Source organism: Epinephelus fuscoguttatus, linkage group LG5 (genome assembly GCF_011397635.1).
Source record: "Epinephelus fuscoguttatus linkage group LG5, E.fuscoguttatus.final_Chr_v1".
NCBI lineage: Eukaryota > Metazoa > Chordata > Actinopteri > Perciformes > Serranidae > Epinephelus > Epinephelus fuscoguttatus.
Genome location: NC_064756.1, coordinates 22,001,826 through 22,284,485, shown reverse-complemented (window position 1 = coordinate 22,284,485; position 282,660 = coordinate 22,001,826). Strand labels below are relative to the sequence as shown.

At 41.7% G+C, this 282,660-nt stretch overlaps 5 protein-coding genes across 7 annotated transcripts; 3 read left to right on the top strand and 2 right to left on the bottom strand.

Annotated features, from left to right (window-relative positions):
- Nucleotides 1-97,330: 97,330 nt before the first annotated feature.
- On the bottom strand, nucleotides 97,331-104,774 carry shox2 (short stature homeobox 2). 2 transcript variants are annotated; one of them, XM_049576485.1, is made up of 5 exons: nucleotides 104,411-104,774; nucleotides 102,544-102,752; nucleotides 100,055-100,112; nucleotides 99,679-99,767; nucleotides 97,331-98,861 (listed from the first exon to the last, which is right to left on the bottom strand). In XM_049576485.1, the coding sequence occupies exons 1-5, from the start codon at nucleotides 104,664-104,666 to the stop codon at nucleotides 98,568-98,570; spliced, it is 906 nt and encodes a 301-aa protein (XP_049432442.1). In that variant the 5' UTR covers nucleotides 104,667-104,774; the 3' UTR covers nucleotides 97,331-98,567. The 2 variants fall into 2 exon arrangements, with proteins under 2 accessions (XP_049432442.1, XP_049432441.1); XM_049576484.1 differs by having other exon boundaries at nucleotides 97,331-98,825; nucleotides 104,411-104,692.
- Nucleotides 104,775-107,294: 2,520 nt separating this feature from the next.
- On the top strand, nucleotides 107,295-243,438 carry rsrc1 (arginine/serine-rich coiled-coil 1). Its single transcript, XM_049577499.1, has 10 exons — nucleotides 107,295-107,377; nucleotides 107,911-108,114; nucleotides 112,985-113,107; nucleotides 133,162-133,395; nucleotides 159,297-159,333; nucleotides 172,802-172,853; nucleotides 217,911-217,982; nucleotides 236,909-237,015; nucleotides 240,203-240,310; nucleotides 243,011-243,438. The coding sequence occupies exons 2-10, from the start codon at nucleotides 107,927-107,929 to the stop codon at nucleotides 243,101-243,103; spliced, it is 1,014 nt and encodes a 337-aa protein (XP_049433456.1). The 5' UTR covers nucleotides 107,295-107,377; nucleotides 107,911-107,926; the 3' UTR covers nucleotides 243,104-243,438.
- A 959-nt stretch (nucleotides 243,439-244,397) lies between these two features.
- On the top strand, nucleotides 244,398-253,147 carry mlf1 (myeloid leukemia factor 1). Of its 2 annotated transcripts, XM_049577262.1 has the most exons (8): nucleotides 244,399-244,561; nucleotides 245,688-245,853; nucleotides 249,232-249,276; nucleotides 250,898-250,981; nucleotides 251,083-251,211; nucleotides 251,602-251,761; nucleotides 251,993-252,137; nucleotides 252,289-253,147. In XM_049577262.1, the coding sequence occupies exons 1-8, from the start codon at nucleotides 244,515-244,517 to the stop codon at nucleotides 252,353-252,355; spliced, it is 843 nt and encodes a 280-aa protein (XP_049433219.1). In that variant the 5' UTR covers nucleotides 244,399-244,514; the 3' UTR covers nucleotides 252,356-253,147. The 2 variants fall into 2 exon arrangements, with proteins under 2 accessions (XP_049433220.1, XP_049433219.1); XM_049577263.1 differs by lacking the exon at nucleotides 249,232-249,276 and having other exon boundaries at nucleotides 244,398-244,561.
- Nucleotides 253,148-253,840: 693 nt separating this feature from the next.
- On the bottom strand, nucleotides 253,841-258,273 carry med29 (mediator complex subunit 29). The gene is made up of 4 exons (XM_049577483.1): nucleotides 258,094-258,273; nucleotides 257,862-257,920; nucleotides 257,689-257,773; nucleotides 253,841-254,337 (listed from the first exon to the last, which is right to left on the bottom strand). Exons 1-4 carry the CDS (start codon nucleotides 258,253-258,255, stop codon nucleotides 254,110-254,112), a joined length of 534 nt encoding a protein of 177 aa, XP_049433440.1. The 5' UTR covers nucleotides 258,256-258,273; the 3' UTR covers nucleotides 253,841-254,109.
- Nucleotides 258,274-259,571: 1,298 nt separating this feature from the next.
- Nucleotides 259,572-275,762, top strand: ppp2r1bb (protein phosphatase 2, regulatory subunit A, beta b). Its single transcript, XM_049576339.1, has 15 exons — nucleotides 259,572-259,724; nucleotides 260,438-260,528; nucleotides 260,746-260,846; nucleotides 261,335-261,567; nucleotides 261,775-261,922; nucleotides 262,033-262,188; nucleotides 264,557-264,671; nucleotides 264,814-264,884; nucleotides 266,590-266,724; nucleotides 270,497-270,670; nucleotides 270,844-270,904; nucleotides 273,075-273,229; nucleotides 273,408-273,550; nucleotides 273,677-273,768; nucleotides 274,072-275,762. Exons 1-15 carry the CDS (start codon nucleotides 259,647-259,649, stop codon nucleotides 274,086-274,088), a joined length of 1,770 nt encoding a protein of 589 aa, XP_049432296.1. The 5' UTR covers nucleotides 259,572-259,646; the 3' UTR covers nucleotides 274,089-275,762.
- Nucleotides 275,763-282,660: the final 6,898 nt, after the last annotated feature.

Below are 282,660 nucleotides of genomic sequence, written 5' to 3'. Positions count from 1 at the left end.
AGCCTAGAGTCTAATTAACACACACACACACACACACACACACACACACACACACACACACACACACACGAGAAATATACATAAAGTTCCTTCACATATAGCTCCTTTTTTGTCTTTAATATTTATGTCTATGACTTTGTAATACATTTTTGTTAATTCACTGTCTTGAATTGTAATTGCCATGGAAACACCTATGAAATGTCATGCCAATAAAGCTTATTGAATTGAATTGAATTGACACAGAGAGAACCCACCAAAAGTGAACCCATATTTATCTGCAGACCACGGATCCAGTAGCCTAACAGTCTAAACTGCCAACATTGATTTGACCAGGGCATTTGAGCCTATACTGTATATATCATGCATCTCAAGGGGAGCTCTGAAATGTCAGCTACTTATCAGCAGTCCAGTCACGACCGAGGGAGGGATGGAGCAGCATTTACAGTAGGTTAGTGGATGTGGCAGACGCGCATGCCAACAGCGACACGTGGCGTCAGGGAATGGTTAAGACAATTGGAAACAGCATCATCTCGGAGTGAGCTTACTTTAAAGGAGAGGTGAGATACTGCAATACATAGACGTCAACGAAATATGGCAGGGATAGTGGTAGTTTAACAGCCATCCGTCCATCCGTTTGCAACTGACATGCTGTTTAAGAGTTACTAAAGGAAGATACTGCTGGAAAGATGTAGGTTTGCGTTGCTTTATTGAGATCAACTAAAAAAGATTAGCCTACCTTCTTTGGAGCACGGCATAAAACGCTATTTATCCCAATTCACAGCTTCTTTTTTTTTTTAAATACAGTAATACTCTACCTCCCTCATGTGTACATAAGCAGTACTGCAGTATGAAGTGAGAAGCCTGAGGTGTGGCCACCCAAATCTCCCTTTCTTTTTCAATACAGTTCAATTCAATAAACTTTATTGGCATGACATTTTTCACATGTTTGCAAAGCACAATTACAATTTAAAACAGTGAAAATTCACAAACATGCAACAATGTATTATTACAAAATCACAGACAAAAAAATAAAGGACAAAACTAATTAAGTGAAGGAGTGAATAAAAGGCAGAGTGTGATCTGTGATGAGACGAAACTATATGTTGTTGTGTTGGCTGTCTCTTAGGCTGTGACATGCACTGACATATCTTACTGCATCTACGGCACTGATGCTATTTTCTCCAAGTACTTCAGTCTTCATTTGTGCTGGATTGTAGGTGGAAATGTTGCTCTGTCTCCACCTGTCTCTGAGGACAGAGCTGACACAGACTGTCTTCTCTAGGCAGCCAGGTCTGCCTGTGTCTTTGTGTTTTTCTCAGTTTCTGATCTGTCACAGAGTTTGGATAGTTTGCCATTGTGTACTGTCTGTTTAGGGCCAAGTAACATCTAATGAATCTGAGGATACTCTTTTGCAGGTGTTTTCAGATCAACTGTCAAGTGCCCATTATATTACAAAAACATTTAAAAGTATCACAAAAATGAGGAAGCATCAGCCTCAAGTCTCTACAGAGACAGTGCTCATAATCAGTATCCAGATACACGCAAATAGTGGTACTTTAACCTTGATAAAAAGTATGTTTTTGTTTGTCTCTCCCATCTTTTCTTCTTCCTCAGTTATTTCCTCAAATGAGTGAAACAGCGCCCCTCTAGCATGTAATGGCATGGCAAGGTTGGCGAGGTTAGATGAAGTTGATTCAAACATGTGTCTAACAATCAGATGTTGGCACTTTCATGGCATGAATGAACTGTAGAAGTAGAGAGTTTTCTGAAGACAAAAAAAAATCTCACCATCTCACCAGATCTCCTTGCTCATCGGTCAGCTCACATCCTCTGGAGATTTTCACTGGCTGTAACAGGGACCATTGAGCATCTTTGGCTGCAGCTACCTGGCTTGTGGGCTGTTGCTCAAAACACAGATTGTACGTCCCCCTGCAGCACATTTTGTGAGGAAACTTAAGGATGACATAGATATAAATTGTTCTTTGTGTTCAGCTCATCCAAAAAGTGTGCCCCATCTTTTCTGGCATCGTCAGCACTCTGGAAAATTATGGAAAGATGTCTCCGAATTTATTATTGACATTGTACAGTATACAAAGATTTTTATGAGGAAGCTATATTCAGATTCTGCCTATAACAGAAAAATTTGAGGGAAAAGCATGTATCATAAATCTATTGATTATTCTTGCCCAATTTTATAGTTTACAAAGCAAAGGGCCCCTCTTTACTGTTTTTACAAAGGTTTTGAACAATACATACATAATATGAAATCGTGTACCAATAAAAAAGCCTGTAAAAACTTGAATGGCATGTGTTAAATGTAAAGTATGTAATTGAAATGTGAAAGAACCCATCTCTTGGAATAATCTTTGGACTTTACACCTTGGACTGGATCAGACAAGAGACAACTGTTTTCCATCTATGAGTTGTGCACTGTATGTGCCGTGATTCTTTATTTCTTTTTCCTTTTTTAACATTTCTTTAACCAAAACCCCCTGGCATGTTCATTTGAATATTGTTCTGTGATTATTCTTATTGTAAAATAAGCTACATATGCAATTTGTTCAATAGAGTTTAATTTAAAAGAATACAAAAGCAGATCAAGAGAGAGACACACCCCCTTTTCTCTTTCAAACTTAGGCCATACTCTAATCATAGTAAAACTAGTCAGTGCTGATGAAATATAAACCAAGATGCTGTCATTATATTGCATTTCTAACCTAAATGTCTTCAGAAACATCTTTTAGCATACCAAATGTTCGTTACCAGTTGGCTGCCATGTTGTTTCTTTTTTTTTTAAAAAAAAAATTCTTTATTAAACAAACATAAGGACATTAACATTATAAACACAGAGGAGTACAAACAAACTTAGGCTAAAGAAATGAGAAAAAATGGAGAAACATATAGAAAAAGTAAGTAGATTAAGTAATATAAATTCCGAACACTTAGGCTAATCATTGGTTCATATGCAATTTATCAAACACATTGCAATATTGCTTTTTTATTCTTAAGCCCTCTTGATGTGGTGTCATATTGTTGTAGTTTTTAAAAGAAACGTTCAAAATCTCTTGTGAATGTTGAATTTTACCGATAATAAAATTAACTGTAAAAAAAAAAATACTCTCATTACATTACTCATTACTTTCTAAACACAACAAAATGCCTTCATCCTGTAATTTGAATTGTTTTTCTTCTTATAAAAAGCTGTATTCTGGTACACGTTCAGTGACCATTTTGTTTCCTGTGTCGAAGTGGTCAACCTGCCATTACGTCACCGACAAGCGGGAGTGTTTATTGGTGCATTCTGGGAGTTGTAGGTTTTCTACCTTTTGAGCAAACGCAAACGTTACACCCCCTTTTCTCGGTTTTCTCTGGTCGTGTACAGCGCCAATTTCAAAAGTATGTGCATCTTTGTACTGTATAGACGGCCTACTTTCACGAAAAGACCATCTTTCCAGCAGTGAAGTAGGCTACTTCTTTAACAACACCATTTACTCTAAGTTCGTTTCCTAGTGTTGCTAGTGATAGACCTATTAGGTAACGTAAAGTTACCGTGTTTTTTAAGTCTTGTTAGCTAGCTGTGATGAAACGAGGAGACGAGTGCTGTGAAAAACAACCAACAAACAAAAAGACCTTAACAGCAACAAGTGCAGTTGGACAAATTATGACATGGACAGGCCTACCTCATCTCCATGAAGAAAGTAGACTGGACTCCAGCGACTAATAAGGTGAGCCAGACCGAGCCAGACACACCACCTGTCTCTTTGCTCGCTGCTTTCTTTCTTACTCGGTGGTGTTTTTAAACTCCTCGCTACTTGTTGATGTTATGAGGTTATATTGTCGCATAGTGTACCTTATTTGCTGTTGTGGTACAGCAGCATGATACAATTACCGTGACAGGTAAAGTGTCTGCAGGGGTTTAAATTAGTGTCTTCAGTTAAGAGTTTATTGTTCAGTCACCTGTTGACTGTGTGAATAAGTCTGTGCAAAAAGTCTGCTATGGTTTGCTTTTGAGAATTTTTCATTTTAGTTTCGTTTTTTAAGCTGTGCTACATAATGACTCATCAGTTTTAATTCTGGTAGGCTGTTTTTGAATGCTAAGCAGACCTTGTGTCATACATGTACCTGTATGAGTGAAGAAGCTTTTGGTATGTGGTGTATATTATTTTGAATACAAAGATAATACCTAAGTATGTAAGTCATCTATCAATGATATGTGCATTGTTTCTTTTTTAATGAGATTGCCATCACTTTACTAATTGCATGTTATGTGTTTTTTGCAACACAATGGTAAAATAACATTCAGTCTTACTTAACATGATCTCTCTGGTATGACTTCTGAATCACTCCACTGCTAAAATGAGTTGCTCAGTTTCAAAGTTGATTAAACTGGCCACTCTGAAGGAGCAGCTGGTAGGGCTGCCACGATTACTCGACTAATCGATGACTAATCGACTATAATCGGTGACTATTTTAGTAGTCGACTAATCGGTTTGAGTCATTTTTCATAGAAAAGTACTATAAAAGTACCCCAAAATACTCTTACTGCAGTTTCTTACGTTCAGATATTGGCAGCTTTACACACTCTCCCGTGACAGTGAACTAAAACCCTTTGGTGTGAGTATGAAACAAGACATTAGATGACGTAATTTTGGGGTTTGGACGAGACAGACGGACATTTTTCAACATTTCAACACATTTTTCGATGAAATGATTAGTTGACTAATCGAAGAAATAATCAACAGATTAGTCGACAATGGAAAATAATCGTTAGTGGCAGCCCTAGCAGCTGGACCCAGTCCGGTCCCTATTGTTGTCGCTGGATGGGCCCTTGGGCACATATGCCTAAAAGGATACCCTTGTCCTATACTGTATTTTTGTAGCTCCCACCCACTCAATCAATCAATCAATCAATCAATCAATCATATGAGCCTGAAATCTATGATGAGTTCTTGTGTTTTCGATGTGTTGCCCTGGATGATTATATCAAGGCACCAAGTGGCTGCCTGGGCGATCTGCTCACGGTAGTGGTCTTTGTTAATGTTGGTTAAGAGTCCAGTTATGGTTGTATCTTCAGCACATTTAAGAATGAGGACTGAGCTGTGGTGGGATGTGAAGTGATTTGTGTAGATTTGCCAGGATGAGAGGACACAGCCATGGGGGCATCTGTGCTGAGGGTCAGGGGGCAAGATAAAAGGCTAGTCATCTTTATGCTCTGTTATGTTCTCCACAGGAAGACTCAAGATCCAGTGGCATATAGAGGAGTCAACATTCATGTTTAGTACTTTACTGAAGAGATTGACTGGGTTTATTGTATTGAAAGCTAAGCTGAAGTCAAGGATGCGGGCGTAGGTGTTGGGTGACTCTAAATGTTGTAGTGTGTGGTGGGTGGCTATGTTAACAACAGATCTGCAAGCATGATAAGCAAACTGGTGTGGGATTTCAAAAATGAGAGGATGACAGACTCAAATGCTGTCATGACCTCAGATGTTAAGATAATTGGTCTGTAGTCGTTGAGGCAGGAGATCTTGGTTGAGTTTGGCACAGGGATTATGGCTGGGTCCTTGAAGCACTGTGGTACTGTATACTGGCGGAGGGAGGTGTTGAAAATGTCAGTAAACACTGGAGCCAGTTGAGCTGCACAGTGGTTTAGTACAACTGAACTGGTCCTGTCTGGGCCTGCTGCCTTCTTCTTAAAATCATGATGTGTTGTGATGGTGGTTTCTTGAATGTGAAGTCTTCAAAGTCTTCAGACTGAACCCTTTGACTTTGCAACTCTAAATGTTAACAGTGATTAACAGTCCCTTCACACGGATCCCAGGGGCCACATATTTATCTTACTTATAGGAAGATACATTATGGTGTTGAGCAGATGATAATCATGTCTATCTGAAGGTTAGAATCCATGGGAATCATACTCTCTGTTCAGTTTATTAATCACATTAGGTAAAATCAAAAGTGTGGGTTTTGTTCCAACATTAGGAGTAATTTGTGTAACACAATACAATTCAACAACACCACAACACCACAAACTACAGCCTTCAGGTTGACCATAAAGTTGAGTCAACACCTCTTTTAAACAGTGTCAGCAACAAACTGAACATCATAACCTTAATGAAAGTAGGGCTTTGAGTAAATCTGCTCTATGCTGCATTGTTTTGGTGCACATAACAAAATTGTTATACTAAATTTGGCCTTTGGGTGGCAGTAACACATCAGGCATTGCCTTAGATGAGCCCGTGCATCTGAGCAGAATAAACCATCGATGAACAATGTATGATGCATGATGTATAACAAAAAAACAACAACTATTAAATCTTCCAGTGAGTATCCATATAATTGCAATACTTCATACAGACTCACTGGTCACTTTAGGTCGACTTTCCACTTCTATAATTTCAGTTTAAGTGTAATTTAGTAGATAAAACACGCAGGCATGGTTGTGAAGTTCAGTTGCTGTTTGAATAAAGGTTTAAAGTTGTTGAAGTGACTTTTAACATGGCTTTTTCAATAACACGCCAGGAGCTTGTAAACCATCCCTGTGCATGCTTAGATTTAATTGCATTTCTGTTTAATTCATTCATTTATCTTATGAGTATGCCTTATATTGGTTGCCTATAACTGTTTTTGATTGTTGTCTATCTTGGCCACGGCCATGTGAGGCTGCAGGGACTGCTGCAAGTTCCACACAAGAAAATGGCTAAATATGCTGGGCTGGGTCCCAAAAGTATTTCCATGGTCCAAATGTGTGAAACAACCTGTGCACCAATCCTCATGTTCTCCAGCTAAGTTGGCTTATTGTCATGTGGTCATGATGAAGAAAAGACTTCAGAGTCAGTATCAATTGATCCATAGTTTAATGAATGAAGCTTACAGAACTGGCTGCTGCTGGTTTAACGGCACACCACTTTCACCGATGTATGCTCTTTGATGGGATACCAATGGTGCAATCAGGACCTCTCATAGCCTCAGTCAACTCACCCGTGCATGGTTATGATAGCTCAACATAATAGCAACTATAGACTATATAGCCCAGTCTCCAATTCTTGATCTATCTTAAAAGGACCACAAGCAATGCTGCAGGAATGATATGAAACTACAAAGTAAGCATGGACCAAGTTCCTAGGAAATATTTTTTATAGGACAATACAGTCCCCTTAGTGGCTGATGTGTTACTCAGAAACATTTTACTTAGTAATGGGATTAAAGAAGCGTAGTAATTTAATTCAATTCAATTTTATTTCTACAGCCCAATATCACAAATCACAGTTTGTTTCTGAGGGCTTAACAAATATACTACCCTCTATTCTTGGATCCTCACAACTCACCCCCCAAAAAATACTTAAACAGGGAAAAAAAAACCTGAGGAAATCTCAGGAAGAGCAACTGTGTAGTGATCCCTCTCCCAGGACGGACAGATGTGCAAGAGATGTCAGACCAACATGATAAAACTACAGTGTAGACAATCCATATGAGAAATGAATAATATATTTAAATTCAGCAATTACGTTGCATTTACTAATCCCAGTACTCATACATTTTAAGACATGAACCCACCCTGTCATCTCCATAATGCATAACCATAACCTAAACTAAGCCATAACAACAAAGGGAAACAGACCTTAATGTAGCATGGGCGCCTGTGAGAAGGATAGCCTCTGCCAAAAGAGGCTGAATATGCCTTTCGGTAACTCCAAAGTTGTCTTACAAGAGATGTCTTCTCAGCTGGCTAGCTAACCACTGGGAGGTTGAGAGGTTGTGTGGAGCTTCACTGTGAGGATGGGACTTGTGAAGTGCAGTGTGGGGTTACTGGGGCTAAGCTAGCTGTTCACGCTCAGTGAAGCTATAACGATAGGCTGGCTGCTCTCCTTTTCTATTCCTACACTGTGTTAAATACAGAAATGCGTGTGGGTGTGATGGCCTTGGAGTTTCTAGAAGTCCACTGACAGAGCTTGGCTGTGTGATCATTTTTTCCAGGTGTAAAACAATAATAAGTGATTTGCACATTGAACTTGCCCAACATTGCTGCTCTGCGGGCAAATCAGTCCTCCCTTGTAGTGTGTGCAACTAATAAAGTGGCCACAGAATGTAGAAATACTATTTGGACGCATGACAAAATCTTGTGCGGTCTGACAGACATCCAGGCTCACCTCGGAGCTGCAGACAGAGGCAGCCAGATGGGGAGAGCTGGATTTATAAGAGGGGATAAGGGCAAAAGAGCAGAAATGAAGAAGACAAGTAAAGTAGTCAAGAAATATCTGCTGGTGTACTCATAAATGATAAATTAATCTCATAATGCATCAGCCAGACAGTTATAAATGCACTGCGAGTTCTACCCCAATCCCAGTACTGTATGGCTGACAGTGAAGGTTAACTGAGAGGTGAAAGTGAAACGCAGGATATGGAAAAGTGAAAATAAAGCAGCCAAGGCTGAAAAAAAAGGGAGTGAAGAGGGTTGGTGAAATGCTGGATCTCTTCTGGCAGGGGCTGGACATTGTGCAGCTTTAGGCAGCCTATTTTTCTTGTCAAGTCCTCAGATTCAATAACAAGATAGCACTCTCTAGCGTCCACAGGTTCCTCAATTCAAGACTATCTTGAGGACAGAGGAAAGAAAAAAGATCATTTGAAACCTTTCGGGAGAGCAGCAGGATCACATTTCTGCAGGCCGGGCTTTGCCTGCAGTGTCTAATTCTAATTTCCTTTTTCGCATGCAAACACAAAAGGAGTGTGTGTCCATCTGCAGTAGGGTCCCCCAGCGGGAAAGAGAGGGAATGGTATGTGTAGGTCTGATGCTTGCATGTGTGCTGCTGAGTGTGTGAGAGATTCTTTAAGAGACGAGGATACGATGTGTAGGAGAGTAAGTGACTGGACTTGTGCAAGATTGAGAGAGTATGGGAAATGGGAGCTTTTGCCAGTAGAGGATAAGCTGATGGTGGATATACAACCACAGAGAGAGCCTTAGATGGAGGGAGAAATGCAGTGATATTAAAAAGTAGGTGGAGAGGCAGAAATGGAGAATGAAAACAGAACATTTGCAAACAACATATGGACTGTAGAGGGTTTTAAACATATGGGCGTCCAACTGTGGAGGACAAGTGAATGTCAAGGGGAAAATCCACTGAACAGCTGAAGTTATGTATATGTTTTTACTATTTTTTAAAACATCAGGGAGTTAAGCCAATACATGTGAACCTGAGCAACCCTTCCTCAAAGGCAGAAAACAGAAGTAAAGCTGTAGTGTGTGATGCCTTCAAGAGACAAACTTGTTTTGTGATCAGTCCAAATGAACTTAACACCGTGAATTGTTCCTCTAACTGTCAAGCCCCTCTGAGTAGGCTTGGACAGTATCTATTTTTGCGTACCTTCATACCAAGAAGTTATTGTAGCATATCATTTTCTAGCCTACAATTCTGTGTTTCTAATTTGTAAGTAGTCTATCTAAACGAGTATTGCTGGGTTTAAATACATTTTCTTATTTACTAGTCCTACTGTCGCCATCTTTCTCAGCTCAGGAGAAAGTGTGTGGGACTGACCTCTGGTGGTACATACTTTGTACTACAACTCATCACCTGAGTGCAACATCTCCGTATCAGTTTTTAAAGTTTATTTATTTATTTATTTATTTTTATGCCACTGAATAATAATACCTTTTGAATTTCTAAACACCCTAGTATACCTTGGTACACCCAAGCCTAACTCTGAGTATTACATTTGACCTCTGATCAGCATTTATATCTTCATCATGGAGGCAGTCTTAACTCTGGATCTTTGGTCTGATTCATTTGCACAAACTCAGTGAATATGTTAATGATAATAATTGATAATCCAACCTTTGCAAAGTAACCATAAAATGAAAATGCAGTAAACAGTCAGCTGAAATGGGTGATGTGTGTTTCAGAGATGAATCAGCTGCAGGGGCGTAAATATAGACAGTGCAGGCAGTGCAGTTGCACTGGGGCCCATGGGGTGGAGGGGCCCGACTGCCACCTGGAAATACGCTCGTGTTCAAAGAAGAACTCACATTAAAACAAAAATGGTGCTATTTTCCATGCATGCCCTAATTAAGGCAAACCCATCTCCATCATGGTTTTCTGGTTTTGTAAAGCAATGTCAATCTATAACATATTATAAACTTATTCTACATAAACTATTTTAAAAAACTGTAATTTACCAGTAAAAAACTACTAAGTTCAGCTAATAATTTCCTATTTTCTTTTGTAGATTTGTCTAAAACAGATATGTAATGATGATTGCTGTGTAATATGTATGTTAATGTGTCCAATATCAAGTATCTGCAAGTGGATGTAACATAAAAGCACCAGTAAGACACAATGTTGCTAAAATATATACAGTATACACCCAAAACTCTGTGTGTGTGTGTGTGTGTGTGTGTGTGTGTGTGTGTGTGTGTGTGTGTGCGCGCTTCATAACTTGTAACTAGGGCGTAATAGGGCCCCTCATAATAGCGTGCACTGGGGCCCATTGTAACTACCTTACGCCACTGATCAGCTGATAAAGAGCCTAATAAATAATAAATGCAAAATTCATTCAAAACTTCATGTGAGGATGTACATGCACGTTAAGGGCTACAAATATTTCTACATATCAAACAAAAAAAGAGGCAAAAGAATGAGAAATACAGAATTGGTACTGCATATATTTTCCAAAATATGCCAAACACAAACAGGCACACTTGTTTGGTATTTCATGTCATGCTCTTAAATACTTTTACTGCCAGTCACTGAAACATTTTCGTGTATTGTAGTAGTATTGTAGTATTGAAAACTCCCAAGTACCAAAAGTTTTCACCAAATGTTTGGTCAGATTCTCGCGTCTTTGCTTATTCTTTGATCAGATTCCTGATTTAAATCATAATTTTGCTGAATTTAGGGTGTACTTCTCCATATTTAACTTTTGAGAAACTTTGCTCCATTTTGTAGAAGAAAATCCTCAAAGCAAAGGTACCAAAACTTAAGTGCTGTGCTCTTATTTTTATAATTAATTTATCTACCATGTACTTTTTCAGTTAATTGGTTATCATTAGTGAGAAAATAGTTAAAAAATGCCCATTACAATTTCCTAAATCTGATGGTCTTGTCATGAATTGGCTTGTTCTTGTCCTATCAACCAAAAGTCCCATACGATTCGCTATCACGTAAGATGGAGAAAAGCATCAAATCCTGATGTTTGCTTCAAAAATAACTTAGACAATTAATTGATTATCTAATCAATCAACCAAAAATAACAATAAATAGATGAATTAAATAGTCGTTTCACCTCTACCACTGTATAATGATGAACAGAAGACCAGGCATAGATGAATCCTGACATCTGACACCTAATGGATGCCATATATATTTTGCCACGAACATTGTTCCCATTTAAATGTGTGTGCTTACTGCACATGCATTGGTAAATGTACCAGCATATCACTATGCTCACCTCAGTATCTGCCACAGGCGATACTTCAGCACACTCTCATTCTCTGGTTTTCTTTCTTTATCTTGTTCTTTCTTCTTTTTTTTTTTTTTTGGTCTACATGTTGGAGTTTTACGAAGTCAACCCGATATGTGAAGGGTCACTCTGAGTCCAACACAGACTCCCAGACACTAGATGACATGCCCCTCTCTATTTGTTTCATACTTTTACTTTCTAGCTTTGCTTTGTGTTTTTGTGTTCTTTAATAAATGAATAGTGCTCATCCTCTCTTATCCCCTCTCTCATTCACTTACGTTGTGTATGTGCGTATGCGTGTGCAGGCGTGCGTGTGTGTGTGTGTGTGTGTGTGTGTGTGTGTGTGTGTGTGTGTTAGAGAAGAGTGTCTGGTGCCTGGGGTGAAATCAGGCAGATAAAAGGCAGTGATGAGGTCTGGATCGTCAGCATCCTGACAGCTGTAGATTAAATTAAAGAACTTCTGACAAATCAAACAGATTTCTCTCTCTATCTCTCCCTCTCTTTCCCTCCATCTCTCTCTCTCTCGCTCTTCACCCCTAGAGCCCTCATCAGGCAAGCTGGTTGCGGAACTTGAAACAAAATGGATTTCATCTTTAAGGGCTTGGGCAGGCTTTGAAACAGCACCAGCTGCCGGGCCTGCGTGTCTCTCTTTCTTTCTCTTTTGGACTCGTTGGCATGCCTCTTTTTTTTACAGATACTTCAACAAACTTGAGCCATATTGTGACAGATAAAGGTAGAACATCAGTACTTCAAACCCTGACAGTAATTGAGAGATGAAACAGACACATTTTCCAGGTTCTGAGAGGCCCACTCCGAACGGCACATCAAACGCTCCCACTCGGGATTCCAGGGAATGGCAGAGAGCGGCGCTCCGCTCCCACTGGATCTAAATGCCGCCGTAATAAGATGTTAGTACTTTCTAATGTGGTCTATTGGCAGTTAAACCCACTCTGATATGAAAATACAAGTCAAATAGGCCCACTGCTGATCCTGGTGAAGCACACGCATATGCACACAGACACGCTAAAAAAAATAGCTATCATAAAAATGTGTCTGTCATTGAAATATTGCCCCCTAATGTGTGGCCCTCATGTGATTGCCAGTTTAACATTACACAGATTTATAATGGATGCCTAATTCAGACACATGCTGCCCCACAAAGGGAGTAACTGACATCTGTGTCAATTTTTTTTTACTATTTTATTTAAATTACCGCCTGAGCACCATGTTATCAGTCTACTGTAGCCTTTATCTTTGCATCTTATCATAGTTCCACATGGTTTTCCGTTAATATCCATTCTTGAAATACATTAAAAATGATAAATATATTGCTTAAACTTGACTTTATAAAGTGCACACCTGGACCAGTAGTGATTATCTGAATTTCTCTCCAGTGCTTGTCTGATAATACTGAGAAAAAGCAGGGGAAAGGGGTCAAATGTGCCTCACATAGTGTTAGAGCTGCAACTAATGATTGCATTTCAGAATCAGGATCAAAACAAGATTTATCAACAAGTAGGTTACACTTACAAGGAATTTGCTTTGTCTTTTGTGCAATAGAATAGAATAGAACAGCCTTTATTGTCATTATGCATTCCTGTATGACGAGATAGGAGAGCTACTCCTTTAAAGTGCCAACATGTACAAACATACACAATACAAATGCAATAAATAATACCCATCACATCATACACAGAGACATCATTCACATAGACAGTTTAAAATATGCAGCAAGTTTAAGATATGGACAGTTTAAAATATATTGCACACGTGTCATGGTCATGTGGTCACGCATTAAACATACAATAAACATGTTAAGAGGAAATAAAATTAAAGACAAAGCACTGAAACAGTCAAGGACATAAAGAATAGAGGCATTACAATAAAAATAAATGGTAAATGCGCTTTTTACACTACGAATCACATTCATCCATTCACACACACATTCATACACTGGTGGCCGAGGCTACCATATATTGTGCCACCTGCTGCTCAGTTTTTATTTTCTTTAACACACTCAAACACCGAGGAACAACCATCAGAAGTGATTTGGGGTTCAGTATCTTGCTCAAGGATACTTTGACATGCGGACTGGAGGAGCCGGGGTTTGAACCTCCGATCTTCCAATTAGTGGATGGCCCATTCTACCTCCTAAACCACAGCAGCTGCCAAAATATGAAAAAGATACTTAAAAAAATGACTATAACATACCGTAACATAACAAATATTACAATATAGTTGCTTCAGATTGAGAAAGTTGTACAGGTTTGTGTGGGATGTGCGAAAATATTAATCAAGGCATGTGCAAAAGTCATCTTCATATTCTTTGTTTTATGTGTTTACTGTCGTATATGGAAGAGAAAGGAAGAAAATCCTCACAACGTAAAAGTATGAAATTATTAATTGACTATCAAAATGGTTGCTGTTTGTGTTGATCAGCTTATCAATTTATCGTTTAAACACACAACAATCTAATGTGGGGGATAATGGACGTTAGGAGAAACGAACTATTCCTGAATAATTGAATTAGTTTGATGAGTTGTCACAAACTTGTACAGCAGCTGATATATATTCAGTTTTCTTCTCATTTCTTTCTGATGTCTTCAGACAGGCAGAGACATCTGTTTATGAGGGAGCCACCCTAAAAGTGCTATTAGACAAACTCTGGCACACTCAGAAATAAGACCACAAAATGTCTTCAAGAATCTTTTCAGTCACTAGAGAGCAGTATTGGGCAGCGATAACAGTGTGTAATCATTTGTGTGTCGGGGGGAGAGAGAGAGGGAGAGATAGAGGATGTAAAAGAGTGTGTGGACTCAAAGCTTCAGCAGCTGGCCAAACAGACTGAGCAGGGGTTCATGCAGGATCTGTGTGTGTGTGTGTGTGTGTGTGTGTGTGTGTGTGTGTGCGCGCGCGCATGTGTGTGTTCGTGTGGGAGAGAGGGAGAAGGAGTGGTGCAGACTGCTGAAGAGAGGCCTTCTTCTTACCCGACTCCTCGGCCCGGCTGCTCAAACCAACAGAATTAATAGGCTCGTTTGCCAAGAAAAACACTCTAATCAGTGGGTTTCCTCTCATTAAAAGTTAATTAGTTTGACACGAGTTTCCTGCAGAAGAAAGTATTGGCCACTTAGAACTCATTAGAGCCAAAGGAAAACATCACACTGAGGAAAGCTGGAGGAGAGGAGAGAAAGGAGGAATGGGGCGCACACACACACACACACACACACACACACACATTTGCACACTGTAACATACAGTACACGCTGAAAGGCTCACGCTAGCTGGCACATCTACACATACGCACATTACTTTAGTGACATATATAAACACGCATGCCAGCACTCATATACATAAAGACAAACATAAGCAGTTGCATACACATGTGTACATGCGTAGATATACAATACTGTAACCTCATCATAATATTGGAGATTGTATGACCCCCCGAAACCAATGGAGCCTTTGAGTTTACCCTTTCAACTCCGTAGGAGCTAGACTCTTTTTGTTATTGATTGCCGATGGCAAATATATAAATGAAATGTAAAATTCAGTTGAAGTATTACCATACAGTCAGTAAGTAACACTTGCAGCTGCTGTTTAATTTATGACCAACTTTTGCAGTCTACTAAAAGCAAAGTGGTACACTGAAATAAGGAATTAGCAGTTCTTGTTTTCTTCCAATTTAAAAAACAAAAAAAAAACCCAAAACGTAAAATAAAAGACACACTAGAATGGGTACTGGATCGAAGAAATATCTGGCAGAGTGGAAACAAATACAGACAACGAAGCTCCCGTTAGAAGGATTTTAATGCCGTGTAACATTTTGAGCCAGCAGCTCTTCCTCAGACTTAGGCTTATAGTTTTATTCCAAACCAAATGTTGGAAATGCTTGATGACAAATCAGGTAGCATCATCAATATATGTGGACAGGCAACCTTAATGCTGAATAGAGGACTTTTTCCATCCTCGTACTGCCAGGCCAGAGGTCCTCTATAGGGCAGAGAGTGGTGGGAATAAAATAATCTACTTTCTGAATAAATAGCTCCACAATTGGCAAGGAATAGCGCAGGAATAGCTACAGTCATTAGGTAGGCTGATTGATAGAACAGCAAAAACACCAATCCATACAAAATCTCCTGAGATTGTATGTCTAAGTTGCAGTTAAGTACACCAACAAAAACCAGGGTTCAACGTTAATGTTTTTAGGTCAGAAATCTACTTGCCCAAAGTCAGTTTTTACTCGCCCTTACAGATTGTTTTATTTGTTCGCGTTTATCTGATAACGAGTTAATTGTCATGTCTAATCTTTATTCAAGTGAATGAATCAGAACAAGGACACAGTGTGTCATAGATGCAAAGCAACAAACATTCTTGCATATCACAAAAGGTGCGACAGGCCCCCTTCTTTCTCCCCAGAGATGGACTCATTAACTGCGAGTGCCCGATCGGTACTGTGCCTGTGCAACTCTGCAACTTTCAAGGAAGTGAGGTGGCTCACTTTTAGCTAATTTCATCTTGAGCCGCATAAAAAGCAATGTGCTTAAGTCTTTTTTATCTCTTGTGCAATCAGGCAAGTGAGTTGCTAGATATGCTAGCCCGATGTGGCATTCTTTTTTCGCTGGGAAATCAGGCAATCACTGTTGAGCCTAGAAGTTGTGACAAAATTATGGACATTTTCTAGAGATGCACCCATACCACTTTTTAGATTCCGATCCCTCAACCTTAGGTATCTGCCGATACCGTGTACTGATCCGATACCAGCACATAAAAAAAAAAGAAATAGATGGGACACAGATCAAGACACAGGTTAAAGTGCAGCCCTAAAATTTGGTAAAAAAAAAAAAAAAGACATTTTAAATGCTACAGTAGAATGCTTTTTAAAATCCGCTCCGTTTCCGTGCGTATGTGTAATGATGTGAGACATTATGTGGTATCTGATTGGTCATAGGCTGTACTCGCTGATACCCGATACCGCATTTTAGGCAGTATCGGAGGCATTTACGATACTGGTATCGGTACAACTCTAACATTTTCCAAATTGTCTTGTTTCCAAGAAGGATCTTATTGTCCATAGTTCAAAAACTGGACTCACATTATCATAAGATGATGGACAACTTATTTCAGTGTGCCTGAAGACTATGATGGAAAATCTTGAATCCCTAAAATACAACACAGTTATAAAATACAAGCAAAATATTTCTCACAAAAACATTGGTTGTGAAGCAATGAGAGAGTGTTTGTGTGGCTTTTGGCCTTAACTGAAGCAAAGAGTTGAATACTTGACTTTAACACTCCCTTTTTTAGTGTAATGGAGTACTTTTCACAACATTTACACACACAAAACAAATAAATGCATTTTGAAAGACCTTTGCTCCACACTGAAATCTTGTTCTTCCATTACTTTGCAGTACTGTATCTGTTTTATACTGGAACACCAACGCAGGTGTGGATAGCTTCTCAGCACTCACTTCAATACTTCATTCAATAGATTTGCTGGAGGAAATTACATGACTCACATTTGAGACAAAGAGGTCAGAAGTCATAACAGAAAAGAGAAAGTGAACCAAAATGTCTGCTATCACAGACTGCAAAAGACTAGTAGGTATTATACTAAAACAAACCACATCTACCGACTTAGTGCAGGAAATTATGAAAATTACATCAGGTGGATACCAGTCTCTGCCACACAACACTGTTAAATAACGTTAGACACACACACACTCAACCATTTCCTCCTTCGATCCATCTCTCCAGTCCCACTGATCTGTCCAGTCTGTTCAGACTTCCTCTTCTTAATGAATCATGAAGTTTGACTTTTACTCCTTAATAAGCAGTGTTTTGCAGAGAGCGGTTGGAAAGCGCAGAGTTTGTTTTCCTTTAATTAGCCAGGCAGGTTCCCTGGGCATGGGGCTGAGCGAGTGAGAAGGGCCTGGGCCCATGGAGCAGCATCAGACGAGGAAATGCTGAGAGGCAGCCCGCGCTGCCAGGTGGCCCTAAGACGAATGGGTGCGGGCACAGACTGAGACGGGGCAGGAAACATAGAGGCATGGTACTGCGAACTGAAGAACAATGATAGGAAATGTCCTGGAGAAAACACACCAGCCAGTGGTGAAAGAAGGCTGGAAAGAAGGAGGGAGAGAAAGATGAGGAGTGAGGAAAACAGAGAAACAGCAGACTAAGACGAAAGAAAGGCGTTAAAGAGGAAAGAATGTTAAGATGGAGGAAGAGAAACAGGAAGAAAGGTGAAAGGATTTTTACTCTATACTTCTATTCCAATAAATGTCATTCCATTACATTTAGTCTGTCCAACAGCTACAGTATAGTTACTAGTTACTTTGCAGAAGGCCTGGTCACACCAACATTAAATCACTGTATTATTTCATGGGTTTAAAGTAAATCAGTGCAAATTTTTAATGTCAAACTGTAGTGAACTTTAACATGTGAATGTGCTAGATGACAGCGCTGACCTTTGAGGGAGCATGGATGCAGACAGTCCAAAATGAAACACAGTCTACCGCTATTTCACCTTCGTCTGACTTAGTAGAAACTCCACATGAGATGAACAGTTTACTCTCAGTAACGAGTTAATAGTAGAGGTTTAAAGGACAATCACTTTGCTGCTTCGAATTGTGTCGTTCACTTTAGTTTAAAGGTTTGCTGTCATTGACTGTGTAGTTCGAAAACTGTTTTATTTTTTAGTTTAGTGGTCACATCTCAGTTCAAATGCATGTCGGTACATACAGCAAATGCGTCACTGTTTATAAAGCTGCAGCATTCAGTGCTAATTCCGACTCTTCAGTTCAGTGAGATTCCATTTTTTTTGTTAGTTCAAGGACTCTAATCTAGTTCAGTACAAAAGAGGCCTACACAAGCTCTGTTTTTTTAGTGTAATTGTACTTGAGTAGCTTGCAACAGTAATCACAATATGATTGTTTCTGTAGCATTAAGCAGAGAGTAACATCGGGGACTTCACAATCACAGCTTAGCTGACAGCGGTGCTCTCAGTCACCAGTGAGGGGAGCTCCACCGCTCAACAGTTCAGTCAGTGACAATAGAGATTCCATATAACACCATAAAAATTCAATCAATAGCCTGAGATATTTTTTGTTTAAATCACTGAAGTCAACAGGCGTATATGTGGGACAGGGCTTTAATTCCTTTTATGCAAAACTGTTGCTCAACAAAGATAGGAAAAACAAACTGTTTATTTAAACCAGTATGAACCTTACTTACAAATCACTAATTTAATGTATCTCTGACAGACAAAGCATCAGAGAGAGAGCGTTATGATACCCTCTTTGTAGCACTCAAGGATTACGGCATCTGACATACCGACCCAACACCATTTTATCCTGTTAAAACAATATTCATAACTTGGATTAATTTATATGAAAAATCCTTTTCATTCTTTTCATTGGTGGACCCTTTTGGACTAAAGGAATATGAATAATTTAGCAGGTAATCGAGGAATGGACACATTCTTAGTGTATAACAGCTTCAGACGAAGGGAGTCAGCACTTGTTTTTTTTCGTCATGCCGGTAAATATAAATGAATCATGGTCTTGTGTGGTGCTCATGGTTTCAGTAAAATGAACTGAATGATTGAATTGTATAGAATCTAACTGAGCTATTCATATCCATATTGACAAAAGTTTAAACATTAATATCTGTATGTGCGATTGAAAGAGCCATCTAACGTTAGTTCAAATGGGTAGCCAACAACTTGTTTTATACATCCAAAACACATTTATTAAAAAAAAAAAAAAGAGCTGCTTGCAAACTAGACCGGGTGTCTATTTGAGACAGGCGTTTATTTGTCAAAATGTGCAGCCACACCGGGCTAGTAAAAGGGACTGGGCATTTAATTGGGACTAGGCTTAACTTAAGTTTTACAGTCAGTACAGTTTGAAGATTTGTTCTAAAGATTCGTGGCACATGCGGGGAATTATCAGAATTTATTGATTTTATTTATTTGCTACCCAACAGTTGGTATGCTTGCTAGCTTGTCCAGCTGTAACATTGAAATGCTGCTTACTTGTTAATGCATCAGTAAAATATATGTATATTATTTACGGGGTCTATCTGTCTGATGAGTACTTTTACTTTTTATATTTTAGGCCTGTTGATAGATGTTGATTAGGTGTGCTGATACTTTTCTACTTTTATTTTAAGGACCACCATGAAGGATATAGGGGGCTCTGTTGGCAGAATTAAATATCATATTTATAACTATGTTTTCATTCGTGTGTAATCACCTGAAAATAAGAATCAGTCTGGAATGAGCCGTTCATATCTACATAGGGAGCGGGTCCTCTTTCACGGGCTCGCCATGTTGCACTGCCATGTTTCTGCACTAGCCCAGAACCAACAAAACCAAACACTGGCTCAAGTGAGTGCTTTTCACAGTTTTACATTACCTCAGGGCCAACGTAGGTTCTACTGTCTGCATGTAGGGAAGTGTGAGGGGAGGGGTATTCAGTCGGTTGCAATCTGCAGCCTCACCACTAGATGCCACTAAATCCTCCACACTGCTCCTTTAAATAAAATTAAACAGGGTTTTTTATAACAGGGTATTTTTACAGATTGGTAGTGTTACTTTCACTCATTTAAAAGCTCTGAGTACACCTTCCACCACTGGCCACTGGACAACGGTTATACTCCTGTGCATGGATGCATACAAGGAATATCAAAGCACAATAAGATAAAGTGTCATCATGCACTACACAACGTGACAAAGATCAGCATGGTGTTGAAATGGCATGAGTAATTTGAATTGTTGCAACTGAATGCACACCAGAGGAAAATAATGTGTTGTTTATTCCAGGCTCTTAGCTATTTGTTATACTTAAGTATTGCTGTAATCAATTCAAAGTAATCCTCAGAGCGTCATTATTATTTTGACTGCTTGTCTCATTGTGATTGTGCGTGTGTGTATGTGTGTGTGTGTTTGCACCGTGGAGCTGTGGGATCACAGGTATTAGACTCTCATCAGAGCAAACCTTTGTAGAGTCAATATCAGAGGCTTCACCTCAGAGCCTGACCTTTCCAGCCTGTCCCTTCTCTGAAAGACCCCCCACCACCACCACTACCAGCCCTTCCCATGCGCGCACACTCAAACACACACACTCCCTTACGCCCCCACGATCAATCTTCCCCCGGTCACTACGACAGCAAAGCACAAAGCCAATCACATCAACACGGCTGCGATGCCACACTCACCCTCTGACGAAATGTCACTAGAGAGGCTATGTCAGGAGACCTCAGGCCTGTTAAGCATCTGAGTGTGTGTGAGCACCTGTGTGTGTGTGTGTGAGAAAGATCTAGAAGATTGTGGTTGCAGAAAAATAGAGGAGCACATATGGATTGTGCATTTATATGTGTAGTTGCAGCAAGAAAGTTAAGTTCTGTGATTCACTTACACTCTGACCCTTTAACTCATTTAGTAACAGACGACGGACTAACCTTATTACCTGCTGGTATTTCAGCAACTTTTGTATTGCGAAGCAACAGAGTTGAGCTTTCTCTATTGAGATCACCCTGGAGGCTACGAAGATAATGCCATCACATCACACTTCAGTAAAAGGGCAACAGTTGATAGGTTGGTTAAGAGACAGTCAACCAACAGTCCCACAACACAATAAAGCTATAATATACTTTCATTAATTCATCAGGAAATCAATTTACATCCTGCAGACTCAGGTCTTACCCTGAATGATTATGCTTCACATGCACTAATTGAACAATGACTGAACATTTTTTTTCCCACAGTATATTACAAAAAAGTACTCTGGCCAATCAAATGCACGATGGAGCCTGGCCAATGCTGTGTACTGTATACTATCGCCTTACCTGGGTTACATTGTGTTTCCGTGTGAAGTGGGATGCCAAGATGAAGCTTCAGAGCCCATCTGAGTCTCACGTCCTACAGACAGCCGTCTGCGTTCTCCTGCCAAGCTCACCTGGACTGCTTCACCTGTGCTGGTGACCCAGTGGTGCAGTACAGCTCTGTATGTGTAGAGCTGTTGGCTGAATCAAAGAAAAGTGGTGTGTAACACTGGTGTGTAAGAAAAAGGTTAGTGAGGTGCAGGACATACACTCACAGAATGAGACGAGCTCTACGGTGCCAAATGATGGTTCTTTGGCGAGCTTTTGGTGTGATACTGACCCTCTTTCTTGTGATGACATATAGCATAATCAACACTACAGAGTGCTGTCACATCAAAATGGTTCTTTGTTGTTGGTATCTGGAGACTCTTGTGACCCAACATAAAAACAGATGCGTCTTATGTTGTTATTGATTTCATATTATGATATTTAGTGGAAAGTGTCATGTTATGTACTGCCATTAGAGCTGGGTGTTTTTAAAAAAAAATGACAATACCAGAACCAATACCACTGCCCTAAAGTGATACCATTACCACTAGAATACTTAATTTAATGCCTTTTTTATTCCTCTATTCAATACCAGCAGTATCATGTAATTGGAGGTACTGAGTTGCATAAAATGCCAGAAGACGCCACAGCCATGTAGTATAGCCATATTTTCAAACGTTTTGGTGGCATCTTGGTACACTGAACTGTCAGCTTCATCAAATACACCACGCTCAACTTCACCACACCACGGACTGTGTGGGTTGTAGCTGCTGCATTAGAGGATGAATCACATGTTAAATTATAATAAAGAATGTTTGCAGTGATTGACTGTGAACAAAACCATACAAATAGCCTTTTTTTCCAGATAGGTACAAAAAAGATCAAATGAAGACATTGTATGACTGGAGAAGTTTTGAAACTACTTGGTACTGGGCTTTTTTGATTGATACCTTAAAAGTATGAAGTACCAATACCTAGCCCTAACTGCCATGAATGCAAATACAATATTTTACTGGAGATAAATACGGGAAAATTATTTAGACAATAAGTCAAGTTAAGTTAGTTTAATCAAACATGGGACTCAGGTAGAGCAACAGAGGAGGGGTCCCTTACATGCAGTACAAGTTGTATAGAGTAGACAGACATAACAAGCAGGATTGCAATATAATTATGGACCATAGCAGATTGTCAGCGACTTCCAATGGTGGCAAAGCACTCAGAGGACCTGGACCCCAAAGTGTTAAACTCAATTTGTTTGGCCATGTATTTCATTAGTGTTTACAGAATAAAACTAAAGTTATAGAGGTAAAGCTTCCTAATTATGGTGAGATGATAAAACCATACAACCAGTATAGTATAATGTATGAAGTGTTTAGGCTTCAGGTAAATGTGCCATAGGCCTTTGTCCCTGCAGACATTTTGACTTGTCATAGTAGGCAAAGCACAGGTCTTACTAATAACATCAACGATGGCTCCGTTCTCTTCTCGTGTTGCAGTAAAACATGACAGAGTAACAGTGAGCCAGCATGTGCAATACCAAGAAGCCGCTAAATGGAATTCAGCCATCATTAATTTCATTATTTACACCTGTGCTTTTCCTGCTGTGATGTGACAAAATGTCTTCCCTTACAAAGTCCTACTGGAGAAGTACAGATTTTTCTTTCCTTGAATTAATTTTTGGTATGCTGGTGATACATAGCAGTGACAGACTGATGCAATCAGTACTTTGATACTGCAACGCTACTTAGCTTACAGCTATTAAAAAGTATCAGTTGCAACGCTGACTTTTTCAGTGCAGTTGCTGAAAGAGGTTCAGAAAGACATAAAGTGTATTTCTGCTTTTACAGTAACTTGTGCATGTTTGCCCTAATGACCAGACCCCCACTGAAAAATAATCCCCAAAACTCAAACCACAGACTCCCTCAGTCTTTTTTGTGCAAAACTTTCAGACAGGGGGTCAACTAATGCCATATTTTTCTTGTATTATGCAGATTAAAAATCTTTATAAAAGTCTTGAAAATGGTTGTATTTTTATGTATTTTCTTAGTAAACAGAGACCAACCTGTTACAACTAAATATTTTTCCTAAAGTTCCTGTTATTTTTATTTTCAAAATTAAGAATTAGTGATATAGAAATATTGTTACACAAATATAAGATTAAAAAATGTACCATCAGCCATCCCCAACAACTAATGGGATCACAGTGAGAAAGTGTAATATGTGTAGTGTGGAAAATATTGCTAAAGTAATCTGTATAAAGAGAACTGTGCTCACGATTGGTTTGGTTTAGAAGCTCTGAGGACTGTGGGATCAATTCTGGCTGGCAGCACCTACATTTCAGACATCAGAAACATTTGCATTGTTTGATTGTGGATAAACCAAGTTTAGACATAAGAGTATTAGCCCTGAGGTTCCCCCTGTGCTTTGTGTTTTTTAAATATTTATTTATTTGTTTAGGGCAAAGTGGGGTTATATTTGGAGGGATTGATATTCTCTATTTACAGAATGAATTATATTAACCAAACAAGAGGTCACCGGCTCTGGCTAGCATGTTGGGGCTAAGGGAGTGTCTGGAGTTGAACAATATCAGCGTAACCTCTGCTTTAACCCCACATATGAGCACTATTGATTCATTCACTTTGAAGAGGTCCTTGAAATTGTTTCGATGAGGAACTATTGTGGCAGTCTATTGGGGCATCCAAGGCACCAGTCCAAATGAGAATGTCTCCAAGCTGGAGACAGATAGACAGACAAAGGCTGTGGAAAAAAAGACAGACAGACATAGACAAAAAAGGGAGAAAAAGAGTAAAAGAGCTATAAAAAAAAAACAGAGAACTCCTTGTTTCAGAAACAATGACTTTCCTGCCGATAGAAAGCGATGCCTGAGCTGTTGCAATATCCATGTCTCTGACAGAACTCAGGGCGTATCAGGCTTATTGCATTACCTGAAAAAAAGGGAAAGGGTAGAAATAATCAAAAATGCATCAGAAATAATGCACTTTTCAGACTCTATCCATCATTGTTTCGGCACCCTCGATCCTTTACGAGAAGTGAGTGAGCGGAGGGAGGGGGGCGAGGCGCTTGCTCCCGCTCCCACAGCCAAAGAGGAGGATGGGTAATTAAATTGTGTGTCGCTCTCTAAGAACTAAAATGAATGAAATAGATGAATGCTATTGCATTATGCCACAATCGTGACCTGCAGAAAACTAATGGCAGAATAATAGTTTTAGGTACTGGCTCTATTTCTCCGATGCAGACAGCCACTTGAGTGAATATGCAACTGTACTCATAGTCAAAATGGTTTGTCCTCCACCTTGACTATGTAATGGTCTGTTTGTCTGTAGTGTCTGTCTCGGAGTCTGTGGGCCTGTTTGTCTGTATGCTTACTTGTTTTACAGCTCTATCCATCCACCCACCTTTCAAGCTGTCACGCTCAAATCAACCTATTTGCCAGGCCAACATGGAGTCCAAAGTGGCTGATCCGATGTAGTTTTTTGTTTCTGAAGAGAGCAGCCAAACCAGCGGTCTTTTTCTCTATTCAACATGCCTCCCAGAGACGGGGGTCTTGCTTTGTAGTTTGTTGACTGTAAAGACCTGGGAAAATTGTCCTGAAATCCTGAGCAAAAAGGAGTGTAAATAAAAGATCAAACCAGGCCTGTGAGCAGAACCAGCGGCCTGGTACTCAGCGCAATAACTCACCACGCGTCACCACATATTAGCTTGACACATTCAGCCGGGGTGGAGAGAGGTAGCCAGGAGCTTTTTCCAGCCGCTCTGTAGTACTGTACAATCACCTGAGGAGATAGAGCGTATTCCGCTGTAAAGAAATTCAGCTTATTGAAGCTTTGAAGTTTTATAAGTTGCTCATCGTGGATTGCTTGCTACGCAAAGATTAAAGTCTGCGAATTAGAGTCTGCTCACATTATAAAGGTGTTTTCTGTTTGAAGCAGGAAGGAAGAAGAGTCTTAAAACGATTTTTTATGCTGCAGCAAATGTAAGTTTCAATGGTATATGTTGATGTGTTGCAGCATCTACCTCACTGGTATTGATCCACAACTGTTGAAACTGCAAACTAGGTAGGGAGTCTAATGTACAAAACATGTATGATACTTCCCACAAGATGAATTTGCCGTCCTCATGTGGCGCCTGGCCAGAAGATGGCAGCACCCAGCTATACTTTGGCCTCCTCTGATCTCTATTGTGTCCACCGGTCTGTTCGTGGATATGCTGTGTCCAATGATGGATAGAGATGTTTCGAGGCTGCACTCGCTACAGAGTGTAGGTCACTGGGCTGATTGGGGGCCTGGTCCTCACCGCTGCTCTCTACATTTAAACATGCTGAACCAGTTAACCGCGGCATTCCCGGATCGGCCCACGAATCAGCAGCTGATCAACGGAATCACTCATGACACATCCTGGCAGTGAATACTAAACATAACTTAACAAATAGCTGTCTGGGGAAATGAATGAGAAGATGCCAGCCGTCTCGGCATACACAAGTAGACAAATATACACAAACCTTTTAAATGACTGCTCAAACTTCGCAATAGCCTTGAAGTAAAAGTTGTTGTCCTATTGTTAGATATAGACAGCCGAGGTTTATTTCTGTTTGTATATGCTGGAGGGGGTTGTAGCTCTGCTCCTGTTGGCCCTGTTATTTGATTTCCTCTTTTACAAAGGCCACAGTCAGAGCTCATGTCAAAAGAATGCATGCAATAACAAAACAAGCTTGACTGATAAATACCCTCTTTTCAGTGTGTGTGTGTGTGTGTTTAAATGTGTGTGCGCGCGTATCTTCAGGGCTGCGCTGTTAGTGATCTTCCTAGAGTGCGTCTAACAGAAACAGTCTCACACACAAAAACCAAAGCAGCTTGAGACTCTTCCAACCCTCTAATGATGTTTAATGATACCTATCAGTGATGGAATACACACACTAACACACACACACACACTCCCCTCAAACCCCTCCAGGAGTAGCAGCACCTTGCCGACTGTGGAATTACAGACAGGCGATAATCAGGTCAGCCCGCAGGTCCTGGGGGATTTGAGGTGTTCATAAACATTCCTGCTGCTCTTTTGTGTTACTTCCTGCGGTAAAACAGCAAGGCGCTCCAGTCAAGCCGACACAGGCTAGCTAGTGCGTTGTCTCGCCCCTGGGTGCACCATCCCCGTCTCTATGTGGAGGTAGACACACACACACACACACACACACACACACACACACACACACACACCTTCTCTGGGATATTAAAACACACTCAGGCTTCATGTAGACATATCATCAGAATATTAATCACTTTATTAGCATAAAAAACCCTCCTAGTCATCTACATCTGATTTGACATTTGGCATTTAAATCAGTACCTCGACTTAAAATAATATCTAACAGCATTATACATTTCTTTTAAAGACTGAACAAATGTGTGTGTGTGCATGTGTGTGTGTGTGTGTGTGATATTACTTGAGGTTGGTACTCAGAGCCAACTACCTCCTCCTCCATGTACGAACCTTCTACAAACAAAGACCAAAAGAACACAAAGGCGTGGGTTCAGTGCATGCCTTTCTTTTTTTTTTAAGGATGTCAGCCTCTGCTTTTCAAAGATTTGACTCTTGCTCTGCAGTCAAACAAAAACCTTTTGGTAAATTGATTAGGCTCTCCAAACTTTTCAGGTTTTTGATGCAACTCAATGTGAAAAGTTCAATATTCCACTCGCTCGCACTGAAAAAGTTCACAAACATGTCTTTTTGCCTCCTTTTTTCTCCCGTCAGTGACCCGGGGCCTTCTGCTGGAGCAGGTGCAGAGGGGGCTGTTGACTCTTTCTACTGGGGTCTTTTTACTGTTGAGGAAAAAGAGGAGATGCTTGTGTGACAGCTCCAGCTGTAGCCTATGTTCTATCTCAGGCTCAATTTAACTTTTCCAAACTTGTTGCGGATGTACATCTAGCTTCATTTCTTGTGGTTGAGGACATGTTTGCAGAAATGAATCCTGCAAGTGAGATCAGTGGAGGTATGTTGTTTATTCCCAGTTTGGTTATATAGTTTTCTCCAGTCCTGTGCAGCCCATATCACCCTGGCTTTGGTTGCTCCGCATTTTACTTGGCTTTTGTTGTACCTACTGTCATTCAACCTGCCTTCTCTCAATTTTGAGATATTTGAAAATTACTTGTGAGGAGTGATGAGAGGGCTGAAGCAAAGGAAAATGTTGCAAGTGAGCTCATTTTTTTTGGTTGAGAAATTTTGAAAAACAGGAATTATTGTGGACTTTTGAGGGTATTGTTAGTGAAGAAACTGATGTTTCTGCCTTGTTCTGGTGGAATTTTTTCCGCATGACTGCTCTGCTGTGTAATTTTATGTTTTAACATGATTAAACTTGCTCCTGTTGTCAAACTTCTTATTGATGGGAAGAATAACAAAGCACAACCAAACCACAAAACAAGCCAAAAACTACAAAGCAGGGTGGTTAGATTAGGGTTGATTTTTTTCCTTTAACACTACTGTGTATTCCACTTTAATTTCCTCACTCTTCCTGTCCTTTGTCCAACCTGTTTTTACCCCGTTTGTTTGCCCCGGTTGCCTTGTCCTTCCCCACAACTCCGATCCAAATACTGTCCAGACCTTGAGAGCAGCTCGGCTCTTCGTCTCAGCCCTCCTCAGTGTCAACATGTCTCCAGCAGAGCTATGTAAACAGCTCAGCCACAGCACAGGGCCCACTGTCAAAGCCTGATTACCCCAAAACAGCCCCCAATCGAATGGAAATATGAAATAAATCACAAGTGACTAGCTCTGCTCCGAGGGGTTGGCATGGCTTTGCTGTTGTGGCCGATTCTGAGGGTCAGGTTTAATGCATCAAAATAAACAAGTCAGACCAGCTTTGTTTGTTGTGCACACCAGACTACACAAGGAATACTCTGTCTTTTGCTCTTTCAAAGATGAAGCTGAGAGAGGAGATGTGCTGTGTCTGAATGCAGTTACTTATGTAAAAGTAGTAAGTCATACCACATTATGCAAATACTCCATTACAAGTAAAAGTTTGGCATTCAACGTTACTTGTATATAAAGTGGCTCCTGTTGGTATTATAATGTCTTATATTATTGATGTTTTATTACTGTTGTATTATTAAAATGAAAGCAGCAGTTTAATGCTGTAGCCGGTCGAGGTTTGAAGTTTGACCATTTTATATGCTACCGGGCCCCTCAGTGTACTATAGAACAATGCATAGGCCTACTATTTTATATTGGTCACAGTAGGTTTCAAATATTAATCTGTAAAGTAACTTGAGTAACTAGTTACATGTTATTAAATTACAAAAATATGTAATTGTAATCAGTTAATGAGAAAAAATATGTAATTAAATTACAATTACTAATCAAAATGTTGGTGATTACAAGGGTGTACCATCTAAATATATTTTAGTTTTGGTAAAAAGTTTGTATGTAGAATGTAACATTTATTATTTTGCTTTGCGTATTTTTGCCATGCAGGACCATATCTTTTGGCATACACTAATTACGGACATATTTTAGCTTTATTGCCCAGTTTAAAACATTTTTTGGAAACATAATCAAAAAAATCAAATGCAATAAGTTACATTACTTTAATGTAATTAAAATAGTTACATTACTTCTTACATTTTTAACAGAGTAACTAGTAATCTGTAACCTATTCACTTTCGAAAATAACCCTTTCAACACTGAAGCTGTCAAATAGATGCAGCGGAGTGAAAGAGGAAACTATTTTTGCCCCTGAAATGAAGAGGAACTGAGGTATAAAGTGGCACAAAAGTAAACATTTAAATTGTACTCGGGTACCATACTTGGGCACATGTTCTCTTTTCTTTTCCGTCATTATAAAGAGGAAATTCAAAAGTGGCAAGCAAGAAAGAAAATGAAAAAAGAAAGGGCCACAAGAAGAAAAGGAAGAAAGAAAGTCCATGTGAAAGAACAAAACAATGGGCCAAATGAGTAGGATTAGGGTCTAGATCTGATACAGCCTACTGTCTGTGTGGGACCGAGGCAGTGGTTGTGGTGTTAACATGATGCTGTAAGTGTGATAGCCCTGTAATAGCATGTCATTAAACTGTTATGGTTACACAGCTCAGTGGAACAGAACAGTGGGTGTACAACCTTGAACAAGGCAAGGCTCTTCAAGCTTCAGCCCAGCAACAATCTATAGGGCAGAGGGGAATGTGCGTGTGTGTGTCTGTGTGTCTGTGAGTATGTGTGTGTGTGCCTGCCTCATCACTGCGCCCGGTCTGATTTGTGTATTCATCATTACAGTTTAAATAATCACAGAGTCCTTGTGCCACTTTTCAAGTATTTGATCAAAATCCAATATATCTAAGTTAAGCAGAGCTACGGCCGCTACCCAAAGAAAATACACTGACAAAGCATGTTTCAGCTTCAAGCTTTTACACAGGAGAGAGAGAGAGAGAGAGAGAGAGAAAGAGAGAGAGAGAGAGAGAGAGAGAGAGAGAGACGTTGGCGATTGCAGAAAGGGGAATTTCTGGTTTGCCTGTGCACAGTTGTTTTTGTGGGTTATTTTCTTGCTGTAGCTGAATGTTTACTGTCATGACTCAAACCGCTTTTATTATTTTACCTCAAATGACCACTGAAAACATGAAGACATGCACAAATTGTTGACTGAACCTAGTATGTATAACAAAAGTCTAGCATCCTGATTTGAAGAGTGTTTATAGAGCATGACCTTGCAGGCCTCGTTCTCATCTCGGTCCAAATGTGGTTACACCTCTCGTCCTCTGTGCCAGCATCTGTCTCTTTCTGACTATTTCTCCCGTCGCCACAGCTGGGTTACAAACCCTTAAAAAAAACATCTAAATTAAAAATCTCTGTCCTGACCGATGTTATTACAATCTTTAACATGCCAGTAAACATTGATGAAGGCGAGCAGTAATGTGACCTGCATGTGGATTTATGCAGCCCTGTGAAGGCTGGCTAGCTGCTGGGTGGGTCGGTTGATGGTGCCGGGAGACTGGGCTGTTGTCAGCCTCAACACTGGCCCTCTGATCTCTCTCTTTCTCTCCCTCTCTCTCCTCTGCTAACAAGCCCTTTCATTTCCTTTCTGGAAAATCTGTTCTTCATAATATCACACACACAGAGCTGGAGTGGGAAAGTGGGAAGACGCCAAGGAGAGGCAGAGGGAGTCAAATTTAGGAAATTTTCCAGACAAAAAGACTTGATTCTTACCATATTTCCATTCCATGTGGACGTGGCTAGCTTCCAATGATGAGCACTAGCTGTGTGTGTTGGTCAAAGATGTAATTGAAGGTTCACTCTCTGGCTGTTGATGGAGTGATGCTAAACAGTACAGGCAAAGATGCGATTATACATACAGAAGCTGGAGGGTATGGATGAGCTTTGTGCTGCACCACCAGAACCCAAACACATAGATCAGGGGCATTTATTTAAAATTCTAAGAGATCCAGTTGCTAAAATTTCCCTCCAGCAATGGTCAGAACCTCATAGTGTCTAAATTGCGTCCTATGTATAGCCTATCCCAATGTCTATCAAAAATCAACAACATAAATTTCCATATCATTTCAGCATGTATTGTTAACCTTAAAAGTACGATACGTTTAACATACAGACACATTTAACTTGTGTGCAGTGCTGGACCAAGCACATACAGCCCTAGGCTAGCTTCTCCCAAAAATGAGTACCAATTTACCCATATAGAAGATCAACATCAACATTCATATAGAGTTGTGCTTATGTCATATATTCACTTTCCTTTTATCTCTGTTTTGGTCTCCACCAGCTCCACTAGCCGATTAGTGCTACGTTATGTTAACTAACTAGCCGCTAATTGTAGTCCCTTTCCCACTGCAAGAAAAACCCACTATCACTCACTAACATCTGACTTTTGTATTTAATGGTAAACTTTACAAGTGGCATTCACACCCAGGTCAAATGACTCTGTAGTAGTCAATGGTATTTATCTGCCCTGATTGGCAGTGATGTAAATGTAACACCCAGTTGAACGTGCTAATTTTAGCCCCTTTACTGATTAGATGCAATGACGCACCACCACGAAATAACGTTCGACTCTGTCCAAGCAGCACTCGAACATTGTTCAAAATTAGTCTGCAGAGTTTGAAAGAGTTAAAGTACCCGCTGTAACTTTTTAACCTGCCTCCATGCTGTTTTCTACTATTTACCAACTTCTATTGGCAATAGGAAAGAGTCCATAGTCTATTTTTAGCGTGTTTTCCCGTGTTAAAAAACCCTGTGTACACATGCTAATTTTGGTAAAAGGGCTATTAGTCTGTCAACAACAGCTGCCTGCTGCTGCTGAAGACAATACAATGAGAGCTGTGAGTTAATCAAGACATTAAAGTTGCCGGGCCATAAAACAGAAACAATAAGCTGAAAGATGCTATGTGTGATGTGATTGTTTTCTGTGCATTCGTCACTACAAGCTACAAGCAACACCCCTCACACAGTCATTTGGTCCATTTTTAATATAAAACCTTTGGTTAATGCAGCTTTAAACATTTGTGAAACAGCCCGGGCTGGTGAACTGCATGTCTGGTCGGCTTGTTCGGTACTTTAGGAGCAGTGGGGACTCATGAGGAGAATGTATCCGCTGAAAGAAGAAAGCAGGATTAACGATACAATGAATGACAAGCTTCGTGATGGCAGGAGGCAGCAGTAAGTCAGTATAGAGACCAGCATTCAGCTTGACCCTCACTGATCTCTGCTGTCTATAGCACTCAGAGCCAAAGAAAGCTGATTCACTTTCAAAAAACACATCACTTGTCAAAAGGAGCTGTCAGACACTAAGGAAGGAAGGCACTTCAATTAGAAGATACAAAAGTAAGCCCCTTATCCTGGATGTGACGTTTCTGTTGATCTGGCATTTTTCTCCAAAAGAGCACAGAGACAAGAGAGACTCAAAGAGAAAAGAAGAAAAAAATGGAGAAAGAGGAAAAGGGGAACGGAGGGATGTAAGGGAATGTGTTGAAAGAACATACTAGATAGTTTAATGCATTTTTAAAGGGGCAGTTCACCCTAAAATCAAAAATACATATTTCTCCTCTTACCTGTAGTGCTGTTTATCAATTTAGATTGTTTTGGTGTGAGTTGCCAAGTGTTGGAGATTTCGCCTGTAGAGATGTCTGTCTTCTCTTGAATATAATGGAACTAGATGGCACTCAGTTTGTGGTGCTCAAAGCGCCAAAGAAATACATTTGAAAAACTCAACAGTACTGTCTCTTTCCAGAAATCATGACCCGGTTACTCAAGATAATCCACAGAGCTTGTTGTGAGCAGTTTCAGAAGGGATAGGAACTATTTTCTTCCTCTGTGAATCTACTCATGAATGAGACGCTCATGCTTGTGACAGTACAAGATGTGGCCTAAACATTAATGGCGCCATCCTCAGCTGAGCTGTTATGTTGTTAGCTCTGTGGTGCTAGGTGGGCTAGCAGTAGATGTACGCTTCCTTCCCCACAGTCATTCGTTTGGCAGGTGTAGTTCGGTAGAAAGAAAATAGTTCCAACAACTGCTCACAGCAAAGTCTGTGGATTATCTTGAGTAACCAGGTCATGATTTCTGGAAAGAGACATTGCTGTTGAGATTTTCAAATGTCTTTTATGGCACTTTGAGCACCACAAGCTGAGTGCCACCTAGCTCCATTATCTTCGGAAGAAGGCAGACATTTCAACAGCCAATATCTCCAACACTCTGCAGCTCACTCCAAAACATGCTTGATTTATAGATAGCACGACAGGTAGGAGATAAAATATGAATTTTTGATTTCGGGGTGACCTGTCCCTTTAACCTTGTGTTTTAACCCTTACCCACAACCTACATACTGTAGTCTTTAAACCAATGCAGCACCACATTTGTTTATCTCATACAAATAGTATAAATACCAACTTCCTAACTTTTTATTACTTAAAAGAGGCAATCCATCACACAAATCTGTATTTAGACATGTATGTTGTGAAATCCATAATGTGAGGATGGTTGTTTGTTGAATTAAATATGACAAAAAAACGACTGAAATCTCAGAAGTCAGAGCTTCCCCCAGGCTGAGTAGTATACCACAATGACATCAGTTTGACCATAAAAATTCAGTGTTTATTCTAAACTGTAACCTCTTGCTTGCAAGTTATAGGTGTGCAACTATTCCATACTGAAACTGATGGAAACATCAACACAAAAACATTGAAACCTGCTGGTTTAGTCATTCAAATGACAATTCATTTTATTATTCTGGCACATTTCCTCTTGTGCATACCTTCTATTCTCCACTATCTCCATACATCTACCTTACCATGTCTCTTTCTTTCACTTTGTTTCATTCCCGTACTCCTTTCCTATTTAATGTATTTTACACTGCCTCTCCACTTGATATAGCTTTTCCCCTTTTTTCTTCTGAACATGTCTCCCGTTCCCCTCTCCCTTGTCTTGATTTTTCCTCTCCTCCTGTTTTCCCCTCTCCTCTCCCCTGAGTTCTGTGTTGAGAGCACAACAGTAGAATTTGTTTTGCTGCCTCTCATCAGATTAGTGTTGATTTTTCTGCCGCCAAGCTGCAGTTCAGCAGAGTGGATGAACTTCTTTAACTGTTTATCAGAGGCGCATTTACACCGCAGCGCTCAGCGGCTCCGCGGCTCCGCGGTTTGTTACCTGCCATTTACTATGAAATAAAAATCGATGGATGCTGAAATGTGATTTTATGGCCCGCCATTATTGAGACCAATGATGATTTCCTGCTTAACAGGATATGGAATGTCAGTCCTGCCGGTGTGCCATTTCGACAGCGGAAAGCAGGCGTATAAAAAGCTGGTGTAGTAACAGTAGTTTTAAAATTTGTTGGGATAACTCCGCTTGACATTTGTATCCAGGAAGTCTTTCAGTAGTGCAAAAGTTTTTTGGTCTCATGGTGGTTATCTGGATCGATAAGGCAGCCAGTCAAAGTTCAGTATCAAATCATAATATCTGTTGTTGCAGCTTGAATCCAGCATCCTGTGGTGACTTTGCTGCGCTCATAACTCCCCTCACACTCTGTCATTTACCAAACTACAAGGGATTCTGGGCTGCCCACAATAAAAACAGTAGTTAACTTGAAGCCTCTCCACTCGAGAGGAGTTGTGCGCCAGACAATGATGACACAGTGTCCTGTCAGAGCAGTAATGACTGAGATTTACACTCTATTATTAGAGCTGGGCCCCTTTGAGCTGCCCTCGGAGACCCCTTCCTCTCTCATCTGGATCCAGCAAGAGAGGCAGAGCACAGATCACAGCTAATGCACCGAATCACCGACCACAGGATAGCATGCTGATAAGAGGTAAAATCATAGTGTTTGCATAAGTGTGTGTGCGTCACAGTGACCATGTGTCCGCATCCCTCCTGCGCTTTTAAGAGGCACAAATTAAAACGTCAGCTTACAAGATGTAATTCTGTGTTATTGCTTCTTATGAGTGTACAGAAAGCAGACAAGGTGACTAAGTCTGCATGTTAACCCCATAAACTGCTGTTAAACACTCATAATAACACTCGTAGGAGGTCGGTTACATGACAAGAGGAAGTAAGGAGAAGTGAGGAAGCAGGGTTTAGTCAGTATGTTCCAACACTACCATTTATTCTGCTCCTTCTTATTACTCATATGTGTTTGTGTTTGACATGAAAATACTCACCAGGTTACCATCTGATCACCACTGCCCTTAAACCTAAAATTAATCTGGCTAGATCAGATCAGGGGCTTAAGGTCTGTTCTAAACATAGTTTTTTTCTAGAAATTCATGTGTTCTTTCTTGGGTTTTTTTTTTTTTTTTTTTGCTCCTTGCACCCCCTCTGCAGGTCTGCTGTTCAGACTGCTGTGTTTGTTATTATTAATATTGTGTTTCCTGGTAATTACACATGCTACCACAGAGATGATAAGCATCAGGAGCTCCAGGACAGGGTCATGCAGCTCTAAGGCCACTTGGTCTCTGCATGCCTTCTCACTTGCATTAATCGTTTCTCTTTATTTTTGATTTATCTTTATGTGACTGCAGAATCTCTATTCCAGCAGAGAAAGTGTAAATCTGTGATGGATGTTTCACAGTCCCCAGACCCTCACTAATGAGGTCATATACCAGAGTAAAAACTGACACAGCGCACACATAACACAGATGATGTAGTTGTTCTCACCAGGTGTTTGTTGAATATTTCTGTAGCCTCTATTTTCCTCTCCTCAGTGACAGTCAGACAACACACGCAGACTGGCAAATAGACACACTGAGCGGGAAAATTTCCCATCTGTCGTGCATAAATGTGCATGTCTGCACGCTTGTGCACGTCTGCACGCTCGTGCACACACCCTCAAAGAGTTGTAAGCTCCGGGGACGGGGGCTGCTGCCAAAGGAGGAGCAAAAGGGAGGCGAAGGGATGGGCAGAGAGGAAGAGCAGGGTGAGAGGACGAGAGGAAAAGGGCCCACTATCTCAGCAGGCGGTTCAGAGCTGCCTGGCAATGTCACCATGTCATCGCCATGGGAACACAGAGCCTGCAGACTCTTTTGGACTAATAGGCAGTTGTCAAGGCAATGATAAGATAAATGCTGCGTTTGATGGAAACATAGAGCGATGGGCCTGATAGGCACCAAGAAGCCCAAACAATCAGCAGAGAGCTGCTGAGAGGGGAGAACTGGAGGGGTGAGGTTGGGGGGGGGGATGCAAGGCAGGGGGTAGAGAGTGAGGGAGATAGGGTGAGGGGAGAAAACAGAGGATGGACTCCCACCGGACAGGCAACGTCAAACCTCTTTCTCTCCCTCTGTCTCTGCCAGGGTCTCTCTTTGTCTGCTGGGCTTGTTGGCTTTTTTCTCTTGATTTCTGCCTCATTCCCCCTCTTGCTATGTGACCTGCACACTAACACTTGACTGTAGAAACAATCTAAACCTGCTGCTATGTGTGTGATATGTTTATAGACACACACGTACACACACACACATACACACACATGTAGAGGGGAGGGGGTATGTGCTTATCTAATGTTGAGGATTGAATTCAGTTAGCCCCAGTGGGATTGGGTTAGGAGATGTCAGAAAGATAGATGGGCATCATGCTACGGCACCCCCAGCCCCCCCTGCACCCCTCAAATTGTTTTGCATGTGTGTGTGTTTACCATACGTGTGTGCTCACATAACATAACCACCTACATGTGAATTTAAAACATTTTATAGGTCAAATCTGTTTAAAATACTTCCCAAAAAAAAGGAAGTTCATATTAGGGTTGGGACGGTGTACAAATTTCAAACTGGCTTGATAATTAGCCAAACACCAGACTGGACCGTCATACCGAATTTTACCAGGCATTGTGCTTGGCTCAGAAACTGCTCCTGAGCGGAACATAATGACCGTGTCCCAACAGCAAACGAGTGTCTAACTATCTTGACACATCACGCAACATCGGAGTGCTCTGTCTGCACTTAATACCATAAATATTCACTTCTGGTACCTCATAATCACATTAAATAATAGCTGTTTGCTCAAGATCAGAGTTGAGGCGTAACCACTTAAAAAATTAGTGAGTAGCCCACTTGCTATCTTCCTATAGCCCCTTTTACACTGCCAGATTTTCGGCGATTGTTGGCCGTTTTGCTGGCAAGCTGCGAGCGTTTAGACACACAAAGCCAGATTAGCGAGTTGATCTGAGGTGCCCAGTTTTCCACCTCGTAGGGGTAGACATATTGGCGGAACTTTTTTGGTTTAAAAAGAACGAGGCGCCCTTCCGCCATGGGAGGGGCTGTTGAAGACTTGTGGGAGGAGCTGTTGATGACGCCACATGTGCAACCCACTGGTGGTGGACTAACAAGAAACAGCTGATAGCAGGAATTAGCGAGCAGCTAGTAGCAAGAGGGAAACGCAAACTTGAAAGACTTTGTAAAGATGAGCAACTGGGGAGACAAGAAATTGCGCGCCCTCCTTGTCCTCACAAACGAAGAGGCCATTAACCGTCAGATGACAGGCCAACTTATGAGAGAATCGCCGAAGGACTGACCAGCCGCGGCTTCCCTCGGAGTACGTCAGTGTTTACGTCACACGCTGAGCTCCACGTTTTGTTACTTGCTCACACCCCCCATTGCCCCAAAAAAAGGCACATTCTGTATATAACTAAAGTAGGCAGGCAGCATTTTGCCGCACTCCCCGATTTTGTTTTCATACTGCCAATGCTGAACGAAGACTGATGGAGCTTTCCTGCAAATTTGCACAATTCCTGTTTAAAAAGGACTTACGTTTGTGACATTACTTTTTAAATCAGAAAATGCACCTGTCATATTGTGATATTTACTGGAAGTGACGTACAATAAAGCCAACAGCAATTAGCCTAGCTTGTTATCAGTGAGGGTCATTTAGGTCACCAGAAACATTCAGCTCCCTGTCGGTCTCCCTCCAGCCCACCTTCACCTTATCTAGGTTTTTGTTAACAAGGAGGTATCACGTAGATCAGTGGTTCCCAAGTGGTCCAGCCACGATGTCCACATTGCTCTCCTATCATTAGTTTAATGTCCAAACATTTTAATATATTTAGTGTCATACTTGCGTTTGGCCATGTCGTAGATATCAACATCATGAATGAGGTTCGTCGTCCATTGCAGCACTTTCAAAGGGAACAGCAGATATAAATAGTAACAGGGTGTTTGACAAAAGTTTGGTTTACAGCAGCACTGTGTCACTCGGAGTTATTTAGAACACCTCTTTAGTTGGCTCCAGATCCTACACGTTGCCATGTTGGTGCAGTTTTAGTTTTTCATGTCTGCTCGTATCACCCAAAAACACAAACAAACACCATGTGTGCCGCTCTGCCCCTCCCGTCTCCTGAAATGTAATCTGCTTCATGTTGCCGTGCTCGGCTCACAGCTGGTCAGACACTAGTGTCCCCATGAGCCAGTTTATAAACACAATATTATGTTAATCACGTTGTCACGTTGCTTATCTCTGATGCAATACTTGTTGGATTTAGCACTGTGATACTGCCGGCACAGGTTGCTCATTCAGACTACGTTTTAATTTGACAGAAAGTGTTGTAATGATAAGTGCAGGTTGAGCTGGTCTGTGTAAATTTAAACCAGTTTAAGCTCTTACACATACTGTGTAATGCAGAATTGTCACATACCAAGATTGCATATAACAACTCCAAACACGGTGAAGTTTTCTCCCAGGCCTGTCTCGACGATTGATGCACACTGGGACTCTAGTAGCTGTCGAGCCCGTCTCACTGATCTCTGTTCCAGAGGAGAGTCTGCCCGTTTGCCTCGAGGACATCCTCTCCTGATGTAAACTAAAGGCACTTTCAGCTGTAATCGAATGTTTGGTCAAAGTTATGAGAAGAGAAAAAGAAGAGAAAAAAAAGAGGAAACAGGACACCACAGCAGTTTGCTGTGCATCTCAGTGTAAACGTGTGTGTTTGTACTGTAAGCGCTGGAGCTGTACCTCCAGCCTTTGGCCTCTGACTGGGCTCTCCTGTCAGTGTTGTGGTCATGTATTGATTTGCCGACAGTTGTACAACAACACAGTCTGACTTCTCTTTCTCGGTTTTCTTTCTGCCTCTGCTTCATATGCTTGCATACATGCACAAACACACACAGACACAGACACAGACACACACACACGGACGGCAGGGTCATCTGATCCTGATCAAACAAGTCATTTTAACTCTGACTGAGATCACAATTCAAGTTCAAAAGCTCTGGATACTATAAAAGCTGTACAATGTAGACATAGATTGTGTGTTTCTTCTGTTTGACTTTGACGCCTAAATGCATGCACATACACTCAAATAGACACACGCTACCTATATGGGTGTGTATGGCCCGTGTGATCTTTCCTCCAGAGAGTCTGATAGAGTCTGATGCCCTGCAGTAATGGCTAGCCATACCTGGCCATAGCTGCCTGCTCATGGCCTCGGGCTACTGCTTAGCAATTCCACTCTGAATACAATGGGCTGCAGGCTTGCACATGCACGCACACACACACACACACACACACACACACACACACACACACAGATAAACCCATATACATCCAACAGGCCTCTTTCAAAGCTCCTGTCCAGTAATGAATTTCCAGACCTTGGAAAGCTCCTTCTGATACACTTCAAACAGGTACTAACAAAAAAAGACAGACTACTCCTTCATCTCGCCCTACCTCCACCGTCTGCGTCTCTATCGCCTCATGAAACCCAGACAAAGTGCATTTATGGATCACTAAAACCAGCAGTGTGCACCTACATGTATCCTCCATATCAATTTTAAAAACATGAAATCCCAGTGTTCTTCTGTAGGACTACATCAACCTTTAAAAATGAGCATATTCTGCCTCTTTAGTGTGGCTCTCTCTCTGTCTGTCCCCCCTCTTTGGGATGGATTTATTTTTACTTATTTGTTGTTTGACACTGGCGAGTCGTACAGAGGAGTGAGTTGCAGGAAGAACAGGATCCACATATGAAGACATGCCAATCACAGGCTTAGAGAAGGCAGAGAAAACAGAGGACAAGAGAGGTGCTACGGCAGCCTCTCCAACCAGCGTTTGAAAAGAGAATACATTTCTGTCACACTCACTTCCCATCTGCCCAATCAGCCTGTTCGAGTCGGGGAGAGGAGACACACACAGACACATGCATGCAGGTAGACACACCAAGCATCTCATGAAGGTGCTAGGCCTAAAACAAGCTTACTATCATATGGTCAAATGACATAAAATACATTCTCTCATACTGTGAGTATCCAGCCAAAGCATCTCTAGGATTTCCATCCAAATTTCCTAGTTTTGCACCTCACGATGTGCATCTGCCTTTCCACTGCAGGAAGTAGTGTGCTTTATTTGTAGTAAGAAGTAATGGAAGCTAGATGGGCCTAACCTTAACCATAGTTTATTTGCCATAACCACAGTCTTTCTCTCATCTTAAAGGTATAGTAAGATATTTTGGGCAGTGGTGCCCCCCAAGGGGGAGCCATGGCTTTTGATTGTTTAAACCATTCTCTGGCACAAGAATTTCCTTCGGGATAAATAAAGTTCTACTGAATTGAATTGAATTGAATTGAATTGATGTGAATAGGGATGCATCGAAATGAAAATTTGTGGCCGAAGCCGAATAATATTAAGCGCTTGGCCGAATACCGAGTACCGAATACTGAATATCATTGTTTAGTTTTTCATTAGTTTTTGCAGATGAACCCCCTCCAGATTAGTGTTGTCACGGTACCAAAATTGGGACCCACTGTACAATACCAGAGAGTAATGTGAACGGCTCGTTACTCCTCTGACACGTCGCATACCTGTGTTCGGCTGGCTTGGCCGTTCAGGTACTTCTGGGCAGTCATGACACCAAGAAGATCGCGGGGAATCGGTGGGATTCGCCTTTCGTTTCTGCTGGTGGTTGAAATCTGTAGGCTGCTCACACAGCGTGCTGAATGATTTAAGCCTATTTTGCTTGCTCAAAACTATTTTTAGTCGCAAATGCGAGTGCGGTGACGGACAGATCGCCACACTGGCGACATTTTACTCCGCCCGTCAAGGCACGCTGTTTGATTGCGTTATCAAAACACGCTGCTATTATTCGGCCTTGCTTTTAACTTATTCCACTGAATACCGAATGTGTGTTTTTTTGCAATATTTGGCCGAATATATTCGGTTACTGAATATTTGGTGCATCCCTAGATGTGAAGCTCAATACAACTCTCATGTCTGTACGGTAAATATGAAGCTACTGCCAGAAGACTCTTGAGTTAGCTTAGCACAAAGACTAAAAGCAGTAGGACACTGGCGCCTTAGCTCTGTTCAGAGGTTAAAAAAAAATCTGTCCACCAGCACATTTAAAGCTCACTAATTAACACGTCATACCTCATTAGTATGGAACAACAAGTTGTGGTTTTACTGAAGTTATGTGCAGGACTTCTGTGCCGAATATTTTTAACAAGGGTGCTTGTGCCTGTTTCCGTGTATATGAGGGCAGGGTGATGTAGAGTAATGTAAATATAAAACCCTGACTTCCTGCTGTCTCCTCCATTATGGCAGCCGCGGAAACTTAATCTGCCCGAGCACTACAGCTGCCAGCCAGCCTACCTCACTACTGTCTCCCTTTACTCCCTGTCGCTTCTTTCCTGCCGTCCTCCAACTGTTTCCTCTCTCTCTCTCTGAGCGTCTTCCTTCACTTTCACTCCCTCATTTCTCACCAGTTTTTCCATCATATCATTAATCCTCGCACACATGCGCACAAGCTGCTTAGGTTTCCTGTTGGACTCCCTTACAGTCCCTGTTGGGAGAAAATGACAGGACGGCAGGAAATGGTGAGACAGACGAATTGAGGGAGAGAGGAGGAGACGGAGAGAGTGAGACGTAAACAGTATGGGATGCAGCGTGCGCCAGCCATATTTATCTACCATTGTAGGTGTGGTTGCCCCTATGCGATTATCTAAGTTCCTCTTTTTTTTTTTTTACCTTGACCTTGCGCGTAGAGGGTATTTTCCAGTCAGCAGAACGCTTTATCTCTGAGAGCAACAATCAATAAGGATAATTAATGATGCCCGCCGCAATGATAGCCTCAGCAGTCATTACCAGGCATTAATCCATGCAGTCAGAGGAGGGTCAAGGCCGGCCGCATCGCTCACCTAGGGGCGGGGCGCAAATTAAAATAATCTACACACCGGCCGCTCTGTCAGGCCTTTTCTGATGCATTCACCTCCATCGGACCATAATTAAAGATGGCCCATTGCTAGGTGGTGGGGCGCCAGGGTGACAATCCACTGCGATGTCTCTTTAATATACAACACTTAGCCCGGAGGATGACACTAACAGCAATCTGCAGGAACTCATCTCACCTGCAAGCCTGGGAGGGTGGATGGCTTTTTTTTTTTTTTCCTCTAGATATGCCGGGACATAAATCAAACGCACAACATGCAATTTTCTAATAACGCAGCGCCATCAGAAATGTGATTTAGCAGTAAATATAATTTGGTCTGGGTGTGAGACATATCAAGTGGATGTATTATCTTTGCAGTAATGCTGTGCTTTGAGAATGAAATATCACAAAGACATGCTTTAACAGGTGATCGTAGGATAACTGTGAACACTGGAGACATGCTGTAATTTCTTAATATCAGATATAGCGTTAGATACTGTGATAGATGATGTGGAGCAGATGATTTCTTTGGACGAGATTCAACAGTTTACCCCGAAAATATACGTTGAACCACAAGTTTAAAGCAATAGATTGCAAGAAAAATACGAATCAGATGAAAAAATGTAGCTAATAGTGATCACTGCATCTCACTTTCCTCTGATCTTTTTTCATTTTTCAAGCAGGGAAGCACAGCCCAGCAAAATGGTATTATCCTCTCTTCTTTTTTTTATCTGCCTGTGATTGGCTCTAGCACCACATCAGGGGGAGGGAGCGGCGGAGCCTCCAAGTGCCCACCTTGTTGTCAAGGACATTTACATTCACAGTTTAAAGTTTGGAGGAGAAATTCAGCTTGATTCCATAATTCATGGATGACATTTTCATTGTACTTAAACTTTAGGGTAAAAATTGGAAATGTGAGATTTAATTTCCTGTAATGTTTAAATTACTTTCTGCTTGGCCGGCGTCCAAACGCGGGGAAGCGCCGAGGGGCAGAGAGGAGATGTTTAAGCAGAGGTTGCTCTCGCTGCCAGCGGAGAAGTGGAGAGAATCTATAATAATGAAAAATGCATTTATCCTCAGCTGCCATTCCTCCTTCTTCTCCCCTCTGAAAAACATTGCTGCGAAAATGCACGTGTGTTAGTGAGACGGAATAAGGTATGTGTCACATTCAACATGCACAAGCAAAGTGAAAAATAACTACATCAGAATCAAAAAGCCTTGAGTGTGTCGAGTTGGAACTTATCCTGAACGATGAGGAAAGTCAAACTGCGAGCATCAAGAAGGGCGCTTGATGATGATTGACAAGCATTGGTTATATCTCACTCCCACGCATGATTACGCCGTCTTCATCTATTCTCCAGTAGCTCTCTCACCTTCAGCTCTGTTTGGTTAAAGTGAAGAGGCGTGCAGGCGCAGCACAAGACGCTCATGTGATTTCTATGAAGTCATTCTCACTAAGTTAACTTCTCTTTCCCACGCTTTAAATGTTCATCTTATTAGTCTTATTACTGGTCAGGAAACAGAGAGGCCGAGGGTGTGAACTCCCATTGCAGCAAGTTAGATATCAGCAGACATTCAGACTCTAATAGTAGGAGAATGTCAAACATGTATGGTGAAAGAAAAATCTAGAAATATTTCCTTTCAGTAAATGATGTGCTTCCAGTGTACCAAGTTCTCCTGATTAATTTCACTGAAACCAGTGTTGGAGATAAATGTTTTATATGTGGAGTAAACACTGCCAGCAGACTTCAGGACCATGGCAGTCATGTTGAACATTTCCCAGCAGGCACTCCTGTCACTGTGACATTTAGTTTTTAGCTTACATTCACATCACATCACTGTTGATTTAGACCAGCAAATTAAACACAAGACGTGGCATAAATCACTTCCTTGCAGGCCAATATACACCTTCTCCAACAGTTTTATAGTCTTATTTTCCCCAGTACTGTAACTGTATATGCTGTTGTCACAAATGAATTGACCAGAGTGATTAGATATAGCAGCAGGTCCCTTAAACATACTTTATGTATAATTAATCAGTGAATTCTGCACATTTAAAATTTGTTTTCTTTCTCCGTTGATTGCTTTGCTAACAGCTTTTTCCCCATTTTCTTTCCCCATTTCCGTCCAATAAGGTAATGGAGAATTACAGAGATTAGTGATATGCATATAAAAGACTGTCAATCATTTGAAATTAATTCTGTAAAGCGTGTGATGATGTGATTGTTAGATTGCTGATCTTCAGACATGAGCCGTCATTAGGCAACAGAGGGAGTTGTTTATGGAAAACGGTTTTCTCTGCTGACAGCGTTTGAGAAAATGTTGAGTTTGTGTTTTCTGATCTTATTTGGAAAGAGCTGGAGCGACGCTCATTCGGAAAGCTGGCGGTCTTTACGTGCAATTTTCCTGTTACGTAAAGAATGCAGAGTCAAAGCTCTAGTTTGTTTTCGCAAAATATAACGAGAGACCCAAGTTTAAGATAATCATTTGTGTGTCTGCATTATCCTGCATATTTCCGGACAAGTGCCTGTGTGCACCCTGGTCTTGTCATCAGGTTAGCCGGTAGGATTCCTGATATCGCTGAAACCTGCCAGCCGGTTAATTAGAGCAGGCATCCAGCCGCCCTGGCTTCATTTGACTATCAGCCACAAAGCCACTTACTCCATAATTTCCTGCCTGAATTGGAGGGCTTTACTATCGCTCACCCAGGCAGATCGGAAGTTTCCCTTTATCTCCTACATAAAGCCAGCAAGCTGCACCCAAACTAAGCAGGCCCACCACCAGAATACATACATTATGATTACAGGCTGAGGGTGTGAAGGCGAGACACAGGCAAGCTTCAAACCTCCAACAAACAACAGATAGGAGTGTGTGTGTGTGTGTGTGTGTGTGTGTGTGTGTGTGTGTGTGCGCGTGTGTGTGTGTGCGCGCGTGTGTGTGTGTGTGCGCGCGTGCGTGGGTGTGTGTGTGTGTGTGTGTGTGTGTGGAAGCTAAGAGAGCTTTCAAGTCTCAAGTTTGTTTGTTTTTTTCAAATTGCACCTCTCTGTGTGCATGTGTGTATATTTCATAATGGTGATTACAAATTTTGTGTGTGTGCCGTTTGTCTGAGTGTGTGTACACGCTGTCGTCCACTGTGTCACGCTGCCTTTTAACTTTTTATGGTTTTCTCTTCATTAATTGAAAACATGACGGGGTGCTCTCGGGGCCTGATGGATGGAGCAGGAGAATTGAGAAAGCCATTAGCTTTACTGGAATCACAGCCTGTCAAGCAGTCAATACACACTGCTTTATGTGTCTGCAAGCAAAGATGGAACAATTATCCCTTTTATTAGGCAGCCGCGGCACACGCGGAGACGAGCACGTGTGCGTGCAAGCACAGACACACACACACACACACACACACACACACACAGTGCATCGTAGGCGAGAGGAGGGCAGCAATAACGATCAGCTAAAATCAGTCATTCATTACTGTCAAGTACACCTGACTCTCAGCTTATTAAAAACAGGCATAATAGGAGGAAGGAGATCGAAAAACTTAATTAGTAAACAATTGTGATTAGTAACCTTTGGAATAAATAGACATTTTCTGACTTTGACTTTCAGAGCAGTGTTATCGTGTATCAAATTAAACTACAAGTTACACACACAGTTTGCATTTCATTTGCATATCTTCCTGTATCCACACAGAAAAACTAAATGTTCATAAGTCTGTATCTATACAAATCACTCCACATCTATTTCTCTCTGCTGCACGCTCTGTCTGGATCTCTATCACAAAGCTGCTCTCACTTTTTATTGTGTTTTTAATGAGTGTTAATGCATGATAAATGCATGCAAAAACATGATGATCGGGGAGCTGTGAATAACATGGACAGCTATCCAGAGTGTCCCTGGCCTCCCAGCCCCTTGTGGGGGTCGTGCCCCCTCACTGAGCAGCGCTGAGCAGGAGGAGGGGGGGTCATGGGGTCATGACCCAGGGGCTGTTTCAGTAATAGCAGGACACTGCGGGCTGTCTGTGAGGGGCTGACTGGGCCTGCGATCAATACAACAGGTACAGAGGCAGCAGAAGGACGTCTCCGAGGAGATCAGCGTTTTTTAGAAAGTACATTATTGTATACAATGAAACATGCAGCAGCTTCAGTGAATTCTCACACCTGAACCTAGTCACTATAGTGTAACTGTCAAGATTATTGATCAGTATAATAGCTGCATTTTTGGAGATCCAACTTGGACTTCATGTTGTTCATGTGAGCGACTAAGTGGAAAGACAGTGAGGATGGAGAAATAAGAAATGGAGGGTAAGTAAAAAAAAAAAAAAAAAGAGTGTCTTTTTTCCACCACATCTCTGCCATTGCTATATAAGCGGTGGAGCACTTTACATAAGATTTATTACATCCAAGCAGAAATATTATCTTCTGCGGGTGCCATTCATCACCCGGGCCGTGAGACACTGTGAATGATACCACCAAATTATGTAGATCAGCCATGTCTGAGGGGACGATTCAATTTGGTAACCTTGGTAACCCCAGGTACTCTGAACACCCCAGTTCCTCAACACTTCTGGCACATCATTCTGCAAGTTCAAATATTAAAATACATGTAATCACAAACAAAAAATACTGTACATCGCACAATTAAATCCCATTGTGCAGACATTAGTGCAGTCAGTCTGCATGCAAACACACAAGACTGTATGAAAATAAAGATGCAGCTACTGAGAGTTGGAGAGACCATTAAATGCACGATGAGATGGATTGATGTTGGGAGAATATGCTGGTGGGGCAGAAGTTATTAAGCCATTGGCCACACATCCACCTCAGATGGTCATTCGGGGTTTCTGTGGCTCTGGCTGAGGCCACGTCTGTGAAAACTGTTGACCAGTAGAAATAAGACTGTAAGTGTCGTCCTCTGGTGTTGTCTGATGACACAAGAGTTGGAAATGTGATTTGTCAACGTTGGAATCAACCCATATTTCTGTGTTTGTCATTCATTCATTGTTTCACTAAAGCTTGTGCTATAGAGCTCCACTACAGTCTCAAAAAACTACAAAATGTACCGAATTTAGCCACATTTTTTCCCCGGGTGAAACGTTCCTTCATGACAATTGAATTCCCTTTGCCACTGGACAAAAACCCACCTGCATATGTGCACTAATTTTGGTGGACAAGGGTATATGATCAGCATCCTAAACACTCACAAGTGCACCAAATGTGTATTAATCTGCAGTAAGAAATAGTCCCCAACAATTGCACTTTCTACCAATGTTAAAAAAAATTGGGTGAGGTAATTACTTAATATCTACTTCTTTAAATGAAACTTTGTGTGTGACGCATTTATAAACATTTACATCTTCAATTGGAGTCAATATGCGTGGGTGCCTGAACAGTGACAAAATATAAAGGCCTTCTGAGACGCATTATAGCACATTGGTTTTGGCCCATGATGAGATTTGTTGGCAATAAGAAATAAAAGGTAATTAGTGTCTCATTTTAACTTCAACCTTGCGTGTATACTTGCTCTTTTGACCTCCAGTGGTCCTCCATGGTTTGAAAAAAAATTCTAGACACACATCTGCACATCCTCGATCAAAAACTGCCCACACACGCTCAAGTCACAACCCCCTCTGGATACAAAGCATTCACATACAGTGTTTATCATATATCTAATTGTTTTGACCCATGTATTATAGGGCAGTTTCCTCTGCCGTTGTTCAAAGCACACACAAATGTTTTGTATAAAAATAATACAAGTTGCTCTGAGCCCAGGTAGGTGTATCATAATTACCAATCATCTCTGAGCGTGTTCAGAAACAGGCATCTTTTCCCCCACTCACCGCCGTTTACTCCGGCACTGAGCTGACTCAATTATGATGCAAAAGGGTGTTTTTGAAAAGCCTGGCTCATTTCTAATTAAGCCACACACTCATACCTATTTGTAGCTCATGTCCTGACATAATGCAAATGCTATGTAAATTAACTGCACTGATCTCCCGCTAGCTCCGCACTCGGAGCTCCTCGGAGACTAGCAGGGCATTTAGTCATACTTTATACCAGTTTGGTTTCTCATTGGCTGAAAAAGAGACAGAGACAGATATACTGATGCTTCAGCTTGGAAACAGACAGCACAGGAGCCTGCAAATAATTCTTTTAATTGTTTTCCATCTCAAGCTCCCGCCTCCCTTTCTCTCTGCTTGTCAACATATTGATCGGTAGTGATTATAGCTGCTTAAGTCATCCCTTCTGTCTCCTCATCCTGTGGTCTCTAGATGCCTATACAGGGTACAACCTGCCACACCTCCAGCCTGCACAGCAACCAGAGGGCTGTGTACCCCCCCCCTCTCTTTACTTTGGCACCCAGCTGAGGCTGTTTGGACAGACCATTAACGCGCTCACTCTGCCGTCACTAAACAACCATACAACGGCTGGTTAAGCAGCTGACTGACCGTAGCTGAATGCTGTTGGAGGGGTTATGGCCCTAACCGTGGCGCTGCTTTGGCAGTGACTTGAGGCTCTGACACAGTTACAACCTCATTCGCTTTGGTGATGCTGCCTGTAAGGCCTACAAAATTGCGCTTGATATTATAGCTTGTATTGTGCAGAAAATTCATGCAAAAAACACATTTATTTGACAAAAATTGATGATTCAGTGGTGGTGTAAATCTCTTCTTATTAAGGATATATGGTGTGATGTGTTATATGTGTTCATATATAGATTATATATATCAATAAACTGGATCATGGTGTTATTTTCTGTATGATATCGGGCATTTAAATTAAAGAGAGGTACATTCTTGACCTTGAAAACAGCAAATGAGAAAACACCATAAGGTCCATTTAGTAGCTGTTCTGGAGCTTTTGATTCTATCACATGATCTTCATCAGCAAAAAGTTTGCCCCCTTGTAGATTTTAAAATTTCCATTTTTTTCCTGAGTATTAGTTTGTTTAATTAATTAAAAGTAATTATCTTACTTTTCACTAATTTTGTTTCATTTTAACTTCTTTGTGTAAAATGTAACAAAAAGTCCATTTAATGTCTGTTCTAGAGCTTTCAGTCATGTTGCATGAGCCTCATCATCGGATGACGTTTGCCCAGTTGTTACTGAATTTTAGATGTTCAGATGAAATTAATTAAATTATGAATTCATTGGGAATTAATCAAATTAAATAAGTTAAAATACAGAATTAACTCTTAATTAATGTATTCAATTAATACTTTAATTGCTCGAAAAATGCCTGCCCTGGGATCGTCTGGTGACCTGTTCAGGCTGTACCCCGCCTCTTGCTCAGTGTCAGCTGGGACGGGCTCTAGTTACAGATAATGAATGAATTTGTGAATGCTAAAATGGAAATTCTTTAATTCCATGAAAACTGGGAGCATCCATTAACTGATGAGGATCATATGGTGGGATCAAAAGCTATTAAATTGACCTTGAAGTGAGATTGTTTTCTCAACTAAAAGACATACTAATAATGTGAATTCTACAACAGTGCAGCAGTGAAAGACATAATTTAAGAATAACAATATCAGTGGGGAAAAGGGCAAAATGTTGCATAACCATTTTTCAACCAAACATTATGAAACAAGCATTTTCATAACATGCTGATGCCATTATCTCTGAAGGCAAACCGTTGCTTTTGTAACATAAATTAGTCCTGATTGTAGTTATTCTGATGGCAAGCCACACACAGCATCACTCTGTGCCAGACTTTAGGCAAACATCCACAGTATTTGAGATTATTTTAAATATTTAAACAGCCAGCGCCTGTATTTCCTATTCAAACTTAGCAAAATGGTGAAAAAGAGATAGAGATATAATAATGGAAATCATTATGGTTAATCTGTCCAGGTCTAGACTTTGCTCTCTCTTGACTCATCTGTGCCACCAGTCATTTCTTTGTATCTTTGTCTCTTTTTTGTTCTCTCTCTCCATATCTCTGTGTCTATGCTCAGCCCATTAATTGTGCCCGAACAGTGCCACATGCCTCAATGAAAATAAATTGCTTTTAATTTGGGCTTTCCTTTTTACCACGGCCGGCATCACTTAATTTCATTAGCTCTGAACCTGTAGAGCGCTTTTTCAAAAGCGTCATCTCATGGACGCACTTGAAAATGAAAAGAAACCCCTCTCCCCATCCCCCCCCTCACTCCCCCTCTCCTCTCTCTGCGCTCCTCAATTAACAGAATCGTTTCCTTTCAACTAAAATGAATGTTATTGAAACCAATTAGCATGGACTGGAAAATCTCTCGTTAATGAGGGGAGTGTGGGTGAGTAAACAGGAATGAAAAGATGAAATTAGAGAAGAGGCTCTTCTTGTTGGCCTGGAATAATGACATGCTTAGTCGCCTAATTGTCTGGTGAAAAGCACCGCTGCGATAGTAACAGATTGCGGTGTTCATTAGGCAGCAATGGGCCACCTGCTGCTGGGGCGGCGAGCCCGCAGTCCCTGTACACGTGTTTATCCCAGGGGGCACTTTTTTTTGGACACAACGCTCACTATGAAAAGCAAATGAGCTTGCCAATATGCTGCAATGTTGTGTCCTTATTGCCAAGGCACAGAAGCATGATATGTCAAATCAAATGAAATGAATGAAACCCAATAGTGTGAAGCTGGAGGGTTTCCTCTTTTTTTGATGATGTTTAGCGAGAAATGACCTATAAAAATACACGGGTTAGCAAGACTGTGTAATTTCATTATAAATCCTAAAGATAAGTATTCTGTTCATCATTTTCTGTTATCATATCTCATCACAGGGCTCTTTATTGCTGCTTTTGAGGCCCAGTTTGTACAGAGTGTGAGGGTTGAGAGAGGGATAATGGGCCTCTAATTGCAGTGTGGATCAGGTTGGGAGGGGGCGGCATTCTCACAGTATTTATCCCCCTCCATGAAATATTTAATGGCTCGCCGGGAGAAACAAACTCTACAGACATTCTCTAATTCATAACCTGGAGATAGTCTTACACATACAATGCATCCATATCTCGATCCCTCCTCTTTGTCTCTCTCCACAGCTCCAGCTCCTATTATTCCTGACTACACAGAAAGAGAGGAAAAAAAGACAGATTTAAAAGTAGCCGTTCCTAAGTGTAATGTTAATTAATTCATAATTAATTCTCGCATTAGGACTAAAATGGGTAGCACATATTCTTAAGCTCAGTGGGGTCCGCAGTTGCTTTGAGGCAAAGTGCAGAGTGTGGATTTTAAAGAGCTATGACCCCTTGATGTAACAATATAACAAAAGTCATCAGCTGCGGCTTCTTTTCAACATTTTTTCCCCCACTCGTTTCAAAACAGCGTGAGGCTTTTGTGTGTCAATACATGCTTTTGTGTATGAATATTTCCACTGTGTATAAATGTGTACATATTTCCGTGTGCATAAACTACCTAGTGCCATTCATGTGGTCTGCCACTTCCTGACAGGCCTACACCAGAATACAAATATATCTCATTGTTGCATGTTGCACTGAACACAGCTGTTGGCCATAATTATCTTGCAGATAACTTAAAGGGTGTCAATTAAAACGCTGCTCTTTTTCACTGCCTTCATCTATCGCCCGTGTCCCCCCCCCTTCCTGCGTTCCCTCTGCCTCTAAGGGAGTTAAGGTGAGAGTTCAGGGTAAGAACGGAGGTGGGAGAGCACGAGGGGGTGACGGTTGGACCGCTCCAGGATGTTTTAGTGAAGCTGAATTGTTGTGAGTACATGTAAAGATCCAGTCAGAATCCTTTGCTATCAACAGCGCACCTATTTTTATGTGTTTATTACACTCACACAGGTTGAACTAGATTCATTCATGAATTTCTGATGAAACAGAGCAACTCAGTCCCTGTGGACCTCCCTCTTTGGGCAGGTTTAAGCGGACCCTAGATGCTTGCCCCACCCCGTTCACACCACATGCACCCTCCCATCACCCGCCATAACCCCTCCACGCTCCCCTCAGGGACAATTCAACCTTTGAGCACTGGTTTGACTGCTCAGCGTCTGCACAACACTGCAGTGGGTTCAGTGTAAATGATCACTGAAATGTTTGTCTTTGTTTACAATAATTGGCAAAGTGCATAAATAACCCAGAATCCAACCTGGAGTGGTGGTTTTCATGCCCCGCATCTTCAGCCGGAGCCTGAGGCTGTTTGCTGTCTATCTTACTCAAACACCTGAGCTACCAGGAGACTGGATTAGACTTTATGGTTCATCATAATCTAATTTGATTAAAGATGGAGTTGATTAAGCAACATTGGTTTGATACAGCAATGGAAATGTAATCAGAGCTGATTTCTTGCAGTGGGTTGCAGTATTATGGGGTTGTGATGGGCTTTGTGATGGAAACACAGATTGCATTTTGAATTGTATGTGTATTTTAAGGGTCTTTGGGGAGTTGAAGACAGGAAGCAGCACCTCTCTCTCTCTCTCCCTTGAGATTCCTCCTGCTTAATTGATTTACTTTGTGCACAATGACACGCCTATAAACACGAGCATGTGATCACCAAGTGTCAGTGTCACGCGCTAGGATCCCCTTCCTCTCTCTCTCTCTCTCACACACACACACACACACACACACACACACACACACACACACACACACACACACACAAACACAGATGGGTCGTCAGCTGTGACATGACAGGACCTGCATGGGGATTTCAAAGCCACCCCAGGTTTTTTTTTTTTTTTTTTTAATCAAAAAATAGACAATTTTAAAACAACAAAATATGAAAATATGAAAGGCTCTTACTGGCAGTTTATTTTATCAAGCCCTTTGCAAAACAAGTCCATATTCGTGTGTGCATTTTTCTAAATGTGTCATCTTATAAATATGGTTACGCACAGAAACATTGCACACTGAGTCTGATGCATTTATTGTTGTATTCGTTGCAAAAAATATCAACATGAGACAAATTGAAAAGACACAGTTTCTCCCTTGTATTGTCTTGTATTTGGCACCATGGTAAAAGACAAACAAACAAAAAAAAAAACCCAAAACACTGGGTACAGTGCTTTTTGTCTTGGCAGCTGCATGCGACCGAATACACTCTGTCCTCCTTGAGAACAACTGAAAAAAGATCCTGGGGCTAGTTGCACAAAACTCCTTAAATATGCCACATAGGGCTTGCATGAAATACCTCGCCACTAACTGATTGGTAAAATCCCATTGCATAAAACCATAGAGCAATCATTCATTGTAAAGGGACTGTAAGAGCGCAGCTTTAGAAAGTTGAGTGACCCATCTCCAAATGGTCACAATCATAAACTGACTTCTGGATGAATTTATAGCACAAAACCATTGGCTTATCATTAAGCATTCTCCTAAGTTCTCCTGGTTGTGGAACGCTCAGGGCTTATTTTTTCTCATTTATCTCCATAAACTCACATAAGGTACTTAGTTTTTGTCCTTATTTTGGTTAATAAGGTCCAACAGTTTAACAAACTTTAAGCAATTCCTTAACCACAAGGCCAAGATAATGAGATAAACTTAACCTTCAGAAAGAAACACTTAAGGATGTTTTGTGCAACCAATTTTATCTCAAGGAAACCTTAACTTGGACTTAAAGGAATCTTATCTGAAGGTTCTTTGTGCAACTGGACCCTGGTGCTCAGAAAAAATGCTTTATGAGCAGCCATGCTAGCAGCTCTGTGAGGCTATGCTCAGGCTCTGCGATGCTTTAAGTGACATGCTAAAATCAGCATGCTAACATGCTCACATTGACAATGCTATCCTGTCAATCTTTAGCACCTGTAATGTTTATTATGTTCACCATCTTTCAATGGTGTGTTAGCATGCTAATATTTGATGATTAGCCCTAAACACAAAGTACATCTGAGGCTGATCGGAATGTCATTAGTTTTGTTGGGAAAAGGTCAAAGTATAAAGTAAGATTTTGACCTGCTGGTCACGCTGGAGGAAAAGTCATGGGATCACCAGGGTTGTTAGGATTCTCTCTCTGAGTACCACGAATGTCTGTACAAAATCTCATGGCAGTCCATCCAATAGTTGTTGATATATTTCACTTTGGACCAAAGTTGTAGACCGAACAATTTTGCCAGTGTGGTTAAAAAGGAATGGAAAGCGGTGGCACTTGGTAAGCTTGAACAAGTCAGTGACAGGTGGGACACATGGGGGCCAGGAGTAGTCTTTAGGTATTGATGAATGAATGAATAAGGAGTTATTGAGGAGCCAATTGATTGTAAGCCAATTCAGGATTAATGGATGCCAATAGGTTGTCTTGGTTCTTGAATAGCGGATTAGGGTCAGAGGAGATGGTCACACTGATGCAGTCCTCCACTTCTCTCCCTGCTTCCTGCTCCTAATTCACCTCTTCCTCTTTTTAATACTTCTGTCTATTTATGGGGGCTACACGGCTAGAAATAGTCCAAATGTTGACAAGCTCTATTGTGTATCACAACTCCCCATTTGTCCCCATCATTTGTTTGGGCAAATGCATGTTGTTTGTCGGTTTGTTCTGCCTGCAGATGTCAGAGTGTAACTGAGAGGAGCTCTTTCTAATGTCAGATGACAGGGTGGTGAAAGAGGGGTGAACATTAACAGACAGATGGAGGAGAAAACCAGAATCTGAACCCAGACAGGACTCGGGTGTGCACGACTAAGATTCAGAATATCTCATAGTTTTTAAACTTTCTCTTCCTCTGGGATTTGATAATCAAACTCTTACTTCCTGGTTTTATAATCTGACATTTCCTGTTTAGCTATGCATTTCCTTCTTCTGGAGTACACAGAGTGGAGAGGAGGAAACGGGAGACTGTTGTCCTGGATTTGATTAGAAGGAAGTGTGTCTCCATACACTCTCTTTTTGACCTCAGGAAAACAATTATTGTCTCCATCCAGCCCTTATCCACGTGTCACTTTCCTCAGCACGGACAATGTTGTAGTTGTTGTTACACAGTTATTATTATTACATTATTGCCTTTTCTTGCCAGCGGCATGGCCCTACGGATGGCAATGTCGGTCTAGCTGTCGGTCCACCAATTTTGTCCTGACCAAGGTGTCTAATGGATGGACTACAAAGAAATTTTGGATTAATCTTATTGACTTTAGTGATGGTCTAAATTTTCATCTACAGCAGCTCAAAGTTTTTACTTGTCCACTAAATTATCTAAGCACCTCCAAAATGGATTGGCACAAAATTGTGTACACACATTCATGGTCTTTAGCCGATGAATCCTGATGACTGATTTTTCCTCTAGTGCCATAATAAGGCTGACATTAAATTGCCCCACTATTGGTCCCACTGTTGTCCTACAGTACTATTGGACAGATGACGGTCACAAAACTTTTTTGTTAGCTTGGTCAAAGTGGTTAAGATACTGCACTACTTCATTTTGTCCCTAATTATAATGGATTTTGTCCCGTCTGGTCTTTGCTTTTATAATTTCATATTTAAACTGTAACAATATGAATCTGAATGCATATTATTGAATTACTCTGCTTTAAGAATGTGTTTTTTTTCTTGTCTGATAACACGCAGCCTAATGTATGACGGTCCATTGCACTGTTTCTGAGAACTTTACATCCTGTACTTGAGTCGTAATCCACTCCAAATACACTTTGACTCTGCTTTAACCACAAATAGCATTTGGAAAAATAACATTGTGATTAATGCATGCTAACTACATAATAGAACTTAGAAATGTAATTAACAGTAACTTCCTGCACCTAATTGGTATAGCTCTGTTATTCATTAGATTCCACTGAGGACAAAATCTGGGATATTAGATGCATATTAGAGGCATTACTTTTTGATGTTAGAAACACAGCTTAAAGAGCACCATTTATTATTTATTGTCTCTTTTGTTTTCACTCGGGATTGCAGCAGTGAATACAGCGCTTAGCGTTAGCTCTGCCACGAGCCTTCAGAACAGCTATGCTTTAAAGTGAGGGTGTTACTCTTGTTGGGAAAAAGGCAAACTCAGGGATGTAGAGTAATTCAGCTTGTCAGATGAAACAGACAGAGTGATTGACACAGAGAAAAATGTTATCTTGCAGAGGTGGGAGAGGCCAAAAATCCTGAAAAGCGTATCTGTAAAGATGACAACCTGCACAGTGTTTTGTGGGTCTTTATTTCTGCTTCAACAGTGATGAAACTATTAGCAAATGCAGTTTTATTTTCTTCACTCACTTGTTTCTCTCATCACCACCCCCTCTTTCTTGTTCACACACTGGCTCTTTCTCTTCTTAAACTAGATGTGAAACCAACAACTCAATTTTATTTTAACTGTACAAAACATTACAAGACCCTTCATCCGAATATTTGTAGTAGTGCCATTCAGGACTACTTGTAAATAAGTTTCTGACTTCCTTTGAAGGTTCTTGGTCCCCTGGGAAATTTCGTCCCTGTGTTTCAAGGTGATAACGCACAAATCACAAGCCCTTTTTACACAGAAGTCACATGATAGGGCCGCTACAAAGTCCCTTCACTGAAGCACCTTAGCTGGTTTCCTTTTTTTGCACAGAACCAAACAACACAGTCATAATTCCACCACAGTGTATGATTTTAGATAGCTGGCAATTTGGGAGCAAAAGAGGCACAACAGCATTGGCCTCTAGTGTGACATAGCATGTGTCAGCAGTGCTATATAAACAATAACAATGGCATAACATGGCAGTAATAATCGTTTACCGTACCTGTTGTATGGTGCTTGATCTCGGACGATAAGGAGCTCCCGAACTCCCATTGTCTCCCCAGTTTGTGGACATTTTCAGTCGCTGTTCTTCATCTTTGAGTTAGCTGCAAACTGCTGCTTGCTGCTTTTTAAATCTTCTGGCGATGGGCCTCACACGTAACAGGTTGTCAAAACAACACACCCGTCCCCTCCATGGTCCCATCCTCTCTTTATACAGCCATGGTCCTGTCCTTCAGGTAGTCCCTTTTACTCAGACGTCAATTTGGCACTGTCGCTTCACTGCCAGCTCAAAGGCAACATAACTCTATTCTCCCATTCTGCATTAGTACCTTTTATAAAGAACGACTTGGCGGAATAACAGTGCAGCCTTCCTGCCTTGAACAGGCCGTGTTAAAGGGTCCACAGAGACGCACATGGATTCTTACCATTCACTTATTTAAATTAACAATGAAGGCCAGTTTTCTATTGGCCTCATATATTTCAGTGTTGTGTATTTAAATTTTCTTTTTTATTCACTGTACTATGAGCATAGAGGCTGCATTCATTTAATTTTGTGCATAATTTTTTTTGTCTTTTTTTCTCTCAGAAGTTCTCATTTGTGCTCCATTAGTTTTGGATCACGGCTCTGTCTTTGTAACCTATCTGACACCTGAGTGTCTCCGTTACTGCAGAGGCTTAAGCAGAGGAGGCGTTAGGTCTTGCGATATTGTACGACAGTGCGTGTGTGTGTTTGTATGTTGGGGTCGTGGAGACAGATTGACCACTCACTGAGAGAAGACACAAGAAAAACAACATGAAAAGCCCAAATAAAGGTGACAGAAGGACTACAGCTTTCAAGTCAGTATGGTCAGCACGAAGCCCTGCTCGCAAAGCCCTTCTTCTATTGTTTAATTCAGTTACCACCTACTAATATTACAATACAAATGTTGGTTCATACTGTAAGGAAAACATCTGACCACCTGTTCCCTGGATCTGAATTTATAAGGTTAGCATGCGGTGTAATACACAGGGGTGTATAACGTGCAAACTTTTCTCATGAGGACATTTTCTTGGGAAACTTAAATTGAATTACAACAAGTTTGAAAAAACCTGCCTTGAACAGTTTGTTTGTTTTCTGTCTTCACTGTTTGACAAAAAATACAAATTAAAAAAACACAGGATTTAGAATTTCAGGTGGGCAACAAAATGCCAAATGGTGTTGCTCATCTACATTTTTGCAGTTCATAACGCACATGGCACACACACGCTGTCTCACTTCCTACGATCTTTTGTCACCTGCTGCAACAAATGTCCCATGTAGGACGAGGGCACGACAGTGGCCTGATGGGAAAATAGGAAATGGGCTATCATCAGGCTAACAGGGCACCGCAGTCCACTAATCAGATCAGGAAGTTGGGTGTGTGTCTCAGAGCGGGAAGGCATGTGTGAGTGTGTGAGTGTGAGTGTGAGTGTGTGTGTGTGTGGGTGTGTGTGTGTGTGTGTATGAGGTAAAGTTAGCAGAGCACTAATGGCAGTCGTGTTTGGAGGCAGAGTTTCAGGCATCACTTGGACCCTGCGAGGGGCATTTCCGGGTCCGTGTACGCTGTCATCTGAGCTTGAGTCAGCTGGCTGTAGAAGAGGGTAAATATTTAGGTCCAGAAAAGGAAACATGTATTTCCCCTCCCTAGCTCCAGAACAATAATTCCCTCCTTCTCCTGCCTTCTGTGTCTGCTTCTTAGAATAGCCGTAATTATCACACTTCCCTGCATTCATGAGGACCTCATTGTCCTGGGCAGCTACCCGGCAGGCAACTGCTGGTGACGTATTCCTGTCAGTTGATTGTGTATATGTGTGATGCTTTTATATACATACACTGTATATATGCATACAGTATGTTTGCATTAATGTATTATTTTTGCACATAATACCTGGTAAAATTGTGCTCTGTAGTTCTCAAATACTGTACACAACTGAAAGGCCTTCTCGTAGTCCAAAGAGTGATACTGTAACCCAAAACACTGTCAAATCCATAACCTTGTACACTTAAGGTTAAATGTTTAATGCTTAATCAGTAATTTCCCACAGAATTCTTAAACCCAAGGACCATGTAAGACAATGTTTTAAAAATAAGCAGTTATTTGGGGTTTCACACGACAAAAAAGCATTGTTGATTGTTACATGTTGTTAATTGTGATCAACTTGAATTCACGTCAGCAGCAATGGATTCCAGCACTCATATTCCATCCAAAATATGTATTTTTTAGGGCTGAACAGAAAGTCTTTTTTTTTTTTTTTTTAAATATTTGATGCTTCTTTTGAGGTTATTAAATAAAGCCTCAAAATTTTGTTGTCATATTTTATGACATCATCACCCTAAAATGCTAGACCGCCCAGGTCAGGATAGTCTGCCGCAAGTGGATTTCCTGCTAGCATAACCTGGCTTGTTTTGAGCATGGGAACTAACTAGCCAACGGGGACAACAGATAATATCACTGCTGTATTGCTTTATCAACACCAACAACTGGAAGGAAACCATGGCTACCTAGATTGCTTATTAGAGGTTGTTCCATCGCATCAGACCCAGTCTTTGGGCCTGTGCTGTTAAGTCTCATTCCCAGAAGAACCTCCTATGTGTACAAATCTACTTTCTGCCGTGGGCTCCTGTTGTGGCCCTTAAGCATAAGTCTCACACTGTCTGAAACTGTGCAGGAATACCAGGTTTAAACAGAATGAAAATATATGCCAAAAAACAAAAGAAAGAAATTAGGGATGGGCAACACAAGCAAAAACACTATTCCAAAATCATGGCAACTATTCGACGATTTTTCGAATAATTTCGGGGGTTGTTGCGCCACTCCCGTTGCCGGTGGAGCCACTGTAATTGATTAACAGGGGGGCGAGATGCTACAGGACTCGCGCTGCAGACGTGTTGCGCCGCTGACGGGCCCGGTGGACCCCTGCCGTATGGTCCCTCGCCGCCTCCTGTGTGCCTCGCTCTCAAATGACTGTGCATACTTGTTGTAGACTTGTGATATGCAAGCTTTGCCTCACAGAGTTTACACTGCACCTCATTTTCGTTTATTTTGTCGAAGTTGTTCCACACGGAACTTTCTGATGACTGTAGTAGTCTCTGCATGTTTCTCCTGTTTGTAGAAGAGCATCAAACTAGCTGGTAGCTCATCTCACACCGCTGTAGCAATCCTATACTGCCCTCGTGCGGTTAGGAACTGAATTGCATGTCAAATAAAGGGGGGAAATAAGACGGCGAATAGTAATAGTCGCGTTAAAAAATTGATTTTTCAAAATAAAATGACTATTCGAAAATTCGAAAATCGTGACTCATCCCTAAAAGAAATAGCTGTACAACATTCAAATGTTGACCTAGAATTTGAATGTCAGTGTTATAAACATAGCTTCAAAGCGGCAAGGTTCCAAGCTATTGAGTACAGCCCTAGTATTTCTATCAAATACTCACTTGATGATTTGAAAGGTTGTATGTTGGTTCGTCCCTCTTATCAAACTCTGACAAATTTCTCAAATCTTATCCCATTTTACCTTATAATTAGTCACATTTAAAAAAAAAGTGAATTAAAAATTTGATACAGTTCTTCCGTTTTTTTTTTTTTTCTTTTCTTCTTCCTTTACCTCTGGAGGCACAGCCCGGAGTTTTTCGACTAACAGAAGTGCAGGGGCCTCGGCGATCGCTCACGCCCTTAACTTCCGGCAGTGCCCCCAGGGAATTGCCGTGTTGTTTACAAATACTTCGGGTAGAAAACCAGCAGAGTTTAGCTATATATCACATTTTTCACATCACTATATCACCGTGTAGACTAACCTGATGTTTGTTAAGTCTATAAACACAATGATTGAACAAACGTTACTATTTCTGTGTGTTTTGTAATTAACATGGTTATCGTAGATTAGCTGTGCTAACCGTTAGCTGTTAATGTTAGCCGTTAGCGGTGTCTGTAATAACCATAGACTGTATAAAAATAAGGTAATAACTCAATAAACGGTCCGTGAATAAAATATTTTTTCCAGCGGATATCTTAGTTACAACATAATTGAGCTAGCAAAGCAGTTTTGTGTTGCTATGTGTGGTATTTATTCAGTTATGGGAAATCACGATGTCTAGAAAGTAGCAGTGGCTGCAGCTGACAGGGACAGTTAGCAAAGCTAACATCAGGACGTCATCTGTTAAAAGCCTCCCGTTGTTGGATACGACATGAAACTACTCCAGTTAGCTCAATCATGTTGTAACTAAGACATCCACTGGAAAAAATATTTTTTTTCACGTTGATGAGACGCCGTTTTGGGTGGAGCGGTCGCTATGGACGCAGAGCTTGCTGTTTCTGTAGGTACACATTTCCTGGGGACACCTGCACGTCTCGGCCACGCTCCCTCCATTGCGCTTGGCTAAAGCGCAGCATCGTTCAAACTCAAAGCCCCCCCGCCCCCCCCCCCCCCCGTAGTCGTCTTTCACACAGAGCTACCGACAGATTCTACAATGTAAATTGCAGAATCTGTCTTGAGAGATTACTAAAAAAGTTAAAAAAGTTACCTGAAAGCATTATTTAGAAAAAGAAAAGGAAAGATCTACACTTTGATGCAAGGGTCAAGTCCTGGTCTGTTTCTCAGCCAGCTGTGCAGTCAGACTAAGGTACACACACCCCATATCTAACACCTCTGTAAATTTCTGTCTCTCAATCTCTTTTCCAACAGCTGGGTGACACAATATTTTCCAGAGTGTAGTGACAGAAAAGCACACTGCAGCACACAAACCATAACAGATAATATAGTCATGAATAGAGGCTTCACTTCCACAATATTATCATTTTTATTTAAACAGCTGCTTGTTTGTGAAAGAGGAAACTTAACAGCTGCTTGTGAGGAATACAAAATCAATGTCATGTGCCGTCAAAGGAGTTTGTAAAGACAGACGAAACATTCAGTTATGAATAAATATAACAATCAGCACATTGATTGGAAAGCCAATACCACTCAGCCGGCCGACGGACCGGAGAGATGAGAGAGCGGCTGATAAATGATCAGAATTAAAGTTGGTGTGATGTGACCGAGCCGACCATCAACACAGTGCAGGCTGTGGGACTGTGACAGGATCAGAGCAAGTGCACAAGACGTGCCTATGAGGTGCTGTCACTCAAACACACACACACACACACACACACACACACACACACACGCATGGACACATTAGTGTCTAAAAGATACTTGATTCTGACAAGCTGATAAATCAACATTATAAAGCTTTACTGTCTCCTTCTCATGAGCACACACACACACACACACGATCACACACACTCCCCAGGACAATCTCATCTTATTTACAATAACCTGACACTCCACTGTGGTGAAAATGGTATTAGATTCTTGATGACAAATAAAGAGAGTGAGGAAGAGAGGTAGAGAATGACGGGAATGTTGGGATGGGGGTTTTCTCGGGAAGCTGCATTTTTTAGTATGCATGTTGATCCTGTTAGGCTGAAATGCAATAACAGATTCGTAGGTCCGCTCCACAGGAGGAAAGACCCTCGCAACTCTCTCTGACTACCTTCTATTTATCATCTGCACATAGACTGTCGCTGCAAAGAATATATTGCTTTAAAAAGTCGCCGCCGTAATAGCATTGATCTAATTTCCATAAATTTTCATCTGGAATTTGATATTTTCTTCATCGGTGAACAACATAAACTATTTAAAGAGGATGCTGGTGTGGCAAACTTTTCCTCCCCGTCCTTAAATTTGCTTTTGGATATTCCCTCATGATGGATACCACGGGAGTCGGCGTAGGAGGGATTCACATATTGGGCAGCCAGAGTAGCATGTATTGGGGCACACACACACACACACACACACACACACACACACACACACACACACACAGCACAGATGGAGTAAGCTTCATCACAACATCCATGACCTTAGATGTTCCATTCATAAATCATTTACTTTCACTGTCAGGTCTAACTCTTTTCAAAGACCAACCTATTTATTTATTAAATGGTACTGATAAATCCTCTGTTGGTTTCTTAAGCGCTGAATCATCTGTTAGAGCTACTTAACCTGTTGTATTGTCTAAACTATATGATAAATTATAATATGAAATACATTGTAGTAGATTGTCTTGCAGAGGATTAATATTTACTGTTTATACTTGTGACGTCCTCCAACCTACATGACAAAATAGTTCTTTTCTCATTGCCTTATGTGAGTTATATCTGATCTGACATCCCTATCAGCAGAATGACAATGAAACTGCCCATTCCTGTTGACAAAACTTATTCATATGACTGTTGTTTACTTCAGCAGCTTCTGTGGTTAATGTTTGCTTAAGTTTAGGCAGCTGCAGCTTGGTGAAAGCTGGGGATAGATTGTGGTTGTAGTTAAAGCTTCACTTTTCGTTATGTCGACAGTTGGAATAATATGATGCTAGGGGTGTTACTCATTGTTGTCATACGACTCTACAGTTCCACTCAGCTCTTAGGGTGCATTTTAGCATCTTTTAGCTCTTTGTTTTGATGTTTCATTTTGTGTATAACTGTTGGGGTGCAGTGACGGTGTATTATGGCCACAGAAATTAAAATATATACACGCAGAGCCATGGGACTAGGGTAATATCAGAAAAAAAAAACCTCAGAATTTTCAAGATTAAAGTCCTACATTTATGACAAAACAAATCAAAAGTTTATGAGAGAACAAAATTGAGTGTTCTCTGAGATTACAAAGTCACAAATTTAAGAAAAATAAACTTGGAAAAATAGTCCTTTTTGGTCAAGGAACCCCTTCATGTCACTTTGCAAGGCTGGATCAACGTCACCACACCACACATGCCACCAGTACCCAGGGAATCAGAGCAACCCTTGAGACGCTGACGACTATCATGGGTTAAAAATATTTCCATAGTGACAGTCGACTGCCAGGATCCAGTGTTCTCTGCCTTACACTGCCTCTGACTGGCTTACCCTAATATTCTTACTCTAACCCTAAGCAATCTCATTCCTCATGCCCAATCTCACTCACTTGTTGCATAAGTAGGCTATTTCTCGTTGCCTACGTAGGCATTGAATAATAGCAAATCAGACAATCAAAGGAAGAGTAGGGTGTGTTATTCCTTTGCCATCCTAGAAAAAAAAATGGCGTCTGAGACATTACCTGGCCATCAGCTGAATGCCCTTCCTGGGTATTCTAGTTGAAATATTACACGAATATGAACGGGCCTACGCAAAGTTTATGAAAACGGTATGCATTCACCAGCTGTATGCAGCCTCCAAACTGAAAACAATACGTTAACCAAGTCTAAACGTTTGTGACACTAACACTAACGTTGATCTCCTGGAAGAAATTCCTGTGCTTGACCCATTCATACACCATGACTTCCTCTCTATGTTGAATTCCTCACTGGTTGTTTTACATCACCTGACTTTCTGGGAGAAAGCCCTGAAGGTATTTTTCTTGTAAATTTCTGATTTTGTAATCTCAGAGAGTATTTGCTGGCTAGAGAGGTTTGCCCTAAGAGCTTTCTGTCAGAAAACCCTTTCTTGGTTATGTTTAGGAAAAAAGCTCATGATTCGGGTTAAAACAAGAGGATGGAGGCAAACTTCTCTTATGTGCAGAATATTGTAGTTTATTTTTCTAAGAAATTTGTGAGTTTTTTCTTGTAGATTTATCACTTAAATCTCAGAGAATATCTGATTTTCTTTCTTGGAAATTTTAATTTTAATTTTTTTTCTCGGAACATTACCCTCCTTCCCCGGTGCTGTCGGATGGTGCGCTCTCTCCACTTTCATCAACCTTGTTAACGCTCTGTTAAACCCACTGTACGCTATCTATGCAGCATCAAACGGCAGACAGACAGAGTTAACAACTAGATGGTGAGCACAGTGGAGCATTTCACAGCCAAATGGACATATTTCTTAGGATTTGGTGGAAACCAAATTTGGTTTGTTGCTTTGCCTTTATTGTTATTGGAACATATCAGTGTTGTTTCTTGGTTAAAGTTTAAGAGATTGTGGTCATGATTAAAAGAAATCAACGTTAACTGTTGGTAGGAGACAGGATGCAGTCATATGCTATGTTGACCCAACCATCCACCCATAACCACCTAGGAGGTTTCACAGCAGTTTCACACTACCATTTTTCTGAGTGACGACAGTCATTATTTGCAGGACCACAAAGACCACTTACCAGAAAGATCCAAGTGTATGGTAAGCATTTGTACAAACAACCAATTCTATCATTTTTCTGGTGAGGACAGCCTCCTTTATGTTGAACCTGTTTGCAGTGTCTGCATGCAGCGCACATCATTTCTCCACGTTGTGTCTGATGAATGATGATTGAGGCATAATAAGCATGCATCGTGCGATGAGAATTAGATCTATGTAGTAGCATGTTAGATTGATGTTCTTAAACGATAGCCACATTAAGCGCGACTGGTTAGATGTTGATAGTAAAAGCCAGCAGCCCAGTGTGAAGGAGGCGGAGAACAGTACAGCAGGACTGTATTGTATCACCATCAAAGACCTCAGTCCCGGGGAATGTCATTATCTCTCTACAAGCATCTATGTCCAGATGGCCCCCAACCTGCTGCTACCACCACCAACAACAGGCTGTGTTTGTGTGTCGAGATGCTCACACTGTATGGGGCTCGTGTATGCATTGTGGTTATTTAACCCACCATAAAAAATACTGAAGAAATGAAATTGTCAGTATTGCAGAGTAGCTATGGCATGTTTCCAGGCCGCGTGTGATTCCGCTGAAGACATTGACCAGCACTAAGAGAAGGTGAAGCGACCACATTGCACCCGGTTTGGCATCTTCACGCTTGGTTGTCAGGTTTGAAATTGATTTTAGGATGTTAATGCAAACTTTCAAGGGTTATCAAGGCCCTGCTCTTGGCTACCTCTCTGACACTTTAACCCCTTTGTAGCCAGAGCTCAGCTACAGATCCTCAGGCAGGGCTCTGTTGGCTGCTCCCAATTCTAGGCTAAGGACAAGAGGTGAGCAGGGTTTCACAGACCTTCTGAACTCTAAGAAGCCTGCAAAGTTTTAAATCGGCATTAGACATTACATCATTCCTAAAAGTCTATTTTGAAAATAAGCCCTTTAATAATTTGTTGTGCATGTTTTATTATTCTGTTTTATTCGATTTTTTTTAATGAATTCAGCTTTTCTGTTCGAATTGCTTGTTTGTGCGAAAACATTTTTTGACAATTCTGAAAAACTTAATTCTACTGGGCAAAACTGCTTTGGAAGGAGTGTTTGTGGTACAGTGGATGAGGAAGAAAGTTGCTGAGTCATTTAGCAATGCAGGCCAAAATGCAAAGTTGTAACAATGTGAGGAGAAATATGGGTGAGGCATGAAGGGTGGGAAAGGAGGAAATAAATAAGTGTAGAAGATCCAGAGCTTTAGAGGTGAGACTTCCACTTGAGTCAGACTTGACACACAATACATAAAATGGAGTTAAGACTTGACTGGCTGTGGCTCAGGAGAGAGAGTGGATCGTCCACTAATCGTAAGATCAGCGGTTCAATCTCCGGCTCCTCCGCATGGCGAATGCAGAGCAAGCATGTCGGGCAAGACACTTAACCCCAAATTGCTCCAGATTGCAGTGCCATCGGTGTGTGTATGTGTATCAGTGTTTAATTGAAAAGCAGGTAGAACCTTGTATGAAGCCTCGGCCACCAGTGTATGAATGTGTGTGTGAATGTGATGAGTGGCTAGAAATGTGCCATACAAGTCCAAGTCCATTCCATGTACTTCATGTCTTCATTGAAACTTGACTCCGTATATACTTTACTTAACAGTAAAAACCAATCGAACAGATACAGGCAGGTTTTGCATAGCCACACCAACATCTAGTTTAAGATCAGTATTTATTGAAAGCTTCGAAGTTTTGAGCTTTAAGGGCGTCGACAAAACGTAAGACTTTACTCAGACTTCCTCAAAATGACTTCAGAGCAGCTGTGACAAGATAATCTGTAAGAGATAGCCACCAAGTTAGAGCAAAGGCAGTGGACGATGTATGAGATCACTGCATGACACAGTGTGTAACTCGGATGGACTTTTGTGGGTGAGGTGAAGGTGAGACACTGGGGGAAGTCAGGGTGAGGAAGCAGGCATATAGAAGACTGAGGGGTCTGACTGAGACAGGGTGGGAGGGGGTGAGTCAGGCAGCAGGTGAGCATGTGCCACCAGGGGGATTCATCTGTCCTGGGTTCAGACAGGGCCTCATTAGTGAGCAGTGAATTACACTCCAGACACGTCTTTATGTAGACTAATCATATTACAGCCAGCGCGCTCAGCTTCACCCCGGGGGAGACAGGGGGAGGAGGGGGAAGAGTGAGAGGCAGCGGCGGTGGAGGTTGGGGAACTTTACAATCTGATTTGTCCGGGAGAACTCAATGTAATCTAGCACCTCCGACTGACACCGTTTTATCTATCTGTCCATCTATCTGGCTGCGTGCGTCACATGACTCCACCCCTGCTCACCGGCTCGCTCTGTCTCCCTCTCCACCTCCTCAGCACACGTCCAACCTGCATCCAACTCTTCCTCATCCCTTCCTCCTGCTTGTTGTCTCTACTCCCTCACCCCCACAGCCTCCCTCTCTATCTTCCTCCCGGCTCTCTCACCCACCCACACTCTCCCTCCAAGCCAGTGCATCCCTGCCCCCACGTTGTCAGTTCTGACAAGCTGCTTTAATGGGCGATGTGGCGCGTGCCTCTGACCACTGAGCACAGTCATTAACCTTCACTGGCATAATTGAATTCAAGGTTGATTGCTCGTGACCCTCCCCCCTGCCGAGGTCCCTCTCAATGTACATATTCATTACAGGGCCCCGGCTCTAAATGGATTGCACAGGGAAAGCTGTAGCAATCATCCAGGCCGCTCGGCGGGGGCAGCGGCACGCTGCTCGGGGGCCGCGAGGAGACCGAGGACGGAGCGATGGGTGGAGGGAGAAAAGGGGAGGGGCACTAATTGCATGCTAGAGGAAGAGGATCAGATTATGAAAAGAGTGAGAGAATGAAGATGGATCCCCGTGACACTGTCAAATTAAGGGCAAGCCTTGTAACGCGGCGAGACACTGAAATGTACAGTGGCAACCGCTACACCAGAGGAAGAGGGGAGATTGGGGGAGGAGATGGAGATGGAGGGAGGAAAGAGAGGGAGAGATGAGAGAGAGGCCACTGAGGCTAAGAGAGAATTGAATGTAGAAGAATGAAGTAATATACACACACACAGACTGTGAAGGTGGACACACACACACTCTTGGGCTGGTCTCAGTGTGAGGGGGAGCATATATCACATCACCCCAACACCACCACTATGCCCCCCTCCCCCGAAACGCCACCACCACCAGCCGCCACCCCAAGCCAGCAGGTCTCTAACTCTCCCCTCTCTAATAGCTGTCAGATTACTATCAGCCAAACAAGACATCCAGCCTCGTCTCCTCCCCCTTTCTCGCTCCCTTCCTCTTCCACCCACTCCGCTACCATCTCCCACATTACCCTCCGTCCTCCTCTTTCTCCGCTACTGCCTTCTCTCTTCCTTTCCACTAACACAACCTCCACCTCCTGTGTCCCTGCACCCTGCAGGAGCTTCCCACTGAGCTACACCTCCACTATCTGCCCCCAAACATGATCAACTTCAGCTGTGAGAGGTTTAAAGATCAGCAATAAGTGATTGGTAAAATCCACTTTTGGGTTGCAAGGTTATGAAAATATCTCTGGCTGGTGTTTATCCTCCTCCAGCAACTTGTCTTTTTAGCTAGCTCTAGATCAGCAGACCCTAATATTTGTAACTGATGGCTCACCCATGAGTATTTTGTAAGTTAGACTTATTAAGTCATTAATAAAGGATCATGAGTTTTTACCATGCTAGTGGCAAGTCGGTCAGTCTGCAGTTGGGTCCACTGCTTCGGTTCAGACTGAAATATCTCAACAGTTATTGGATGTATCATCATGATACTTGGTACATTCATGGTCCCCAGCAGTAGGCAATTTGAGGGGGATGAGGGAAGATGCCATCCCTCTTGTTAGCAAATTTAGGGAAATGCTTCCCCCTTATTAACCTGCCATCCTTCTCCTTCTCCATTCCCTGGGTCCACACCCAGACGTCATCTCATCTAGACCCAGACCTATAGTCTATAAATTATTGAGAATTAATAAATCTTGACAGAGCATTTCTGTTTTCACACTGTTTTTGAAAACTGCTTAAGTTATTCAGTGTCCCTAGAGGACATATTGTGCTCCCTTTGGTGATCCCTTACCTTTTCATCCAGCCCCATCATCAGGGGAAATTTTTGATTAGTTCATTACTTGTGTTTATAACAAAATATCTGCAAAACTAATGACATTAAATCGGTGAAAACAGGTGAGTGAAATAAAGATGTAATACAGATTACAGATGTACAGATTAACAGAAGATGTTATGTTTGACGCTTGGACTCCAGAGGGAGCTTTTGTAATCAAGGGGCATCTGAGCAGGAGCAAGATGAATGCCCCATGGAGTCCAGACACTGGTTGGTGGTGGTGGTGGTGGTGACTGATGAATCTGTGAATACTAGGCAGTGATGGGAACGTGGAGTGTGCGCACAATTGCAGCATGAAAGAACTCCAGATAGAAAGAGAACCACATTCAAAACAAGAAAAAATAAGAGTACAGGCTTACAGAGATGGTGTGTTGCTGTGTTGTGGGTTAACTGTGATCTGCCGGCAGAAAAGCTGACGTATCAATCGACAGCCCCCAACTATGACATTGTGGTATGAGAAATAAATGAAAGACCTAAGTATACAAAAGTATAGTCTGCCTGACTGAACTTTCGCTAGAGCTTCATTCCCATCACCCTCAGGCTTATGTTTAATGCTAATTGGCAAACTATGATGGATAACATGCTAAAGATGGTACATGATAAACATCAGCATGTTATGTTGGCATTAAAGTACAGCTTCACAGAGCTGCTATCTGTCTTGCTTTATTCTCCAGCCCTTTTCAAGAGGATAATTGGTCAAACAGTGTATTGGAGCAGTTGACCTACCTATAAACGCGTCTTAATTAATTCATAATGAACAGCTTATAAACCCTTTATAGAGGGGTCTTTATTAGAAAATTGTATTGTTCATTGTGTAAACAGTGAGTTCTGAGATTGCCCTTTGGTTGGCCTTATGCACCGCTACTGTCGTCTGGCCGGAAACCTCTCCGCCCTTACACACAGCCAGCGGTCCACAGAGAGTCATCCAACTGTCAGTGCTCTGCACTGTTCCAGTCTCACGTATGTCGGCTTTGTGTGCAAGCTGTGTGAGTGTATGTGTGCGTGTGATCGTCTTTTATCCCCCCTCATCATCACTAACAGGGTTTCCCAGGCTCTGGCCAGGAGAGTGTGGGTCACAGGGCAGGAATCAAACAGCAGAACAATGGAGAGCTTCCTCTACTTAACCTCCTAATGGGGTCTCAATGGCTCCCCTGGCTCCCTCAAAACTATCAGCCACTGGATTCACTTACCTCGCTACACCAACCAGGGTGTGTGTGGGGGGTCTGAGTGGTGTGGACGTGGCATACTGCAAAGAAGGCGTGCATATGTGTGTGTGAATGAATGAGTGTAGGTGTGAGACATAAAGCCAGACCACAGACAGAAACACAGAGGAGGTCCAACTGTTTCTGATGAGCTATGTGTTTTCTGTGTAACGACATGCAGGCGGTGGATGGGAGAGCTGGAAGTCTTACATTCTCACAGCCACCTACTCGTCACATGAAGCGTACGACCCGTTAGCAAAACACGTGTTTTCAGGTGTGTGCTTGTACTGACGGGTGCCTCTGCTGACCGATGTAGATGTCAGCATATGTGAGTGCATCAGACTTTTGCGTCGAGGCACTCGGCTGTGCTAGTTACACTTCAATAATTACTTTCAGCGTGCGCTCCATCCCTGAGCACCTCGCAGCCCCCAAATCTGCAAAGACAAGTGGCCTCATTTATTTCCATGGAGGAAAATAATTTAGCAGTGTCGGGCGCTAACGAGCTAGAGCGGAGGGATTCCTAATTAGATTCACTTTGTTTGTGTCATTTTAATTACGTTGTGGTCCCCAGCAGTGGAGCCACCAGTGATCCTTCAGTCTCTTAGCTCTGCTGCCATGCATGCTATCGCGCCCGGTGTCCCAGAAGAGCTTTACAAAAACCAACAAACTGAACTCTCCTTCCTGTCAACCAAAGCTATGACAGGCCGGGGGTTAATGTTAATTTGTTGATTCTGTGCATGTTAGGCTGCTGTGTCACTTTAATCTCCGAAAAGCACCGCAAAGGTCACCATCTTCTGATGCAAACAAATACACCCTCTCTAAACTTTTTTTGGTGATGAATCATTATTTATTGCTGTAAATGAAAGGCATGGGAGACAGCTTTTCCTGCCTGTGTAGTCTTAAGCGGTGTGTTTATGTTCTGCTTTTGAAGGGAAAGCTTCACTAAGCTGAACCACTTTGAGGTTCCTTTTGAAGTATTCCCCGAAGACACGGTTGCTAATTATTTGGTGTTTCATGATGAATTCAGCTCAGTTCATTAGACTGTTTTAACTGATGTTGCTGTCTTAGATCCTGTTTGCCTCGTCGCACACACTGAACCATTAAGATAATTGAGTGATTAATTGATACCTAATGATCACCTAGAACCTTATGTTCTACTTTCATTTCAAACTTGACAATCTATTATGAAGTTATTACCTGCAACTTGTGTGTGTTTGTGGCAGAAAGTGACGTGAAGTATTCAAGTGAGTTTTCTGCAGCCATTAGATATGTGATGTGAGGTGTTTCGCCTCGAATGTAAAGGCCTCAGATGTATGATGTAAAGAGGTGTTTGCCTTATATCGGTATGTGAAGGTCTTAGATGTATGATGTAAAGTGGTGTTTTGCCTTGTATCAGTATGTAAAGGCCTGTGAAAATAAAATTATAATGGGTAGAAAACACCAAGAATTGACAAAAACCAAAGAGAAAGAGGAAGAAAGAAAGTGAAAGAGAGGGAAAGACGAACCCTTGAGGTGTTGCGGTGTCCCAGCAGTGGTGTTGTTAGCAAGGCTTTCATCCCATCTGTCCCATGTTGTGTGATAGTGATCAGTCTTCAGGGACCCACCTCCACAGATGAGGTCAGCCCTACCTGTCAATCACACTACACCGGGCCAAGGCCTGGCCTGCTGGGGTCACCTCAAGCAGGAGATCCCAAACCCCCAGACCTCCAAATTGGAAAGACTCTTGGATGAAGAGGACCCATATAAGAATTTGGCCGAGCACTGCATTGTATTAAGCAACAAAGTTACAAATTATTCAATGAAGTTATTAATTTATCTTGGCTCAAGGACATTCCCCAGAGCCCCGTGATGGAATGATACACCAGTTTGTTGGCAGACGATATCTGAAATTTGATCTTCCAATCAAAACAATATTATCACATTGCATCTCTGTGATTGGAAAAGGCTGTGATTTAAAAGTGTGTACAACTATTTCATAACATGCTGCTCTTGAATGTCTGTGAATGTGTAATGAATAACCAAGTAATACTGACTCTCTAGTGGACTTACAGACTTTGACAGTTTGGGAAATAATCTGTTGATTTATATTCAATTTGCATAAGAACAGAAGTGTAAAAACAACTACTATCATTTTAATGGGCTCAGATAGTTGCCTGGCAGTTGCTCAGAGACATTAGATAGTCCAGCTCACATAGCCCATCATAAAAACAGCAGATTGTCAATTTGAGATGTCATTTTTGAGCAGATTAAACTAACAAGATATAACGTGTTAACTAAGCCCCCTTTTTTTTTACTGTTGAACGTGGGAATGTCACACCATTATTTCGCCTTCCCGTTCTTTATAAACGGTGCAAACGCAGGATTGGGGGACAAAGTTGTCGACTTCTTCATAGAAGCAACAGCCAACCACTGACAGGATGGGTGTGACGTTTTGATGTTGTGTTATGTGTCCAACCCACCACCAAGAGATTTAAAAAGTAGGTGGTAGCAGTTAGCAGCTAACTCAGACATAAAGAACAGCTGCCAAACTGGGGAGGCAATGAGTTCTGGGAGCTCCATACACTTTAAGCAGAGGCTGGGATTAGCCGCCATATAACAAGGATGATAAATGGTCATTTTTGTCATGTAATGCAATTGTTATTGTTTAGAAAGTGCTGCCGATGCTGTTGTGGTACACACCTCACCCGTCACGCCTCTTTTGCTACTGGAATGGCATACTGTCTAAAATCACACATTTGGGTTGCACTATGGGACTATGTAGTGGCCCTATAGCCGATCTCCGATCTCACCAGAAAGCACACACCTGTATTTCCCAAAATGTCAAACTTATTCTAAACTTAAGTCAGTTGGCTGTCAGTCTTTTGGACGTGACACACTGCTGCATGTGTGTGTGTGCCTGGATGTCTATGTGTGTCTGCTAAAACTAACACAGCTGATGAGCTGTATAAACATCTGAGCTGATCCCAGATATCTCTTTTTGTCCAGGAACAACATTTGAATCAGTAGGACAATGCCTGCACAGAGGCTACACAGCTGTGTGTACACACACACCGAGGTCCAGCTCTACCAGGGTCATCAGACTCAAAACACAGCTTACAGTGGCCAGAAACACTTTACAACAGGAAGACAGTAGCTCCACACCAGGGAAATGTTAATGTTCCTGCAGTTTTTGACATCTTTTCTCATTTTGTCGTCGTTCTGTACAAACTCAGCACGTTCAGCAAGCGAGTGTGTCTTGTTGTCCTCTCGATGAGATGCAAGCAGTATGTTGTAATTTGTGTATGTCAGCACTGATTGCCATGCTGCATTATGCAAAATCCTGAATGTAAAGCAGCCCATCTGTGATTGCGACTTCTGAGTCAAGAATAAAGATGCAAACTGTGGGTTGGATGTACAAAGGCTGTATGTTTCTAATATGCGTGTGTGCTGTGAAAAAAGGACACAACCAAACGCACACATACACATATTGCTGTGATGGGCTGGCTGTTGACAGTGTGGGCCATGTGGAGAGGGAGTTGTCTGTTCTCTCACTGAAGCTCATGCTTTCTCTGTCCCTTAAACAGATACTCTATTAGAGCTAACCTAATGGAGATGACTGCACATACTTTCTTTAATCTTTAAACTCTGGACTCGCAATACCTAACACACACACTGTTACTGTGAGGTGCCTTTATTTTGCTTGATGATACATTTTTTGACATCCAAATTTTTTCACAAGATCTGAACCCAGAAGTTTGAACCCAGAGATATACCTCATTTGTAGGCCAGATGTACAGCTCTTAAGAATTAATAATGGTAGCAATAATTTCCAGAGGTGGGTGTAAGTCAAACATGTGCAAGTCACATGCAAGTCTCAAGTCTTAACCTTTAAGTTTCAAGCAAGTCCCAAGTTACTGTGTTGAGAATTTAGCAGGTCAAGTCGAGTCCCTGCTATAGGTAAAGCAAGTCATAAGTCATATTAAATTCAGATGATCTGGTCAAACATTAGCTTTCTAGAAAACGTTTGACCAGATCATAAGCTAATAAGTTAGCTAAAAAGACACATTAATGTACCTTTCAGATTTTGTAGTGACAGAAGTTACGGAGGGACAGAAGTGATGGAGTTTGCATGTTCTCACTGTGTCAGCGTGGGTTTTCTCGGGGTACTCCAGCTTCCTCCCACAGTCCAAAGACATACAGGACTAAATTGCCCATAGGTGTGAATGTGTGCGTGAATGGTTGTCTGTCTCTATATGTTAGCCCTGCAGTACTCACCTGTCCAGGGTGTACCCCACCTCTCGCCCAGTGTCAGCTAGTCCCCCTGCAAACCATAACAAGATAAGCATTTACAGAAAATGAATGAATAAATGAAGAAGTTATATGTTGTGGTGGTCCAGTCACTGATTTTTGAGCTGCAGCTCTTGTGTGCCACTGTTCTCTTATTACCATCAACATTATACTTGAATCCAAAGGCACTGGCCTCTGCTGGTCTCATGTTTCAAAAATAAAATCAAACTTTTTAATAGCTAGAAAAATGCTAATGTTTAATTTTAAAAAGTAAGCTTTTTCGAGTTGTATGTCTTAGTTCTAAAGCCATGAATACAAAGTCAAGTCGAGTCAAGCAGGTCTCAAGTACTCAAATTTTCAACACAAGTGTGACTTGAGTCAAGTCCTGTAATTTCATTTATAAAACATGCTACACTTGATCTTTTGATGGTTTGCAGCTTAAAAAGGGCCTTTCTGTCATTGTACAAGACAACCTCTTGTGTTTCAAATATAACCTTTTTTTCTAGTCTTTGCATAAATGTTGTGTTTTTAGTCTTCTACTTGAATCTTTAAAGATGTGCAACTAATTCGGCGACATGCTCAGCAACATGCACAGCACATTATGAGTAATTTCATTACCAGAACACAATAACTTTAAGTCAAATTGATGCAGACTAGACTGACATCTGAGGACACCATTGATTAACTTATACGAGCTGGTGTAAGTGAGGGCTGGCTGAGGGCTTAATCATTCATTAATCATGTTGTCTAAGATCTGATCCAGAACAGTTTTCTCTGTGAATCGCTGTTGGATATTTTGAATAAAATACACAGGAAAATACAACAAAACCAGCTTATGAAAAATTCTTCTGTGAAACAACACTACTGTGTGAGCAATGTTGCTCTGTTTTAATCAAAACTTCACGGAGGAGAATAGGCGTTGAAGAATCTAAATGTCTAAAAATCTGTCATTTTGACAACTGTGATATTTGTATAATTAAAAAGGAGAGGGTACCGTCTACCCCATATATGATGTGACTGCTGCATTGATGAAATTATCTATCTTGAAATAAATTAATATGTTTATCAGGTACAGAGGACAATTTAATAACTCACCTGTCAAAAGTACCCGATTATGTCTGGGGAAACTGGCAGCTGATAATTACCCACAATTCATACCAGAGGTTTGAATCTTTGCAGAAGAAAATTGATGAAACACAATCTAAATTAGGTACAGTAATCCATTCCAAGGTATGATGGGAAAAGGCCTATGTAAGGTGGATAAATGAAAAAGATTCTTGGGTTAGATTTACATAACCATAAGAGCTCTTACAAGCTCAGTTTCATTCATTTGGCCGTCACTCTAAAGTTACACAGTTACTCTCTTTATGTGATCCATTAGGAACTGTTTTCTCCACAGAGTGACCTCACACACACACACACACACACACACACACACGCACGCACGCAAGCACGCATGCACACACACACACACGCGCATGCATGCTCCAGTAGGACTGATAGGACTCTGTCTCATGTTCGAACTAGCTGGATGTGGAAGTGCCGTCCGCTGTCTTCTCAGGCCACACGCTAAGTGCAACCTCAGGTCTGTATATCTTACTGTCCTCTCACTATCAAGTTAACGCTACCTTGTCCTAATAGATCTCACTTAATGCATCCTGTGGTCATTGCCGGGGAAATAAATAGCAGCCCAAACCCACTCCCACTGTCTCACATATTCAAACATGAGCATAAAGATACCAGGCGTGCAGTGACTCGATGTGACATCACTCTTCCTGTTACTGAATGCCGTTTGTTGATGGTTACAGCAAATGTTAGCTGTCGACCTTTCACACATTATTCCAAGGTTGTCATCCATGTTGCTAGCTTTGTAGTCACCTGAAGTAAGTGTTAAAAAATACTTGCTTATATCATGCTACATATTTGAAGCAGTTCTTCAAAGAAAGAGTTTGACATATTGGGGAATACTCTTATTTGCCTTCTTGCTGAAGTGAAGATTGATACCATAATATTTAGCTTGAGTCTGCAGCCAGTTAGCCTATGCTGCATTCCATTTGCCTGAGAAGTCGGAGGTTGGAGCTGGGAATGACATCACACCGGAGTTGACTGCATTCCAGTACAACATATTGGTAAACCATGATGGTGTAAGCAGTACCAGTTCTAGCCAAGTTAGCCATTGTTGCAATGTTTCCCCTGTACACATTTAGCAGTGACATTGCTATATGCATACAGGTTGCAGCAACTTTGCCACCAGTTTGTGGACAGGTCTGTAGCTTTAGAGTGTTAGTGTGGAAGTGTTAGATCCCAATACGTGCTTCTATGAATAACAACTAGGTAGACATGAATGGTTTTCCCCATGCAGCCACATGTAGTGGCTTTAGATGATGAGTATTGTCGTGTAACTGGCTCTATCACTCTTTGTTGCTTGTGCCACTCTTCCTTTGTCATACATAAACGTTCCAACATTTTTTGTCATTAAAGTGAAACATTAGTAGGTTACTGACTAGGACACAAATTTGTCATTTCGAGTCACCAAAAGGCCCAGACACATCAAACTGACGTCAAAGAACTAGTGGCGACAAACACCTCGCATCGCGTATGTCATGGCCAAAAAGTTGCACATGAACACACCACAAAAACTACAGCCAATTGCCAACTTGCACGCACATTTTGCACCTGTATGTGAGAAAATAACTCCATACATACACCATATTTACCATTCAAAAAGGGAAATCGAAAGACAGACAGGGTGGATTCAGGACATTAATTAGCCAGGTAGCACATTAACAAAACACACCAATGTCAAAAGAACAGAAGATATTTACCGTGTGCTAGCAAACATTAACAAGATAATCTTACCTAATATAACAAATCAGTTTTGATCTCACGCCCTCTTGACTTAAAGGCATTGGCTTTCCTCACTTCCGTTTCTTCTTTGTTGTACTGAGTTGAACTGCCAGTTCATTCACCAGCAGACTCCTCCATCTCTAAAGTTACAACATGCTGAATCAGCCAAAGAACAGCCGACATGGGCAGACTAGAAGTGCCAATGGTGCTGGACACACCGCAAAAACTAGGGCAACAGACACTCACCGACGGTCCAACACTAACCAACTGCCAGCCGTCAGCTTTGTGCGTCAGGGCCCTAAAGATGATGTTTCTAACGCAGCTGACTCAGATATGAGAAGCTCTTTCTCTCAAACGAGAATGTGATGAGCATTACCATCATCTCATCATAAAGCAGCCACTCTGCAGTGAAGTTTTCCAATGAGTGCTGGGATAGATATGTTCAGAGCTCTACATATGGTGGACAGCTGGACCTTTGGCTAGAGACAAGCCAGCAGAGAAGAGGCATGGCATGCGGCAGAGTTTTTAATCTATCTGTCTGTCTCCTCTCTGTTATTAACCTCACGCCCTGACAGCCTGCTCCCCGTGACACTGACCTGCTTCACCTAATGAGCTACCAATTACTACAAATTAGGCGAGAGAGAGGCCACTGCTATCATCCACTCCACACACTCTTCTCAACAGTTCTGTGGGATTTGGATGTAGTGGGATGCTCAGGTGGAATAAATAACGAGATACTCACACATACACACACAAAAAAATGTGACGGTGATGTGCATTTTGTATTTCTGGAGGTGTGATGTTCAGAGAGGATGCTGTTAACATTGTGTATGTGTTGCTGTGCTGTGCACTTAGCGCTGTGCCTTGGTGCTTTAGCCTGGCACCTCTAGTGAGTTTCAAAGATCATTTGTATTTGCACCTGCTCCTGCTGTGCTGTGTGTGTGTATGTGTGTGTGTGTACGCCCACATAGTTGGTCTTTAACCTTGCACACCTGGCTACTCTGCGAGACCAGCTTCTCTCTGGCCCTTCTCGATGTTTATTCATTTATTTATGGGAAGCCTGGAAATCATCGCCCTTGTCTTGGTCTCCTGTGGCAGCGAGGGAAGGCAGCCCAAATTTATGCATGGCAGCAGAAATTAATTAGGCATCATTTAACTCATGCTAATGTGTATGCATTGAATTTTTTTAAGAGCCCGCCTGTTAACTAATTTGTAAAAACTGTTTCACAGAAACGTCAACAGTCGGGAACAGACAGTGTCTTGTAGGCTATTTTCTCATACACAGAGAAAAATATGAAATCAGAGTGGAATAGAGAGAAGCCTTGAGATGTTAATAAACAAAGCTGGAGGAGGAGGAGAATGTGGCCTGCAGAGGTCACAGCGCTGGAGCCTGCTTCTCCTCTTCATTTAACTGTGTCCCTGGCCCTGAATGGCCTGCAAGCTACACACACACACACACACAAACACACACATTCATAGAAAGACGAAGAGAGTGGGAAAGTGAGATGGAGGGAGAGGAAAGGGAAGTGAGGCGTTTATTTGTTGCTTCGCTCTTAACAGGCTGCTGGTTCGGCACGGAACCCCCAAAGGTAGAGTTCAGAGAAAGCGTGTGTGTGTGTGTGTGTGTGTGTGTGTGTGTTTGTGTTTTGAGCCCGCTGTCTCGGCGCTCTCTTTTGCCAGGAGGTTTCCAACAGCTCTTGTGTTATTAGTGGGCTCGCTGCTTTAACAGCAAAGAACACTGGTTGTCTGGTTTATAGAGAAAACCCGAGGGATTGTGCAACCTACATATATGCATCCATGTACAACATATACCACTTTGTGCATGATGTTCACACACACACTGTATATACACACATATTTAAAACTTCTACCCTGGTACACATTTACATCACTCTTTGGCTCACGTCTTTGTAGATGGTAAAAGTATCCAGAAAAGGACTGAAAAATAAAGCCCAGCTCAGACCAGAGCAAAATGTTACGTGAAATAAAATCCAACATCCAGCATCGAGTAACATGCCCCGTGTCATCTGACTGCTGATATCTACGATGGTTATCTGGCCATCTTGCTGTGTTCTGTTAATCTTACCCCGCTCACATTGAGGACTCTTAGCAGTGTACCGACAGCTTGATCAATAGGTCAGCGTGCTGACAGCGGTCCTCAGGGTCCGGGAAGAGGGAGAGGCTGGGTGGGTTGGGGAAGGGGGTAGTTAAGGGTGATCATGTATCCCGCAGACACCAGAAGCACCTAAGTAAGGTGAACAAAACCCACAAAACACTCACTTAACAGATGACCCTAACCTCAACCACCTAAGCACTCTGAACTCTAAAACCTGAACCAACAGGCTTAGGAAAGGTCATGGGAAAACATTTATGAGATTCATCTTTTCATTGTCATCAGCCGCTCACCAATGGTGTAGCTTTCATTTCAACATACAGGGGCACATACATGTAACAGGGTATTTTGGGGTCGTTTGCTCGAACATTTTGAGCAATTGGGGGGCAATGTTGCAATATTTTTGCATGACAATATCATATCGATACACAGGAGCCAAATATTGATTTTTTTATTACATAAATTACAAATATTACAAATCCAAATTTAACTTTTTGTAGCCAACTAGACTAACTTGCTGCAATAAAAATCACCGACATGAGATGGACAGACGTAAAACTTGACAGATGTTGACAAAGTTTTTCTTTGGGGGCATAATTTGCACTCGGAAAAAGGTAATAAATCGCAATATATGTTATTGCAATACTCAGCAAGTCATGAAATGAGAGCCCATTTTGGCACTTTTGGGGTTTTTTTTTTTTTTTTTTTTTTTTAAATCTGATAATGTTATATTGTGATTTAAGTATTGTGATAATATCGTATCGTGGGGCCTCTTGTGATTCCCACCCCTCCCATTGTTAATGTGAAAATAAATGTCCCCTGCTACTGTCACATTTTTGTCAGGGGACACAAATGCACATATTCTAAATCTTGAGGGGGACATGTCCCCTGTGTCCCCCCCCTGAAATTTACACCTATGGCCTTGACCTGTAGTGTTTTTCCCTGGCCATCGACAGTTTGCATTTCACCCACTGTGATCTGGCCGTGTAAATTACTAGACACATCTTGAATTATTTCTACTCGTGTATTATTACACGGCCTGAGCATCCTCCCTGTCCTCACGCCTGTCTGCATGACAGACAAATAAAGTCTGTGTTAGGCACATGGGAGATGCCGGGACAGATAACCCCGCATTTACATTCAAACAGAGCTTTTGACAAAGCCTTAGCAACAGGCTCCTTAATCAGCGGGCTGGCTGCGCAGCCCCGGCCTGCCTTCTCCTCTCCTCTCCTTACAGCCATGATCTTGAGAAGGAGCTTTAAATTGGAAATTATTACACATTAAACCCTCTGCGCGCAGGCCAGGATCGAACTGGATCAATATCTTGCCCAGCACAATAAATCAGACGCTTTCTCTCCCCTTCTCTCTTTTCCCCTTTGCTTTTTCAAGTGGCTATAGGCCACTGCTCAACTGGAACATATTTAAATTTTCTTGTAACAAATTAATTCCAACATTTTCTCTTGATTGAATTAGGGCAAGTGCTGGTGCTGTCACAAGTGTTTGGGCTGCTCCTGGGGAGAGACAAATTGCCAGGCCTGGACACGGGTAACAAGCGGTGGTGTTGAGTCGCTGATAATCTCCCCACTAATTCTCCATTACAGCAAAATGAGGCCATAAATCTTCCTGACAGCTGATCGATGTAAACATTGTTTCCCCCATGATTGCCAGCTCTCCCAGCGGAGCTACTGTCCGCTCACAATCCGCTGAAATTACTCCCGCACCAGCCCTCCCTCCCTTCTTCTCCTCCTGGAACTGGTGTGTGTGCGCGTTGGACTGGCCTGGCGGGGAAACCAAAGTCACTGCTGTCCTGTCGAGGTGGCCATCTAATTTTAGCTCAAAGCTTGATAAACAAATGGAAAATATTAATCAAAATGTCTCCCGTTTAACCACTGGCACAAGCAATTCTTTATAGAAGAATGATTGCTCTACTACTGTGTGGTCGCACAGTGTTGCAGGTTGAATGAAATGAAAAAGACTGTTGAGAAATGAAGGGAAGAAGAAATAGAGGGAATAACACACAGTCAAACAATGATTTCTTTTCTAAATGTAGCTATCACTCCTCCTCCTTCTTCCGTGTGTGTAATGGCATTAGGCAGAGTAAACGGCAGTGAAAGATTGAGTTGTCAAACAGTCAAAGCACAAGGCTCGTTATCAGCGTGTTCACTGTCTGATAATATTCTACACCATTATTAAAATCCAATATGCATGCAATTACAGAGACAGGGATGCTGTTAAAATGGGACGTCTGGCTGTAATCACAGACAGAGAAGGCCATTTTAAGACATGCCACTTTAAGAAATCTGTTAAAATGGCATGTATAAAGCATTTTGGATACTTATTTTGTTCACATACAGCAATAAACAGTTGAGGACAATAAAACTAAAATTGGTTTCAAGTAAAAAACCAGAGGGTATACGGTTGTGGGCAGATACTGACTGCTTCATTTGTTATTTTTCTTTATCGTATTATCTTCTTGATCTTTGTCATTTCTCAAAGATATTCCTGTGTGTCGGTATCCGTGCTGCTCGCTGAAATCTTGCTTCTGGCATGATTCTCTATCTGTGCGTCTGCTCCTAATTGGTTGGTTATTTACCACAAGTGCTGAACAAGAGTTACCCTTCTCTTTCAAGAGTAAGAGAGCTGGTCAAGGCAGCTCTCAAAAGTTTGATATAGAGAGACTAATGTGTGTCCTTTTCTGAGACTTCTTTCTTTCCAGCCTCCCAATTGCACCACCGCCGTATCTTCTTGACAGGGTCAGGGATAGGGTCACATCTGCACTTTAAACTCTGTTGCCAGTTTATGAGGTACATTTAGGTAAAACTAATGCAGTCCAATTGAAGAGTCGTGCAATAAAACCTGGGTTAACTTTTCCCAATGCCAGCGATCCATTGTTAGCTTTATTTTTTTCATATTACTGAACTAAAATATGGTTATTTTGACCCTGTGTTAGACACAACAATCTCAAGTTTTACCTCAAACTGTAACAAATGCATTGTTAACTTTACAAAACAATGCGCATATGATGTTCAAAACTGCAAAGAATACACGTTATTAATAGTCCAAAACACATAATGTTGTAAAAAGAGCTATAGTAGATTAGAACATATTGAAACCATGCTTTGTAGTTTTGGTAAATAACCCAATAGTGATATGAATTAGAACAACCCATTGTCTTGGGTTTGAATAGTGACACAATGGTTTTCTATTTATTGGTACTGGCTTAAGTTGACCTAATATTTTGTCGATGCTATATTGACCCAGTTTAGGTATACATAATAAACTGCCAACTGAGTAAAGACTCTTCCAGCAGGTGTTTGTGCCAGTCATTTCCTGTAAGTATCCTTACAAATTACGTCCATATTGGGTAAATCTACACATAAACCTCACCATGTCCACCCAGTGCCAACATTCTGTGCCGATACAAGAGCCAGCATGGTGAGGGTGAGGAGGTGGGGGTGGTAAATGGGTGTAAAGTGCATCAGATTTTCATGCAGGTAAACAGTGTTAAAAGACTGTCCTCCCCCCAAACAGTGACACCATAGGTTGCTTGTAGAAGCAGCTTATATGACCCATATTTATGTTTAGTGCTGGCAGCAACCTCTAATGGAGGAAAAGGAGCTTGACCCAGGAGACTGGGGCTTGTGTCCCGTGTGAAACCACAAGTCAATGTTGTGTTATTTTAAGATACATATCTATGAACTTAACATGACATTACGTACTTAATGTCACATTGTCATGTTACGTTAAGTATGTAACCTGACAACAGTAACTATGATGTTTTTCCTAAGCCTAACCTATTACCGGTAGGGTGCTTATTTAGGAAACACGTGGGTCGTATTAGTATTAGGAGGAAAAAACAAAGCATGTGGTAGTATTGGTTGGAGGACTTGTAGGGAGCTAACATCCTGTTACAGACTAGCTATTAACTTTTTCCCCCACTTTTTTTTGGCCACTTAGGGGTAGAAGAAACACTTTATTAACACAATATTGACATATTATCACCTTTTAAGTTAAGCTTGTTAGCAAACAGTTGCTCATTTAATCATCCAGCAGATACGGAGCAACATTATCATTCATGTACAGTTGTGTTCCTGGCCACTTGGTGAATGTAAGTCTCATATTCAATCTCTTTTAGCTCTGTTTTTGGTCTCTACCAACTCCTAAGGGAAATATTTGGCTTTGCTGTGTTTACCAGCTAGTCTCTAAAGCACCTTTCCCATTGGACAAAAATGCCCACTAACACCCACTAACATCTGACTTTTGTATTTAATGGAAAAGGTTACAGTCAGCATTTACTTCCGGGACAGTGACTCCGCGGTAGTCATGGGCATTTGTCTACTCCAGTTATAATCGGCTGCGATTGGTTGTGGAAATAATTTAGCCCCTTTGCTAGTAGAATGCAATGGCAGGCCGCTTCAAAATACCGTTCTGTTCTGTTTTGTTTTTTGGCCCGTTCTTGAGGTCAGAAAAACAGAAGGTCTACTGGCAATGGGATAGGAGTTGCTTACTTTTTAACGGGTTTTCCCACCTTTAAAAAACCTGCGTACACATTGCTAATTTTGGTGGAAAAGGGTATAACTGTGTCTGTCTGCCTTTGATGCTGTGCAGGTAGCATACTGTGGGTTTTTGGAGCCCTTTCTCTGAAAACAGCTGCCTGCCACGGCTAAACATGACACTGTAAGAGTGGTGAGAGTGAACAAAAACATTAAAGTTGCTTACCAGACTGTTAAACACTGAGCTGAAACTCACTGTAAAGCATTTTTGATTCATTGTTACGATAAAGATATTGATTAGAGTAACCAAATCTTAGAAGCCATGTGCAGATTCTGTTGAAAATGAGAGCTATAGCCAATATTGCCACAGTTAAAATGTTGGCAGTGGATATTAAGAGACCTCTGTTATTTAAACTTATTCCAGGGTTTTGCAGAATTGTCTAAAATAAATGTTTTTGTCTGTCTGGCGATAGAATTGGTCTGCCTTGGTATGCGTATCAAATGATCCATGTCGTTAGTTTTATATTCTACTAGGCAATTTTGTTTTAGAAACTGTTGCTACTCTTTCATCCAGATACCCTCTACTTTGCAGCTAATGTACAGCCTCTCCTTTCTCTATCCATTCAGTCCACTTTGGCTGCCTGTATATGAGCGTTTATGAGTCCTGTGACCACGGAGCACCCAGGGGGCATGTGCGACAGACCGGGAGACATCCTGCACTGGCTCTAAAGGTTATTCGGGCCAGCACTCCATTGCAATTGGTCCCTGTCTGGCTCTGTCACTAGCATTATGACTTCATCACCCTCGAGAGGAGAGGAAGAGAGGGAAAGAAAAACAGTTTGCACTCATCCGTCAATGTCCATCTCAAATTACAGCTCAACCAATCACCGGCGAGGATCAATAGGGAGCGGCTGGGCAGGTTGGGGAGGGATGAAGAGAGGGAGGGAGGGTCTGAAGATGCCCGCTGAAAGACAGAAGAATAACTGATCAATACGGAAGGATGGATTTTGTCATTTTGAAAAGGGCTGTCAGAGGGTCGTTCACTCCCACCTGCTCAGAGCTATATCCTCCAACTCAGGCTTCGGATGACACATCAGTCCATCAAGTTGCTCCGGTCCAATCCTTCTTCGCCTCTGCCTTGTTCACCACCATCACGCCGTTAACATAAATCATAACTTTGGAGATAATGACAGTCGCAATGAGCGAGTTATTTTCATTGGCTGTCAATTTGCATAGATCAATGCTACACCTTCGGAGGGCAGTCTCATGGTTCGTCTCCTAATTACAAAGCAATTTCATTATATCATTTCATCCTACGCCTCCTCCACATTCCATGTCACAATGTGTGTCGAGCCTGACCCCTGCACTCCTCCACACACGAGGAGAGGAATATACACTGCCGGTGCCAGTCTGATGAGAGGCAGTGTGTGTGTGTGCACGCTGGGTGATTAACTCAAAAAGAAACAAAGATCTTCTTTATTGGGATGCTCTCTGCTGTAATGGTTGTTTGATTGGAAGCCAGTGGCTGTATTGACAGGTGAAGTGGACTGATTAATGGGGGCTTAAGCCAGTAAGGATAACAGTCCTTCACACGGCTTATTTAACTCTGAAAGAGTGACTGATGGTCCACTGCAGGGGTGTCCTCTAAATCACTCCCCACTGAAGCCTCTAAACACGGTAATGGAGCCATTTATGCACATCTCTTCAGGAAACATTGATTTGGAGGATTTTAATACAACCCACTGCTTACTTTTGTTCTCAACGTGTGGATGCTACTACTACCACTTGAAGCTAATTATAACCAGATAATGAGAACCATGAAAAATGTTCGATATTCAATCTTAAGGTCAGAATAGTTTTTAATTCTAATAGCTTACATAATAGGGGATACTTTTTTTCCCCAAAGGCACCAAGAAACTCAATACTAAAAGAAATATGCGTTCAGCAAGAAGTAATTACTTTCTGGGTGGTAATTAATAACCTTAATAGTAACCCTGGGTCAAGAATGCATTGATACTTTTAATTTAGAAGTTAAAAATTATTTAAAGTGTTACAAAGTAGTACAAAGCACTTCCACTATAGAACCACTGTACCTTATAGCCAGCGCTGGGCAAGCTGTCTATTACAACCCATCGTATACTGCCGAATGCTAATCATTTGACCTAAGGTGCAGAGTTTTAAAGTAAGGCCAGAGCAGTAAAAGGAAAGTGGTTTTAGTCAAAACAAAGCGTGCAGAGGAAGTGAATGAATATAGAGTATCAGTATTATGTCTGTCATGAGGGTCAAAGGTGACTTGTTTGGGGCTTGGTTGAAGCTCTAGTTTCAATTCAGTGGATCAGAATAGCTCAAATTGACACCAAGACCCATCTGCCCACTGAATTAATCCTCCACTCTCTTCCATTTGTCTGTTTTTTTGTTTTCTTTATCAGCTCCATCCATTTCTTTATTCATTCAGTTGACTTTTGAAAGGGGAGAGGTGACATGTCCTGGGGCATGTATGTGTTTTTTTAAAAAATCCAGCGATTTCAAGTGTAACATTTGCAGACTGCAGGGTCACTGGCAGTTATATTTTCCCTCTCCCTCCTCTCTCTCTCTCTCTCTCTCTCTGTGAAATCGATCGTTTGTTTGTAAGGAGCTCAAACAGAGCGGGAGAAGGATTCAGAGCTCTGCTGGCAACGCAAGCAGAGCAGAAATGCTGCTGGGGAAAGAGGCAGGCAAAAGTCAGAAAACCTCCCCACTCTCACCGTCAGTGCACATGACCTTGGGGCCAGAGCGAGCTAGCGAGCGAGCAGGCGGAGGAACCGCCCAGCATGCGTTGGTGCATACACAGAGGAATTCGGAAGGCAGAGTGGAGTGCGGGTCTGCGAGCCCGAGCCCTCTTCTTAAGTGAGTGCAAATTAACTGAAATAAAACTTTTAAAGGTCAATATAAATTTGATTTGTTGTCTACATATAAACGTTAATAACATTAGAACAAAGTTCCCCTGCTCTTTGAAAAAGGCTGCTCCGTTATGTTAATCTGTTTGGCTGTTAAACATGAAGGGCAAGCAACAGGTGAGGAGCCTTTGTGTCTGTGGCCCCGCAAATAGAGAGACCGTAGCGAAACAAAGACAGTAGTCGACAGTAGCTGACACTGGCTATCAAACAAACAGCACAGAGAAGATGTCTGCCAAGGAAACAGCCTCTGGTGAGAAGCGCAGAATGAAGGAAAAGGGGGAGAATAGAGCGATAGCGAGAGAAGATGACAGAATGACACACAGGGGACAGACATGTTTGTTTTTGTGTGTGTGAGCCTGCCTGTGTGTGCAGCAAACACGCTACTGTGTGTGTACACTCTCTGTCTCTTCCTCTTGCTCAGTCATAGCCGTCTCAGTGGCGACTGAGGCGGTGGAGCCCCACGGGGGTCAGCCATGTAAGGAACATAAAAGGCCAATTTAATTTAGCACGTCCGCGGCTACAAAGTATTTTAATTCCGACAGCTGTGACTGAGGAGTTAATATTTGACTTGTCAGAAGTGGGGCCGGGGCCAGTGAATCATTGTAATTCTCATTAAGAGGCTCTCCCCCAGCAGCACCCTAATGCAGAATAATGAAAGTCAAGACGGAGTGAGCTTCTAATGCCAGTTGAGGCCTATCTTTTAATATTCCCCTCTTGATGGATTAGGGAAGCGGGAAATTCATCTTGGATCATAGGGCCTAATTTAATAAGGGATCATTCCAGGAGTATTGCATTTTATAATAATGTCATTTAAAGTGTCGTCTTCCATTTTTACTGTCCCATATGTATGCTTATATAATGGTGCCGGAGGGATGTGTTTTTACAGTGCTCGGATCTCTTCTGTGTCCACACACCCCCTCCAGACCACACTGCACTGTCTCTCCGCGGTCTGCAGGCTCTCAACTCAGGTTTTCATTTCATATTTTGGTCATAGAGCCAATTGAGCGAGCAGTTATGAGAAGTTCAGTTACTCCTGCATGTTGCTCTTTCCCCAAATTATTTCTAATTGTATTTAAGGGAAATCACTGTGATATGAGTGTTGGGATTGTAAATATCACCCAAAGGAAATATTATAAAGATACATTACATTTGCTCCATCACAAGCTCCTAAAACCTCTCTCAGAGAGGCAGCACTATATTTATCCGACCCACTCACAAAAGAAAAATGTCTTTTAGGGAATAAAGTAAACAAACGTGACTAATATGAAGAAGTGTTGACGTTAGCAGCGGCACAGAGAGCACACAATTATACCTCGTAAAGGCTGGTATGAGTGAAAAATGCTGAATGTTAGTGAAAATGTTTCTGTGAATGCATTCCTGTTTTTTATAAACATGCAAGGCTCAGCAGGAAAACAATCTCAATGCAATTTTTGTCATTTAGAATTTTCAATTTTGCACATATAACATGTTAAACAAGCGTTAAACCAAGATAACACAAAAAGATTATAGTAATGCTTTTATTAGCAGTGGAGCAGGTCTGTATGTGGTGCTCTACAGTCTCAGAATATCATATTGCATATGGTTTTCCATATAACCTGCCACTACAATAACATGTAATATTGTTTATTGGTTGACAGCAAATAAAATCCATCTACCAGCACCTGTAAAGCTTACAACGGACATATTATAGTATTTTGTTTCTTTAGTCCATAAAAAACTGATGAGTAAGAATGAAAATTTGCCATTTTGGGGAGGTTATTTGCTGGACTATTTCTTGGCCGGGTGCAGTGATTTCCTCTAGTCTAAGCTGGTTGCCTGGCAACTGCCCAGAGCCATGAGATAGCCCAGCTAATTTTCGCTTTAGGCCCAGACACACCAAACCATTACTAAAGAACGTGGCAGCAAAGGCCGACTGTTGTGTTGCCTCATTTTGCCAGTGGATCAGCCAATGTTTGAAGAGCACGTACGCTCTGCGCCTGCATGAGAGGAAATAACTCTCCATAGCAGCAGGTGACGGTAGTCTGTATTCATCATTAAAATAGGGAAACCGGGAGAACGACAGGACGGATTCAATTTGCTAGTTAGACAGTTTGTACACTAACAACACAACCTGATGCTGAAGGATGAAGTGATAATTACAGTGCACTAGCGAACAATATCACAAATGGTTACGATCCATTTCTGCTGAAGAGCTCAATGGCTAAGAATAACAATCTCACCTGTTACGATCTCATGCCATCTTGACTTTAGTCATTTGTTTGCTCACTTCCCCTTGTGTTCTCATGCTACCAATCAGAGTGATTTCATCAACTCTCTTACGCCGAGCGTTCAACATGCTAAATTGCCCAAAAAATCCCAGACGAGGGTCGACTAGTGCCAATGGTGCAGAATACCCCCCCAAAACTAGAGCAACAGACGATCGCCAGTGATCCAGCATTGACCAACAGCCAACCATTGGCTCGGTGTGTCACGCTTCAGAGGTAAAGGTAGGTGGATCTTATTACCTTCGGACAGAGCCAGGTTAGCTGTTTCCTCCATTTCCAGCCTTTATGCTAAGCTAAGCTAACCAGCTTCTGGCATGGCCTTATATATATATTGTACAAACATGAAGGTGGTGTCAATCTTCTCATCCAACTCTGCATCAGAAAGCAAACGAGTACTGACCAAAAAGTTGAACTATTTCTTTTTTTATCTCAACATGTACCTCCCACCTTCCATTGTCGTAAAATGGTGGTGAAACTAATCGTAAATTCATCTGACAATATGTAATACAATAACACCACAAACTAGTGCCTCTCTGACAGTCTCATCAACAGCTGAACATTAAAAGCTTCCTGATAGATATGTATAAGGAGATATATTTATGATGATGCTGTTACATTGGCTGTAGTGAAGAAAACTCAATTTCAGGACAGAAAACCAGGCTGTCATAAGTTACAGTATAAACGTTCTTGTCATGACCAATTGCAGATCTTTGGATCTTTGAGTCATTATATTCTATCTTAAGATTACCTGGCATGCAACTTTAATCGACTCCTGTCCCCAGCATCTCTTAGGTGGTCCTACAAGAGCACTTCCAGCACACAGTGCGTTACATGTGACCCTTTTAAAGGGTCCCTGTCATCATTAAGATAAGAGGCAGTCTCTCAAACATGCTTTAGCTCAACAAAGTGCTTCCTCTTTGGCACACTCATGTCTTTTGCACCTCCTACTACTTTCTCCAACATACTCTTCTCGCTATCTTTTCTGCTCATATCACTGCCATTGTCCTTCTAACTCTGCTGTCTCTTTCTGTGGGACTTTGTTTATGTCTGCCCCCCCTCCTCCACATTCCCCTCTCTTTAGTCCACTGAAGTCCAAATTCAATGTCAGTCAGTCAGTCAAAGTCACAATTTCAAATCTAGTTCATGAATTGTGCTGCCGGTTGAGAGATATAGTTGTTTTTAATCCGCTTGCTTCCTTGCTCTCTATAACACAACCAGTTATCTACCACAGCAAGTGTCAGCTATTTTAGGATGCATGCGATATTCATTCTCTACACGTGTCACTTCCTTGAATTTTTTTTTTCCATTGCAAAACAAAAAAGGGAGGAAAAGTTTTGCACGCTACACAGACCGCAATCGGGTGTTAAACTTTTAAAAGATTCACATTCTCGTTGAAGCTGTTTCCCATTCTTCCCGGTGTCTGATTTGCAAATCCTAGTCATTGAGGAAACCACTGAGTAAACACTATCTTGCATCAAATTGTGTGTAATACCAACAGCTACACTGACAAATTCGAACAGCCGCTTTCTTTGTTTAGTTTATATCTAGAGGATTAATATAAAGAGTCTGAAAAACAAGAGTGTGAGAAACTCAAAGAGACAGCGAGAGACTGTCACACACTGAGAAGCAGCGATATCACAGGAGGGAGGGAGCGCGAGCGAGGGCCAAGTTGCGAGATCTATTTTTACATCCCATTTCAGAATGAGATAGTGTCCTTCTCTCACACCTCCCGCTGTGGAGGAAGCTAATGCAGGCCTATTTAATTAGACGTTGGCAGATTGTTGAGCCAACACTGTAATCCAATAGAACGTCGCACCACTATGGGGTCCTGCCTCCTCCGATGCCTCCTTGGCCCCATAATGCAGCTCAGTCAGCTCTTCGCATTTTGTCTGCCCTTCTCTCAGCTTGTGACATCAATTTACATTAGCCTGCATTGAAACAAGATGCATTCTTCCCACCAGTGACTCACCCAAACACACACACACACATACACACACACAGCCCACTCAACCTACTCCTCCCAGTTGAACTTGACATGGTCCCCCACCATTATACATTACCTTTCATGCTCATCTTATTAGCCTATAATAAGGCATGTGTACATGTGTGCATGTGTGCTTGTGTGTGTGTGTATTTATCTTCCATCCTCCAGGAAGGCGACTTACATGCACTTGCCTGAGGAGTAAATTACCATAGCAATACAGCTGTCAATACTGCTGTATCAATGAGGGGACACAAGTGGCAGGATCAATGAAAACATCTGAATAAGACGCCCTGGATGACAGACACTTCCCTGCTTTAAAATTCTATTACTGCTAAAGCGCTTGACCTCTTGCTCCCATATTCTGCTGCCCCACAGACTTATTAATATACAGGAGGATACTCGGGATAGGTAAACTTTAATTTTCATGGATAATGCTTTAACAGTGAATTAAAGGATGCATACAGTAAGTGATTGCATAATGACTCATTGGATTACTACAATCTCATGTGACGCTGGAAAAAAATAAGCAGGAGTTGCTTATGTGGAAGTTAAAACGGCAATGAAGGCATTCATCCAGCAGTGTAATATTTTGTTAAATATTTTTGCCTTTAGTTTATATAGTTGAAAGGTAGGAGATATGCCATTTACGCTGTACAGAATCCAACTAAGTATATTTACACAGATGTAAGGTACTTACTTTACCTGAGTAGCTCCATTTTATGCTACTTCATACCTCTACTATTACTGCTTTCTATTTTCCATACAATGAGCTTATATGACGCACTGATATAGATTAAACTACTCAAACGTATCTATAAAATAGGTAAAAGTAGCTTCACCTCCACTAAGTACAACAGTAAAATGCCACTTACACATTAATCCATTTCAAAACTGGGAGGTACACATATGAAAAGGGGGTTTAAGAGAGAATTTTTAGCATCAAACACCTAATTTCCTGCATTCTGGTGAATTTAAAGGCACCAATTCCTGCCATGTGTGCATCAAATTATGGTCTAACTATCTTTAATTTTGTCAAAATAATGGTCCTCTGTCACTTTAATGTTTTTAAAAGGGGGACAAATGCACATTTTCTAAATATTGAGGGAGATATTTCCCCTGCATGCCCCTTAAAATGTACATCTATGAATGCCATCAGTAATAATAATAATAATCCAGTAATGTAGGTTACAATAAAACAACAGTCACAGGGGTTTTCATGCATTGCGAGTACTTTTACTTTTAATACTTTGACATTTTGCTAACAACACTTACATACTTCTTACACTTACATCCAGTGTGTAGTGTTAAGGGGCATCAATTGGCAGAAATGGTCTCTAATAGTCATTTCACTTTGAGAATCGGTGTGTTATAGTTACCTTAGAATGAGCCATTTCTATCTACATATGGAGCGGATAGTCTTCCATGGAGTCCGCCACGTTCTACAGTAGCCCTGAACGAACAAATCTAACACTGGCTCCAGACAGGGCCATTCACGTTTTTCACGTTGGCCATTATAGTTCTCTTCCACCTTCAGTTCTGCAAACTCATGGCTAGAGTCCACCGAATCTGACACACTGTACCTTTAAGTGACATTTTTTTTAATGTAGATAGATTATATTTAAATTGCAGTGTTGCTACTTCTACTAAAAAGTGACAGTAGAAAGCTGACAGGAAACAAGGGAAGGGAGATGGGGGATGATGTGCAACACTTCGCCAATCTTTTTACAGTGTTTTCTTTATACTTCTCTTTCTTTACACAGCAATAACTGCTTTCAGACAGCATAAACAACGTGCTTGTGGAAAATAGTCAATAACAGATTTAAGTTGTCTGATCTTTGAGAAATAGTTTCCCTATATGTCCCAAACTAACTTGAACAGATGGGTACTACAGAATGGTTTGCATATTTAATGAGTCTAAAGAGACCAAATCTTAAATTTTCAAACATAAATCATCAACTTTACATCGTCATGTTGAATATGGCACATTGTCAGCTTCCTCTGGATGCTCCCCGTAATAAACTTTGCCTGCTGATGGGTTTTCCAATAGTTCAGGGCAATTTCATATGATGAATATAACATGTTGTTAATGTTTACAGATTCCTTAGGTCGCACTCTGACACGATCACAATGCATTTCTCATAAAGTTTTGATGTGTTTGAACGCAACTACTGAGTGAAAAAGTATAAGTAAATTGCGGCCAGCGAATCCATCATAGAGTTGTATGTTTTCTAACATCACTAAGATGTATTGATTTTTGTACTGCACATACTCAGATTTATGGCTATGTGAAAACAACTAACAGCTTTATGAGTATAACATTTACAGTGCACAGGTGATTGATGCTTGCACTGAAAACCAGGGGCTATTTTCCATCGCATCTAAACTTTGCTTTGACCACACACGTCTGTCACAAGTTCAATGAGCATTCAAATGCGGTTGACAGATATATAAATGGTCATAAATGCCTCCCTGGACAAAATGTTGAAAAAGCGTTTAACCCGGAATGAATGATCCTGGACCTCCCCGGATTTAGCCACATTAAAAAGACACTTGAGCATCCTGATACAAATATTGGGTGATTTGTCGGCTTTTTTGTCATTTCGTGACATTTTAAAATGACATTTTGTAAACTACAGACAGCGTGAATACAATCAATATGAGATGAGTTAGGCCTGTGTTTCCAAGAGGCTTTTTGTAATTTAAGAGTCTGTGTACAAACATCTGATGATTGAAAAGCAAGTACTCGATTATACTCACACACAGATGATTGGATCTTACCAGCTTGTAAATACAGAGCGGCATGGGCCAAATGTTTAACATTTACTGTGTGCCCCTCATCACTCTCCCTCTCTCTTTCCCTCTCTCTCTCTGTCTTTGCATTTCATTTTGTTCTCTTTTGCTCTGAGACCGCAATGCACACTCAAAAATGCACACAAACTCACCCAGCAGTGCATCCAGAATGCACCAAATGTCACCTTTTTTCCAATGGAAACAATAAAACCCCCTCAGAGCTACTAATGCCCACAGGCCTCAACACATACACCCTTGTTATGTCTTCTTCCCAGGGCAGGGAGTTATACATTATGTTATCTCCCTAATCTGCAAACCAGCTGCAACTGGAAATGAATTAATAACAAATAAAATGCACCCAGTACATAAAAATGTGTAGATTGCCCTGGGGCACCTAAACAGGAAACAGTGAAACAATTAGACTTTTTGTTTTGTTCTGACCTCTGTTTTGTTTTGTTCTATTTAGCTGCTGAATAGAAGGAGCTGGAGATAGAGACTGTTGTTTTTCTCCGTCTGTAATCACCACAGTTAAGCCTCCCTGGTCGTGGCAGGGGTCAAATCTGTGTGAACACCCACTTTTCATCCTACAGTGAAATTAAATCCAGTGTTACAGTCGAGCTCTATGAATGCTGTAATTCTCCGCTGAGTGCAACCCACACCAAGTGCTGCGGTTAGCCACCCAGGCCTATACGGTGCACGCATGTGATAACAGGCAGTGATATGGCGTCCTAATTGCTGGCCTGAGTGCTATTGGAGGGAGTTTTCAGCAGGTTTCTTTTTCACTTTCGCTCCATTTGATGTCTTTGAAGTTGGTCTTTTATCTGCCGTTGCTCCTGATGGCTGTTGTCTTTGGTGCGGTGCTGTGTGCGCCCTGCTCTTTGAGCACTCCTAACATGTAACAAAGGCAAGCCCTTAGAGAGAAAAGAAGAGAAAGGGAGCTCTCTCACATACTTTCTCACATGAATTCATCCACGCACAAGTGTAGATACAAACAGTAGCCTATATACAATCACATTTAGTCACAGCCATTCACATGCAGGAAAAGTGGCTCTGCTGTCAGTAAAAACTGCTCTGTGCGATTGTTTAACTTGCCCTAATTTGATAAAGGGCCAAGTGCGGGAAATGAGAGAGTAGTGTATTTGTCTCGGGGGTTGTAGTGGGGTAAATATAGCAACAAGACAGCACCAGTTGATATGAAGGATTCCATGGTGTGGAGTGCTGTTGTGACTCACCAGGCTATGGTGATCCGTGTGTGTGTATGTGTGTGTGTGTGGGTGGGTGTGTTTGCTTACATGCATTTGGATTTATACATGTCCAGTGTTGGTTTCATTCATTTGATGAACTTGAATAGAATTGGCCCACTCTCGACTCCTCCAGCATGGTGTACAATAATCCATTACAACAGAGACAGTGTGTGTATGTGTGTGAGTGTGTGTGAGTTGAGGAGGGAGGGAGAGACTAGGGGAATGCATGGAGCGGGCGTGAGGAAAAGACAGTGTGGAAGAAGCCAGAGAGAGAGAGCCTGCATGACCGGCTCCCGGCTGGCTGTGTGGGGGTGTGTGTCTTAAGAGTGTGTTGAGAGGAGAGTGAGAGCGCCGGTCGTCTCCATGTCTAATCAGGAGAACACTTGTGTGTCCCCGTCTCATTGTCTCCTGGGCCCCTCAGGGCGGAGGCCCTCCACTCCACCACTACACCTCAGGACATGCTGATAGCTGCCGGTCCAAGCCACAAGGGCAGGATTCAAGTCTGTGGAGTGTAGTCATGGAGTGCATGGGTAGGAAAATGTTTTAAAGTCTGCAAAATTAAGACTGTATTAATGCAAAGAGCTCAATTTGGGTAAATGAGTCCTTAAGGTGACACTAAATATTACTGGAAATTAATCATCCCTTCATAAAATCACTTGTTTTCATTATTTCCATCCTATACAGGAATGTCCTTGTAGTGTACTCAATAAAATGAGCAGTGACACATGTAGTTTATTGCATTTTTTACAATCTCATTTTACTATAATAAGAGTGCATGAGATTAGAAAATAATTCCTGAACCTTTAAATCACTCTTTTTTAATTCCAAAGGAGGGTTTGAAACAAAATTAGACGCCTCAGGCCCAACTTTTCCACATGAAATACCTGAACATGTCGTAAATAATGTCTGAACAATGTAATTAATGTGACATAACCACTGTGATGAACTTGACCTCACTCTGCGGTCTCCGCTCACACACACTTCTATAGGCTACAGTCGCAGGACAGGCGCGCCCCCGACCCCGGTGTTTCTGCTCCATCGCAGGGGCAGCAGTGCACGCTCCCGGCTCAGCAGTTTCCCAGTTCCGTCTCCTCCATTACTGGCGAGGCTCAGAATCAATAATTCAATAGTTTTGGCGTCTAAATCCTGCCCCAAACGGCGAGATACACAAACACTCCAGACTCTAGTGCAGACTCTGTGAGATCAGTATTAATTAATAGCTAAAGACATTGTGTTTTGTGTGGAAATATCGGAAGGGGTAATGCGATCTGGATGCCTATAATTATAGGCTGCCGTGTCAGGTGTTTATTAAATGTTCAATAAGAGGCGGTTAAGATGTCAGGAAATGAATCAGGCAAATTTGTAAGTCAAGTGACGCAGGCGTTAATAAATGATTTTTTTTTTTTTTTTTTTTACCAGGACATTGGCCTTGTTTTACTTTGTGAGCTGCCTGTATATTTTACTATGCATAATGCCAAACTTAAGGTCATGACACATAAACCGGCAACATTTAAATTCAGTGAAGATGGGCAGGAGGCCAGATTCAATGAGGATCAGGGGGATTCGTAACTGGTATTACATCGAATACCATTAACCTATATTATTTTATGTAAAAATGTTTATGACTGACACTATCTTCACAGTTGCTGGTGGAAAAAAATATATATAATATTTTTGCAAAAGATAATTCCGGCATTAAGGCAAACTTATCCCACAAACACACTGCGAGTGTAATTAAATCAAAATGCATCTTTGTTTTATACAATTCTTATGCGGTTGGGGTTAGTTTATTTAATTATTGCAAGAATAACAGAGTGGTTTCAAATCTAAATGAGAACCCTGTTAGAAAATAAATAAATAAATAAATGTAATTGTGTGCATTTCAAGTGCTGCAAAAACAAAATTATCTTTGAGCCACTGAACGGTCCTTTTCTCTTCACCCTTTATCTGCCAGTTTTTCTAGCTTGTACTGGAAATTACAAGTCCTCCTCTCCAAACGCTCCATAACCAGATTATGAATAATGCATCGGTTTGGCATGGGAGCAGCAACAGACACCCATGTTCCTGACTAAACGGGCCTGTCACAACTGTGACGTTATCAAAAGACCTATAGCTAGAGGCATGAATTATTAAAAATCTATTGCCCTCAAAGATTTACCAGCAATAATAATAATAAAGATGATAATAATTAAATTGTTAAGGGCCAATTACGCATGTAAAAAAAATAATAATGTCAACTCGTTAAAGAAACTTTAGTTAATTTATTATAGGAACGAAAACATTTTGTTTAGGTGGATTCACGTTTCACATGTGATGGAAAAAAAGTAAAACAATTTCATGAGTATTCTTCTTCTTTTTCTTTTTTTTTTTAGAAACCCGTGCCTCAGGTAAGATCACTTCCACTGTTATAAAAACATCAAAATTACATACAGAAAGCACATGATTTTTTTTAATACACGGAAATAAAGTAAAATACAAAATGAACAAATTCCCCACAAGGCATTCATAAAGCCACTAAATAATAAAAATAATGCATGTTTCTTGTGTATAAACATATTTTACACGTGCCCGTACCGGATCGCATACAGTCCTCATGTGTGTACTGTCATTTGCTCGTGTGTTCAGATGACATAATGCTCCTTTAAAAGGGGACACATCACCACCTCATATGGACACTAGATCGGGTTATCCTGACCAAAAAAAAGTTCAGCATAGCCTACACATATATTATAATCTCACATTTCTGGTGCGTCGCCTAGAGTTTCACCTTCACCAGAGGAGGTCCAAACAAGGTCAAATATAGGCCAAACATTCACGTGAGAGTTGCCCTTCCTCAGAGAGGGGAGGAAGAGGAAGAGAGGGGAGAAGGGAAAGAGAGAAAGGGAGAGGGTGGGGGCTCATGCAAACACTGCTTGGGCATTTTGAATTTTGGACAAGAAACAGAAAGAGGGAGAAACACTTTGAATATTGTCTTTTTTTGTCAAAGGATTCCTGCTCTGTCCTTTTTACAGAGAAATTGTTTTATACCGAGGCCAGCCTCTATATAGGTTCAAAATCATAACAATAATAATATAATATTAAAACAGGACAACTGCAGAATGGTTCGCCTTGTTTGACAAAGTATCGACCGTCCCAGCTGCATCCTCCTCCTCCTCCACCTCCTCCTCAGGGTGTCCTGTCGCCCTCCTCAGCCACGCGGCTGCAGAGAGGGACCCTGCGTAGCTTTATCCATCCCATGCGCCTTTTCATTTGGCGTCCAAAATCACATCTGTGTAGGCTATCACGTCACAGTCTCTTTCTCACTGTCTTTTCTTTGTCTCATAAATAGCCTATATTTTTATAGTTATACTCGTCGTCCTTCATTTCAAAAAAGAAAAAACATAAATATCGTCCTTTGATATTTTTTTTTCTCACTGTGTCCTTGGGATTTTTTTTTATTTTTTATTTTTGTTGTCACTTTCATGTTCAGTGTCTCTGTCACGAGGACGTGGCGGATAGCGCGTGTGCGCCTCGTGTCGCCCCGTCTCCCTGGCGTCACAGTCCCAGCGCGGCCGTGTGCTTTTTGGCCTTCAGTCTCAGGTCGGCGATGCTGGAGTTCTTGCTGGTGTTCTTGGCGGCGGCGGCGGCGGCCACGACGGACGCGGCGGAGGCGGACTCGGCCGCCAGCGTCGCCAGGGGCAGGCCGAACGGCGGTGCGGGGAACATCATGTAGGGCGCGTGCGCTGCCAGGTGAGAGTGCAGGTGGTGCTGGGCGTGGGCCACGGCGCTGTCCAGCTGCAGTTGCGCCTGCACCTGAAAGGAGAAGGGCGGCACGTTGCAATGACTATCCTACAGGACGGGACGCACGGATGGGGAGAGAAGGGGGAGAACATGCGTTAACTTTGCAGTGGGATGTCTGAAGGGTCATTTCACTAGTGTGACTGTTGCAGATGTGGTTCAACTTTTTACTCCTATAAGGAGACAGGGTGGCCTAGTGGCATCATCTGCACCTCAGGGTTCATTTTCAAATCACAGGGTGCCATCTACATCTAGGGGACACTACTGACTGCTGCAGCTCTTATGAATTAAAGGTCAAATGTGAGTTTTTATTTGGACATCAATAGCATGAAATCTAATCTCAAGTCAAACTTTCATTGCCTCTGGGAATCTTGGGCCTTTGCCTACAAGATAATAAACCCAGACCAGGCCACATGGTGCTCATAGTGAGGACTGGATTTCACTAAAAATGTGATGCAACATAAATTATGTGCATGATTTCACTACTCTGTCCAGACTCTGCTGTCCCCCACACACAGGTGCACAGCTTAAAATATAAAAACACACCATGGAAATTACACTTTTGGGTGAAGAGGGAAAACATCCAGAAACTACTGCCCTTGGTGGGTGTCTTATTTTACACCAGGCTATAATATGTTTGCCTGCTCCAGTATTTAAATGAGCCATAAAACAATAGAGGGAATTTTCCAATTAGGTTGTACAGGCTACGCTGTGTTGGCACAGTGTTTTTGTCAGTGTGGTAATAAGAGTTTAGTTACCCCCTACATTGGAACTGGAGTCTCTGCATAGCACTTGGGCAGAGCCTGTGCCAAGACAGCAGTCCGGGGATTGGTCTGGTTTTAAGACTGGGCGCTTCAAAGTAACTTGCCTGTTGGAATGGCATCCGTAAAGCCCCCACGTTGACATATGGCGCTACACGACAAGCTTCAAACTGATTCGCTGCTCCAATCAGGACTCCTGCAAAAAGCACAGATGATAGCCTAATTGTGAGGAGGATATTTTTTTTAAAAGACACACAAAGAAGCAAACTGTGGGACTGGGTAACTGAGCAGTGAGCAGTAAACTTTAATAACATCCAAGATAAACAGGCATCACAGTGCTTCTGATGGCTTAATTAACTGCAAATGAAAAGTCCCAAACAGTAACAGTGAGTTCAGATTAAAGATGTTGCATGCATTAGAGCCCACAGAATAGAAAAGAGTAGAAGTACAGTTTTGTGGGAGCATGCATGGATAAAAGCGTACCTTTATGTAACTGGTTCTCCTGCTTTCTGCATTTGGCTCTTCTATTCTGGAACCAAACCTGCAGGGACAGAAATTAATTAGAGACCTAGGCCTACTGATTGGCAGCTGCTTGTGAGGCCGTGTGTAATGCCTCTCAAAGTGACAACAACCGCAGAAAAACAATATCCCCGAGGAGCACTGAAATATTAATGACACTGCTTAACCCCAGATTTGAATTATTACATTTAGTCTACAACAAGGGACGGTAGGGGGTTGGAGCTGAGAAGTGAAAATGGAAAGTAGTAAAAAAAAAAAAAAAAAAAAAATCTGCGAAAAGAGGGGTGGGCATTACAAGCTTATTAGGAGAATAGAAACACTCTTGTTGGAAATGTGCAGGACTATTGGACTATAATAAATAACCTTGTCAGCGCTGGTTTCATCTTTCTATAGATTAGTGTCCCCGAAGAGTTGAATGGACTCTCAGATATCGAATAGCAGCAATGCTATTACGGTTTTGGACATCAGAGCAAGGCGATCTGAGAGCATCTCCCTCTTTCTCTTTCCATCTCCCTCTCATTAAATGACCGCTGAAATTAATTACCCTTATCTGCAGAAAAATCCATGTCAGAGAAACGCTTAAATGCCTCGCAGTTTTGTCTAATCACCGCTATAACACACACTTGCATACACATACACACACATTAAAAAAAAAAATCAACCGCTTCAAAGACAGCTCACTTCTGTTGAAATCGACAAGCGTCAATTTCAGAGAAACGCCTTGGAACACAGATTAAACGATTTGTTTCTATGATAATCTGCTTTGAATCTCCCAGACAAAGCTCGGGCTAAATTAGCCCACAATACAACATGTCAATCTGCAATCTCCCTTACATTAGGTCCACATACATGCACACACACTCACACACACACAAGCATGATTGAAATATCATATTGATTTGGCTGTCAGCCGGCTTCATTTATTGACCACAGTATATGTCAATCGGAAGTCCTTTTGTGCACGCTTCAGCTATAATTTATCGCGATGATAAAAGCAAATGCTCTGCTGCTATTGATTGAGGCAGATATTTAAAAAGGAAAAAAAAAATCAGAAATAAATGTGTGGTCTCTGCAGTGCAAGTGGTAAAAAGATATAATAGTCTAACAGAGGGGAAAGAGGGAGAGAGCTGCTCTTGATTTGGGTAGAAAATAATACATAATTTATGCAAATCCCCGAGCTGTGCTCCTTGTTCGGGATACAATACGCCTTATTGGTGAGATTCCAGTTCAGGCCGGGAGAGCCCTGCAAAAAGCTGGCTTTAACTTTTTTTTCAGGGGGGGTGAAGGGTGAGCTTGGGATCTTTTAGGCCCCGTTTTATGATTTCTTTTTTGCCACAGTGACCGCCATATTCAATATGGAGACAAATGCTCAGTCCTCCCCAGAGCCGGGGCATGCGGGATAAAAGAGTCTGGAATAAGATATTATAGGGTTTTGATGGACTAAATCAGATGAGAGGAGTTGTCTATATGTTCATTGTCCCCCTGCTCCCATTACACAAGGCATGTCTGAGCCCCCCCTGCACACTCCCTCCCTCCATGACTGGCTGAAGCCTTACTGGGTTTCTGCGCAGATGGTGTGTCCCCATGAAAAACGACAGAGTCTCTGACAAACATGGGGCCTTGGTTGGTAACATGCACCCAGAAACTGAGGGCAAATATTCGTAGGCTTATTTGTATCCGTGGATTTGGGCAATAAAGATTTAAAGGACACTCAGCCCTAAGTGAGACATAATCAAAACAAGCAAAAATAATCAGAAAATGATGACAACATAACGTTTTTAATGGTGAACTCTGTTTCTTTTTTTCTTTAAAAATCCTTTCCAACTTATTAAAAATGAGAAACACCCATGGGAGTTTCCTCTAAACTGTTCCTCAAATTCAGGCCTACTGTAGTCCGCCAAGTGCACGTTTAAATTCAACATGAAAAACCTCCATAAAAAACAAAATGTCATCATCCTCAGACTGTGTTCTGCAGGCTGATTATAATTAAAAAAAAAAAAAAAAAAATCAGTGAAGATATTAGTAAAAATCCCTCCTAGAAAAAAAAGAAAGAATATGGGAGAAATATGGATGCTTTTAAAATATATATTTTTCTATTATTATTATTATTATTAGTCTGTCATAATTATTATTTCTATGTAAGCACGTGGGTCACTCATCCAGTTTTTCTGACACTTGTGTACACATAAATACTCATGTTGCCATGGTTATAGTAATGCTGTAAATGAAAATGATAACACTGATTATTTATTTTATTTATTTATTTAAAATAATTTACTTAGATTGTGTCACATTATCAAACCAGACATGCTGCCTTATTACCTTTTTTAGTATTACTATATTTTATTATTAATACTAGGCCTATATTATTATTATTATCATTATGATATTTTCGTAATTACTTTTTAATTTTCTTTATTTCCCCTCCCATCAGCTGAATCGTCTCTCCCTACCTGTACTCGGGCCTCCGACAGTCCCAGTCGCTGGCTAAGCTCCTCCCGCATGAAGGCGTCCGGGTAGTGCGTCTCGTCGAAGAGCCGCTCCAGCTCGTTGAGCTGCTCTAATGTGAAGTTAGTCCGACTTCTCCTCTGTTTGATTTTAGTCTGTGCTTCGTCCTCTAAAGGCTTCGAGTCCTCTTTCCTTTCCTTCACGTCCGTGTTGCCTGTGTTGTTGAAGGGGAGAGGAGAGAGGGGGATATCAGCTCTGTGACCTCCAAGTCTGGGGTTATCATAGTCACATATTTATGGAATCTGTCAGTGTGTTTTTAATCTGGAAAAATAATACCTTGTATAATTCACACAAGTTATCAGTTTGATACAGCATCTTTCAGTCAGTAAAAATGAGCCAAACTAAGGGGTGTGCAAACTCGACCCCAGGTTTAAGGTAAGACCTGAAACGATTATCGACCTCCACCAATTGAAATAAAACCTCCATGATAAGGAAGAAAGAAAGAAAGACATGCCCTCCCAGCCCTCAAATATCACAGAGCTATCAGACCTCGGATGTTTTGTAGAGCTACATAAAGCTCTTTAATTATTAACTGCTTATAAATATGCAACGCTGTGCCCACTGTTGGATGTCTGATACATGCTTGTCGCAGCTCCGCTTTTAACCACTCTGCCCATGACGAACAGATGTCAGTTTTTTTTTACAAGCCACCCAACTCCAGGATGTCTTGTCCTGCGTGTGTTGTCACATTTTGTCTAGGTTTTTATAAATAAATCACAGCAAACAGCTTTTCTTAAAATGTAAAAAAAAAAAAAAGTCTATAAATTATTTTAACACAGTTGAAACTGGCCTTTTAAATTAAATCCTTGCCATTTTAAATGTGATTTAATGATGTCTTGAACCCATGTTTTTTTTTTTTTTCCCTATTATTCTTGCAATGCAATTATATATATAAAAGCACTAAATTATTTTTGGACAGCCACGACAATAATTACTCCACCTAATTTGAGAGGCTATTTTAATGTGGAACCATTAGGTCTGGATTCAAGCCATGTATTAGGTGACTTATGTGCTTTCACGCCTGAAAACAGACATGCATGTGCACCGAGAAATGACAGCACTCGATTGCCACCTTTTCATGTGCAGTGATCTGCATGTCAGGTGTTTCATGCACCTTCTTTTAGCTGAAAAAAGATATAAAGAGATTCCCGCGATAACTGACACATGGATTATTAAACCCACATTGTTATGTCTTCTAATCAATCGGAAGTAGGCTTGAAAACTTAAGGCAAATCAAGGACTATAAAGCACCTATGTCACATTTATAATTTGTGATATAACAAATGCCAGACACCTGGTTTAAAAGTCATATTATATTATATAAGAATTGATATTAGTTTGCCTCAGGAGGCCCTTGTGTTTATCATAGTTTTTGGTTAGGCCTTTTCCAGTGAATTGAAACTTTCAAACTGCTCCACAGTGAGACATTACAAAGCTGCAGTCATCTTATTAATATTGAATATATTATGAGGAATAATGCCTGGTAAAATGCATGTAAAAGGAGCATTTTTGACGGTGCTGTATGGCAACAACTAACAGTAAGAGAAAGAGTTGCAGAAAGCACTATGATAAATAAACCCCCTTCGCCAATACTTAGATGGAGGCTGACACTATTTGTGCTGCTGAAATATCTGTTTGGATGATAATCATAAGCGGAATTGAAGATGTTTTAAGTGTTTCGCGGATAAAATAATGGATATGATCAGTGCATGATGTTCGATTAGCCTCCCTGGACTTGGTTGCTCCCTCTATAAGTCTCCTCCAGACATCCCTGCTGATAAAGACTGTGCGTAGCACACCATGCAGTCCTACCGTCTATGAGTTTGGGGCTCCCGGCGTCCCTGATTCTCTCCGGGCCAAGCATGTCCGTTTCCCTGCCCGGCGAGAGCGCAACGTTCCGGGTGACGGCTGCAGCCTCCTCTCGGCTCCCCGGCTCCGCGGTTAAAGACTCCCTGCTCCCTGCTCGCGTCGACCCGGTCTCCAACACCTCCCTGTAGGTAATCACTTCCTTCTTCTCTTTCACTTTCTGATCGAAGGACTTAGACACGAAAGCGGTGAGCTCTTCCATCACTGCCTTCACTCCTCTTAAAAAAAAAAAAAAAAAAGCCCACCACCACCACCACCACACACCACCACCACACACACTCACACACTCTCTCCCTTTGCTCCACGACAGCTTAAGACATCAATGGTGTGGCTCGTTTTAAAGTCGACCCCTTGAAAAATGATACGAGGTGATGCTGCTGCTGCCAACTCTGCAAGAAGGTAAAAAATATATAAAGAATATATCTTCTCAGCCAATTCCTCCCTCCTTTGGTAGCGGAGTTGGGAACCTGCTGGTGATCCTCTATTGAAGTCACAGTATTTATACTTTGCGGCGCCTTGCCCCCTTGATCCGTGCAAATTACCTCCCCTCAGGATGCCGGGATGAGCCCCCCTTCCCCTTCACTGATATGGGAGAGAGAGGGAAGAGGAGTTAAAAAAAAAACAACATTAAGCAGCACCGTCGCTATTGGCCATTAATCCGAGATTGACAAGAAGGACTAATTAATTTAATTAAGCGCTCATTCGCTGCTATTGTCCTGAGTTAGTTTTTAAACACCCGGGAGATGGTCATGGATCTCTCCCTCTCTCTTCCTCCCTCTCTCTCTGCAGGGGTGTGGCTTAAAAAAAATCTGAAAATGACAAGAGAGGGGAGAGAGAAAGAGAGAGAGAGAGAGAGAGAGAGAGAGAGAGAGAGGCACATGGATGAGGAGTCCTTCCTCAGTAGGCTATATATCTGTGATCTGGGGGAAAAATAAGTCACAGTCAACGATGACACGGAGAGAAAAGAGAGGTAAAAGGGGAGCAGCTGGGGATGCCGAGAGGAGCTGCAGCGACTTCATACAAGGAGCTTTGCGAGGAAGCTCAAGTGAACATATTTGTCTTGAACCCCCAGTTGCATGCAGTTGGCTTCAGGCCTGGTGCGTTTATCCATAAGTTTTTGGCGTGTTTGTGCGAAGCCATGTCGTCGCTTTTTATGTGACACAGAAGTTTACCGAGAAAAAAGAAAGAAAAAAAAAATGTATTAATAATTTAAAAAAGCAAAAAATTGTAAAATAATTGCGATGTTTTAAGCCTAATTTTATATTATTATTGTAATTATTATTATTAATAATAATATTTTTGCACATGCACTATTAAAATGTGCAAAAAGACACGAGACAAATCATTTCATATTTCCACGCCACGCATGTTTCTAATCAACAATTATGTATTTTAAATTGTCATCATTAGTGAGACTATATATCGCTTAATATTAATTCTCTGCGGACTATTTAAGCCATTAGGATGTTAAATAGCAGCTAAGCGTTTAATTATAATGCCTCTCGCGATGCGTTGCCATTGGGCCCACTAATTAAGCTTTTCAACTGGCTTTTTCCCGCTGAAATGATTGCCTTATATTTGCAAAAAATAAATAAACAATGCTCGACTCGCGGTGGAGGTATAAGTGAACGGAGAGACAGAGAGAGGGAGCAATTAAGTCAGGAGAGGAGGAAACATATAGGCAAAAGCAGAAACAGGATACCGCGGGATTTTGAAAACGTCGGGATGAATTTGATGCAAAATTAAGCGTGTTTATTGATAATCTATATGAAGCCCTATTTCCACACAAGGGCTCCAGCAATTCCCCTAATTAAATATTAACGATGTTTCAGCTTGAACCTTAGGCATTAATTACTATTATTTTTGCTGCATCTGAGAGCAGGATGAATTCCTAATCGCAGTGTTACAGTAAGCAGCCTCTATTTGCAGTGAGGACCCCATTAACTTGTTTCTATCAGCCATTCCTATATGCCATGCTATTGATTCAATCACTCATTCATGTTGCCAGCGAAACAGTGGTCGTTTCACCTTCAGTCTCCTTATGTGTTTATGAATTTCATGAAGTCAATTAATTATTATACTTTGCTGAAAATTGCTTGGATGCTCTGTCTGCCCTTGCAGCTCTCTGTCTGTCTGTGTGTGTATGCTGGTGTAAAACCTTATTATTTGAGAGGACGACCTCATGCAAATGATCATTGACAGACCTACAGCTCACACATGCATTTGCTTATGTGATCATTTGTGGTGCGCGTGAGGGCAGATCAAAACGGAATATGAGTAGCCCAGACTGTTGATGTACATGAATAAACATTAAAAGCCCTTTTAAATTTGGAATATTTTCAAATGGCTGGAGAGTGAAATTAAAAATTGTCAGTTGCAAAACGAGACACAATATAACGATTAGAAATAATAAGTTAAGAAAATGCTCCATTATTTGACCTTCTGGATTTATGAAAGACAGTCAGTGCCAGAATTGGGTATGCTGGAAAAAGCACAAATGTTCAGTTTTGACAAATTTATCCCCCCTCCCTCAAATACCTTACATCAGTCCTGCAATAATGGAAATATATTCCTTTGCCTGTTGGCTCACTGAACCAACAAGATGCACCCTCAAACCTCTTATAAAATCAAGCTTCTTTATTATTGGCTCATATAAATAATCATTTTAAATAGTTTTAGACTACCATGAAGTGACAACAAAAATATTGCAGTATTTAAGGCTCATTTTAGGCTAGAGATATCATTTAGAGCAAACCGAGAACACATCATTTAAACCCAGATGAGAGCAGCCCCTCGATCGACTGCTCTGTGATCGATTCTTCAGTCTGGACTCCATCGATGCTTTCCGGTTTGACGAGTAGAGTCTGCTGAGCAGTGCATGGCTGAGTTGTGGAGCTTCACAACAATTTAAAGGTGAGGAGCGGGACTTTTCTTTCAATGAAACCGTCATTTAATTTGCCATACTTTGTATTTCACGTAACGTTTACTGACCGCAGCGTGAGACATTGTTACTGTTTAACGGCGAGGCTGCTTCAGTCAAAACAAGAGCTAGCATACAGCCAAACGTTAGTGGAGCACAGTTAGCATGCTAGCTAGCCTCCTTGGAAATTCCTTTGAAATATAATGTTATGTCGTCTGTATTTACAGCAACACTTTTGTCGTTTTTATAGCTTTATCGGGGACTTTTATTACGTAACTCATACCCCTCAATGTCTTGGATAAGCTAAATTACATGTCGTGTTAGCTAGCTACACAGCCATATCCAATATGAGACCTCTGTGTTTTATTAACCGCATTAAAACATATTTTGTGAATACGATGTTGTGTTTGTTTTGTTAAATAGTTCAGCATGTTCATGTCGATACTCTTAGTTTAGGCGTGTATGAAATTGTTGCTAAAATAGACATAGCTCATCAGTAACACTTCTCTTGTGTGTGTTTTGCCAGCTGACAGTCAGACAGCATGGGTCGCCGCTCCTCTGATAGTGAGGATGACAGTCGGAGCAAGAGGAAGAGAAAGCAGCGTCGCCGGTCATCCTCCTCCTCCTCTTCTTCGTCCTCATCCTCCGACAGCAGGGTGGCCAGCAGCCGGAGTCGGAGGTCCAGTCGCCGGAGCCGCTCTCGCTCCAGAGACAAGGACAGAGACAGGAGGTGAGGGTGCATGTATAACACACTCTTCTTTTCTAATGAGAGGCAGAAGGGATGAGGATTGTGTAGGTGACAGTCTGTCTTGCTCAAGGACACTTCAGCAGGACAGTTTAATCTCCAGGGGCGCTACTCTGGTGCTGATGCTGCATTTTCACCTCGTTGTCATGTGAGAAAAGTTTTCCCTTGGTGTTCTGTTAAGTGCTTAGAAAATAAGCCCCCGACTCAAATGGTCAATCTTCTCTGTGGTTACAAAGTGAATCAAAGGTTGAAAGTATTGCGTGCACACTTCTTGCCTCCTTATGTTTATTTTTTTTCCTTTTACAACTTGTCAGAGGCTAAAATGTATGTTAAGACTAACCCTCTGATGTTGCAGCCATGGTCAGTTTAACAGCTGTTAAACCTCAGGTGTCTGATGTCATTTTAGTGAAGCATCAACCCAGTTATAGCAGAGTTCTCTCCATTCTACTGGTTGCAGTCAGTTTTAAAATGCATTATTAGTTTAGGTCCAGTAGCTTTACTGCCAATGTTTGGCCGTCCTCTTTCGTAGCAGACATTTTGACAAAGTCAGGAAATTGTAGTAGGGAAAGTATTGCAGTAAGCTGTGACATTGAGCCAGCATGCACACCACCAGGACCCTGAAACCAAATAAGCTCAATGGAATTTAGCCATCATTCATTTCATTATTTATACCTTGGCTTTATTCTACTGTGGAAATAGCATTTATGTTAATGTTTTGAGGTGGAAAAAGAATGGAGATATATAGCTGTGGCTTCAAATTCATTATTTGTGCATCTCAAGGGGTAAACCCATGTGCATGAAGGGAGAGATGCAGTTACTTTGAAATAACTTAAAGGGCCAGTGTGTAATATTTGGCGTGGTTTATTGTCAATCTGAATCTGAATATTCTACCCATTAATATGTTTATATAAGTGTATAATCGCTATAAAATAAAATTCGTTTGGTTTTCGTAGCCTTATAATTATGCTTTATATATATATATATATATATATATGTATATGAATATATATATGTATAGCAAGGGCCTTGCTTTAGAGAGGTCGCCATCTTGCGCCGCCATGTATGTACGGCAGACCAAGCGGACAATCCAGCCAGCCAGAGAACGCGTTTCACATGTATAAATGAACCAACGAAGACTGCGGAAGGAAGGAAGGAGGAGGAGGAAACAGCAGAGTGTGTTAGTAGTTCATGGATAGAGAGTAGTGAAAAGTTTTTTTAGTTATAAAGTTTGCGAATGGACCACACTTACCATGCAACAGGAGAGAATGAACCCGAACCGTCATCTGCAAGGAAAAGAAGACGCAACTTCACTCCTTGTGATGCACTCTCTGCGACGCTTTTCCTCCTGATGATATATCTCCCCAACGATGGTAGCAGTAGCACCAAATCCCATTCTGTCCCATTCAGCCTCTCTTCTCGCCCGCTCAGCATCAAACACATGGAGTTCCTCATTTGTATGCTCCGGCTCAAACAGGTATGGCTCTGGGTCTGTGTCCGCTACAAGAAACTCTTCAAAATCATGTTCAAAGTCGTCCATTGCAGCTACTATAGTCCGGAGTTATTGCTAGGCTAAATAAACAGCTGAGCTCTGTTTACCGGCTACGCTGTCAGTCAGTGTGCAGGCTGGAGATTGGCGGAGCAGAGAGGGGAGGGGGGTCCCCACTCAGTATGGTAAACGAGTATGTGTGTAAAGTTATGAAGTGTGTCTGTTATGCTAGAAGAGTCAGAGTTTGGGACGGAGTGGAGTGTTACCGGAGTTTCTGGAGTGCTCAAATAAACAGGCCTTTTTCTCGAATGCTCCTCTGGTCTCCTGCTCGTGAGGGATCCATTACAATATCGTAACATGGTTAAGATTTCTAAATAAACATTTACCTCGTCGCTAGATAGACCTACTCCTGAAAAAGTCGTGTGCCAGGCTTTTTGTCCCTACGAGGCCACCCAACGGGAGGGGTGAGCGAGTGAGTGAATTTGACCACTGATGTCACTGTTTTCAACCCATTTTACACACTGGCCCTTTAATTACTCTTTAGTTTTGATCTTGTATAATTCAGTGTTTTCCTCAATATTCATTCATTCATTTTCCCTAACCGCAGCTGACACTGGGCTGGGCTGACACGTAGAGACAGACAACCATTCACGCTCACATTCACACCTACAACCAATTTAAAGACACCAATTAACCCGACATGCATGTCTCTGGATTGTGGGAGGAAGCCGGAGAACCCAGAGAAAATGTTTGTCTTCCTGCTTCAACTAGATTTAAAACATGGAGATCTCAGAAAAACTTGAAAAATTCCACATAAGTTAGTTTGCATGTCGTGTAAACCTCTTTTACATTCAATTCAAACACGTAATGTATTCTGATTTTAAACTTACAGATGTTTATATTTCAGCTTTTCAGTTTCAAATGAGTCTTAAGTAAGAATTCTGTCTGGTGTTTTTAGTGTCGGCCCTTGCTCAGGATAATTGAAGACACTTTCAGGGTGGAATGTTTATTCTCAGTAAGTGATATTTACAATGAATGCTAGATATGGACTCTAAGAATACCTAGATATGAAATGTAACAATTGCATTTTGATTTAGCCTAAATGATCTTAGTTGTTCATATGTCAGACATCCCACATTATCTTTTTAAAAGAAGATATTCACACTTCCAGCTTTCTCAGATGTTGGTGCCTTGAAAAGTATCACTTGAGTCTTAAGAAAACACTGCTCTTGCTCAGCATCACAATTTATTAGTCCTACTAGCGGTCCGGTCCATCTGGACTTTCGTCAAGAATATCGGCAGTATTATAAAAAGTGAAACTAGCACTTTTACCGTTGTGATTTGGCTTGAGGTTATTTTAAAGATGAAACATAGCCAGAAACGTTGGGTAGATGTTGCTGTTTTGACTGCTCAATTTGTGTCCAGTCTCAGAAATTTAACAAAATCTGAAGGTTATTAGCTTTTACCGGTTTTATAAGCTTCTCCTCATGTTTCCAAAGTACCATACTTTGTTACTGAGCAGTGTCAATGAAAGGAGAGGCTCTGTACTAATCAGACATCTTTACAAGTGGCTAGTGGCTGAATCTGGCCTCCTTCATTCACCCTCCATCCATCCACAGCTGCCACTGAATGTTTGTGGCTGTTCAGACAAGGCCAGTTGATGGTAATTATTTATGAGGCTTGGTCAAGGTCCATTACTGCTGATTGGAAGTCATTGCCTGTCTGTACGGGATGGGGTTGGGTGGGCAGCATAAACCCTGGGACCACAGTCCCTCATCTATTAGCCATACGTTGTGATCAATTAACCAAGGCCTTGTGTGTGTGTGTGTGTGTGTGTGTGTGTGTGTGTGTGTGTGTGTGTGTGTGTGTGTGTGTGTGTGAACTGAGCTCCTTAAATAGGCCCATATGAATGACGGCACAGAGTCTATCGCATTTTTAACTTGCATACAAACAAATGGAATAACGAGACCTCACATGTAGTATAACAGAGGAGTGCTTATGCTCGTAGCTGGTGACATCATGACCACATGATTCACGTTTATGTGTAAAGAGAGTAACTGTGTCCATGGCTATGTGTGTGAGATACCAAGTGCGAGTGGGGGGCGAGCAGTCAGTGTGTGTAAGTTAACAAGAGAAAATCCAACTTGCTAGTTGTTGTATTCATATGAAAGACGTCTGTGTTAACCAGCACGTCCCCCTCCCATGTTTTTGAGCCATTATGTTTTTATTATGTTACAATTGTGCAGGCTTTTGAGAGAATGTGTAAGCTAACGCCACCTTCCAAAAACCCTCAGCTCACTACTGTGTGTTTCTTCTGTGTAATGTGTGAAGTGGTTGTACGAGGGCTGTGGAAGTTATTTCATAAGGCCCTGCTCATGGGATCCAGCCTTTGGAATACTAATGGATCTTTCCTGCGCTGCTCTAAGTGGTACAAATCTGGTTTGATAGTTCAGCCTCTGTGTTATTTGAATTGCTTTCCTTTTTCTCCTCTTCTCCTCTATCTTGCGGAGCTCCCATAGGACCGTGTATGTGTGTTTTTTTTTGTGTGTGTGTGTGCTAAAAAGATTGGGGTATTTTTGGCTTTGGTGAAAGAAAAGAAGGGATTTTAAATAATGAATATTACTCAAACTGTTTGCGCAGTAGAGGAGGGGGGTTTCTACATTTACATTCACCCCCATAAATGCCTCCTGCTACATGATATCAATAGGAACTCGGTGTGAGTGGTGTTTGGAAAATAGACGCTACACACACTGCTGTAGCCACATTAAAGAGCAGCAGAGCACCAAAGGGCCCCTGTGGAGGAACTGTAGGGCAGCCCACATGGCCCCGCTGCTCTCGGCTGCGGATGAGCGTGTTCACTAATGCAAAGTAGCCGTCAGCGCTGCTTATGGCAGGTGAGGTTGTCTGGGACACAAGGACATATTTGCTCTTGAAATGAACAGCAAAACAAATTAGGAATACAGCATCCACTTATGTAGGAGAGGGAAGAATTTCAGATGATGGTGAATGAACACAGAGAATAATAGAGATGGTGCTTGTCATGGTGGGGTGGAGCATAGCGGGGAAGTGTGGAGGAAGCTGATATGGAAACTGTTTGACTTGATTTTATATTATGGATAATAAATTAAAAGAAACTACACAATGATGCCGGATGATCAGTCACCATTAACAAATCTTAATTCTCAGCAGTTTTTGGGAACCACATTTTTTCAGGAACCAACATGTTTAACTATTTTTGATTTGCCAGAATCACAAAAAAAAATAATTGTCAAAACCCCAGCTCTGCTGTCTGATTGATGTTTTGTTTTAAGTATCCCACTAATAATACAAGTGTTATTGAACTGTATGTATTCGGTCTGTGTGTTCCAGGAGGAGAAGACGTTCCAGCAGCAGTTCATCTCACAGTTCGTCTCGCAGGAGGAGGAGTCGCAGCGCAGACAGAGACAAAGGGAGGAGCCACCGCTCGCATAGGTCACGCAGCCGAGACAGGAGGTAGACCCTCTCTGTCTCTCTCTCTCTCTCTCTCTCTCTCTCTCACACACACACACACACACACACACACACACACACACACACACACTTTCACAGCTCACTTAACTGTTATTCTGCTGAACAACTTCTGGATTGTGTAACCACACAACATTTTACCATCTTTTGGCAAAATGCCCCTTATCCTAACCCAATAATAATAATAATATCTGTCTATTTAAAAATATCTTTAAATATATATGTATTGAATATTATGTACTTTTTATTATTATTTTATTTTTAAAAGACACACATAGAAATAATTTTAAAAAGTAAAAACAAAATGAAATAGAAGATTAAAAAAAAGAACAGTTTGTTGTATTTATATGAAAGAGAAGGTATGTAGTAGTTGAAAGGAATGAACAGTGGCTACATCATTTAGGAGTGACCAAAAAAAAAAAAAATCGCCTTGAAGCACTCTTTGAGTGTTTGTATTACAAATCAGTATGTGGAATGCCATTGCAGACTTTTTTTATTACAAAAGCAATAAGACTTTTGGAAGTTTATTTCAGCGTAAACAAACACATCATTTCGTATTTATGTCTTATGTCATCAGACGGAGCCACATGGAAACTTGCGTCTCAGGTCTGGATTAGTATGTTGCGTGTGCGAGAACTCGTGTCTCGGTTTGCCCTGACTATCTGTCTCACTGTGTGAGTATTAATGAAACAGAGACCCGCAGAGACAGCAGGTCATATTGCAACACCAGTTCAATCCTTCCCAAATCTCTTCTGGCAGCAGCTCTCCATTCACTCATTAATGCAATTAAAACACCATTACCCATACATACTTTGTTGAATTATGATTATTATTGGCGGAGCTGACTCGTTTTTTTGTCAGGGACTTATTCATGCAAGACTAATGTGTACACACCTGCACCACACTTCTCTCTCTCACTCTCTCTCTCTGTCACACACACACACAAACACACACACACACAGGCGCACACACGCACACACACATAGTCGTGTATCCCTTTCAGAAACATAAAGGCAACGTCTCTGTGTGTGGTGGTCCATGTCATTAGCATAGTTAATCTGGTGCTAATGAACCAGTAAACTGTGCTGTTTTTAAATCCCTCACTCTCACTGACACACACACACACACACACACACACACACATACACGCACACACATTGTCACACACACATAAAAAACATGCACAGACGTACAATTGAAGAAAAGGTTGTCATAATATATGCGTGAGCGAGGTCCTTTGTTTACTTGTGTATGGCTGTGGGGGAGAGCAGAGATCATTTTAATCACAAAGGAAAAGGAGTTTTAATATCTTCATTACAGAGGTGTCAGGCTGAATGGATGATGCAACAGAGACGTTTTGACGTAAGAGTGGACGATGGCACCATGAAAAGACACCACACTTCAACTCTTCAGCATTGTGGTCACAGAACATTTTGGGGCTTCAGAAAAAAGCCACAATGTCTGTGTTGCGCTGTGAACCAAAGCCATTTATGGAGAGAATTTGTCCAAACAGGTTTTCACACATTGTCTGCCTACTCTCTGTGGTACAGTGGCAGTCACTCACAGCGGCACTGGCGATTAAAACATCAGTCGAAAATGGCATTACTGGTGTGGTGTGAGATGAAGGGTGGAAGGGATTTGGGAGATTTAGAATTACAGTCGATGACATCGGTGTTTACAAACGCTGTACTGTGATTAGGAGGGTTGCGTTGTGTAATCGGCTTAGCGGTGAGCGAGGAGCAGGTGGGTTGGGCTGGTGTTGGTGGGAGTGCGTGGTGGGGTGTTATGAGGTGGAGGCGGTGTTGGAGGTGGGGATGTGCAAAATGATGGCATTGATGATGAATTTATGTAGTTATGTGATGGCAGCTGCAATTTGTGTCTGCGAAACTTTGTTGTTGGCCACCACATGTGTGCTCCTGTTTTAGCTTTGAACAGTCCAACGGAAATTTGGTTGTGTCAAATAATAAATGGGACTAGACCTGAAATGATTAGTTGATTAATTGCGTTGTTGTTTAGAATTTTATTTGGAACAGTGAGCTATTTAAAAAGATAACTTTGGGCTCTTGGAAAGGCTTTTTTTTTTTTTTACTACTCTCTGGCTTTTAAAGACCAAATGCGTTATCTATTAATGAATAAAATAACTAAGTTTAATTGTTAGTTAGTCTGCTAAATGGGACTAATTATGACAAATCATGTGACTATCTTGCAGTCAGTATTTTGAGTGTTTTCTTCAGTACTAGGAGCAACTGAAGTGTTACAATCATGTACTATACAGCTCTGTTGTGGGACACTGCACATTCTGTATCCACTGTGGTTGCAGGATGAAAGCAGGTTGGTGTGCACAGGTGCCCTGTCTGCCATTAGTCAGTGGTGTGTGTGTGTGTGTGTGTGTGTGTGTGTGTGTGTGTGTGTCTGGATGAGGCTGCCTGAGCTGGCTGAGAGGCTGGCTGATGGATCAGAGGAGGATTGAGTGGACAGGACCTCATGATTGATACGCAGATAGGATATGAGGTGCTGCCTGCCACCCCCACCCCAGCCACGCCAACCCCAGCACCACCTTCAGAATATGAAAGAGAGAGGCAAGAAGAGGCCGAGTGCAGCGTCTGGAGAGACGAGAAGTTAGCGGAGAATGGAAAAGTGTGGAGAGAATAGGTTGAGTTAGTGCAAGTGAGGGAGAGAGCGGAGAAGATCCTAAAGGAGGAAAATGAAGGGGAGAGACAAAGCGAGCACCGGCAGAGAGAACAGATAGGCCTGAGAGAGGGATATTATTCAGAAGAAATGAGAATAATAACGTCTGCATCAGAATATTGCAGGGGAGAAGATTAGGACTATAGTGGGGCCGTCGTGGGTTGAAAGGAGGGGATATTATTACCTTCTTTTCAATCTCTCATGTATAAATAAAAAATAAAGAGATACGTGAAATAAGAATAATGCTCTATCATGTGTTTACCATCTATCGTTGCTTCCCCCTTCTCTCCTCTCGTTCTCTCTTTCTCCTTTTTTTTCCTGCCCTCAATCAGAGAAGGGCCAGGTCCCCCAGAGGCAGTCAATCTTGCCCTGAAATGTAAAACAGACAAGAGGAGCAGATTACCTATTTGCCATTAATGTTTATTCTCTCTGATGTGAGCAGGCATATTAGGCTGTGCGTGTGCCTGCCAGTGCGCGCACCAGCATGTGTGAGGTTGATTGAGTGTATGCATGTATGTGCAGATTTGCGTGAATGCATGTTCACGGAGAGCCGGGGGGGGGGGGGGGGTGTCACGGCCTAGTCCACTGGGGGAGAGCAGAGTGGAGCATGGCAGCAGCAGCGTACAGTGATCTGATGTGTACCCAATCCAACAAAGACGACGCAGCCTCTCATCACAGCCGGATCACAGGCACGTCTTTAGGTGAGCTCGGCGGAGCGGTGTGGTGCCGCGCTTTTATGGGAGTCCGCAGCAGGGGTTAAATGCGTGTGGCTCAGTCAGTCATTCTGTCAGTCCTTCATTCACTTAACAGTTCATTTTAGAGGAACTGTTGGAAGAAACGGAGGAATGGCAGGTGCGACAAATCTACCACTTGACCCATCAAAGAGAAGCTGAGCATTTCATCCATTGGTTATTCACACGTGTGTGCATGCACTCACATAGGTGAGTGTTTACTGCAGGGCACACACACAAATGCTTACATTTTCCTCATTAATATTTCAGGGGTGTGTTGAGTTAGCAGGGCAGAGTGCTAGCGTCAGGGTTTAGCCCCGCTAACACTGGAGCGGCTTCATCACTGGGCTGCTGTCATGACTCTAAGGAGAGCGAGACCTCTAATTATCTGTCTCTCCCCTAGAGGAGATAGATAGCAAGCTAAATGCACCACCCACCATGCGAGGATATCAGACCAGAGTCAGGATTATCTCAGCCAGCTTGGAGACACAGAGGCCGGGATGAGTTCGGAACTGATGCTTAGTTAGAGCAAGGGGAAAGGACTGTGGGCGGCACCATAGACTATGAAAATAATAGACATAGCCATCGTAAAGCCACCCATTGGTTTGTGGACTCCTGTTTGAAGCCAGGTTTGACAATTTGGTTGTCGCCATCTTGGGTTTTTGGAGCCGGAAGTAACTCAAGCTGACCATATTTGGATGAGAGGGTGGAGCTGGGGAGGAGGAAAGGGTGGATTCGATCATGATGCCTTGCAGAGTGCCTGTCACTCACAGTGACCGCACCCTTATTATACATAACTGTAAGTCTTAATAGAATTAAAATGGGTGAGTTATAAAAAATTCACCCCCACGTACAGTTGTAATGAACGGGGAAATGAGCTACAGACACCAAAACCGTTTTTTGTATCGGGCTGTAAACATGTTAATTTCCTGCTGTAAAGTTTGACATTTTACCATGGGGGTCTATGGGGATTGACTCGCTTTTGGAGCCAGCCTCAAGTGGCCATTAGAGGAACAGCAGTTTTTTGCACTTAGCCTTGGTTTCAGTTTGAAGCCCTGGAGGTTGTGGCTTAGGTTGGACATGAGTTTGGGCCAGGATAGACAGTCAGGGGCCGCATTTTGGCTTTGTATTTCTACTGTCAGTCCAAGATAAAATTGTGGCAAGAGACATCAACAGTGTATTGTTGATGTCTCTGAACTTTCTGAAAGCATACATTTCTAGCTTCACACAAGATGTCACTGCAGTATTTCAGTGCAATATGCAAGTGTTATGAATAAACTCCCCAGGTTTATCTGCTAGATCTTCGGATTAGGTCTCAGCTCTAGTCTTCTGCATTAAGGCTGACATGAAATATAGGATGTAATTTTAGGGATCCCCTTAGGCACATTCTGCTGTCTTCCATCAGAGAGGTCAGAGGTCAGATTTGACTAAAGACCAGCACCCAGAGCTAGCTAGTTTCAATGCCTCGGTCTTCTGGTTATGAGACAACCACTAGGCCACCCTGTCATGTCCACTCTAGAACGAGTATGTAGATGTTTTAGTTTTATAACATGAGCTCTGCTTTCTGCACTGGAGATCACAGAAGGACTCTAGGCATGTGTGTGTGTGTCCATACATGTGTGTGTGTGTGCAGGGGTTGAACGATGGCCTGGTACTTATTTCACACAGCAATTTTCCCCCGTATGAGATGAGGTGTCGTACATCTGCTAGATAGCTTTTCCTGCCTAGCACCGACACAGAGCGTGCGCAAGGTCATCCGGGCGGCTTGGGAACGGGGAGGGTTGAGGTGAGGAACTGAAGGGAGGAGTGGAAAGGTCTTTGAGGGGGGAGGGAAGGGAAGGTAGGGCAGTTGAGTCCAAGAAGAGAGAGGAGGGGTGAGGGAAATCAGTGACTTTATTGTGGGTGAGCAGTGTGGCCTCCCAGCTTTTCATTGCACCTGGATCAGCAATTCCCATGTCAGGTGACAGGGTGGAAATTGTTCTGCGCATTTGTGTCCAACATATATTTATTCACACAGTTTAGAGTGTGTGTGATGTAGCAGGTGGTTCTGGGTGTCGCTGGCTTCATGAGGGAAACAGCCCTGAGTGTGTTTTGAGGACATGACAAGTGAAATCTGGTTCCCTCAACAAACCGCTGAGATCCTGACATTATAAGGGAACTCAAATGGTGGTGCTGACGGATAGGAAATAAGATAAGATGATATGAACAAATCTTAAATACTTTTTCTTTTGCTGTAGTATCTCACTTAGTGTTTTCACAGGTTACAGTGGTCTCAGGTTAGTCAAGTGTATGCTATAGTGGAATTTAAGAGCAGGCTCCTGGCTGTTTTTCCTCCATCTGTCTGTTATCCCATGGACTTTCAACATCTTTTCTTCTCCCCCTTCCACAGGATGACATTCAGCCCTTTCTTCCTTCTTCCCCCATTACTGGACTTGCAAAGTGTTGATTTAAACTGAAAGATGACCTGGTTTAGTTCGGCTGCGTCTTCTCTACTCCATAAAAATCAACATGCTTCCAGTCGTGAGATCTAAACGCGTTTGTTGTTGTGTTTCTCTCTTTTCCACTCCCTCTCTCTCTGTCTTACTCTCTTTCTCTGTGTTGTCTTTTTTATTCATCTGCTGTAAAGGCCAGTCAAGCGCTGCTTGGCTTTGTTGTCAGAAACCTTTATTTACCAAAGGGAGGAATAAGTGACTGACACAGACAGCCTCTTTCATCCGCGCCTCGCCGCAAGCAGTGTTCCCCTCTACCGCCAGAGGAAAACCCCCTCCCTCCTCCCTCGCCCCTCACTTCTGCCAAGCCGTCCACCCCACCACCTCACTCCACCGCACCCCTCAATCCTGCAGGCTCACAACACACTAGCCTACTCCCCTGGGTAGCAACCTAGCTGTAAAGTCTGCACTCTGTAACACGCACACACAAAATTCACCTCACAAAAGGCATCACACCAGTCCTCTCACACGGACGATCAAATGAGGGAGTTAGTCCAATGGTCCCAAACAAAGATGAATTTAACATCAAAGAGTTGTCCCTTTTCTTTTTTATCCATCTGTTAACAAACTGGGAGTAATGACACATAAAGCCTGTTATGTTATAGCCTCGACTTGAAAGTAAGTTGTGTTTTTCGACATAGTGTGAAGGAGGGAAACATAGGAATCTCTCGGGTGTTCTGATAAGTGCATCAGAAATAACTCAAGCGCACGGTTTTGTGTTTAAATCAGAAAATAGGAAAGAACATCCACACTCAAGAGTTCATCATTCTTGTAATTATGATTATAAAGAGAGGCGACTTTGTTTTTCCTACAACTCTCAAATTTTGTAATTTCCGCAGACATCAAAGGTGTGTGAAGTCACCTGTGCATATTTTTCTACCTGTTCATCCAGATGAATTAGTGGGATGTTAAATGGACATACTGTAGCTCTTAATCACTGTCAAGATAACGAGAATCTGAATAGTGTCTAATAAAAGCTAACAGCTTTTCTTTTCTAGTTATTTGTATTTTCTCTTGTTTACCATTTTGAGTGTGGAGGTGGGAAGATAAAACCTGTTTTCTGTGAAAAGGTCTTTAAACCGCACCGTTGTTAGCATTTAATATCTTGGTAAAATAGACAAATTAGTTGAAATTAATTTTTGTTTTAATCTTCATAATTTATTATATAAGATGGCTTTTCATTGATGGACACTCTTGTTTATAAGTAGCATTTCATATACTTACTCTTAAATAAAAATGATTAACAGATAATAAAAGTTTAGTCGTAAAATTGTGAAATAATCACAGTTTGCTTTTTTCCCCAGATATTGCAGTAAACATAATTTTTACCCGGAGCTCAAGCATGTTTGAAGATGCATGATTCAGTGTATCTAAAATAACTGTTGTATAAATTATTTTTACAGTATAAATCCTTAACGTTCTCGCTATATATGTTTTTGAATTTAACAGAAGTTGACTCAAGTTTTTTTTTAAGTTTCCAGCTCTAATCATCGAGAGCGCTATTTTTTTTTCTTTTTGAAAGCTGTTTGAATGAACACAAATCTTTGTCATTAATTTAAGTGTCATAAAACGCTCACTAGTTACTTTATATGTGTATATGGGAGACAGAATTTGGCTGTTTGATGACAGAAACCTAGCAGAAGTACGGCACTCCCACTGTCATTACTTTGGTAGAGACACACTTGCAATGTTTAGCAAATAAAACCTCTACAATGCCGAAGACTAATAGCATGTAATCAGCCCTCATTGTGTTCACTTTATGACAGTGAAAAGCCTCATTCGTCTGGCCAGACCAAGAGAAAGACAGAGACAGAAACGCTTTAGCTCTGGCATAGGAAAATGAACACCAAATGTATCTCTCTCTCTTTCCTTCCTGCCTTCTCTCTGTCTCTCTCTCCTATTTAAGCTTCTTGAAGTTCTTCCAAATTGGGTTTTAAATGCCAATTAGGAGGTTGAATGTAGTAAAATAAAAGCAAATGCAGGCAGGATGGCCTCACCTTCTGGCTGGTTAGGCTTCAGAGAGAGCCGAGCCGGACCTTTGGCTCCCAGCGAGGCTTTGAGAGAAATATCCTGCCTAATGAACACATTAATTAGAACCATAACTATTTATAAGATGATAATTAGAAACGAAGGGAGGTAAACTGGGCTTTTCCTGCAATTAATGGAGGATTAATTACGGGAGCTAATGAAGTGGATTTTTGAAACGCGTGGAGGTGAAGTACAGAGATGTGCAGCTCGCTTTGTGATCACTGGCATAATTATTTTCTCCAGCGCCAAAGCGTTTGAGGCCCTGGTCCTCGCCGGCTCAGGCCGGCTAATAAGCATCATTGCATCGTTATATATGCACTTATAAAGACTTGCCACTGAAATGACTGTCTAATTATTTCTAATTGGCAGGCCCTGTGTGTTGTCATTGAGCTGTTTGGAGCCGCAGCAGAGCCCTGGGTCTAATAACGCTCTGGGCGGAGAAGGAGGGGGAAGAGAGAGATAGAGAGACGGTGATACATAGAGGGAGAGAGAGTAAAGAGGAGGGGGGCTCTACCAGTTGCCTGCTGCTCATAGCCGGACCTGCACATTGCCCCCCTGTGCCACTCGCCCAGCAGGACAGCGGGTCTTAGAATGGCGCCCGGTGCACTCCGAGGTCACCTTGCCAAGTAGCCGATTAGCAAAGTTTTATTTTATCTGTGCTTATTTTTCCCCCTTTTAATTAACAGCTTCTGCTCTTAATTTATGCACAGATAAACGCCACCGTCTGTCCACAGTTTTTCTTTTCACTCTTAAACATGCTACACACACACACACACACATACACACACACAGAGGGAGGGAGGTATGTTTATGTGCAGTGTGTGATTCAGTGGCCAGGTTTTGAGCCAGTCCGTAGAGACCCATGCTAAGAGAGCATGCATGGACAAACCTCAGTCAGGCATGTTTACCTTGTACTCTACTTATGCTCTGGCTCAAACCATATGGACAGCATCGTTCTGTGGGACACAGAGGAAGCTTGTGCAGACTTATAGCTGGTCTTTACAATATGCTGGCAAAGTCACATTCAGAACAGTACTTCACATTTATCAGCGCGTTTATCAAGGAAATATATGCATGTCTACAATGAAAATTTTCATTATTGGAGGCACTGATCTCCATTCAGGCTGCGTCCTATTCACATGTAAGTCCTTGCATGTTTGAGAGTGTATGTGTTGCGAGAGTGTTTGAATGATGGCCTAGGATTATGTGTGCGAGCACCTCACTTAACTCGTCCTAAGCAGAGCCATGTGCGTCGTCCTGCCAAAAAAACACTCCTTCATTCCCCCCCTCTCCCTCACGGACAACTTGAGAGCAAATTGCCAGCTAATGGAACCACTGCCTGCACTTGTCAGTTCACTTTGGACAAGCAAAGGAACCACACAAGCACACACACTGCTGCGCACACACACACACACAAGCATGTGGTTTCACTCACACGTTTAGTAATTTATTTGTGGAAAAAGAAGAGAAAAATGAGAGAGAATGGCTGAGAAATGAAACAAGGATCATGTGCGCCTTGACTGAAACCTTGACAATCTTTTTGAAAGTAATGAAACACTTTCTCAGCATGCGCATGAGTTTTTCTATTTGAAATTTGTCTTCCTTTTTTGTTCTGTCTATCCATTCGGGTTTTGGCAGAGTCGAGGACATGAGGAGGAAGTGGAGATAGATGGATCGCCCAAAGGATACGTGGCCAACTGTCGTATGATTGGCTGAACAAAGAGCAGAACACTTCTGTGACTGGTTGAACAGAGAGCCCGACGTAGCAATTTTGGCTCGAAATCAAAGCAGGAAAAAATGTAATTATTTTAAATGCAGTCAACAGTTTTGCTGGAGTGGAAGTTTGCCAGATTTCTCTGTAAACTCTGTGGGATATTGACACTCAGAAAAAGTGGGATAACAAAGCGCGCACCCCCCGTCTCTCATGTGCTACTGCAGATGTGTGATGAATGACATTTATGCCATCACTGTAACATGTGGCATGATTTGGATCCTGCTTTCAGCAGCACATATCAAATCAACTATTGCCATTTCTGCTAAAGATTTAAAAAGATTTAGATTATATAAAATAGATAAGAAAAATAGAAATTATATTGAGGTTGGGTGCATCAGCAATAACGTTCTGTGGAGACAGGAGAAAAGAATTTGGGATTTTGTGGAAGCTTTAGACAAATATAGCTTAAATAAAGCTTTTTATATTCCTGTGTTTATTGTTTGCAAAACGGGATCTGTGTCGCAGTGCAGCTATGCTTCACAAAAATCACCCTATCACGAATCGATTGGTAAAAGAAGATAAAATCTGGCTTCTTTATGACCGCGAGAAGCGACAGATGTAGTGGAGGGCAGAGTCTTTTTTTTCCCCCCCTCAGAAGGTGGAGTATTTTCTCTTTCTATTCATTTCTTGATCTCTCTCTCTCTCTCTCTGCGTTTGTCTCCCTCTCCTTCTCCTTGTTCAGTCTTGACAGCAGTTCTTAAAAAAAATGATTTTTAGAAACTTCTTTATGAGACAAGCCTCTGTTCTGTCAGAAGACAACTTTATGTTATTCCACTGAAGAGGGGAAACTAATAGTTTTTTACAGGGCGCTATTCCAGTTGTGTCTTGGGTGTTTAATTAAGTGTAGTTTCCCTTTAGTAGTGGAATGTGTGTCTGCTTTTTGTCGGCCCATTCCTCGGTGCCTTTTACAGTCCACCCACATGGTTTGTCTCAGCGTTTATGATTTTTCTTATACCGGAGTTGTGAGGTTCCTAAATCACTTAAGCACACGGGGCCGAGCAGTCCACATTTAAACAATAAAAGGCTGTTATGCTAAGGGCCCTCAGATCTCCTACCACTTCATAAATACATGCGTATAAAAGGCAGAAAAATACATCTTCCCTGACCAGAGAGAGAGGGAGAGCGAGCGGCTGAGAGCACACCTGCTAATTGGAGCCAGCTTGATGTGAAGCACGGCTGTCTGCTCTGTCCTCTCCGTAAGTCCCAATCGTTTTTTCTTTTCATTGTCATTCTCCCACTTTTTTGTTACCTTGGTCGTTCTTGACTCCCCAACTTTTTTTTGTCCTTCATCTTATTGTTATTTCTCCCTCCACAGCCCCCCTGCTGTCCTTCACCTATTGTCTCTCCTTGTGTAGTTTGCGCTCCCTCTCCTCCTCCTCCTCCTCCTCCTCCTCCTCCAGTCCTTCAACTGTTTCTCCCTCCCTGCCTTCCACCTTCATACAGATGGAGGCAATGACAACCAAAACAACTCTCTCCTAACTTGGGGTAACTAATTGTTCCGGGCCGTGATGGATGGAAGGAGGGAAAAAAGTGGGTTTCGATTGCGTGAGTGGCTGTGAGTGAGTTGGCAAGTTAGCACCTAGTCTCAGAGTGACCTTCACTTGACCTTGTGTCTGGGCTGAGTGGCTGAGCCAGGGCCTCCCTCGGCTCCAGCTGCTAATGGGTGTCATGTCGAGCTTCGGCTGCACGGAGGTCAAAGGTCACGGGTGCACACCAGACGGCCAAGTTTAGGATTGCGATGAGGAGGCTGAGTGACACTGGGCATATGCGCCAATGAAGACGCCGGGTAATCAACACAGCAGCGACACACTCACGCGGGCATGCACATATACACACATGCACATACACACACATGGAAACCCCATCTTGCCGCAGTAAGTCATCTTTTCCCTCATCGTTGGCTGGCCGTTGTAGGTTCATATAGATCTGAGGGGTCTGTGAAGGCCTTTGAACTCTGCTAAATGACTTGACCTTGTGGCTTGTGGCTGTAACCGTGTGTGTGTGTGTGTGTGTGTGTTTGGGTGGGTATGGGGGGGGGGGCAGTGAGTGGGTGGCCTGCATGGGGTCTCATTTCTGCTTCACAGCATAGCAGGGCATTGCAGACGTTTGTGTTGACGACTGCTAAATTAAAAGCAAACTGAAGATTATGACAAATCTAAACATTGCTTTTATGAAGCAGAGGGGGACGAAGAAAAAACATTTCTGTGAATCTTTCATGCTCTGTCTTTGCTGTGTTAATTGTGCTCACAATCAGCTACTTTGCAGCGATTCCTTGTGTGTTATTTAGCGTGTGTGTGTATGTATATTTATGTCTCTGTGTGGGTGTGCATGGTGGATGACTGAGTCCGTGTGTGTGCATGCGTGCGTGCGTGCATGTACTGTGAACTGAGGGAACAGATAATGTGGCTGCTTGGAAGGAGGAAGCAGCTTGGGAAATGATTTCAACAGCTCTCATAATTAGAGGAATATCATAAATTAAACTTGTGTCTGCCGTTGCGTTTGAAGAGCACTCAAAAGTAATAAATTCTGGATGGTTAACATATTTGCATTCCATTCAGCAGGCAGCGTCAGGCAGGAACAGCTGTTTTCCACGTCTTTTGGCAGCAGGAAATGCACATTGCTCACTCAAGGTGCTTTTAGACACATTGAAATGGCAGAAAAAAGAAAAGTGACTTTTAACTTGAACATGAAGCTGCTGCTGTGTGCTCTGTCACTGGAAATAACTCGGCGGGGAACAGCGCATTAATGAAGTTCTTCAAATGTGGATCTTCTCACTTTCAATAGGCCCGTTTCTTTTTCAATCTGTCTATTGCTTGGAAAAGTCGACTGGCAAGCTTTTTTGTAGTCTTTGTGTTTGTATGTATATGTGTGTGTGTGTGTATGTGTGTGTGTGTGACTGGAGATACTCAAATCTAAGGTTTTACCAATACTTGTACCACCAGCGGTGTGGCTCGGTCAAGGCTGTGTAGAAAAATAAATTGTAGATACAGTGAATAAATAAAGATTTGATACTAATTGTAGGGTTTCAAAATGCCTGTTCAGTATTTACAAAAGCACTTAACCTCATCTCGAATTTTGCATTATATTTTTTGTTTAGGCCGGAGAGCACCACCTATATATTTATAACAAATTGTATGTATGGCACTATCTCTATTTAGTCGATCCAACATTACACAGTTTCAAGGCATATTGTAATTATTGTGTTTTTAGTTACAATTAGTAGTTGTTGGATCAATCCTGCACACCTCTGGGCTCGCCTCTTTTCCGCTGGCTTTTGTTGTCCATTTTTGTACTTTTTCACAGACAGTTTCTCTCCCTCCGATCTTTCTGAAAAAACCTGAAACGTGACACTGCAATTTTCTGTCCATATTTCAAGTGTTAATGGGTGTCTACTGCTGTACTTTCCTGTGAAGGCATACTACCTGATCATTTTACAAAGATTATATAATGATAGAGGCAGTGCCTCTACAGCTTGGACTCCAAAAAGTTGTAGTTCTTTAACTGATTTGATACTGTTTACACTTGATGATTTTTTTTTGGTACTGTTACACCCCTACTATTTATTGTTCTAAAGGTTTGTATCCAAAAGGACTTTTCCTTAGGAAAAGTACCGAAGAGTATCGAAAAGCATCGAAATTCATATTGGTATTGGTACCGAAACAAAGATTTTGGTATCGTGACAACACTACGACTATATCACTAACATCGAGTATAAATGGTCATGTCGTTTTTTTTAAGCAACCGACACGAGATTGGCTTCAGCGTTTTGGTTCTCTCGCTCTCTCCTGTGGCTCTCCCCCTCTCACAGACACACTCAGAAGAAGAAAGAATCACAAACATGATACGTCACACACTCTCCTCCGACCATCCAGATTGCTTTCTCCTGAGCGATAGGCAAGGTGTGTGTCTCATCTGCAGGGCACCAGAACGCTACCATTTAGTTGCATTTTGTAATCATGGAGGACCACTGTGACTTTCAAATATTGTTAATACATAGACTAGAGAGCTCTTTGTTTGTCTCCAGCACACTATATGGGAAGTAGGATTTTATGAATCTCAAAATATTGCTAACACCCATGTTTTTTTAACCCTTTAACCCTAAGCTGTTGATGTAGGTTCATGTTTTATTTTTCTTTGGTTTTGGTCTTAAATTTCAGTCTGAGTGGCGTTAAAAAAGCCTTTAACCTAACTTGCTGTAAGCTGTAGGAGCCCTGGCTAACATGACTGACAAGAGTGTGGACAAAATAACTGTGTGTGGGTCCCTTTGACCTTCTAGTGCAAGTGATGTAGGCAGTAACAAAATCTGCACACACGTGGTCAGCTGTAGATGCATGATAGACACAGGTGTGGATGGCGATGTGTCTTGGCTGTCCACTTGTGGTCCGATTACCATCTGATTACCATCTTAAAATAAAGTGTGAACGAAGTCTTGTGCGCAGATTTTACTAGCAAGTGCATTGTAGATAGTTATTCAGCTTGAAATAGAATATGCACAGATAACTCCTGCGTCCCATGATGACTCTTGTCCAGCTTTTGGTGTATTGTTGGTAATAAAGACTCTGGTCAGACAGGGGTCAGTGTTGCCAGCGTCCACTGAAATTCGATAGGGTTAAAGTTACGTAGCCATTAATCACTGGTGCGCCACACTGGCCTAATGGACCAGGACGCTGCTCGGGGCATCAGTGAGAACATCACTTGCTGTGTGGTGTTTACTGCCACAGGACAAATACAATATGGACATGAACTTTGTTTTGTCCTCCCAACAGAGCATGGCGGCTGGGGAAATGAAGAAACAATATGAATATGGTGCAGATAAGGTTAAAGGAACAGTGAGGATAATTGGTGTCTTTGTGTGTGTGTGTGTGTGTGTGTGTGTGTGTGTGTGTGTGTGTGTGTGTGTGTGTGTGTGTGTGTGTGTCTGTCCACGTGTTCCCCGTCCCTTCCCTGCGTAGCATGAATAATGATTTAAATGGGGTCAGATTCCATTGGAGACGTTCACCTGTATCTGACACTAGTGGTATCGCGTAGCCGCCATTAATGTCCAATTTTCAATGAAAACAGAAATAGAATACAGACTGATAAGGGTAACACACCATCCAGCTTCACACCCGACCACATAATTACCCCAATGGGCTATGGTGAGGGATCATATCCTGGCGCGCACTGGGGGGTCAGCGGCGATAAGCTTCAGCCCGGCTCCCAACATGCAGCATAATTACTCTATTGATAATTCACCAGGAAAACGGTCCCAGCCAATTGCAGAGCCCCGATTTAATGGATTGGACAGTGAAACGAGGGAGGAATGGAGGAAGGAGGCTGCGGGGGGGTTTTGTATGTGGGGGCAACCAGCAAGGGCCTTTTATTAGAAATGAAAATATGTTTAGGCCATAGGGGGACCCATTTTCCCTGGAGATAATAAGGCCAATAAAATGTAAAGCAGGGGAAGGGCTTGGCATGGGGTCCAACTGTGGCTGTTTATCTGTGTGTGTCCTGCATTAGCCCATTTATCCCCAGCCCAAATTAGCTAATCATTCTCCAAGGGGAAGGACTTGGTCAGGAAATTGACATTTAGCAGCATAGGCTCACTCTATTAACTACAGTAAATTTAATTTGCTGCACACCCCAGAAGTGGGCTGTTTTCTTTGCCATCAGAGGGAGAAAGGGAGAGGGAGACAGAGAAACAGAGAGAGAGAGATTGTGTTTATTGCATCTGCTGCTTCTGGCCACAATTTGCTTGGCTGTAAATATAAGACTTTGGTTTGGAACACTGCAACTCTGTTGTATTCCCCCTCATGTACTGTTGATTACAAACATACGCAGGCATTGTCAACACATAGATTCACTCATTCCAAGGTCTGTTTGGGCCATTGATGGATTATCTCGCCTGGAGACTCCAAACCCCAAAAATGCCAATGTTTTTCTTTTGCTTTTTTCCATTAGCTGTGATTCTCTGACAAGCCTAATCGTAGCCCCAGTAAACACTGTATTAAACATGCTAAATCAAATGTCCTGTGACTGATGACTGCTTTCACCTCTGCCTCTGAATCAGATGTTTCATAATAATTATTTCTGATCATCACTCCAGGGTGTCTGCTTTAGTATCTGCTCTGCAAAATGCAATGAGACTGGTGTTACTGTGGGAGAAGTTACTAATGCTGGAGAGAAAGAGGAGTGCTACAGCTGCTCAAATCACTGTGGTATTATTGTAACTAGAGCTAAAAATGATCAGTCGATTAATAAGAATATTAATACTAATAATTATAAATAATATTTGTGTATTTGCTCAAAGTGCTTTACATAAAAAGAATACAGGCAGAAATAAAAATCTATTTATAAAAATAAAGCTAAAGTGCTTAGTGTTTGCAGACAAGCTACAAGCAAGCTGTCAAATCTAATAAAAAGGGACATTTAAAGGCATTAAAAGATAATTTAATCCATTAGTTGCTTGACAGAATATTAATCCACAACTGTATTGACAATTGATTCATCACTGAGGTCATTTTTTAAGCAAAAATGTGGAAATACTTACTGGTTTTGCCTAGAACTGCAAAAATAACTCGATTAACAGAATACTAATAAATGAATTTTTTGTTCAGTTGATTAATCAGACTTTTACATATTAATCAGACTAAAAGACTTTTCCATATGAATCAATTGATGATAATGAGCACCTGAGAAAGCAAAAATTCCAAACATTGGATGATTTAAGCTTCTCAAATCTGATGATTTGCTGTTTTTTTTTGTCATATCTGATTAGTGTTGTCACAATACTCCAGTTTGTAACTTCAGCACAATACCTCGAAAAGTATTGTTAGCATTTTTGCTACAACAAGGAAAAATTGACTTCGAGGGTGTAACAGTCTAAATTTTTATGAAAAGATAAATTTAACGGCTATAAAGTGAAAATTCTATTCTTGGTTTGTGGCAGCGAACAACAGAATGACTGTAGTTACGTTAACAATAATTAAAACCTTTTAACATTAATGAAAACAATGTTCTTCTCGCAGTAGTGCACACGTTCAAAAGCCTCTGAGATTTTCACACATTTCAAAGGAAATAAACAAAACAAAACCAGGCTGGCAGAGCCTGTATGCAAGGGGAGCAAATGGATGAATGACGAGAAGACAGCGCTGTGAGTGAGTGAGAGGAGGCGTGACTATGGAGTCACTAGAGCGTGTTTGTCAACTCGCTGTTCGAGAGAAGAGAGAGTGGGAAAAGTATTGTTGGTATTGATACTGAGGAAAATGAGCATTGAAATGGTTTCAAATACTCCAAATCCCTACGTATCAATAATTTTATAATTTTGAGAACACTATATCTGATTATAAACTGCACATTTTTGAGTTTTGGACTGTTAGTTGAACAAAAACCTTTCACTATTTTCTAATATTTTATTTGTTTTGTAGGACATTTGAAGATGTGTGTTATTCTGGGCTCTGGGAAACTATAATTCACATTTGTTCAGTATTTTCTGCATTCTTGGGGAATGATTCATCGTGAAAAATCAGCAAATTAATCAGTAATGAAAATGATAGGTTTTAACCTGATTGTAACACTTGACTGGAACAATATGTTAACATAAAACTAAACTTTAAACTGATTCATATGCTGTGTACATCACAGTATGTGCTAAATGTACGGTGATGTTTTACTGTTATTGGTCTTTGTGTGCTGCACTTTTGTGGTATTGAAAAACAGAACTAGGTTTTTTTTTCTCTTTTGGAGACCTTGAACTAGTGCAGCTACTCTCCAGTGATCAGAATCGCCCCAGCCTAATTGATTGCAACAGTTGTCAGAGTGTTGTCTGTTAGGAGGGTGACAGGCGTCTGAAGAAAATGATTAGTTTTCTGTCGGAAGAGAGACAGCTCTGGATGTCCCAAACTGCAAACTAATAAAGGGGGGAAAGCAATAAAGCTCGTGGACAGCAGGTTTGACTGTTTTTATAGACAAATCAATAAAATGATAGATGATGGAAAATAACGGCATCTCAGCTGCCGATTTCTACTGGGGTTTCAAATCATGGTCCTTGCCACACACACACACACACACATACACATACACACACACACACACACACACACACACACACACACGCATGTACACTGACACAGGATGCCAGCACACACACACAAACACACACAAACACACACGCAAGCCAAGTATGTTGAAGGGTTTTGTCTGCGTCATGTGCACATAAATAAGCGCTTATGTTTTGGTAATTTGTGTCTCTGTGCGTATAGCACCATATTGAGTCATGAGTTACATTTTCAATTTGCTTTTTGTTGAGGTTTAAATGATGTGTGTGTAACTGTGTGTGTATATATGTTTGTGTGTCATAACTAACAAAGTAAATCTCCTGCTGTTAATCTTTTTGAGACCAGAGGGCCAGTGTCAGGATCAATACCGAGGACAGGCCTTCCTCTGAGCCCGCCTCTAATTGGCTCCATTTCTACTGTGGCCGTGTGTGTGTGTGTGTGTGTGTGTGTGTGTGTGTGTGTGTGTGTGTGTGTGTGTTTGTGACAGTGTATGTGATTGCACATAACTATATTATTAGCTCCATCCAATGACAGATGAATTTGTCCACTCTTGGAATGTTTCATCCTACTGAGTTTTATTTTAGGTTCTGTTAACAGATATGAGTGTTTCTGTGTTAATGTCACCATCCCCACGAAGATGGTTTTGGGTATCGAGTTATGTTTCATTATCAACCAATTTTGTCGATTCTCGTTTCAATTCCAGTTCTGCTCATCTCCTCGTCACATATTGATGTTTTGGTCATTGACTTTTGGGTACCCTCAAAATGGTTGTTGACGTTCTGGGACACCGTGTCAAGTTCTCTTCTTTGAAGATAAACTTCTGTTTTCACAGGAAATTTAATGCATGGTCTCTTTCAAAATAAAAGCACTACATCGGTACAACACTGCGAATTGCTTTTTTCCCCCCCCCTTCAACAACAAACACACATGGTTAGGTTTGGGATAAAAAGAACAGGGTTTGGCTTTAGAATCTTACGGGACACAAACACCACTCGGGGGTGAAAGTTTGTTGGACCCATCAACCACCCCTTCTGCCAGGCCCACTCGGACTTTCACCGTCTTGACCCGCTGCGTTTCCCCCCGACACTGCAGCGAGCCGTCAAACTATAACAGCAGTCAGCTGCGTATCATGTCGACATTAAAGGATGCCTTTTTTCGTTGGTTTCTGACGCAGCAAGTCACTGCCCAAGTGCCGGGTTTTGATGACTTTGGAGTGAGACCGAGTTCACATGCAGCATGTCTTTCATATATGAACAAAAATCCAACTATGTTGAAAGCAAAAAAAAAAAAAGCCTTTTATTGTCAGCAGGTTTATACAGCATATAAAAGGTATGTGCTAGAATAAAGACAGGAATAAATGTTTGCTGGTTTACTTGAGTTTAAAGCGTTAGCATTAGCATTAGCTTTACAATGCAGGCCACATCCAGCCCAGAACCACCCTCTGTGTGCCGCAGCATATATAACTCGGATATACCGCTATGACAAAATATGGAAACTAGCCTACATGAAGTGTCTGGAAGTAGCTAACAAGTGAGCCATTACGCTTCCTTCTTACCTCTGTTGAGTTGCACATGGACAACACAGTGTTATTGGTTTCTTTTTATTGTTGTGGTTGTTATGGTTCTTGTGCTTTAATAGAATTGATAGCTCTTTTTATTCTGTTTCTTCACTTTTTTTTATTTTTCTGTATCAGATATGTGACCTTTATTTTTTGTAATTTCAAAAGTGCTATTTTTTTTTTTTACTACATTCATTTGCATTTGACATTACCAAAACCTAAAAAAAGATTTTAATAGGTTGCTGAAAGTGTCTGGTCCATCTACATTTTCTGGTTTTAAAATCCAGCCCAATTGAATCTGTAATTGAATAGCCCTGCAATACTGTCTTAAAATCTTGCAGGGAGAAATCAACTGTGAATCACATGCACTGCAATACATCCACAAGATGTGTTTCCTCAGTGGAAACACACTCTTTTGCTTCTACTAGTCCTATTTCTGTTTCCTGTCACTGTTGCCACACACACGCATAACTGACAGCTAAGTGAAACATTCTCAGCCACAGTTTCTGCGAGTGATCAAAAGGCATTCTGGGTAATACAGGCAATAATTAGCTGAAGTAGAGGTAGACAAGGCAGAGAGTGGATATAACTTAGAACAGGTGGGTGATATTTAACACTGAAGGCTTATTTGTGGAAGAAACTACCAGTATTCCACTTTTTATTCATTTAGGAGAAACATTAGTTTGATGAATTATCAGCTGTAAACTATGTTTGTCACCTTTTAATCTCTTCCAGGTCTCATTCTCGCCACCGGCGCTCGCGTAGTAAAAGCAGCAGCCGCAGCCGGCGAGGGACCCAGAGCCGCAAAAGGAGCAGCAGCCGCAGTCGCCGGAGGAGCCGCAGCTACAGCAGGGAGCGGGACCGGAGCCGACGCAAGGGCCGCGAGCGGGAGAGGGAGAAAGAGAAGGAGAGGGACAGAGGGAGAGACAGAGACAAGGACAAGAGTAAAGACAAAGGAGACAAAAAGGGGTAAGTGATGAATGATTTCGTACATGCGAGCATACGTGTACAGATAAACAGAAACACACCAAACAGGCATTGGGTTGGCCCAGCTCAATCTAAACTGCAGGCTCCACAAGTGGCGACCATTTTGGTCAGCATAATACAGACGTAAATATGGAGCTCAGTCTCAGCTCCTCCGTCTGTCCATTCATCACTTGATCCTTCCATCCATCAACCCATCATTCCCTTTCTTCCTCCATTTCCCCTTGCAATCAAGCACCAGGCTCCACTGGCCTTGTAATGTGATATAATTCCCTCTTGTAAGAGAAGACGTCACAGGGATATAAGAATAGATAGTAGGTAGAAGTGCTGATTCAGTTTTTAGAAAATGTTTCAGTCACCAGATGATGTCTGATGTCTTTAACTCCACTTTCCACTCTCTTGTCACCCAGCCGCAATAAGTCTAGAAACATAACAACATCATATGCATCTCTGATGTTGTTGGTACTTATACCAAGAAAAAAACACAATAAATGAGAGCTCCTTATTGAGGTGAGAAATGCTGGCAAATGACATCTTCCTTTGCAATCTTACGTCTTCTAAAGGCTGTAATACACACTAGAAACAGGTTTAGAGTAGTGGATCTTTAAACAGTGGTACACTCCACTACGAGTCAAACGACCTTAGAGGCCTCTCTTTGCCTCTACCAGAATAGCACCCTCAATCCCTCCCCAGCGCGGTGTGCTCTAATGTGATTTGGGGCCACTGTAATATGACTGGTACCCAGTTGTTGTCTGTCATATTGAATGGCACAGATGTGTGTATCAGACTATGGATCCCATGAGTGGTGCGGACCAGCTGCTGTGCTACACGTCAGTTTAAGAGACTTCGGCTCCCCAGGTAAACCATGGTAAAACTCACGGCACAGTCTGTGTCAGTTAACAGAGAACTTTACAATTAACTGCACTGATTGAAAAGTCAATTATAGTACACATTCAAAGGTGAATCCAGGTGTTGATGACGCTGCTGTTTGTTTTTTAAACAAAGGAATACTTTGCGTATGAAACTGTCTGAAAGAAAACATTTTGAGGCAGTAGTTTGTAGGCTTTTTATTGGATTTATTAACAGAAATATGCACTCATAGTCAAATGGCAATTTAGGATTTTACGACCTTTTGATCTGACTGAAAATGATCTCCATTCCTCGAACGTGTTCTTGATGCAACAGTGGAATCAAATGATGAAAATTATCACTGTAGCAACGGCCATAAGAAGCTTATCTAAAAACACTGCACCACTGTCAAACCGCCACAGCACTCTTTCTAGAAATTGCGTGTGTGTGTGTGCTGTATCTCATTAAGAGAAGTAAAAGCTAATTATTGAGAAAATGTATCATTGACAGGGAATCTTAACTGAGAAAACACAACTCAATTTATGTATTTAGCAAGCACTACGCATAAATATAACTGAAGAAAACATGCACACAATTAGAAATGAGGGTTAAGCATTCGCATATTATTCAAGCTATGGTTTCTTGTTTATTTTGTAACTACACAGTTTGTAAATGTAAACGGTCTTTCACTAAATAATCCACAAGTCATAAGTTAAGTACTTGTTAGTAGAGAAGATAGAACTGATGTGTTGATAATAAAAAGCTTCATCCATATTGAGGCTTCAGTGGTCATCAGTGAAGACTTTGTGGCTCAAGATTTCTCTGTGTGAACAGAACATGGAAATTTGCCTTTAAAGGAAAAGTGCTCCATTTATTTGAAGCTATTACATATTGCCTTTCTTAGATGCGTATCAGTAAAACAAATAAAGCTAACAGTGAAATGTTAAGGCCAGCAGACTATATCTATTTTCTTATTAAGGCTTCAATATCCTTCAGCATCGATAGGAATCTCTGCCTTTGTCTCTGACCCCGCTTTAGCTTGTCTGTGTGTGCGGCTGAGAGCTCATATACTTAGTAAGTTTGTGTGTGTGTGCGTGTGTTTGCATTTCCACCTGTGGCAGTGTTAATATATTTCAAACTGTCTATCCTCCTGTCTGGGCTTTAAAGATGGTTTATTCACTGTTTGCACATTGTTTTGGTTTGTTTTTTTTGGTATTTTTGATTAGACAAATAATAATCTTGTAACAAATAATAATGTGCAGGTTTTTTGTCACTTCAAGTAGGCATTAAATGACAGTCTTAAGGATTGTTGCTTCTGTAATTCACAAATATCAGTTACAGAAAGAATTGCAGTGGAAAAGAAAAAGAATCACAGTGGGTGGAGGGGGTGGACTGTTTAAAAGATATACTTGTTTTGGTTGTTTTAACATGAGTTTCACATCTGCTGGAACAGTATTAGGTAATCACTAAAGATGTGCTCTGCCTCAGGAAGTTAAAGTGATCTGCTTCTTACATAAAAATACACCATATTCAGGGTTCAGTGGTTTTTCACTTGCCTGGATGGGCCAGAGGGTCAGAAATATACTTGCCCAAAGTCAAGTTTTACTTGCACCTTTACACATTGTTGTATTGATTAATGGTTATCAAATAACATACGTACCATAACCATACAGTTCAGTTCAGTACACTTTTTTTACATTTCCACTGTGAAAAGTTGTGGATGGTACCAATGGGACCGTTCTGTACCGTCCCCATGTTTGGTCACCCCTCTGTTGGGGTACCTAGCACACAGATCTAGTACTAAAAGGTGGAGCTGTGAACACTGCAGTTTGTTGATTGGTCAATAGCGGACGGTCACTCTGCTCAGGGCCGAGTTGTGCCTGGTTTTGAAGCTCATGTAACCACTGTTCATACTGTGGAGAGTTTTATTAGTGAACTGTAACTATAACATGAAAGGATGTTTTGCTGCCTCTTGCAGCAGCTGTAGACTGAGGAAAATAGCTTAATTTGCTGGGCCGACTGCTGGTGACTTTTAAGGTGGAGTAATTTTACTCAAGGTATAAGTTGACGACAGGAATCCATCAACACCTGAAATTCCAATATCACAACTTTGATTATTCCATCAGTTTTTATTGTCTCTCTTGGATGACATACACTTTTAGTAATGAGTGGATCTTCAAGCGTTTAAACATACAGATTCATTTCAACTGGATTATTTAAACTGCATATATTCTGATCCTCACTTGGAGAAAAAAAAAAGCATCATTTCAAAAGCATCGAGCGTTGTTCCTGTGACTTCGGCAACACTAACCCCCTGAGCTTGCCTGAGAAGGACCAAATGCACAAACCCGCTATTTTGAAATATCCCATCAAGAAAGACTTTCACTGCAGCCTGATCTTTTTTGATCTGAAAATGTCGATGTATAGCCTCGTTCTGTGGATGATAAACGAGGTGCAGACTAATAAAAAAGGAAGTACAGTGAGTGCTTGGCGGAGCATGAAAGAATACTGTTTGCAGTGGAAACGCTAAGCTAACTAGGGTCTAGCTACTTTGTCCAAAGGGTTACTTTTGATTCTAAAGGTACCATACCGAAAGTGGTGGAAACGGGGCTTAATGCCACCGCCCTAAACTCCTGTTTCCAGAATAATTGAAGATGGGACTTAACGAAGATGGGAAGGAAGCAGTATGGCTCAGTCCTCAGCAACGTCTATCATCAGCTCTGGAAAAAAATTTCTTTTTTAAAACCTACCCAAGTGAGCAAGTGATTCGCTTGATTTAGTAGCCCAACGTAGCATTTCACTTGCCCTAGGCAATCGGGGAACCTGTATATTTTGGGCTCCGATATTGCAACTTCTGGTTTATTTTAAATTGATGTATATTTTGTGATATGCTGAAAGATTTTAAAGAAGAATTTAATTGTCTCTATCATCACACTTACAATGAAATTAATGAGTAAAATTTAAATGACATTAGTCGACCTGTGGACCTTGATTTGCTGTTATCAGCGTCCAAAATCTGCCTGACATGGATGTTCCTGTTATTCCCCAGATTCTCCCACAGGAGTTTAGAGTTTCTTCAACAGAAGAAAGGCAGAAGCAGTGAGATGTTTCAGGAATATTTAAAACAAGACTTCCTGCAGTATATCCTGCCTATCTTCGCCTTTTTTCTCTGCCTTTTCCTGTTCTTCTTCCTTTAAACTTAAAGGTGATGGGGGGTAGGGTCTTTATGTAAGCCTCTGATCCGCACCACTTACACACAAACACACACTGTAACACTCCAACCTCATTTACATCCAGGTTTCCTTGCTGGGTGGTAGGAGAGGAGTGAAGCAGTGCGATGTTGATGGCGGGGTGGGGAAGAGGCTCAGGAGCTTTATAGTGTCTGTCAGAATGAAAGAGGGGCCCCTCAGAGCGGCACCCTGACACTGACTCTGCGTGTGCGCGCTCGTGTGTGGTGTTGTCGTCATTAAACATTTAACACTCCTCTAGTATGACAGCAGGCAACTTGGTGCTCCAGCGGCATGTTTTCATGCAAAATTGATTGAAAAAGACGAGCTGTTGTTAAGAGATCTTGTTGCCTTTCACCAGTGGCAAAGGGTAAGTGGGTGATTATAGGGTTCTGGTGTGTGTGTGAGTGTGTGTATTTACCCATACCAGTGTACAGGGTCAGCAGGTCAGCTTTCCTCTGTGTAATCTTCTGGCTTTGTATTTACAGAGAGAACTAAGAGGTTCCTTCAATAATTTAACCAGCCCTAAAACTGTTTATTCGTTTTTTTCTGTTCAATCATAGATTTGTCAACAAAAGAGCTCTCACAATACACAATATTGTGCATTGTTGTATATTTGGCACCGAGTTAAATATGCAAGTGGTTCCCAACCTTTTTTTTTTTTGTCTGACATACCACTGTAACCCTGTCAGATGTGCTCAAGCACCCCTTCATCAACACCACCCATCATAATTTTGAATAGTTTGTTTAATTAATTAGTATTTTTTTTTACAAGACATAATAGATTCTTGAGTTGCTGAGGTTTAGGTTTTGCTTTTTTTTCTGCCATGGTGCAGTCAAGTTTGCATTTATACTGTCATCACTTGGAGTGGTAGAAACTAACACTTTAACCATTTATGCATTAGTTTGCATCCATTTTTATGTCTCTGCATGCTTGCTAACTAGTTTCCACACAGTCTTAGTTGCAGAATTTGGATGATAATGTGCTACAACTGACCCAGTTTGGTGGGAAACTGAGGAGTGCAGCTCGTATAAAAATAAATGTGTGATTTAAAAAAAAAAAAAATCAAATTATGATTTTTTTTTTTTTTTTTTCCCCCAAATTAGTTTAGCTTCTCAACAGTCTTTCCATGTACCCCTTGGGATTCACTGAAACATACCAGAGACAAATTACAAAGATGAGCAAAATCCTGACGTATCTCTTCCTTGTTGTCCTCAAAAACAATGATCATAGTATTCAGGCTTCTGTGGATCCCTAAAAAGTCTTAAAAGGCATTGAATTAATGAATTTAAAAACAAGGCTTTAATAGGTATTAAAATGTCTTAAACCCTAAATCTTTCAAAGTCTTAAAATACCAAGACATAGGAAGTAGCATTTTATGAATCTTTTTATTCTAAAGTTGCATTGAAGAGTCTCAAAGTAATTGTTACTATCTGTTTTTAAAAACAAAAATCATTTTCTTTAGCATATTGCTGACATACATTACAGCTTATTACTGCACCCTCAGCATCGTAGTGTAGCCAGCCTCTTGAAATGCCGTTATTGCCGAACCTAAGTTTCTCACAAAACTTTCTTTTTTTCTCTAACATTACAGCTTCAGCTTCGTCCTCGTCAGTGTTTTTTCGTTTTGTTGGTGGTTTACTTACACCTGGTAATCTGCCACGTGACGCCCGCGGTGATAGCTTGCTTGCTACTTGAAGCAGATCATGGATCTAGGCGCGCGATATGCCTACGTGCTCACGCGTCGTCCGAGTAAGCCTACAGGTTCCTTGATGCAGTGGGGAGCAATTAAGGTGCAACACACAACAAACAGAGCGTCGGTCTGCTATTAGCCACCGTCAAATAGCTATTATATATATAATTTATTACATGACTATTTTGGTACAAACATTTACCTGCCAATGTGGCAGATAGCCTTCCGAGATTTAGTTGCCAAATAGATAATCTACCTGCATTTGGCGCTTAGCGTGTGTTAATTTTCACCCCTGGGTTCATGTATTTTTTACTTCAGTTTTGGTTGTTGAAAAATTGGTCTTAAATTTAATTCCAAATAGCAGTAAAAAGTGTCAAAACTGAAATATATCTTGCCTTAAGCTGTAGGGACCCTGCTGTTGTACATTAATTAAAACACATACACACAACTTATCTATGTTTCTCAACCTGCATGTAAGTGGACCTGATACTTTCTCTTAACTCAGTTTGGCTCGAGTCAGGTCAGGTTTGATTATTATGAATACTACTTGTCAGTGTTTGAGCAGGAGAAACAAACAGTGTGTTGTGTTGACAAGTGCACATCTGCCCCCAGGCAGATAATTGACAGAAGTATAATTTGAATGTAACAGCGTTCTTCATCTGATGTTCAGACCCAATTCCCACCTGTAATTAATTAGCAGAAATGTAGAATCTACAGTTAACAGACGGCTCTTTCTCCACAGACAGATTTTTGAGAATATTTTTTAATTACAAGTCATTGTTTTAAAATGTTTTGGCATAATTAAGCTGCAGAGATTTTGGCTTTGATCAGGCTTGAAGGAATTTGGTGAGGATGTAGTACAGTCAGAGTCCAGTTGTGATGGGTTTTATCGTATTTTAATGCACACACACACACATGCATACTCTCACTCTTTTCTTTCTTCATGTCCGTCACCCTCCTCAAACTCAACTCCTTTCTCAAAGAATTTGTCTGCTTTCAAGAGAAGTCTTCACCCTTTCCCTTCGGCAGTGTCGACCTCTTTGCTTTCCTCTGTAACCGATCACCAAGGTAGTGGAAGAACGTGGGCTGGCTGCCTCACTCCACATCCTCAATCAGAGAGGTCTGTCCAATTAGGCTGAACTTCTTGTCTGTGCCAGGTCACAGGAGGACTGTTGGTCCATCTGACTCAATTTCATGTCATTTGAGTGTGAAATAGGCAGAGGCTGGGCAGCGGAGGCACAGAGGGCAGCGTGGAGACCTCTGATGGCATCAGAGAGCCGTCTTTTCCCTGTGCATGTAAAACTGGAGTTGGTATAATGAGCTTAGGGTTAAAGAAATGAAATGACTGCCTACAATTCATTAAAGCTTTTTTTGATGTCTTTGTCTATGAAAGAATCATTTAGGAGTTTTTCTCTGCTAGTGCGGGGCAGCACTTCAACAGCATCCATTGTTCGCACTTGTAAAATAGCTTATTTTACAAGGGTGGGGTTTCTTTTTGAAGTCTTTAAAATAAAGCGTTTTCTTGACACTTTTGTCCGCAGAGCCGTCCCCACCAACCCGCCCATTCCCATCTCTCTCTGTGAATGTGATTGTTTAGTAATTCCTCTCATTACTGTGTTTTCCCCTGACAAGCTAAACAGAACCTAGCCTCACCACAGGGGTCCCGGCAGGACCCGCAGGCCTCAGTTTGGCTAGCTTTGCTCCATCGCTCAGCCTTAACCTCTGGAAGCCTAGAGGCTGTGAGGCAGAGAGAAAATAAAACAAGACCCCAGACACAAGCACACACACATTCACGCTCACCGCTGTTGATTTTCTCTCCCTCCTTGCCTCACTCCGAGGAAATGATTGTCTGCTTCTTTGCCTCTGTTGAACATCTATCAGCTCATTAGTGTTGGTAATACACAGAGAAAGTAAGTGTGTTTGTGTGTGTGTTTGCAATATGTAGCCCCTGCCTGCGGCATCCTCTCAGCCTGTTGGGAGTGTGTGTATGGGTGGTGTGGATGGGACCACTAGCTGCTGCTGCTGCTGCTGCTGCTGTTGCTGGTGTGTGTGTATGTGTGTGTTTGTCTGCACTCTTGCAGGACTGTAGGCTGTGTCTGGCTCTGGGAGCGGGTCTGGGGAGGTAAGAGAGACTTCAAACACCGTCCTCGGAAGGTTAGGATACACTCACATTGACTTAAATCAATGAGCTGTAAGTGTGTGTATTATTTGTGTGTGCGTCAAGGGGGGTAGCCTAGTGGCCAGGAGCAAGAGGAGACATGGGTGAAGCTGAAGAGGAGTAGGTCTGTGTGATGTGTTGATGTGTGTGTGTGTAGTTTGGATGGGGGCTGGGTGGTTGGATAGGAGTGATGCCTAAATGCAAAGGATGGACAGTGCACATACATACACACAGGTCCCAGTAGACAAACACATGCGCACACAGAGCGGTGCAGCTGTAGTGTTTCTTGGCCCATGGCTGTATATAGTCATTAGCTGCTTTTTTTCCACACAGATAATGAGCAAAGATTGGATAGAAAACAGCCTGGCTGCATCAACTCGATCTTCACTAGATGGACAATTATTTACACACACAAAAGCAGATGAATACCTTGTTAATACCTACACAGCGATGCAGGACAAACCTGGTTCTTCATCGGTCTAATGGGGGTCATGAAAGGGTCATTGGTACTGCCCAGTCTGCCAGTATATACAGGTGAATGCTAGTGACTCTTAAGTGCCAGATATACTCCAAAAAGACGCAGACAGCACACATGGCATATGCCAGCGTGTTCAATCATGTGCTGTGTAGATGGAAATATATGTCACACAGACCCTCGCTGCTGGTATAATTTGAGCTTTACCATGGGAATCAAGGCCAGGTTTGAGGGTCTAAGATAGAACTAGCGATTGTCAGGTAATGTTCATTGTGTTTTTTTAATCAGCCCTTCTTCTGCAAGACACAAGAAAATAATAGAGAAATAACTGGAGGAAAAGGTCAACTTTCAATCAACCAACATTTTCCTTGGTCATTTACTGCATCTTAATTAAACCCTGAATGATGAAAGATACAGGACGTCGGAGCGAGCAGAGTAACACAGGCAGTATCTGATGCATAATCTAGGATAAAATCAATGGTAGTTAGATGAAAGGTATGTGCTGAATGTTCTTGTATTAGTCCAGAAAAGGATTAGCTGTATTCCAGTTTGCTAAAACTTTAAATGGGTTTGACCTAGGGCTGCCCCCTGAAAGTCAGAGATTTGAATCATCAGTGGGAGACCCAACTGAGATTGCTTCAAGTCAAGCAGTCTTTTATTTTATTTTTATTTTTTTCTTGACTCAGTGTGCTGTGCAGTGTACTTCTGGGGGTGTTTTGGTCCCCAGATTTTGTTGTGCAGTGAGCGCTCTTGATTTTCGTGCTACTGTTTGGTACAGTCAGCGTGGACAAGGCACGGAGTTAACATTATCTTCTCTCTACTGCTTGAAAGTGGTGAATTTACAGCTCACGGATACCTAAAATTACACAGTCTCTGGCTTTTGTTTGATATCTAGTGTTGGCAAAAAAATTTGTTGCGCATTTCCAATCCGTTGTTAGCGCAATTAGCTTGTTTACTATATCACGTGAAAGCCACTGTCACACTGAATGTACTATGTAGCCCGTTCAAACTCAAAACCAAATTGTTGAAAATTTCCTATTTAACGGCCTAATGAGTCAGGTACAGCCCTAGTTTTGCCACAGATGTTATCAGGAAAGATAATTGCTGTACTCAACAAAAAACTAAAGAAACAGTCAGTGAGGATGATGATTATTGTTAAGGATGCGCATTTTGAGTAACTTCTTTATTTGAGTACTTGCATTAAAAACAATCTTACCTAAGAAAAGGAAGGCAACTTGGCCAACAATGGAAAACAAGTGCAGTATGGCATAACAATTATGAAAGAACCAGGCTTCAGTTAGCCTACTAAACCAGAAATTCAAAGTTAACACAACAAAAATCTGCTGTCACATAGGCTAGACACAGCACAGACTGGCTGTCTCAGCAGTCAGGAGCCACTCTCCACTCGGTCAGCTCAACATCCACCCGGTTAGCACAAGCTAACACACCAGCAGCAGATAATATCTCACACTGAGCCATTTATCGGATCCTACAAACTCACACTGACACCGAAACGGCCTGACTCTGTTCTTAAACCCATTAATAACCATTAGGGAACATTAGCTGTGCGATGCTAACAGTTAGCCCTGTCACTGTGTATGTTTGTGCGACTCTTAAATACTGCCCCTGGTGTGGAGCTCACACTCCTGCAGCAGTAGCCTCATGATAAACAGAGAGAGCGACAGCAGGGCAAGAAGGTGCTGAGTGGACTGATACACTGCAGGCAGCTTTACAGTGAAATACGATTTTACCCATTTTAAGTAGTAAAACAAATAAATAAAAAAGTCATGCTCATGTGTTAGCGATTAAGCAGCGATTACTCAATAAAATACTCAAAATACTGACATCCAAATAGCGTAATCATGCTCGTCCCTAATTATTATACTACTAGAATATTCGGGAATATTAGATGTACATGTGTTTAGTGCGTGCAGTTCTGTATTTTTAAAAAAAATTATTTATTTTTAGAGAAGTTTAAGAGTAGTGGAAAATAATCACAAACAGTTTTTCTTTTGTCGTCCTGACAGTCAGTTACTACAGGAAATGCTGTCTGTGCCTGAGATTGACCTCTCTCTGTTTTGTGTGCAGATTTGTGTGTGTGTGTGTGTGTGTGTGTGTGTGTGTGTAGAGAGAGAGAGAGAAAGAGAAATCTGGCCACTTTTAATCGCAGGAGAGACACCCTGAGCGAGCGATAGAGAGCTGTGACAATCCACTTAGTGCGCTCTGTAATCTGTTTAACCATTTAGTGAGTTGTTAAAGGAGTATGCAAACACTCACACACATGAAAAAAAAAAAATTCACTGGACGCCCTACAGGCTTTAGCTGTGCACAGGACAGTCTGCCTCCTGAACTGGGTAGCCGTTCAGTGCTGTTTAGAGTTGTGTGTGTGTCTATGTGTGTGTTGATGCGTTTGAGATCTGCTGTAGGCACTGAGAGAAGCCAGGCCTGGAGCATGATGACAGAGACCAGACCCGGCCAAATAGAAGATCCCCCCAATCCAATTACCCTGTTCCTCTCTTTTATTTTCTCCTCTTCTCCCCCTCTCCTCTCCTCCCTTCTCCTCTCCTCCTTTTTACAGCCCTGTCTTAGCAGGAGCAGCAGCTAGTGATGGCAGTCCTGGCTGCTGTTGAAGTGGCTGGCTGCTCAGCTTTATGGATCAGAAGAGGATGCAGGCAGGATTATAAGCAGCAGGTTATGAGCAGCAAACATGACAGGCCAGCTCCGATTTAGGAGGGTTATGTAAATGTGCTTGTCGACAAAATATGTTTTTCTGCCTTCAGTATATTCTCTCTCGCTCCCTCTCGCTGGAGAAGTCGGGTAGTTTTGGTTGGAGGAAGCAGAGTGGTGGTGAAGGCAGGGAGGGGAGCTAAAAGAGAAGATTGTTATGGAGAATGATGTGTAAAAGAGACACACCGTTAATGTTTAATTTTCTCCAGACTCCAGTGCTTATTCATCTGCACCAGGGGCAAGGAAAGGTGTTGACTGAAGTCTTTATGAGAAAGGCTGAGAGTGAGAATACATTATATAAAGAAATGTTCTTTTTTAGTTGGAGGGAGCAGACAAAGTAACATAGAGGAGCAGAGGCGAGTTTTCAGTTAGCAGAGAGTACCTTTCGTCATGCATTTGACCTCTGCTGCTCTGAGACAGAAGCACAACTCTGCAGGTCTTGCCTAATGGCATTGATCATTACAAGAATACCTCCTTCAGACTGGGTAAACAGCGCTCCAGACATATAGTTAAGTACCATGACTCAGTTGTGGAAGTAAATATTGCTTGAGAGGAGCATATAACAATCATTCTCAGCGGAGGTTTCACATCGGCTGCCATTTTTTCTTTCCGTTTTCTTTCGCAGAGAAATGAAACAAAAGAGTTACGAGCGCAGTTACCAATCATACAAGCGTGTGTGTGCGCGCGCATAACTGTGATGACTGAGGGATGGGAGCACTTATTTGTGCCACCGATACACAGCTCATATTGAATGTTGAGAAGCCACCGGAAAGTTATGAAGCCTTCCTCCTCTCTCTCATTCTCTCCCTCCTCTCCCCTCCCACCCATTTAGCCTGCCACTTTTTCAGCAGAAGTTTAGATCTCTGGGCCGATGTTTAATTCATTTGTACTAATGTCTCACTCACTCTTGCTCTCCTTCACTCTCATGTGCTCTGTCTGGCTCTCTCGCCAGCCCAGTCCCTGCGGTTCTCTAATAGAGTTATTTTACCTTGTGTCTCACTCACTCGCACACACAGACACACACATACTGATGGCTCTTTTCTGCTGTCCACTTTTTGACATTAGAGCATATACAGTCTTTTTATTGTTACAACTCCAGACCCAAAAAGTTGGGACGCTGTGTAAAACATAAATAAAAGCTGAATGCAATAATTTCTATTTAGAACACTTTTTTTTTAATTACACATTTTTCCAATGCAGCTATTCACATAAACTTTAGATCAGATGTTGGTATTAACTTATTAAAACTACACTGATTAAGAAATTGTTACATTTGAATCCATAAAAATCAGTGTTCAGATGGGATTTTGGCCCATTCTTCCACAAAGACAGTCTATAAATCTTTTATAGGGGGCCCGTTTGCGAATCTTGAGAAAGAAATTTCACTATCAAAACTTTAACAGGTAGTGTCCTCAATTCCCAAATGCTAAGTGTGTGTTGTTAAAAGAAAAAGGGGATGAAACACTGTGGTAAACGCCCCCCTGTCCTAGCTTTTTTGGAACATTGCACAGGCGTGAAATTCAGAATGAATGTATATTTGCAAAAAACAATGATGCTTATCAGTTTGAAGATTAAATATCTTGTCTTTGTACTGTATTAAATTGTTTATAGGTCAACGAAGATTTGCAAATCATTGCGTTCTCTTTATTTATGTCCCAACCTTTTTGGAATCAGGGTTGTATGATACGTCAGCTCTACTTGGGTTTGGGCTAGAATCATTCTCAGAATATGATGCAATACCAATATGTCACAATCTGGCGAATGTTGGCAAAAAAACCAAGTGATGATTAAATGTTTGTTATGCACATGATACAAAACTCTTCATGTATGGAAAACAAAATAATATTTGTTAGCTTTAAATGCTCCCCAGAATCATTAATATGGACAGGAAAAAAATTGTTTGTGGATAGATTTTTAAAATATCCCCAAAAACACAGTTTACATGCGGCCAACTCATTCATTTTATTTCTGGTCTAGAAGCCTTGGTCAAACGTTCCTCTTTCAATCTGCATTCCCATACACTTTCCTTTCTTTATTTTACTTCTCATCCATCTTTCTCAGTTTCTTACTATCTTTCAGCCCTTTTCTCCTTTTTACGTGCCCCTGCCTCTCTCTTTCTGCCCTTTTCTATGCCCACATCTGACAGCATGGAAAGTATGCACAGTTGTGTATAAATACTTTGGGCACTGCTGTCTAATCATCAGTGAGTGAAATAATTCACCTCTTTTTCTTCCCGTACACACTCGGCTCTGTGTGGAAAACGTTTTGAGGGCAAACGGTGGAGCATTTCATATAATGAAACAGAGTAGCAAATCATCTCGTTAAATTTTCAAACACATATTAATCAGAAGGAATAATGCAGTCGGAGCCAATGTTATGGCACGCACATTTTTGCAGGTATACATGTGCCAAGTTGAGAGGAGTTTTTATATGGTCATAGTCTATGTTATGATCTTTGATGCACAGTGAGTACTGAGTAGGGCCACTACTGATACAATACTTTTTTAAATCTTAATTTGAGAAATATAAACATGTTTTTTCTATAAAACATTTCTGCTCCCGTACCAAATGAGGCCTAAATTTAGTTTTACTGAAAACTGAAAAGACAAACTTGAAATTTGCCTTGATAAAATGGTCTTAACTTGGCAAAGCGTTAATGTAAATCAGGTCTTGTTTCATCACAGAGCAAGTAAACAAGATTATGAATCTGACCAGACATTCAATGCCAGGTTTTAGTGCTTAATAGTTTTTCAGTACTGTGCTTTGGATGCATTTGGGTACCAAAAACATGTTGAGGTGCAACACCCAGTCCGAGAATTGGTGTGAATGAAGTGGTCTTCAGAGCAGGATTTTGTTTGCAGGGTGCACGTGTGAGCTGTTGCAGCCACTCTGTCCTTGGCATCTGTGTGCGCATGTAAGTCTGTGCCGTGCGCGTTCGTCTATTTGCATTAGTGTGAGACTTGGGTTAACTTTTCTTTGTACCGCTTTTCCTTGAAGTCTACAGACACACACACTCTCACACTCCTGACATCTCTCCCTGTAGGCCAGACTGCAGAGCGCTTGGGGCCATGTTGTTTTGTCTTCTGACGGACAGACAGAAAGAGAGAAAAAAAAGAGAGACTTACCCCGGCCAGTGATTACGCCAGTTTGACACCACAGACATGGAAGGGGTTGTGGTGGTGGGGGTGGGGGGCTGGGGGGGATCAGTGCACGAAGAGAAGTGAAAAAGGCATCGTAGAAAACGGTGTGGAGATGATATGAATAACAATGTACGTGGTTTGTCTCCCTGGACCCTGATAACCTGCAGACCAGAGCCCGCTCCCTGTGACAGGCTGGCCTTTGTGGCCACTTTATCCCGCCTGTACACTTGTAAGGTAGAGCTGGGATAATCGCACCTAATCTAATTAAGGCTAAAGAGGGCCATGACTGAGGCTGGCCAGGAGCAGACTGGGCACTCACACACACTTACACACACACACACACACACACACACACACACACACACACACACACACACACACACATCAACAAACACAGCTCAGCAGCAAAATCCTGTTTGCATCAGAAAAATAAGGTTGTCATATTGATTATGCAGATGAGCGACTAACCGGGGCTAACTGCCTCTCGGCCAGCCGGTTACAGCTGACACAGGCTAAAGAGAGGAATACAGAGAGAGGAAGAAAGGATTAGGGCAGATTTAGCTTGCTGTTTTCTTTCTAGTGTTTTGCTTGTACCACTTTTAGGTTCAGAACAGGCTTGTTCCCCCTTGTGTGTGTATAGAGGATTTTTGGAAAAGGAAGACTTCGAATATCCAGTTATTTAGTTTAAATCAAAGAGGGTTACAGTACACATGACAAACATGAGCTGCAAGTCTTCCCAGGTGCCTTTTTAGCAACTTAAAATTGCTAGAAAGAGCTTATGATTGTATATATTTTTGTGGTTTTGTGGCACCAGCGGCCCTTAAAATCCGGCAAGAGCGCTGGCAAATTGACAATCAAGCAAACAGACACATACACAGATTCATATGTACAGTAAGAAATAAGATGAGAGGAGAGAAACAGAAGGACTGGGATAAATCAACATTTTTCAGTACTTCGTTCATGCCGAATTTAACCTTATTTTATTTTATTTTTTGATCAATAGATGTCAAGACTACAGCAACTTTGACCTATTCAGACATTTTTAAATGTTTTGTGTCCCAAAATACTTAAATGTATTCAAATAAATTTATAATACAGAAGCCTAGTAACCAAAAACTTGCACATATGTAGCTTTTCTGACTGATTAAACAACTTAAACAACTGTCAAAATTGAGTACAGTAGCTTGTCAGGACATGTTGTGGAAACACGGCTATTAATAAATTGTCTATGTAGGTGTGTGTGTACGCGAATACATGGGTGCCTGTATTTGTACACACTTGTCTTCAGGTGTGTGTGCATTGTGTGTTCAGCCAGCCGGCAGCCAGATTGCTTTTTCCCCCCTCTGCCCCTATAGAAAGGCCTGGGTATTCTCTGGATGAGGGTGTGATGTACAATTGAAGGGCAGGATTGAAACTGATTACCTTGTTAACTCCTGGCACCCACTGGCAGCTTGAAATAGACCTGAGCGCCAGGGCCTGATTTGCAAATGAATTACCTCTCGCCTGGCCCTCCCCTTCCCCTCCCCTCCATTCCCCCGTGTTCCTCCCTCTCCCTCGTTCTTTCTCTTTTTTTTTTTTTGTCCATTCGGTGCCAAGATCATCTTTTTATATTGTGCCATGACAGATGCTGTGCCGGGCTGCCATTGTTCCCCATCAGTTTTTCTGGGGCCGCAAGAAGAGCCAAAAGATTTCCACATGTGATTTTAACACAAGCATCCCCCCCGCCCCCCTGCCATATAGCCCAGTGCTTTATTCTTTGTGTACCGGTACTGCAATCTACAGAGTTTTGGAGCAGGCGGAAATGTTGGGGAGTGTCATTGTCTCCGTCTCAATAATGGAGAGGTATTTCTCTGATTAGGAAAGGTTCTAATTGGGAGGTATGAAAAGGACCGCTGGCTATTGAAGAAACCGCGGGGAAATTGATTGCTCTCCATGTCTCCCTTTTGCTTTTTCTCTCCCTCTCTTTGTCCCGCTCTCCCTCTATGTAACACACTAAAAAGAAGTCAATTTACTTTAAAACTTGGCCCCGGCATTCAATTCCCTCCAGCACTGAGTTGGTGTGCATAGGCTGAGAAGAGGGAGATATGGGCAGTCTGTAGGGAGACACGCTCAGTCTGTGATGTTATATGTGTGTTTAAATAAATGCGCAGATGGATCTGGGTATCGGTTGAGTTGGCTGGCTTAAAATGAGTTGAAGATGGTTCCTCAGCCATGACCTACTGATGCATGATTTGATTCTTTAATGGCAAAATAAATATGAACATGTGCTAGGTCCTAAGCACAGGCACAAGGCCCCATCTGCCTACTTCTGCCTAAAGTAGTTTTTTTCCTGCATATTCAAAATTTGACAGAAAACATATGGTTGATGACAAAGTGTCACCCAAAACTCTGTTCTGGATATTTTAGGCCAACACTGATGTCCATATTTGGGAGTTTAAGTGGAACCTTTAATTTGTCTTCTGGTGACAAACGAAAAAATGGTGACACTTTTCTAAATTACCTCAGACCTAGTTTGGTATTTCTGTCCTGCAATTTTTTCTCACGCTGGCTTTACGAGTAAAGACTTTGTGAGCGATTTCATCTCTTATAGACTAATTTCTAATGCCGGAGTAAGATCATGAGAGATTAATATCAGTTGGTGTACACTCCAGTGATTTTGATTGTTGTTGTAAGGTGGTCGTAAAACTCAGTCTGAGCTGTTTGTGTCAGTCTTTATCTCGTCTTCACGTACCGACAAAATCAAACATGTTAAATATTATTGTAAGTTTTGTAAGTTCAATGACGTTAACACTGTCAACAACCAATAGCTGCACACCAAACAGGAAGCAGTAAACCAGGTAGACAGTAAACATGAAGGACAGGCACAAGAACATGTACAAGTCTCATTTTTCTTAGACTGTGGAAAATTGCGGAGTTGTGAAGTAAACATAAGTCCATGTTTAATTTGGTGTGTATCTGATCCACCAACAAGCTCTTATTTTAGTGACAGATCTCTAAATTAGCGCAGCTAACTGAAGCAACAAAATCTAAAATGTAAAGTTTGTACACAAATATGTTGTTTTTTTTTTTTTTTTAAGATATTTTTTGGGGCATTTTAGCCTTTATTTGATAGGACAGACAAGTGTGAAAGGGGGAGAGAGAGAGGGAGTGACATGCAGCAAAGGGCCACAGGCTGGAGTCGAATCCGGGCCGCTGCGGCAACACCCTTGTACATGGGGCGCCTGCTCTACCACTAAGCCACCGACGCCCCACACAAATATGGTTTATCTATAAGGATTATATTGATACAGAACTGACAAGAATACTGACATATGATGCCTTTTATCTTTTTTGTTTGTTTGTTTGTTTGTTTGTTTGTTTTTTTAGAGTTATGTGTTTTTGTTGACACATAATGAATTGTTAATATGTCATATTTTCTTAAGGGAGTTTGGTGTCATATTTTCCATAAGGAGCAGGATGGGAAATATTCTTAAAGGAGTCTAGGTGTAGTCTTGCAAGTAGTGACCCTGCAGAATCCCAAGACTTTGCGAAATCTTATATTGTGTGACTAAAAACTCACATTGTCTTTAGATGTAAGCAGGCATCAGACTTAAGTCTTCTTGGAGGATTTTCAAAGTGTTCTAGTGTGTGGTAGACATTACTTATGAGCTGATGTATTCAGCGATATATCTGCAATAAGCCAATGCAGTTGATATTTCATTCAGTCAGATTTACCGGTCTAGCTCTAGAAAAAAAAGACAGTAGTAAAGTATTCAAAAAAACAGAAAGTCATTAGCTCACACAAAACTGTTTGATCCGGTACCATGACTCTGATTTCCATAATCTGTCCCTTCTGCTCCCTCCCATTTATTTAATGTTGGTTATGTTTTTAATGACCTCCCAATTCAACAAGCCATTAAAATCACATTTTTATAAAGGTGGCAAAATTGAATCACTTGAAATTGTCTGTGTAAGATAAACAAGTGGTGTTTGGTTGGGGGTTAGTGCTTAAACTCTAAGTGCTTATTAATAAAAAGTTACCCCTGGTGCAGAGTGACAGTTCACCTGTTTTGTAAGATAAATGATGATGCTGTTAAGTTATCACGAGATGCACTCACGTCTGTGGGCTGCAAATTTTCAAGACACTTAGTCCTTAAATTCTCGCCCCACAAGTGTTTCTTGTTCTCTCTCACTTGTGTGTTGTCTGTAACCAGGTGTCAGATAAGGGCCACATATGAACAGGTGTGTGTGTCGAGTGAGTGTGCTTATCGCAGAGCGCAGAAAGGCCAGCTATAAATCAGCCTCTTCCTTTCTTCTTCCTCCTTTTTCTGACTTTTTTATTGACTGCACTTAACCCTCCCTTCAGAGAAACATAAAGTGCTGAATTTGTTCGCCCCATTTTTAATGGACTGCTTTTCTCCACCATTTTGGGATTATGCTAAAGTAGAGCCCCCTCCATTGGGGAGGGGAAAGGGGTGGGGGCAGCTTGTGTACCCACGAATGTATGCGTCAATGTGTGTGTGTGTGTGTGTGTGTGTGTGTGTGTGTGTGTGTGTGTGTGTGTGTGTGTGTGTGTGTGTGCGCGCGCGCGCGCATGCCAAATTACATAGAAAGCATAGAAGCATAAGTCTGTGTTTTGTTCCCTCTTGTGTGTTCTGCATGGAAGAGTGACAGCCCCTGACTTACCCCTGCATTATCCTTTCCTGTGAGTGTGTGCATGTGTGTGTGCCCCCCCAGCCCTCCTCTTAGCTGTATAAAACCCTGAGAGGTAGCTCTGATAATACACGCACAAGAATACAATTTCAATTTCAATTGGCAGCCCTGTTAAAAAGGAGCTATGGAGATGGCAATCAGGCCTGGGGGAAAGCTGAGCTCCCTGTATTATTGTGCGTGTGTATGTGTGTGTGTCCCTCGACTGCTTAATATCAAGCTTTTGCCTTCTATTAGTTAAACAGGCAGATGTCACTGATGTGGACTGTGTATTAGTGCATTGTGTGTTTTATTTCTGTGTGCGTGTGTGTGTGTGAGTATGCTTGCTCTGGTGTCCCCATCACATTGACTCTTTAATAAATATGCCTGCCATTCTATCAGCAGTCAAACAACATATGAATGCTCAATGACACGCTTGACAAGGCATGCAACTGTGGCAAATGGGGCGCGCTGACACGCGCACACACACACACACACACACGCTTATGAATGATGTCTCTTTCATAGCGCTACAGTGTCCTGTCTTCCCTTTGCTCACTATCTCTGACTGATATCTGGTTGAGGGCTGAGAGGCTGCTGTGGGCCAAATGTTATTTCTGCAGCAAAGGTGTTCAAGAAAAAGAGATATGTGCACTTTAAGAAAAAAAATGTGAGTAGTGCTTTCAACATGGTCTGTAATCTTTCCCCAGTAAAAAAGTTGTCCACCACTGCCTGATTCTGCCAGCCTGATTTAAGACAATTCCACAACTGTTTTTAAACACACTGACAGTGAATTAATCTTAAGATATTTTAAGAATTGATTTAAGGCTTTCATTTTTCAAGCAACATTGTCAAGTAGTCTCTTTTTCCAGTCTGTCAGTAGGGGCGATTTTCCGCTTTTTCTTCTCCGTTATGCCAGTAAACTGAATATATTTTGGTTTTCAAGTGTTGGTCCGACAAATTGAGTAATTCAGTGCCATCGTCAGATTATTTGCTAATGAAAATAATGATAAGTTGCCATTCTTGTATGTAAAAAAGGGGAGTTTTCAGCCTAAATATTGCTAACAGTGCTAATATTTTTAGAGTAGAAGATTCAAATGTTGCTTAAAGGTCAGTGTGAGACCCTCTGGTTATGATTATTGACTCTCCACAACTTGTAAACATTATAAGCAGAGTATTGGGGCTGCTCCCCGAAAGTTGAAGGTTCAAATCATCATTCAGATTCTCCTCCCAGTCGACTGATTCTTTCAGTTGAGCAGTTGCTTTTTTGTCCATTTCTTGCCAGTCAGTGTGCAGCCAGATGTGGCTGCAGAGTGAGCGTTCCTCGCTTTCACGCTGCTCCAGCACAGGCAGCTGTGGGCCCAGACCGAGGGCGAGTCTGAGGAGGAGGAGAGGCTTTGCCCGGTCAGGCTCTGAGATAACGCTATCCACTGCCTTATGCATAGAAGCGGTGAATTTACAGCTCATGGCAACTTAATACAATACAGTCTCTGGCTTTTGTTTGATATCTAGAGTGGGCGAAGAAATGTTCTTACACATTTACAATCTGTCGCTAGCGTAGTTAGCACAGCTTAGCTTGGAGTCTTGTTTACTTAAATATATTACCTACATGAATGTAGCTGTCACCCTGAACTTCCAGCCAGACCCTGCTCGAACTCTATATTGGAAAAAATGGACCGAATTGTTGAATATTTACACTGAACAGCCAAATCTGATTCGAATGACACAATTCTGAGTCGGGTACAACCCTACAAATCATGATGGAGCCGCTACAGAGACATAAACAGCCATTGGTGTTGAGTTTAAAACTATTATGGTTTTGACATCTTAAACTGAGTAGTATTTCACCACATTTATACAATGTGCGATCAGGGCAATGCCACAAAAGTAAAGCTGTGAAGATCATTCTGATTGTTCAGTAAGTCTGCCTTTACTGCCCGCGCACTGCTGTTGTTAGCGAAGGACAGTTAAGTGGCTATTAATACATATAGGGGACAGTTAAAGAGGTTAATATGGCCAGTGGAAGAGAGCCAGTGGAAGTATGCCTCATATTACAAGGTAAACCTGGCCGGTAGTGGACAGTGAAAGGGTTAAAGCTTCCCCACTCAGGACAGCAGGCCTGAGAGGTAATGCATGGCTGATGAGTGCTGGGCTAATGGGCAGCTCTGTTAGCTGGAAATCAAATGACTGCCTCTGCATTTTAAGTCCCTCTGTCGCCTCCATTGACTGACTGAAGATATTTATCTCCACTGTGTCAAGGGGTGGAGGGGGAGAGGAGGAGGGTTCAAGTAAAGAGAGGAAGAAAGGGAGAGGGGGGGTTGAGGGAGTGGAGGGCATCTTAGAAAAACCTGACGACCTAATGCAATTATTAGAAACTTGACCACAAATGACAACTCATCTGGTGCTGGCTCTGTAATTAATTGTCTGCTAGCAGGAGCGCAGGGGTTTGGGAGGGTGAGGGGTTTTGTGTGGGAGTGAGAGAGAGAGAGAGAGAGAGAGAGAGAGAGAGAGGGAGGAGAGAGGCAGGTGGGTGATTGGGAGAGGGCGAAATGACAGGTGAGGAGAGACACAGGGAAGGAGATGAGGTAAGATGAGGCAACAGCTTAAAGATCCTCGTTAGAGTGCAAGAGACAGAAAAAGGTTTGGACACAGTGAAACAGAACATGTACTGTGAGTGATAGAGGCCGAAAGAATGCACGGGTGAGACAATGAGAGGAAAAAGTGCGCGATTAAAGAAGTGGATTAAATAAGGAGAGGCGAGGGAATGAGAAAGCAGAAAGTGCAGACAGTGTGATGGATCCAGTGACCATGTTAAATTGGTTATATTGACCTTGCCAGGGCTCAGTTTAACACTCACACTTGTTTGTCTAGTTTTACTTAATTGACCTCAGATAACTAATTACCATTTCCTGGAACAACAGTACATTACTCTTTCTCTCCGTCTCTGACCCCTCCCTCTCTCACTTGCCTATCTTTGTCAGGCTCTCCATCTTTCTGGCTCGTAGCTGTTTGGAAGGGAAAAGAGAAGTAGTCTGCACACGAAATATTGTAGGTTCCCAGAGATTTAATGGTGCAATGTGTCCTGTCCACCTTCAAGATCTTTGTCGTGTAAAATGCAGAACATAATGACTGACGACTGTCTCTTTCGCCTGATGTTGAAGGTCAAAACATTGCATCACAAAATATTTGAGAGCTTACAGTATTTTTTCTCTCTTTTTATTTTTCAATACTGACTTGTCCTGCACCTGCGTTCAAGGTTGAGGTTTAACTTGCCTGGCAAAGAATAAGTTTGCCAAGTTCGGTGGTCACCAAAGTAACTTTCAGCCCTTTTTTTTTGGCATATTCAGATTGATTTTAAAAAAGTATGGACTGTAAAAACCACATAAAATGCACTTCCAAACCACATTCTGGGTTATTTTTTTTAATAATGTGATTACAATTATATACTTATAATGCTATTATGGATGTATGGCAGGCCCCCAGGCACGCTGGTCAGCTCACTTCCTTTTTTCCCCAGTGGCCACTCACGGTATTGCAACAAAAACATCCCCTGTGGCCCAAAAAGCTCTTTGCCTCATAGACCACCATTGAAAAAGGAATTGAAACACCTCGAACTGTTATTCCCGATTAGGCCTTGTCCGAATGAAACATTTTTCAGTGAGGACATGTGCGATATTCTGGTATTATTCAGGTTTGAGGAGCGGTCTTTGACATGTATACAGCGCATTCGGAACACGTCTTAACTGGGGTTTTTACTGCAGTTTGTGGTACACAGCCTCTTGCCTGTTTTACGGCTGGCTCTGTGCGTTATCATGGATGCGTTCTACACAAACCAACTAGCCAACAGTTTGCGAGGCTAGGGTAGAGATGCATGCCCAAAAGAAAAGCCCACATTTCTTGACAGAAAGAGAAACACACCTACTTTTAAACATTTTGAAAGACTTGGATATCGCCAGGTTTTTGGATATGTGCAAATATGGTAATGCTAACGTTTCAAAAATGTGGCTGAAGAATTGATTGAGGGACTTTGAGCAAGTCTTCTACCAGTGGAATACTGAAAAAAACTGCTCACTAGGAATATCGTCTTTTTAAGAATAAGGTCAAAAACCAAAATAAGCTGTGCATGTGAATATAGCCAGTGTCTGCTGTAAAAAAGGGCCTGTTGCACCAGTGTTCTCCTAATTGAAGTCGATTAGGAAATGGTTGAAGAGGCATTCATTTTGATGAACCTCTATCTAAAGTATTGTACATTTGTAGAACAGCTTAGGTAAAGTTGTTTTGCTCAAGGACACTATTCGGACAGGAAGAGCCACAGATTGAACCACCAACCTGCGCCCCCTATCTCCTGGGCTATAGCAGTGCTCAATTGAATTGACATACTAATTCTTCAAGTCAAACTGTAGGAAAGACAGTATTTCTTTAGGCTGCATATGTAGATAAATACATTTCTATGTATGCTGTATACAGCAAATAGTAAAAATTTTAATGCACCACAAGTTCAGTTTCTTGATTGAGGGCAAACTAAAAGACTTGATGTGACCGCCACGCCTTGTCAGCATGGCAGTCCTGTCACAGCGCATCGTGAATCACTGTCTGTGTGCTTCATTCCTGTCCGTCCATGTCTTCACTTCATCTCTCCCTCCATCACTCCCCTCCCCTCCCGCTGTGTGCCGGGGCTATAATGTGCTCCTATGGTTGTAGTAAGCGGGCCACAGTGTCTCAGAGGCCTTGTGCTACACCACCATTACTATCTGGCTTGCCTCCACTACAAATTGGATGAACAGGCACTGACACATTTTCAATATTATTACATTAAACCAAGTGGATTTTGATTGATAACCTAATATTGGCCTAATGCAAAACATCAATCATGGCAAGTATATTAATTATTTAATATTGTGGCGTAATTCAGAAATCGATGCTGCCTCTGCGTTGAAGGCACAGAGAACGGTGGGAGGGAGGGAGATAAGAAGAAAAGGAAAGCTGTGTCCCTGAAGACCTCAGCAGATTATATGATGTTTTGAAAAGAGAGATGAGGATGTAAAATGGTGTGTGTGTGTGTGTGTGTGTGTGTGTGTGTGTGTGAGCTGTGTGTGAGCTGTGTGTGTCTAATGGATAGAGCGATCCCCTCGGCCCTGGTGCGGACAGCGCTGGACAGCTTGCCCTTGATAAAGTCAAGACAACAGATGACATAGTGGGAGATTAAAATAAAGTGAAGAGCTTAATAAAGGTTGGATCACAAAAATAAAAGACAGAAAAAAAGATGTGGTTATAAAAAGTGTGAGGGGGAGAAAAAAGCGAAGGGAAATGAGTGGAGGAGGAGGGATTGAGCGCTGCGTCTCCCCTGTGTTAGATTGTTTCTCACTAATTGCGCTTCATTAGCGGATTACACACACTGTCACCACGGTAACAAATGTCTTGCTGTCTGGTTGCCGGGCGCCCGTCATGTATAATGAATGTGGCGGGGTGTTTGTCAGAATGTAATGTAATTACAGCTAGATGAAGTTTGCCTTAAGTGGTTGACTTGTCTGCATGTGGCTCACTGACAGAGCACAGAATAAACAAGCAAACATCCTTTCTTCCTGACTTCTCCAGTTGTTTGGTACTTTTGTTAATAATTCTGTTTAGCGTTTCTGTCAGTCCTTCGTCCCATTATTTAGAATTGTTGATCATGTGGGAACAGCTTAGGTTTGTGGTCACACTTGGGTGTGGGACCTGGCCTGACGGATGGATGGATGGATGGATGGATGGAAGAAGGGTGGTGGAGGATAGGATGGATTAGACAGTATGTAATTTTAGAGATGGTGTAGATTTACACTGTGATGCTGCTGGCTGCATTAGCAACTGAAGCCTGTCGATAAGCCTTCCTCCCTCTCAGCACACACACACATGCGCGCGCGCACACACACACACACACACACACACAGTGGAACGCAACGGCCAGGGTGGAGTTGTCAGTAATGGGGGCCAGAGTTGGATGGGGGGTGCTGGGATCGGAGACAGGGGCTGTTTGTGTTCTCTTGATCTGTTGATTTCCACTGCTGCAAATTTGAAATGTGCCAAAATCGCATCTATTATTTACTGCCAATTTGCTCTTTTTAAAACCGACCACTTCCCCCCCTCCTCCTCTTTCACTTCCTCGGCTCGCCATTCTGCTGCTGCTACCCCAATAATCATACACACATTTTTTTTTTTTTTTTGTATTAATTCACAGATAATAAGCTCCGAGTTCTTTCTCTGTACTAGGAAATTGTTATTATGACTGCCAACAGTGAGGCGACAATATTAGTTAACCTCTGTCTGGCATGGGCGCCAACACACACAAACACACACAGCACTTCAGTCTGACAGGTTACAATTAGGATAATTCTTCACTATGTTTTTCCTTTTGATTAACCAAAACCTTTTTGATGTCATTGAGATCAATTTACTTGCACAAACATTTCCATCCTGCTCATAACTGAAGAACACAATACGATGATTATGACATGTGCTGATTATATTACAACTAGAACTGAAACAATTTTATCAACCAAATGATCGACAGAAAATTAATCAGCAACTGTATGATAATCAATTCATTTTTAAGTAGTTTTTTAAACCCAATGTATTTAGTGGTCTGACTCAAAATATCTACATTCTATACACCAAACAGTGAATTAATTGATTGAGAAAATAATGACTACATTTAAACAGAATTAGGACGTGTTCTGATGTACTGTGTTAAAATGTTTAGAAATTGGTTCAGAAATGTTCATTCAGGCACACCTAAATAGATTTGGGTTCTTCTGTCTCTTGTGAGCATATTGATGTGTGTATATTTTGTTTGTGGTGGATGTGCCCGTGTGCATCTGCAAAAGTGTTCTTTTTTTCTTTTCTTTTTTTGTTAAATGACGTTTTGTGTCCGCGCTTTATTTACAGTGGGGGAAATGTGTTGTTGTGTTGCAGGGATGCCGCGAACATCAAAGGAAGATTAGAACATCTGGTAAGTTCTATTCGACACCTCCCTTTTTATCCCCACATACACGCGCACACACATTCACGCACACACACACACTTTGATATCTGCATTTCTAATGAAACCTCCGGAATTGGAGCTGAATACCTGCAGCTAACAGGCAGGGGGAGAGAGACAGAGAAAACAGAGAAAACAGGGATAGAGGGAGGGTAGTTTCCCCCCTAGGGCCTGGTCCACCTTTTATATTAGCGTTTCATTTATCCCCAATTCTGCCCAAACACACACACACACACACACACACATTTTGTTTTGGGTCTTTGCAGGATTTCTACATTTGTGCATACCTGTTTGCATGTGCATGTATGAAAGGAGATTTTTTTTTTTTTGCCTTTCAGACACACACACACACACACACACACCCTCTCCCTCCTCCTGTCAGCATGGGGCCTTTGCTCAGTCTTCTCCCATCCACGAATCGAGGACCTGCTGGAAACGCTCTCCCGGGACAGCCCTGAAAATTTAATGGCCAACGTTTCCAGCGTTTCTCTTGCTGCTCGCTTTAATATGGGGTCAGAGTGCCGTGCAACAAAGTGAAAAGGTTCTCTCTCCTCTTTTTGGGTGGGAAGGAACTGAGGTTTGATGTGCCCCATATTCCAGGGGATGAATTATAGACAGGGGTCAGCGAGGGTCCCGGCTCTCTGTGGATGTCACATGCCCTCCCTCCCTCGCCTCCCTGCATACTAAACCTGCAGCTCCCAGCACCTTACGCAAATGACCCCCAGCCCCACCACGCACTACGCAAATGACCCTGAATATGCCACACAAATGACTGACCCCAAAATTCAAACACTTCGCAGTAACTCTCCACTTGAGCGAGCAGAAGATCAGATTCAACATCATCAAGCTCAGTTGCAGAATTGTTCCTTAAAGAGGACCTTTTATGCTTTTTCTTCATTACAATGGCAGATGTTCTTATTAAACGTGGCCAAAGTTTATAAAATAATGAGATAAACGTATGTAGAAGTAATCCCTGTAAGCACAAACCTCAGGCTTCAGACTGTTTGAATTTTTTTGTTCTACTTTGGCTATAAGATGACATCAGCATGTGACAGATTTCTTTAAATGGTCATCTGCTCCAGGCACGCTACTTCACTGTTTGCATCATAGCCTGCACTGCCACACGAAGCCACATGCTAACGTCAGGGAAACATGTAATCTTGATTGCTGATGTTGTAAACTTCTCGCCCGATTTCGGTTCATATTCCTGCTGGGACATGTCCGGTTGTGTTTTGAAGCTTTTATTGGTGATTTTTCATGACAGAAAGTGCAGCTATTTTCCGTTTCAGTTATGCCCCGGCTACAATGACGGTGCAGAAATGCTGAGATGCCCAGAAATGCTGACCAGTCAGAGCAGGCTGGGCTTTTTTAGGGAGTGTGGTTTTTAAGAGACAGGAGCTACAATGGAGTGCTTCAGAGAGAGGGTGGATACAGGTGTTCCAGCACAGACAGTATGAAGCGTGTAACGTGTCCGAGTAGAAACTCAAAATACAAGTATGAACCTGAAAATAAGCATACATACAAGTAATACATAATAGATTCCTTTTAATGATACTGACTGTAATCAGAACTCTGATTGAAGTGCGAATAAGAGTGGAGTGATTTTGCCTGTATTTTGCTCACCGTTTACTCCATAACTGCATTGAGTTGCTCCCAAAGTGCATTAATGCTATTATTACTTGTACAATTATAATATAATTATCAATTATTTATCCAATGCATTGTGTTGCACTTACGGCATGTGAGATAGAGAGGCACTGGTTGGGTGCAGTTGTCTCTTTGGCTGTCTCCAAAACCACTCCCTTGTTGACTAATACACTGCTCCCTACTCTTTTGTTCCACTGTGGGGATTTTTAAGGGCACCACTATATAGTGCATAGATTTCTCCCTCAGAGTTCAGACACTTAAATAAAATGACTGACATTAAATATAGTGCACGACTTAGTAATGGTCTAGTTTGGCTTCGGAGATGTCTATGGGTGGGTCTGGAGGTGTGATTGATGTGGTACTCCATAAAAAGGGCGTGTGAATTATTCAAGAGAGGATTACATGCATAAACAGCATTAATCAATATGTGCATTGGCAGTTACATCTTGGCAAACATTAGGTAGTGCACGTCTCATGTTGAGATGAGTCCTCCTCTTAAAGGCAAGTGGAGGAATGTGAACTAATTTCCATAAGTGATAGTGTAGACAAATGCTCTGTGTATCTATGCACTGATTTCTCATGTTTGTACACTTCTTACACACGAATCCGGTCAAAGTCACCTTGAATAGTTTATCTGTGTATCATATTATCATTTTACACTAATTCGCTGATACAGAGCAGTGGTACTGAAGAGGAATGTAAACTAGATTGTATTTTACACAATGCCTTAGTAATATAATAATATACCGTCTTTGCGTTAATGTTTCTTGGCAGTCGCATGTATGTTATGCATAGTTTTTAGACTGAGTGGACCTATAGGAACAGATTATTGCATGTTTGCATTTGATTCCTGATCTTTATAGGGATCAACTCAGAGTTAAACATTACACATTTACACACACACAGAAACACACATTGGTATGTTTACCGGAGCATTTTTTTGTATACATGTGTCTCTGGAAATTTGAATGCCTGAATACTGAGTGTTTGAATTTATGGGTGTGTTTATGCTTATGGGGAGATTGCACCCCAGTAGTCAGCTGCCTAGGGAGCGCAAGACTCTGATTACGATTCGGGACAGAGAACTGTAAATAATGGAGCTCATCTCCCTCTGAGGATGGTGTTGCAGGGCTGTTGGAAACGCTGTTTCCCTCCATACCTCACACATACATCCCTGTAGGTTTCTAAACAGGCATTTATGGCTCTCTGTTGATGTACCGCTCTTAAGATTAGTGCATCAACCATATTGACACTTACGGTGTCGCCAAGCTGAAGTCGTATTATCCTTTTAACAGTTACCTTGAACCTGGTCTCGATAAAGGAATCACTGTTTTTACACTAATAATTACTTCCTAATATTAATTTTAATAATTTGCAATGGTTCTCAGTTATGTTAAAAATATTTGTAAAATTTTCAAGTTTCTGTTCAAATAATTCTTGCGCTTGATTTTTCATGATGAATACCAACGTTTCCTCCTCCTGTTAAGTTAACAGTACGAGTGAATGACTGGCATAGTAATTAGGTGGGCAATTAAGATTTATGTGGTCTGAGGTTTGTTTTATTGTTCATGTTTGTTTTGTTTTTGTGTTTCAGCAGATTGACTGAACGCGATCAGTCGCAATACAGAGAAAAAGACTGAAGTTAATTGCTCCCAGTGCTCTGCGTTAGTTTCTGCTTTTGTAGACACACACACACATGTTCACGTTCAAGCGTGCACACACATACACAAGTTTGAGTTGGACGACTCCTTGCTCTGGGAGAAATGGAGCGATAGTGAAAGAGGTGGCCTACAGCAGCTAATCAGTCCACATGCACCGCTTCTCAGAGCGCAGTAGAAGAAAGCCAGCAGCTCAATCAATACATGAGGAATCAGCCTCATCAGGATTACTGGCTCAATCAGCAGCTGTACCCATCCTTCTACTACACACACTCTGCCGGGGGAAGGATAGAAGAAGAGTGAGGCAAAGAACAAGGGAGAGAGGGAGATCGGTCCTGGGATGGGGGTTTGAGTAGAACATGATGGTGGAGGGCTGGAAAGGCTGGTTTACAGGTCAGTCCAGGGTTGCAGGTTGAGCTGAGGTCATGATTCACAGAAAGCTAAAATGTCTTTGGAAGTTTCTACAACCAATTTCCCAGAGTTTAAAAAGAGGTTTAAACTAAGACTTGTGGATTAGCCTGAAAGGAAAAAAAAATGCTCAAAAAAAAAAAAAAAAATTGAGCTCAATTTAATCCATAAGGTTAAACACTGTCCGAAAAAATATTGCATGATTTAAAAGAGCCATTTGAAATTGTTAGGCACATTTTTCAATAACCAAATTGTATATTAAATGCTGCTGTGTCACTTTGCACCATATATTATGAACATTGCACATTATCCTACAAAACAATGTCATATGGATTTGGCTATTCATTGGAGTTTGGCTATCACCGGCAGTCTAAATGTGGTTAATGCCCTGTTGAATGATAGTACACTAGTTTATTATGACACAGCCTACAAACAACCTGATTTAAAGATTTTTTAAAATACTGTCAGACCGCACTGGTTTTACGAGATGTCATCTTTATCCCAATTTTCATCTGTTCACCTGCAGGCAAGGTGAACATGCCAATGTGTCTTTCTTTGTTTAGTTGGTTTTCCCTTGGTTTTTGTTTTCTAATTTGGTATAGTTAACATTAGCAGCTAATTTAATTAACATTGTACTTGGAAGACATGACACCTCAGTACGGATTATGCTAATAATTTAATTTAAGTTAATAATTCTGCTCTTTTTACCATATTTTCTTAAAAAAAAAAACCCCTATAAAACCAATCAATCTTTGTCTTCTTTGTGCAGCACTTTCCATTGAGCACTTTGATGGCTGTTGAACACTACAGGAAACAGTGATGTCACTGCTAAAACAAGTCAACAAATTACTCTCTCTGTCGCAGCTACACATATAAATAAAACTGACACAGTAAAAATGGAATCAGACATTTTCTATTACTCTGATTTTTGCAGTCGAGCCCTTAAATGTATACATTAATAAGGTGTTCTGAAGGTTAATATTAAGTTTAACTGACTAGTATTTCTTGTGCAGATTAATGAGAGTAGCAGCATTTAAGTTACTAGTGGACAAATCGCGCACATCCCTAGTGTTGTCATTGGAGAATCTGCGTTATGTCTAATGGGGACATTGTAAAAAAATATTATTTATATTGTATTAATAACAGATGCAGTGTTTAAGTGGAATTGTGGTAGTTACTCCAAACTGTTATAGTCTTTTAGGCACCCTTTGATCTTATTTTTGGGGAAGAAAATGCTGTAGGTCTTAGAATTAATATGGCATCTTAAAATGTAGTCAGTATATTTAGTTCAGTTTAAAAAAGTGAGCTATTTTTTGACACTATTCAAAAGCTATTATTGATCTGTTACGTCCTAAAGGTTGTCTGTTCTGAGTTGGACCCCCCACTGCTCGTTTTAGCTGACAAAAAAAATCAAACATATTTGACAATGTTCTTATGTAAAGGTGCTCTGCATCTCAAGGAAGTGTGTTTGTTTTATCTGAAAAGGTAGCGTAGAAACGAGGGGTCAGCAGACTGCTGTACACATGGCTTTCTTCAGGGATGGCTTGTGTCGCCCCAGTGTCCCTTGGCGAGTTGAAGAGTTTACAGAGGCAAAATGTCTTGTTGCCCTACTGACAGATTGGCAACAGCAGCTGTAATCAGGAGGACAACTCTCTCACACACCAAGAATGTGACAGACCTGATGTCACTGAATATGGCAGGGAGTTGACTTTGAGCAGTCTTAAAGAAGTTGAGGACAGAGCTCCGAATGATATACTGTCGTCTCTTTTCTTTATTCTGTGTCTCTAATCGTCTCATTAAACACTTTCTCTTTATCTTGCACCGTATCTCTTTCTTTGTATTTCTTTGTCTCTGTCTGTCTTTCTTCCTCTCTAATATGATTGTATAGGATAAAGAGGTGAAAACAGCTCAGAGAGAGAGATTCTGGGCAGATAAAGGAGGGGAAGGGGAGGTGGGGGGTGTTGATAATCTGCAAACAGATTTCCATGCTTATTACACTAATGATTTCATGATATTTGATGTGGCGGCGGGGGTTGTGAGGATGTGGAGGGGGTGGGGTGGTCTCTTTCTCTCTCTCATCTTGACGGCGCAGCTAAATGATGGAGTAATTTGAGTGACCTCTGACTCGGGGCAGGCCCAGACGTAATTGCATGTCATTCTGGCACAGAAGGAGGGGAAGAAGGGAGGAGGTGGGGGGGCTCTACAAAATACAAAGTACCCCCCTTTCTTTCCCTCCTTTCTCGCATATCACTTGTTTTTCTGTCTCCTTTTCATGTGTCCCCATCACTGTCTTGCTCTCCATCTTGTTGCCTGTCTCACCGTGGCTCGCCTCTCGAGTGTTTCCAAAAAACACCCCCCCCACCCAAACAAAAGAAAGATTGCATTAATTTTCAAATGATGATATTACATTAAGCGCAGAGATCTCATATATCAAAACGTGAGAACTACTCCCTTACTGTATGTGCTTCATCTTAATGGTATCGCTGGATGTCAAGGGCATGGAGGAAATTAAATCGGAAAGTGCAGATAGACCAAAGAAGATATTATCTCTGGATGATTGCAGTTTTGATAGGTATTCCAGTGAATTTCATTTTCTCCGGATGGGGAGAAGATGAGTTAGCCTGCACATTTGCTCATTTTTCTTCTACATGATTTATGTGAGTTGAGTATAAAACTCTCTCCTTCTCCCCCCTCTTCCACCCCCACCGCCTCCCCCTTTTATCGGGAACACATACATGCATGCGCACCCACGCACGCACACATGCACATGGGGTAGTAAATTACTGCCTTTGAGTTGTATCTTGGCTGGGGCAGTTTATGTATGTATGTGTACTTGTTGTATCGTTGCATGTGGGCAAACAGCAGCGCGTGGGGTTTTGTGTATTTGTATGCACGTGCATGTTTGTGTGTGTGCGTGTGCGTGTGTTTGTATGAATACACGCGCCTGAGATAGCAGCAGAGCCATCAGCGGGAATGATTCCAGGGAGACGGGGGAGTGTCATTACTCAGACTTGTTTACATTCTAAATACGTAATGAAATCTTGTTGGTAATAATGACGGGAATAAAAGTTTGGGAAATTGTAAAAGTGGTGAAGTTTGAGAAATGAGCCCCGGCCTGTGAAATAGCATTTGGGGGCAGGAAACGACATTATTATGCAGTGCTCCTGCCTGCCTGAGACATGAAGATGAACTGCTGGCGGGCCATAAAATGCTGTTAGCCCTAGCCTGAAGTATGGCACATTGTAAAAGAGCCCTGATCCCATATTGCCATTATATATAAAAGTATAGCCATACACAACATTATTTTTCATATAAGATGAGCTCCGATACAGTGGCCCAGGCCCCCCAAATACATACACTGATAGGCAGATTTTTTTCCCCTCCTTATAAAATATATAAATAAACATATTGCCATGGAACCCATCTCTGCCCTGATCTTATAGACCTCGATATTAAAAACAGAAATATTGCATTTTCTAGGGGCTCTGTTTTCCCCTGTCCTCTTTTGGGTATGGGATATATCTGTGTGTTTGTTTGGGGGGGAGTGCAAGGGAGGCGTAGAGGAGGATGAGGAGATGGGGAGGAAGCCCGAGTGGAATGCAACAAATGAAAGAAAATGGAAACAGATGAAGACTTTAAAAATATAATGAGATGAATATTGAGCATATCAACTCCAGCATAAAGAGAGTTAGAGGGAGTGTATATTGAAACTGTTTATTGACAGATAATAATGGTTACAGGGGTGTTATTAAGATTAATGTTATGCTAGATGGACTCAAGATAATGTTTGGCGACATTTGAAACTCAAAACCACATTTCATCATTGTATTCATTAATATATTTATGCTGATTCTTTACTTATAGGTAGGACATAGGGAGCAGGAAAGAGGATAATGTGTGACAAAGGTCCCAAAATCTGAATTCAGAGTGTTGCTGGCTTTTACTGGACTTCTTAATGCGCTTTAACCGTTCTCTGTGTTTACAGTACTGCAATTTATACATTGACCTTGAGCATTAAGTTCTGTTAAAGTTGGTTTTATTAAAAAAAAAAAAAAAAAAAAAAAAGTAATCAGAAACTTTTACAGCAGGGGTGATTTCCTTAAAATCTGTCTGGGAGGCTGACTCTTTGGTAAACTGACTTTATCAAGAGGACACAGAGACATAGACCCAGACACTGGTCCGTCCTTTTGGATTTTCTATGTCTCGTGCGAACTGTTGGTATTTATTATCAGTGTAAACTAACTTGGGAGGTCATGTAGGATTGTGAGAAGACCTGCGATGGAGAGCTTATGATGTTTGGTTGTCCAGATTGGAATACAATATGGTCTTTTTTTTAAATATACTTCTAAAAATGTAGCACACCATTTGATTCATTTTAAGATTATTCATAGGGCCTATGCTGTGCCTTGTAGTTGTTACTTCCTGTAACTCTTCTTTTTTGTTCTTCTAATGCTCCAGGGACATTTTTACATATGTTCTGGGACTGCCCTCTTATTGCTACTTTTAGGAAATCTGTTAATTATTCTTTATCGGATTTGATGGGGTTGAGCTATGATCCACATCCATCCCTCAGTGGTCTAAATGACAGTTCATCCTTTAATTGTAATCAACATAGGCCGTTGTTTGCTGGCTTTACAGCTGCAAAAAGACACTTGAATAAATGTGCTGCACTCTGAGTCTCTCTTTGGTGGTCATACTGGATTCTGGCCTTTAATAAAATAGCTGACTTGGACTATACAGCTAAGATGAATAGAGTGCCCTAAGACAGTAAGGGCTTAGATGTATGTCATAGGTGCCTTTGATAAACTATAGACTTCAATACTTGAACCTCAGCTGCCCCTCGGCTTTATTTTCTATTGCTCCTCTTGTCAATATATTTTGTACATAAAAACATAATAAACATTTAGCTATACCAGCTGTATCTGTTTAATCATAGTTGTATTTATATCATATTTGAATGCAAGTTCATGGTGAGATAATAGCTTAAATTTTCAGTGGAAATCTTTAAAACCTTTTACAGTAACAAAACGTGATTTTCAGAAAGAGCTTATTTAATTTTCTCTTTAGATTTCTGCTGTACATAGCAGCATATGTATCAAATGATTTGTTGAGTTTGGGTTTTTAGTAGAGACGAGATGAACTGCACTGGCTTTGCTCCTCAGAGCTGCCGGAGAGATGATGGTTTACTGTGTCTGCCGATTCTGGAGCTCAACTAATCATCAGGAAGACCAGCAGTGCTTCGCTCTGATTCTCTGACCTACAGTATCTATCTAACCCTTCATTGCCTCATTGTCCTGCTCTCTCCCCTCGGTCTCCTGCTCACTTCCTCAGGTTTTGTTCATGGCTCACCTGGGCCTGGAACTCAATATGGTTATCGTAGATTGAGTGAATGATCATATAAAAATGAAGGGATTGACAGTTAGGTCAGGCAAGGATTCCTAAAAGTAGAAGTGCTGTTCGTCTGCCTGCGTGTGTGTTGATGTATGCTGCCATTCATGTTTGTTTGTTTTCTTGACTTTTTTCTGCTCTGTCATAAATAAATTTAGTAAATCATTTGGTGAGAATGCAGTCTGACCATCTGACTACACTCTGACCAGATAGAGTCCATCTGACCTTTCCTCCGCCTCTCTAACAGCCATTTATTCATCTGCTGACCCACCATACTTTGCTTTGTCTGCCCCAGGCCCTATAATAATAAAATAGTCCACTGGACAGAGCAAAACTACAAATAGATGAAATTTCCTGCGTGCGGTACCTCATTATACACAGTGTAGCATTGTTTTTACCAAGCCGAGTGAAGGTTATTTATTTTTCTAAGGGGACGTGTTTATTTTTGACTAATGGGACAGACGCTGGGCACTTAGGCTCAGCTAAGCGTGTCTCAGTGCGTCTGTCGTCACTGCGGTGAGGTAAGGGAACAAGCTGGAGGCCTACCATGAGCATATAGGACTTCCTGTCACAGTTAGGGCAGGAGTTGAGCGGGTGTGGGTGTCAGTGCTGGCAATAATATCCCAATAATAGTAGATTCTTTTATGACAGCCTCTTGAAAAGGGGATGTTTTTGAAATAGGCGTTCCTTTACACCTGGAGAAAGACATTGCCTGTGTTACTGATAATACCTGCACTATGCGTGCGTGACTAGATTTCATAAACATATACAGACATTCAGAGAGGGCTCCTTCAGTGTTTCAGCTTTTAGGCACAAGAGACAAATGATCTGACAGCATGAGCACATGAAAATGAAATACTGTAACATGTAAGGTGTTAGTATGGTCCAACCTAGGTGCCTTTCAGAGAGTTGCAGCGAACCTCTCTTTTTCTGTTTTCTGTCACTTGTACAGTTGAGTGCAACCCTATGAATTCACTCCAGGAAAAACTCTCTGAAAGAGTGTGCCTTTATCCTCATATCTGAACAATTATTACAGCTCTCCCCTTCTCTATGATGGCTAGCTTGTCACCCTGCCTTTAAATGTGGCCGTTCTGCCGCTTTTGCATCCAACATGGTTGACGACATGACATATGAAGTAGTTCTTTTTGAGCATACTCCTGCCTCTAAGACAGCCGTAGCTCAGTTAGTAAAACAGGTGATCAATTAATCGTAGGTTTTGTTTTGGCTCTGTGTGTCCTCAAGCAAGATACTGAATTGGGAGACACTGTAAAGCACTTGGTTCTGCAGTCCACTATTGTCTGCATGGCTCTATAACAAGCCACCTTTTAACAATAGAAGTCTCTACATTTCTACTTTCAAAAATCTCCTCTCATGATGGCTATGTCTGATCCTGTCCGTCTTTGGTCCCTTCTATGTCCGTATTCCTCTTCATCATCTTTTAATTTCTTCCTCACCTTCACTCTTCTTCTCACTCTCCCTCATTTGTCTGCGATATTCCCCGAGCTCTGAAGAAAACAAAAGCAACTTTATCAGTCTGTCTTTTGTCCCCCTCTGCCTGTTTCCCCTCTCCTCACAGTGTGATAATCTAAAGCCCCTGTAAGGGAAGCGCTGCTCATTTTTAACACACACACACACACACACACACACACACACACACACACACACACACAGTCCTTCCCTCTGTGTCTCATGTTTGTTTGTGTGAGTCGGAAAGGCGCTGTTCTAATTGAGGGGCGAAGCCACTTCAGATGCAGCGGGTGCCTCTTTCCCAGTGGGGGGAACACAGATCTGCCTCTGGGGAGCACAATTAACGTCTTTTTATTGTTTACTAATGAATTACACACAGAGGAAGCACGCATGCATGTGTGAATTAAAGAGAAAAATAGAGTTTGTTTGGGAAGCAAAAATATGCAATGGTGTGTGTGTGTGTGTGTGTTGGGGGGGTTTCCATATCATTATGTTTGCTTAGTTGTGAGTTGACTTCTAGTACCTTTTACATCGCTTAATAATTTGGTATTAATTAGCGTGTTTCAGCCTTTATTCACTTCCTTAGGCAGGAAGAACACGCTTGTCTCTGCTTTTATTTAAAGATTCAGAATCACACATGGCAGAAAACTTTTGCGATGCGCTGTACTTAAACTTTTAAACATGTTGCACACCTCCGGCCACACACCAATCATTGATGTTAAAGCAGGTGTCTTTGCATTTATAGGTTGATAACTAATAACTGCTTTGACATCACTGATTTATGTCGTAAGAACAGCAGGTTGCTCCGAAGTTTCGACAGACAAAGCAGCAGCAGTTTTCTATCCTGCGTGATTCAGTGTTGTGTTACCCACAGCTGGCAGGACTGTGTGTGTGTTTTCATTTACGTGTGTGCATTGAGGACGCATGGACTTACACATGCCTTAAGGCCAATGTAAACAAATGCTAATGTAATTACCGAGGGGGGCGTCGTAATAAACTGTAACTAAGATGATTGCACAGCACACAATGATCAGGTTAGTTAAGCTGTGATGTGTTATTGCTTAAAATGAGCGGTTGCACCGAAACTGATTCCTGTGTCATTCTAATTGTTCAGCAGCTAAGCCCTGTACCATTGAACCGGGTTCGAATCCTGCCCAGGACTTTTGTTTTATGGCATGTAATCCTTCCTTTTGCCGTTTAACAGCCCCTGTAAAGGCTAAGATGCTAGAAAGCAAAAAAAAAAAACAAAACCCAAATTTGCCCTAATCACTTCTTCACGAGGGGGAATAGAAAGTGTGTGTGTATACGTCTGCGTGTGGGTGAAGGCCTCAAGTGTGCCTCCTCTTCTCCAGCATAATAGTGATTAGTAATTTCAGCTGTCGAGCAGTGCCAGTCAGTGTGAGTGTGATCCGCTATGTCACCTGCTACAGGGGATACACACACACGCGCGCGCACACACACACACACACACACACACACACACACACACACACACACACACACACACATCCATGTTACATTAAGTGTGCGTCAGTCTGTCTGCAGTGCCTTGATGTGCGTTCCATCTAGAATACAGCACCCTGACATCGCTACATTAAAGGGGGTCATTATATTTCCCTGGCTGCCACCGAAAAGTGACGTTTTTACAAAGTGACAAGTTTACAGTTTGATAAATCAAATTTTTTTTTTTGCTGTGGGTGGGGTGGGGAGCCTGGAGAAGGAACGGCGGGAGGAAGAGCTGGGTTGTCTGTGGAGGAGGGAGGGAGGGAGGGAGGGAGGAAGTGCTGCCTGTCAGCGACGCCCTGGCCCTGTCGTCTAAATGATGCTCCCAGGCAGCAGATTCAGATCCCATCCCCATTAGCATTTAATTTCTCTCTAATCCTACACACAGTCTCCACTGCTGCATGGTAACGAGGGCCGCCCGTGCCACGGCAGCGCCAGAAAAAAACCTCCGAGAGCAATCTGCAGGCGCGCTCGCCTTTTACAGCTCGGCGCCCTGTCGTAGCCATCATTCTTCCTTGACAATTAAGACCCTCAAATCTAATAGCAGTGATATTGGAATTACAGCAAGACCCTTTTGAGGGCATGTCAGGAAAAAGGGCTTCACCTCCCAATACAGCTGTCAAAGCACAAGGCCCTCCCCCCGTTCATGCCCGCTAAGCGTTTCTGATGCACACACACACACACACACTTACACACATACACACACACATGATGGGATGGGGAATATGTTGAGTCTTTGGCTGTGATCTTTGTAAAATGTGCTCTCTGTGCCCTCTTATCCAACTCTCCAAAGACTTGTTACAGCAGCTTTTGTTTTCTCTCTTCTCCTCTCACTCTCTCTCTTTGTCTCTAAATTTCTCTTCATCTTTTCCTCATTGATTCTCCCTGGTGTGTCAGAGATGTTGTTGCTTTCTGTTTTTCACCAGCAGGGTGTTTTTTTTTTGAAACAGACGATTAGACTAGTAGATTGGTGAAGTTGTCCCTTGGTGCTCCGCGAGGACAGTTTAAGGGAACATTCACTCTTAACAGTTGGAGTTAAAGATGATCATGGGTAAAATATATTTCAGCCAAAGGGATGCAACAGTTTTAGAGCAAGATAACATCGATAAAGTTGTGTCAGTGTCGAGGCTGTCCTGTCACTTCGCAGGGTGGTGTAGTTAACAAATAGATCATCCTTAGAAGAGCCTTTGTGTTAATGAGTGTCTGTTCTGCTTAATGTGCCCTCGAGCAACACACCAGCTCAAAGCTCTTTTCTCTAGTCGTCTAAGAGGAATAAGAAGCTCTTTGTTAGTCAATTAAAATATCACATTTGTTTATTGTTGACTAATTTTCTGTTTGTTTTTTATTTTCCTGTTTCTCTTCTGCAGACTCCAGCCGAGCAGGCTAAAGTTCGAATGCACTTGGTCCTGCAGGCTGCTGGTAAGTGAATGATTTTTCTGTGTCTCTTCCCTCGATCTTTTTAGTGACAGTGTGGTTCAGTGCCGTCGTCTGACACCTGCCAGTTTTGGTCACTCAAGATGTTAACATGAAGACAGTGTGTGAGAATACTGTGTTGCGCAGCCTCAGTTGGTTGTCTGCCTGACTGCACTGAACCACTCAATGCACCTTAAACCTCATTCCACCGCCTTGCCTACACACAACTTCATCTGCTGTCATTCATAAACGTACCCCTGTGATGTTACCCTAGGGCTATGCAGTATAGTAAGTATGTATTTGGGGTAATATTCTTGGAGATAGAGTGTATTTTATGCTGATTATTTTCTCTGCTGGGCATAAGCCTGGAGGGGATAGTGCGTTTGGTCGTGTGTGCGTGCGTGTATGAGTGTGTGTATCTGTCTGTCCACAGCTAATCTTGCAAACTACTGGAGCAATCAGTGTAATATTCTGTGTGCACATGTATGACTGTTTGCTCAAAGATCTTTCGTCACTTTGGCGCTTCAGTATAGTTGAAAAAACAGTTTTATTGACTGTTCTCTGGAAATCGTCCCAGCTACAGACAAGAAGTCTTACCTAGTCTGTTGCAGGCCACAATTTGGTTTTTGTTGTGGCTCAAAAACTGACATTCATAGAAAAGTTTGGTCGTATTTTGAACTGGAGCATCCGCAGATTAATTCCGTACCTGATATGTTATGTTCTACTAAAGTTAGGCATGTTACAAGATGAATAAGTCAACCGTTTTTGTTATCTTCACTGTCATCTTGACTGTAAGGGACAGTTCACGGGTCGCAGCTCTCTGCAATCCCATTCTTGTTCCATCTGCTGCACAGCTTTTTTGTGCTGTAGTTGAAAGACAAAATTAAGACTCGTCAAAGTCCAATTATGAATGACATGAATCAAAAATTTCTGGCTGTGTTTTAGTTATTAAAAATACATTCATCTGTATAATTATACTGTGTTAATAGTTCACATAAGGAGCTTGTTAGCAGAGGAACTCATTCTGCTCTGTGCAATGCATCAAGCCTCTGTCAAAACTGTATTTTTATTAGCTTCTGGGACACTTCTGCGGCACATCTGCTGGAATTACAAGAATTATCTCGAGTGGCCTGTTGGAGATCATCATTCCACTGAGTGCTCTCTCCTAGTTTGGACATTTATTTACTTTTATGCATATAGGTGACAGAAAGTGTGTCCAGGTTTGTATTGTGTGTAGACATTGCATGCAAGTACCAGCGGCACCAGCAGAGTGACGTGGCTTTAGACCTGAAGGTGCTGACTTTCATCTCGAGCCTGTCTGAGATCACCACTGACTCTGTCTATGAAACAGGACAATCCAGCATCTGTGCACTACACAGTGTACCCAATGTTTCTATGATAACTTTTGCACTCATCTGTTCAAATGTAAGAAAATAAAACCTTGTCAATGTAGTTAAAAATTACTTGGCCCTGGCACACAAATTTTGCTGCACTGAGCTGGAATTAAGCCACAGTCTCATGTATACACACTTCACTGTGGACCTGGACCAGTTTCATACTTGTTTTCCCACACACAGACCCACAGCGTCCCTCCCCACGCACATACACACACACACACCACCATCACCACCACAATCTCACACACACAGACAAATACATACACACACCCGCCTGCTCTCTGCTCTGAGTGCTTCTGGGCCCATATTCACTGCAGCTTAATTTCAAACACTCCTCCCAGTACATAAGTCATAGATGTCACCATGCACACGGTGTATATATTCCAGTGTGTATTCGAGGGGTAGAGTTGCGAGCCAGATGTGACAGGCAGAGATTGACTGTGGAGAAAGATGTCTTCATGTTTACAGTCATGTGCGCACACACACACACACACACACACACACACAAACACACGTGCACGCACACGCACACACACAGGCCTAGCACTTCAGAACAGGGCTCTAATTTCACCACAGGAAATATATGAAAGAACCAGGCATCTATACATCATCTATAAAGCACCCTGCAGCCGCACACTTACCTCACTTAGGACTTGTTCTGCCATTCTGTAGGTCACAGAACATCACTGCAATCGCCTACTGAGATTTCTCTGATGTGGGACTTTGTGAAGCATATTCAACATACTTTGTCATACTCTGAATTGTCTCTACATAGTTTACATTTGGGAAATATTTGGAAGTGGGGGACAGTTTGGCTTCTGTTTTCAGACACCCCACACTCCTGCCCTGCCACCTCAAGGCTAATGTTGCACTAATGGTGGTGAAGTATCATAAAATTGAGCATGTGGCTTTGAGTGCATTGGGCCAGACTGGTGCAGACACAGGCCCAGGGCCAGTCGTGGGACTATAGGAGAGGGTTTAATGCACTGGACATGTCTCTGGTTTTCCTCTCTTTCCTGGAGGCTTCCAAAAGAACAGGTTTATGGCTCAGTCAAAGACTGTCTTCACTAGAGAGTCCATTCTGGCCTGTATCAGGCCACGGGTGCCTGTGATCATAGCAGCCATAATGATACCACAGTAAAATACAAATGGACAACAGATTTTAATGTGATAAAACAGTTTAAATTTGGTGCTTGGACTGATTTTATCATTCTTTTTCTGCCACGTTTTCTGCTGCCTTTCCTTTGTTTTGTGATTAACCATTGAGTGCCCTCGCTAATTTAAATCATGTTTTTATAATTAGAAATATTAGGGGTATCTTTTTTCCCCTCCAGTCCTCTGACCTTGCAGCTGCTAAGCCACCAAGTCTTCTAAATTCATCCGTCTCACATCTCTTCTTATTTTCTCCATTCGCCTTTCCCTCGTCCCTCTCCATCTATCTGTCCCTCTCGCTCCACGTCTTACTGTCTTTGTTCCAGTGTTGTTAGCGGACAGAGGGAGATAGGGATGGAAAGAGGGAGGGATGGAGGGCGAGAAGGAAACAGCAGATGTTGGGAGGTTGTGTGAATGTTAATGTCCTGACGTAGCCGTGGAGCTTAAACCTCCTCCTCCTCCTTCCCTCCGTTCCTCTCTGAGCGCCCGCCAGGCTTTCTCTCTCGGGGTCTCCTGACATCCTTAAAGCCCGTGGCTCTCCTCTCCTCTCCTCTTCTCTGCTTTCCTCCACCTCTTTCTCTCCCATCCCCTCCCTCCCATCCCCTCCCTCCTTTTGTCCGTCTATGGACTCTCTCTAGTCAGTAGAGAGCAGATCATCCCATGGCTAAAGCGGCTCAGGCCTTTGTGTTTGGGGGCTCTGTGGACCTGTAATGAGCCCCCTCGGCTGGCCCGCTGGCCTGCTTAGCGCTCACTGGGGGCTTTGAGAGTGCATGTGTGTGTCTGAGTGTGTGTGTGTGTGTGTGTGTGTGTGTGTGTGTGTTCGTGGAGTGGGATGAGGAGGTGAGAGGAGGAGGGCAACACTGGCCCCCAATGAAAGAGCTGGATGGATATGTTTATGGGTCACTTCCTGCTTGGCCTACATATCAAACACACACACACACACACACACACACACACACACACACACCATATTTCCAAACTCAATTGCTAATTTCATCAGTATGTTAATTTTCACAATATCATCATTTGTAACTTAAATATTTTTTACATACATAAGATACATAGATTTGAAATATAAAAAAATGTATCATGATCATCCATTCTGGAAAAAACTGACAATCAAAGGGTTGTTACTTTTAGCAAATCACAGTATACAGACATTATTTCAAGACTTATCCCAGCCTGCACTGACCACATTGCAGGGAAACCTCCTGCACAGGTCGAGGAAGTTCAGTTGGATATACACAGTTGGACAGTGTCTACAGTATAAAGGTTACTTGATATGTTTGATTCATCGGTTATCTGCTCTCTGCATACATCACAATACACATGTGCTGCAGCAGTCCTCCTACTTTCAGAACCAAAGCACTGACAAAAGAAAAAACTTTTATTCATTCATAGGTACTTTTCAAGCACACACACACACACACACACACACACACACACACACACAGGACACCCTTACATATGTATTATACTCTTTTCTTTTCAGCCACTTGCTAGGTTCTCGTCTCTTTTCAGATCGGTGTCCATTTCCACTCAAATGAGCATAAGCGCTGTGCACGGCAGCAGGCCTCTCCTTATCCACACGTCAATAGGGAGTGTTTGCAGAACACCCACTAAGGACCTGAGGGCCAAGGGTCATCAAAACCTCCGTCTTCTCCCCATTTGAACCTTTGACAGCAGCAAAACAAACAATCCTTAAGATCTCATCAGAGGCTTGAACTTGGCAGGGGCTCACTGGTCTGAATTAACTTCCTCTATTGGTTTGTCTAAGTTTGACACCTGGCTGGAGTTGGGAGGGAGAAAGTTTATTATTTTTTGATTTAATAATGTTGAAAAACTTAACAGCATCGACTACTGCAATTCCCAGTGGTATCTTTTAGTGCTAAATGTCTAAAGTAGAGTTCAAAAGAAGTTCTTGAGAAGCTGCGGAGAATACCCGCCCCATAAATCAGGGAGTTTATTGGATTAAATAAGTCTCTTTATCTAAAGTGGATAAATATGATTCAGAAATCTCCTTTAACATTTGAACAAGTGGTGCAATTCACAACTAGTGTTCAGCAGGATAAAGGCATTTGGATTAAAGCAGTTTGTGTGTGTTGTTTTAAAGCTTTCATGTTGTAAAATATAACTTTAATGTGTTTGTTTCTGTCAGCATCTTAAGCATATGTAGGCACCATTAGTGTCTTTAATAAAACCAAGAAGTTTGAATATTATGGTACAAAAAATATACATTATTTAACTCTTTCCCTTGCACTGATTTCCCGTTCAGCTTTAATTGGAACTGTAGTGAAAATTGCTGTATTTAACTAATAGGAAGCCTTGCGACTTCCATATACATTGAGTTACAGATAATACATTAATACTATGAAGGAAAAACTTCATATTTAGCATGATGAGAAAAACGAGGCACAGTTGTCAGAATTGAGTAGTTGCTGTGGTTACATACATGTGTACAGTATCATCAGCACCCAATGTTATGGTGCATTCAGTTTATGAGCATGTCTGTAGGAGTGTGTCTGTCTTGTTTGTGTTTCCAAGTTTTTCTGTCTGTTTATATCTGCGCTCTGATCGAGTGACAGACATAAAGAAGATGGGGGGGGGGGGGGGGGGACCCCCCAAGCTTGCAGCATCATAATTCTTCCACAATAAATACAGGGTATTAGGCTTCTCTGTCGCAGCAGGGGTCCTGAAGAAACACAAACACACACACACACACACACCCTTTCTCTCGAGCTCCCCGTTTCTTTTCTCCGTCTTCCTTGTGCTTCCAGAACCTGCTGTCCCTCCCACCACCCCAGCCCACCCCCTTAGGCCCTGACAGATGTGTGCTGAACAGACCACATACATGGAGGGTGTCACCTTACCCCCTCTGGAACTAAAGGGCTAATGCGCCACATTTAGGAGGCTGCCGCCCTTTGTTCTGTCAGGATAAGAGGTGACGGGGATGGGGAGACTGAGACAAGACCCAGCTCTTTACATGGCCTAAGTCTCCTTCTTTATTTCCCTGGCCTCTCTGCATATATTTTTTCCTCTATAAACTCGTTTTCCTCCCTTCTCATTCTTCCAAATTTCTCTCCGCTACTTCTGTGCTTTCTTTGTCACCTCCCCAAGATTTAGCAGTCATCGCTGGTATGCAGCACAGGATTTGTAAGGCAGTGAATAACAGTTATCACACATTATCCATCTTCATCATAGCGCCGTCACTCTGGGCGTAGCTCCACTTTTTGTGTGACATGACCAAGGTGATTGTCACAAATGCCAGTCAGAGGTGACCTTTATCTCAAGGGGGATTTCTCTGTAAAAACACGAGGGAATTTCCCGGTAATAACTCCTAACCACATGTTCTCTTTGCTAAAGGTGTTATTGTAACAACAACAGCAGTGTGCCACTTGACTTTGAGCTGTTTGAACTAAAAATGACGGCTTTTGCTGTAATGAAAATGGGATGTTTTGAAGCCAAAAGATGGTAAACAACTTGATGATGGCTTTTGTTTTTTTAAGAATATGATTATTTTGTTGTGAGGTTCAGAAGTTGTTTTTTAATATACTGCTTTGTCTTACAATATTATCAGTGGTGAATTCAGATTTTTGGATGTAACCATAAAGGTTCAGTCAGAGATCAGAAGGAACAGAAAAAAACTGGCTGAGAGTAAAACAGTTAATCATGACTCACGTAGTTTAATGAATAAAACAGCTGGGTCCATAGAGAAGATTTGCTAATGTTTACCCTGCAGCACTTTTTTAAATACCAGATTTAAAAGCTTCAACTTAACAAATCAGCAGAGATGCTTCCAGGTTAGCTGCGTTGGGGGGATTAAGTTCAATGCGTACATTTTGGTTTCCTTTTTTGTTTTGTTAGTTGAACTTTTTTGTGCAGAATATTCAAGCATACAACAACAACAGAGTTTCCACCACATTTAAAGAAAAGAAACAATTACACAACAGCAGCAGAAATCCCCTCTGCATCTGTGTAGGAATGTGCTTCCTTAAGTCCTTTGGGAGGATAATGGCACAGGGATGTCCTGTAATTTAGTCTCCGTAACCATTGATCAGCTGAATTTATGTGCCATTACCTCACTGTTCCAGTCAACAGTCGTAATTATGTCTCAGAGAGAGACAGAGAGAGGCCTCCAGTTACACAGGCCCCAAATACACAAATAAGCTTTTATCAAACAGCCCCTGCCACTTCCTTAGTAGCAGGCTGACACTGGTGGCAGGATGACTGACCTCCAGATGATATGGATGGATGGATGGATGGATAGAAGGGTTTGTCGAGCTCACTTAGGGAGCCATACCTCATAGCAAGAGCCCTGTGCCTCAAGCTGTTGCTCTGACCCTCTTAAAAGAAGTCTGTTTACGCTCTAAAAGGTGCTTGTGAGTTTAAAGAAAGACGTGTTTGAGACGCATCTCTGTGACCATCTGCACTCACAAGCAGATTTTATTTATTTCAGTGAGAAATAACCCTTCCAGTTCAAAGGTGTCTGTCAATGGCGGGGTGGACCGAGTGACCTAAGGACGGCATGGATCAGAGTTTTATGTACAATTGATTTTTGGTTTGTTTTATGGGTATAATAAACACAGGTCCTGCTGCACCCTGGCTTTTCTCTTTGCTATGGTAAGCTTGAGGTTGACATGCCTCTCATCCTCTCATTGTTTCCATCCTTCCATTGCTGAACTGTTTACTGCTATTTTGCAAATCTGACACTAAGATTAGAGTTGAAACTACTAGTCGATTATAATTCAACAGAAAATTTAAGGTCCAGTGTGTAGAATTTAGGGGCATCTATTGGCAGAAATGATAAATAATAGTCACAACTATGTTTTCATTAGTTTATAACCACTAAATAAAGAATCAGTGTGGTTTTGTTACCTTAACCCATTTCATCTACATACAGAGCAGGTCCTCTTTCACGTAGTCCGCCATGTTTTTCTACAGAAGCCCAGAATGAACAAAGATAGGACAAGATAGGATAGGACCTTTCGCATTTTCGCATCAGCCGGCATAGTCCTCCTTTGTGCTCCTTTCAGTTCTGCAATTTTTACCACTAGCTCCCACTAAATCCTACACACAGGACCTTTAATAGGCATCGATTTTGATAAGCGATCAGTGTTTGAGTCATTTAAAAAAATGCTTGACAGAGCTGCTTTGACCTTTTGAATTAATTGGCAATGACGAAAAAGTGTGATACCCATTTTTAAACGCCTGGAAAACCCACTAAAAATAGACAAGGACTCCTTTTTTTAAAAAAAAACTGGTGTCATCACGTTTGACTGCACGGACAGCGGCTTTGCAGCGGCTGTCGCTCAAAGGTAGAGCTGGTTGTCTACCAATCCACGGTGCGATCCCTGGCTCCTCCAGTCTGCTTGTCGAAGCATCCTTGAGCAAGATAGTGAACCCAAATTGCTTCTGATGGTCGTTCCATTGGTGTGTGAGTGTGTTAAAAAATAGTAGCAGGTGGTACCTTGTATAGTAGCCTCGGCCACCAGTGTGTGAATGTGTGTGTGAATGGGTGAATGTGACCCGTAGTGTAAAAAGCACTTTGAGAGGTCAGATGACTAGAAAGGCTCTACTCCTTATTTTTCTTTCTGTTACTTATTGAGTCTCTTTTAAAAACTTCAGTGCTGGTCAGAAAGACGAAATTTGTGGCATCATGTTAGTACATCATGCCGCAAAAGGGGCAAAAATTGGTGTGTTCACCAATAGTCTCATGTTTCCATCACTGCTGTTTGGGGCTGGAGTCTATGAATACTAGTGACTACAGCATTTGTCCAGAGAATGAATGTCAGTTGTTACCCACAAAAAAAAAAAAAAGGGAAACAGATGTTAGTGGGTGATAGTGTTTTTTTCATCCAATGGGAAAGGGGTTTAGTTTTGACCCTAATTAGAATAAGTGAATCAATTAGAGTTGGAACGATTTGATGATTAATTGATAAGCAGGTCAGCAGGAAATTAATGGTCAGCTATACTGATAATCAACCAGTAATGTTTTAGGTCATATTTCAAGCAATAATGCCAAACGCTATCTTGTTCCAGCTTCTTACATGTGGGAATTATATCATTGTAGATTAAATATATTTAGGTTTTAGACTGTTGGTTGGACAAGGCAAGATATTCGAAAATGCCTGCGTGGGCAATTTTCACATTTCCTGACATTTCATAGACCCAAGAGTGAATCGATTAGTTAAGAAAATAATCGATAGTAATAGAACCTGATGTAAATTACTACATTGGGTGCATGAGTAGGTGTTTTCTGTTTTTTTTTATTCAGTCCATTCTTTTCATATTTTGTTGTTGTCAGTTATCCTTATTTTTTTGAAGGTCTAGGGTGTAAAAAGTACTTGTCAAATTAGTGTACAACTTTCCTTGCCTTGCTTTAGTGAACAATATATACTGTACTAGAGAGAGCCACTTAGAGGAAATTCTCTGATTCTGTGTATGTGTGTGTGAGAAAGAGAGGGAGAGTGAGAGATTGAGAAGGCTTTGTTTTTCTTCTGTGGGCAGATTTCAAACAGCATCTGGTGAGCTCTTGAAAAAGACTGTTATGAGTATGTTCAAATCCAAACTGAATCATTTTTGCATCCTCCTTCCTCCTCCCTCCTTTTTCTCTCCCTCTTGTTGTCAGTGTTTGGAGACACATGGTGATATCTTTCCCTCCTCCCATCCTCTCCCTCTCCCTCTCTCTCCCTCTCCTCTCAACGTGTAGACATTTCCATAACAGAAAAAGAATATTTTTAATTTGCTGCTTTCCATAATTTTGCAACATATGGTATAAACGATTTTGATGCAAATGTATGTGCTAATTATTTGCAGACGAGCCTTAAACAGGCCAGCCATTGAAGTGGAATGAAAGCAAATTTGCAATCACCTTAAATTTTGCTAACCATTTACTGTTAAGTAAACTTTGCTAAGTAATTTAATTACCATGGACCGCTGGCAGGCGCTGGGGGCTTTTCGGGAGGGGGTGGAGAGGGAGGCTGAATGCAAGGAATGCAGAGTGAGAGAGATGAGAAGGAGGTAGTAAAGACAGTGCACATTGCTAACAACAGCACTCTCACCATGTGGCAGGTGTAAGGGTGTCGTTGCTTGGCCACCTTTGTAAGGGAAAGGTGAAGAAGAGATGCGACTCTTTGAACAGTTGTTCTGTGACATCATCTTGGTTTTGAGGATTGGACCATCTCTTAAGTTTGTGTGTTTGTAAATGTTTCTTCAGGGGTTTAATGGATGTAGCTGTCTGATTGGCCCTGGAGGAGACATAAATGGATTACAGGAAATTGTAGACTTCTGGATTCCTGCCTTAGTGATCTGTGATAATTTGACTCTCTGACACACTACTTTTCATGTTTAGTCACTGGCTGCACAATAGTGCCAAAAATTAAATTGCATTTTGCCTAATAAGCCCTGTTTCTACCAAACACTTTCAGTATGGTACCCTTGGAACTAAAAGTAACCCTTCAGACATGGTACCTAGACCTTAGGTGTGCTTAGCGATTCCACTGCAAACAGTACCCTTAAATGTGGCCGGGGTTGTTGTCACTCACTGCTCTGTCCAGCACTCACTGTATTTCCTCATTACCGGTGACACAGATGGAAGTCTGCACCTCATTTATCATCCACAGAACGGGGTTGCACGCCGACATTTTCAGAACAAAATAGAACAGGCTGCAGTGAGAGTCCTTCTCCATGAGATAATTAAAAATAGTTGGTTTGTGCATTTAGTCCTTCTCAGGCAAGCTCAGCTTTAGTGTTGCTGGAGTCCACAGGAACAATGCTCCTCGACGCTTTTTGTTCTTTGAGTGAGGATGGGGATATATGCCATCCCGGATCGAAATTAATATATATAAAAGCTTGAAAATCCACTCATTACTTAAAGTGTATGTCATATAGAAACTGAAGTAATTCAGAATCAGAGTTCATAGTTGTCACAGTGAAATTTAAGGTGTGTTGATGGATTCACATTGTCAACTCAGGCATTGATTGACATTACAAGTTAATGTTCCACCTTAAAAATTGCCGGCAGTCGGCCCAGTGAATTAATTAATTTTTCCTCTGACTCCAGCTGCTGCAAGAGGCAGCAAAACATCCTTTCATTTTATAGTTACAGTTTACTAATAAAACTCTCCACGGTATGAATAATGATTACATGAGCCTCAAAACCAGCCTCAACTCAGACGCAGAGTGACCGTCCTCTACTGACCAATCAACAGACTGCAGTGTTCACAGCTCCACCTTTTAGTACCAGATCTGTGCGCTAGGTACCCCAACAGAGGGGGAACCAAACATGGGGACGTATGGAACGGTTCCATTGGTACCATCCACAACTTTTAAAAGTGGAAATGGAAAAAAAAGTGTACCAAACTGAACTGTACCATACTGCACGGCTGCCCAAAATCATGTTCCCCTTGCAAGCATAATCCAGCCCTGAATAGTCCCCATGGTAAAATAGGTATTGGCAAATCTCTACACATTTCTGTAATCACACTCAATATACTGTCGTATCGCCCAACCCTATTGTTGATCATGATTGAAATTAGCGATTCTTTGTCCAAATTCAGAGGGACTTTGCAGTGCTTCTACGGCTTCATGGCTCACAGGAACAAGGTCCTTCGTTTATCTATTTTGTCAAAGCTTTTTGAAAAGTATTCACCGGTTTTGAAGTTTTCATGTTCTGTATAACAACATTAAATCAAAGTAGATTTAATTTGACTTTGATATCAAAGTGAAAACAGAGTTTCACAAATTGATTGATCTCCTGTGTTGAATTTTCATTCAGGTGAGGTGAATTTGAAATTCCAAATCGTTCATAGGTGTGAATGTGTTTCTCTATGTGCTGTGATAGATTTGTTTCCCTGCCTTTCACCCAGTGCATTCTGGGACAAGCCCCCCCCACCCCCCCCCCCACCCCCTCCCGTGACCCTGAATAAGAATCAGTAGGTATAGAAAATGGATGGATGGATGTTGAGCGTTCCTGTTTCAGATGGACAAGGATGGGTTGCTGCAGCAACCTTGGCCTTAGTACACTCATCACACTGGATTCTTCTGATGGCTCTTTAGGTGATTGAGTTGATTGGTTGTATTACTTTAAAGGGTAACAACAACTCCAAGGCTTGTTTGGTGTCACAGATGACTCTGTTTGTTCTCTGTTTGTCCCTAGTTGTTTTTTTGTGTGTTTTTTCATTACATCAAGCATTTTGACTGATAAAGTCCTAGTAAACTAATTAGTTTTAGACTTTTTTTAATGTGGCACAGGTCCTTGGATGCACATATTTCACTGCATGATATTTTAATGTACAGCTCAGCTGTTGTGCTACATCCATACATGATTGAGTCACAGGGGATGGCAGATGAAGATGCAGACAAATGGGATTAATGATGTGGCCAAGACACTTGATTGCTTGCAGTGCTTTATGTGAAAAATGGAGGAATGCTTGATTTAATAGTATAGTGCATGGAGGGGGAGTAGCTCAGAGGTAAGAGTGGGAAATTGCAAGGTTGGTGGTTCGATTCCTAGCATCTCCGAACAGCTTGATTAAGTGTCCTTGTGCAGGACACCAAATGAATGTGTAGGTGTGAGTGATATATAGATAATAGGAGTGTCATTGGTTAATCACCGTGAATATTTTTTATCAGTTACGCATGTCAGTCTAAAGGTTAACTAAGGTAGGAGATGGACAGCAGACTAGCTGCAGTAACATGTAGAAACATAGTGCTTACTGCCCAGCCTCTGGTCTCTACTGCAAAGAAAGCCTTGGCTACTCTGCACTGCGCATCAGCAGGGTCCAATGGCAGCTAGCTACTGGCGCTAGTCATTCGGCAGTGCTGTGAAAACTTCCCTTGGGTCACCCCGGTGAGTAGGCTGCTCAATTTTGTGCAGCATTTTTAACTTCACTGTTAGCAATGTCAACACAGTGAGTGGTGCTAACATAATTGTGAATGAGTGGTGCTACTAGCTAGCTTGCACCCGACCTGGGTGGTGCACAGTACAGGGTGGCTGAGGCTAATGGTGGCTGACCAAAGGAGACCGGAGGGTAGGCAGTGGGCACTACGTTTCAGCATGTTAACATGGCTATCCGACTATTTGCCAGCAAACCCAACAGAAAATGAAATAAAAGGCAAGACATTTACATCACAAAAGATTAAAATTTCACCACCTGTAAATGGGTAGCGCTGTGAAATGCTCTGCTAAAACTCACTGAGTCTATTAAGTGCCAGACTAAAAGGAAAGACCTCATGTATTACAGGTCAGTTTGCATTTTTTTTCTGAAAAGTTAACAGGTCAATTAGCAGTTAATGGGTGTCAGGCTATTGTAAAATTAACAAAAAAACCCCAACAACAACAAAAAAAAAACATGTCCCCAAAAATATGTGTTTTTACCACCAGTGGAGCTACAACATGTCTGGGTGTATATTTTTGTATGTATTCAGTATATTAGACCTCAAGGATGTGAACAGCATGTTTTGGTGACTAACACTGAATTTAAAGATAACTTTTGTTTGCTTACAAGAAAACCCCACAGGGCACCTTTAAAATGCTGATTGATTTTGACCACGCATGGGTCTAAAATGGTAAAAACAGATTGATCGGGTTCTCTAAACACAGCACACCGGATACAGAAAATACCCAGTCACATAATATAATCACTAACAAACACAAAGAAAAAAAACAATCACAATGATATATTGATATAATTAAAACAAAAAAAAAGTTAAATCCTAACAGTCACAACCCAAAAAGACTTTTTTTCCTGTAATCATTCTAGAGCACCTTAAAGAAATATTTAGACATTTTGGGAAATATGTTTATTCTCTGTCTTGCTGAGAGTTAGATGAGAGGATTGATATTGCTCTCATCAGTGAGCCTGCTCTGTCCAAAGGCATCACAACCTGCTTCTAAACCCCTTTATTAACATGTTATATCTCTTTTTATAGTCTTTATGGAAAAGTAAGTGTAAAAAAAAAATGGCAAGTTGTGTCATGTGCCAGACTATTTCTTGGCCAGGAGCAGGCGAGAATATTACCAAGATGTCCAGCTATTGCTTTCAGGTTTCCTGGACATAAGGCGAAGCTTAAGAGGAAATGAATGTCACATTATGCAATTAGACATGGTTAATTTTACAGCCCTATTTAAGGCGGTGTCGGATGTTGTTATGGCTGAAAGTGAGCGGTGTGGAGGAAAAAAAAAGCAGATACTCCGTGCAGCTCTGTAGCCTGCCTGCTGAACTGCATCAACAAGCTGCAAACACACTGGTTGGCTTCTTGAAGCTTGTCATGATCAAAAAAGAAAAATCTGACTTTGCTGTCACTGTTTTCATCTTTATCAGCTTCTGTGTGTGTGTGTGTGTGTGTGTGTGTGTGTGTGTGTGTGTGTGTGTGGGGATATTGCAAGCACACTCTTATGTTTGTGTGTACAGCCTGTGTGTGTGTAAGTAAATGGAGTATATGTGTGTTCTCGTGTGTTACATTCAGTAGCTTTTATAACAAGCTCACCCACTGATTTCAATTAGAAATATAACAGTAACAGAAGTTTTCATGTACAGGGCTGTCTTTTGCTGTCATATATAACCAACTGTCATTTCAAAGGAGTCAATACTTCTCTCAAAGTTTTTTATTCTGTCTTTATTTTCCTCCTTTTTTCTCTCATCAATCTGGCCTCCTCTAGTAGTAAAGTTGAAACGGCTTCTTCTTCTTCTCTCCTTTCACACCAGCGAGGCTCCACAGACACACACAGGAAGGCGAGGGCTGGGTGGAATTGAAGTAATAAAAACCCCTTTGTTTTAGTTTGTATTGGACCATTCATCATCACTTTATTTAATACGCGGCTGTAATTGTGCCATCCCCAACCATCACTAATGGCTGTGTTCGTCTGTGTTTGCTTTGTTGATGGAAATGAATGAAATTAGGATAAACAACCGCAGAGTCGCGTGTAATCAAGCCCTGATTAATGTACCAGCGTTTCAGCGCCGTTTCTCATTCCACAACACCTGATATCTTTCCCATAAACAAATTGTGTTTGTCTAAATGAAGAAATTAAATGACGCATTTGATGAGTTTATGATTGACCCGGTCCGGCTCGTGGCTCATTATTCTCTGTCTGTTGAGGCCAAGAGGTATGTGACTAATGCTCTGTCACTTCCCACACAAGGATTTATCACCACCACTGATTAATGGCAGCCAAACAGCATTTTAATAATTTTATGATTGTGGTTTCTGGCAGTCGCAGAGAGAGATCGAGAGAGAGAGAGAGAGAGAGAGAGAAAGAAAGATAGAGGGTAGCGGGGGGGGAGAAAGAGGGGGGCTGGGTGGGGAGCGTTTAGAAGGAGAGGGTCCAAAGAGAGAGAGAAAGCGACAGAAAGTGTTCATCCCAGATTAAATGTTTTATGCGATTGCAGGCTGAGCAGACGGAGGCATGATTATGCGCCGTATGAACATCCCAATGAATCTTCCTCTCGCACTTGAAAAGTATTTCATACACATGTTTAATGAATTTCTCCCCCCTCATTATTACATTTACTTTTTCCACTGGAAAGCAACAAATTGGCAACAGATCTGTGTAAAATACCTCAACAGTGAGCGATTGCTTCCCCCAGGGGGTGAAATGTGGAGGTGGATCAGAGAGAGTGGCTGTTGATTTACAGGTTTGGAAAAGGTAGGGGTTAAAACGATAGTGTGGCAGATGAAGATTATGATAAAGATGGTGGATTTTATGGCGCAGGCGAATATCTTACAGCAGATACCGATAAAATAATTTGGGATGACGAGAAATGGGAAAATTGCTGTGGGCATTAATGTTTAAGTCCTGACTCAAGACCAGTTTCATCATGTCAAGCTTCTTCTCAGACTACGGACAGGCCAAAAACTAAATTTGGCTGAACCCACTGGTTTGCTGTTTACTACATGGAGGTGACTGCTTTACAGAAATAAGATGCAACTATGACCTTTTTTCTGCATATGTTTCATTTTGCTGAATTGTATTTGTTTTATTTTAGATACTGATATTTTCATTAATTTAGTTTTTATTTAAACTTATTCCTGAACTGCTCCTTTGAAAGGAACATATCCTCAAACTTAAACAACAGATTGGTTTGTTTGCCAGTGGCTCCTGAATCTACGTATATGACTGTTGCAGAGCACCAGTGACAGGTGCATGTGGACATCGTGAAATGGACGCAGTTGCTGAGGTTTAAGCAACAAAAAAATTACTTCTTTATATGAAGGAAAAGATCATGGTTTGGGTTAAAATGTGTCTCGTAAATTAAGTTACATATATAATTTAACTTAACATTACATATATGACGAAAGTTAAATGGGATGGGGGAAAAATTGTTACAGCATTGTATTTTGTGTGTCAATATCGGATTGATACACAGACCCCAAGTATTAATTATTATTTTATATTGACATTACTTATTCTTTATATCCTTGTTTAAATGTTCAAGTGTTCAAATGCAAATTAAACTTTTGGTTGCCTACTAAATCGCTTGCTTTTTCAGTCCATTAGATACTTTCTGCCACATTATTATTAAAACTTTATCTTATTTGATATAACAGATGTTGAAAGGGTTTTCCATTGCAGACATAATGTACAGCTGACAAAAGGTGATATGTTATTGCAATAATCAGCATATTATGAAACGATTAAAATCGCGTTAATATTGCATCATGACTAAAATGCTGTGTTAATATCGTATCATGGGCCTTCTGGTGATTCCCAGCCCTAATTAAGGGGTTGAGTTAAGCATGTTATGTAAGTAAACCTACGTAAATAAGTTGAATGAAGTCAACATTGACTTCTAATTTCGTACATGAATACCAGCCGCAAATTTTCATTTTGGATAGCAAAGAAATGGCCTGCCCTACTTTGCCTTACTCTGCCTCTGATTGACTTACTCTGACAGTCTTACCCAAACCTTAACCAATCTCATTCCTCTTGGATAAACCTAAACAATCCAACTAACAAAGGCAACGAGTACTAGTCAGTCAGAGGGAGAGTAGGGCAGGGCCGTTCCTTTGCTATCTGAGGAAAAGCAAATTTGCATACCAGTCTCTTCCGTGAAAGTCCTGTGTTTGTTTGACCCATCCATCCACCCCAAACCTTCGCCCTGCACGGACTTTGTTTCACTTTATACTACATCATCTTTATACTTCCTCCTTGGCTTCCATTATAATTATTACAGCTTCTAAAGATCTCCACCTAAAAAAACAGAATAATTATGGGTTGTAATATTGCACACACAACTTATAAGGCCTGTTCTTTGGGAAGACAATCTTTTCAAAAATATGCCAGCGTACTAATGCTAATGACCAGCTGATTTAGCAGCCAAATTGCATTACCTGCTGAGATAAGGAAATATATATTTATATGTAAATGCAAGTTAGAATCAAAAACCCTTTCTGCAGTACTTGGTTGCTGCCTGCACAAGCATTTATTAATACGGGTGCAGACGTGAAGTGGCTGTGCTCTGCTGGTGATCTGCAGAGGCCGGTATGGCTCTGTTTGTTCGATGAGATAGAGGAGAGAGGCTGTATGTGTAAGGAGAAATGACAAGATTGACAGGTGCAAGCGTGTGTAAGTTATGTGAAGGCGCTTTTCTTGAGCGCATTTGGCTCACAGTTTGTGGTATGTTCCTTCAAGAACGTCAGGGAATGGTCAAAGATAAATAAAACTAAATGTAATAACAGTAACAACGCAGTGATAAGTTCAGCAAGTTGTGTCTGTACATCACTACGAAGAGGTTAACGGACAGACAAAAGACTTGTTTACACACAAGTGCTGTTTGTCAAAAGGGCTGCACCTATCGATCATTTTCATTGTTGGTCAATGTGTCGATTATTTTTTTGATAAATTGATTAGTTGTTTGGTCTATAAAATGCCAGAAACTGGTGAAAGATGTTGATCACTGTCTTGTTTTGTCTACAACTGAAAGATATTCAGTTTACTGTGGAAGAGGAGGAAAGACACCAGAAAATATTCACTTTTAAGAAGCTGAAATCAGAGAATTTTTACTTTTTCCTTAAAAAATTACTCAAACCGATTAGTTGATTATCAAATTACTTGGCAATTCAGTTAATTGTTGACAACTAATCTGTTTACTGGTTAATTCTGGGGATGTTTTGGTCTCCAGATTTTGCTGCGGAATGAGCGCTCTTGACTTTCATGCTACTCTTTGGTACAGGGAGCTGTGGATGTGATGCATTGGCTAAGAGGAGAAACTTTACACTGTAAGGCTCCGAGATAACATTATCTTCTACCTTCTCCTTAGTGGTGATTCATTTACAGCTCATAAATACCTAATATGACACAGTCTCTGGTTTTTGTCTAATATCTTGGCAAAAAATACTGATGTGCATTTCGGATCTGTCGATTGCACAGTTTTGACTATATTATGTGAATGCCACTGTCACACTAAATGTCCCGCTAAGCTCTGTTCAGACTTTAAAACTCTATGTGGGGAAAAAAAATAAACAAGTCGTTGAATATTCATATTAAAAGGTCAACTCTGATTCGACTGACATAATTCTGAGTAAGGCACAGCCCTACATGTGTGTATGCATTTTGTGGCATGGCAGTGACCAGTATGCAGAATTAAAAAATATGCTAACCCTCCTGATCTAGGACTGAAAAATCACTGACACACTTCTTCCCTGTCGTTGGCTCTATATATGAAATTGAAGTTTAATAGAAGCCAAACTGTCTTAAGACCTTGACTGGAATAACTTATACTTATTATAAACATATTGCTTATTTTATATCTGGAATTAATTTGGTGTCAGCGTACTTCTAACACCCTGATTATTTAAGCACTAGTTACATATTACGACCTTCCTGCGTAAGATTGATGCATTAGCATGTGTTCATGCACATGCTTACATGTGTGTGTATTCACATGGGGCTACATGCCAAGGCACATACTGTACTGACTCCAATGGGTTTGAGCAGCATGTGTTTTATCCCTGCCACACCAGCAACCTTTCAGAGTGAATGTTAGTTTGAATTAGATTAGTGTGGGTCATTTTTCCTCCTAACTCAGAGACACAGGAATAAACGCAGCATGGCTGATAAACATTTAGACACCTGTCTTCTCCAATCTCACGTTCCGGGCCTCAGGAACAGATGGAAGTCATGAGTTGTTTCAAACTTCTAATGGAGCCCTAATTTTGTACAGATTGCACTGTTACCCTGCCCCAACACACACACACAGACACGAACACACACACACTCAGCTTATTATTTCTCCGTTCTCTCTCCTGTTACATGCTTCTGTCTCCCACTCTCTATCTCCTGCTTCCTTTCTCAGGCTTCCTCCACTCTGGGAGTCTTTAGACTTACAGTATAGATGAATCCAGGCTGTAGGCGGAAGTATACAAGCCGCAGTGACCGCAGTGGCATCTCACTGGTAAATGCAGACAACTCTGTGATATCTGTGAAGGATTTTACTTTCAAATGGCTTTTGACCAGAGAGAAATTCCTCAAGAACGTGATATATGATCAAAATGTAGTCAACAAATGCCATTAAGATAAAGGTTATAATCTAAAAACCTTAATCTTTTCAAGAAAATTGTATCAAGTTTTTATAGATGGCTTGATGGCGGCTCAATTCAACATTCATGACGACTGTATGGGGGTGAATTTTTATATAACTCACCCATTTACATTTTTTAATGCATATAGTTATGCATATTTAAGGGTGGGCTGCTTGAGTGACAGGCTGTCTGCAAGGCGTCGCAGACAGAGTTAGATCGATCCCTTATCTTCCACAGCTCCACCCTCTCGCCCAAATAGGATCACCTCTGGCTCCAAAAAACAAAGATGGCGACAGCCGAAATGCCCAACTCGAGGCGTTAAAACAGCAGTTCACAATCCAGTGGGTGACACCACATAACTGTGGCCCACTTTTACAATTTCATGTGTTTCAGATTTTTATTTTTCAAATTTTATTATGATAAAGAAGAGAAAAGAAAACATACATTGCAAATTTGTTGATTTATAATCATAAACTAATAAGTAATGTGGGCTAGCAGCTGTTGTGCAGGTTACACAGCAACCTCACATCCAGACTGTGGAGGTTGGACATTATGTCCAACTATTATGTCCAAAGTCAGTGTCATAACCAATTTCACACTGGTGTTTTAGAGAATAAGTTCCCTGTCAACAGACTACCCATTCGTTGTTTGGCTTCAAAAGCATGACGCATAAAACTCAGCAGGCAGATTCGTCTCTATTGGCTGTGGCTCCATGAGGCCACTTCCTCCCAACACATACTGTATTCCTCATGCTTTTGTCCCCTGTTTTCTGATGTCTCTCTTCCCGTACACCGTCCCTTCATGTCTTTTCATTCAGTCTTGGCATTGCATGCGCTATCCACACTCAGACATAACAACTCAAACAGCCCTCCTCTGTGTGGCACAGGGGGCTGATGACAGAGACATCCACCCACGCTCATTCAAAAGGGCGGCACTGCCACATTATTTACAGTAGGCCACACGCACACATGCACACACACATTTACACCCAGACAAATTGTTCATTTGACCAAAATGCCGCACCCAACACTTTCTTCCTCTCTCTCTCTCTCTCTCTCTCTCTCTCTCTCTCTCTCTCTCTCTCTCTCTCTCTCTCTCTCCGGCTGCATCCCTCAGCCCAAACCTAGTGTTTCCAGTAGAGGAGTGAAGAGAAATAAACAGTTAATTAATCCTCCATTGGCTCAGTCTTGCATATTTCAGCCTAATTAGTAAATCAGGCAATAAGGGGCCCCTGGGTACCCGTCTCCTCCCAACCAGGGCCCCGTCTCCCAGACCAGAACTCCAGCTGTGTGTTTAAGGAGAAATAAATATCAGAAAGTACATTGCTCCTCTTTCATCTCCTCGTGCTGAGAAGTTGGGAATTGCTGTGGGAGAATTAATGTTCATTTAATTTCCCTTCTTTCTTCTGCTCATATATTTGGATTCTTCAGGTATTTCTTGTCTCTCCATGTTTCCCTCACTCACTCTCCCTCCCTCGTATACACACACAGAACAGGGCCTTTTTCAGAGCTACTACATCTGCGGGACACATGTTCATTTAAGTGTACATGTGTGTGAGTGTCTGCGCACCATGAATTAGTGCGTGTCAGCTTAAAAGAAAGATGTCCGGGCCTGTATCTGCTGATGGCGAAAGTATGTTTTTCTGATGTTCTGAACATTATTTCTTGTTACCAAAGGCTAATCTGTCTCGCTCAGTTTGATTCATGTCCTTTTAGAGCCAGTGGACGAAGCCAAAGCCGATCCAGGCTACAGACTCCGGCACAGAGATTGATGCGATCAGCTCTGTTCATACTCAGAATAAACCTGTCTTGATCTGCGGCTTTGCGGACACATTTTCGCTATCTAGAGGCCAGATCCAGGCTCCACAAGTGGCCTCGCAGTAATAGTGACAGTCGCATACCTCAGAGGTCACAACGGCCATGGGTTGTCTGTTGAACTTTGGGCTGATCTGCTACAGAGTGGAGCTTTTAAAATGCCAAGAAGGGAGTTGATCTCTAATGTCAGTAAAAAATGGTCTTTCTTACAGCTGGATTGTTCATTTCATAACATATTTCTCAATGACCTTCATCATCATATGGCATTAGATTACTATAATCAGATCTTAAGTAGTTTTTCACTTACATTCAAGTTGTGCTGCCTGTAATTTTTCAGTTGCCTTCGGCAGGTATGAAAGCTGATATTTTGTTTTTCAGTTAACACTCAAAGCAGTCATTTATATCATCTCAATACCTTGTACAATATAAGTAAATATCACAAAGTCTCCTGTCAAAATGAGTAAGTGGCCATTCAGACTGCAAACTGCTGTGTTTTTGGGGGCATGTTTCTACAGGTACTGGCGAGACAATGAAATACAATTAAGCATGTCCTGGTTTTTGGTAGAGATCTAGTTAGGTTAGGCTAGATTAGATTGAACAGATTGATAAGTAGGGCAATTAACAATGATTTTCATAATCTGAATTATTTTCTCAATTAATCAATTGATTGTTTGGTCTGAAAAATGTCAAAAAATGAAAAACTGAATGACTTTCCCAAAGCCCCAAAATGACATCCTCAAGCATCTTGTTTTGGCTTCAACCTAAAGATATTCAGTCTCCTGTCATAGAGTAAAGTAACCAGAAAGTATTCACACTTAAGAAGCTGGAATTAGATATTTCCTTTAAAATTACTCCAACCGATTAGTCGTTTGTTAAATTAGTTGGAGATTAACGTATTGGTTAATTGTTGCAGCTCCATAGATGAGTGTGAAGGCTTAACAGCTTTTAAAAAACTGCACAGTATATTATAATATTCTGAGAAGGGATTTTACAGCTCTGGAAAGTTATCCTCTGTTGTGACAATCTGGAGGTAAATGGCAGAAATCAGTTGTTCATGTTACAAAATAATCTACAAGGAATGTACAGTTGCATTGAAATGAAAGTTGTGTCAGGTTAAACTTTTTTGAGCCAGGTTTTGCTGGTGTTGTCAGTAGCTCCATTCAAATGAATGAAGGGTGTTTCTTCACACGGTGCTACTGTTGGTCTGAATGGTGCCTAATCCTATAAAAAATGTTTAAATAGATTCATTACTTTGCAGTCCTGTAATTAGTAACTGCAGTCTGACACACATTTTACATTTAAATTTTGTTGTGTCAGTGTCTTTAAGTGATTAACCGGGAGTGGCCTTCTGCCCTGAGGCATTCAAATCAGGGAGGTTTTTGTTGCACAGAAAAATGCTACTTTTCCCACAACATGTACACTGAGTTGCCAGTTTATTAGTTACACCTAGCTTAACTAATGCAGCCTAATACAACAGTCCTGCAACAAACCCAACTTAATGGAGGATACAATACTTACTTTGTGTTAAAACTGTTTTAGAGAGGTGTCCATCCAACTTTAGGGTCAGTGTGCGTTATACTGACAGGTGTTACTATTATGTTGTCGCCCCATTTATATCAATGAGAGTAGCCTTAATAACAGAAACACCTCTCTGTTCGTATCTGTGTGTGATCTACGTGAAATCTATCTGAGATTAGTTGAGCTGCAGCAGTAAATTAGATGTTTAATCTTGTTTCTGATTGTGACAAACCTTTAAATCCCCATTCTGTGTTAAAACCATACAGGGGTTTTATAGAACCAGGTATGACCTTTGACCCTTGAGTTGATGGAGTTGGTGTACTTACAAAAGCTTATGGGGGTCTTGATTACTCCTGCTGGGACCAGTTTTGCTAACAGTTAGAAACAGATGAGGTGTCGTGGCACACAGTAACAAGGGGATCCTCAGTTTTTGTCAAAATGTACAGCGAGTGGTAGAGGTGAGGGGAAGAGTATGAGTGTGTGTGTGTGTGTGTGTGTTGGGGGGTGTTTCCAGATCAGGGCTAATCGGTGGGATCAGCCGCACTGAATAGGCTAGTCGTTATTCTGAATTGGCCAGGATATGTGGTTATATGATAGAGAGCGAGGGTTTAAATCCCTCAGCCGGCATTGTTGGGTCGTCTATACAAGCTGGCTTTTCTCCTCACACACACACACACACATGCGCACACACCAGTGTGAGAGCAAGGATGAGCATTGATGATAAATGTATAATCCACACACACACACACACACACACACACACACACACACACACTCACACCATTAAACCCAGTGGATTACAGCTTGGGGAATTACGGCAGGGATTTCTGTTGTCTCTCTTTCTGTCTTGCTCTTTCCTCTCCTCCTCTGCTTTCACTGCCCTCGCTTGTCAACAGCCCCACTTGGCCCGGGCTGCCAATCCAAAGCTTTGATGAGGCAGTGTCAGCTATTTGTTTGGCCAAGCACAAATGGATCTCTGAATAGAAAGAGTGAACGAGAGAGAAGGAGAGGGAGAAAAGCTGAAGGAGAGGGAGAATGGCCGTCCTGGCATGTGATAATATTGGGAAATAATCTGCCACCTTCTTCCTCCTCTCCTCCCTCTTTCTGTTGTCTCTCGCACAGGTCTCTGTCTCTCTCTCCATTCTTAACTCCGTCTCTCACCCTTTATCTCCTAAACACAGACTGTGCCAGTGTCGGCTTGCAGCTGATTACTGGTGTAATCACTCACATTTTAGATGATCTGATAGGAGAAAGGCCTACAAATCATCTTAACACCCCCCTGAACTCCTTCTCCTGAAGTCTGTGGCCAACAACTACTTTATTTCTGTCCTCAATACCTAGTAGGCCAGAAAATTCCCTCAGAAAAGCCCAGTTAAAACAATGCCTCGGTAAGCCCATTCTGCCAATATCCGCTGCTTATTTCAGTGTAATGTAAGCCCAGGATTTGCCAGTGTAAGTAGATTGGGGCACAATGTAAGTACAAGTGGAGTTGATGTAGCTAACTTTGTACTAAGTGGCAGCTTGCTGTGTCTTAGTGAGTGCTGCTCTCTGCCTTTGTCGAGGCTGAGTTTTTAGAGCCTTCAGTAACAAACTGGCTACAAACTGCAAGAATTATGTACCTGTAGGTTGTTTTGTTTACTCTTGATTGTGTTTGTGCATCCAACAATTGTGTTTTGATATCGTGAGCAAACCGTTTTCAGAAGTGAAAAGTTTTTCTTTTTGTTAAGTAACACAGATGCTTTTGGAAAATGAAACTAAGACAAAACAGTTGCAAGTGTTTGCCGAAAACTTTCTTCATAACGTTTAAGTTGTGGTGGTAATTAAAGTACTTGATCCAACATGGTGCAAGGATTGTGTTTACAGGGTTCCTGCGGATTCTTAAGAAGTCTTAAAAAGGCATTAAATTCATTAATGTAAAAATAAGGTCTTACTTGGTTTTAGATCAATCTTTCAGAAGTCTTAAAAATGCTAAGACATTGGGGTAGGATTTTGTTAATTGTTTTTTTTTTTTTTTTTTTGTCTGGTGTTGCATTGTAAAATCTCTGAGAGGCACAGTGGTGCAGTGGTTACCATTGTCACCTCACAGCAAGAGGGTTCCTGGTTCGAGCCTGGTTAATGGGGCTCCAACCCAGGGGGGATGAGCGTCAGTGTCAGCCTTCTCAGGGTACTCCCGCTTCCTCCCACAGTCCAAAGACATGCAGGTTAATTGGTGACTCTAAATTTGCTGTAGGTGTGATCGTGAGTGTGAATGGCTATCTGTCTCTATGTGTTAGCCCTGTGAGTCTGGTGACCTGTTTGTGGAATTGGTCTTATATTTCATTCCCAGTAGCATTAAGAAGTTTGAGAAAGTCTTAAATCTAACTTGCTTTAAGCTTTAGGAACCCTGGTGTAACTGGTGTTACCACTGGACTTTAAATGTATATTTTCTGGGCTTTCATTTGCCTCACAAAGCCGCCGAACTGGCTGTGTGCACTTCAGAGTGGTGGCCATTAGCTCACCAGTGAGAACATGAATAATAGTAGTTTGCTGCTATATTAATGTTCTGAGTGTCGTATGCTGCACCTTCAGCATTGTGAGACAGGGCATTTGGCCTTGGTGAAGGTCTGTGCTCTCTGAGTAACTTGCTAGTTTGTTTTGATTTGGGTTGCTTTCAGGTGCAAGTGCTCATGAGAAGACCCAAGATTACTCCCCCATATTACATAACAACATTAGTGTTTCCTTCCAGTAGGCAGATTCAGGTGTATACATGAATCAAATATCCTTTAATAATGTGACTAAAATTAGTAATGATCAGAACAACTTTAGTACATGACACATTTACTTGTCCTAAGATTGGAAAAATTGCCGTGCACATAAACATAATCACCACTCTAAAAAACACCACAATTTTTCTTTTGTGTGTTTGTGTGTGTGTGTTGCAGCTTAGGAACTGTTAATTACACATGAAGGGGTCCCCTAGCAGCGGGCCAGGAGCCCTAAGGGGCCAGTGTTAGGGCTGGTGGGACGGGGGAAACAGATTATGGCGGTCTCGGGGCACCAATAGATGGCCAGATGAACCAGCAGGGGCCCCTTTCTTTTATTCATTCCCCCAGTGGACCCCTCCACAGGTCCTGGACATGAGGCCCGCTCACGTTAGGCCAGGACTGCATTATAAAACAGCTATTTTTATGTCGAACATTTTGTTGAAGTAATTGTTATAATTAAGCACGTGAAACACACAAAGTTACGGATATGAAACGTCTGAATAGTTTGGCATTGTCTGATGATGTCAGCAGCTTTGGTTTGGTATGCAACAACAAAATCATGTGTGTGTGTGCATCATGTAAGTCCTGTAACATACTATATTGTCTTAATGATGTGTGTGCATGTGTGTGTGTGTGTGTGTGTGTGAGTGTGTGTGTCCAGGGGTGATAATCCTGTTCCCCGTCTGCAGAGCCCCAGTAAAACCCCCGCTAAGCCACTTCATTCACTTTGATCCAGTTTTGGGGGGCAGTTTAATTTCCCATAATGCCATTGATCAATGATTTCTTTTCAGCGCTGATGTAATTAGTGATTTTAAGCCAGTTTTGTGCCCCTATCTGAATGCATTTTAGGGGGGCTTTAAAGAAAGATCAATATCAGCTCACACAGAGGGTTACATAAACACATGATCATAAACGGGTAGTGTGTGCTGTAGTAATGATACAGACCAAAACACACGTCTTATCCATTCACATTATTCCACCTTTTCTCCTAGTTACACCAGCTGGTGCAGTTAAGATAACTATGAAAATTAACAGTCACAACAATTAAATTCTTCCCCCAAACAACTCCAGCTCTTATGCATAATTCATCAAATTAATATATAGATCGGGTGTTATCCTATTAAGAAAGGGTTGTTTTTGTTAATTAACTTGATTAAGTGGGAAGCTTGAGTGGGGTGGCCTGATTGCAGAGGGTCAAATGATTAATACAAGCCATTTTTGGTGTCCTCACAGAAGTTCGAGTGCTATCAGCTCCTCCGTATAAACGAGTTAAACTTTGATTTTATAACCCAGATACAGACCTCTCAGCCAGTGAGGAGAATTACAGTTAAGCCGTATTGCATGAAGCATCGCTGCATCTCATTCTGGTTGTTAAACACACTGTAGTAGCATCAGTATTGGCAGGTGTCAGGGGTTGAGTTAATTAAGTTGGTTTGTGGGCTACAACAGGGCGAAACATAGATCAAACACCTGATAATACATGAGAAACACATGTGATTCTACTCAGCACTGCATGGAGTACATCCTAATGATTGTGTTTCCCTTGTGCTGCTGTTTGCCAGACTCACTGTCAAACACGCGTACACATGACTCAACAGTTTCCTGGTGCACATTAAAGCGCATTGTTCTTAAAAGTCTTGTCCAGCGTGAATTATAGAGCTGTCAACAACTTGAGACAACTCCCAGAGCCTCACACTTGTCATTTGGTGGGCTGGGTTGACCTCCCGTCCACTCTGCAACAAAGACAGAGATGACTGGCTAAACGCAGGTCTGTGTGTGTGTCTGCTGTGGTAAGGCACACGCAGGTTCAGACGGCATTAGTAAACTTAATGACTTAACTCCCTTAAGGCAGCTAGAAGCACAGTGACCTAGCGTTCAGCTGATTGCTTTAATTTGTGCTGAATAAATGTTAAACATAATCAGTTCATGGTTTGAAAACTGTGCTGCGTGTAGCAAAGCAAGACTTAAGTGTTGCATCATTGTTGTGAAAACATGACCAGCTGTCTGCAGTTTGTTTGAATGAGATTAACCCATTGGCCTTCTGTTGTAATAGATGTGGTTTGGAAAACCATTTATATTTTTAGATTTTAAAATGTTAAACTTAACTAAAATGTCAGAAATGATTTGAGAAAGGCTGATTCAAAGATTCAGTTAAATAGTTTGGCAGATTGTCAGGCCACTGTTTTTTACAATTTCAATTAATCTGCTGAGTACATTTCTCTATGAAGTAGTTGTTTTGTCTACAGATTGTCAGAGGACAGTGAAAATGTAATAAAAATCCAGTGTGACATCTTCAAATTTCTTGTTTTGTACAAACAACAGTGCAAAGAGATTAAGTTCAGTGTCACATGGGTGTCTCGGTCTCAAAATGAAGTTTGGTCAGGCATATTGTTGGCATATTGCAATTTTGAGGCGGCAGAAATTGATTGGGTCTTCGACTAACAGAAACCTGGTCTTAAGTCAGAATGGCGCATTATATTCTCTAAAATGTGAGCATAGCAGAGCAGAGCTTCTGTCCGCTGCTGCAGTGACATTACTGCTCTTAACAGAAAACCACTCACTTCTCCAGTTAGCAGAATTCATCATGTAAATAGCAGTGTGTCAGGTGCAAGCACACCTGTTTTTTAAAGGTAATGGGAGCTGACACTCTGATTGGTTAAGTTCATGTTGTGCCAAAAACCTGCATATGATGAATTAAGAGACTAAATACATCCCCTTTGCTTATTGCCCTTTCTTTGTGCCCAAAATATGCATCATTTAACAAGCAAAAGTGGAGCTAAACACGCCATAAATGCACTTGCAGAGTGCACTTGTGCTTTAGGTTGTTTGAATAGTGCCCACTGAGTCTGAATTCCAAGTGTCAATTTTGTGTATTTTGTGAGTGAGTGGTCTTTCCAGTTCTGCATGCAGTAGTTGTTGCCCACCCCTCATGTGAGATGTCATTATTTTAGACTTGAGGGATAATTCTCTGAGACGAGATATGTCTATTCCCTCTTGACACCTGCCTGACGGTGACCTTGTGGTCATTACTGACCAGTAGCCTTGTCTCTCATTTACCTGACTTTCTTTTGAACTAAGCCCAACCTGCAGGGCTTACACGCTCGTGTGGAAGGCCAGAGCCTGAAATTACCACCAGACCCTCTGCCAAAGCCGGACCAGGTAGTCATTACTGGAAAAGCCTTGGAGTTTTTCACCCGTTTGAAGTGTGTCAGTACTTAGAGAGATAACAATGCCAGTGCCCTTTAACCTTGTCGGGTTCTTCAGCTCTGTCTGTGTGTGTGCGTGTGCGTGTGTGCGTGTGCGTGTGCGTGTGTGTGTGTGTGTGTGTGTGTGTGTGTGTGTGTGTGTGTGTGTGCGCGTGCGCGCGTGCGCGTGCGTGCGTGCACTTCCCTGTTTCCATGTGGCTGACCAATCTTTAAAGTTGCTCACTGGTCTGGTTACAGCCAGGGGATGAGGCATGGCATTGAGTAGTTTCAAATGGAACCAAACTAAGCCTATATGCAAACAAAACCCAGGGAATTAGAGGAACTAAGCTGGCCTGTTCACAGTAACTCCTCGGCCAATGCTGAACCACAGAAGAAGAGAGAGTGAAGGAGGGGAGGGAGGGAGGGAGCGAGGCTCTCTGAATTCTCATGAAGGGCCTGTTCTTTTAATTGTGTTGAACGAAACAACAGGGGCTAAGTAATGGGGTTTTAAAGCGAAGCACATTTGGATAGATTGTGTAACGCCCTGTGTGGGTGTGAGGCGGGGAGCAGAGAGGAGAGAGAGGCAGAGAGACACCGAGGGCGAGTGGGCGGTATTGTGTGGCAAGAACAAAAGGCGAAAGTTGGCAAACGGAGGCACCCACTGAAAAGCCTGGAACCAAACTGGCCGGCTAATTACTGACATGCATTGTCAAGGAGGAGGAAACACAACAAAACCGGGATAAAGATTAATTTTATACCTCATCCTCCTCGCTGTCAGACACACAGAAACAAATCCTGTAAATTGAAAAAGAAAAAAAAAAAAACGAGGCAAGCAGATAGAGGTAGAGGGGATCACAGGGATAAAGCTATGGGAGTGTAACAGTACAAAGCAGTGCTAGTAAAGCTTCCTTTATTCTGTCAATCCCTCCTCTCAGACACACGCTATACACTTCTCTTTACATTTCTTAGCTGTCTCCTCTCAGACTCTCCCGAAGAAAAGTAAAGAGTTTGGGGGAGAGGACTGTTTATAGAATGAAAGAGCAAGATAAACAGGCCAGGAGGGCATGTAAAGTTAATGCCAGGCTTCATATTTTTAGGTCAGTTATGAAAGAATAACTCATATAGTGGCAAAGGTGGCAGAAATGTCCAGAATTATATATAAGGGCTGCAGTTAGGAAACACAGAGGTCAAGATCTTGAGTGGGTTGTAGTGCAGCATAGATGGAGAGATACATAGATGTTCTTTAGTGTCCACAAAAGGAAATGTATGTATGTGTAAAATGAACGCCAGCGCAAAATGTGATTCTGTAAGACACGATTATGAAAAGAAATGTTACAGAATAACTTACAAAGAGAGGAAAGGTAGGAATGAGTGCAAGGATTATTAATATCGGTGTCTTTTGGAGAGGGTGCTAACATCTCCTGACATGTTTGCTCTGCGTCCAGCTCTTTCAGACTTTGGTCTGCCATTTTTCTCATTCTTTGCTCCTCTTTTTTATTTCTCTGTTCTATTTTGACAAGTGTTTCAGGAAAATAAAAAAAAGCTTGTCATCCCCAAACTATGCCAGGCTGGTTTTCTTCCCCCCCCTCCCTTTTTTTATTACCATGGAGGTTTCACGAGCGTACATCGGCGATTTGGAGATGAAAGGGATGGAATCATCCCGATTCCTGCCCTGCCACTGAGCCGCTCAAACTCCCTGACAAAGCTGTCAGACTCCATTTTGGCTCCAACTGCCAGAGTAAACTTGCTCTGCCATTTACAATCAACAAGAGGCAGCGCAAAGTCCCGCTTCAGCCCATGTCAGAACCCTCCAACTGCTCCCCTTTTCAGAAGCGTTAAAGTGTATTTTTTTCTCGGCACAGTATGTCTGTCTGCCTATATTTCTTGTATTTGTGTCCATCTGTCTCCGTTGTGTGTTGTGCATCTACACATATATGCAGCATATGGATTTTTAATTACTGTGAGGAGGTTTATTTGTAATTCTTAACAGTATTTGGGGAAATAACAAGTTAAATCTGATGTTTTATTAATGCTGAATCAGAATGTGTAAATGATTTACCTGCCAGCCAACTCCTGGAAGGTATCTTATTCAACACACAACATTATGTAGAGAGGTTTTATAACAGTGTGCATCTCTCTGATATTGCATAATATCTTGGAGAAATGTTGGTCCGTTGGGTGTGGAGCAGTATATCTTGCAATCCAGAAGTACGTAAAACAGTAAACCTCAGTAAGGAGCACAGTTTAAAAATAGACAGATTGTCATTATGCAAAAACTTGGAAAATAAGGGTGAGATTATTAATAATTTTAATCACTTTTGTCTTTGCTTCTCGTTCAAATAAGAGGGGACACATCCATGGATCAAAGTAGTTGTCACTGACATTGTGGTCACAAACGGAGCATCAAGTGTGTAGCTTTGTGAACAGTCTAAGCAGTCAGATCACATGATAATTGCGCTTCCGAGTTTTTCTAGTATTGTATATATGTTGTTATTTCTCTGCGAGGCACATCACAGTCACAAAACCCAGAGCTGCTCCACTGAGTGTCTATGAGGACACAGGGAGGTTGGCGAGGGACAGCACACATAGACATGAGAGCGAGAGGGGGAGAGAGGAGGGATGCTTGGCTCCTCTCCAGCAGTGGTGCTCCTGGTGTGAGAGAGGAAGAGTCTCCATTCTCTGGCTGGGCTTTCATGTAGAGACGCCCAGGAGAGAATGAAAGAGAGAGATACACAGAGGTGAGAGGGTGCAATGAGATGTTTACGGGGGGAAACATTTTAGCTTTGCTCCGGGTTGACCGCCAGTCTTTGAAACGGAGTTGCAACGATGAATCGATCAAGCAGTCGGCAGAAAATTAGTCGGCAGCTATTCTGATGTGTTTAGTCTGTGTTCAGCTTCTCAAATGGGAAGATTTTAATATTTTTCTGTGTCAAACATGATGGCAAACTAAATATCTTTGGGTTTGAGAATGTCACCTTGGGCTTTAAGAAATTGTAACACTCAGTTTGTAGTATTTTTTGGACATTTTAGAGACAAAAAGATTAATCAATTAATTAATAAAATAATGGGCAGATTAATTGATAATGATGCTCTACTGTGAAATTTTGAATTACATCATGCACAGACAAAGAAATGTTTTAGCCTGGCACTTCTCACATTGACCAGAGCACTTGATTCGAGTAATTTTGTTTGTGAAATTCCACCTGAGATGATGATTATGCTGGACTTTATTGTAAAGAGAGTTGCAAGTCTGCAACTGAAGCAACCATATCACAGCTCTGCTAGTAATGTCTGATATGAGTGTGTGTTTGGACAGTTCATGTTTGTGCACCTGCACCACGGTCACTTTCATTCCTTTGAAATAAAACACTTTTATTAACTTGATTATTTTCCTGTTACCCACTGAAACAGACACCTCACCATTACAAAGAGCAATTTCTGCACCTGTCCCGATTATCCTGCCTCGCTCAGCCCAGCCTGCACCGTCAGCTCGGCCGGTCTCAGCGTGGCCCAGCTCGGCTTGGAATGAAACGGCGCGTCCATAATCTCTGTGCCGGCATGTTAATTTTCAAGTCAAAGGGGCAGCTCCCTTTTCATCACGGCGGAGGCTGTGGAATATTCAGCGCGCTGCAGATGTTCATGAATAATGTCTGTGGCCAAACCCCTGGCTGAGGCTGGGGGAGGAGGGATGGAGGGGATGAGGGAGAGGAGGAGGGACGGGGGTAGGGAGGGGGGTAGTGAGGCCAGATGAATTACACGTAGGGGGGATCTGACAGGCGGCGTGGAGCTTTGTGATCATTCCAAAGTTCTAATAATCTCTCTCACCTTCTCCATCTCCCCAGTAATGAAAGAGAATAGGTGATTGCACCCCGGGCTATGTTCCCCGCGTAATGACTCCTCCAAAGGCACAGAGCCGCCAAGGAAAAATGAACTTTGAATGAGCGGTGAATTGGCTCTGACAGAGTGATAGACCGTGACACAGATTCTGTAGCAAAACAGACGTAGTGCTAATTGATTATCAATATTTTAAGCAAAGTGATGAAAATAAGCATTAAGAGATGAGAAAGAGGGAAGAGAGAAGGGAGTGCACAACACTACCTTCGAGGGGGGCTGTCATTCGTCCAATCTCTCTCGCTCTTTCTCCCCCCCGTGCTTCTACTCCTCCTGCGGCCAGGCTGTCTCCCCTGTCTTCCCCTCTCCCTGGTGCCACTCTCGGCCTGCCCTCTCCCTCTCTCATGCATACTGTCTTTCTGTTTTCCTTCATCATTCCTCATGAGCTGACATTTTAGCGTTAATTGCCAAATATGTCCCTGAACTTGTATTAATTTTGTAATGCTTTGCCTTATTTATTTCTTCACTCTCACCTGCATTTGATGTTCTGTCTGAACCTTGTTATCAGGCCCAGTGTTAGTCACCTTGTCCCTCAGCGTGTGCAATTCTGGAGTTCAATCACGTATTCTTTTTTTTTTTTTTTTTCTTTTTTTTTTCCTCTTTAAGAGAGAGACAAGAAATCAAACACTTTATTCAAATACATTGTCGGCAATGACGGGCTGTGTCTTTACAGAACTTGTGGAAAAGATATCAAAGAAAATGACTAGTCTTTTGGATATAACATGCACAAGAACACACACACTCATACACTCGACCCAACATTCGTGAAGTCCACACCAAAGAGCAGGCAGGGACCACCAAGTTTGTATGTCTATTCTGCAGTGTGTGTTTGTTCCTGTAATGTGGTCAGTTGTGCTGAGCCCTATTGACGCTGCCAGGGTCCCGGCTCTCCTGCCTTTCTTTTCTAAGTGGCCGCCCTCCTGAACCTCCTTGTGTCAGCACTGCGATTAGCGGCTCCAGTTTACCTTTCATGTGCGGGGGTCCTGATAGACTTAGCCCCATCTCCCCCACCACCACTACCGCCACCGCTACACACACATGAGACACACACTCAGTGGTGTGCCATCACAATGGCATCCAACAGGCTTTCAGCAGGGGAACCAGAGCCTATTCTCCACCATTCAACAACACGCTCAAGTGCGTTCACTCTGAAATAGATGAGCAGATACACACACACACACACACACACACACACACACACACACACACTAGCCAAACATATTTTTGCACCGAAATTGCAGCACACGTAAAATTCTTTCTAACTAGGATCGCACAGTGTGAATGTAGTTAATGTGGCCTTAAATTTTAGCAACTTTTCTGTAATATAACAATGCTTTTCTCAACCTTCTTGTTTAATTTTGGGAAATTACTCACAAGTAACTATTGATTGTAATTAGTTATAGGACATAAAGTACATATCTTAATAGTACAGAAATTATTCGGGAAATATGACCAGTGTATGAGCATCTCTGTGGCATTCACTCGCTTCAAATTGTTCATCAAAAAAAAGGAAAGTTGTGGTATTTAAGCCTATCAAGGGATGCCTATTTCCTGTTTGTGCCACTCACAATTTTATTTGAACTGAGCTCATCATTTTGTTTCTGAATTGGAGTACTTGTTTTAGGAGAGAGAGGTACTTGGTTATATTCTATATATAAGTATTTTTCCAATTTGACCAAAATTGGTAAAAAAAAAAACAAAAAAAAAACAAAACAAATAAAATAAAAAAAAAAGCATGCAAATACTGACGGAGTTAACTAAATCTGTCTTAATCCTTGCAGTCACAGATTCACAGAGGGACTACAGTATGTACACTTTATTTTGTGATAGTAAAGCTGGATTTTCTTGTCTTCATGTGGAGCTACATGTGGAGGCTCCATGTTCTCAAATGGTGCTGCTGGTGCTGGCATCCACCCACTGAAAAAACTACACATGGGGATCACAATGGCTGCACTTCATCACATGAAATAAAGAACGTAAACACGATTACTTTGGGTATGTAATATGTAGCCTGATCCAGCCTGATCCATCCACTCATCCATGTAGTGTTGGGTGAAATGCTCCGTTTAATCAGTCCCTGTCCATGCGACATATATGGTGGGACCACTGGGGCAACTTGATGGAGAAAAGCTGGCCTAACAGTGCGCTCTCACCTACAGAGGCAAAGCAAGTGTTACTTACTTTATTTTCGAGTGAGCACTGTGAGACGTGGAGCAACAGAGAGTTAAGCATCAGAGAGAGCAAAGCGACAGCTGGCAGAGAGATCTCAGATTTGGTGGCAGTGGATGTGGTGTCGTAAAGGCCATTTGAAGGGTGTGTGACCTTATGTTCCTCTGTTGTTAACACTTGTTCTGGCTTTAGTTCCCATCAGTCTGCCACTTTCAGTAATAAAGTGTAAGAAAAGCTGTTCTCCCTTTTTTGTCTGTGGCCTCATCTTTTAACATGGTTTAAGATTATTGCAGAGGTTTTTCATAAAATAGCGCAACATGTTCACCATGGTAAAAGCATTCCAGATAAAATGAATATACTACAAATTAATATCTCCAAACATTTACCAACAGTTTATTGCTACAACAGTTGGATTTGAATGTGTGCACTTCCTCAAAAATCCATATAATGCCAACAAGGGAGAGCTGGGGCTCCCAAGGCCATGGGAATTTGCAGCGCTAACTGTAGTGAATTACCATGGTGTATTGCTGTGTGGTGTTTGTGTATTAGAGTATTGAGGTATGAGTATTGTGTGATGTGTGTTTTATTGTACTTGCAGATTTATAGTGTTTTGTGGTTTCATGATAGTGAAAGATGTATAGTTTAAAGGTACTCATGCTCGCCAGTGAAAGTAAAAGCCAACCAGATTCACTCTCTTTTTTTACTATGTCTCTTTAATACCTGTTGCTTATGGTCTGGCACCTGGTTGCTACCTTTTTTAAAGCCCTGACCTCACCTGAGTGCAGTCGGGGTACATGCCCATAAACATCCCTAACACATAAAATGAAAAGAACATACAGGCAGAGGACAGAGTCTCTGCAGAAAAATACACCGCCACACATTTCTAGTGGGTCATAAGTGGTGATTGAAAGGGATTACGTCTGTATGAGTGTATACACTGGATTTTTTTTTTTTTGTTTTAGCGAAATCCTGCAGGAGTTGGAAATTAGCAATCGCTACAAGTACTCTGTGCAGCACATTTGTTTCACGCTCTGTATTGGAACTATGTTAGGTTGCATTCATGCCAACACTGTCTAGCTGTAGCATGTGTATGTATTTTTTACCTGTGATAGGTAGCCTGGCATGAATGGCCAAGTGTATGCTGTACCTATTTTTAGCATCCTACAGTGGGTTTGCCTGTAAGCGGGGTATCTCTAGCACCTAGCACATGAGCCTGTTCAAAAGTTACATGATAAAAAAGGAAAGAAAAGGAAAAAGATAACAGAGGAGAAGAGAAGGACATAAAAGAGATAAAAGATAAAAAAGAATAAAGATGCATAAGAAAGAGACAGTGGCATGTGGTGACATGACAGGGTTGAAGTTGAGGGTGAGATGTCATTCAAAGGCCCCTGGATGCTTAATATTTTACTGTGTGATCCCTGCATTATGGATTTGCTCTGATTGCCCTCTCAAGACCCCTTTTATACACTTACCTGCTCATCTCAGCGAAGTTCTCATGACAGAACTTTTGTATTTATTTAAAAGGTGTAACCACCCTCCCAGCAAAGCAAAAGAATAACTGTGATTTTCCTGCTAACACACATGCATTAATGTAATGTTTTAATATGTACTGTAAGCCATGAAAGGCAAGAGCATTTGAGATTTACATATGATATTTCCACAGTGAGGCTCCAGGGTTGAACTTTGTATGACCTGGTAGCTGCATTATAGAGGCTTTGTTGTTGGCTTTAGCCCTCAGGCTTGTGTGTGAGTGTGTGAGAGAGGTGCTCTTATGTGAATATTTGGAAATCCGTGTGTGTTCCTCAGGTGTGTTTATGCGTGCGTGTGTGTGCGCAGCCGATGGCAGTGCGTGGTCCTCAGAGTAACTTCCCTCTCTGATCTCTCTGACCGCTGGAGGCCACAGCTCCTCCCCACCTTTTCTGCAATTCTCCTCTCCAGCCCAGAATCCAGGGCCTCCGTCTCTCTGACCGCACCGTCGGGGGGGATACGCTTTCGCCCTTGGGTTTAAAGGGTAGGTTGGGGTGCTGGGCCCGAGCCACCCACATGCATTGTGAAGATCCCACAGCTCAGCTTCTTATTGCCCCACATGAAACCCGTTCTCAACCCCAGACCTCCTATCCAAGGTTGTGCCTAAAGGAAATAAAACCTAGACCTCAGCACTGTGTTGTCTGCAGCCAAGCATTGTGTGGTGCAGAGGGGTTTGGAACGTGGAGCTTATTATTCACTCTCACCTAAAACTGATTGACAATGTGTTGTGAAGAGTCAGACTTAAAAATCAGGACAAGGAAGCTGCCTGATTGGATTGTTACTCAAAGGACAATATGACTCAGCAGCTACGTTCAGACTGCAGGCAATTCAGATTTATTTCTCAAATCACATCTTTAAGACCGACTGTCGGCACTGTTTTTTTTGCAAGTACTGAGATCAGATTTGTGTATCCAGACATCACCGACCCATCTGCATGGATTGCCGTGGTAACGACGTAGACGTTAGTAACTACGTAGCTATGCTGATAACTCAGCTTTCTAGCATGGAAGCACGAGATATCATTTGATTATTTCAGCCTCCAGACAATCCCTTTGTAAAGTTGTGGTGCAGAACTCCTCAATTTGTGTCTGTTCACTGACTGTTGTTCTCCATGTTGTCCTTCATAGCACTCTGCTAGCAACATGGATTCAGTCATTCTGGATTTTATGTTGACTTTGTGTGTCAAGTTGTGAGTAAAGCTAAAGAGCCTTTGAAATCCGATTTGATTGGCCAGAGCGTCTGGACTGAAACGCATCTGTAGAAATCCAACTGGAATCGCATTTTACCGTCAAATGTGTTTTGGAACCTACTTGCAAAAATCACCTTTCATATGTTTTGTTTTCTTTTTTCTTTCCAGAGTTTCCAAAATCAATCTGGACACAGTCTGGTTATACCAAAAAACACGTTTGTGCTGGCAGTCTAAACAAGGCCAGAGTTATTCAGCTGTCCTCTCTTAGTTAGTAGCCAGTTAGTTGTTTTGTGTTGTCGATATGGGGATCAACTTTTAACTATTAGTCATTACTTTTAGAAGCTGGAGTCACATCTTTGCCATCGCAAAATATGTAGGAAATGCTTAGCCTTTAAGAAGCATTAGAAGATTTGAACAGATTAGGGAAGCAACTAACGGATGAAATGCATTCATTCATTCATTTGTTTTCCGTGACCGTTTATCCTGTTGGGGGTTGCAGGGGGGCTGGAGCCTATCCCAGCTGACATTGGGCGAGAGGCAGGTCGCCAGACTATCACAGGGCTGACGCATAGAGACAGACAACCATTCACAGTCACATTCACAGCTATGGACAATTTAGAGTCACCAGTTAACCTGCATGTCTTTGGACTGTGGGAGAAAACCCACGCTGACACAGGGAGAACATGCAAACTTCCCACAGATGAGCTCCTCCACCCTAGGTTCGAACCAGGAACCCTCTTGCTGTGAGGCGACAATACTAACCACTTCAACACCATGCCGCCTTCACTGATGAAATCCTCACCAATAAATGTGCAGAATACTTTTAAGTTTAATCATCTGTCCTGGACAGATGATACAGAAAATAGTTCCAGAGAGAGAGGTGGTGCCTCAAATAGAACAAGATCTATTATCAAGACAAAGCAAAGCAGGGGAATGTCTCAGTTGTGAAGCTGGAGCCAGCTGTTTTTTGGGGAGTTTTTGTTTGAAAAAAAAAACAAAACACTTCATTAATTGTGATTTTTGTGAGTTTTGCTGATTTAGTTTCAGCTATAACATAGAGCCCTTTTTATGACCACATTTGTCTGTGGGGCAACACAACTCGAGGAACCCTTTGACTGAAGTTAAAGTTAAATCAACTCACTGATTAGTTGGCATAGTCATTTTGTGTTGAGGATGAGAACAGAGGAAGGCTGATTTTGCAGTTTGACAGGTGCACCAGCTGTCAACTTTGGCGACTGGTTGAATATGACGCGAGCAGAAATGTACGCATATGCAGAAACAAGAGACTTTTACTCTGTATCTACAGTTAGTAGAAAGACGTTTACATCCGATCTGTTGGCCCTCAGTTGCTGAGGTTTACTGTATATAAGATCTGCATTTGAATTGTATGAGTCTGTGTTTGTAGTTTGCAGAGAAAATGAACTCTGGACAGAGTTACCTCCTGTTTTTCCTATAAATAAGAAAAATCTCCTCTTAATTTCTCACCTCTTTGAGTTTGACAGATGCAATCTCAGCATGATCACTGAGAGGGAAAATACAAACATGGAGCCCAGGTGTCGAGAGTTAGGAGGCCGTTTTAAAAATGAATGGAACAAATGTTGCGTAAGCAAGGCTCCGGAGTTTTGGGTGTTGTTTCTGACATAGTATAAGTCATTTCTTTGTACATTGATCTAAATTGTCCTTCTGACTTCATGTACAGAATGTTTTTTATCAAGCTCATCTACAACCGCACAGTGTCAGCGTGTAGTACTGGCAGCATCTCCTTCATTTAGGCAATCACTCCTCTCTGAAGCATCCATAACACCACAGGAGCACAGGCCCTAATTGATGCACCCCCCCGTATCAGAATATAGCCGTGAAACAAAACAAAAGCTTTTTCAGACGATTGGCAATGAATAATTGATTGATTTTGTAAGATATCTCTCTCTAATTGTTTAGTTTGTAAATATTTCATGGGTTGTCGTTAAATCAGCCTGATGACAGATGCAGAGGGCAGCCTGCGATAAAGATCATTCAAGTTCAGGTCTGCTGTCTTGTGCCCGAAGGAATTCACTCTGACGGCTGAGACACTGATTCGTATACGGTACTTTTGCAAACACTTTCATGTGGGGGTTTTTTGTTGTTGTCAGGAGATTGTTCCTCAAGCCCAACACAAGTGTAACAATGTCATACATTAAGAGCTACCGCAATGCAGACTTGCCCTTGAATGGTTTTATGTATGCTGCTGCTAAATATTTAAATTACTTCATGTTGCATCTCTTCATGTCTGCCCATCCAATCGGGATGCGAGTGCATTTGTGATATGTCCTGTGTCAAGTTATACTTTACAGCTACAAGGTCTAGATGAGCTGGTTTTGATGGAACGTCCTGTGCAAACACGCAGGCACCTGCATTCACACACACACACACACACACACACACACACACACACACACACACACACACACACAAAAGCAAGGCCTGGCTGGAGCCTCCTGCTTGTGTTGTCTGTGTGCTGTGCCACCTAGTGGTTGCGTTGGATGTTGCTCCTTCTTGTGATCCATTTAGTCTCTACACCTGCTGTAGATTTTTTTTTACAACAGTATCATACCTTCTGAATTACTTAAATTCTACCATACAAATATGACTTCATCTGATACAATGAACAAAGTATCTTAAGATTGATACAGTATCTGCTCATAAGGTATTTATTTGAGCTACTTTTTGAGTCTTCAGGTGAAAAAAGAAGAAGAAACCCACAGTATGTAAGGGCCAAATGTGATGTGTCAATAAAATACCATTGGAAAACATGCAATTCAGTTTTTCAGATGGACCTTGTCTCTCTAAACTTTGTCCCCAATCTCAGAGCTTCATTTACTCATCCCTAACAGGATCTATCCCATCTATCCCCCAGTACTTGAATGTGATCTCAGCTTTGTTTGTGGATCCTAGGACAAGCTTCTGATTTAAGTCCACTGCTGTCTTCTTTCTCTTAACTGAAATATAGAACAAAATTTGAGGTTCCTCTTATTGATGGAGCAGCAGTGCAGTAGAGCTGCAAAGCTAAACTTTGATTTGACTGTGTCACATCTGTCCCATCTGTCTCATCCACTAGGGCCTAATGGTATCCGGAAAGAAATCATACTGATTAGGTTTGATAAGGTTTTGCAGAACCTGCCGCCGTTGTTCTGTTACCTGGACAAATGAGCATAGCACTTTAACACAGCTTTCACCCATAAATCCTCCAAATTTGCCTTGTGTTTAATGTAGTATTTTACATCTCCTGTTGATGTAGGTTTGGATCATTCTGTTGAATCCCTCCCTGGTAACAACCTGACCAGGCACCAGATCTTTATTTAGGGGTCCATTATTTCTTTGTGGCATTTGAAGCCTTCTTTATATCACGAGGGACACGACAAACCATCTGAAAGATGCACTTATGGCAGGCCCAATGTAACAAGGATCTTTGAATGGCATTTGGTTCTGATTTTGCACTCATCCGATGTGGATGGAGTTGCTGTAAGCCTAACTAGTCAGATATATTGTCATGATGTTTTGTGTTATTGTCACAGCTGCCAACTTACTGATTTAAATGTTTTGACTTCCTCTCTTATTTTAAAGTTGCATTAAAAAAAGCAACATATAATATGTCACTAATCAAATTGTTTTAAAGTTATTATCTTTAACATTAGTCATGAAAAAAGTCTGTATGTTGATGGGCTTAATTTGCCTCTATTTCATTCGTCTGCAGAGGGACCGTGGCACGATTATACAAAGTGATATTGTCCTGCAGGACTATTTATTTGTTAGTCTGTCTGCCCAGCAGTTTTCTGTCTGTCTTCCCATCTGTCTGTCTGTCTGTCTGTCTGTCTGTGTGTCTTGTCTTCTTACCTGTCAGGCCTGTTATGTGTCAGATAGTGTGCCTACCTGTCTGTCCTCACTGCCCTGTTGTGTTCTTATGTTTCTTTGTCTCGTCTTTTTGCCTGTCAGGGCTGCTGTTCGTCAGCGTGCCTACAGGTCCGTTTGTCTGTCTGTCTGTCTGCCTGTCTTCCAACCTGTCTGTCTCTTATTTATTTATTTATTTATTTATTTATTGTCTTATCTGCCCCTCTGGTATTCAGTGTTGGTCGGAGGCCCGGCTGTTGAGCTTCACTGTAAAGTGCTCGGCTGATTGGAAGGGACATTTTTCCAATGGCGCTGCGCTGCCTCTAATATTCTGTTTGTCGTTGGGTGTGAGGCTGATTTATCACGCCTCCTCTCCTGCTGACATTCAGATTCACTTTGATTGGCGGCTGGACTGGAATGACACCCACCACTACCAACACTGCACGCATGCACAAACGCACACAGTCAAATGTGATGCTCTGCACGCTCACAGTCAGGTATTCAGTGGATATGAATATGCCTATTACGCCAACACATACCCACTTGCACTTGCATATACGATGTACTCACTTATAAACTCACACAAACACACACAGACTAAGTGGATAACTGTTGTGCTGACCTCTATCTTCAGCATTGCTAGTTTGTAAGTGCTGTATTGAGTTTATTGAACAACGTGGGCAGGCTGCTGCTCTTCTGTTGTTCTCTCACCTCGTGAACTCTATAATATGGTAGCCTTTTTCACTTCTTCTACTTACTGTACCCGGCCTAGGGCCCGAGCTGTGCTGAACAACATCTCTCTCCTTCTTTTTCTCACCCTGTGTCCCTCCCTTCTCCCTCTCCAATCCCTCCTTAATAACTCTATAACTCACCTCAGCCTTAGATTTAATTGCTTATCTGTGTGTAAACGTATTAACCCTCTGCTGTATCTGTTTTGCTGCCGTCCCGGGGGCCCGACAAGCCTCTCTGACTGCCGTGCCTTACATCCAATGAATAGTCCTTCTCTGAGTGGTAATAGGGAATCAGCATCGTAGCAGCAAGCATTGGCGGCGTGTAAGAGATAAATCAGATTGGGGGTCTTGCTTTGCCAGTTTATTGAATCTAAATTGCGTGCGCGCGTGGCCCCCGCCGGCCCTACACGGCCCATCCATCTCCCGGCTGATAATGGAGCGGGCCCGATTCCACCTGGTGGGAGCATTATTACATTTCCCCTCTAACGAGACCCAGCTAATCCTGCCAAGGGAGGAGGACAGGAGAGAAGAGTGAGGAGAGAAGAGAATAGGAGAAGAGAGGAGTGAAGGAGGATGTTGGGGGAGGAGGAGAAGAAAGGAGAAAAAGAAGGGAGGAGAAAAGAGATAGAAGAGTAGATTCTGTAAAGAAAAAAAATCGCAAACATCCTGGCAGCCTGCCTCTCCCTCCCACACTCCCTCTTTCTCTCTTTCTCACTTTCTTCCTCTCTGTTGCTGTGCATAAAACATCTTCTAGCGCCATCAGAGCTACATGGCCCCTGGGCCCCTGAGCTGCAATTACACTCATAATCACAATGCGATTTCACTGACGCTCGCCGCCCCTTCCTGCTGCCATCCCTCCTCTTTCCCTCCGCCCCTGCAGCCAAGACTGAACGAAGTCTAAATGAAGTGAAAGGCCTCTCCTCTCCCCAACACCCGGCCGTTTATTACCCGCTTTAATAAAAGTCCATCACAGAATTATCCTACAATGAACTGGAGCCACTAAGTTGCCAAGAAATATACTTCCAATAAGCGGCCTGTGCACACAGACATGCCTATATCTCCGGATGGGCACAGCTGTGAGGCTTAATTCTTTTTCACATGCAGCTGTAATGTTAACAGGCTTTTCATGATAGTGCAGCAAAGTGCGTTGCTGTAATGTATTGTTTTGTAGTTTATCTTTTTTTTTAAAGCAGAGCTCTTTATTGATGTAATTAAATCGTATCCCTGGCTCAGCGCTCAGGCCTACTTTCATTGTTTTGAGGGGGCTGGAGCCCCGTGAGGCAGTGCACTGATGAGAGATGGATAAACAGTTTGATTTGCTGCTATCGCCCCCAGGCACAGTGTACTGGAGAGATGAGCAAGAGAAGGAAGAGAAAGCATAAAAAAAAAAAAAAAAACAGGGAGGGGTGGGAGAGGGCAAAACAGAAGGAGAGAAGAGAGAGCGAGAGGATAAGAGAACCTGTTGGGGGAGGGATGAAGGGATAGAGGTGGAGGATAAACATGCAAACAAAAAGAGGCGACAAATCACTCCTGTTGTTTGTGTGCACATGTTTGTGTGCATGGCAGGCAAGGCTTTTTCTCTTATTTCTGCTTGTTTGTCTGTTCCCCTCGCTGTCAGTTCTTCCTTTCTCCTACATGGCCCCCATCTATGTGCCTATCTCCCTTTCCCTTTTTACCCCTCCTCTCTTTCTCTCCCCCCTCGTCTGCCTCCCCGCTCCATCGCATCACCAATACCGCTCCGTCTCCTACCTGCCTCTCGGTAGCCCCGAGCATAGAGGGAACTGAAGAACACAGAGAGGAGTTCGCTCACACACACACAAAAACACACACAGGTGTGTACACAAAAGTACACATCTGTGCATATACGGACAAAAAAAGTCATGAATGTAGTTGTGAAGAGATGCAGGATGGTGGTTCAATATTTTTGGTACAAACACACAAAGTTGCTAAATTATGATGGTGTTAACTAAGAGAAATAGGTCGGTTGCTGATGATTAAGTTAAGCATGCTCTCACACACACACACACACACACACACTCTAGCTGAGGGAGGTAGAGGAAGGTTCAGTCATCCATGTAGAGTCATTGTTAGTAAAGATGCGGAACCTCCAGACTTAACCAGCCGTAACAGCAGTGTGACGGTTCTTTGTCTACGCCAATTACTGAACAAAAACAGCAGCACAGTCACAGAGAGACGAGCACAACCCATGGCCTCCTGCATCCACACACGCACACATGCACAGATGATGCATGTGTTGTATTTTTATTTGACATGTTTGCTTCCAGTGTAAAGTCGAACACACACTATCAGACACAAAAGGAGCTTACACACAACACACATGCAGGCATCTCAAGTGGTGCAATAAACCACATTCGGACACCTACAGCTGTGCCCTAACACAAACATTCTGTAAGCGCTCACAAACACTTACACCCACTCCTATATTGTATTAACTTCCCCAAAACAGTGCCGAGCTCTCGTTCTCTTCCTCCCCCTTCTCTCTTTCTCTCTCTCTTCTGCTTGCTCTCTTCTTCTGTTTCTCTCCTTTTTTTTCTCAAAGTTTAAACTCATTAAGTGTAATGATATTGGAGACTCAATTTTACATAGCTCACTCATCAACCAAGTGAGATAGCAATAAAGGCGAATGGCTCCGCTGAGGCCTTAACGCTGCAAAATAAATGATGCGCCGCAACGGAAATGTAATTAATTTAGAGGCAGTATTGATAGTCCTGCCATACACGGCATTATATTTTTTAATGTGGCTTAACATCTTGATTATTCAGGGGGAAAGGCGGAGGAAAAGGGAGCCGAGACAACACGGCTCACGATGAGAGATGCTTAAAATGCCCTGACGAGTGTTTACTCCCGCAGCCTCACTTTCTCTTAAGCTTTTCATTATGCCGAGACGATAAACACCTCTCAGGAAGACTCGCTGACTTTTACAGGGGTATGAAGGGAAAGCAGAGAGGCTTGCTGTCTGGTAGGGAAAGGAGAAGAAGGCATGATTCATATTTTTGTTGATTTGTACGCGTACTGTTGATCCAATCATGTGTTCTCTGGTAATTTTTCGGCATTGTGATGAGCAGCAATTTGTTCCCGCAGAAATAAGTTTTGTTCCTTGTGTGTACAAATGTGTTTTTTGAAAATGGGTTAATCAGATATAAAAGAAAAAATAAAATGATTTATTTGTTTTTATTTTATTGTCAGTAGGAATATATAATCATACATCATAATTAAGAATTAATTCCTTAATATCTCAATTCATCTTTAAAAACGCTGTAAATGTTTTCCATAATAAAACCATTATGATGTTCCTGAATTTCTGCTTTGCACCTAACGCTGCTGTCTTTCTTTTCAGCTAAGACGGACGAGGTGCTGAAGGCCAAAGTGGCCAAGAGAGAGGAGGAGGCCCGGAAGAAACTAGAGGAAGGTGAGTTACATGTGTGTGTTGTCATAGATCCAACATGTGGACACCAACACCAGTTGTTGCCATTCTAAACTGACAACACACAAAGAATAAATCAAAAAGCATAAAGCATTATATGTAACAAAAAATGCAGTATTAAAGTTGTTGGAAACAGTTAAAAACACCCTTTTTAGTTAGCTTATATTTTATGCTTCATCAAATAGCCATTGATATTACCTTTGAAGGGCAAGAACACAAAATACATACAAAGTTTTTAAGGCTAAGACATCTGTTGCACAAGTCCTGTCTTAAATAAGCTGGAGCATGTTTATCTGATAAAACCAAAAGGCAAACTTTTTACAAGTGTGATTAAACAAGTTTTATAAGGCTTCCATGTCATGAATGTGTGTGTGCAACAACAAAAAATATGTATTCACTTTGGAAAACCCTCACTATCTTCCTGTTTCTTGTGTCAGATGTTGCAGTATTTCTGTAGTCCATGCCCTCTCTGCAGTGCCAGTTATGTTACACACAACTAATATATTTACATCCACAGTTTAATGTAGGCACCCTTGTTTGTAGAGGGCTGCAACTAATGAATATTGTTATTGTCAATTATTTATTTTATCAGTTAATCAGTTAGTTGTTTGGTCTGTAAAATGTGAAAAATGTCAATCACTGTTTCCGAAAGCCCAAAATGACGTCCGCAAATGTCTTGTTGTGTCCACAAGACAAAGATAATCACTTTACTGTCACAGAGGAGTAAAGAAACCCACAAATATTCACATTTAAGAAGCTGGAATTGGAGAATTTTGACTTTTCTTTTTTCCTAAAAAAATACTCAAACTGATTAATCGATTATCAAATTAGTTGGCAATTACAACTAATCAATAAAACATTGCAGCCATAGTTTTGTAATTGAGAATTCTTCCTTCACAGTTCATCTGTACTTTCTAAACTTCCACTTACAGGTTCTGATAACACTCCTTAGTTTTTATTAAGACAGCTGTAATCTACATAAAGATGCATAGGCAGAAATGTGCTCAGCATTGCAGGCAGTAAATTTATCCCGCCGACCTAAACCCCCTCCCCAACACGGGACATGCAGTCATACACACGCACGTACACACAAAGATTATATCGATGCACATTCAAATAAAGTCAAGAGTAATTTGCAGTGGATATGCTAGCAGTAATAAAAGTCCTTAGATAGAATAATGACCCTGGTCCCTGCTCTGACCAGAGCACGACATAAATGAGAATATCAAATGTGCTGTTATCGTCCACACTGTGTGTGTGTGTGTGTGTGTGTGTGTGTGTGTGTGTGTGTGTGTGTGTGTATGCACACGTACACACAGGCATGTGTAGTAGCATAATTTGTTCTAGTGTGGGTGTTTTTATATCGCTGGATTCTCTCTCCACTCTTTTTTTTTTCTGTGCATCGAGCAGGCATGGCAGTGTGACCTTTAAAGTTAGCTGACCTTTTAGCCAAATGAAAGTCCAGCCATCAGAAACTAATTAGCCCTGCACTCTTGCTTTGGTCCCCCAGTCCTGGGAAGAATTTATTTCCTCCTTCTCGCTGCTTCACCCTGTTTTGTTTTGTTTTCTTTCAGCCTCTCCGCCATTCTCACATCAGTATTATTCATTTTTCTCGGTCTTAGCGCTCTGTCTGTCTGTTTTCTCCTCCTACTTTCTGTCTAACATACTCTCTTTCTTCCCACCTCCATTTGTCCTCATCAACCATTTCCACCTCCCTGCTGCCCTCTTCTCTGTGTCTTTCTTACACTTTCCCTTCTCCTGATTCTCTCTTCTCTGTGCGAAAGGAAGCATTGCCGAAGTGGTGACTAAGTGCCTCGCTTGGGGCAACAGAACAAGTCTCCCAATCAAATAGCCATCTTTAGCTAAGTTCACCCTGCACTGTTGCCTCTTTCTGGATTCAGTAGACTCTTTTCCTCAAAGCTCCCTCATCCCTCACTCCAACTGTTATTTCTGCGTGAAATAAGGTGTTGTGCTTGATTGTGTAGTGGAGCGGTGCAGTACAGCATGCTGTGCAGTCGCTGCCTTCGAGGACGATCATTTTATTCCTTTCCCTGCACGGGGACACGTGAAAGTGAGATCAGAGAGGCTCGACAAAGCGGCCCTGATGACTTGCCCTTGCCTCTGTAGCGAGAGAAGCCAGTGGCACGGTCACAAATACACATCAACACACATCCACGTACATAGACACAAGCAGAGTCAGTCGGCTCCATCCTCTTCTGCCCTTCCTCCCAGCACAACTAAAATGGAGGAGGTGGGCCACTGCTGCTGCTAAACAGCAGATCACCAGGGGTCTCCTTATTCCCCGCAGGGCCTCTTAGAGGTCAACACAACTAGAAAGTTTACACTTGAACTGTTAAGTCGACTGAAATGAGAAAACCTTTAAAGAGAATGGAGGGGAGAAGTGAAGAACACTACCACCTACACTCCTCGTTCATAAATAGATTCACGTCCTAGACTGGCAATGTGTTTGAGTTAGTTTAGCCCTAATCGAACCACCGAGATCTGATTCATGTGAATGCTATGATATGCAAGCTATTATTGTAGCGAACTGTGGCTGCATACTGCAGAGCCCTGCGAGAATAGAGGGGTTTTTATCAGCAGGGTTTACTGAGAGAGAGAAAGGAGAGGATCAATAACTGACCCTGTGGTCATCAGTTAACAAAGTAGTCTCCACTTAAAAAGAGTGTTTGCCTCTCTGGTTAAGGGCAGCCAGATGATGCTAGTGGTTGCAAAAGGAAACAAGTGATATGAAAGGGTGTGAGAATAAGAGGGGAGGATGGTTCCTTTGTTAGTTGCATGCCTTGTTTAGGCTATTAAAGCTGAGAGATGTTGTTTGTGTGCCCAGGAGGCTTTTAGCTAACATAGTGTGTCCAGCTATAATAAGATGGACTGACTGCCGGTGTAACAGTCTGTTTGTGTGGACTGTACCATCAGCTGGCACTTTACTGAAGGCAACGTGTAACCAGAGGTATAGTGTGTGTGTGTGTGGTAGCACTGTACGTATGGCTGGATAATAAATGAAATATGTCAAATTATTGACCTAAAGATGTTCATGCATTCCTGATTGCTTTGTGTTTCTTTACAGTAAGATCCACATAGTGCTTCCTCGATCCTTTTTTTTCTTATATTTACTCATGTTGCACTTTTTTTTTTTTTTTTGTATTTCATGTTTTTCCTAATATCAAAACAACATAACACAACACATTACAGTTAGTCAATGAAGACCAGATAACAAAGAAAATGCAACAAAACAAGTCTGGGGACATATAGTAGGGAACTGAAGTTTATGTTGTACTCTTCAGTAAATGTCCTTAAACTGACGATGACTACAGCAACCATTAATATCTAAACAGAAGTTTAACCAACCAATCAGCACAGTAACAAAGTGCCATAATTAAACCGTAGACTGTATGAAATAATGGCCATAGCTACCGTGACGTCCCCATTGGTTCATAGACTCCCATCATGGGGGTCTATGGGATTGACGAGCTTTTGGAGCCAGCCTCAAGTGGCCGTTCAGGGAACTGCAGCTGTCAGCACTTAAGTGTTGGCGTCACTTTTCAGCTCCAGAGGCTGCCACTGTAACTAAACAGGACAAAGATATAAGAAGTGATCATGCAAGTAAGAAAATGTATGGAGCAGTAACTCATTTCCATTTTTGTTCAGTTTGCTAGTTGTCTATAAGATGTCTAAAATAGTGAAATATATGTAACCTTTATTTAACAAGGAAGTCACATTGAGATTAAAACTTCTTTTGCAAGTCAGACCTAGCCAAGACAGAATAGTGCAATTTTTTTTTTTTAAAGATATTTTTTGGGCCATTTTTGCCTTTAATTGATAGGACAGTTAAGCGTAAAAGGGGGAGAGAGAGAGGGAGTGACATGCAGGAAAGGGCCACAGGCTGGAGTCGAACCCGGCAGCCTTGTATATGGGGCACCTGCTCTACCTCTAAGCCACCGACGCCCCGCAAAATTTTTAATATTATGTCCCATTATCTGTTGTAATTTGTGTCTTCAAATTATTTGTTTTATTCTACTGAAAAAATGTAGAAACCCCAAAATATGTAGTTTAAAGTCATCTATGAAGAAGGTTCAAATCTTTACATTTAACAAGAAGCTGGTGAATTTTTTTTACATTAAAAAAAGCTGAAGTTATAATAATTCATTATAAAAATTATTAAAATATATATATATATTTTAAATTTAAGTTATAAAATTGTAAAAATAGTTTTCTGATTAACTTTCTGTTCATCCACTGTTCAAGTACTCAGCGAACCATTTAAAAAAAGTTATGTGTTGTTATTTACATTTTACATTTATTTTTAATATAGATTTTAGATCATATTGTTCAGTCCCAGTAGTATGTTTCTTATTATGACAGTGTCATGATTATGGATTTTATAACTTCATGGAAAACCAAAACCACAGGGAAAATTGACATTGAGGGAATGAAATTCAAAATTTTTCTAAAGAGATAAAATATACCGAGGCTATAATTGACAACAACTTTTCTTTTTTTGGTTAGTCGCAGAGACATCGGCAGAATGACTGTTATGTATCGATAAATATTTTTGGCAACACAATTCCTTGTGGTTTTCCTTGTTATGTATTTGTTGGTCATTTTACAGAAGCATGTCAGTTCAGTGATTATGAGGTGTTATTCCTGTCTAACAGGAAATGACAGTGTTTAAAGCATTATTAAGACTTCCTGTTAATTCCTGCTTTTCTTTATATGCTTAATGTCCAGCAGAGTCAAAGAGAAAGGTAAAACATCAACCAGTTGACATGAAAATTGGTGTCAAATGCTTCATAACCCCAATTCATTTCCTCACACTCGTTCTTGTGTCGTTCATGAGGCACTGACAGAAACACGTCTTCATTTGTGCAGCCACTCTCCAGCACACAGAATTATGTAGATATGGTTTGGACACTAGCCTATAGCCTGCGGATGGTATTTTAGCCCTTATGCTGCTCCATCCCCATTACCTCAAACCACCACCAGATTGGTAGATCATATATTTTAATGAGACGTATAATAGCTCTTTAACCCATATCATTAGGGGAATATATACCTACCGTTTGCTCTTTTGGCAGTTAAACGAAAGGACTGTTTCCCTAATTACGCGGTGTGTAGGACAGGTCACGGGTTGGGTGTGTACCTGTCTGTGTGTGTCTGTGTTCAGGAATTATATGACCATTAAATATTCAGCCACAGACCCCCTCCTGCTCACCCCCCCCCACCCCCAACCCACCCTCCACTTCCTCGACCTAGCATCCATTAACGCCTCATCACCGTTTAACTAGCTCTGTTGTCAATCACCACAGGGCCTCGGCTGACACAGAAAATGTCTGGATTTGGTTTCTTGCCTTGCTTGTTCAACATATAGAATAAAGACAGAACACATATTTTTAGCATCTGTTGGTCAAATTAATACAAGTGAAGTATTAAGGGTGCATGAGCCCGCACGGACAGTTGTTTGGAGTAATATTTCTCTTGTTAGGTGTGATTACATGCTCGGCTAGACAATTTGTCAGTCAGCTAAAATTTCCGCTCGGCATGCAAGCATCTGCATGCGATACCAGTGTGGGTGTGTGCTTCCATAATAAACGATGTGATCCCTTTTCTAATTGAAAATAATAACTAATCCACGGATAACAAGCTCTTGTATAATCCAAAGCTATATCCCTTCAGTTCTGGCCTATCTCGGTTGTAATAAAAGACAGGAAATGAGAGGCAAGTGAGAGTGGTGGCTTGGACATTGACGCTTAATGTAATCTGCCTTGAAATCAAATTATTTGACCTGGAAAGCCTAACAATACAAAACTCCTGCCGGGCTGCTGTTAAATATTTAGCACGTGCCTGTCATGAATACAAATGGTGCGCAAATTAGAATCTACAGGCGCGTGACCCCCATATCACACCCCGGGAGCACAGGGGGGCTGGCTCTGCTTTAAATGTTTTAATTACTGGGGCCATGGTGTGGCGTGCCACGCTACCTCGACGAGCAGCATCGACGCTGCCCGGGCTGCCACTTGAAGGACAAGCGGTGAAATTCATCCGCTGGTAAACACGAGTGATCTGGTGTCCATGATCTCATCACATTAACTAAAACATGAGGATTCAATAAGGAGAGTGTCTGAATTATACCAAGCTATAATTATAGTTCCCAGCATCCTCTCTCAGGGTAGAGCATTATACTTTTTTTTTTTTTTTTAAACTGTATTCTTTCCACCGGCTATATGATCTACCTCAGGGCTCCAGGGAGGCACTGTATTGCTCTTGTGCACTCTGCGCTGAAGAAAGATCTGTCTCAGTGATTTTGATGTAAGAAAATCTGGTTTGTATTGATTTGGTATTGATTAGTGGAGTTAGCCTCATCTCCTGTCGTTACTTCAGATAAATGGCCTTATTTGTTGTGTTATTATGTTCAACACAATCATGCCAGGAACAGTCAGAGGAATATTGAACCGACACTTCATTGGCTTTATGGGTTCTATTTGTTCCAGGAATTAAAGGATGTTTTCTGCCTGTATAGCACTGCGGAGAGAGTGTAAAAGAGAGCACATTGACAATTATACCTTCACTTTAAAGGTGTGTTTCAATCTGAATCTTACAGGAGAACACTCCACACTTATTTCTGATTTTTGTGCTGCCTAAATAATGATTGATTTAGAGATGAATAGTGCTACATATTCAGTCTAGCCATCTCCCTTTTTTTATTTTCTCCTCTCTCCTCCCAATTCATTCAGGTTTGTGGTTCCCCCCACGTTGAAATGATTAGTTATGCAAGGCTTGTAAGCACTGAATCAGAGTTATGGTCCCTGGGGAAATAAATTTGGCAGAAAATCAGTGTGAGAAGATTTAATTATCACGAGGAGACCTTTTTTCCTTGCCTTGGCCCACTGAAGCCCAAACTCCTCTCCTCTCTCTCTCTCTCTCGCGCTACGCTCAGCTCCACACGCTGCAGCCAAAAAAACCCTGGCGTGCAGCATGGACGCCAGCCCTATCCTTGCCTTCCTTCTCCTCCCAATTTGTTTCATTGCACGGTGATAAGCCAAGCAATTACTGCTTTATTGATTTTTCATCACTGCAAATTTAAAGTTGATTTCTCCCCCTCCCCCACGCCCACCTCTCGTTTCCCCTTTCCTCCCTCGGAGATGGCTCGGCAAGGTGATTAGATGACCTCCTGTCCTAAGCGCTGCTGGTCCCATGAACGAGTGGAGGCGCATGCTGAATTCTGCTAACCCCACGTGACCCTTTGTTGTCCCGGGGTAATGGGATGCTGATGCTACCCAGAGTTGCTGTCACGTCTGCAGCTATGGAACCTATAGCGTAATCATTTCTATAAGGATATCTATGGAATGACATGTTTGACCCGATAGCAGCCCAGCTATCTCTGCCATAGGCTAGATTACACAGAGATTGTCCACGCGAGCTTCCATCCCGTGTTCATTCAGGTCAAGTGGACAGATGATTGACAGAACCCTTTTACCCTCTGTGATTGGTAATCGTTTCTTGGGTCACCCTTATCAATTAACCTGCTTCCAGTAGACCGATGTACATTCAGCAACCTCGCCTGAGTTACCGGGCTGATTTATTTTCCAGTTTTCCCGTCCATCCTATTTAGGTTTAGGATACTGTCAGCTGGTTTAAAATTCGATATTGAATGTGAAAATTTTTCTTGATTTAATTAAGAAACTGGAGAGAGAAAAAAAAAAACACTTTTTGTAGCGACACACTTTTGGCCCTTTTTTGTTTTGTTTTGCTTTTTTTTTTTATTAATTGTTAAAATGTAATTTAACAGAAGAAAATCCTGAAAATTGAACACTGAATGTAGCTAAATAAATAATCAGCGTGACTATGTCAGCTGTAGTAATGCAGCTTTAGTATTCAGAGATTAAAGGCAGAGTATTAGTTTGCCGCTTTAACAGAAAACATTCCCAGTATGTGAAAGTGTCTCACACACCCACACACAGATACACACACACGTGTAAGTCTGGACATGATCACACACACAGCAGTAGTGTACTTGGTGCAGTCTAACAGGGTGGTCAGACTGCTGTGATTAGACACACCCGCAGACTGTTGCAGGTCAAAGTGCTGGCATCCTGGGTGGCTCTGGCCATGTGGTGGCCCCCGCAAGGTTTGTCATTAGACATCAGAGGTCACTTAAGAGTGTGTGTGTGTGTGTGTGTGTGTGTGTGTGTGTTATAGGGGCCAGTAATATGTGCTTGGCTGTCTTTTTTTTAAATGTGGTGTGTGTGATGAGTGTGTCATTGGAGTGCTTCACACATGGTTGAATGAGATTGCTCAATGTTTGTGTGTGTTTTGGGGGGCTTTGGTGGCATTACACCGTGTCATAAAGGCGTTTTTTGCACTTCTGTGTAAAAGACAGTGAACATTAGTACATGTGAAAAGGTTATTTGTTACACAGCATACAACTATCAATACTTGAAATGCACTGAACACTGAAATTTACCAGAGTATGTTGGTGGCATAATGTAGCAAAAAGTGATAATGCATACTGATACAAGTGTAGCAGCAATTTTTAATCTACTTATGACACACTGTACTGTGCAATGCACTTAATACAAGGGTTATCTGCGGGTCTGAAAAGTGAAGCAAATGCTCAAGTGCCTGCATTCTCTTTAATTGCCAGCAGGGGGCGGCTCCACTGGTTGCAGAAAGAAGTATGACTGTGCTCAGGTCAATGCGATAGCGTCACAACTGTGCAAGATGCAGTCATGAACCTTTACAGGTGTGTAGCTGAGATCAAAATGAAGGTTGATTTTGAAGATAGGTGTGATCTGAGCATGAGGAATGGAAATAGGGGTGTAGGAAGAAGGGAAGGGGCCATTGGCCACCCGACTTTATGCCTCTGGCCGCATACGTTCTAAGTTATGGATTGCTGTATCACTACTAGAGTGATCCCATCGCAAAATGGAATCTAATGTTTGTTAATGATGGTCCCATTTAGAGTAAAATAGACAGTAAAGCAGAGTATGCTTTAGGGTGTGGCTATCTTGTGATTCTCAAGTTGCTACCATGGCGGTGTCCTGGAGTTCTCAGTCACATCCAGCCCGCTCCTCCACAGCTCCACTGTCATCCAAGTATGGTCAAAAGGCCAAAGTGGAGGCTTCAGAACGGTAGTCCACAAACCAGTTTGTGACATCACAGTGGCTAAGTCCATTAATTCTATGAAGTCGGTGGTTCAAACCCTGTGTCATCCATTCATTGGTCAGTTCCCTTATTGTCTCTGTTCACATGGGACCCCGATCTACAGCTGTATTTCCACATACATTACTGACAAACTGGGTATCCATCACAAACTCAAACTTGCAGTGTTGAGTTGTCCAACTGTAAAGCCACTGGGGTTTGTTGATTCAAACCTCTGTTTAGCAGCAGTTTTAAACTTTTATACGGTCGGGTACACTGGATATCACAAAGCCTGATTAGAATCACATGATGCCCATGGATGTAGATTTAACCAGATTTACTTAATTTGTCTTTAAGGGGACAGAAATATCATGGAGGCAAATATTGCACTATGCCATATTCTTCTGCAACTCATTCAGGGACAAGACAGTCAGAGTATGGAGGGGAAGGGTCACTGCATGGAGCACTATGCCATTTTATACTTGTGCACACATGTAATGAGTGTGCAGCGAGAAGGACTCACACGAGCACAGCTGACAGAAATCAAACATATCAGAACTGACTGGGCATTATAGTCACACAACTACTCATGCATTTCTTTCCTGTAATTTAAGCCATGAAGGATGATTTTGATTTGCATGCAAATGATGATGTCACTCTTGTTTTGTTGTTTTTGCACGATTTCTTCCATTAAGGCAGAATGCAACAGGGGAAAAAAAAGAGGTTTAATGTATTACATAGTGCCAAGGTTATTAGTCTACAAGTGAGGTCAGAAGAGGAGGAGGTGGGGGGCATTTGCCTAATTAATTACTAGTCAGACACACACACATGCGCGGCCATGACCTTTACTAATATAGTTTGTGGCAGACCACACAAACAGACTCTCTGTCCCTTTTCCTCTCTCACCAACACACACACACACACACACACCCTGTCAGGAGGCAGCAGAGTGAAAGGGAGAATCAATTACAACCCAACTAAGGGGAAAGAGTCAGTTGCTTGATGGTTGCACGTCAAGAAGACTGCAGGTCACGAGGCATGTGCGTCTGTTTGTGTGTTGACGGTCATGTATCAGCGTGCGTGAAAATCGAGCCGGTTTCCTGGATTCAGATTACATCATTTTCATTTTAAAGACCTTGCTCCAATTAAGTAATTAGCTGCTTGGTGTTTCTCTAATTATAGAGTTGTTCATAAAAGAGCTGCTGACCAGCCTGGGATCGAAAAAATGGACACCGCTGCAGTTTTTCCTGCACACACACACGCACACACACACACACACGCGCACACACACACACACACATATGCACCGCCTAGTTTAACATCAAGTTAATGCAGTCAAATGCGTGTTATTTCTGGTAAAGGGCAGGGAAGGACTCTATATTCTAATCACACTAAAACAGCAGCGTGCTCAATAAAGAGCTCCTTGAGTCTCGCAGACAGACAGGCTGTTATTGTATTTAGAGGAGGGAGAGTTTCAGGTACACGCTCCTTCATCTGTGTTCTGCTGTATTCTTTACAACACTTCTCCAGTTTCTTTTAAAGCCTCTCCTATTTTACAGTAAATACAAGGCGTCCTTCAGTATGCTGTGTGCCGAGAGTGTCTAATAAACCAGCCCTCACCAATGTGTATCTAGTTTAAAAGTGTCACAGGGACAGAAATTCTCTCATTTCCTAAAAAACAGAAATTGACATTGAGATATGTGGCTCTCGCAGCGTGCTGACGCCATCTCACATATGAGCCCTGAAATAACAAGATTAACAAAAGCAGAACTTTACTCCGTAAGAATTTGATAGAATATAAGGAAACGAAATTGAATACAAAATGTTAAGAATGCCACCAGTCCCCCTCTCCAGCCCGTCGACAGAGAAAGTGGCTGTGATCTTGAAGATCTCACCACTCAGCCTGTGAAAGCTTCACTATTTAATGAGATTCTGTGATGCTGCCCAGGCACAGGACATCGGCTAACACTCATACTGCTCTCTTTCTCTCCCTCACACACACACACACACACACACACACACCCCCACACAGCGAGAGAAACACACCCACCTGGTTTTGGTTAGCCCTCTATGTTTGCAGTTAGCACCGTGCAGTTAGGTCAGCAGGAGCAGTCAGGTCTTAGCTAGGATTTCAGATAAATAGCTGACTTAAATGCAGTAAATATACAGTAGATGCTTTTAAGCTTTGTTTGTTCTAGTTTCCCAAAAGGTAGACTCTTGTTTTTTTGCAAAGAGTGCATTATTTATACCCCATGATAGTGATAGGTACAATGTCAACAATGCAACAATAAACATGTCATCCCTGATGAATGGTAAATCCTCCAACCAAGCCAATTACAAGTAAATGCTGCAACTTAGCTTTTTTTGAGCTGTAATGAAAACAGCGTATTTGAAAGCGGGATTGTACCGTAGCATGTGTGTTATATCATTTTCCCCCACAGAAAATTTTTCTCATCAAAGTCTCATAAGTTATGTCTGAGGTTTGCGTGACATTTATATGAATAAACAAATACTGTAGCAAGTCCTCAGATGAGTCAGTGCAGTTTTGAAGGCAGAATCAAACAATTACATGCATCATCATTTCTTATAAATACAGGCTGTGGTTTCAGATATTGCGCATGATAGATAGAGGTACGGATGGAAGGATAGACCGGGGCCAATTTATTGTCCCTCCCCATGACTTCATTATGGGCACAGACAGGAGGAGGCTAAACACGTGCATTTAATTGTAGTAGCGGGAGTTCTTGGTACGGATGGGGGGAATATACTGTAGAGTAGTTGATCCAGGGTCAGTTGAGGAGAGGAAGTTGGGAGAATAGATGAGCAGAATGGGGTTGAATGACAGAAGAGAGAGAAGCGGTGAGTGGGGAGGGATGAGTGAAGATGTGGAAGGAGATAGCCGAGTGTGGCGCGTGGCTGCCATGTCATCCTGTCATTAGCAGGTTGTTTGGGTCTTTAATTCATCATTCAGGCCTTTATTGACTGGAGAGTGGGAGATCACTATCACTAGGAGACACTAGAAGAGAGTGTGTGTGTGTGTGTGTGTGTGTGTGTGTGTGTGTGTGTGTGTGTGTGTGTGTGAGAGACACTCGGTCACCAGCTGCTCTTCATTTCCTGATGCCAAATAGATATCATATAAGGTGCAACATAAAAATATCACATGCCATTGTCTGCTAAGGTCATATAATGCTCAAGACACATTATCCAAAGAATGTGATCATATATGGTGTTTCTTCATAAGTTACAGAGAACTTCTAGACCTGACTATGAATATAAGAGGTATAAAGGAACAGTGTGTGAGATTTAGGGGGATTTAGAGGCCTCTAGTGGTGAGGATTGCAGATTGCAACCAGCTGAAACTTCTCCCGGTTTGAATTCCTTCAGTGTTCATTGTTTAAGAGGTTCTTACCAGGAGCCGAATTATCCGCAGAGGTGTCCTCCTCTCCGAAGCAAACAGACCAGATTTGAATCAGTGTTTCTCCAACACTGTTCAGCACATTGCAGAGAGGCTGTCAGCTCAGCACCTGCTAACATGTGTTCACCTCTTCTCTGATCCAGACATTTAGGAGGTTTTGACCGTGAGCTGAACTGTCCATAGAGGTCTGCTTCTCTCCAAAACAACTAGAACCGGTGATTTAAACCTGTAGAAACACTGAGGAACATGATTTCACTTTACAAAACAGTGTTTCTCCTACGCTGTTCTGCATGTCGGAGACGAGCTGCTTGCCCAGCACCTATACTGTGTGCCCACCTTTTTTTCTCTGACACCTTAAGATTCAGACTTTCAGGAGGTTTTTACAAGGAGCCAAATTATCCGCAGAGGTCTTCTCCTTTCCAAAACAAATGGACTTGATGATTGAGGTAAAAACTCCGGTCGCAGAGGAGCTGCTATCTATGGTGGCTGACATAAAAATTGGCCCTATCTAGAGGCAGTGTTGGGCTATTGAAGACATATAGCAGTGTAACATGGCGGTCTCCCTACATGAGGACCAGCCCCTTATGTAGATATAAACGGCTCATTCTAAGGTAATGAAAACATGACTATTCTTATTTTCAGGGGATTTCTACACTTAAGAAAACATACCTATTATATTATATTCCATTTCTGTTAATATGTCCCCCTAAACCCTCCACACCAGAACTTTAAGGGAGACAACTGAGCATTAGTGATGTGTGACAGGCCCCTGATGGCAATGACAGGAGTCGACAGGACGGCAAACTCCACAGAGACCAGTTGACACTATGATAACAAGGTGGCCACCGCAGGGGATCACTCGACCTGCGTATGTGTTTGTGGTTGAAGGTGCATTGTTGGGAGATGTGGCTTTTTTTTTTTTTTTTTTTTTTTTTTTGGAGGCGGGGGATGGAGGTAATATATGAATGACTGTGCGTATTATGTGCATGTGTGGTCTCATGGGAGCACACATTAGACTAGCTTAGCCACCTGCTCTGTCATTGGACATCTACCCGCTCCCACACGCACTTACAAACACATACATACATTTACGGACACTCCTCAGGGACACACTTGGGACATCTGGCTCAGCCTGTCAGAATTTCCCTTCATTTTGCGTGACCTGTTGACCCCAGCAGCCACAGGCGTCACACACAGGCGTCAGCGTCACATCTTGTCATTGTTGCAATGCTGCCATTGGTGTGTTATAGACAAGCTACAACCTCTGTGGAGAGAAGAGGAGAGAAGAGGAAACTCATGGTGGTTGAGCTTTTCTTCACATTTGGGTTGTTTTGGTAACTCAGATGTTTTTCTCACTCATTCCTCTGAGCTGCTGATCTGTATTTATCTGCATCTCCTCTCTTTCTCTCCCTCAATGTATCTCTCTCTTTCTCTTCTGTCTCCCTTACTCATTGAGGTCTCGTTTTTCAATGCCTAAAGCTGCAGGGTATTAGTTATGCAAATATTGACGTGCAGCTTTGCCCTGCTAGCTATCAATTGAAATCAGCAAATCGATGGGCCTAATAGCTGCTCATTAGCCACTTGATGCATTTCCAGGGCTAACATCAGAACCTGTCAGCGGCCCCTAATCAATACAGTCTAAAAGTATTACCTAACCAAGGCCCACACCAGACACCTTTTTAATAAAGCAAGTTGGCCGTCTGGCTTTCTCAATGGCTCTGAGCCTAAACAGGACAGGCCTAAACTTCTCTATCATATCAACAAAATATCTCATTAGCGGCAACATTCCCAGACACCAAGCAGACACATTAGGTTTCTTAATTTATTTGTTTTAGTGACGGTGTAATGGAAATCCTCGCAGAGAGTCATTTGGTGGCGATAATGAAATCTCATCAGTCGGATTTTAATAAGTAACCTATTGTTTCTTTTTTTTTCTGTTGTTGTTCAGTCCAATTCCCAGGCATGCTTTGGAGCAGCCTGTTGTTTGGGCCTGGAGAATCGTACGGTAAAGACTTTGATGCAGCCAGGATGCTGCTGCTGAGAACAGGGCCAGACCGGAGCCCCTCTATCGCCCCTAGCACGCAGCCCTGCTAAGCTTAACTCAGCTGTTTGATGCCAAGCTCTGCGAGTGTGTGCCTGCGTGCGTGTATGCGTGTATGTGTGTGTGTTTACCCAGCTCAGGGGTTACATAAACAAGAGCAGCTAGCCTACAGGTAAGACCCACAGGAGACCAGCCAAGAGAGAGAGAGTGAGATGGAGCGCCAGTCTCTTACCTTGGCATTCCCCCGGTGTTGTCGCCATTGCTGAAGCTGGATATTCACTAATGAAGGGCGAGCTGGAAAATGACTAAAGGAGATAGTAAACAAAGTTACCGCGCACACATACACACGTGCGTGAGTGTGTTAATATAGTTAACTTGTTGGAGGCAAGCATCCGTGCATGTGTTTGTGTGCATCCCTGATGTATCTGGGGCTGCTGTAAAGAGATGGGGAGAATGTGGGCGGATGGGGGATTGGAGGCGGAGGCTGGCAGCGGGGCAGTTGGCCGCTGGTGCAGAGAGAGAAAGAGTGGGGAAGGGGATAGGAGGGAAGGGGGGGGTACAGCGGAGATAAATCATTAGAGAGCAGGTTATTGGAAATGCAGGGAGATAAAAGAGTGAAGAAGCCAGTAATTGCCTTAAAGATCAGACTACAAAGCATTACTTTGGATTTTACAAGGCCAGCCAGCAACAAAAGAGCAGTAATTTATGAGCTCAGTGTAAAAGAATAGCATAATTACATTAAAAATTAATGCTAATGAGGGCTAAAATGGGGAAGGTGGTTATTATGAAAGTTTGTATTCATCTTCCCTGGGTTGAATGATGGCTAGTGGCTTGATTAATGGCTTAATTTCTATCAATTAGCAGGCAAAAAAATCTCCACTGAGACAGGCCTAAATTGAGCATTGAATTACACATCTTTACCGCGGTGCAGGGAGAGAGGTAGTGGGGGTGAGGGGAGGAGGGCAGAGGAGGGAAGGGCACAATATTGAAACCTGGGAAACCAAGAGATGTTGCTGTGTGCGAGCGCGTGCGTGCACATGTGAAAGCCGGGCTTGGGGTACAGAAGTTAGATAAATGTTTATCCTCATGTGTTCTAAGGACTGGCGTTTGTATCACTGGTGGGTGTGCAGTGTGTCAGTGATGTGGTGCACATAGAGAAACATCTATAAAAATGTAATTTAAAGTAAATCTTTGTGAATTTGAATCTCTTTCTTTGACAAATATTATATTCTTTGATTAAACTAACCAAACAAAAACGGGAGTCACCTTTTTTCTGCCATGACCTGTCCCAAATATATTTATTGCACTCACTGTGTGTGAATCCAGCAGCACAGTTTGCCCTTTCTTTATTTTTAATAGATTCATTAAATGCCTTTAAGTTGTCCGTTTGCCATATAATTCCAAAACACCGTCAAAGATTTGCCACAATTTGCGAGACCTCAATAAAACAAGCAGTTAGTTTTCCTTCTTATTTATTTTTCTCCACACAACAACAACAAGTGCTGCGGTAATTTAGCTGGCACGCTAGTGCACTCAATTACTGGAATTAATCAGCAGCAGCAATATATTCAGCTCGGCTGCTCTTGATTGACAAACTGTAGACCAAAGTCAAGTTTACAAAGACAATGCTGCCATACCCCAAGGCCCCGGCTCGTATGTGGACATGTGTTGTTGAACAGCTCCCTCTTCTGGCAGGGGAGTGTAACTGCTGCGTAACGTTCTCATCTTCAAGGCTGAAGGAGATGAGCTGAAATCTGTTTTCATTGGCTGGTTTGATTTTCTCTCCTCGTCCTCTGGTCTTAATCAATGAAGTGGACAAACAGCTATTTAGAGAGAACAATAGCCTATTGATTCTGAGCCACTCATCAGCACTGCTGTCTGTCCAACTAATTTCAGTAATAAGATGGCAAGTGAGTTTTCTGACTGCCTCTTTTATACACACACACACACACATGCAGACATGCAAGGACATGCAAAACGCACGTTAACACACATTGCTCAGTCACTTTCTATTATTCAAATCTGCAGTTACAAAACAAAACTTCACTGATTGAGTTTGATCCCATTTCCTGGTTGGCAGCAATGTTGGCGATACATTTCAGTGCCACAGAGAGCTAACAATAACCTAATTTAAAGCAGAACATACTGTACATTTAATTGTGTCCACTCTTGTTTCTTTTCCTCTCTGTCTCTTCCTCTCTCGTCTGTTTTCTCTCTCTCTCAGCTTTCACTTTATCCCCCTCTCATCACTGACAGAGAAGCGTTCCTAATGCGGTGACAATCGAGTTGGCCTGTTAAATTAATTTGCCAGATAATGTGTCAATATTAAATATCAACTTTGACCTCTCCGAGCTGCGGAGTGCGCTCGCCCAGCTAGAGTATTGATTTTTGTCTGCCTCTAAGCTCGCTAGGCCCGCACTCAAAGTCCATTATTTTTGATTTTCTCATGAAATACATATCTTTTCCCACTGACATCTGACAAACAGCATATGGAAGTCATTTTATCTACCAATAATGTGTTTGTCAAAAAGTCTGAGGTCTTAATGGATTCCTGCAGCGTGCACGGACATCCCAGCAACAGACGGGCCTGCCAAGGAGATGCTTGCAGATATGGTGTGTGCGTGGGTGTGTGGATACATGTCACTGTGCTGGTTTGTGTGGTAGTTCCTCATGTAGGGCATTCACGCTCAAAGGACAGCAGAGAAGGGGTAATTGAAAATGTGAATTAAATTGTGCTGAATTAATTGTCGGCCAGTCACAAGCATTAGTTTTCAGCCGCACACACACACGCTCGTGCAGCTGTGCAGTGAGTGGTGGTGATAGTGGTGTGAAGGACAGGCCACAGTCTCCAGGAGGATATTGGGCCAGTGTTCAGACTTCATCTAGCAGCCCAGTCAAGGTAATGACTATTTTTGGATCCCGCCATGCAATGCGTCTCTGCTCGCATCTTCCCCAGCACAGGATGACAAGCTGATAGTCTGTCATATAGGAAGGCTTAATTCCACTTGTCACTCAGTTGTCCAATTCTGCAGTGCATTTAAATCAAAACCCAGTTTGTTTGAGTGCTATTATGAACTGTAATAGGGTGTGTGTGCCTTTGGTGTTTGTGTGAGATAGCATGTGATGCTTTGCCGTGAAAGCCGGAACAAATATTCATTTATTCATTAAACACCAGGGCCATGAAGATCTGTTGTGACACCCTTTCTGTAGCTACTAATGGATTGAATTAATTCCTGCTATTAGCTCCAAATGCACACTCTGTGTGTGTGTGTGTGTGTGTGTGTGTGTGTGCGTGCGTGCGTGCGTGCGTGCGTGTGAGTGCATGCTAGAGTATACCGCATGTACGTATTTATGCCAGTCATGAGTGTTGGTGCAAAGTAAGTTTGCAAACACATGTGTACATGTGGGAGTTCTTGTACCCCGATGTTCTCTGTGTGTGTGTGTGTGTGTGTGTTCCCATTTGTGTACTTGTTTTCATGACACAGCCTACATCAGTGGAGCAGAGAAACATGGATGTCTGCTGGATTGACAGATAGAGAGATGGGAGAGTGCAGGAGAGGACGGATGGATGGGGGAGAGAGGGATGAATATTGACTGATCAGTGGAAAGATTGACAGCCAGAGAATAATGGGAGCATTCAGACTCTTGTCTCTTTTTTTTTCTCCTCCCCCTGTTACTAACTTTCCTGGCACACCTATTTTTGCCCTCCTACGCTGCGAAGACTGCTCTTGAATTCTTGAAATGATTTATTATCTGATATGCAGAATCCTGATGTGTTTATATCCAAGAGTAATTTACTGGAAACCTTTTCTGTCTTTTTGTTTGATTGGACAAGCCGGAGCAAAATACTTTCTGATACATGAAAAGTGTATGAAACCTAATCACATTTAGTCTCCATAATGAAATTCCATTGCAGTGAGTTTGTGTTCATATTTTGATTATTTTAGAATGCATTATCCGAGTGTAATTCACTGTCTGGCTATTATCTTGTTAGTATTTTTTTTCCACTTGCCTTTTGTAGTATCTCCATGTCCTTGGCTAGGCAAGAGTCCTTTTTGGTGGAGATTAAAATAGGGGAATATCTGATATTTTATATTGTAAGTGTCAAGGAGCATTATACAGAGAGATAACATACAATCAACTAAGCTGAGTCCAAATGAAATCTGGTGCCTTTCAGAAAATGACAAGAGATGGCCTCTGTGTGTTTGTGTGCGTGTGTGTGTGCATGCGTATGTGTGTTTGTGGACATGTGTGCACGCTTTTGTTCATAGCCTCTCTTCTGTGTAACATGTGTTTCAGAGGGAACTTCTCTGGAGGAGCAAGTGCGAAGGATAAAGGACATTGAGGCCATCGAGAGTGATTCCTTTGTTCCTCAGGCTTTCAAATCATCCAGGGATGATATAAAGGTGCGTTCTGTCCCTCTTTCTCTCCCAACCCCTCACTCTCTCCATCTTTTCACTCTGTCTGTTATTGAATTTCCCTCTCTGCAACGCTGCGCCGTCTGTCCAGAGACAGCCCAGACCAAATCAAACATTCATTCAGCGCCGTTTGTTCCGACCTGAGACGGTTTCATCAGACGCTCCAGTGTACGCCGCCTCCAAAGCAGCAGCACCCACACAAAAGCCACAGCAGGCAACAGCCATCCTCTGTCCTCCTCTCTCTGTCTCTCTCTCCCCCCTCTGGTTGTGCAGATGCAGACAAAACACAGAAGTCATTATTGAAATGTCCCTGTCTCTGAAGGAGCAGGAATTAGATTTGTTGGGGGGCTCATGGCTGTTTTGAAAAGATAGGCGACAACATGTGACAGCAAACCTGCGCAGACTTTTGGGACTGCATCCTGGTGAGTCTGACAAAGGTCAAGACCGACGTGGCTGCAGCTTGGACCGCACAGATTGCACATGCACACTATACTCTGCGTATTGCCCCACTCACACACTGAACACTGAAACTTCACCAGGCTTAGCTCCAGCTGTGTCACAGCAGATGTCAGATCTGCTCCCCTGTGTGTATAAAGTTAGATTCATACCGTAAAATCACCCACAAAACACAAAAAGATTTTTTTTTTTTATGTCCTCAAATTCTAAAGAAAATATAATTTAAAGCTCATAGAAAGGGATGTAATATCTTTATCATTTGCTTTTTGAGAACAGAAGTGCTGTAATGAAACACAAATTCAAGTTTACACATTCTTTTATTAAGGCTTTTCATTGCTTTTCAGATTAATCTCTTGGGTGTCGTCCTCATCATTAGTCAAATAATGCCTAAGATATACAGACGAGTCATCCTTAGTTGGGAAGAGTTCAGTCTTTCAGAGTCTTTTGGCGACTTGACTGCAATGAAGAGAATAACGGCTGAGTATACTGTACATTTAAACATTGTTTGACAACCCTATAGCAGATATATTTAGGGTATTTGTTGTTTATTAAAACTGATAATTGATTCAGCATTGTTAGCTGAAATATCAGAATATAATTACTCTATAACTGACTTATATTTGTATGTTATTGTGTAAAGATACAGGCCAGGTCCCTCTTGAAAAAGAGATTCTTAATCTCAATGAGGCAAACCTGGATAAATAAAGGATAAATAAAATGCCAATAAAGTATTTGGTTTATTTGGTAAATCCAAATAAAGTAGTAGTAGTAGTAACCATTTTGCAATGAATTGTGACCATTAATAATTTTTTGAAGCCACTGTTAATGAGGAGAACCCAGTGAAACCTTTGATTTCTGCTACAGTATATCTGTTACGATTTTCTTTTCTTTTTTTTTTCAAGCAAGCTGCATTCATTAAAAATGTATATTCAGCATATTATTACCAAGAATTGTGTGTTTGGCACATCAACACACTTATTAGCCAGTGTGTTTTCCATCTTGCTTACTTTTTGTATCCTGCCAAATGAATTTTAAATAGATCTTTCCAACTGGGTAAACATTTGCTCCGGGGCTGGTTTTAGGAGTGTTTGAAACATGAATGGACTTGGCAAAGTGTTCATTTTGATATTCCTTCTTTATCAAGTACAACAAGGAGAGCAGGCCATCCTTCCAAATGTGGGGCTTATTATATTTTTAAGTAATACCTCTGGGGATGGAGGAAGAATCACGTCTGAATATCACATTTTCTTCTGTCAGCGTGGACTCTCCAGATGGCAATGTGTGTGGCGGGGGGAGGGCTGAGAACCTTCGTCCTTACTTTAAGTCCTTTTCAGTTGTAAAGAAACGGGAAGATATGATTCCTTTGGCTTCAGCTGTTACAAAACATGACACAACTGACCGAGCGAGCTGATTCTTTTAAATGTTTGAATATTTACACATGCCCACTCACACTGCAGTCACTGGTTCAGCACAATTAAGACTCACTTATAGGAAATAAGAGGTGGAGAATGTGAGGAAAGAAACTAGCACCATACACAGATAGATGAGTGAAGCGAGATAGTGAAATTAGTTTCAGGATACAAGCTAATTACTATCAATACACTGCTTTCTAGAAGCTGATTGCATGAGCCAGACTTTCACTGCCATCTGCTGGACAAACGTCTTTTTGCATGTCACAGGTCTCAATTCTGTAACACTTAAGTTTGTAATACATGCCAATCTTTATGGTATATATTTTTAATTTTAGTGTACATAAATCTACAAACTTTAATGTTTTGACATGTGCTAAAAGACATAAATTAAACTGCAAATGTTTTTCAAATGTTAAATTTCTTTTTCACTGTTCTCTTGTCTTTCTGGAGCTATTTGAAATTTAATAATATTTCTTTTCAACCATTGGTAGAGCTGTCATTTCATATTGTAATGTGGAACAATTTTATGTGTGTGTTAATGCTGTTGTTGCTTTGGCTAATATGTTCTTAAGAATTAGGTTTTTCTTTCTCAAAATTAGATGCATCTACCATTCATATGCTTCCATTTTAGGCCCGCACCCAACTTGGAATTTGTTTGTTGAATCGGATTCACCTGTCCAAAAATCTATGTATTCATTTCTTTGGGTTTTTTTTGTTTTTTTCATATAGAATCTAAGAGTTTGAATGGGGTTTGGCGGGACGTTGAGGGAATGTAGTAAAAAGCTAATAAAGCCTTCCAAACGAATCTAAAATGTTACATTTTTTGCCATCACTGGGTATCAAACAAACGTCCAAGACTGTTCGGTATTATGTTGCTGTGAGCTGTAAATTCATCACTTCTGAGTGAATTTGGAAGAAAACATTATCTAGGAGCCTGACTGGGCAAAGCTTTTTTCCCTCCAGTTAGCTGCCTCCATCTCACCCAGACTCACCCTGGATCTGGGTCAGCAGCTGCCTGTACCAGAGAGCAGCATGAACTCAAGGAGCACTCACTCTGCAGCTAAATCTGGGGACCAAAACGTCCCAAGAAGTACATTGCACTCTGACTGACAACAAAAAAAAAAAACTGCTCAAATGTCATTTAGCTAAGGGGTCTCCGATTTGAATCTTCGACTCTCAAGGGTTTTATAATGTTGCTGTATCAGTGTGTGTTTTGGCTATCTTGAAGTTTATTTAATGTTTAAAGTGCTCATTTTAATTTGAGTGTGACTCATTTTTGTCTGTTTTGTATGTTTCTGTGTGTATAGACTGAGCCTGTTGAGGTGAAGCAGGAGTCAGAGAGCGCATATTCTCAGGACATCTCTATTCCCATTTCCATAGTGTACAATGACAGTGACACGCTCGCCCATCCCAGTGTAAGTTGTCACCTGGCAAAACCCTTTCACTGTTAGCTTTACAGCAGACTTGTTATCACCCTCTGAGCCAATGAACAACTTCCAGTCCTCTGACAAAGATAAAGTTGATCATGCTTCTTATCATTTTATCTTCTGGTATCATCTTGTCTTTATGAGTGTGGTGCTCAGTGCTTTGTAAACTTTTTCTTTTAAAAACACCACTGCTGCTACTAAAACCAGCACCACTATTTATGCCAGTTGTGCATATTTTGATACTGTGCCTCATACAGCCTAGGACACTGCAGTGTAGTAGATTATAGCCTCCTAACGTCACCCTGCCTCCCCTGCCTGCAGACCAATGATGAAAAACGAGAAGGAAAACTTTAAACTCCAATAACGCTCCCTGGGGCTTCCCAGTCATCTATCTCCACTGGGGGAAACTAAGTTATGCCCTGACGTATGCAGATAACCCCCTCAAACACACACATAGACACACAGCGCCCGCCAGCTCAAATGCACACACATACACACCCTCAGACAGGCTGATGTATGGTAGCAATATGCCCCAGGCGGGCCCCGGCCTCAGCTTCAGCTCCAGCTCCGCTTCCAATTAGAACAGATGAGTCCCATTAGCCCAGCCCAGATACTGTCATCCCACACACACAGCCTCATTAGCACCATGACACCAGTGCAGGGCCGACAGACAAGAACTCACTGGTGTTGAATCTAACACACAGATAACATGCAGAGCCGCTGTAAGCAGCGTAGGTTAGGAATGAAGGATTGACGTGGCCGGGGCTGCTCTACAATCTGCATAATATCAGACACATATTATCGCATAGATATACAGTATTTACACATAGCCAGCATGTCAACATTATCTCCCACCCTCACACAAACACACACAGCCAACACAGAAATGTGTCTTGCCTCTCAGTCTCACAGTCATTATGTTACTTCCTAATAAACAGATGCCTTCATTCATCAGACACTTGCAGCAGCAGTTTTATAGCCTACTTACAATCAATATCATTACTGCTGCTGATGTACCGCGATGAATACAAGTCACATGTGTGTCGGCCTTTTCTATCAACACACTGCAAGGCCCACAGAACTACATAAGTTATATCTTATAAAGGTCTATTCTCATCTGCATTTCCATGTGAGCAGACAGGGGAAGACTAATGGGACACACAAGACAGCACGGCCTTCACTGTAGTATTAGAGTGTCATCACTGTGGCTCAGAAGTCCACATTGAGGTCACATGGGTGTCGGTGGGCAGTACTGACAGCTCTGTGCCAGGCTTATGAACTTACTAGGAAACATACCTCATTCATTTCTGTGTGGTACTAATGACTGAAGTGACAGAGCAGGCCGCATAGTAGAGCTTACTCTGCTCTTAGTACATTTAAAAGAAGCAGTTAGAGTAGAAATGTGTTGGGGTGGCCAAAACGTTCCACCAGCGTTGGTCAAGTTACTTTTTCTATAGAGTGCAATATCACAAATTTGCCTCAAAGTGCTTTTCAATCTGTACAACACACAGAAGTGTCTTTCCGTAGATAGGTATAAGGTCTTTGCCTGGGTGTATATTGTGTGTGTTCCTATAATTACATGTTTCTGTGATCTTATTTAGACAGTTGGTGGAATTTAAAAAAACATTCACATTTGCTTTAGATGGCTGCAAAGATAAAGTTCACAAACATGTAACTTTGCAAGAAAAAATTGCCAAACATTTTGTGGTTGCAGGTTTCTTGGATTGATACAAACCAAGACATTTGATAAGGAAATTGTTATGGATAGTTTTAATATTGTTTTCCAATGTTTTAAAGCTGTAGTTATTTACACAGCACTAAATGATGATGACTAAATAATCTGTGAAAAAAAAAATCATACTCCTCTGCCTACTCTATTACCTTGCTGCACTTCTGTCAGCCTTACTGCACATGAATGAAAACAACCAGTCAGAGCCGAGGAGTCTCAAATGCAGCTGTCAATCATGTCACTGATTCCTGTGAACTGCTTTCAAACTGTAAAACTAGGCAGCGCTGATCAAATGAGTCAAGATTCTGTCATTGCACTGCCTATTTCTCTCCTCCAGTGTTTTAAGAAACATATTTTAGTGTACTGTTTAGCTGTAAAATGAGAAAGTTGGTCAGACTAGCTTACAGTGCACTGCAGTTTACGAGAATCATTAACGTGATTGACAGCTGCGTTAGAGACTTCTCGGCTCTGATTGGTTGTCAGTGCGCTGCCGCCATAGATTATAGCGAACGCCATTTGAAGCAGTAGGAAGAAGGGGAGGGATGTGTTTTTTTCACAAACTATCTGTCTCATTTACTTCTTTCAGAATAAAGTGAGAGTTTCCACAATTATGACAGTTAACTTCATAAAAATTACTAACTGCAGCTTTAAAGACAAAACAATTTGTTCACTCACATCTAAGATTTGGAATTTATACCTTCACATAGCAGAAATACAATTTTTTAGTGTGTTTTTTCATTAGACTCACCATTTCCAGTCTTTCATACCATGCCCTGTTATTTAGAAATACACTACTGTGATATTCTCAGTTTGTTCCGATTATTTCCATCTATCCAAAACTGTTTTTATGTTTTTCCTAATGCACTGACGCAACACTAGGCCCTGATGTTGAACAACACTCTGTCCCTATATTTACCTTTGTTCACTTACTAACATGTCCTCTCTACGCTGTGTTGCAGTTGTTCATGGACAAGGAGAGGGCAGAGGAGCTGTGGCACAACAGACTGATCTCGCTGCGGCAGGAGAGGCTCATGGGAAGTCCTGTGACCTGATGGACATCAGAAGATCCTCAGTTTCAGCTGTTTTTATTGTGTCTCAATCTGCCTTGTTATTAGACATCACAATGTTTCTTACTTATCCTTCCACTGATTTATCCTTCCTGTGAGAGCTGGAGCAAATTAAAAGTTTGTGGACATGATGTGTTTATTATTTCATTAATGTAAATGTAATTCAGTTAATTGATTTGCTGTTCTTAATTTGGCTTTGTTTATATTTAATGAGGGAAGGATCTTATAGACAGATGTGTTTTACCATGTAGATATAGCATTTGATACATTTTGCCTTTTGTAATCAACCTGGTAATAAAGATAGATGTGATTTTTTTTTTGTGAAAACTGCCTTTTGCTTTTGTGGTTAGATGGACTGTACTGATAGAAACACTGTCTCTCTCTTCACCAAAAACTTGTGACATTTGTTTTTGCTGTAAGATAGCAGCAATATCTACAGATAAATACAGATGAATGAGTCACCCTGCCATCTAGTGACTTTAAAAAGTAGCCTGACTCACCCTTCAGTCACATTATCTTTTTGATCTGCATCAGGATTAGCATTCAGACAGATTCTCACCTGCCGTGAACTTTGCTCTCCGCATAAATATTTATATACTATTCAGTGATTTATGCTTATGTTTATTCAGTGTTGTGTCTCATGTTGGAGCAGGGATTGAAGGCGGTGAAGAGTCCATACTCAGGCCTATTTGTGGAACAGCCAGATGGTAAATCTATACAGAGTCTGGGACACGGTGTGTCACTGCAGTACTCTCCAAATAGTCAGTGCTGTAATGAAGTAATAAATGGGAATGTACAGCGTGATTTGCTAAGGCAAGAACACAAATTAAGCATTGCTTTGTTAGAGCTTGTTTGGAGTGAATGAAAGTTTTGTGAATGCCTTACATGTGTTAGTGGCTGTCTCAAATGTCTTCACACCTTACAATAACCAAAGCAAGAATCACTTTACAAACAAAAAAAAAAAAGTCTGGTAATTGAATCCTAGAGAGCTGCCTCTTGATTTCTCCTTCACCCTAACAACCATTGATATTTATGCAGCTTTGAAATAGAATACCTGTATAGTGTTGGGATGGGTTAGATAACACCACAGCTAGTTTGAGGTGACACGCACAATCAATAAACGAAACGTTTTTATCAGAAATTTCTGGAGCCCGTTGCCATGGCAGCCACCCACAACACCGAGCGCGCGAATAGAGCACTCTCAAAGCTCTGAATAACCAGCCAATCCGAGGCTCGGATCCGCGTCACATGACAGGTGTGGATGCCTAAATCACCTCCTCCGTAGTAACATTACCGAGGCTGAGCGGTGCAGCTGGGGGGCACCTGTGGCCGAAAGGATTATATAAAAGATATATATTCAACTCAAATTTTGTTTGCAGCCTCAAAATCAGTGGAAATGTTCAACAGTCTTCGCAGGGAGTTCGATGAGGATCCGTTTTTCTCGTGAGTAGCTCAAATTTTGTATTAAAAATACCTGTTATTGACCTGTTATTATTGAAATGTGACGTTATTGTAGGTTATTTTCAAAATGGTTTAAACTAACGCTAACATTAAGCTCAGAAGAAGTTTATCACGGTGATAAATGTCATTTAAAGTGTTACATTCCAGTCAAGATATACTTTATGTTAATAGAAAACCCAGACAAACACTACTATGCCCACAAGCTAACGTTAGTAACGTAACCTTAACGGTTTAAGCTAACGTCTGTAATGTAACGGTTTAAGCTAACGTCTATAATGTAACGTTAACGACGCAAGCTAAAACGTTTAATAAACGGCTGAATTGATTACGAAAAATATTAAATATAGTCCCCCTTTTCACTTTATTTATATTAAAACTAATTTGAACGTCGTTATATTAACATAAGTACCGCCACAATGTGTTTCAGCCTGCCGAATAATGTTCAAACTTTTAAAGTCACATGCAGGCTACATTCTTGATTTCTGTTATAATATTTAAGTTACTTATCAACAGCTGCTGTGAGATGGGACGCGTGCTGCAAGGACAGACACTTATTTTTCTTTATTATATCTTTAAAAGTAAGCTTAAAGGTAAATAAAGTATCAGGGGAAACTGGCTGTTACTCTATGATTTTGCCTTCTTTAAATTTACATGCAGGTCTATATATGTAGCTTATAGTTTTAGGAAGGAAACAAAAAGTATGGGTGTCAGTGGTAGAGTTTCCATTACAGTTTAGAGAGTGATTAGTCATTGATCTTTTCTGAATAACTATCTACTCAGATTGATGACACTGCGTGCTACAGTCACTTATGACTTATTGCATGAGTGGACACCTGCTGATGAGGTTTGGCCACACTTGACCCGACTTCTAAGGCAAGTGTTAGAGTCTCTGAAATTATTTTTGGGTTGTGTCATTGAAGAATATATCTGTAAGGAGCTCCAAGATAGTGTAGTTGATAGAGGTTACTGAATAGTGTAAAGGAGTAGAGTTTTATTCCCAAACTTTATCATGGTTTGCAGCCCTCAGTGTCATCTTGCAGACTTGCACTTGATTCCTTAGTGAAAGCCGAGATTCACTTTGTCTTTACTTCCTGTTCCTCTGCCATAGGGGGGATCCATTCCAGGCTCATAGGGAACATATGCGGCACATGATGCGAAGCTTCTCTGAGCCATTCGGCGGGCCCATAATGCCCAGTATAATGGATGGAAGACACCGCCGTCATGATGTGGCAGAACATCCAAGCTCATCTTTGGCGCTGAGGGATGAGCACAGGGTGAGAATGTACAATTATGAGTGGTTTGTCTCGTTGTAGACTCAAGCAATAGGCAGTAACGCTCTACCCAGTGTGCAACAGTATTGATGTATGTACAGGCACATGACTGCCTAACCTACATACATGTCATTTAGGTCTATGTGGGACGAAGGATGAGGCTTCAGCAGTTCGGTCATACAATTAGGCCTCATGACCCCTCAGTCCACTTCTCATAGGCTTATAAGCACAGAAGATTAGTGTTTGGAGGTAGCGCTTAGTTTTGTAAGGTTATAGTGGAAGCTGGCCACTGGCAGCGTAACTGGAGCACCACTCACTGAGGTATGGGGCCATGTGAGTCTCTGGTTTAGTAGAAGGGCAACCCCCTTGGCCTCTCTGGACAGTTATATCCAGCCCTGAGGAGCCCTATTTATAGTGCATTGTTCCACTGACACACTGCTTTCTTTCGAATACACGCACAGACTTCTTAAACACTCAAACCAATAGGACCCCAGAGAATTCTGCTGAGATGAGCTGCTGCTGAAGTTGGCCCAGTTGTCACATTAGCTGAAAATATAGTTTATCTAAAAATATAACTGCTTCCCTTTAAATCTTTAAAAAAAAAAATTCTGTTATATAGGATAAGGAGGCTATAAAAGCTGTGGCCTTCAAGCATTTGTAGTAATAACTTAAAATAATTGTATACGCTCAAACAATCTGATGTTACTTGTGCAACAAACATTGTAAAGGCATGCAGGGGGAATGGTTCTGGCCTGCCATGTTTTGCACCCATTCACCTTTCCCATATCAACCCCTGTGCTGCTTATATATCCCTGCTAATTCAAATTTAGCCCCTGACACCTGCTTTAATCCCACTACCTCATGAGAGCCTGTATATTTATCCTTGATAATGACTTTCATCAGAAGCATAGCATCAATAGCCAGCAGCCTGCTTTCTCTTTATTAGCATCATGCCATTAACTAGCTAATGCCAGCTGAGGAGGGGCACTGAATGCTCGACTAATGACCTCAGTGGCAGTGGGTGAAATGGAGCTACGCTGTAAAATGTCAATCCAAACAAATTATTTAATCTAGTATTAGCAGTTATATACTGTTTCTGTATATGTTTCATATATTTGACTTGTTTGTTGGTTGTTGACAAGATATTGTTTAATTACAAGTATGAAAAGACAGTCTGAGACCATCAGGCCATGTTTCATTTTTATTTTTTGAGGAACAATACAATTTTATGACGAGTTAGGGTTTTACTGACTGAGCTTGATCACAAGTTGCAGCAATAGCAATTAGCAAACTTATCAGTCGGGATGTCTCTCTATACGGAGAAGAACCGCATAAAAGGATCTTTTTTATCTTAATTCTAAAACAGAAATTTGGACAGGAGACGCAGATGTGAGATTTTTGTGATTTGAAAGAAAATTTCTATGACCTCTCAATCGCTAGACTGCCTTGTTAATTGTCATGAACAATTAACAGAGTACCTACTGTCTGGTAAGATTTATTGGAATTAGGTTAACTGAATTACCATAAGGATCCACAGTTTTCATCACACAGTTCTGCTCTCTAACTCCCACACACACTCATTTATCTGAAGATGGGGAGCAGTCTTGTGGTGCCCAGCAGTGGTCAGAGGGCTGAAGCTCTGGTGCTGTGTTGTTGGCTTTGGAAAGGCTTGTGTGCGGATGTCATGGACACTCTGTTTTCTCATTGTTGCTCTTTTGGTCCATCTGTTTGGCAGAACGTGCCTTGGCAGTGCTGGTGCATTAGCTGTTAGATGACAGACAGCTCACGCTCAAACTGCTCTCCAATATCACAGGCACAAATGTGCTCTCAGAAACACATACATAAACACACACATACAGTATTAAAACACAAGCACAAGTACACAGACATGCTGGCATGCAAACACGCGAAACTGCACACACATATTGGCCACATCATGTTGGAGGGCTTGTACTTCTACTTGTTAAGCATTAGATTTCCTGCGGGAAAATAAGACCCGTCTTACTTTTCAAGGTTGCGGTACATTCTCACATTTCCCAGTCTCTTGCCAATATCCACTACCTGGTTTATATCACCTTTCAAAGCACTCATTCATCAGGGCACTTGTTTATAAAAGCACTGTTGAATGACGGTCAGGCATCGCTGTAAGTTCTAAGTACTTTCTTTGATTCTGTGGTTTAAACTGGGTATGACCGGTGGTGTTAGGGCTGGAAAACAGCAGTAACTAACATAGGTAGTGCTGATATCATCTTTGTTGTAGATTTATACCCTTTAAATCAGATTTTCCTCCTGCTCTGGCAGTGGGCAACAAAGCTGTTTGTACTGATTGACCTGCAGCATCTTTAAAATGTCCTTATCTTTTCTGTGCTCCTCTAGTTCGAAGAGCACCCATTTAGCAAAATGCCTCTTACTCCCCTGATGATGCACCACTTCCTGGAGGCTATGCATTTGCAGCACACACCCTCACCTTTTCTTTTAAGTATGAGTCGTATCTTAAGCACATGTCCCCTATAGTGTAACTCATAGCTTTCCCAGGAGCAGCCTGCTTCAGAGGCACAGTGGCAGTTCAATATCAGATTGAGAAAGAGATAGAAAAGAGAATGTCAGTCTCCAGTAGTCCGGACAGCCTAAAATAATGTGTCAAAGACCACCGGGTCTACGTTCCCTATCTTGCACCCTCAATCTCTCCTCTGCTCAACCCTGGTCTAAATATAATGCTGGCAGATATGTAACTGGCATTTATTAGTTCATAGATGCCACTCTGGGATAAAATTGGCTGTGAGGCTTCATAGATACTGGTCAGGAGCGTTCTACATCAGCTTGACATTTGAAAAGAGCTGAGAGAGCAGCCTTGGACTCTTTGCCCCCTGTTAGATCCCTGTCCTGACTGGTCCATCCAGCCTTCCTAGAATGAAGCTCAGTTTCAGTGTTAAACCCACGCTAATCTCTGGCAATGCGACCCAATTACACATGGAACACAAGTCATTCAACACCCCACTGATTACGCACAATACCCCTGTATATCACACCCCCAGAAAATACACACACCCGCATAGCGAGGGCTGTTGAGATGCTTATCCAGGGCCGCGGGGTCATAAACACCTGCGGTTTTGGCCCAGAGAACACAGGGTCTGACTGAAGGCTGCAGGCTGCTCCCTCCTCGCTCTCAGAAGGTTCATGGCCTTGAAGGGTTGAGCATAAGGCCGTGGGGAGAACTCTGTGTGGCTGTGTCAAGGGCTTAGTGACCGATGTAAGACAACCTAACAGCTTTCGGCCAACAACCTCAGCAAACATGCAAAAAGTCTAGATTTGTGTGTGTAATATGCTATACAAATACAATACTGTGCCATGTTACTAAACTGATATTGTTTGGATCCTCAGGATATGAGCCGGTCGTTGTTGCCCTTTGGCAGTGTTGACAGCACGGTTAGTATTGTCGACTCATCTGCTGTTCAGCTGCACTGTTGTTTAAGTTTCTCATTTGAATACTGCCCAAATGCATGCTCTAACCCTGTAACCGACTCCACCTATTATTTATTGACTATAAGCAGTCAATAAAGTTGTCAAAGTGTTTCCTCTACATTCAGAACAAATTTATACTATCATGCCAATCCATGTACACAATATTGCATTTATGATCATTATATTGTAAGAGATTATTTTAAGTCAGTTACAGTATAGTTGAATCTGAATCCTAAGCGTACTTCCTACCTGGACACTTGTAAAAGTGCTCTAGTACAGAACTATACTCTCAAGAAAAGTTCTTACTATGAAGAATAAAATACTGCATACAAAACATTAAACAGTGTAGTATATGCTAAAGGTTCATCTCTCCATAGACACAAAGGGTTAAAGTGTTATGTTACTTGTATTCGCTGGGAAATATATTGATTACATAGTCATTAATTTGAGAATAGTGAACACCCACACATAACGTCCAATATTAAATCAAGTCTTGACGTAAAGCAGATGTTTTCACCACCATGATATGTGCAGCGTTTTTCAATCAGCTGAAGCAAAGACAAGGAATCCAACTGAAATGAAAATGCTCAGCTTTGCATTGGCCTGTATGCATGCAAAGAAAAAATGCAGTGTTTTTTTTTTTTTAATTGTTGTGGAAACACAGTCTGAGTTTTGCAGAATCGATTGTGTGCTGCTTTATACTGCAGCATCTTCCCTCTTGTTTCTTTGACAAGATGAAGACTGCCTCTCTAGCTACTTGTACGTTGAAACCATCGTGATCTGCAGTATCTGCCTGTGTGTCTTTTTCATTGCTGCACCCTTACAAAACATTGAAATATCCAATCTGATGCATCTTTGCATGCTGGTCATTGATGGCATCTGCGATATGCATGACTGACTTGTGTGGTGCACTGGGTTTGTACTGGCTCCCAGTGAAGCAAAGGTGGTACCTCAGTTGTGACCTACAGAAACTTTATTGATTTATTTAATAGGAAAATAAATGTGAATATGCAGTGGATCCTAAAAAAACTAATAGGAATGTGTGAGTTACATTCCAGTTATAAGAGGTGTTTTGCATCTATACAATAGTGATTATAATGGATTTTCTTCATTTAAACAATACAGTTGACATGAACGTCAACAAATATTATGAGTAAGATTTTTGTCTTAGGTCCAACCTCAATTGAACATGTAGCCAGACTTATGCATTTACCACAGTACTTTGCAGACAAGTTTTATTATTGACCACATAGACAGGTTCTGGTTAAAGTAACCCAAAGTGGAGCAAGTTGGCCATCTTTGAATTCTAAATAAAGACATAAGTATTTTCATGCTGGACTTGGTTTGTAGTTTTGTAATGAATGTTACGATGTCACATGTGGTAAGGTGATAAAATGTGAATGTCCTGGTTACAGTGCCCCAGATGGCACACATGTAAGACACATTTAGCTCACTGTACTGTGTGCGTGTAGGTTTGTACACATTATAGAGATGTTTATGAGCTGATAATGCCAAGCAACCATGTGGCATATGTGCCCAGCCCTTCAACTCTTCTTGCTCTGCTTGTCCTTTTGTGTTGGTTCAGGACATGATGATGAACCCATTCAGCATGTTCGACAACATGATGTCCAATATGAGAAACAGGATGGAAGACATGCACAGAAACTTTGTGAGTTTCATGATTTTGTGTTATCTTCTGTTTGTTTGCTGCTTTCTCAGAGTGTTGTGATAGATAAACTGTAACTAACACTGTGTGCTTGTGTGTTTCAGGAGAACATGTCCACAGATTCAAACACCCACTCATTCAGCTCCTCATCAGTCATGACATACTCAAAGGTTGGAAATGAGCCTCCCAAGGTCTTCCAGGCGAGCTCATCAACACGCCATGCCCCTGGAGGGGTAAGCTACCCATCAGATCTGTTACTACTTCATATCACAGTACATTAGATCACTGCTCAGTACATTGAACTCAGAGAAGTTAATCTACAGATGACTCTACTTACAAGCAAACTTTTCTCACAGGGGCATATGATTGGTCTGTTCTGTTAAGGTCCACCAGAAATCATTTCAGTGATACTGCATACATGATACCAGGGCCCTGGAACAGGCACTCCTAATTGGAATGCAGCCCTTACTGCTATTATTAGCTATACTTGTGTTTTACCACTCACTCTGTCCAACTGCCTACTTTCTCACCTTTTTATGTAAGGAGTCAAATAAATATATAGTATGTGCCTTTTTGTGGACAAACTGATGTGTCTGATGGGTTTAATAATGTTTTATCACCAGATCAAGGAGACACGGAAAGCAATTAAGGACTCTGAGAGCGGTCTGGAGAAGATGTCCATTGGTCACCACATCCAGGACAGGGGACATGTTGTTGAGAGGAAATTCAACAAGAAAACAGGAGAGAAGGAGTTAAACCAGGACTTTCAGAATATGGATGAGTGTATGTTAAATGACACAGTTTCCATTCCCGAATAGTCTGCTCTCAGCTCACTGAATTTTGCTTTTTTTAATCAAGTTGTTGCAGCAGCTACACATGGTCATAAATGTAGAGGGTCCTGCCATATGTGTTGAACTTCTCAAAAATGTATTTGGATGATGAAGCTATTTCAGAGATGATTCTAATTTTAGTCCACAGACTTACCTGACATGTTTCCTGATCCTTTATCCCCAGCTGAAGCTCAGACTTTTGACTATGAGTGGCAGCAGGAGGTGGCCAAGTTTGGGCCATCTGGCCCCATGTCCCATCTACAGGAACCCCAGGCCCTAACCCATGGTGTTCACCGAGCAGCCCTCACCGGTCCTGAGCAGGAGCACAGGTCAGAATAACACCCTCAGACCGAAGAACAAGTGGCAGACACTGATAGCAGACACATACAGTATGCTTTGCTGTATTGTGATATTTTATGACACTGCAGTTAATTTAGCGTTTGAAGTGTGATTGTTTACCATGTGCTGTGTTCCCCACAGGGACCAACCAAAGGACAAGGCTAAGGGTAAGAGCAACATGAACGGCTCAAGCTCGACAAAGCAGTGAAAACATCTGTTTGTGCGCTTATTAAAGTCTTTCAAGCATCATGCAGTACGCCCCAGTGCTCTGTACACACACACACACACACACAAACACCTTGGTTTCATCATACAGAGAGAATCAGAAGACACTGACCCAGATTTTAGAATATTCATGAGGCTATACATTTTACATTACTGCTCCCCAGTTTCCAAATCATACTGCACAGTATGAACTGAAACCTGCTGAAAATAGCAGCCCTGTCACAGTGCACATTACTCTTACCATGTTGCTGTTACATACAATGTAAGACTGACTGTACATCAACATGTAGTTAAGGTTGGCAGGCACTACTTCTATCATTGCACAGTAACACTCAAAGAGCAATTTAAATGATTTGGCATCAGATTAATGGGATTTTCTCTATGTATGGTATTGTGATGATGCCATCTGTTTGTCACATCATGTAATTTGCATAATGCAACAAGGCAGAAAGTGTTGTGACTTATCTACCGTTTGAAATCCACTAATGCACTTAGACAATGTCTAAGTTATCCTCATGTCATTGTATTGTACCTGATGCTCTGGATATATTATTTTATCTGCTGTAATCTTTGTAAAAAGAAAAATCATACTCTACCCTTTTTATATGTTACTTCTCGTTTTTCATTTGATGAACTCTGTGCTGCGTGGCACGGTATCTTGACAACTGGATTATTCGCAATAATTCTAGCTTCGTTCTTGTATATTTTTCAAGCTTTAAAAACAAATTGTGTCAAGGTAGACTATTGTCTGAAAATAAAGATATGAAAATATGAAGATTCGTCTGGTGTCATTTCTTTTATCAGTCCCAAAGTATTGCAATTTACAAGTGGTAAACAGCGTTAATGAACAGCTGTTTCTTTGTATGTTACTGCTGACCTGCACAGAATCTGGGAGAGTGTGACTGTATACTGTGATGAACCTCTCGTGCCTGTTCAGTAGTGACCCACAGGAGTATTTTTGGATCTAAGTGCTTGTCAGTAGCTCAGATTGGTTTGAGATGTTACACAGCTGTAAGCCCACTAGGCTCCCCTCTCACATGCTTGTGTGTTAGACTTAATTAATCCCTTAGCTTCAACATAAAGATAGGAAGGGACCAAGGACCAATATATAGCTGAGCAAGGATTCAAATGTAAGTTGAGTCCTCAGTTTCTTGTCTCTGTTGCGTGTTTATGCAACATGGAGGATGAGCCATTCGTCTTAGGGAGTTGTACATTAACTCAAACTTACGCAGGAGGGAGCATACTGGTCATTCTTTGAGGAAAAAAAGCAATCTGAATCTTTGTAAGGGATTGCACAATTCTGCAGCAGATAGTTAATATTGTATTGTCACTTCAGAACCTGCATCCACAACTAATGGGTTTTTGCTCTTATGAATCATGCTCCAACATAACTTCCTCCTCATCAGCTAAAGAGGTTATTGACTGACAGATCTTCCTCTATGCATCTTGAATAATAAGAAAACATCAGTATTGGTAGAAAAGTTTTAATATTCAATACAAATATGCTACAAAAGGATTGAGAATATCCAGTTGGCTGTTACAACTCTGCCGCCACCTGCTGGTCATCTGAGAACATGACTTTCTGTCCAGAATATTTACACAGTGCTTAAAAGAAACATAACTTAAATTCAAAAAAAGATATACAGGATCTTGAGAAATTAATCACCCTCGTGACCACATCTGAGATCTGAGTATGAGACAGCCTCTTCTTAAAAATGTCACCAGATGTAGATAGAGCTACATGATTCCCTGAGGCTGTCCCTTCCCTGCGATCTTCTTGGAGCACTCTAGCAAAGCATTGTGGATGTCTTTGGCACAGGAGATCTGAGACTTGATCATGCCGAGGTACTGGGCGTAAGACATGGACTCTGTCTGCACTGTGTCTGGCTTGGTGGCTGTCGGGACCAGGTTGGGTGAATGTTTGGCGCTGTCGATGCTTTGGGAGAGGCACTCATATGCCAGCCGCTGCACAGAGGAGACAAAGCGTGAGTTTGTGTGGTGTATTTTGAGTGTAGATATAGTAGCATGTACAGTATTACACATCGACAACCACCTGGGCTACTGTAGATAGTTTCACAGACAACCATCTCTAGGGTTTACAGAAGATGGCCCTAAAAAGACCATCTCTGAACCAACAACACGTCCAACCTTGAGGCAGAGGGGCTGCAGCAGCAGAAGACCACACCAGGTGCCACTCCTGTCAGCTAACAACAGGACACTGAGGCTACAGTTCACCCAGGCTCACCAAAACTGGACAATAGAAGATTGGAAAAACGTTGCCTGGTCTGATGAGTCTTGATTTCTGCTGTGACATTCGGATATTAGGGTCAGAATTTGGTGTAAACAACATGAAAGCATGGATCCATCCTGCCTTGTATCAATGGTTCAGGCTGGTGGTGGTGGTGTAATGGTGTGGGGGATATTTTCTTGGCACACTTTGGGCCCCTTAGTACCAACTGAGCATGGTTTAAACACCACAGCCTACCTGAGTATTGTTGCTGACCGTGTCCATCCCTTTATGACCACAGTGTACCCATCTTCTGATGGCTACTTCCAGCAGGATAACGCACCATGTCACAAAGCTCAAAACATCTCAAACTGGTTTCTTGAACATGACAATGGGTTCACTGTACTCCAATGGCCTCCACAGTCACCAGATCTCAATCCAATAGAGCACCATAATGGATGTGCAGCCGACAGCTGTGATGCTATCATATCAATATGGACCAAAATCTCTGACAAATGTTTCCAGCACCTTGTTGAATCTATGACACCAAGAATTAAGGCAGTTCTGAAGGCAAAAGGAGGGCAAACCTGGTACTAGGAAGGCGTCCCTAATAAAGTGGCCGGTAAGTGTACATGGCTTTAACAGGGGGCCCGTTGCACAAAAGTAGGATTCAGACATCCAGGATAAATGACTGAGCTGGGTTCAACGAATCCAAAACAAGAACGTCCAGGCTTAATGGGTTGCACAAAGACCAAGCCAGGATGAGCAGATACGGATTCATCAAGCCAGGTGAAACCAATCCTAGATCAGTGCGCGCACGCGGCTTCCTCAAATAGACCCCGCCATCGATCACAGATTCACCGATTCACCATGGCAACAAGAGCGGCGTACTTTTCCCCGTCGGAGGCAGAAATCCTCATGGAGGCTTACGAAGAGGTAAAGGATAAAATCAAAAAGAAAGGCAACACCGCCACAGTTATAAACAACGAGAGAAAGCGTGGCAAAGTATTGCAGACCGCCTGAATGCGTAAGTAGTGCACAAATACACACTCACTGCTCCGCTGAAACCATCACTATTAGCCTACAATCCAAATAGTTAATTAACATCTCCGAAAACGAAGTTGTACTCTGATTATGAATCAGTTGAAAGTGTAAGTGAAATTGACTGCAGATGTGAGTGAAATTGTGTAAATGTAACTCCATCAGACTGTATAACTCTTTGATAAATAGATGAGCTCACTGACTTAATTGAATTTCCCTTTGGGACAAATAAAGTTCCTCTTACCTTACCTTACCTTACCTTACCTTACCTTACCTTATCTTAGCTCCTCATGCTCCATGCTCCTCTGCTGTTTCATTATATGTATGCAATTGTGTGTGTGTGTGTGTGTGTGTGTTTGTGTGTGTGTGTGTGTGTGCATGCATGTGTATGCTGATTGATCATAAGAATATATATATATATATATATATATATATATAATGTTCAGGTGAACATGACTTTTTGATATTGTCGATTAATGAACACTGTGCATTGCTTGTGATGTGCATTGATTGGTTTAACAGTCTTCATCTTATAATTTCAGATGGTCTGCAATGCTGACTATCTGATCAGCAATGTTGTGGCAAAGTGGCCCGGCTCAGTCCATGACTCCCAAGTCTTTCGGACCTCTGGAATCTATCAGCGCCTATCACAAGGTGAGCCACACAACCTCTGTTAATAACCACTTTTTACATCTTTTTCTCCTCACACCATACACAGACCCTCAGGAAGCACAACAGGCCTATAATCATGCCCATGCCAGGACAAGGGCCAGGATCGAAATGACCTTTGGCCTCCTGAAGGCACGCTTTCACTGTCTTCACCACTTAAGGGTCAGCCCTTTGAGGGCATGTGACATCACTGTGGCCTGCTTGAGGAAGGAGAGGGCCCCCATCACACATGGACTGGGACAATCCTGCCATCTTCCCTGATGACGACAGTGGTCGGCTGGTCAGGGACCAATCTGTGTTAAATTATAATAGTTAACATGCATGCTTTAAATTTCAGTTAAATATGTCCTGCAGTGGCAGAGACGCATGCTGTGAATTTCAGTTGAATATGTCCTGCAGTGGCAGAGGAATTTGTGTTTTTTTTTGTTTGTTTTTTTTATTCAATTTAAATTGATTTGGCCTCTTATGTTGTTTGTGCTGTATACTGTGTGTATGCAAGCTTGCAGGGAGGCTACTACATCCATTCATTTGTCTGTTCATTTGTCATGTGTGGATTTGTCCTGCATTTATTTCAGTGTGCAGACATGCGGGGTGTATCATATACAGACCTTTGAATGTGTATTTATTCTTGTGTTGTATAATATGCTTTGATTCCATGCTTTCTATCTTGTAGAGTCACTGTGTGACTTCAGTTTTGAAAGGAGCTGATGGCTTACTTGCTTTGATTTATCCTTATTCAATAAAGGAACATCATGTTACTCTTTGATGTGTATTTATATTTATATGGGATGTGTATTTTATATATAGTCTATGGGAAACTGTAAATTATCTAATGATTGCAAAATCATCTAAAATCATCACTTATCTAAAATGATTGCAATTAATGATCACAAATGTTTAAATAATGACAGTGGGTCTGGTTGAATGTGATAACAATGTGCAGTGGGCAGTGGAATAACTATTGGTTTCCGTTTGTGGTGACTGCTGACTGAGATAAGGGATGAGATTAAATATATCCTGGAATTTAGCCTGGTCTGGAGCAGGCTAGCTCCACAGAATAAATCTCCATGGTAACTTATGTCATAACATATCCCGCTGTCCACTATCCCGCTTTTGTGCAACCGGATCACGGATAAATTGAGCCAGAATAACCAAGATATCCCGGCTTAATCCCTTATCCTAGTTTCGTGCAATAGGCCCCACGTTTCTTTTAATATTCACCAAACAGGTAAACAATACATTAACTAAGCTGAAATGCACATAATCTTGAAGTATAAAATAAGTGAGTAAACTTCCTTGACACCATGAACCCCAGGACATATCAGTCCTAGTACTTAACAGTATGTTGGTTATGTATGTGTTTTGTGTTGAGGTCTCACCAAACACAGCTCCAGCTGATCACAAAGGGCATAAAACTCCTCCAGGCTCTTGTCAAAGCGCTGCACAGAGGTGTCGCTGCTTTTGCTAAACCAGAGGAAACAACAGACACGTTCAAAAATCTGAAACATCTGTCTCCAGCATCATCACTGCAACGTCAATCCAGTCAACTTACATGCCGTTGTCAATTGAGGTGTTGTGGGACAAATTCAGGGATGCAATCTTCATCACATTCTGAAAGTGGAAATATAAAGCGATACGTTTGAAATACATTGCTGTATATATATAATTCCTTTATAGAAATGACAGTATTTCGAGAGTGAACTCGTTAAACCAATTTTAGCTTTTGTTATCAGATGTTTTGGGCATTTTTGATTTCAGTTTTTGTCTCGGTGCCTCACAGTTACCTGCAGACTCTCCTTCAGCTGAGGAATGAGCATTTTAAATCTATGAACTGGATCAAAGTCTTGCTGTTGGCTCAGCTGCTGCTGCTGTTGTTGTAATGAAGTGGGCTGTTGTAATCCGGGCTGGGACATCGGCCCGCCGGGCTGCTGCTGTTGAGACGCCATCTTGACCGGCTACAACGAACAAGCCGGAAGAACACTAAAATATCCGGTTCGTCGGTTTTCAAAATAAAAGCATTTAGTAAACTACATAGCTTTCAAAACGAAAATTGTTTCTTTTTTTGTCTATTTATACATTTTATAAATGCAGCGTTGGGGAGTAACTAGTTACGTGTAACAAGTAAGATGCAATTAAGTTACAAAATAAATGTAAGGGTAATCAGATTACAGTTATTGAGGAAAAATATGTATTTAAATTAGAGTTACTAATCAAAATACTGGCGATTACAAGGGGGTTACACCTAATTATATTGTTTTTTGGTATAAAAAGATAAAAAGTTTCTATAGTCCAGTTTCAAACATTTCTTTGAAAAGTAATCAAAAAGTAATCAAATCTAATGTTACATTATTTTGATGAAGTGATTAAAATAGTTACATTACTTGTTACATTTTTAAGAGGGTAACTAGTGGCCTAATCTGTAACGTACTACATTTTTACAATAACCTTCCAAGAACAAAAATAAACAAACAAACGAAAATGGAGACACTACCAACCCTGCGTAGCTTTTGGTTAAACATTGGATGGGGAAATTTATGAAATGGTGTGGGGTCCTTCCGGGAAAAGTTGCACCCAATTTCAAGCACTCTGGTGATTTTTGTTCCAATTTAAGGTAATCAATTTAAGGTGGAAAAGTCTTTAATTTCATCAAAATAATTTCATAAAATACCTCTTGGATTCTAAATACTGAGGGGGACATGTCCCACCCCACCCCCCAAATCTAGGCCTATGTACAGATATGTAGCCTATTATAATTACAATGAAGCTGAGCAATTCTGTCCAATCCATTATATACACTTTACACAACATGGAATCATACTTTTGAATTTGATCGACTAATAATTCTAAATACTTGGGCACATTAGTATATCTGTATATTTATATAGAACAAGTGGGGTCAAACTTTCAAATACATTTGTTTATGCTGAATTATTTGTAAGGTCTTTCTTCACAGTGTGGGCCTGCTTCTCGTTTAAATTGTATAACGATAAAATGCGTTCACAGTAGCCTATAATTTTAATTTCAGAACTCTGTCATTGAATAGATAGTTTGATTATTTAACCTCTGCGACCACTGAGTTGCTTTATAACAATTCAGATATTCTCGTATCACTAAACGTTTTGTTTGTTCAAGTAAGTTTGTTTTTCTGAAGTTGTTTGTCTTGTTTTGTGTGGTCTTATATGAAGAGTTGCTCCTTGGCGGTTTTTAAGGTGGCTTCCTGAAGGCAGCAGCAGCGGCGCAATGGCGGAGGTGGGAGGGCCCTGCAGCCGCTCTTCCCTGGCAGAAACCCCGTAGTGCGGCACAGCAGCGCCATTCGGTAACTACAACAGTATCCAAAATGGCAGGAGCTGATGGAGACGACTCTCTCTACCCTATCGCAGTTCTCATTGATGAACTGCGAAATGAGGATGTTCAGGTAAAACATTTGTTTTGACTTTAATCGTGATTGATATTGTACCGTAAAATTAGGCCGAATATCAGTCGTGTTTGCGATTGCCAGCTAGCTAACTAGCACATATGTAAGCTAACGTTCCCGGCCAAGGCCTATCAGGAATGCTCTGCCGGGCGCACCCTCCTTTGCCAATGTACCTGACTTGCTGTTTTGATTTACGACGTTAATTATCAATAAGGAGTAACGGCTAGTGTTATTTTTGACCGGTCAGTGTTCACACCAGCGTAATTGTAAACGTAGAAAGGTTAGTTGGGTAAGAAGCTAACCAGGTCATTGGTTTAGCCGTTAGCGTTAAAGCATCGTATCGCAGTATGCTAGCTGACGTTCATTGACTAAAGTTGGCAATCACAACACTAGGGCGTGTAAGGCCGCAGTGGGTATAGCTCACTGTTGTTAGCATGGTTATGACATGTCAATGTGTGTAAAGCTATCATTTTCATTCAGCTACTTTAGCGAATCGTTTTGAAACGCTGGTTAACGTTAGCTCGCTAGCTACGTAATGCGAAGACGACGACCGTAGCCGAGATTGTAATTGATGCACTTTGCGGTAAATCCAACCTGATTTAACAGGGTTTAGCGAGGCTATACCTGAGTTCAGTCAAACACTGACACTGTTTTATAAAACGTTGCACTTAAAATGTGCCTGCTTTGCTAATGAATGTCCATTTTGTTTACAGTTACGGCTGAACAGTATCAAGAAGCTGTCCACTATTGCTTTGGCCCTCGGTGTTGAGAGGACTCGCACTGAACTCCTTCCCTTCCTCACAGGTAATAAAGTGAATCCCTTTAGCCTGTAAAAAATGATCTGATGTTTGACACAGCAGTCATGACCTCAGTGGTTTTTTCACAAGGTTGTCACACGGGGAAATGCTGAATGCGTTGTTATTTAAACCACTCTAGGCTGTTGCAATAGCTGTCACTCATTGCTTTAGACTTGTAAACGTGTGTTCATAAGTTTTTAATGAGTCTTCCTCTACTCCCTTAGACACCATCTATGATGAAGATGAGGTGCTCTTGGCCTTGGCTGAGCAGCTTGGCAATTTCACTATGTTGGTGGGAGGGCCAGAGTACGTGCACTGTCTCTTGGTAAGTCACCGGAGAGTTGATTTAAGCATATGCTCATTAATGGATAAATGTTACCCTGCTTTTGAGTAAACTTTAGAAATCATTTGAAAGGGCCATGTTGTCAGCTCTATATATTTCCATGTCCATTGTAAATAATGATTGTGTTACATAATGAGAATACAGATACAGTTTTAGTAGTAGTAGCACAGAAGCACAAGCTGTGAGCTGTGTGGTTTTTCTGATGATTTCATTCATGTCTGCTCCCTTTTAGAGGATTTGTTTATTAGAAGATAACCAAAGGGGTGCATTATTTTTACGTTATGGACATTTCAGGAATTTGACATTATAGCTTAGTGAAATGAATAGTTTAAATACAAATATTGGTGTATGCCACTTTAACATTCATTTAAAGTATAAAATACTACCTACACATTCTCATAATATCTAGTGTTTTTGAGCAGTTAAATAACATTAACCCCCATCTAAACTTATTCTTTCTTGATTCACAGCCTCCACTGGAGAGTCTAGCTACAGTGGAAGAGACAGTGGTCAGAGACAAAGCTGTTGAGTCCCTGCGAAAGATCTCTCAGGAGCACTCTCCAGTTGATCTGGAGGTCCATTTTGAGCCTTTGGTCAAGCGGCTGGCCAGTGGTGACTGGTTCACTTCTCGCACATCTGCCTGCGGCCTCTTCAGCGTCTGTTATCCCCGTGTCTCCAGCACTGTCAAGGCTGAGATCCGCCAGTAAGTTGCTTTTTACAGAGAGAAGCACTTTTTTGAGTGCTCTAAATACAATTTTTTTTTTACAGCAGTGTATATTATGTATGACATAACATTAGGCATGTAATTAAATGTATACCCGAGGTGATTGTTTGAGCCTTTTAAACCAGGCTTGGTTGGTCAGTTTTCCCTGATTAAAACTTGTTTGTTGTTGTTTGTGGTTATCTTTAGGCATTTCCGCACCTTGTGCTCAGATGACACTCCTATGGTGCGTCGTGCTGCAGCATCCAAACTTGGGGAGTTTGCCAAAGTACTGGAGTTGGATTATGTTAAAAGTGACATTATTTCCCTCTTCACTGCCCTGGCCTCTGATGAGCAGGTATCAGCACTCTTCTTCCTTTTTCTCAAACTAAACTGGTCTTTCACTCTCTGTTCTTTGCTGTTAAACCAAAGGATGGCCAAACTGTTCACATTACCTTTCTCCACTAGGACTCAGTGCGGCTGCTTGCCGTGGAGGCTTGTGTCAGCATTGCCACTCTGCTGCCTCAGGAGGACCTCGAGACCCTGGTTATGCCAACCCTGCGCCAAGCTGCAGAAGACAAATCCTGGAGGGTCCGCTACATGGTGGCTGACAAGTTCTCTGAGGTAAGCAACCGACTCCTTTGCCCTGCTAGCATCCTGGTTAATGGAAGCAAAAAATGTCGATGTAGAATCATGTCTTGTATATAGAGTTGCTGTCAAATTGTCCAGTTCCTAAGAACCATTTAGCTCAAACAATATCAACATTTGTTGCAAAGAAGGCTGAAGGCCACAATAAATGTTTTCCAGGTAGCACACATGTTCCAAGCCAAAAATGAAATTAGGTTGAAGTGTGTGGGCACATTTGGCGACCTCTAGCTCACCTGATAGAGTGTGCACTCTGTATAGGATGAGTCCTCTGTAACTGCCCAGGTTCAATTCCAACCTGTGGCCCTTTGCTGCTTGTCATCTCTGCTCTCTCTTTGCCCATCTTTCCTGTCTATCTTAGCTGTCCTATCAATAAAGGCAAAAATGGTCCAAAAAATGTCTAAAAAAGTGTGGGCACATGTTTCAGTCAAGGATAAGGGCAAACTACATTACAAATGCTGACACGTTTGTGTGTAATGCATCCTACGAAACACATAAATGTGGTGTTTTCCTTCAACTAAGTACACATGTATGTGGAACCTAAGGTCAGATTTAATATTAAATTGCATTATCAGCAAAGACAGCTGAACAATTCTTGAATTGCACTGCCTATTTTGAAGCTCAACGACAGTGGATGCTTTCTTCTGCTGCTTTATTTCCCCAATGTTTTTACTCTTTGATAGTGTTGGAGTCAGGCTGCAAGTACTTCCAGAGTATTGGTGCCTTAGCAACTAGGCAGATTTCCTGTTATTTTTATATCATTATTTTTATGTTTTGTGTTTTTTATTGCATGTTCCTTTCATTAAGACTATTGCTGAATAGTTCAGCGAGCAAAAAAGACGGAGGGTGTGCACAAGTAGGGGTGTGAGAAACGAAAACTGGCATTTGAATGTATATGGTATGAACCATGTGTACTGTAATTCAAGAGTTGAGCAATGGTGTGTGAAATTAAAATTGTAAACTCTTATGAATAGAGATAATGTGCATTCACTGGTTTATTATCTTCCTCCTAAGAAGGAATTGGTAACAATTTTATAGATGAGGATTGATGATCTTTTCAGAGATGATTTCTGATCTTTGTAGGTTAATATAATTTTGTCAAAAGGTGTTGGTCAGTTTTGTTAAAGGTATACTACGCAGGATTGTTAGTTCACATGCACCAGTAAATGTAAAAGCCAACCCCAAAGTCACTCTCGTTGGGTGTTTTGCCTCACTGTACATGCATTATTTTTGGCGATGTGTCCCTTGGATGCATGCTGCTCACAGTCTGGCAGCTAGTCACTATATTTTCCCCAACCACACCTGAGGGCTGTGGGGGTACACACCCATAAATCTACAGAGCACAGACAATATGAAGAAAATACAGGCAGAGGGCAGAGTCTCTGCAGAAAAATACACAGCCACACACTTTTAGTGGGTCATAGGTGATGCATGAGAGGATTGCTTCTGTATGAATCTATACACTTGTTTTTCTAAATTTTAATAGAATGTTTAGTACATGAATGTGGAAGGGCATATCTATTGGTAGCTTTCATTTTTGATGCATGTTTTGACAAATCTGAGCTTTTTGCACATTCACAAATCAGTGTCATGGGATATTTAAAATACAAATCAAAGGACATGAATATTGTGTGTATACAGTAAATCATCATTCAGTAGAGGAGTCAGAATTTTTTTTTTAAGTTTTCATTTTATTGTATGTTCAGGTATAGAATAATGTTTAAAAATGTACAAATGTCCGTGCAGCCACACCTTCCCCTCAAGCATTCTAGATGTGCCTTGTATGAAGAAAATGACTCAGAAACATTATTTTTCACTTTGTGATTAAACGTTCATGTGGACATGTTGAACCTTTTCTATCAGTGCATTTAGTTTTTAAAAGGACCTGCTACTTCAAGGCTTTATATTGGCACCAATATATATTCATGAGACTGCCGACTTTCACCAAAAAAAAACAACAAAAAAAAACGCAAGATCTTTATGTGACACAGTAACCTATTTAAAGTTGGAGTAGCCTAACTGGGTTTCTCTGACTCAGACTGGATAACAAGGCTGTTGCAATGCATTCAGGACTTTGGCATGTGGGAGAGAAAATGGGTTAATAGCAGATATATATAAGATAAATATAAATGATAACCTGAACTTGGAACATTAAAAATGATTGGTAAAAGAATAACACATTACTTAGGCCATCATAGTTGTTCTGTCACCTGTTATATACCCTTTAGTGCCCCCTTTTATTCTCAACTCTACATTAAAACTAACCCATGTTTTGTGTATTAATACTTTCCCCACATGCTTATTTGGATATTGAGACTGATGCTGATCTTTTTTTTTCTGAATGTAGCTCCAGAAAGCAGTGGGACCAGAGATCACCAAGAACGATCTGGTCCCAGCCTTCCAGAATCTTCTGAAGGACTGTGAAGCTGAGGTCCGTGCTGCTGCGGCCAACAAAGTCAAAGGTCAGTACACGCGGACACATAAAGTAAATGTGAGCGGGTGACTTGCTGAAAAGGTGAATTGCACGGGGTGAATTAAACAACTTGTTTCAGCTGCTTGTCCAGTCAGTTTTGTATTTTATTCATGGTGTTTTTCTTTTCTTAGAATTCTGTGAGAACCTCCCAGAGGACAACCGTGAGCAAATCATCATGACTCACATTCTGCCCTGTGTCAAGGTAAAAAATAAACTTTCCAGTCTGCCACATTGTGACATTTCTCCGGTGCTTTACTTCTCATTTGAACAAGAAACACTTTGAGTTGCTATGCGTTATTGAGCATGGAAAAGGACTAGAGGCATATCTTTTTATAGTCTTCCCCAAAGCGTTTATGCAGACGTGGTGGTACGATGTCCGCCTTAATGAGAACTGGGTTGTTATACAACTGAGATCTTATTTTCATAATGTTGTCCAGTATTCCTTTTGATGTCGATAATATTTTATTAACCAACTGAAATGCTGATATCTCAAGTGTGATGAGTCCAACAGGGCAAGCAAATCCAGTGTTTAACAGCATTACACCATCGGCTCATACAGATATAAATCTCTAAGTGTGTACACTCAAAATGTTTTGACACAACTGTCCGTTGCAGTGATGTGCTCATTACTATAAATACAGTAGGTTTAGCTAGAAAGCCTCTCTGTAAAAAGCAATGCATGTATACAACACACAGTATTGATTTATGTTCAAATTTTTTCAATTTTCTCTCCCAATGGTGGTAAACAGGTTTTGTTTACAGGCTTTATGTAATGTGCCCTACTAGACTTTATCTCTCCAGATCTCAGCAGGCAATGAGTAAAATATTTACACTGGCTAAAATGATGATTTGCATGTTGGTGAATTTTCAGATGTAGAAATAATACAACTGCTCTAGCTTTATTACCCGTGTTTGCTTTGATGCTCTTGATCAGAGCAAACCATAAAACCCATTCAAGTAGACAGTGTTCATACACACACACTAAAAATGGAGAGAGGTTATGACCACAACCTTTTAGAAAGACATTTAGGTATCCAAAGATGCCCACTAACGTACCCTAAGCATAAATGGCTGTTAAGAGGGTATTTTATGTGGGGCTGCTGCAAAAGACAGTGGGTCATACAGTGTGTCTGTGTACCAGTGTTGGTAAGATTTTGAACAGCAGGTGGCACTGTTGTTTTATGTTCAACAATAAGTTCAGTCATAGCGCTACTGATTAAAAAATCTTATATCATTGCCAGCTGATTTTTTTTTTTTTTTTTTTTTTTAAATCGCAATAACGATTACTGCAGTGAAATTCCAGGATCTGTAGACTATTATAAGTAAAGGTACAGATCTGTGACTCATTCTGTTTTTCCTGTCAATATATCAACAGTGGAACAAAACTATACAGGCAGCAACAATCTGACACACAACCTTAGAAAGCTGTAAAAAGTTACATAATTCTTAGTACTAAAAAGCTGCTATGTGATATTGGTTTGATCAGATATGTTTAATATAATCATGAGGCAACTCTGGCTCTGGAATCAGAGCTGTCATCTGCCAATTGTAGGTCAGTGGTTTGATGTAATATTCTGTATAAATGCAGTCCATTTAATCAGTGAGCATGACAGGATAATAGGCAATTTCTGTGTCCCCTAATTATATTATGCCATTTCTGTTTCTGTCTACATCATTTGAAAGTATTCCACCCACAGTAGTTAACTGCAATGACTGTTTGTTGTCTGCACTGGTATTACGTCCACTTTGCTGCGTATTTAAACACAAGTCGATTATAGCCTCCCTCTCTCTATTGTGTTGTGAATATGACCCATAGCAGTAGTTTTGATGTTTATTTACGTATTTTCTGTCTTAACTATTTGTTTGTGCTGATCTCTCTGTCTCCTGTGTGTCCCGTCTCTGACCAGGAACTTGTTTCAGACACCAACCAGCATGTGAAGTCAGCCCTGGCCTCTGTCATAATGGGCCTTTCGACCATCCTGGGCAAGGACAACACAATAGAGCACTTACTGCCTCTCTTCCTGGCTCAGCTCAAGGACGAGGTAAAGGAGATGCAGACTTGTAATCGTGGGCCTCAATTTCTCTTTTATATTTTGCATAGCTGGCTTTAGATAGTTCTCAAGGCAGCACTTAGTTTGGTAACATTCACAACAAAAGCTTCCTGTGAGGCGCCTGAGTTTGACCAACTTCTTTGGCCTTCAGTGATCAGCACGTCTGAGACAGGGTTAAGCCACTTAGTTGCAGCCATCAGATGTACCTAGCTACCACCTGGTTAGGTAGGAGGATGATTCATGCAGTTGGCAGCCACACTAAGACCTCACAATTAGAAGACTGAATTGCTGTGTCTAGAGGGAAGCAGAATGAAAAGCTGGACACAGTGCAACTCAATCCGTTATTGCCAGATGCCTTTTTATTGTATGTCGATTAGTAAAGAGCAAGTGCAGGTTTTAAACAGGTTGAGCAAGGCAACGGTTCTATTTAGACATATAGCACATAGATTGATGACAGGATGTGGCCAGTTTCATTTGCCTTGCATTTCAGGTATTTTTGTGACTCTGTGTTAGACATACCTTTATGGGTTTTTACAGTAACAAAAATGTCGAACAAGGTGTTTTATGAGTCTGGTTAGGGTCAGGTTACAGAGGGCTAGGTTTTAGAGGAGGAATGTATAAGAACAATCATCATCCGCTAACGTAACAGGTTCATCTAGAACAACAATAGCCCAGTCACATCTTGTCCCATGAATACATTTCCATGACATTAATATGCACGTTGAGATTAGACATGAGTTTGGCAGGTTAGACACAAATGTATATAGATGTTTTGGATGGCCCAAGGCTGTCAGTTCTGTCGCTGCTTTTCTTAGTCCTATTTAAAGATGGCCCCATTTCCTCACAGCACAAACGCAAGACCAAGACTGTCTAATTAGATTTCCGTCTAAACTGACAGCTTTGACTTGCAAATTTTCGATAATTCAAGGTGCATCTATCTGAGGACAGTTTAAAGGGAGCATAATGGAGAGTGTTCTGCAGACATGCCATTCATTTAAAAGCTGAATTATTTCAAATAGTCACCATGCCTTATTTGGCTACTTCTATGTTCCCACTTAGTTAACAGGCCTGACTGAGAGTGTCAAATCATCGTGCAGTGTAGGGCTTCTGGGTTTTTGTTGGTTTTTTTTTGAGGAATATGTGGATGAAGAGTTCTGTTTAGCTGTTCTAGTTGTTAATATCCTGTCAAACTTTGAACTAAAGCAGATCCATTTAAGGCTCTTGGACATAATCTTGGGCTACATGATTCTAGACAACAACTTGGAAGTCTGTTTTGTTTACAGTGACCAAAGTGGCTTGACCAGAGCCAAGAAAATTGCACTTAAGAGTAAAAATGGTTGTTCAATATAATGTGAAAACTGTTTCAAGTTTGATTTATTATTATTATTTTTAATGTAGGTTCATCAGATAAATACATTTTGTCTACCCAGTTCAGAAATATCAAAAATGTGGCTCATCATCAAACGATGTCTGTAGAGCTTTCTACGTCATTAAGATATCAGTGCTAACAGCAAATCATTCCTATACAAGACAGTCAACACAGGTGTACAGCAGACCACAATAGGGTTGGTTATTGTTTTAATTTTTAACTGATATCAGCTCTAAAACAATTGTTTCAAAATGATACTGGTGCACTTCCTGAACTGATGCCCTAAAAGAAAAAAAGAAAACCACAAAACAACAGTCAGGGACATTAAAGAACTTGAAATTGAACAATATACTAACTCTTAAAGGTGCTGTATGCAACTCTAGAAAAAAGTAGTTAATTGTTGAGTGTCATTCCCAGGTCATCAAATACAGATGCTTTGGGTGTTTAGATGGGCCTAACCACCAACACAAAGCATCTGTATTCGCCGACCTGAGTATAAGACTCAATAATCAATTATCTTTCACCAGATTATATACAACACCTTTAAGAGTTTGTCGTGTCCTTAAAAAATGTAAATATGAATGAATACAAAACACTATAAACACAGGGCTCGACAGTGTGAGCGTTTCACTCGCATTTGCAACTAAAAATAGGTGTGCGAACTGTAAAAAATATTTAGGGGCACATGTGTGCATAAAAAAAACAGCCGAAGCAGCCTATATTTTTGTCAATAAAAAAATATGATAATCTAACCGCAAATGTTGGAGGAACTCCAGCCGCCTTCCCTCTTCCCCGTGTGACACGGTTATGGGCAGTTTCCAAGCCACTGTCGGCACAATGAAAAGTCCCACTGTCGACAGCGTGGAAATAAGTCAAAGTGTGGAGGAAGCGGCGGACCTACGTACCGGGAAGCCTGCTCCGTTCTCCCCGCAGTTAGGGAGTGTTCGCCACGGTACCGCTGCTGGGCAGGGTGGAAATAAAGCCCTTTTCACACAGAGCGCACAAAGCGCAGACCTCTGCCGATGAACCCATTCATTGTGTATGTGCTACCGCAGCGCAAGAGCGCACCGCTCTGCCGCCGAGCTGAGCGGCGCGTACCGCCAGCCTGCGCTTGAATTGAAATTTTTTTAATTTCACCGCAACGCGCTGTGACAGCATCTCGGCGCCGTGCGTCCAATAGCAGAGAAGAGCCTGAAGTAGACCCAAAAGCGGTCACCATGGAGCTGTAGCTCCTGAACGAGCCTGTACGCCCCCAAATCCTGTCCTCTGCGCACTACCCCGCGGTGGGTACCACGAAGGCTCTGTGTGAAAGAGGCTGCAGTGTTTCAGAGGACCTGGAGAATGTTTTTAGGAAAGTAATAACATTATATAAGATAATCATATTGCAAAGATAATATGTATAAGATAATAACATTAAAGACAAAATTAAATTGCAATACTTTTTCAAAACTTGATGATTTTACCGTTCTGTACATTTTGTATACAAATTCATTAAATAATTTTGCTTGTAAATGTCTACTTGCATCACGTTTATTACGGAAAACACATTATTTGATCAATTTACATTGTGCCCCTAAAGTTCTTAGTGCGCTCCTTACTTTTTCAACTTAGGAGCACATGTGCTCCTTGGGGAAATAAGTTAGCGTCAAGCCCTGAAACAGATTCAGGAAACGAATTCCTGTAAGAAATAAACCCCAACCCAAGTGCAGTGGTTTAAGTCTAAATAAGAGTTGCAGTGCTAATAACAGCAAAATACTGATAATTGAGTTGGAATCAATAATTGTCTGTTTAACTCAGGAGAGACTCAACAGCCAGACCTTTCTGCATTATCTGTTTTGGACACTTTAACAGTCCACCTTAGGTGACCCTGACCTAGTTCCATTGGGAGGCTAACTTTGCTTGCCAACTTCAGGGCTAACCCCAGCATGAGTCTTTGAGTTGTAGCATTTAATCACTGAAAAATAGCCTAAACTGTGCAGACATTGCACCGCTTCATTTAACTTAATAGTCTCTGCTTCCGTTGCAGAAGCCTCATGTCATGTGTCACTGTCACACATGTGAGCTCCCCTTTGACTGCACATTTGCTGCGCACACATTCTGACACCGAAGTCTACGTTGTGATTCAGTCTGGTCGATGCTAGACGTCACAAGACACTAGTGACCCACCTTAATTTTCTATATATATCCTAAATAACTCCTGTAATGTAAGGGCTGTTGAAAGTACATTAAGTTCCTAATGACCTTCTTTTTAAACCCACTGTCTGTGGTAATTTTAATGGCGTTTGTAATGCAGTCTTATCTGCTCTTTATGATTTGTCTGATATCTAGGGACTCTAGTGATGAAGGCATGCTGCCATAAGCTTTACTTAATCATCTTAACTTTTTCTGTTACAGTGCCCTGAGGTCCGTCTCAACATCATCTCCAACCTAGACTGTGTGAACGAGGTGATTGGCATCCGTCAGCTCTCCCAGTCACTGCTGCCGGCCATTGTAGAGCTGGCAGAGGATGCAAAGTGGAGGGTCCGCCTCGCCATCATAGAGTACATGCCCCTGTTGGCAGGACAGCTGGTGAGTCATGGAGTCTAGGAACACAGCTGAAACCCATATAGAATATGTTTTAAAGGTCTCTTTAATTAGGACCACGTGTAGAACTAGAAATATTTGCAGTGTGCAGACAAACAAACTTTATCAGGCTTTGACTGTAAACATCCAGGAAAGCTAATTACACTGTCTTTTCTCAGGGAGTGGAATTCTTTGATGAGAAACTCAACACCCTTTGTATGGCCTGGCTTATCGACCACGGTAAGGAACTCTTATAGGTCAAAAATTTCCGGCAAGCTTTGTCAGACATTAACAAACTCACAAATTAAATTGTATTGTGTTGCTGCATGACATAGCGGATGTATTTTACGAGTGGTTGCTTAAACATGAATGCTTATGTAAGCAGCTTTATGGCAATATTCTTTTATTCTAGTCCAAATATTGTCCTTGTTAAAATGTTTTTACACTGAAAGTATTCACAATAACCACAAAAATCACAAATCAATTTCCTTGGGAAGGAACTCCATCCCCACATTTTCCATTTGTGATCATTTTATTTGCTTTGGCGCTCTGCAGCAGGCTGTAACACTCTTTACAGCGCACTATCCCTTTTTGAATGGTCTCATACAGCTCCTGATACATATGCTTATTTTCCATGCAACACCAGGGTAGGGTTGCATTAGTAGTGAATACTGTTTTATTTGACCCCAGATTTCTTTGACTATATATCATCTCTATAGTTTCCATATCTTTAGCATCACTGCTCTTGAGCTCGACTAGTCATGCAGGACTCAAGTGATACTGTATTATTAGTGAAAGTGAGAAAATTGGGAGCGAAGGGAGGTGTAAGATGAGGCAATTTGCAGGTCTCTGCTTTCATGTATATGTCAACTAGAAGGCTGTGAATAAGTAACCCTCTTCTTCCTGCCGCCATGTATAGTATATGATAGCTGTTAGTATGTAAAGGACAATGTGAAAGACGGCTACATCCTGTAGTACAATGGTTTTGATCAGTTGTTATCAGGATTTTTGTCTGACTTTGTGCCACCGTGGGGCAGTTAAGCTACTCTGTTGTGCGTTATCATACATTCTCTATGCATTACTTAACCCATTTAGTTTAACCTTGTTCTCGCTGGCCACAACCTGCAACTCATGCTGTGGATTTATACTGTACTTAACAGAGTTAGAAGTCACAGTCGGGTCACTGTGGGTGAGCTTATATCTGAGCTGGGTTGCCCTTGGCTGTTCTCTCTTTCTCTACCTGACAGTTAAACTCGTTCTGAGAGACGATCATCCACATTTAATTCCTGGAAGAGCTGTGTGCCCATAGAGCTACACAACACACCCTGCTCTATTTTATAACCTAGAACACTGTCTTTTGCATAAATGTTTCACTCAGAGTATATAGTGTTCCCTTCACATCAAGTTTTCCAATTAGAGAGAGAGACACACACACGCTCGCTATTGAGGACAAAGGGCCAACTGGGTTACATCATTGGAATGCAGCTGGTGTGAGTTTCCGTGTGTGTGTGTGTGTGTGTGTGTGTGTGTGTGTGTGTGTGTGTGTGTGTGTGTGTTCATGTGTTCGTGTGTTCGTGTGTTCGTGTGTCCGGCTGTGGCTGGGGTTAGGGCTGTGCCACCCTTATGTAAGCCCTTCAAAGAAAGACAGGACTACAGAAATCAGCCCAGAATCCTTCCCTCTCTGACTCTGTTATTAAGAAATCATTTTGACGTTTCACATGACATGCATGGAATGATTTCTGGCGTTTTAATGGAACTGATTTGTCAGTGTATGAAGTCAGTATACTGAGTTGAGTCTGTATAGACTTTAGCCCCTTTCATGTTGCCTGTTCAAAGTGGAATGTCATGCCATTATTTTGCCTTGTTCTTAATATAAGGTTTGGTCATGAAATGGAGGGAAAGTTGTTTCAACTCAGCGCCAGCAGCTGAGGTAGTTACGGTGCCGAATCACCTTCTGCATTAAAGAGATAGCCGGCATGATGGGTGTGATATTGTGACAGTGATGTATGTATGAGACCCACTGCTGGGAGATATAAAAAGCAGGTAGTAGCAGTTAGCAGCTAACTCAAAGAAGAAGCACAATAACCGAAAATGTCCACTAATTGAGATAACAATGGGGTCCAGGAGCTTCTTACCCTCCCAGCAGAGGTCAGCCGCCGTACAATATAGACGGTTTTTGATTGACAGTGTTGCTGACGTTACCGATTTTCATATGAATACAATCTGCATAACTTGAGGCAAGATGACAAAGTTGTAGACAAGAATATGATTCGGGGGGACATTACGCAACATCCAGGTGCAGTCAGAAAGACAGGACCTAAGCCATGTGATCCGTTCACCGCAGAGACCCAGCAGTGGACAAAACTCGAGCGCACCTTTCACACAGAATGTTGTCACTGTAATTTTCTAGTGTACGCCATCCGTGAGGCAGCCACCTGTAACCTAATGAAGCTGGTGGAGAAGTTTGGAGCTGAGTGGGCTCAGAACACCATTGTGCCCAAAGTCCTGGGCATGGCCAACGACCCCAATTACCTCCACAGGATGACTACTCTATTCTGCATCAACGTGAGTCAATGCCATCATCTCCCATTAGTTATTTTGAAGGATTTAATGTCCCAGTAATGTGACATGTAGTTGTTAGACACTGATAAAGTATATGTTCCTTTTTAAAAAGCTATTAGTCCATCATCTGTAAATGCTGTTCATTGTCATTGCTGTTGACCACCTGTATTGTTTGTGTCAGGCTCTGTCAGAGGCATGTGGCCAGGACATCACCACCAAGCAGATGCTACCAGTGGTCCTCAAGATGTCCAATGACCAGGTGGCCAACGTACGCTTCAATGTGGCCAAATCCCTTCAGAAAATCGGCCCCGTCCTTGACAGCAAGTATGTCCCTTTCATCTTTAGCATCAGATGTTTTCTCTTCACAGTGACAGAAATGTGCCATCACACTAAAATCAAGAACCAACATTGACAGTCTGTCTAATAACTCTCATCATCTTTGTCCTCAAGTGCCCTTCAAACAGAAGTTAAGCCAGTGCTGGAGAAGCTGGCCACAGACACAGACATGGATGTCAAGTACTTTGCCCAGGAGGCTATCAGTGGTAAGCGTTTTTGTCTGTCTTAATCTTTGTAGACTTTGAATGACATGAATCAGGCTGTGGGATATGTAAATGCAATCAAAATGTGGTTATTTTTGAAAGATAAGACAATATGAGGCGCCATTTTAGTGGGAATGGTAATATTTGTATAATTTTCATCTTACCTTTGACAATAACTGCAGCTCCTGTAATTTGGATATGGTATTTTCCATATTTTGATTAATTGTGTAACACCAGACATCGTATTTGTCATGGTTTGAAACTAAAGGTAGAAATAATTCCTCTCCTTTTCTCCTCTCTACACAGTTCTGGCCCTAGCGTAACCAACCCAACATGGCTAAACTCAGACAACCACCCAAGACAACAACGCAAACACTTTTACAAGATATTTATTGATGTTCAGGAACAACTGGTAAATGTATAGAGAAAGCTGTTAACATTTGTTTTATCCTTTTTCTTTCTTCCTTTTGTTTACTGTCCAATCGTAGAACATGTCCAGGCATAGCACAGGCTTCTTCGTTAACCTTCCTCTTCGCTGTAAATGGGTGCTTTAACAAAGGCAAAGTGTTAAAAAATTGCATTGAGTGGTGCATGTTGACTTATGTGCTGCTGTACTAGCTAGGCATCGCTAACCAGAACCCCTCTCACATTCCTCCCTTCTACATCCCCGGCCACTGTTGTACTGTAGTCACAGTCGTTGCAGCTTACCACATGTCTGTGTTCGCTACCTAGCACCTAGGGCTGTGCTAGCTCTCCGTGCTGCTGCGCTTTTCTCCCAACGCTAGACGCAAACTTTGAGCAGCAGATGGTGCAGCAAGCTGTTTATTTGCTGAGCTTCCTCCCAAATCAGCCCTTTGATTGCCCTCTTTTCCCTGAGACACTGCTGTGGCTCTCCAGAGAAGTGATTGAAAAGTCTTTGCAGGTCCCTTTTTTTTTTTCCTCCACCAGACCAAACCCGTTGTGTCTCTTAAATGCTTCACAGGATTGTTCTGTATAACACTCTGACAAAGAAGTAATGGGTGTCCATAACTGCATGTAATCTGATGAGCACATACTAGGGTAATCAGTCTTAAATAGTGTCCTTTCCCAACTCTTGTCTACCAGACTACCATGCCCTTGTGCACTGTTTGTTCTCTGCGGCAACACAGATTGAATTGGTCAACGAATGATTTACCTCGGCCCACTGTAATAGGGACCAGCTCGGTCGTAAAGTGTTGCTCATAATTATCCCTCCCCCAAATCCTCAGCGAGTTTGTTGATGTGCTAGGGTGGGAAGTAGCAGTCAGTTGTAATTTTCTGCAATATATTCTCAGCATTGCTCTTAATCTTTGTGCCAATGACTGATAAGCAGCCGTGTTTTCTTTTAGTATGCCTGGGTAAACAGTTTTCACCTCCTGCTCTGTAAAGAGACAACATTGTTCTTTTTCTGCGAGGGACACTTTATTCCTTAGACGTTGAGGGGATGGTAAAACTAAATTGACTACAGCTATCAGGGCCGTGGAGATTAACAAAACCATGGCACTCCTTGTGTCCTAAAGCCACCCAGTTTTCCTTCAAATCCATGCTAAGTCCTCCACTATACATGAGATTTAAAAGCATAAGGTCAGAGAATGTAAAGAGCCATCCAGCGATTCCTGCTTGCAAATCTCTACACGATGGAGAACAAGTGCATGCTTTCAAAGAAAGTGGGATGGGGGACATGGAGCATGTGTACGTAAGGCTGCATAATGTTTTATTATGGGGTGGGAGCTGGGGTGGTTATGGGCGGGTTGAATAAATGTATCGTCTGTGTTGATAAAAGAAACTTTTGTCTTTCCCTGAACTACTCCCGCTGTTCCCTTCTCCTCCCCACCCCTCCTCATTTTTTTCTTGAATAAACCTTGATTGTCGATTGTCCTGTATTACGAAGACTGTGCTTTTATTTTTATTTTGAATTCTCTCCACAATTGGGATGCTGTACTACTGTATCTTGATCTGAATAAAGTAACACAAAGGAACCGGTGTAGCCTGCTTTTATACTGCTCGAGCACATAAAGGCTTCTTGTCACTGTAATTGCTCATTTGCTCCTTGATGGACAAGCAGCGGGTAATGATCATCAAAACAACCACTTTATTGGAATATTTAATGAAGTGAGCTGTACAATGGCTATAAAAATATTCTCATTAAATCACTGACTCTGGATGTTTGATAATCAGCAGAACAAGATGCCTCAACGTCATTCATTCATTTTCTGTAACCGCTGATCCTTTCGGGTCGCGGGGAGGTGCGGTACACACATAGAGACAGACAACCATTCACACTCAAATTCACACCTACGGGCAATTCAGAGTCACCAATTAACCTGCATGTCTTTGGACTGTGGGGGGAAGCCGGAGTACCTGGAGAAAACCCATGCTGACACAAGGAGAACATGCCAGTCAGTTGATGTGTGGTGTCAAACACTTAGACTCATTTAAAGAGTAAGATCATTTCAGAGTAAATGTATTGAATCCATTTTTTCTCCCGAAACTGCCCAACCATTGTTAAGCTACATGGCAACCACAAGTACACTAGTCCTGCCAAAAGTCCTGGACAGTCTTGAGGTCTGGACTCAGCCACTCAAGGACTCAACATTTCTGTCTTGAAGCCGCTCCCGTAGCTTTGGCTTTATATTTTGGTCTCCTTTTCTTGCAGGGGAAATAAATCTCCCCAGTCACAGTTCTCTTGCAGACTGCAGCAGGTTTTTCCTCGAGGAGTTCTCTGTCTTTTACTGCATTAATTTTCTCCTCAATCTTCACAAGCCTTCCAGGGACTGCTGCCGAGAAGCGTCCCCAAAGCAGGATGATGCCACCCCCAGGCTTCACGATGGGAGATGATGCGTTTCTGCTGATGTGCTTTCAGCAAACTGTTTTGCAATGCAAGAAAAGCTTGATTTGGGTCTCACTGGACCATCAAGTAAAGCTGTTGACTATCAGAAAGGGTCTAATTATATCCTCTGTGACTTTGTAATGTGAAAAACCTGAAGTCCAAGAATTTTAAAAACTCCTTCCCTGCTTTGTAACAATATCCTTTTAAGCATGAAGTGTTGCTTCTCAGCCTGTAAACGACTCAGGAAAATGTGGGATTAATTTCCCATGTTCCTGGTCTTGTATTTGGTCAGCTCTGACCTGGTAGGCGGCTGCTGTGGAGATGAAAGCGTGGGTCCTCCAGGCTGTTTTGGCCACAGGGAACCACACGGAGCAGGGCAGGATCTGCAGCTGACACCTGGCCTCACCCTGACTACTGCTGGGGAGAGCAGCACTGCAAAACAAGAATCAAGGGCTGGGCTGACAGAATACTCTCAAGCATCTATAGTTTGAACACATGAAAGTTTCCAGGGTCTGAAAACAACATTAACGCAGCAAACTGAGCTGTAGTTTGGATTTTGCAACGTGTTATGTTAATTCCAAATGAGCAATCAACAGGGAGGATTAGGGTAATAAATCACATGGCAGAGATCTTTATGAGAATCTCAACCTTCCTTTTTTAATCTCCTCAAATCTCCCATCAGCCCTCCTCGGAGCCATGCGCCCTCCCAATCCTCCACCCAGCCCTTTGACTCTATATACCTCAACACCAGAGCACGTTATGCACATATACTGTAATGCACAGGCCGGTGCAGCTGCTGTATGTCAGCACATTGCTCTACAGCGAGACCACCTTGAGAGCTATTGTGATATGCGAAGTAGGAGGATTGATGGTCAATGGAACCTTTGAGACTTTTGACTTTTCCTCACCATACTACCACGAAGAGTGTGTTTTTTTTTTAAACTGGTGATCTAGACGCAGGAGGAACATGCCAAAGCTTTGAACCGCAATTTTTCCTACGACTGAAAATCTTCATTAAAACACGATTACTTGAGGGCGAGGGCTAATCCGCCCCCCTAAATCCACTGGAGTTCGTGAGGCAGTAATGAAACAGCAGCAACCTATTTCTTTCTATTTAGATCCTGTTATTTGGGGGGATTTTCAGCAGCCAGAGCCCTTGACAGCGCTGAGAGCCCTGACGTCAATGCAGCTGCCTCCCAGGACTGTGTCATTTATAATGAAAGGAGTCAAGCAAAGCCCCCACACTGCACAGCACACACACACATACTCAGTGAGGTCAGATGCTCTCGGGGTGACAAATGACAAACATCAGTCGGGGAGAAGGAGAGTGTTGGCCTGCTCATTTTCCTTAAGTCACCTTGTCACTTCAGCCCCCCCCCCCCCCCCCCCCTCCTCTCTTCATCCTGCAGCACTGGTTTATAAACCTGTACAAACTTTCTACTCCAGATCATATCAAAGCAACATGAGGAGTGTGTGACTCTTGGCTTGGCTGTAACATCCAGCTCAGAGCCTGCAGGAACCAATTTTATTCCAGGCACTACTGGGTCATCTGTACTGGGATTTCAGACTCCGTCCATCTGCCGGCCAGCGTGTGTTCGGCGTGTTTTCAGAGACAAGGGACTGAAGCTGAATAATGGGGGGGACACGTGTATGAGTGACCTTCAGTGAAGAAGTGATTTCATATTAGAAAACACACACACCACACGGAGCGACGGCATTTACGTCAGCCTGTGTGTGTTTGCAGTTTTTAAATGTGTGTGTGTGTGTGTGTGTGTGTGTGTGTTGTGCACAAAGGTGCAGCTCATTGTAAAAGTTTTTTTTTTTTTTTACTTTGCATTCAGATTTCAGCAATCATCTCCAAGCCTTCATTTATTTATTTATTTTTCTGTATGCAGCTCTAATTCTGAACAGTGCTGTGATCTCCTGCTCTAAAAAATACGCAGTAGGATGTTGTCATCCACCCTCCTCCTGTTGTCATGGCAACCATTGATGTCATTACAGTATACTTTGGCCTGATGAGTGAATAGGCGCCTGATATTGTGATATTTTATTGGAGGGGGGGTGAGAAAAAAAAAGAAGATTACCACTGTCTGTCCTTGTATCAGCTTTCTTTTCGCTGTCTCTTCCCTGGAGAATGTGTGTGTGTGTGTGTGTGTGTGTGACAGACAGCCAGCTGAAGGTCTCAATGGCAGACAATGGCACTGAACGCATACTATAAATACCTACATTTAACTGGCAAATGCTGCCGTCTTTTCGGGAAATTTGCTGTCAGGTTGCACTTTTCATATGAAAGTGTGTCAACATATCCCTGTACATTTTATCTGTTTTAGGAGGTGTTGAGCAGGAAGATTTTTTTCATGGGGTGGATCACATTCAAAGCTGCTGTCTCACAGCTCTTTTCACAGAGTCAAATTCATTTTGCATTAAAGGCAACAGATGCAAAATGTGAGGCTACGTCGCCTGAAATCTGATCAGCACGAGTGTGACCCATCCCGAGTGTCAGACTTATCAGTTTGGATCAGCAGTACCAAATAGTGTGTTGTGCACATGGTCTGATCCCAGGAAAAGAAGTGAGACCCTGGTTTCCATGAACAGACTTACCCTTCCCTCCTCCTCCCCCCCTTGCCTTACCTACCTCTGGTGCTGTATTAGTGGGATTAGCTGTTCTCTGTCTGAGTGTGCTGATTGGATTGACGTGTTCTCTCGACATGATCCTTTCCACACAACAGGGACAAACCTCAGCTCTCGAACAGCACCAGGAAGAGAGTTTTTACTGTCTTGTAGCATATTGTGCTTTGCATTTGCAGCCTGAAGTCGTCCTCTCAGATGTGAGGCTCGGGTCAGCCAATCAGAGCTCGGCTCAGGACAGGCCCCCTTGCAGCTGCACTTTACTATCAAAAAGATGTTTGAGTTTCACCTAGTTTAATAAATATTAACAGGCGGTCACCATGGAGATGGACTGGATGTGATGTCAGAGATCAGTGATCTCAGCCACCGGTCATGCTTCGGTACTTATCAGTGGGAATGAATTATTCAGTCCCTCCTCACGCCTGTAAACACTGAGTGTGGAAGAGTTCTGCGAAATGCTGCAGCAGCTCAAGTGTTTTATCACAGAGAAGTGTGTTTCAGTAAAAGGGACAGGCCACCCAAATTTAAAACAGAAAACTAACAAAGTTTTTGGTTTCTATATCCACTGGGGCAGCCTACACATGTGCTCAACCATATTTTGACATATATTATGTGAGGATATTTCCCAAGTCTGGTCGGATTCTTCACCTCGATGTGTCGTTTTAAATTTGTTGTTGATGTGGCTGGCACAATTTGAATAAAGTCACATTTTTTTCTGTTGGAATATGTACTGATTTGTTCATAAAACTTCTTCAAACATTCATGGGAAGCTGCATTGTCTGAATTGCCAGTTGCACTAGCAACTAGTGCAACTAGTTGTATTGAAGTCTGTCCCCCTGTCAAATAGTGCCCCTTCCAGTAAATTGTGTTGCACCACCCTCCTGTAGTCGGGTAAAGGAAAAAGTCTGGAAACATTGGAAACAACTTTAAATGACAGAACAGTACTGGGTGCTAGAGGGGAAGAGGGGACGACAAACAGCAAAGGGCCACAGCCCAGACCTGAACCCACGGCCGCTGCAGCGAGGACACCGCCCCCTGTACATGGGACGTACACTCCACCCACTGAGCTGGCAGACGCCCCAGCCCCATAAACAGGCTTTGACACTTGCTGTAAACCCTTGGGTGCCGTAAAACACAGTGTGTGAGTGTCGTTAACTGTCACGAGAGTGAATGACACTCACGTTCACGTTCATTAGCTGTAACTTGTCACCTAAAATATTAGCATTCATGAAACAACACTGTGGATTTTATGACAGAAGACCTGGAGCATTGGTCTTGGTGGAGGTCTGCGCTCTCAGAGTGCCCTTCTAGTTGGTGATGGTTGAAAAGACTCATCCATGAGCCTGAGTGACTGCACACTGAGTCTATGGAACTTTATTTCCACACTGAGAACTGAATTAAAGGAACAGTTGGTCAATTTTCAGGTTAATCTGGCCGATTGTCGAGGCAGAATTCTCAGCTGCATTTCTCAAAGCTGTCTGCATGGCTCTGTAACACATGAGATGAATGAGAAAGTGTTTTCCTGTAATTTAGTTAAACCAACTCTTTAATAAGATCTGACTTGGTGTTTTTTGTGTGTCCCATTTGTCACCTGATGCAAACAACAATAACCTTCATGATTTGGTGTTAACTTTCTCCTGCTGGATATGTCCCAATCACCATTTTGTTCTGCAAATCTGCTGCCAGAGTCTTGACTCGGACGAGAAAACATGAGCTACACTGGTTACCTGTTGCTTGTAGAACTGATTTTAAGATTTTATTGATTACTTACAGAACCATGGGAGGCCTTGCTCCAAGTTATATAACAGATCCTTTTTTGCCCTGTGTTCCTTCTCGCACCCTGAGATCCTCAGATGCATCATTTCTTGTTGTACCAAGGTCTAGATTCATTCACAAAGGCGACGGAGCCTTTGCAGTCTGAGCTCCACAACTTTGGAATGACCTGCCTGAGGAGATCAGGGCTGCAAACTTCTGAAAACCTACTTGTTTAAAATTGCCTTTCAGTGATTTTAACGGCTTTATCACTCTGTTATGTGTACTCTGTTTTTACTGCTTATATCTTGTTTGTCCTTTTTTTCGGTTTTGTTAAGCACTTTGTGACTGTGTTTTGAAAGGTGCTCAAAAACGACTCAGCACATTTTCTTCTTCTGTCTTGTCACCTGTTATTCAGACCAGCTGTGCAGAGTTTACCACCACGGGGTAATTCTGCCCAGGTACGCCGTCATTTACCAACAGGTAAACATTACTTTTTAATCGCTTCCTCTAGACTGCTTGTTCTTTTGTCATTGAGCGGAGAACTGCACATCTGTCATCTCCTCTATAGGTGTGACAGGAGATATGTCACACATTTGTGACTACAACTGCGACAGCATTAACCCAGTCAACAAATATCTGCTTGGTAAAGTCTGGCTGTAAAGAATATAAATATTTCAGTGATGCAACACAACCAGTCCTGTGGCTCCTGCTGGATTGGCCGCCTCGGGAGCTTTAGTTCTGGTTGAAATGACTTCAGGTTCAGCTATGACTCAGCAGTTTATATGAAGCTCTTGGTGTGATTCATTTTTCCAGGCCATTAGCCCATGCCTACACCATGCAACCCTAGGGCGCTATCAGACAGCTGCAGTTTGTAGTCACAGGACAATTGGATTATGTGGGAAAGATAGCAGAGTATGTGTGGTAAGAAATGCTTAAAGGGACAGTTTATCCCAACATTAAAAATACATATTTTTCCTTTTACCTGTAGTGCTTTATATCAAGTTTGTTTTGGTGTGAGCTGCCAAGTGTTGGAGATATCGGCTGTAGACATGTCTGCCTTCTATTGAATATAATGACACTCTGCTCTTTCCAGAAATTGTGGGCAGTTTCATGTAGGAACTATTTTCTTTCTACTGAACTATGACCTATGACTATGAGCTCTAACGTTAGCTACCTCAATGGTGTTAGGTGAGCTAGCAGTATTAAACTATTACCATATTTGCATCTAAATTCTGGTGTGTCATGTTCGACGTCATAGGCAGGCTGGAAAACAGGTTAGTAAACAGCAGAGAGCAGCACGGAGGCCAGTGAAAGTGTTCCGGTGGTTACTGGTTTTTTTTTCACTCAGTCAGTCACTTTCTCAAACTCAGTGCTGACTTATTTGGAATGATGTTCGAGCGCTGCTTGAATGGAGACAGATGGATTTTGTGGCAGCCCGTTGTAGCTGGCAAAGGTGTAAGTTAGGGTGTCCACCTGGGTGTCGTACTTTTGTCACTGAAGATTAAAGCGGATCTGCAGAGTCAGTTGTTCCAGGAGTGAATGCGGATTGTAATCTTTCCCTTTAAATAAAGAAAGCCAGATGTTAGCAGGGGTTAGTGGGTTTTTTGTCCAGGGGGAGATGGGCTGAAGATGCATGCCTTCCTCTGCAAGGTGATACAGTTGAT

What these genes read in the sequence shown, in the direction of transcription:
- shox2 (XM_049576485.1), bottom strand. Translation starts at nt 104,666, where the DNA reads ATGGAAGAGCTCACCGCTTTCGTGTCTAAGTCCTTCGATCAGAAAGTG. An exon ending in GGAGAACCAGTTACATAAAG is followed by an intron (nt 99,768 to 100,054) that starts GTACGCTTTTAT and finishes TGCTTTTTGCAG; the next exon opens with GAGTCCTGATTGGAGCAGCG. An exon ending in TACGGATGCCATTCCAACAG is followed by an intron (nt 98,862 to 99,678) that starts GCAAGTTACTTT and finishes CCCGTCCTGTAG; the next exon opens with GATAGTCATTGCAACGTGCC.
- ppp2r1bb (XM_049576339.1), top strand. Translation starts at nt 259,647, where the DNA reads ATGGCAGGAGCTGATGGAGACGACTCTCTCTACCCTATCGCAGTTCTC. An exon ending in GTCAAGGCTGAGATCCGCCA is followed by an intron (nt 261,568 to 261,774) that starts GTAAGTTGCTTT and finishes GGTTATCTTTAG; the next exon opens with GCATTTCCGCACCTTGTGCT. An exon ending in ACATTCTGCCCTGTGTCAAG is followed by an intron (nt 264,885 to 266,589) that starts GTAAAAAATAAA and finishes GTCTCTGACCAG; the next exon opens with GAACTTGTTTCAGACACCAA.
- med29 (XM_049577483.1), bottom strand. Translation starts at nt 258,255, where the DNA reads ATGGCGTCTCAACAGCAGCAGCCCGGCGGGCCGATGTCCCAGCCCGGA. An exon ending in AGCTGAAGGAGAGTCTGCAG is followed by an intron (nt 257,921 to 258,093) that starts GTAACTGTGAGG and finishes TTCCACTTTCAG; the next exon opens with AATGTGATGAAGATTGCATC. An exon ending in ACCTCAATTGACAACGGCAT is followed by an intron (nt 257,774 to 257,861) that starts GTAAGTTGACTG and finishes CCTCTGGTTTAG; the next exon opens with CAAAAGCAGCGACACCTCTG.
- mlf1 (XM_049577262.1), top strand. Translation starts at nt 244,515, where the DNA reads ATGTTCAACAGTCTTCGCAGGGAGTTCGATGAGGATCCGTTTTTCTC. An exon ending in TTGGCAGTGTTGACAGCACG is followed by an intron (nt 249,277 to 250,897) that starts GTTAGTATTGTC and finishes GTGTTGGTTCAG; the next exon opens with GACATGATGATGAACCCATT. An exon ending in CTTTCAGAATATGGATGAGT is followed by an intron (nt 251,762 to 251,992) that starts GTATGTTAAATG and finishes CTTTATCCCCAG; the next exon opens with CTGAAGCTCAGACTTTTGAC.
- rsrc1 (XM_049577499.1), top strand. Translation starts at nt 107,927, where the DNA reads ATGGGTCGCCGCTCCTCTGATAGTGAGGATGACAGTCGGAGCAAGAGG. An exon ending in CTTGGTCCTGCAGGCTGCTG is followed by an intron (nt 172,854 to 217,910) that starts GTAAGTGAATGA and finishes CTTTCTTTTCAG; the next exon opens with CTAAGACGGACGAGGTGCTG. An exon ending in ACACGCTCGCCCATCCCAGT is followed by an intron (nt 240,311 to 243,010) that starts GTAAGTTGTCAC and finishes GCTGTGTTGCAG; the next exon opens with TTGTTCATGGACAAGGAGAG.